Raw genomic sequence first — 288,358 nt, forward strand, 5'->3', positions numbered from 1 at the left:
ACCCTCTTTTCCCATTGCACACCCCTGTGCTCTTGCCCCCTCCGTGGCAACAGGGGGACCAGGACGCTCTCTGCTGGCTGGGGAGGCTGTGTGCTCTCTTCCCTCTTCAATACTTTTTTTTTCCAAGTCACTTTTTTTTTCTCTTCTTTCTTTCTTAGTTTGGTGAAGCCTTTTCGGGGTAGGAGGACTCAGCACAGTCCCAGCACAGACCTGAGGCACTTTGTCCTTGGTACGTACAGATCCATGCCCAGAGCAAGAGGGAATGGCTTCAAGCTGCAACAGCGTAGGTTTCCACTGGATACTAGGAAAAAAATTTTCACAGAAGAGTGGTCAGACACTGGAATAGGCTGCCCAGGGCGGTGGTTGAGTCACCGTCCCTGGATGTGTTTAAGGGTCGTTTGGATATGGTGTTGATGGAGATGGTTTAGGGGAGAACTTTGTAGAGTAGGGATGATGGTTGGGCTGGGTGATCCCAAGGGTCTTTTCCAACCTGAATAGTTCTGTGATTCTGCGTGACAGAACTTTGGATACGAGCTGTGGCAGGGCCAGTGGGGCCAGGGGGAACCTGGGCCTGGAGGGCTCTGATGTGCTGGGGCAAGGTCAGGCAGGGCCCTGAGGGGTCCCCGGCGGTGATGGGAGGTGCAGGTGTGGAACGTCTGCCCTGCCCCTGTAGCAAGCGCTCTGCATCAGAACGCACAGAGGTGACCAGGTCCAGGGGAGGCTCCTCTCCACTGCCCTGCCCTGCGTCCATCCCTGTGTCTGTGCCTGGGTGCAGATCCCATGGGGGCCTCAGTGGGTGGTGGGGCCAGTGGCACCCCAGGGCCCCACTGGTACTTCAGGCACCAGCAGCTGGACTGCAGCCCCTTGTGCAGCGCCAGGCTCGACCCCCAGAGCTCTGGTACCGGCAACCGGCGGCCAGGCTGGGGCAGGATTTGGGGCAGCGGCTGCACCTGTATCAGGCACCCCTGGGGTGCGCCTGGCCAGGGAGCCGGGAGAGTGGGACTTGTCTGGGGAGCAGGGAGAGCCTAGCCTGGGAGCAGGGAGAGCTAAGACTGGGAGCAGGGAGAGCCCAGTCTGGGAGCAGGGAGAGCCCAGTCTGGGAGCTGGGAGAGCCTAGTATGGGATTAAGGAGAGCCCAGCCCAGGAGAAGCGAGAGCTGAGCCTCCCAGGCTTGGAAGTAGGGAGAGCTGAGCCTGGAAGTGGGGACATCCCAGCCTGGGAGCAGGAAGAGCCGAGCCTAGGAACAGGCAGAGTCAGGCCAACCTAGTACAAGAGAGGTGACAGGGAGTTGAGGAATCACAGAATCAAAGAATATTAGGGGTTGGAAGCAACCTCCTAAGATCATTGAGTCCAACCCCCTGCCAGAGCAGGACCAAAAAAACCACACGCAACTAGGGCAGATCACTCAGAAAAGCATCCAGACAGGTCTTGAAAGTCTCCAGAGAAGGAAACTCCACAACTTCTCTGAGAAGCCTGTTGCAGTGCTCTGTAACCCTCACAGTAAAGAACACCTCATGTTAAGGTGGAACTTCCTGTGCTCAACTTTTAATCCATTGCCCCTCGTCTTATCACAAGGGCACAAGTGAAAAGGGGTTGTCCCTGCCTTCTTGATGCCCAGCCCTCATGTATGAATAGACATTAATTAGATCCCCCCTCAGTCTTCTGAGCATCACCTGCATCCCTGGAAAGGTGATGGAACAACTTGTTCTTGGCACTATCTCTAGGCATATGAAGGATGAGGGGGTCATTAAGAGCAGTCAGCATGGTTTTACCGAGGGGAAGTCATGTTTCACCAGCCTTATAGCCTTCTATGCGGAAGTAACTAGGTGGATAGATGATGGTAGGGCGGTAGATGTGGTTTGATTTCAGTAAAGCATTTGACACTGTCTCCCACAGCATCCTTGTAGATAAACTGAGGAAGTATGGTCTTGATGATCAGGTAGTGAGGTGGATTGTGAACTGGTTGAAAGGAAGAAGTCAGAGAGTTGTGGTCAATGGCACAGAATCTAGCCAGCAATGTGCCCTTGTAGCCAAAAAGGCCAATGGCATCCTGGGGTGTATTAGAAAGGGTGTGGTTAGTAGGCCAAGAGAAGTTCTCCTCCCCCTCTTTTCTGCCTTGGCGAGGCCACATCTGGAATATTGTGTCCAGTTCTGGGCCCCTCCGTTCAAGAAGGACAGGGAACTGCTTGAAAGAGTCCAGCACAGAGGCACAAAGATGATTAAGGGAATGGAACATCTCCCTGATAAGGAAAGGCTGAGGGAGCTGGGTCTCTTTAGCCTGGAGGAGACTGAGGGGCGACCTCATCAATGTTTACAAATACGTGAAGGGCGAGTGCCAGGAGGATGGAGCCAGGCTGTTTTCAGAGATGTCCAGTGATAGGACATAGAGGCAATGGGTGCAAACTGGAGCATAGGAGGTTCCATGTGAACATCAGAAAAAACTTAGTTACTGTGAGAGTGACAGAGCACTGGAACAGGCTGAGAGGTTGTGGAGTCTCCTTGGCTGGAGACACTTAAAACCTGCCTGGACAGGTTCCTGTGTGATGTGCTCTAGGTGATCCTGCTCTGGCAGGGGGGTTGGACTAGATGATTTTTCGAGGTCCCTTCCAACCCCTAGGATTCTGTGATTTTGTAATTCTTTCCTCTAGACTGAAAAGCCCCAGGTCTCAGCCTTTCTTCATGAGGCAGGTGTTCCAGTCCCTGAATCATCCTCGTAGCCTCCGTTGGACTCTCTCAAGTAGATCCCTGTCCCTCTTGAACTGGGGAGCCCAGAACTGGACACAATACTCCAAGTAAGGTCTCACCAGGGCTGAGTAGAGGGGGAGGAGAACATCCCTCCATCTGCTGGACACACTCCTCTTAATGCACCCCAAGATACCATTGGCCTTCTTGGCCACAAGGGCACATTGTTGTCCCATGGATAACCTGTTGTCTACCAGGACTCCAAGGTCCTTCTCCACGGAGCTGCTCTCTAGCAGATCACCTCCTAGCCTGTACTGGTGTGTTTTGTTGTTCCTTCTCAGGTGTAGGACTCTGTGTTTGCTCTTGTTGAATCTCACGGGGTTCCTCTTTGCCCAGCTCTCCAGCCTGTCCAAATCTCGCTGAATGGCTGCACAGCCTTCAGGTGAATCTGCCAATCCTCCCAGCTTCATGTCATCAGCAAACTTGCTGGGAAGATGCTCTATCCCATCATCAAGGTCATTGATAAAGATGTTGAACAGGACTGGACCCAGCACTGATCCTTGAGGGACCCCAGTAGTTACAGGTCTCCAGCTTAACGCTGCACCATTAACCACCACTCTTTGGGCTCTATTGTGTAGCCAGTTCTTAATCTATCTCACTATCCATTCTTTTATCCCACATATTCTGAGCTTGCTCATGGGGATGTTATGGAAGACTGTGTCAAAACCTTGCTAAGGTCAAAGTAGACTACACCCACTGGTCTCCCTGCATCTATCCATTCAGTCACAACATCAGAGAAGACTACCAGATCAGTCAAGCATGATTTCCCCTTGGTAAATCCATACTGGCTACTCCTGGTAACCTTCTTCTCTTCCATGTCCTTAGAGATGACTTCCAAAAGATGATCGTCCTTCTTGCCCTTTTTGAAGACTGGAGTGACATTTGCCTTCCTCCAGTCCTCAGGCACCTCTCCTGTTTGCCGTGATCTTTCAGAAATTATGGAAAGTGGTAGGGCAATAACATCAGCCAGCTCTCTCAACAGTCTCGGGTGCATCTCATCGGGGCCCATGGACTTGTGTTCATTCAATTTACATAACTGATCTCTAGCCCACATCTCTAGGGCTGGTCTTAGTAAAGTCTGAAGCAAAGAAGGCCATCAGCAACTCTGCCTTCTCTGCATCCTCTGTTACCAGGGCTCCCACCTCATTCAGCAGCGGGCCCACATTTTCCCTATTCTTCCTTTTACTGCTGATACATTTGAAGAAGCTCTTCTTGTTCTCCTTTACTTCCATTGCCAGTTTAAGTTCTAAGAGGGCTTCAGCCTTTCTTGTTGCCTTCCTACATACCCTAACAATGTCCCTATAGTTCTCCCAAGTGACAAGTCCCTTCTCCCACAAACTGTAAATTTCTTTCTTCCATGAGACTTTCCTCAGAAGATCCTTGCCTATCTATGCAGGTCGTTTACCACCTCTGCCTGATTTGCTACTAGAAGGAATGCACCTATCTTGGGCTTAGAGGAAGTGGTATTTAAAAACTGACTAGCTTTCATGGGCTCCCTTTTCTTCCAGAGTTTTAGCCCACGGGATTCCTGCAAGTAGATCTCTGAAGGGTAGAAAGTTAGCCCTACAGAAGTCCAGGTTTGTAATCCTACTTATTGCCCTGCAGTCCTTCACCCAGTTCCACAGAAACATGAGTGTGTTGGGGCCTGATGGGGTGGGGGACGCTGGGAACTCCCCAGCTCTGCTCCTGCTGCTGCCTGGCAGCTGGCTCAGGTGCGAGAAGGTGGAACCAACCTTGGGAAAGGGCTGGGAAAGGGGGACGCTGGGTCAGAGCTGCCAGCAGTCCCCCGGGACCCTTTTCCCGGCTTCCACTGGCATTCGGACTCACACAGGCTGCTTTGTTTCCTAAAGGAATATTTGTTGTAGATGTGAGAATCAGCGTAATTTATTCGCTCGCATCTTGAACTTCCCATCTTTAAACAAATAACGTGTTTTGCTTTCTCTGCAGTTGGTGGCACCAGTGGCTCTGCTTCTGGCAGCCAGGGTGGAGGAGCAGAACCGTCCCGCACAGGATGTCATCATGGCAGCACATTCCTGCCTGCATCCCCTGGGAGCTCCTCTCGAGCCTGAGAGTGAGGCAAGAGTCAGGAACGGGCCTCTGATGGGAGGAGCGCAGGCACAGGGCACGGGAGTGCTGCATCCTGACCCTACAGACAGCCTGTCTGACCTGGGACTGAGCAGCCAGCCCTGCTGAGAAGGGGCAGCTTGATCCAAGAAAGCTTAAGGAAGAATACAAGCCGGGAGCAGCTAATTCCTGTGCTGACTGTCAAGCCATCCCAGGCAGTGGCAGGGATGAGGCCTGCGAGGGCTGCTGTGGGTCCCTGTGAGGTCTGCAGCCACCCCCAGCAGGGCAGCAGCAGGGGAGCAGGGCCAACCCAACACTCTGCTTCCTCTCGTTTGGCAGGGAGCCTGTGCCAGTCCCCCAGTGCCAATCAGCAGAGATTCCCCTTTGCTCTTTCTGCCTCCCTGAGCAAAGCAAGGGGAGTGAGAAATGGTGCAGGTTTCACCAGAGTGCCTCCCTGGGAGTAACTTGCCCATCCTCTGCCCTCCAGGCTTTCCTGCAGCAAGGCTGAGACCTGGTGGCTCTGGAGGCAGTCATCCTGGAGACCCTGGGTGAGTTTTCCAAAGTGGATGGGCTACCACACCAACCCCAGACCCAAGAGGGTTCCACAGAGCAGAGAGCCTGACCGCACAGTCTTCACCACAGCTGGAAAGCAGAGGTACAGATGCCCAGTGGGAGAGCAAGAGTCCAGGCAACAAACCCTCTTTTTCACACCTGCTGCTTCCGTTTTCCCTTTATCATCAGTTTCTCAAGTATAAGTGGGCTCAGGTTCCATGCTCAGAGGAATTACAGCATTGAAGTGGGGCTTGTGTCTGTTCCCCCCACAACAGTCACTGCCCCTGCTGGGCTCTTGAACTCAATTGTGCTGAAGGTGAGGAAAAAAAAACCCAACTAAAAACAGCAACAGTTTGGGGGACTTTTTGAAAGAAGAAGCTGGAGGCTTCATATAGGCCTGTGGCCATTGGATCTAGTTTCCTGTTCCTTTCTAAAATACACTGTTAACAGCTGGATGTACTGACACCTGCTCCATTTCAGAGGCAGTTTGCAGGTACCCTCTTCCTGCTTGCCTCTGGGAAGAGCGCAGGGCTTGCAGGAGGGAAGGGGAGAAGGCCTTGTCCCCCAGGAGCAGGACACAGCAGGCTCGCAGACCTGCCAGGGGGTGCTGCTTGTGTTCTGATGGCTGCATGTCTGTGTTCTTCCAGGGTTTGAGATCCTCACTGACCACCCCCTTCCCCACCTGGTGACGTGTGCGCAGCTCGTGCAAGGTAAGCTCTGTCGGGTGCTCACAGCTTCTCCTCGGTGACAGAGAAGCTTGGTAAGCTCCTCAGCTTGGCAGAGAAGGGCTGTGAAAGTGCATCGTAGTGTTTATCTGGGCCTGTCCATGAGCCCACCTGCAGTCAGGTTCCTTAAGGACTGCAACAAATGGGGTCAAAACGGAGGCAGCTGCAAAGGGCTGAGGTGATGCTGTGGCCCTGCTAAACCACGCAAAGCTCTCCACCTACAGGGACTTTTAAAATGCTTCTAGCTGTGGCATGGAGTTAGTCAAACCATGCTCTCTTTGCTTTGTGTGCGGTGGCCAGAGGCCCAGGGTTCTTGGCTACAATGAAGCAAGGTTTGTCAGGGTGTGCAGACTGACACGTGGCTTGCTCCTTTTCTCTTTCGGCCAGCAAGGACCTGGGCCGAACTGCCTGTTTCCTGGCCACCAAGAGGTTTTTATTTTATCATGGAACCCAGTGGGACAGAGGGTCTTCTCTAGAGCAGATGTGCTGCTGGGAGTCCCTGGGGAACAGCAGCTTGTGAGCAGCTGGGGATTGCTGGGTTGGGTTCAGCAAGAGCTTGCTGGGGGTCCAAGCCAGCTGCGCAACCAGCCATCCCAGCGAGGTCCATCAGATGCTCGGGAACTTTGCTGCCTTCTTTGGTGGGGAGTTAGTTCAAGCAGGTGGCCAGGCTCCCTGTAGGCACTCCAGAGTCGCTCCAGTGCTATTGAGAGCTGAAGCTTGAGTGCTTTGCCCAAAAATCCCTTGGCGGAGACCAGAGCCTTCCAGAAACCTGAAGAGGGCCAGTTTGCTCCTTGAGTGCCATCCCAGGAGTTGCACTGGAAATGGTCCTTCTTCTCAGATGGAGCAGAGGTGGGGGCTGGCAAGCGACCCAGCCACTGGCTTTCCCCTCCAAGGAGGGCTGGAGCAGCCTCAGTGCTCCTGCACCAGCCACAGAGGCTGGAGTTGGCCAAGTTGCCTGACCCCAAAGGGTCTGCAGCAGAAGGGGGAAGGGCCAAGCACATTGGTGCAGCAGGATAGAGACACCCGGGCAGAAGGGTCTTCCTGGGGGAGGCATGGCAGGGACTTCCCCACCACATCCACCTCTGGCACTGCGTCTGTTCCTGGGGCAGGTGTGAAGGCTGAAGTTGAGGCCTGGGAGCTCAGGGCCTTCTGTTTCTCTCCCTGCTGGTGAGAACAGTCTACACCTGATCACCTTCAGCCTGCACTACACTCCTGTTGTGGCCTGTGTCTGCATCCACCTGGCTTGTGAGCAGTCCAACTGGGACATCCCAGTCTCCAAGGACGGGAAGCACTGGTGGGAACACGTGGATGGCACTGTCACCCTGGTGCTCTTAGATGGTAAGATCTGGAGCGAGGTTTCCCCCCAAAGGCTCTTAAATGTTTGTTTTGGGATCTGTGTTCCTGGGTCTGCCCTTCAAACACAGCCACCGTCCAGTGTGTCCAGGACTGCAGGTCTTGCCAAGGTTTGCAGGGCAGCAGCAGCACCTCCTGTGGCACAACAGAGATGGCAAAAGGCACAGAAGGAGTTCCAATGGGGTCCGTGATACTAGTTCTCAGTATTTCCCCTCCAGGAGTAGCTCCACCTCCTCCAGTAGCTCCACTCCTTAGTAATTAGGAGATTGCCCTGATGGATTCATGCTGGCCTGCCTGCCTCTGACCTTCCTGCCTGGGTTTCTGTTTATTCTGCAGAACTGGTTCAGGACTTCTAGCAAATCCTGGAGAAAACTCCCAGTCAGCTGAAGTGTCTCTGGAGTTGGCAAGTAGGAATCTGCTTTGGAGCGCGGGTGCTGGCAGGAGAGCGCAGGCTCTGGTTTCTCTGGTGTGCACCAGGCTGTGAGGCATCCCCAGGATGACAGTGCAAGCAGTGGCTGAAGGGCGTGGGGGGGAATTTGAACCCTCTGCATCTGACAAATGTCCCTTTAGCTCTAAGTTCACCTGTTCTGAATTAGCTCTATAGACACCTTGTTCTCCCACTCCAATAGCAACCCTGCTGCCAGTGGCTGGGTCCTTTCCCACCAGGAAGGATGAGGGCAAAGTGGATCTGTCTGTAAAAGAGAGCTTGTGCTGTACCAGCCGAGCTGCTTGCATCAGACCAGCTCTAGTGACAGCCCAAGGTACATGACCGGTCTCTGATTTTATTACAGGCCTCTCAAGCAGCCCAGAAGCCAAAGGCTGTTGACCCCAGTGGACATCAGTGGGGTGTGGAAATGTCCCAGCCTGATCGCTGGCATCCTCCAGCCAGGCTGGACATTGACTAGGGCCACAAAAGGAACAAACGCTCCTGGACAGCTGAGAATCCCTCACAGTAAGGTGGCACTGGCTGTCGAGGAAGCTTTGCAGCGTCTTACAGGAGCCACCCCTGGGCCTTGTCCCTTACAACCAAGCCATGGCCAGATCAGACCAGCACGGTCCCAGCTGGTCCCAGCTGCTGAGGGGTGGGTGTCTCCACAGCCACCACCAGGCCTTTGTGATGTGGGGCCTGTTGCCCAGACACCCTTGTGACGGGGGTCTCCGTGGTGACCATGGGGGTATATAAGGAACCCGAGCCCTGGGATGCCCACTCGCAGGAGAGCATCTCCCTCAGGAGGCAGCAGCTCCCCCGCACACCCAAGGATCGTCTGCAGCAGTGGACACCCAAGATGTCCATGGAGAAGGAGAAGAAGGCCCGTTCTCAGCCCGCCAAGAGGCTGTCAGCAGGCATGCAGCAGAGGCACCATGTGAGGGACAGGGTGGGAGGAGAGGGGAGCCCGGCCACAGGAGCTCTGTCAGCCGGGACACGGGGGCTGCAGGGATGAAGGCCACACTCACGCAGCCTCTCTCCTTGGCTTCTCTTGCAGTCGGACAGCCTGGTGTACAAGGTGGCACAGCAGCAGACAGCCCGTCGCTTATCCCTGCCACAACTCCCCAGGCAGGCAGCGGCACCTGGGCAGGCAACGCCAAGAGCTGCCAGCACCTGCCCCAAGCTGCCCCCTCTGCCAGCCGCACCCGCTGCACCACTGCCCAGCGGCAGGGGCAGGTCCAGCAGCGCCGCTGCAGGCAGGGAAGTGGCTGCCAGCACCTGCCCCAAGCTGCCCCCTCTGCCAGCCGCACCCGCTGCACCACTGCCCAGCGGCAGGGCCACGTCCAGCAGCGCTGCAGGCAGGGAAGTGGCTGCCAGCACCTGCCCCAAGCTGCCCCCTCTGCCAGCCGCACCCGCTGCACCACTGCCCAGTGGCAGGGGCAGGTCCAGCAGTGCTGCAGGCAGGGAAGTGGCTGCCAGCTCCTGCCCCAAGCTGCCCCCTCTGCCAGCCGCACCTGCTGCACCTTCACCCAGCGGCACATCCCGCAGCGCTGCAGGCAGCCACCACCAACAGCCCGTCCCGCCTGCTCGGGGCGTCTGGGATGAGTGGGGCAGCAGTGCCGCCAGGGCGCAGAGCTGGAGGCCTGCCCCACACAGCCCCGCAGCCTCTGCCCCCGCCCGGCAGGGCACAGCCCGGTGCCTGGTCCGTGAGGCCATCAGCAGGGCTGTCACCGAGCTCTGGGGACCCGGCCGGCAGCCGGTGGCACGGCAGGACTGGGCAGGCAGCTCAGCTGTGGCCACACTGACCAGGGCAGCCGAGGGCCGGGCAGCTGAGGGCGGCCAGGCCCCTGCAGCTCAGCCCCTGCCTGCTGCCCCCCGTGCACATCGGGGCAGCAGTGCTGCTGGCACGGCCCCCGTGCCTGCTGCCCCGGGCAGGGACGCGGGACCAGGATGCCGGGGACCAGCGGCAGAAGACAACTTCAAGTGCGCTGTGGGCCAGCTGAGCATCACAGCACAGCTGTCGCCGCGTCCAGCTCCTGTGGATCACATGTCAGTCCTGCCCATCCAGACGGTGCGTCTGGAGGTGCAGGAGAGGAGCTGTCTGGCCTCCAGCCAGCAGGGCCCGGCACAGCCCAGCAAAGCCACCCTGCAGGGGCAGCAGGACGTCCCAGAGGAGACGCAGCTCCAGCAGCAGGAGGGCGAGGAGCAGTCTTTCTCCCTTATGAGGCCGCTGCAGCTCAATGTCCGAGCCAAGAACGTGAGTGCCAAGGAGGGTGTGGGTGGGGGCAGGACAGGGTGATGGAGCCTCCCTCGGCTCGGAGTCAGCTGCTGCTCTGCAGAGCTGCAGCCCCATCATCTCCTGCATCCCTGCCCCAGCAACCACTGCTGGCAGGGCCCCACCAGGCATCTGCTGCTGGGCGCCAGGCTGCCTGTACCATCATCCCTGTGCTCTCCTTTCCAGGTCTGCAAAGTGAGCTTGAAGCTGCATCAGCTAGAGGTCCCACGGAGGGAAATCCCAAAGGCTGCCCTGGGCAGCCAGGACACATTGGAGTGGCTGGAAGCCCATGGACCCAGAGAGCATCAGGTAGGGGCAGCAGGGAGGAAAGTCCTGCCAGCAGCAGCAGACAAACCAGGAGCCTTGACCCAGAAGGAGGAGGAGGAGAAAGAAGGTGACAGCCACCAGCAGCTGTCTCAAACAGATGCTATCAGTGGCTACAGGATTGGAGTCAAGCCTGTGTCCCCAGAGCTCCTTCAGGACCCCTACACTTGCTCCCAGGAGAGACCCAGCCAACCCAGCAGCTCAAGCACAGAGTCTGCAAGAGAGGCAGCTGGTGACCAGCAGAGCCCATCTTCTGACTCCACAAGGATCATAGAAGCTGAGCTGGCAGCTTCTGCCCTGGTCGGAGCTGTTGAGGAAGAGGGGCCTCTGGATCCTGCGGCACAAAACAAGGCGAAAGCACCAGCTCCTGAATTCAATGAACAAGACACAGCAGCAGAGGCAGAGCACAAGGAACCGGCCCTGCACAGCCCCGCCCATGATGACCTGACTCTGCTGGACTTTGAACAGTTCACCATGAGTGAGGTCACAGGCAGGGCTGTGGTTGTGTCCCAGGGACCTGGCCAGCAGGACACGGCAGCAGAGGCAGAGAGTGAGGAACCTGCCCTGCACAGCCCCTCTCACGATGACCTGACTCTGCTGGACTTTGAACAGTTCACCGTGAGTGAGGTCACAGGCAGGGCTGTGGTTGTGTCCCAGGGACCTGGCCAGCAGGACACGGCAGCAGAGGACGAACTCAAAGAAGCTGCCCTGCACAGCCCCTCTCATGATGACCTGACTCTCCTGGACTCTGAACACTTCACCGTGAGTGAGGTCACAGGCAGGGCTGTGGTTGTGTCCCAGGGACCCAGCCAGGAGGTCACAGCAGCAGAAGAAGAACTCAAAGAAGCTGCCCTGCACAGCCCCTCTCATGATGACCTGACTCCTATGGACACCAACCAGTGCACTGTGAGCCAGGTCACAGGCGGGGCTGGGGTTACTGTGATCCAGGGACCCATCGAGGAGGTCACAGCAGCAGAGGCAGAGAGCGAGGAACCTGCCAACAGCACGGGTGAGGCAAGGGCAGCAAGAACAAGAGCGGTCCAGGCAGCTGAGGATGCTGAGGCCCAAACAGCCCACCCTGCCCCAGCAGCCCAGCAGCAGGCAGCAGCTTGCCCGTCACCCACCCAGCCCCTCGCCCGCACTTCTCCTTCCGCCTCAGCCATCGCCGCGCTCCCACGGGCCCAGGCCCGGCAGCACCGGCCCTCCCTCCTCAGGAGGGTCTTCAAGGCTCTGCGCAGGGCTTTCTGCTTCTCCAGCAGGGCCAGACAGAGCTAGGAGCCCAGCTCCTCCCGTGCCAGCGCCGGGCGGGTCCCTGAGCCTGCGCAGCGCCCGGAGGAGCGGCCCGGGGAGGCCCGCGAGGGATGGGGGCACGGGCACTGCTCCAGGCACTCAGCTGCAGCGGACAGCCCTGATGGACATGGTGCTGCCAGCCCCTCTGCTCGGCCCTGCCCGCTTTGGGCACAATAAAATCTCACAGGTTCCCCCCAGGGAGCGTCTGGGGGTGACAGGGGGGGCAGGCGAGAGCTGTGCCGCAGGCAGAGCTGGAGAGCCCCTGTGCTGCCCCTGCTCTGGGCCCAGCAGCACCTTGTGACCTTAGCCCCTAGTAGTTAGGTGTTTGATGTTCCCTTAGCCCCTAGTAGTTAGGTGTTCGGTGTAGTTACCTCTTTGTGGGGTGTTGAGTGTTGTTTTCTTAGTTGTTAAGTGTAGTGATCCTACCTCCCTGTTAGACGTTAAGATGTTTATCCAGGATATCCCCGACTCCTAATTAGCCAGGCTTGTGTGGAATAAAGCCTTTTGTGACCACTTAGGAGCCATTGTTGTGACTTCCACCCCAGGGCTGGCCGAGTGACAGGGGCTGCTGGGATGTTTCTGTTCCTCCTGAGTCCTCGTGGTGGCTCCTGGCCCTGCAACAGACTGTCTAAAAGGTCACCTCCCCCGACCCCCCCTAGTGGGACGGGACCCCCTTGACAGCCCGGACTTCTCGCAGCCCTTTACACGCTCCTCTGCCATTGCACACTCTTTTGCACGTGCAAACCCTTTGCACACACTCAGCCCTACAGCCACCAGTCCCAAATCCCATCCTGAGCCCCACAGCCCCCAAGTCCCACACCCCCTCCCACACCTCCATGCCCCATTCCTGCATCCCACCTCTCTCATCCCCCAGTCTTTCACCCTGTATCTCCTTCTCCTGATGCCCCAGTCCTGCAGTCCTGACCCTGTACCCCATAACCCACTCTGCACAACCCACATCCTCCAATGTCTTGCCAGAGCAAGAAGAATCACAGGAGGTCGCCTTATTCCAGGTTGACTTAACCCAGGAGCCCCCCTAACCCCTGGGTGTCCTGGGAGCATGGGCTGCTCCTGCTGCCTTCTCTCCTTTACTCCAAAGGCAGTACTGCACCCAGAAGCACCCAGCCTGAGCAGGTCACAGGCCTGCCAAGAGCTGGGCAAACATCCTGGTGAAGAAGGCAAGTACCCCAGAGCATCCGGACAGCTGGTAGCCCCCCAGTACCGGCCTGTGACAGTGGGCAAGCACCCCAGCGGCTGGTGCCAGGATGCCCAGAGCGCACCCCAGACAGCAGGGCATGGCAGAGGCAGTTGGCAGCCCTGTCTGGGCCATGTGGCTGCATGCGTGTGTGTGCCAAGGTCTGTAAGTGAGAGAGACTCAAAGCTCTTCCACTTCAGTAGGTCCTGTCACCACCATTTCCCCACAGCTGGGCTGTGGTGACAGGCACAGGGTGGCTTTGCTGTAGTGTTACAAGGGATACCACCACACTCACTGCCCTCTGGCAGCTCGCAGGTGGGGGTCCAGGTGGCTGTGCCCCCCTCAGATGGGTTTGTGGGTGTCACCAGCCTGGGGAAGGAAGCGGGATTCAGGCTCCCTCCTTCCCCACCACACTTAAACCTTGCTTTGACTATGCAAGACCTTTCTGCCTCACCTGTCCCCATGCACGTCCTTTGTCCCCTTGGAGCATCCAAGCCTCATCCTGGGAAGTGCCACAGAAGGGACAAGGAGCTGAGAGGGTCATTTTGCCCCACCTCCTAGCTTATCTAACTGATAATAGACTCCTAGCTTGCATTAGTGAATTTTCCAGTTTTTAGGCTTTTACCTGTGTGTCTCTGCACACAATTCCCATCCCCAGGACACACTGGTGTGATAAATGACTCGGTCCCAAATGGGATTTTAATTCAAATCTACAATTTATTAAGCAAACGGAAGCAAGCAAACAGTGCTGGGCACGCCGGGAGTCTCTGCTCCACCAAGTTTCAGTATTTGACTTATATCTTCTCAACTGATATATATTCATTACTATTTCGAGAAAAGGGTCGGCTTATGTAAATTATTTCCAAGAACCTGCTTTATAACATTCTCGCAGTTAACAACAAAGCCGGTTTGTAATCGGCAATAAACAGCCAGAAAAAAAAATTAGAATTAATTAATTTATTTGAGGTAAGTGAGCAAACAGTGCTGGGGCGGCCGACATCCAGCACTGGGCACGCCGGGAGTCACCGCTCCACCAAGACGCGCAACTGGGTCCTCGCAGGGTCCTTTCTTATAGAGTTCTTTTTCCTGCTGGTGTAAGGCTCCGCCCCTTCTTGGAAAATTCCATCTTCTGCATGGTGATAGCCGTTCCTCAGGACATGCGCAGTCACCCAAAATGTTATATAACTTAAGGTTTGATACATGACAGGGTATAGCTTCCAACATTAACCCTCACATAACTGTAACATTCAATACTTTACAAACATGAACATAACTTCTAACATTTAACAACCAGCATTTATCATAATTTCCAACATATAATAAACATAACTTCCAACATTTTAATAAACATTGTATTTTAGCATTCAACCATATACATTCACATTTGATCAGCAAATTGATTTCATGATTCACCTATAACAAATTCCCCCCTTTTTTTCTTTATCCTCAATTTGCTGATCAAATCTTGAAACAGCTTCTTTAGCTGCTTAAAAAAAGGAAGCATTCTTTATTTCAGTCAGTTTGTAGTGTTGCTCTCGCAACACTTTCAGTTGCACAGTCTCTATTCGGTTTCTGACAAAGGCCACAAGCTTATTCAAAATACAAGGTCCAAAAGTTAGAGTAATAAGAAATAGAATCAAGGGCCCTAATACAGTGGACACTAGAGTTGTTATCCAAGGTGTTTTATTAAACCAATATTCGAACCATCCCTGCTGTGCTTCTCGCTCACGTCTTCGCTGATCCAATCCTTCTCTAACTTTTGCTAGGGAGTCCCTCACCACTCCTGTGTGATCAGCATAAAAGCAACATTCTTCCCCCAATGCTGCACAAAGACCACCCTGTTGTAGAAATAACAAGACCATCCCTCTTCTATTCTGTAACACCACTTCAGATAGAGAAGTGAGTGATTTTTCCAAGTATGATATAGACACATTCCCAATATGCACAATAATATTGATTAGGACTATTACAATACCCTTTCCCTGGATAAGAAGCTGGACATAGATAGTAAGGTCTCTGATTCAGACATGGTTTTATAGGTGCTAAATCACAGAGTGAGACAACAAAGCTGGGAGAGCCTGCTGTGAGATTACGTCTAATTATTTGAGAGTCCCTCCACCTTACAAGGGTCCATTCATAAGGTTTATGAGGACTATCTCCCTGTATGCCAATTATCCAAATTATAATAAGCCAAACTCCTGTTTTATATTCAAATTTCGTTCTACCTCTTATCCCCATGGGAGTGAGCACATCTCTTTTCATCAGGCCCAGCATTATTAGTCTCCACACTTCTACCCCTCTGCCTCCTTCGTCTACTCCTTTGCAGGGAGCAACGAGGTATATTCTCTTCTCGGCAGCAGTGGTATTCTTCAGGAGTTCCTGGAGCCTTTTCTATTATGATTTCTATTTTTGCTCAATTCCCTATGGTGGCTTTTAAGAGGTCTTTAATTTATCTTGTTTCCTTATCTCTCAGGTCTCTCCCAATTTCCCTATCCCACTCTTCCTCAGTGACTTCCTGAAAGTTTGCAAATACAACTTGCTTTCCACAAAACTGCTTAATAATCCTTGTGAATTTTATTCCCCTAACATGTTGAATCAGATTGTTTAGAAAGTATTGTAAGGGAACTAATTCAAAGTGCTCTCTATTTTCTAACACATATTGCCCCTGTCCCCCATGGTTCTCATCTGGTTGACCATCAGATTTTGTCCACTGTCTGTTTAATATTCTTTGCCAGGACTGAAGGAAAGTGTCATTTCTAAATCCCTGATCACACTGTTGGCAGAGGTATAAACATTGTAAGGCCACCCTATTTACCCATAGAATCCTTTTACAATGCCCACATAGAATCTTTACCCAAAATTCACAGTTTCTGTCCCCACAGTGACAAGCAGTCCTCAAAGCTAAGTCTATTAGTGCTGAGCGTAGAAGATGTCTTCCTCCTGACGCTAACAGCTCCTGAGGCAGGAAGACTGCCTCAGCAACCGGGATTGATCCAAAAAGCTCCTCAGTTCCTTCCCAGCGGGGTGTCAGAGATGATTCTTTCACAGTTTTTTTACTAGCACTTGATCTCCAGGTTGAATCCTATGTATTGAAATGTCTAAAGGAGGTCTCTGGACCACCAGCCCCTTCTTTCTAAACTCCTGCCTTCGTCTCATCAGTCCAACTATATAATCCTGTAAGATTTTATCTTCAATTTTAGGATGTTCTATTGGAACCCCAAAATTATAGGGCATCCCATACATCATCTCAAAAGGGGAGATTCCTGTATCAGCACGAGGTTGGGTTCTGATATGTAATAGAGCTAGTGGTAGACATTTTACCCAATTCATTTTTGTTTCTATCATTAATTTAGTTATGTTTCTTTATTTCTCCATTCATTCTTTCTACCTTTCCTGAGCTCTGTGGATGCCACGGAGTATGATATTCCCATTTGGTCCCAAAAAAAACCCTCTGTTGTCTCTTTAATAATTTTTGAAGTAAAGTGTGGGCCCCTGTCTGAATCAACCACAGTTATAGCTTCATATCTGGGAATGATTTCTTCTAATAAGATTCTAATTACCGTTTTGGCTGTGGCTCTGGCTACAGGAAAGGCTTCTACAAAATAGGTATGATGGTCCACTAGCACCAATAAGTAACGATACCTCCCCACCTTAGGCAACTCAGTAAAGTCTGTCTGGATCTTTTCAAATGGTCTCTTGGCTATTTCCCTACCACCTCGAATTTTCTCTCTTAGTTGTCTCTTATTCACCCTTTGGCAGGTTAAACACCCCTCCAAAACCTTTTTAGCCATTCCATAAGCCCCTACACAGACATATTTAGTTTCAAATTGGTCCACTAGAGCTTGAGTTCCCCAATGGGTCTGCTGATGTAATTTCCCCATTATTTTCTGGGCTAATCCCTTTGGAAGGACCCCTCTGCCATCCAGCAACATCCACTTGCCACTCTGTTCCTTTACTCCTACTTGTTGTAATTTTTCCTTTTCTTTATCTGTAAAACTTTTAACTACATGGAATGATTCTTCTTCGTTATCCAATTGTTCTAATACTAATAATGCTGCCCTTTTGGCTTCCTCTTCAGCTAAGTTGTTTCTAAAGCCTGCCCAAACAAATTAAGGGACTCAGTGAATCCCTGAGGTAAGACAGTCCACCTTAACTGCTGTTTACGGTTTGTTTCTGGATCTTCCCACTCAAAGGCAAAATAATCTCTGCAATTTTCTTTCAATGGGCAAGCCCAAAAGGCATCTTTCAAATCTATTACACTATACCATTTATAATCAGGAGAGAGCTTATTTAACAGACTGTATGGATTTGCCACAACTGGGAATCTAGTAACTGTTCTTTTGTTCACTTCTCTGAGATCCTGCATTAGCCGATATGAGCCATCTGATTTCTTTACTGACAGAATTGGGGTATTATGTGGGGATATGCACGGCTCTAGTATGCCTTGTGTCAGTAATCGCCTAATTACAGGCTGTAATCCTTTCTTCCCTTCATGAGAGATGGGATATTGTTTTAGTCTTATTGGGCTCTCGGGGTCTCTTATTGAGACCTCAAGAGGCTTCATATCTATTTTTCCTACAGAATCAGGGGTATACCATACTTCAGGATTTATTTTTGCTTCATCTTCAACAGTAAAAACACAAAGTTTTACTTGTAACTGCTGTTGCCTAATTTCCAAATTAATTCCTAACTCTATCATTAAATCCCTTCCTAATAAATTATATTCTGCCTCAGGGACTAGCAAAAAAGTCCCTACTGCAAATTTTCTAAGTGTCTCTATCTCTACTTCTTTTATGATGTGTACTTTAAAGGGTTCCCCTTTAGCTCCAATAACTTGTGCAGTTTCTGGGGATGAATAACATCCCTGGGGTATTTGTTGTACTGTTGATTTTTCTGCTCCAGAGTCCACTAAGAACTCAAATTCCTGTTGCTGGGGACCCAATTTCAATTTTATCAAGGGCTCTGAACTTCGCGAGGTCCCCAGCAAATAGAGCCCCTGACCCCACTAATCGTCTTTAAACACTCGCTCATCCTGCAAGCGTTTTCTACAGCTCCTTCTTAGATGTCCTCTCTTGTGGCAGTAGAAGCATTCCACATTCTTTAACATTTCAGACCCATGTTGAGTCTTCTGGTATCTTTCTCCCACTCCCTGTGGATTCTCTCGCCTTTCTTTTTCTCTTCCTTCTTTATGCCCCTCTCTTACTGCTGCTACTAATATTTTTGCTTGTCTCCTTTGACTCTCTTCTTCTCGCCTCACATACACCTTCTGAGCCTCTCTCAATAGCTCATCCAAGCCCTTCTCTTGCCAATCCTCAATCTTTTCCAGTTTCTTTCGAATATCTGTCCAGGATTTAGCTACAAATTGAGTTTTTAGTAGGGCTTGTCCCACAGGTGTATCAGGATCTAGTCCTGAATAAAGCTGCAAGCTTTTTCTTAACCTTTCTAGCCACTCTGTGGGAGTTTCATCTTTCTTTTGATGTTCATTGAATGCTTTATTAATATTCTGTCCTCTTGGGACTGATTCTCTGATTCCTTGTATAATCATATCTCTCAAATCTTCCATATTAGTCCTATGTGCTGGATCTTGATTGTCCCAATTGGGCCGCTGTAAAGGCCATTTATTATCTGCACCAGGTCCCTGCTGATGTCTTTGATCCCAATTTCTCATTCCTGCCCTTCTAATCATCTCCCTTTCCTCAGCTGTAAACAATATTCTCAAAATTGCATGCATTTCATCCCAAGTATATATATTAGGGCCAAGGAATTGATCTACCCTTTCAGATATTCCCAGAGGGTCTTCTAATAAATTTCCCATTTCCTTTTTAAATTCCCTCACATCCCCTGAGTTCAGGGGTACTGATACAAATCCTACTCCTGGCTGCAGACCTCCCATTGCAATTTTCCTCAAGGGAAAAAGATGATTTTCTGATTTTCCCTGCTCCCTTGTTTGGCTCCTAGTAACCCTCCTGTTTTCTTCACTATGATTGAGAATGGGAGATAATGAGGGTGAGGAGTCCTGCTCCTGTGAGAAAGAGGGGGTGGATTCTGAAGCTGTTAGGGCAGGACAACTGGGGACTGGCACAGAAGGAGGAGGAGGGGGAGAAAGGTAAGGAGGGGGTGACATTAGTAGTGGTTCCTCCAATCTTTTATTCTTTTTCTTTGAACTTTCTCCCCCCCGCAGGGTATACAAGTAAGTTCTAATATCTGATTTAATCCATAAGCTAGCATACTCACTTTCTTCCAGGTTATGTGGTTCCTTACTGTTAACGTAGACATTTAAAGCCTGGCATCTCCAGTCTTCAAATGATCCGAATACTGGCCAATACAAATGATCTTTTCTAATCTCTTTCCCACCCCACACTGTCATACAAAAATGTACCATTTTCTCTCTGCTTTTTCCTTTTCTAGAGGGCCAGTTTCCCCAGTGTTTTAACATTATTCCTAAGGGACTATCTGGAGGGATAGCTGGCAACCCTCTCTTGGAACTGAGATCAGATCTAGTTATCTTCTGTCCCATCCTTTGAAACCTATCAGTCTGATCTTAACCTCTAGGGCACCGGACTTTATATTACTATCAGTCTCTTTCCTGAACTGATCTTCCTATAGGGCTCCTATCAGTCTCTTTCCTGGACTGATCTCCTTATAGGGCTCTTATCAGTCTCTTTCCTGGACTGATCTTCCTATAGGGCTCCTATCAGTCTCTTTCCTGGACTGATCTCGCTATAGGGCTCCTATCAGTCTCCTTCCTGGACTGATCTTCCGAAAGTGCCTTCTTTCACATGCCAATCACTGCCCCTCGTTCGTGGCTCACGCCCTCGCGGTCAATGAGAACCGCACTACTAGAAGGTCTGCACTCGCTTCGTCCTAATAGGACGTCTCACTCACTCGCACTTCGGGATCCCGTATTCCCCGACCGAACAGATTCCACTTACCAGCATGTACTCTTCCTTGAGTCTTCGTTCAGATCTTCGTGCACAAAAATTATGGGGAACTGCAGTATTTATTTTAGTTCTTTGCTCACTTATCTCAGGGTTCGGAATACAGGATTTTAGCGCGGTCATTCCAGACTCCGGGACCGTCCAAAGACAGGGGCGCCCCCCCGTAGGTAGGAACTCCAGCTAAAGTGCCTGTATCCGAGTCACGGCACCAAATTGTAATTGGCAATAAACAGCCAGAAAAAAAATTATATATTTAGAATTAATTTATTTATTTGAGGTAAGTGAGCAAACAGTGCTGGAGCGGCCAACATCCAGCACTGGGCACGCCGGGAGTCACCGCTCCACCAAGACGCGCAACTGGGTCCTCGCAGGGTCCTTTCTTATGGAGTTCTTTTTCCTGCTGGTGTAAGGCTCCGCCCCTTCTTGGAAAATTCCATACTCTGCATCCTTTTTCCCGCCATTGCAAAGCTCTGCCCCTTCTTGGAAAATTCCATCTTCTGCATGGTGATAGCCGTTCCTCAGGACATGCGCAGTCACCCAAAATGTTATATAACTTAAGGTTTGATACATGACAGGGTATAGCTTCCAACATTAACCCTCACATAACCGTAACATTCAATACTTTACAAACATGAACATAACTTCTAACATTTAACAACCAGCATTTATCATAATTTCCAACATATAATAAACATAACTTCCAACATTTTAATAAACATTGCATTTTAGCATTCAACCATATACATTCACATTTGATCAGCAAATTGATTTCATGATTCACTTATAACAGGTTTATGCTAAAAAAATAACTTTAAGGTGTTTGCCCAATGTCTGCTACACAATACAAAAATCACATGCAATGCAAGAAGAAGATACACAATAAAAGAGCAACATGTAATGCAAGCAAAAGATAAAAATTTTGTTACATTATACAAAAACAGGCAGCGCAAGAAAAGATAAAAATTTGACTCTGTACAATAGTATGCAATACTATACACAAAGAATTATTCTTCATTCTATGACTCTAACATTGTTCCATATTACACAAAGAATTATTCTTCACCCTGTGACTCTTAACACTGTTCCACTTCAACACGAATCAGGTGAACACATTTCACACTGGGTGCACACAGGAGTCTCACCCCCACTCTCTCTCCTGCCCACTGACCCCCCAAATCCTTCTTCCCTTTTGCTTTCTCAGGGCCTGACTGGTTCCATGGATCCCAGGAAAATCTCCTTATCTCCAGTCCTTATTTTCCTCCAGCAGCAGCTCATCCTGGGATTTGTTTTTGCACTGAGCCTGGCATTGTAAAACCTCCATCCAGCAGATTTTTTTTTCCTTCAAGCCAATAACTAAACTCCTAAAAATAGGTTTCTGCTTCCCCAGCCCATCTGGTGTGTCCCAAGAACGGGAATTGCTGAAATTAATCTCCAGCCCCTCCCATCTCCCAAGAAAACAAATAGATCCCCCATGTGAAGGAGCAGACCTTTCCTCACACGAACATAACATGCCCTTTAGATCAGCAGTCATAACTGGCTTAAAGATGGCTGCTCCACGTGGCACTTTAGACCCTCTCCTGCCTGCCTTCTCTGCCAGAAAACAACAACTCAGACACCATGAGGGAGGTAGCCAGCTGCTACCTGCTAGCTAGAGAGGAGCAGTGGCGGGAAAACCGCAACAATGTTGTAGATAGGGAGTCCGCCCCGTGACAGCAGTGGTGGGAAAAAGTCCCCGCTGGATTGGCTGAGAAGCCCAGAAACAAGGGACTGGCCAATCAGGAGCAAAGGAGACCCATAAAGAGACTGCGTGCTTGCTGCTTGTGCATGTTTTTGGACGGACACGGAAGGTGCTGCTGTTTGCGTTTTGGGGGTTGACCTGCTTCTTGGGGGTCCCTGCCTGCCTGCCTGAGGTCCCCATTCTTGTTTACCTGCTTCCCTGCAGTCCCGGCTAGTTCCTGGAAACGTGCTTCCCTGCAGACCCGGCTCATCCCGCCTGGCCTGTGGGTTTTTGCAGTCCTGGGTCCCTGCTTGCTTGCGGTCCCTGCTTGCTTGCGGTTCCTCCTTGCTTTTGAGGTCCTTGTTTGCCTGTGGTCTTTGTTTGCATGCTGTCCTTGCTTGCAGAACCTGTCTGCCTGTGGAACCTGCCTGCTGCTAACCACCTGTGGTGAGACTTCTTCCCACCACCCGTGGGTTCTAAGACCGGGTTGCAGGGAAAGTCACAGAATCACAAAATCACAGAATCTTAGGGCTTGGAAGGGACCTCAAAAGATCACCTAGTCAAACCCCCCTGCCAGAGCAGGGTCACCTAGAGCACATCACACAGGAACCTGTCCAGGTGGGTTTTGAATGTCTCCAGTGAAGGAGACTCCACAGCCTCTCTGGGCAGCCTGTTCCAGTGCTCTGTCACTCTTACAGTAAAGTTTTTCCTGATACTCAAATGGAACCTCCTATGCTCCAGGTTGCATCCTTTGCCCCTTGTCCTATCACTGGTCGCCACTGAAAAAAGCTTGGCTCCATCGTCCTGACACTCGCCCTTAACACAACTTGTAAACATTGATGAGGTCACCCCTCAGTCTCCTTTTCTCCAGGCTAAAGAGACCCAGCTCCCTCAGCCTTTCCTCATCAGGGAGATGTTCCACTCCCTTCATCATCTCTGTGGCTCTGCACTGGACTCTTTCAAGCAGTTCCCTGTCCTTCCTGAACTGAGAGGCCCAGAACTGGACACAATATTCCAGATGTGGCCTCATCAAGGCAGAATAGAGGGGGAGGAGAACCTCTCTTGACCTACTGTTATAAATTGCAGCCCAATAATTGCCAGAAACCAGTCCAGTTAACCAAATTAATTTATTAAGCAAGCGGCAACAAACAAAACAGCGCTGGACAGCCAGGGAGTCCCTTCTCTGCCAACGGTGTGCAAACCCCGCTCAGGTTCACAGTCCTTTTATAGTCTCTTCTACTTCCCCCTGCCACGTCATCTTCTCCAATACTCTGTGCTTGCGCGAACTGTTGCCAAGGGGTCTTTTCTTGCCTCTTGGAGGTTGAAGGGATGAAGGCCCGCGCTCCCCCCCCACCGCCCTGAAATGCACCTCCACAAACAGAGCCACACAACCCCCGGACATGCCCCGCGGCCCCTCCCCCAAGCAAACCAACACAAAACTAACTGTTCCCTGTCGCTGCAGGGACCCTCCACCCCTGAAACTTTAATGAACAAATACCGTATTTTACCTATTACAATGCCTCCTTTTTCTTTTTGTTACTTATTTTGTTCATTAAATCGTTGTAATTTTTGATGACTGAGAACCAAAGTTTCGGTTATTCCTGTTCCATCAGATAAGGGTTCATATTTGGCACGAATAAGCATCAAGTGCGCTGCTTCTCAACGACTTTTTACAATAGCAATCAGCTTGTTAAATATACATGGCCCAAAAGTTAGTCCCAATGCTAACAATATAACCAGTCCTGCTATTGTTGATAGAAGTGTAGTAAGCCAAAGTGAATAATTGAACCAAGATTCATACCAACTTTGTTGAGCTTCCCATTCCCTTTTTCTTTTTTCTAGTCCCTCTCGCAGCTTGGTCATAGTATCTCTTACTACACCAGTATGGTCTGCATATACACAACATTCTTCCTTTAAAGCTGCACACAATCCACCCTGCTGCAAAAACATCTAGCCCCCTTCTATTCTGTAACACCACTTCTGAAAGTGATCTTACTGATTTTTCCAATGCCGTGATTGACTGCTCAATTCAAGTTAAGTCCTCATCCACAGCTATCTGTAGGGAAGTGAATTCTTGACTTTGTTTAACCAGTGATGTCACTCCCATGCCAACCCCTGCACCTCCCAATATCATTAGGGTGGCTAGGGTTAGGGTTGTAAGTGGTTCTCTTTCACAATTTTAGAAACAAAATTAGGACCTCGGTCTGAGTCTATTGCCTCTATTATTCCCTATCTGGGAATTATATTTTCTAATAAAATTTTCACTACAGTTTGGGCAGTGGCTCTAGCCGTTGGGAAAGCTTCCACAAAGTGGGTGAGATGGTCTATAATTACTAATAGATACTTATACCTTCCCACCTTAGGGAGTTCTGTAAAGTCCAATTGAATTTTAGCAAATGGCCTATGAGCCAATTCTCTACCTCCCAACACCCTTTCCCATACTTGGTGTTTATTGATCTTTCTACAGACCATACAATCATTAACCACTCTTTTTGCTATATTATATATGCCAATACACATATATTTTATAGCAAACTGGTCCACCAATGCCTGAGTTCCCCAGTGAGTATTTTCATGAAACTTTTGTAAGATTTCTAAGGCCAATGGTTTTGGAAGAACTTCCCTGCCATCTGGGAGCTTCCATTTTCCCTCTTTGGTTTCTTTTATTCCCATTTGAATCATCTTATCTTTTTCCTGTACTGTAAAACTTAAGAGGGTGTGAATTTCTCCATGAAGGAAGCAATTATTATATTTCGGATTTTCTCCCTCATAAATCAAACATCTACAGGGAACTACATCTATTCCAAATTCCTTCCAACACTCATAGCATGGAAAATCCTCCAGATCTTGTCCACAATTTGGGCAATCCTTTCGTGCCTTTTCGGTAATCAGCAATAATGCTGCTCTTTTTGCCTCTTGATCTGCCAGATTGTTCCCTCTTACTTGCGGGTTTAACCCCTTTTGGTGCCATTTTACATGTACAACCGCAATTTCTTTAGGGCCTCTGATAGCCTGTAAAATCTGAGCTATCAGTTCTTGATGTATTAATCCCTTCCCTTGAGAATTAATCATGCCTCGTTCTTCCCATATTTTTCCAAAGGTATGTACGACTCCAAATGCATATTTAGAATCGGTATATATAGTGCCCACCTTATTTTTTAACCACAATAATGCTCTTAATATTGCATATCATTCACAGGCCTGGGCTGACCAACCCGGGCTTAGAGGGCCTGATTCTAATACCTTAAATGTTTTTCCATCAATAAGAGCATATCCTGATCTCCTTTTTCCCTCCACTACTCTAGATGATCCATCTACATATAATCTGTCTCCTGTTAATAATTCTTCTTCCTCTAGGTCTGGCCGAAGTTTTGTTTGTTCCTCTATAACACGGAGACAATTATGTTCTAGTTCCTCACTAGGTTCCCCATAGAGAAACTGGGCTGGATTTTGTAGCGAAGTGGTTTCCAAAGTCAGTTTTGGGGAGGAAATTAGAATGCCTTCATATTTTAATAATCTGGCATCAGTTATCCATTTTTTGGCCTTTTGTTGCAAAACTCCTCTTATATTGTGGGGAGACAGTACTTTAATTTCCCCTCCAAATGTGATCTTCTGAGCTTCCTCAGTTAATAATGCGGCTGCTACCACCGCTTGCAGACAGGTAGGCCAACCTCGGCTTACGGGGTCCAATAATTTTGAGAGATATGCTACAGGCTTTTTACTGCCCACCCAGTCCTGTGCCAAAACCCCGTATGCTGTACCCTCCGTACAATTTATAAATAAAAAGAATGGCCTCCTTATGTCAGGGAGACTAAGAACCGGAGTGTTTATTAATTCACTTTTTAGGGTTTTTAATTGCTTTTCGTCCTCTTCTGTCCATTTTAACTATCCATCCTTAGATAATTTAGCACATAAAAATTTTACTTTTCCACTATAGTCTTCAATCCATTGTCTACAATAGCTGGTTAATCCTAACAATTGTCGTATCTGTCTTTTGGGTTTTGGGGGTGGCATTGCCAATATACCGTTAACTCTTTCAGGATCCAACATTTTGGTTCCTTTACTTAGCCTATGTCCCAGATATTTGACCTCTTGTTCGACAAATTGTAATTTAGACTTCGACACCTTTAGTCCTTGTAAGCTTAAAAAATTTAGCAATTTTATGCTAGCTTGTCTTACGGCGTCTTCATCTTTTCCTGCCAATAATAAGTCATCCACATATTGGACTAGCGTTACCTCCTTATTTCTCTCATAATCTTATAATATTTGTTCTAATGCCTGCCCAAATAGATTGGGAGATTCGGTAAAGCCTTGGGGAAGTATTGTCCACCGTAGCTGCTGTTTCTGGTACATATCCGGGTCTTCCCATTCAAAGGCAAAATAATCTCTACTGTTTTCCTTAAGGGGACATGCCCAAAAGGCATCTTTCCGGTCTATTACAGTATACCACTGATCTTCTGGACCCAATTGACTTAATAAGGTATGGGGATTTGCCACCACAGGGAACTGAGTTACGGTCCTTTGATTTATTTCTCGGAGATCATGGACTAATCTATATTTCCCATCTTTCTTTTTTACAGGCAAAATTGGAGTGTTAAAAGGGGACATGCAAGGTTCTAATAATCCTTGCTGCAATAATCGCTGAATTTCAGGTTTTAATCCCTGTCTGCCCTCCTCAGACAATGGATATTGTTTTATTCTTATCGGTATTTCTGGATTGATAAGGTTACTTCAAAGGGTTTAATGTTCAATCTTCGCACACCATCGGGGGTATACCAAACTTCAGGATTTATGTTTTGTTCATCCTCAGCCCTCAGAAGGCTTAATTTAACCCTTAATTCCTTACCGGCTACTTCTAGGTTAACTCCCAGTTCAATTATTAAATCTCTTCCCAATAAGTTATATTCTGCCTCTGGTACCGAAAGTAAAGATCCCATTCCAATTTTGGATTCTGATTTGATTAATACTTCTTTTATGACGGGGACCCCAAAGGGTTCCCCTTTCACTCCAATTACTTGTACTTTGCCTGAGGATATTTTGCATCCCAGAGGCAAATGTTGGACAGTCGATCTTTCTGTCTCTGAGTCTACGAGGAATTCAATTTCCTCTTGCTGGGGACCTACTTTCAATTTTATTAAGGGCTCAGTTTTCTTACGTGTCCCCAGCAAGTAGAGCCCCTGACACCCCTAATCTTCCTTAAACATTTTCTCATCTTCTATCCTTCTTCTACATTCCCGTTTCATGTGTCCCTTTTTGTTGCAGTAAAAACAAACTACTTCCCTTACTCCCTGCTTAATAACTTTTCCCTCTCCTTCAGGCCTTCGATGTGGTGGTCGTGGCCCCTTTCTATATTCACTTGCTCTTTGCCCTTCCTGGACTGCGGCCACCATCATTCTTGCCTGCTTCCTGTCTTTTTCATCTTCCCTTCGCACATAAACTTTCTGTGCCTCTCTCAGTAATTCATGCAAGCCCCAATCCTGCCAATCTTCTATCTTTTCTAACTTCTTTCTGATATCTGTCCATGATTTCGCTACAAACTGCGTTTTTAGGAGAGCCTCTCCAACTAAGGTCCCAGGATCTAACCCCGAATATAATTGCAGGCTCTTACGCAGTCTCTCTAGCCGTTCTGTAGGGGTTTCATCTTTCTTTTATTGTTCACTGAATGCTTTATTAATGTTCTGCCCTCTTGGGACTGATTCCCTTATCGCCTGAATTATGATACTTCTCAAATCCTGCATGTGGCCCCTGTGTACAGGGTCCTGATTGTTCCAATCAGGTCTTTGAAGCGGCCACTTAATATCTGCTGCAGGCCCCTGCTGGTGTTGTTGGTCCCAAATTCTCATTCCTGCTCTTCTAACCATCCCTTTTTCCTCTTAAGTAAACAAAATTCCCAATATAGACTGCATCTCATCCCAGGTATATACGTTGGGTCCCAAAAATTGGTCTACCCATTCTGCCACACCCAGGGGGTCTTCTAACAGATTTCCCATTTCTTTTTTAAAGTCTCGGACATCCCCCGAATTAAGGGGCACTGCCACATATCCCATCCCAGGCTGTGGTCCCCCCCATTTCTATTTCTCTTAATGGATACCCTCTTTTTTCTTATTTCTTTCTTTCTTATTCTTTTTTCTTTATTTCTCTTAATGGAGCCCTCCCCCGTCCCCCGTTTGCTGCCTCCTTGTTTGGCTTCTTGTCACAGGTCCCCGAACATTTAGTTCAGAATCACTATCTGACTCTTCCAATCGCTGTGAAGCCGAGGGAGGTGGCTGGGGAGGCTGAGGGACTGGAGGGGGTGGAGGTGGTATATAAGGAGGGGGTGCAGTGGGAATTTCAGAGTCCTGTGTCCTTTTCTTTCTATTTCCCCCTCCTTTTTCTTTTAGGGGATATAAGTTAACACGGGTTTCAGAATCTATTCATAACTGGGCATATGCACTCTCTTCCAGGCTAAAAGGTTCCTTGGAATTTACGTAGATGTTTAAAGCCTGACAAACCCAGTCTTCAAAAAACCCAAACACGGGCCAGTAAAGGCGATCACCTCTAATTTGTTTGCCACCCCAAACTTCCATACAATAATGTATCATTTTTACTTTATCATTACCCCGCCTAGAGGGGTAATTATCCCAATATTTAATCATCAGACCTAATGGACTATCAGGTGGTATCTGGGGTAACCTAACCTTTGGCACCAACGCACCCATGGGATCAGAAGGCTTGCTTTTCTTCTGTCCCATCTTCCGGAGTGCCTTCACACACACACACAATCTCTTCCCCCTGTTCGTGGCCCAGTCCCTCGCGAGAGATGGGAACCACACTACTAAGGGGTCCGCACTTGCTTCGTCCTCAAGTCAACGTCTCACACAGGCACACTCCAGGATACCCAACCCCAACCGAACGGATAGCCGGCCTATACTTACTCACTCCTGAGTCTTCGTTCAGGTCTTCGTGCACAAAGTTTACGGGGTTACCGGTTTTTATTTGTTTGCTGCCAAATTTCGAGTTCATCGGTAGAGGTTTTGGGTGTAAAAACCCTCAACAGGGGCCGCTTAATCAGCAGGGCGCCTTCCCCGTGAGGTTTACAGCCAAATTGCCTCTATCCGAGTCACGGCACCAAATTTGTTATAAATTGCGGCCCAATAATTGCCAGAAACCAGTCCAATTAACCAAATTAGTTTATTAAGCAAGCGGCAACAAACAAAACAGCGCTGGACGGCCGGGGAGTCTCTGCTCTGCCAACGGCGTGCAAACCCTGCTCAGGTTCACAGTCCTTTTATAGTCTCTTCTACTTCCCCCTGCCACGTCATCTTCTCCAATACTCTGCGCTTGCGCGAACTGTTGCCAAGGGGTCTTTTCTTGCCTCTTGGAGGTCGAAGGGATGAAGGCCCGCGCTCCCCCCCCACCGCCCTGAAATGCACCTCCACAAACAGAGCCACACAACCCCCGGACATGCCCCGCGGCCCCTCCCCCAGGCAAACCAACACAAAACTAACTGTTCCCTGTCGCTGCAGGGACCCTCCACCCCTGAAACTTTAATGAACAAATACCGTATTTTACCTTACACTAACCACCCCCTTTCTAATGCACCCCAGGATGCCACTGGCCTTCTTGGCTACAAGGGCACACTGCTGGCTCATGGTCATCCTCCTGTCCACCAGGACCCCCAGGTCCCTCTCTCCTACACTGTTCTCCAGCAGGTCATCCCCCAACCTGTACTGGTACATGGGGTTGTTCTTCCCCAGATGCAAGACTCTACACTTGCCCTTGTTGAATTTCATCAAGTTTCTCCCTGCCCAACTCTCCAGCCTGTCCAGGTCTCATTGAATGGCAGCACAGCCTTCTGGTGTGTCAGCCACTCCTCCCAGTTTAGTGTCATTAGCAAACTTGCTGAGGGTACATTCTGTTCCCTCATCCAGGTCATTGATGAAGATATTGAACAACACCGGTCCCAGTACCGACCCCTGAGAGACTCCACTAGTCACAGGCCTCCAACTAGATTCTGCCCCATTGACTACAACTCTCTGACTTCTTCCTTTCAACCAGTTCTTGATCCACCTCACTACCTGATCACCAAACCCATACTTTATCAGCTTATCTACAAGGATGCTGTGGGAGACGGTGTCAAATGCTTTACTGAAATCAAGATAAACCACATCTACCACCCTACCATCATCTATCCACCCAGTAATTTCCTCATAAAAGGCTATAAGGTTGGTCAAACATGACTTACCCTTGGTAAAACCATGTTGACTGCTCTTAATGACCCCCTGATCTGTGATATGTCTAGAGATAGTGCCAAGAACAAGTTGTTCCATCACCTTTCCAGGGATGGAGGTGAGGCTGACTGGTCTACAGTTACCTGGGTCCTCCTTCTTGCCCTTCTTGTAGACTAGAGTGACATTTGCTATCCTCCAGTCCTCAGGCACCTCTCCTGTTGCCCACGACTTACCAAAGATGGTGGAGAGTGGACTAGCAATGACCTCCACCAGCTCCCTCAGCACCTGCAGGTGTATTCCATCCGGACCCATCGATTTATGGATGTCCAGATTGCTCAACTGATCCCTAACCCAATACTCATCTACCAAAGCAAACTCCTCCTTCATCCTGACTTCTTCTGTGGCTTTAGGGATCTGGGGCTCCTGGGGAAAGCCTGCAGGAGTAAAGACAGAGGCAAAGAAGGCATTCAGCACCTCTGCCTTCTTTATATCCTCTGTCACCAGGGCACCCACCTCATTCAGCAGTGGGCCTATGTTGCCTCTAGTGTTAGTTTTATTTGCTATGTATTTGAAAAAGCCCTTTCTATTATCCTTGACCTGACTTGCAAGGTTAAGTTCCAAGGAGGCCTTAGCTTTCCTAATTGCCTCCCTACATCCTCTGAGAACTGTCCTATATTCCTCCCAAGTGACCAGCCCCTCCTTCCATGATCCATAGATTCTTTTTTTCCACTTGAGTTTGACCAGCAGTTCCTTGTTTAACCATGCTGGTCTCCTAGCTCCCTTACTTGATTTCATAACCATTGGGACGCTCGGATCCTGAGCTTGCAAGAAGTGGTCCTTGAATGTTGACCAACTATCTTGAGCCCCTTTGCCATCTAGTATTCTGTCCCATGGGACTTCTCTTAACAATTGATTGAGGAGGCCAAAGTTGGCCCTGCAGAATTCCAGGGTTCTGGTCCTGCTGGGTATTCTGTTCCTCCCACACAGGATCCTGAACTCCACCATCTCGTGACCCCTGCAGCCAAAGCTGTCATTGACAGTCACTGCTTCAACCAGACCCTCCTTGTTGGTGAGTACAAGATCCAGCAGCGCTCGTCTCCTAGTCGTTTTGTCCACCATCTGCATTAAGAAGTTATCATCGATGCACTGGAGGAACCTCCTAGACTGTGCGTGGCTGGCTGTGTAGGCCTTCCAGCAAATAGCAGGGTAGTTAAAATCCCCCATGAGGACCAAGGCCTGTAATTGCGAGGCTGCTTTCAGCTGCCTGTAGGAAGCCTCATCAACTCCTTTGTCCTGATCAGGAGATCTGTAATAGACCCCCACAACTGTATCAGCCTGCCCCTTAATTCTCACTTACAGACTTTCAATTTGCCCCTCATCAGCCCCTGGACAGAGCTCAATACATTCTAGTTGCTCTCTCACAAAAAGAGCAACTCCACCACCTCACTTCACTGACCTGTATTTCCTAAATAGGACATAGCCATCCATGACCACATTCCAGTCGTGTGAGCTGCCCCACCATGTCTCTGTAATTGCTGCCAGATCATAACCCTTAGACTGCACACAGACCTCTAACTCCTCCTGTTTACTCCCCATGCTTCCTGCATTGGTGTGCAGGCATTTCAGAAAGCAAGCAGAGCACACTGGTGGGACCCCTGGGAGGCAGAAGGCCTTGTGGCCAGGGCCTAAACATCTATCCCTTCTCTTCAATGACTGAAAATCCTCCCTAGACCACCTTCCTTCAGGCCCTAGCATGTTGCTCTTGGGCTCGTCCCTAAGAGACCCAATTGTCTCCCCTTTCCCCTTCACATCTAGTTTAAAGCCCTCTCAATGAGCCCTGCTAACTCCTGCCCCAAAAGCCTTTTCCCCCTCTGGGACAAATGCAATCCACCTGCCACCTGCTGAGTCTTTGGATTATGTAAACACATTACATCAGGATTTGGCCAATTTCCACCCTGATATCCCTCTTTTCTGCAGGAATCCCATGGCTCTTGGTGAAGATTCTCCCTCTTCACCCACCTGCCTTTTCCATTCACTTCCTGGGCCCTGGCTCCCTTCTGGTTTTCCAAGCACCACAATCTCCCTCCACCATCCATGTTCTCCATGAGCTCTTCATGCCTTCCCTCCTTACAGCACATCAGATTTACCACAGGCACAGCCATTGTACCTCAGCTACACAAAACTATGCAAACTCAATTGTTAAAATCAATTAGGTAACAGCCACCTTGGTGCTTGGCAGTTGCTGTTCCAGGTAAACATGTTAATAAACTACAGCAAAGTTGCATGCAGGTCAGGGCAGATCCAGCCAAAACCAGCCGGACAAACCCCAGTGCCAAGGTCTACATTCTGCAGCCCAGTGGCCTTCTCTTCCATCACCTCAGCCCTGCTTTAATGCCAAGAGTCCTTTTCAGTGGGGAGAAGGACTCTTAGGATGCTGGACTTTGATCTACAGCAACTCCGTGAGTTGATTCTTCCCTAAATGACAAACAGCTGAGAGTCTTGATGAGGGTGGAGCACAGGACAGAGGGATGGCCTCTGCCTCTCTCTCTCCAAATGTTTCTCATTAACCCTTGGAGGTGTATGCATCTCAGGCCTGAATACACCCAGGGTGTTTGCTTTCTTGCACGGGTACCCAGTTGGAAATCCCTCAGTTTCTGCTCCAGCAAGGAACAAACAAGGATCCAACTTGGGAGAGGGTGCTCCAGCAAAGGAGCAAGACACAGGATCTGGGGAAGAGGAACATGTCCTAGTGCCCCCTCATGCACATCTTGAGAGTGTGAAACCACCAGAGGCTTGAAACACCCACCTGCCCTGGGGCTCCAGCTCCAATGGGGAAGGGCAGCAGCAGCCCCAGCTCCCCCATCACCTGCAGTGGGTCAGAATTAGGTTGCAAACCGGGCAGGAGAGAACTTCACCCTCCAGACCCTGCAACTAAGGGAAAAAGAGACAACCAGGCCTCCATGTTCAGGCTATTTCACCTCCTGATACAAAACTGGGGACCAAAACTGTTCTCCTTCCTCCTCTGGACTCATGAGCCCCCACCCAGTGTGTGACCCTGCACCCCAGCAGCAAAGACTGCAGGTTCAGTGATCCTCAAGGCAGGAGCTACTCAGCCCCCTCAACACCTCAGCCCCCTGTAACCAGGCCCTGGTCAGAACCCCAGAGCACAACTAAAACACATTACCCTGAGTACAGAATCACAGGTCACACAGAACATCATGATTTACTGAACTGCACAGATCAGGACAGAAATTTTCCAGAGCTCAATAGAAACAGCCACTTCATAAACTTTTGTACATGCTCCATGAGCCGGGGCAAAGTCACAGATCAGTTTGAGGAAGTAGGGACTCCCAAAAGCAAAGGTGCTGTTAAACTACCCTCATTCACCTCGCCACTCTGAGCAGCACTAATAATTCATGTAGTCTTTCCAGGAATCCTTTGGGTTTGCATCTACAGACAGTCCTCTACAAAATGTTTCCCTTGTAAACACAGCAACAGAAAATAATGTCTGTAGAAGGTCAGTTCCTCCTGCAGGCACCTGAGCAGCTTCCGTCCCTCAGTCCAGTGCAACACTGCCATCCTGAGGACCAGAGCTGCACCCACAGCACAAGCCCACAATTCCAGACCTTTGAGCTGCTGAAAAACTGGGATTCTGACCAAGTTCCGTGGGGGTGTGTCACAGCTGTGTGAAGAGCAATCTATGGACTTTTTTTAAAACACCAAAAAAACTTACGATCCTTGCATGACAGTTGCACTTCGTATGGGTAGAAAACTGGATGCTATTGAAAACTGTTATATTTTTTCTTTTCTCTTTCAGACTGAGATACTTCTAATGGGATTTTATTGTACAATCTATTTTTCTTATCTAATGTTGTACTGAATTTAGTCGAAGACAGTAACTAGCTGGAGTTGTTCAAAGTGGTTTTTTGTTTGTTTGGTTGGTTGGTTATTTTTGTTGTTGTTGTTGTTGGTTGGTTTTAGGTTTTGTTTATTTGTTTGTTTTGTGGTTGTTTGGGGTTTTTAACTGTTGTTGTTTTTAAATAACTGCTCACACATTTCAATAGTGTCCAGTTTTCTACCTATAAGAAGTGGAACAGTCATACAGTCATACAAGGATCATAAGGTTTTTTTGGTGCTTTTAAAAAATATATTGTTATGTAGCTACCAAGGGCCGTGGAGAAGACTTGCAGTTCCTGAACTGATCTTGGTGTTCAAAGGCTGAGATCTGGGACAACACTAGCTGCCAGGTCCACGTCACTTCAGCAGAGAGGCAAAGAAGGTGCCCTGATGCCGAAGCTGAGTTGTTGACTTGCTTTTGCTCCCAAATCTAGTTCAAGAGAAGTAGAAAAACATCATGTTTGTACTGGGGACATGGACGTCTAACATTCTCCCTTTCTCAGGTGTAATTCACCGAAATTTTACCCACCTCCCAAACAAAGGGTTCTATAATCATTATGCATTGTCACTACAGCACTGAGTAGTAAATCCAGACTGCTCCCAGAACCAGGTCCAAAAGTCATTTTTTAGTTCTTGTTGAACTAAACACTGTAGTCATCCCAAGAGCTCCATGATAACACCCACTGTCACTTACTTAGAGATGAAGGTAGACCTGATCCTCTGGGACAGGGAGCTAGAGGATGGTGTCTTGGAGAGCTGCTGCTCAGGACTAGTAAGCAACAGCACATCCATCCTGCAGTTTTGCAGGATTGCTTTCCCAGAGCTGCCATGTTCACAACTCAACACCCTCCTCACATTGCATCCCACTGCCCACCACCCTGGTTACCAACAGATACACCAGCAAGCTCCTGGTTTGTGTTTCATCATGCAGTTCTGAGCAACAGCAGCTCTTTGGGAACAGGCAGACTCATTGGAGCCCAAGCAGGTTCTAATTCCAACCAAACATGAGCCCAGCTGTTGGCAGCTGTACTGCCCCATGATCACCCTGCAGACTCACCCGGGGATACTGGGAAGAGGATAGTAGTCTCAGCACTCTGAATGAGCAACCACATGTATCTCTTTGCACTTCAGCAAGATATTTACAAATTTCAGTCTTTCCACATGGAACACACAATTCTGGCCGGATAACCTGATGATTCAGAGCACACAGATGGGAAGAGATTAGTGCAATGTAGTGACTTGCACCAAATAACCATATAGATAACATATTGTCCTGGTTTGAGCCAGGATTAAAACAATTTTCTTTTTCCTTTTTTTTTTTTTTTTTTTTCCTTTCCTTCTTCTTCAGTGAAGTTTTTTCTAAGCAGCACACTTGCTGAAATTAACAGCAAGTTTTCCAGCCAGTGGACTGAAAACACCTGAGTGTTTATCATTACTGCTGAGAGACCAAGGACACTTTGCTCTGCTTGTCGGATCTGCTGCTTTGGACGCTAAAGGAGCAGAAGAGTCTTATCTGCAGCCCTCCTGTAGGAGGAGTGGACTAGACAGATGGCAAGCCTGGCCAAAGAGAGTGTTCCATCCCACAGTATACATCCCTTTTGGTATATATTCCAGGATCATGGCAGTCAAACCCAGTTTGCTTTTCTTCCATCCATGGCCGGCATCTGGGAAGGACTCCATCACTTTTGGGGATCATCACCACTGATCCCGAGGCCCGTGCATTCCAGACCCTCATCACTCTCCCCTCAGCTCCTGTCTGCTCTGCCGCTCTCTCCAGCAGCTCCAGGACATTTCAGGACTGTTCACAGCTCAGGAGATGCTGTGGGAGTTGCTGGGGGTGGGGGGAGGTGATAAGGGTTTGCACATTCCTGAACACATTTGTATATAATTGTATATATTTTCTTTCATCATTACTATTTAATTCAAGCTGTCTAGTTTAGCTACCAATCTGCAAAGCCTCTCTCCTTATTCTCTCTCTCCTTTCCTTACCTTTGTGCGAGGGGAAGATGGCTGAGGAGGCGGGGGCAGCAGGAGACAACAGCAGAAGGAAGAGAATGAGAACAAGGACGGGAGAGAAGCAGCAAGAGAGAACAGTATGATAGGGAGTAGAAGGGAGCAGGATGCAAGAGCATGATGTGGATGAGGAGGTGGCATAGAAAGACTTGGAGAAAGAAGCAGCATTAGCAAAAGCATGATAGGGTGGAAGAGGATGAGGAAGAGGAGGCAGCAGGAGACAGCTGCCTGATGATGAGAAAGAGGAGAGAGGAGAAGAAGAGGGAGCAAATGGACTCCAAGGTGAGGGATTTGGTTGTCCCCACCATGCCAAACTGGCCCCTTGGGGTCCTGGCAGGTGTAGGCAGCATTCCTGCAAGGATCCCCCCTCCTGGCTGTCCCCCCAGGGGACTGAGATGTCCCATCCCAGGGTGGTTGGCTGAGGGTGTGTCCATCCCCAGCTGGACTGCCTGGAGCTGGAGCCTTTCCAGCAGCAGGTGGAGGAGCACAGGAAGATCATCCTGAAGCAGCTCAAGGAGAGGGTGCCACTGCTGGAGGCTGATCCTGCAGCCAAGATCAAGAAGTGAGTGAGATGGGGATGAGGGTGGCTGTGGATACAGTGCTGGCCTTGATCCCTCTGTCTCTGCTCTCCATGCTCTTCAGCCAACTATGGAGCAGCAGAGGAGCTTTCCAATGGTCCTGATCCAATTCCAAACCCTCCTGGCCATCCTTAATCCTGATCCTCAGCAGACACAAATCCTGGACAGGTTCCAACAGGTAAATAGTACCACCAAGGGTCTCATGCTGGGCAAGGAATTCAAGGCAAAATCAGAGCAAAACCCACCTGATTTCTCACAGACAGAATCATAGAATCATAGAATCATAGAATCATAGAATCATAGGGGTTGGAAGGGACCTCGAAAGATCATCTAGTCCAACCCCCCTGCCAGAGCAGGGTCACCTAGAGTACATCACATAGGAACGCATCCAGGTGGGTTTTGAATGTCTCCAGTGAAAGAGACTCCACAACCTCCCTGGGCAGCCTGTTCCAGTGCTCTGTCACTCTTACAGTAAAAAAAATTTTTCGGATATTCAGATTACAGAGGCTTCTGCCATGGAGCTGGAGCAGGTGCTGCTTCCTCTCCACAGCCCAGTTTGACTGGGCCAGGTCCTGGGGTGCCAAGTGCTCAGCCTCAGCACCTGCATGGGTGGAGGTTCCACAATGCTTGTCCTCCACCCCAAGGACCTGCAGCCCCAGCCCTGGGTTACATTTGGCTCTGTTGCTGCCATTGGGAATGCACACATGTAGCATGAGGTAAAGAGCTTATAGGGAGAGGCATCTTCCACCAAGGCCACTGAATGGATTGGGTTCGGACTCAGACAAGGAGAAGGCACTTTCTCTCATCCATCCCCCAGCACTGAGGCTGTGGGGACAGACAGGGCCGGCACAGCAGATGGCCCCTTCCCTCCTCATGCCTTTCAGCTGGACCAGTGGTACTGGTGGGTTAAGAAGCAAAGGGTTTAGGGCATGTTTTACACTTCTGGCTTGTTTTTTTCTTTGCCAGAAGCGACAGCCTCCCAGGTGTCCCCTGCACTTGGCCAGGTCAGCAGCCCATCCTCCTCTGTCCCATTGAGCAGCTGGGGGCAGCCGGTGGTGGGGACAAGGATGCCAGCCCCCGTGCACCGCCACGCACCCGCCGCCCTCCCGCCTTCTACCGGGGGTTTGCACCCCTGGCTCTAGCTCCTGCTCAGAGAGAAACATGGAGGCCATGCCAAGGCACCAGCCTCCCAGCACATGGGCATCCCCACGCACGATTTTGGCGGGACACAAGCTTTGGCCACGCACCAGCACCACATCTCCCTTGGTCTGGAGAGCTCAGCTGGGTCAGCCATGCTGCACGTGCCCCAGAGGGCTGTGGGGGGACATGTGCCAGCACGGGGAGCCTGAGTCGGGCTGATAAACCTGTGCTGCTTGGCCATGCTCGGGTTTTTGGACACAACTTGGTCCTTCGGGATGAAACGCGCCAGGGGAAATCTCTTCTCACAAGTAAATAATGATAGGACAGGAAGGAACGGCCTTAAGCACCACCAGGGGAGGTTTAGGCTGGACATTAGGAAATTTTTACCTCTGAAAGGTTTCTCAGGCATTTGAACAGGCTGCCCAGAGAGGCGGTTGAGTCACAATCCCCAGATGTGTTTAAAAGTCATATAGATGTGATGCTTGGAGATACGGCTTAGGGGTGAACATGGTAGATTAGGGTTAATGGTTGGACTTGATGATCTTAAAGGCCTTTTCCAACCTAAATGATTCTGTAATTCTATGAAAAACTGAGAAGGATAAAATTCTTTTTCAGGAATGCGGCAGGTAACACTGTCCTTAAGCATGAAATTTAATCTCTGGTAGCTATGTAACTACTGGATTAAAACACATCCATCTCCCCTAATTTAATTGTTGTGGTGAAATTTGTCTTACAGCTATGTTTTGAACTGGTTTCTCATCCTTAGAAAATTTTATTTGAGAACTACAGAAGGTGCTTTGAAAATGAAATGGCTACTTAGAATGGGAGCTTGCTAGCAAAGAAAGTATTTTTTCCTCTACTAATGAAGTTATCAGTAACATTTCTTCTTACTCACTTTAACAATTTAATACTGACTGTTGCTTTTATTTTCATGTACTGAACTGTGGGATCATAGAACGGTTAGGGTTGGAAGGGATCTAGTTCCTTGTATTTAGGTCCAAGCACTGCCCCTCATTGAAGGGCTGCGGGGGGGGCGGGGCTGCGGGGCCGGGGCGGGGCTGCGGGGCCTGCGGGAAGCGCCTCCCGCCGCTGCCCCGCCCCAGCCCGCCCCGCCCGTCCCCGCCCGTCCCCGCCCGCCGCGCGGTGGGCGCGCCCGTGGCGTCACGGGGCGGGGCGGCGCCGAGGGCGGCGGGAGGGGCCATGGCCTCCTCGGTGGTGCGGGCCACGGTGCGCGCCGTCAGCAAGCGGAAGATCCAGGCCACGCGCGCCGCCCTCACGCTGGTCAGTGCCGCGCCGGGCGGGCGGGCGGGCGGGCGGGCGGGGGGCGCCGGGCCCGCCGCCTCCTCGCGGCTGCCGGAGCTGCGCCACGGGCCGGGCCGGGCCGGGCCGGGCCTGCTGCCCTGCCCCGCGGCACCAGCTGCCGCTGCGCAGCCGCCCCGGGGCGGGGCGGGGCGGGCGGCCCAGCCTGCCTGCCCAGCCTGCGGCCCGCTCGGCGGGGCTGGGGCGACTCGGCCCGGGCGGTGCCGCGGCCGAGGGGCCGGCGCGGGGGGTGGCAGCCGTGCGGGAAGGGCTGCGGGGCCTCCTCGCCGTGCGGAGCGCGCGGTGCGGGAGCCGTTGCTCCGCGCTGGTTCCCGCGGGGGGCGGGGCCCGCCGGGCGGGGGCTGCTGTTGCTCGGTCAGCCGGGAGGTGCGTTTGTTGAGTCAAAGTAATTAAATGCGTTCCCTGCAGCAGCGGGCGAGAGCAGGTCGTTTCCAAGAAGACTTTGTATTTTTTTGCCTCAGTCGTTGGTGAGGGAAGTGCGCTCGGTACTGGCGGCAGGACCGGGGTTACTGCCGAGCGGGGCTCGGTCAGCTCCCTGCAGGGCAGGGGCCTGTGGCTCTGGCGGTGTCACAGGAGGTGATTCCTCTCCGGTGGTGGTTCTGCAACAAACTAAAATCTGTAGTGGGACTTGGACGAGACTACTGTGGGTGGACTTGTCATTTGCTGTGTGTGTTTCAGTCTGCTTGTGGCAAGAGCTTCACTTTTAGTAAAGCTTTTCCTTTTCTCAGTGTTTTAGAAACTTTTAAGCATGTAACGGCAATTTTCGTGTTGTGTTCTTGCATTTCTGGCACAGCTAGATCTGCATGAGCCGGTCATTCATCTGCATGAATTTATCTGTTGCAAAGTCACAGCTCCCCTCTAGGTTGGTGGGACCAGAGAAGTTGGCCATAGATACTTCTGTGCCTAATGGATTTTTATCATGGTGCGTGCAGAACTACTTTATTGAATTGTGATAGTGATTTTGCAGGGAAGGAAGCCCCAGATACCCTAATCTTCAGCCCTGCAGTTCGTGAGCTATCTGTTTGCAGGCAGTGTGGGTGAGGAGGGGAGTTAAGAGGTATTTTGTTCTTCTTAGATTAGATTTAGCAGTCAGCTGTTTGACAGCAGGGTGTGAGTCTCCAGACATCAGTTTCAAGTAGAGCACAGGCCAGTCAGTACTGACCAGTGGCTGATGCTGCAGGTGCCCTTCACAGATAGGAGACAACTGTCAGAAAATGTGCATGCATGGAGCTGGAATAGAATCTTTTTGTAGTACAACTAAGTGCGTTGCACACTTTTGTCACATGGAAGCATGTGTTGCAAGTAAACAAGAAACACCCGTGTTCAAAATTGATGAGTATATTTTTGTTTTTCAGACGCCATCAGCTGTTCAGAAGATCAAACAGCTGCTTAAAGATAAACCTGAGCATGTAAGTACAAACAGGGCTGGAAGTCTGAAGTAAACATAGAGGTGCTTATTGGAGATACTGGCATCTTTTTTTTTTAGAGGGGAGCATGTAAGTTTGTTTATCCATCAAGCTTTGTTTCTTTATAGAAGGAAATGCAGGACATACCTGTCTGTAAGGACATTGCACTGTACAGTTACTTTTGAGATGGATAAAATTGTTTAAAAATATACTTTGAAATACTTAGGAGTATATTGTAGTGAAGTCTCTTAGTATGGTATAGTGGTCGCTCCTGATAGTGACAGAGATCTTCAACTGTTGATATTAGGTGTGTTATTAATAAAGTTCTTGTGGGAGTTATCATTGTGAAGTATCTAATAAGTAAGTTAGATGTTTTCCAATGGATATGAATCCAATTGCCAGATGCTGTGTTTTTTTAAGCAAACACCATTTCTCCAAGTAACTAATTTGAGACTGTAATCTTTTCTTCTTGGGGAAAAACACAGTCTTGCTTTCTAACCATTATAAAAACAAGCATTAGATTTTCTTTTTTAGAGTGAGTGTTATTTCAAGAATAATATTTTTCTTTTAACTTTCATAAAAGGCCATTGTTTCTTTTGCTTCCTTCACATCTGCAGCTAACTAGACTGTTCTGATGTTTTAAACGGCCCTAAGGAAGCCCTAAGGAAGCCCTAAAGCTACATCCTTTGGTATAAACGGTGTTTTTGTTTTCCAGCCTGTTATTTGTAGCAGATCCTGTAGATACAGAGGTTTAGTCTGAAAAGATCAAGAGCACCTGTTTGTCTGAGATCCCACTTGATGAGAAGTGATAGGTTATTATATGTTTTTATCATAACACTGATTACAGAGATGGACAGTGTAATTTTCCTCTTCAATTATGGAGCATTGCTATGTGGAAAATGGTGCAGAAGTCATTTTCTGTTTCCTAGAAACCTTTTCTCGGTTCTTACAGGTACTTGTTGTGTCAGACTTGTTAGACACTGTGAATACTACAAACGTCTTGACTAAGTTGACTTTTAAAGTCTGTTAAGCCACTAAGCAAATACACATACTTGATGTAAGGATTTGCTTTTAAAGTCAGACTGCGAATAGAGGTAATGAATGCAAAGTACACTTTTCAAGACTGATTTAAGTTTTCTGGTGGTGTCATTTCAAATTTTCTGTGAAAATCTAGTAAATTCCCTTGTCTTGGCCTTGCAGCTTCATAATTGCATTACTGTCAGTAATCTTAACGTAGTGCCCGAATTAGCATCTGAGTAAACTTTAATTTGAAGTCACAAAAATATTAATCTTTGAAATCTGACTGTCTTGATGAGGCTAGGCACCTACAGGAGTGCCAGCAGTTTATTACTTCAAAACTTAAACACACTTTAAGGCTTGCTGCAGAGTAGCAAACATCTGGTGTTTGCTTTTACCTTAACTGTCAATTTTGTCAAAGGAAAAAAATGTTACCTCTTAATCGATTAAGCTAATTCACTTCTGCATTGAGGTAGGGGAGAATAATAAATATCAACATTGTTTTGTTCTGCAGTCATTAATGTGGTGTTGTGGGTTCTTTGCCTTTTTTTAGGTAGGTGTGAAAGTAGGTGTTCGTACAAGAGGATGCAATGGACTCTCTTACACACTAGAATATACAAAATCGAAAGGAGACTCCGATGAAGAAGTAGTTCAAGATGGTGAGTTTCTGATGCAGTAGAGCAAACTTCTGTTGTGGTGTGGAAGAGTAACCTATTACAGGTTTGCTCACCTACAGGTTAGAACTTTCTTGAAGTAGCAAGTTACAGCAAGAGGTCCTACTGCTCTTTTATGGGAATTGTTGTCACCTTAGTTTCTGTTTTGAAGTAACTGGTTAGTTAAAATCTGCAGCTTTGCAGTCTCTACATCAGAGACTACTTCACCAGAATAGTCTAGTCTGTCCTTCACATCTTTGGAGTTGAGTAATAGCAGATATTTAGAGAATAATACAGAACAATGGCTGGAATTCTTTGTCAGCATACCTAAACCAAGACTTGGCAAAGTAAAGATTTTATTTGCAAGTGGTTTTCCTTATTATCTTCTCTAATTAGTCTTAACTGATTTGTATTTGTTTTTAACTTCTTTATGCCTTTGACCTTTACGTTGCTTTATAACAGTGGGTTCTGTGATCTTAATTTAAGGGTATTTTTAAATTGTTTTCATATGTTGGTGTTTAAGCACTCTGCCTGATGATTTCACTGAGCATCCCATGATAGGTCTGTTGCTGAAGTTCGTGTTGTGGTTTAGTCCCAGCCAGCCACTAAGCCCCACACAGCCAGTCACTCACTCTTCCACTGTGGGGTGTGGGAGAAGAGTCAGAATGGTAACACTGAGAAAACCCTTGGGTTGAGATGAAGACAGTTTCACAGATAAAGCAAAAGCCACATGTGCAAGCAAAGCAAAACAAGGAATTTATTCACTGCTTCCCATCAGCAGGCAGGTGTTCATCCACCTCCAGGAGAGCAGGGCTCCGTGGCATGTAATGGTTACTTTGGAAGAAGAATGGTTAATGGCCATAACACTGATTCTCTCCCCCTTCCTTCTTCTTCTGCCAGATTTGTACAGTTCACATGACATCATATGGCACGGAGTGTCCCTTTGGTCAGCTGGGATCAGTTGTCCCTGCTGTGTCCCCTCCCAGCTTCTTGCACAGCCCAGTCTGATTGCTGGTGGGGTGGTGTGAGAAGCAAAAAGGGCATTAAAGCTGTGTAAACACTGCTCAGCAATAACAAAGACATCCTCATGTGATCAGTGCTGTTTCCATCACAAGTCCAAAGCATAGCCCTATGTTAGCTATTGTGAAGAAATTTAACCCTGTTCTGGCCAAAAATAGCACAGTTCTGTGTGTTTTTCCAATTTTTGTAAAAATCTGTCAGCTGTCTTTGTGTCAAATACGGACTTCTACATAAAAATAATAGTGTTTGTTTCGGTTTCTTTTCTAAAAGTTCCTAAAATTACTTTTGTGGGGTGATGGTGGATTTTTAAAAGCATTACTGGACTCAATTATATTATGTTCAGGAATGCTACTCTGTATTTTTTGGCCAAGTAAGATATTTGAATAATTTCTCTGCTGCTAGGCAGAGCCCATCTTCTAGCTGTCTTTAAAATACCTGTGACAAACTCATACATTTTATTCTCTTAAACAGAGAATTAGTTTGTACTTCAGCAAATTATTCAATTGAGCCAGAGTATGTGAGGTAGGGACTGCCACTGAATTCTGCAGATGCCTCTTGATTTCAAATTCAGCTGCCTTCTAGAGTTAACTCTTCTGCTTGACTCAGGGCTGCTCTAGCTTTATGGGACTGAAAATAAACTTCTCTGAAGTCATTTCCAGGTTTGCATCCTAAGGAAGCCCAAAGCGGTTTTCCTCCAGCAGGTCAGACTCCTTAAGTTCCAAAGCCAGACAGCATTTCAGGTGTGCCTGTGTGCTTTCTGCTGTGCTTTGCTTGCCTCTAGCCACATTTCCAGTGAACAGTCTGATTTTATATAGCTTTGTGCTCAGTGAGCTGGTGGGTTTTGATCCCAGCACAAATTTTCTGGCTTTTAGGTGGTGACTGCTTCAGAGGTTAGGTCCACAAACTCTTCCATTGAGTTTAGTCTTTGCTGTCAGTTACTTTGCAAAATTATGCCAAAAAGGTGTAGATTCAATACAGTTGCCCACAGACTCAGTCTCATCCAGCCCCCTGAGCTGGAAAATGGGGAGGCGGGGTGAAATGAGACCTTTGTAATCCAAGAGGAAATGGTCAGTGACCTGCTACACCACGTAAACATCCATAAGTCTGTTGGGCACCCAAGAGTACTGAAAGAGTTGGTGAATGCAAGTGCCAAGCCTCTTTCCATCGTTTACCAGCAGTCCTGGCTAACGGGATGTCCTGCTGGACTGGAGGTTAGCAAATGTGGTACCAATCCACAGGAAAGGCCAAAAGGAGGATCCAGGGAACTACAGACCTGTCAGTCTGACCTCGGTGCCAAGGAGGGTCATGGAGCAGATCATCTTGAATGTTATTAGAAGACATATATAGAAGACAACCAGGGGATCAGGCCCAGTCATTATGGGTTTGTGAAAGGCAGGTCCTGCTTAATGGACTTGATCTCTTTCTATGACAAGATGACCTGCCTGATGGATGAGGAAAAGGTTGAGGATTTTGTCTACATGGACTTCTGTAAGGCCCTTGACACTGTCTCCCACAGTATTCTGATGAAAAAACTGGCTGCTCATGGCTTGGATGGGTGTGTTGATCTGCCTGAGGATAGGGAGGCTCTATAGACTGACTTGGACAGACTGGGTCGATGTGCTGAGATCAGCTGTATGAGGTTCAACAAGGCCAAGTGCCGGGTCCTGCACTTCTGCCCCAACAACCCCATGCAATGCTACAGGCTGGGGGAAGAGTGGCTGGAAAGCTGCCTGGCAGAGAGGGACCTGGGGGTTCTGATTGGTAGGTGGCTGAATATGACCCAGCAGTCTGGCCATGTGGCCAAAAAGACCAGTGGTACCCTGTATTACAAATAATACAGGATATATTACAAATAATGTGGTAGGCAGCACTGGGGAGGTGATCCTTCCTATTCGTTTGCATTGGTGAGGCCACACCTCAAATACTGAGTCCAGTTTGGGGCACCTCAATACAAGAAAGACAGTGAGGTGCTGGCGTGTGTCCAAAGAAGGGCAATGAAGTTGGTGAAGGACCTTGGGAACAAGTCTTACGAAAAGTGGCTGAGGGAACTGGGGCTATTTAGTCTGAAGAAAAAGAGGCTGAGGGGAGACCTCGTTGCCCTCTACAGCTATCTGAAAGGATGTTGTCAAGTGGTAGACACTGGTCTCTTCTCACAAGTAACTGGTGACAAAACAAGAGGAAATGGCCTCAAGCTGCACCAGGAGAGGTTTAGACTAGAAATTAGGAAGAACTTTTTCAGTGAAACAGTTGTCAGATGTTGGAATGTGCTGTCCAGGGAGGTGGTTGAGTCACGATCCCTGGGTGTGTTTAAAAGTTGTCTAGATGTGGCACTTGGGGACGTGGCTTAGTGCTGGACTTGGTAGAGTAGGGCTAATGGCTGGACTCGATGATCTGGAAGGGCTTTTCCAACCTAAGTAATTCTGTGATTTGTGTTGGAGTATGTTTTGTCTCGGTGTTTACCATGGTGAAACAGGTTTCCATCCATCTCTCATGTATCTTACTTAATGAGTTCTTCTTTCTGCTTAGTGATACGATTTTACGTTTTTATTTTTAATGTTACCTCATCTGTTGACAGCTCAAGCAACCCACTTGCACATTTATGCCAGATTTGCCACTGTAAATTTCAGTACCTTTCCAGAGAGTTAGATACTGTGTATATTTTAGAAAGGGACCTCTTTCTAGTTGCTTAAATTACTTACTAATTCTTAATGCTTAAAGGTTCTGATGTCTTTCAAAGTTCACACATTTGCCTTATTATAGGACACAATATTGCTAATAGTTAATGTAGACCTCTTAGTTCTGGCAGAGCAAAAAATAATAATTTTGAGTGAGGGACATTTGTTTTTTCAAGGTTTTGGGGCATCTTGTTGGATGCACAGACTTTAAGAATGGTAGGAAATGGGTTACTGCATGAGAATTAAGTATTGAAGCTGAGATTTGTTCCCAGGTTCTACAGCTGAATTCCCTGGGTATCACGTTTTTAAAACCATGCTGCCTCCCAACCCCCAACATGCACACACAAATAACAGTGCTAAACTGTTACTAGAGTTTTATGGCATAAAAACAGCCATGAAAGTGCCCCATGTTAGACCAAAGAAACCAGGTTATGCTGGTAGTCTTTGTAGTTAGCTTCCATTCTTTGCCACTGGTCAAAAGAAAGCTTTAAAGTGAGTTGTGATACTGCTGTGTGTAATTATTTTTTTCCTTGTTATCTTCAAGGGGTTAGAGTGTTTATTGAGAAGAAGGCACAGCTGACGCTTCTAGGAACTGAAATGGACTATGTAGAAGACAAACTGTCCAGTGAATTTGTCTTCAATAATCCAAACATCAAAGGAACATGTGGCTGTGGAGAAAGCTTTAACATCTGAAACCTGAGGGCTATTATTTGACTTTGAACACCTCAAAACGCTTACTATTATGGCTTTTGGAAGCAAATGCATTTTATTCAGGTTCATAGGCTGTGTAAAGTGGGGATACCATTAAGAAAAACAAAGCTAAAATAATTTTGAAAATATAAATTGTGTGTTAAATTCCACTGCTGATGTAGTTGTGCTGTAACTTGTGATGAGTTGGCATCCAAAAGGTAAGAACAGTAAAGTGCTGTAGTAACATTTCTGTACTTTCACATGCCAAGGAAATAAAATATTGCTGTACTTGCCCTTTGTCATTTTCTTTGTCCACGCTACTGACACTACCCCATCCAAAACCTATTTGAAATAATGTATTGCCTGTGGGTTCTGCTTTGATTTTGGGGAAGGGGGCGGAGCACACTAAAAAAACAATTTTTATGTTTGCTTATAAAGATTTATATACATGAGCACACAGTCCTCAGCTTCAGAATTCATGTTGATTATGTAGATGCTTGGTTTGTTTTTCTAGTTTTCTGGTGCTTTCATCTTTCTACGTGTAGGTTTTCTTGTGGTTTGTTTTCCCATAAATCTGGAGAAGTCCAAAAATATGTTAATGTACTGATACAGTTGTAAGCTGCCCTGGCATGCCTGTAGGAATGCTTCAAAATGGGCTAACCCAGTTTTAATTCTGTTCCTTTCCTTGATGAAAGCACAATCTCTACTGTAGTTAACAAGTAACTATCAAGAACATGAAGTAAGTTGAGGCACTGGAGTGCTAAAGCAGGATACACACAGGCCCTGGTTCTCACATTTGTAATTTTATCTTTCTAGACTTAAATTGCAAAGTTGGTAAAACTGCTTCAAGGTTCTGATTTCAAATGTGCTGTCTGTGCATCAAAAACTATGAATGCTTTTTTGAGAGAGATAACATTTTTTTCTAAAGTCATGTCTGCTCCTAATCTTGTTACAGTTTTAACTCTGTTTTGTAGCTCTCTAGGTACTAGGCTTTTTCACCAAAGCTTATGATAACTTCTTTTTAACGCATGTCTTGATGTTAACATGGTAACAGGAGAAAAAGCATCTCTAATTTTTAAAACCCTAGTAATTAATAATATTTTTCAATTAGTCTAGACAGTAATTAAAATGTTTATAGGAGGCCGTTTTATTCTTTGGAATATAAACTTATTTTCCCCTAATCAGAATTTTGTAAACCAGTGTTTTTCAAGCTTATAAAGTCTGCAGCTCTTCTTCCCCTGGTGCTCAGGCAGAAGTAGAAATGTCTATCCAGGCCTTCCCAAAAGCTGGGATGAGAGAAGTACTCTTCCATCCTTTTATCTCCATGTTTCTCTGATTGTCCAAAGATGACATTGTGCAGCTAAACTGCTCAGTTGTGCAGAAGAGAAGATAATTAGTCTGCCTGGGCAACTGATGGGAACAGATGGTGAAAAAGGTGCAAATACAAAGTAGAGGACAACAGCAACTGGAATCTTCCAGTCAAAGGTGAGAAGGTGTTGAGATGGAAGTGAACTGAGTCCATGAAGGCTGCACATTGAAAATCAAGAGGACACATTGGTCTGTGCTGTTGTTGTACCCATGTGCCTGTGAACAACTTTGGTGTAGTAATGTGCTGAAGACAGGACTGCAGCTACATTTTTACTCTTCCCTCAAAGAAAGACTAAAAATGAACATATAATTCTTGATCTGTTTTAAGTAGGGTACAGCAATAGAAGGTCAGAATTTCCACACCTATAGATTAAGGTTAAATACTTCAATTTTTGGTTGTATACTACATCACCTGATGAGAAAACACTGCTTCTCTCAACAGTCAACTGTTGTACACACTATATATAGTAATTCAAGAATTACTGGCAGTACATTGGCTGTGTGAATTTATAGTACTGTAATTCTTTTGGTCTTGCCAAAAAAATGGGGATAAAGTGATTTAGGTGCATTAATATGCCTGTAACTCCAAGCTAAGGGCATTTCTTCAATTTGTGTTTCTCTTCTTGCTAGGTAATAAGACTTTAAGTGAGGCAGCACTTGTAGTTGCTAAGAGTGCTAGTTCTTATTCATTAACCTTGTTTTGGTGTGTTTTGTGGTGGGTGGCTTTGGTTTGGATGACTTTTTAGACCTCTGGCACATAACAGCAATCATCTTTGTGTGGTTTGTGTATATGTCTTGACTGAAAGTTTGCTCTTTCATACTGCCATGAAATAATCCTCCTAAGTTGTCACTTTACTAAGACACCTAATGCACAACTTGTGAAACTTCTGTTAAAGTGCTATTTACAGTTGTATAGAAACATGGTTTTGTTGATTGGTCCATTATAATTTTGTGCAATACTGAATGTAGTGTTCTCAGTTACAATAATAAACTTTGCTTGTTGGTAAACATGAAATACTCCCATCTTGAATAATGCTGTTTACAATATAAGCACTGGGGAGGGGAAGGTAGGTTTGTATGCTGGGATTACAAAGTAGATACAGTATTACTGTTACCTGAGTTAGTCTTTCTCAGATATATTAAACCTTTGCAAATGTTAACAGCATTGGAATAGCATAGAAGAAGGCTGCAAAAAATGTAATAACCTATGTACAGAAAGGTATTTACTCCTATTGGAAGGGTGGGCTGTAGATGCGTAGATTTCTGTTAAAACTTCATGACGTATCATTCTCCAAGTAAAAATTCTAAAGAGCAAGATGCTTATTTTGAAGGCTTCTAAGTGCCAAAAATTAAAATTGGAGAACATTTTAATGCAGGCAAATAATTTTGCTCGAGTAAGGATGTAAAAGGTTTTTAACTGGGTAGGCAACTGAAGGTGGGAATCGATAGGTATTCCTTAAGTGCTGCATCCTGGTGTGGATAAGCCGTAGTATACTGAGTTCATGACACATTCTGGATTTCCTCTGCTGGTACTTTCCTCTTGTAAAAGCCAAGTTTTATTTTCCTGTTAGGAGAAGATTCTGAATGATTGGGGGTGAAGTAATACATTTTGGGAAAATGCTAGAGTTTGCTGATATAGTTGCATATTCATGATGCTGGAGAGACAACCAAACATACAGTCAGAAGCCTGGATATGCAACTGTTACCTTTCTATTGGCAGTTCTTACAGAACTTGGAAAAAACACTTGCACCAGCAAGTCAGTATTCCGGATCCACCCCTTCTTACAGCTCTCTTTGAATGGCACAAGAACAACCTGTTTCGGAAAACATTTAACAGTTCAATATACAAGTCACCCTGACAACAGACAATGGGCTAAAATAAAATAAAAAATAAGATACAGATAATGGGACAATGATTTTTATTATTTTTTATTATTATTGAGGAGACTTTTAAAAAATTAAATGCTGTCTGCCATAGGTTCCTCCTAGTGTTTTTTTTAATTGTCATGATTATTCTCCCCATTTATTTAAAACAGCACCTTCACTGGTGGAAAAATTATCCAACTGTAACACTACTGTGCTTACACTGGCTGCCTGGCCATTTATTAAATAAATTTTTTAAACCTTAAAATTTTGCAGCCTCTTCTGACAGAAGAATTCCATCATTGGCTAATGTGGCAGCATGCATTTCTGTGTTCATCCCGAAAGAACCCTCAAAGTAGGATGTGGAAAGTTACTTTTTCTCATCACCAGTACAACTTTTTGTCTAGAGTGACTGCTGTCAGGCAGGCAGCAGTGTGGGGAGCTTTGTTCCCTGCTGCTGCTTTTAACCTGCAGGAGAGGTCAAAAGGTGCATGGCCACATTTCTGCTGAGTTCACCATCTTAGTTTGGAATGCCAGAGTACATTTGCTTACACTGGTGAAAACTCTTGTCCCGACATGTTTGTCCTGCCTGTGTTCTGCTTTGTGCTTTTTACCTGCCCAAGGATGGCAGATGACTGCAGAAATGGAAAATGCCAAGTCCCTTCATGCCTCCCATGTGAAGAGGAGCAGACAAGAAGAGGGCAGCTTTCTGACCAGCTTTGGCTGATTGAAGCATTGTATTTTTCACCATTCCTCCCCTTGCTAGTAGCCTGCTAATGTACTTCATTAATGTGTTCACTACACCCTATTGCAGATTTGTTTCTAATGGTTATAACTTCTAGGGTAACAGAAGTTTCTTGCAGAGATGTACACTCCAGTGGGACAAAGAATCTCACAAATCAGTATAGTCTCCACCCACAACAAATGCTTTCTTATCCGGGTTTCTGTCGCTGGCTTAAAAGGCATTTTGTTTAGAATTACGTGAAGAAAAAACAACAGTTTCCCACAGTTTCTTACTGGTTGCACAATTATTTAATTGCTCGTTATTTTAATGAAAAATACCTTTGGTAGCTTTATTGAAGCTAAGTGTGGATGACATGAGTAAGTTCTCCTTACTAGCTAATGAAACAAAACAGCCTGAAAAAAAAAAAAAAATATTGAAATAACCTGAGTAGCAGAATACAACTCACACAGAGGATTTGCAACCAGTCACTTCCTTTTTCAACCACTTGTTTTAATCTTCAGTTTGCTCACCCAGAGTCATTCACATGGATCTTTCATTCCTAATCACAGCAGTCCTTCTGACTAAACACCAAGTAATTGTGTGGAGTGAGGCTGTCGGGAGCCGATGCGGTCCCAGAGGCTGCCAGCAGTCAGGATGTGCTTTCATGACTTCTGCCCCCCCGTCCGGAGGGGGTTTTAAATGAACCCGAGGGCACATGTGGCGCTCACGGCTGCTGCGGGTCTGTATTTTAGAGCGGAGATTAGAATCCCACCCTCACCGCGCCCGCCAATTGTTACTGAGGCCAGTGTTTACTTTACTAATCAACCGGTGTGTTAAAGAGCGGTTCCACGAAGCGATGAGGTTTAGGGAAAGCGTGGAAATGGCAAATGGCTACCCGGGATATGTCAGGGAAGTAATGCAAAACAGAAGTACCGTGCCCTTCAGAGAAGTAATGCAAAAGTCCTGTGCGGATCAAAAGAGAGGGAGGGAGGGAGGAGGGAAGCCCAACGAAATTCCTCCTTAAAAGAGGTCGCGGCGTGTGTGCGAGTATAGGGAGCGGAACCGTGGTAGGACAAAAGGGGATTATCCCATGTCATGACCCTCCCGTTTGGGCACGCAGCTGCCGGGCGGCGGTGCAATTCCTGCTGGGAGAGCAGGTTCCCCTCGGCGGCTGGCTTGGGGGGTGCAGCCCCCGGGGCAGTTTCGGTCCGTTCCTTGGGAATAACAAGACGCTTAAATGCAAGTACACATTCCAGTACGGAGAAAAGGCAAGGTGCTGATGAATGTGGTGATGTGGGATCCTATGAAGCACACAGGTGGTAGAGAATGGGGAACCAGATTGCCCTTTTCACAAGAGATTTGCAGAGTGGTCCTCCTGTTTGCAAATGAGAGAGAGCTGAAGTGTATATTCAACTTTTATTTCTAGTGATAACCTAATTAATACTCCCCCCAAATAAATAAATAGAAACCCCAAAACTTGGGTATAGAAACTGATAATGTAAATCTGCTGTTTGGAAACTTTGTTGAGAGGAAAAATCATATTGCTTCTCCTTGAGATAAATGTCCTGAATTTATGCCTTTACTGTTTGAGCTATGAACAGAGATTCAACGAACCAATCAGTGGCAAATCTTGCTGAAGTGGTTTTAGGAAGTTCTCTGTACTTGTTTCCTCTGTTGGAGGTTGCCACTTCTGTGAAAAAGAGCTGTTGAGGGTGAGTTTATGTTAATGTGTTGCACTGTGCACTTACATGATCCAAGGAAAGAACCTGTTTGCTTGAGCTAAAATGTGGAAAAACCTCAGCAAAGTGGTAAGTAGTTATATAGAGACTGTAGTTTACATACTTAAGCTACCCTGTCAAGAAGAACTAGAGATCATCTCCCCATGTCTTAGAGAGCGTGATGTATCTCTTACAAGGATATTCTAAGTTGCCTCCCATGGTATTCTTTTCATGAAGAACCTCTGGTTTCTACAAGCAATTGAGAAGATTAAAATGCTCTTGCAACAACCAAAGTTTGTTAAACATGTAACATGGATCTTTGCCATTCCTGTCTGGTTGACATAGCCCACTGTGGACCTCTGAAGCAGGATGAAGAGACACAGAAAAATAGTTTTGAACTCCAGATTTGGATGCTTTAAAAAGAAACTGTACATGTTAGATCTGTGCATTTGCCCTTTTGTATCTTACCGAGATTTTTGATGCCAGGGTTTTACTTAAACTGTTTTAGCCATCCCAGTTTTATAATTAGGTCCATCTGTCACAATAAGGAGGCTTTTGCATGCACACAGTTCTCAAAATTGAAACCTTGCTTTATTATTAATTGGAAAAAAACATTTTGTGGAAAACAGCACTCTGGTAGGAACCTGCCAGCACTGAGTCTTGCACGGGGGATGCTTTGTTGCACTGCAAAGGCTGTGGCTTTGTTTCTGCTCTGTTTCAAGACTTCCTCCATGCCTACATTATTACTTCTAATGGTGAGCAGTCTATGCTGATAATGATTTATGGATGTCTCAGAATAGCACAAATGAGGTTATCTAGGAACAACAGGACACAAATTAAAAGCAGGAAAATAATTGAGTCTGAATTTCAAGAGACAGGTACTCTCAGGTCTCCACTGTGGGCAGCTGCCTGGTAAGTGTGCTCTTTTTCTGTCTTCGCCATGCAAATAAATTATGCCTTGGAGGCACATGGGACTATTAAATACAGCAGATGGAAACAGTCATATCTTCAAGGATGAGAATCCAAGCATGGGTGCAGTCCTGCTGCGCTAGATGGTGTTTATGAAGATACCTGAGGAAAGAGTGTTGGAGCTGCTTTAGCTACCCACCAATAGACATCCTCTCAGAAATCCCACTGGGTGAGACCTATATAAGAGTTTCAAATTTACTCTAAATCTGTAAAGTATTTTTCTCAGATGCAAAAGGGGTGTGCAAAAGAGCTGTGTGAGAACCTCAGCTGGGTTCTACTTTGCTCAGATCTAACTGTATCCTCACCCAGAGGCTGGCAGCTAGGTGGTGAAGTATGACTGTGGTTTTTTGTTGGGTTTTTGGGGGTTTTTTGTTTGTTCGTGGGTTGTTTTTTTTGTTTGTTGGTTTTTTTTGTTTGTTTGTTTTTTGTTAAATTATTTCATCTGAAACCCATCACAATTAATAAAAAAGCCCAGGGTTCAGTGAGCTTTACATTAGGACCTTTAAGAATGAAATGGTTTTATTCTGACATAAGAGAGAACTACCCAGTAAGTATCCAGCTGCTTTCCAGTAATAGGTGTTCCTACTTTAGAATTTTAGTTTGAAAGGACAAATAGCTTAATTCTAAAGACATTTACTGCTGCAAGAAAGCACTACATCTGAAAAACCATGCAAAAGGACTCTAGTTGCAGGAGGATAATACAAATTTGCTACAAAGGTGACTTCTTAAAAAGAAAAAAAAAAAAAAAAGGTTCTAATTCTGCTCAGAGGCTTCACAGCTTGATGGTGGTGACACACTGGGGAGTGTCCTTCCCTTGCAAAGTGATCTACAGAATTGTAAAGCAGACTCCATGCCTCTGATTCCTTCTGCACACAGAAGCAGAATAAGAATGTGAATCTTACTTCTATTTAGATTAATTCATATTGCTGGAGTACAATATGTAACACAAATTAAATCTTAGAACAAGTGCCTATAAAACAAAAGGAAACCAGTGCTTGTGTTTCAGTTATAGCACTATTGTAATTATGCACTGTCTGTAATTTGCAGGAAAGACAGATTTCCTAGCATAAACTAAAAACTGCATAATGTCCAGGAGGTCAGCTCAGGTTGTCTTTATTTATGTTGCTTAAAACTGATGGACAAGCTAAAACAAATAAAATTGTATAAGTGTCTTTGGAGAAGTTCATGGGGGAAAGCAAATGAGAAGAAGGAATCCACTCTAACCTGTGTTTTTTATCCATGGTTTTATCGATACAGTAGTTTTTACAATGAAGAATTTAATATAAATTATTCTAACATCGTTGTTCAAACTCAGTAAACAAAAGCTATGTAGGAGGAATAAAGTATTTTCCTGAGCTTTCAGTATCTGTTATGGCTTTTGAGAAGTACTTGGAGCTACTGCCTCTCATACTAATTTTAATAAAAGATGTAAGAGCCTAACTTTCAGCCATGGTTGTGGTTTTAGATGTTTAATTCTGAAGTGCTTTATACCACACAGGGTGTTGGATCTGGCTCACTGTACTCTGCCTGCATGCTGCAGGGGAAGCCTCTTTGTCTAATGTGGTCTTCCAATACTGCTATGCACCAAGATGATTAGAAGTTACTTCTTTAAAGCTGATTTTAAACCTCTCCCCTCTCTGTCCTCTTTCCCCTTAAGTCACTCTAGTAAAGGTTTCATTAGCTCTCTGGCATTTCAGCCTTACGAACATGGTGTGGGTTCTCATGCAACAAATAGAATAAATAAAACAAAAAAGGGTGTTTTTTTTTACCTTTTAAGGCTATTCATGTCTCTGAACTAGCAATAGGGCAACACCAGTGTTCTTTGCTCCATGATCAGTACTGTGGCAGCTTGTATATTTAAGAATGGCTGTGTCACAGTGGGTTGTTTTTTCTCACATCTGAAGCACAGCTTCACTCTACAATTATACTGTAGAGGGAACAGAAGACCAGGCTTTTTTATGACTTACACAAAAACACAAAGAGCCAGGGACATGTCTTACATTGGAAATAAGTGGTTCATCCCTACCAGAAATTTTTAATCCTCACTGAAATATTGCTTCATTTTTATAAGAGTAACATGCAGTGGTGGCATGAGGATGATAGAAGTTTCCCTCTGTCACACAGAGGGAAACTACCTTGTACAGAGTTGCTGTAATATCTAATAAGCTACAATACGCAACAATTTGTTCTAAATGTAAAAAGTTTCCACTGTTTTTTAGTTTATGTGATTGTTTCAACGCAGTGACAGTGTTCTCCTGCATACATGCAACTGCTTACAAGTCCCAGTGGGTAATTCACAAGCTGTCCCCAGGCTCTCAGAAACCAGCACTTGGTGACTCAAGCTGTGAGCATAAATAGGGCAGTGTAAGAGAAAGTTTCAAACACTTCTATAAGATAACAAACACTCCAGCCTGAAGTATAGCAACAGTTGGAGATGTGGCACAAATCACAATAGAGATTCACAGAAGAACAGCTGCCAATCTCTTCTTCCAATTGCTTCACAGGGTTACCTTCTGTATGGAGAAGAGGGATGCTTGAATTTGAATGGAGACACCTAAAGACAGCATGGATCTTCCTTCCCACGTGAAATACTGATTGCTCAGAGATAGGAAACCTCTATTTCCTTTGATGTTTGGTGTTTGGTTTGTTGGGTGTTTGTTGTTTTGTTTTTGTTGTTGTTGTTTTTTTAATGTTTGTTTTTTTCTTGTTGTTTTGGTTGTGTTTTTTTTTCTTCCTGCTAAGGTTGTTTTGTCATAAGGGAAGACTTTGAAAGGTTCCTTCTTGTGAGATGGGAGAACAATATTAGCAAGATGAATTCCACACAGGTCATGCCCAACAGCAGCTCTGCAGACTTGGAGCACTGCTGAGCAGCCACAGCAAAAAAAGAGGTGAGAACATGTTTGCACTCTCTCTGTGTCCTGGAGTCTTCTGGGTCAGGCATAAGTCTATTGGCAGCAATAGCTTGGAAATGATTCTCAGGTCTGTAATTGCTTGTACTTTTAGCAGATCCCAGACTCTCAAAAATCATGTTAGTACAATCAAGGAAGAGAAATGATCAATGCAATTAGTCCCCGCTTACTTCTCCTCAGGCAGCAAGAGAGAAAATCTGTGATGGGCTGTGCTCCAGTGAGCTGTCTTATTCTTCCTTTTGAGTGTATTATTTCAAATGCAATATTTTTAGAGCATTCAGATCTATGAAGGCCTATGGATGCTGGCTCAGGGCCAGCTCTGGCTGCACTTCTAAAAGGGGTGGCCACAAAGGGCTATTCCGGGTAGTGCAGTGGATGGCATGCGGATCTGATGACCTCCTGCACTATTTTGGGCCAACTGTACCTTTCTGTGTGGCAGGGCAGCTATCTCATTAAAGGTGCTTATGTGCAGTTTTGGATCATGGCTGTGCAAAGGAGTGTGAATGGACTTCAAGAGCTAGCCTTAGCATGCCACAAGCAGGCAAAACATAGCAGAGCCCCCACCCATAGTTGTGTTTCAGCTATTGAGCTGCTTCCTCTTCCAAAATCCAGCAGTGGGATCACATCTCCATGCCATGCATGATATACTCATCACTGCTGCTCCAAATATTCTTTTACCAGGTGTTTCCTGTACAAATTAAATGACAGGATTAGCACTGCTAGCATTATACTTTCCACTGCTGCTTCTGTTTATATCAGTAGTCCTCATGAAACAATCTTCTAGGGGAAAGCTGGAACGTAATTCTAAACAATAAATCTTATCAATGGGAACTGTAACCACTGCAGAAGAGAAAAAGACAGGTGGAGATATACCTTCATTTCTGTCATGACAAAGAAGCTGGCAGAAGCAGGAGCCATGTATCATCTGTATCTTTCCCACTTCTACTACTGTGATTATTGTTCAGGAAACAATAAAGCAATTGAGACAGAGCGTTGTCTCTGGCCTTAATGGAGGCTCTGATGGGATCTTGTCATAGAGAATATATATTTCTACACCAGCTCTACCAGCTGCCCCTACAGTATCAAGGAAAGAGGTAGAGATGAGACACAAAAGAGCATGAGGACCAAAAAGAACTTGGAGGCAGTTAATTTACAGCAATTTACCCCTAAATATAGAAACCAAACCTCTTGTTTCTACATACTTTAAAAAGCAAAGGATCCAAAATTATAACTCATGGTTCTGATGCGAAATGTCAATCTTTCAGAGGTGTGGGTTACTTGGCAAGCAAAGTAGCATAGCCATCCTTTGTGCAGAGCTGGCAGAGACTGTGAACTCTTCAAAATCTATCACCTTCTGTCAATATCTCAACTTTTAAGCCAGGAAGCTCTAGAAACAAAATAATAATATTCCTTACAGTGGTGGTGGCAACCCAGGTAGATGTAAGCTCTTGCACTTCACCCAGAAAGAAAAGGGTAGAGGAAGCTCCTAGAAGGCTTTGTGCACTGTCCCTTATATGTAAAGCTTTGTTTCCTGAATCTCCTAGAAAGATTATGCCTATAGAAGCCTGATGCAGTTCCTGTAGCTGTGTAAACCAGGGTGAGCAGAAATACAGCAAACTACAGTGTTTGATTCTGAGTTCTGTAGTTATTTTTCTATAGGACAGGACAGATGTTTATGTTTGCCTATTGCTTTGATAAGCAGACAGCATTATCATGGAGTAGCAGATTAATATCCTGAAAAAGATTCTTCCATTGTGCACTATTCACTTTTAAAACCTTTATGCAGAAGCTATCAGGCAAAAGATTTTAGTGAGCAGCAGAGGCTTCTTGACTTCAGATGGAGAATCAAATTTGACGATGCAACTACCAGTTGACTAAAGACCACTGTCAACCATATCAATGATTCTTGTGAATGCCCTGGTTTTGTCTTACCTGTTTGTCAGAAGGAACATAAAGGATGTCTTCTGATAACAGGAGGAAAGTGACCATAGAGGATGTTTCTTATTTGTGCTTTTTGATGTAGGAGAGTCTGAGTTGTTCACAATTTATGTAGTATTTTTCAGATCAACCTGTTGAGCTCACATGCATAAACACATGCAGGAGTTGTTCATGGTTTCAAGAAATTCAGTGTAACTGAGAAAATTCAACAGATACCCATGATATATGGTTGCTACCATCTGGTGCCTATTTCCATATACTGCACTTTTATTTGCTAATTACTTTTGTCCCTTCAAATATCAGTGATGCAAAATTAATGGATCTTTTTTTAAAAAAGTATGCCTGTTGTGCAGTATTAATTCTTGCACGTTTGCAGAAGCAACAGACTGTCACAGAGTGAATGGGACCCAAGTTCCCCACCTGCTTTTCCAAAGTACTGCTAGCAGTTCCCACATGACCTCTATTATTGTTTCCCCAATGCATATGCAGTACGTGTATTGCGCACAAGGTATTAGAGAATTCACTTAGAGAGGTGTAAATCACCCTGTGCTTTATAGAGACCAGACCCCTGTACCAAGTTTCACCCTCTGAGCTAAATACTGCATCTGACAGGTAACAAACAGTCTATCATACATTACCACATCCTGCAGCCTAGTGTGAACCCTGGCACAAAGAACTAATGAAATGATCCTTACGTATTCTGTCTTCTTAGAGCTGAAGTGAGGCAAGTTAGCTAAAACTGTCCTTTTGTTACCATGTTAGTTACTGCCCTTCCCTGCAGAATTACAGCTTTGTGTCACTGACAGTTTATCTAGAAAATATGGAACAAGGCCATTGTTTCCTAGGTGGATATTCAAGACCTAGAGAGAGATTTTGTAACCTCTCCCCTCTTTTATGTTATATTGGACTGGCCATGTGCTGCCCCTAATAAAATAAGCCTCTCACTATCCTTGTTAGGTGGCAAAAGCATTATTGTTCTGACTTACTGAAGAACAGAGAAGATTGACTTGTACTTTAACTGCCCACAGCACAGGTCAGTCTAGAACTTGGACTTTCTGCATTTCAGTCAAATAGGCCTAAGATTGGCAAATGGCATCCCATGCTCTCAGAAAAACAGGTTCACTTGTGACCTCTGCCTGTCACTGTATATGTATGTGTAAGGCTGCGGTAAATGCTTGTAAATCTGGCATTCTTTATTACATATGCAATATGCAGAAATTACAAATCACAGAAATCTATACGTCACAGAAATTTGTTCATCAGTGTAACATCCACAGGAAGAAGAATGTGCTTCCATGTGCTTCACATAGGGAAGTTAATGTGGAACATGAGGCACTCAGTCTTTTATATGCCGTTTTGGAAGGGAAAAGAGTGACCTAATTCTGGATACATAGTTATTCAAGGTGAACCATCAAGAGTGAATACAGCCATTGCCTGCAGGTACTACATTTCCTGAGAAATGGGAGCAACTAATACTGAAGTGTAACATGAATCAGTGAATCCTCTGAAGCAACCTTCAGAGATATCCTATGAATGAAAACCTGTTTCTCAGAGCAGGAAAAGGGAGCTGTCAACACAACAAAGATGCAGAAGTAGGGTGATCAGAAAGAAGCCACACAGTGAAGATGACAGCTAATCTGATAATGATCCTGGACAGAGACCCAGCTCTCCAAGCCAACATGTTCTTTGCCAGTGTGCCATTTTACGGCCACTTCAGATTGTAGGTCAATGTTTAATTTTTTCTAGGAAGACAGGCTTGCCTAACTGTAATTCTTAAAGTTAGACTGGATTTCCCACGAAGCTGTGTGTCCTGGTTTGAGCCAGGATGAAGCCAATTTTCCTTTTTACTGATTTTTTTTTCCTTCAGTAAGCTTTCCTTTAACTAGTAACACTCTATTCTTCTAAAGCTGATAAGACAGTGGAATGTTTTTCTAACTGCTGGGGATTCAAGGTCGCACCTTCATTCTGCCGGCTCAAACACTATGGGGAGACCTATGACCCCCCAGTAGGAGGCTGAGTTAGACAGACAGCAAAACTGGCCAGAGATATTTCATTCCATATATCTACGTAAGCTCAGAAGAAGGTCAGAGATCACAGAAGACAACTTCCTTCCTGCTTCTTCTTCCCTTCTCTTCCCTCCATGGCCGGTACCCGGGGAGGACTCCGTCCATCCATCACTGTCGACCACCAGGCTTGAGCTCTCCTGACCCTCATCACTCTCCGCATTCTCCAGCAGCTCCGGGATTTTTTGGGACTGTTCCCAGCTCAGGAGATGCTGTGGGAGTTGCTGGGGGTGGCGGGAGGTGAGAGGCTTTTTCACATGTCTGAACACATTTGTATATAATTGTATATATTTTCTTTTATCATTAATGTTTAATTAAAACCAGCCAAGTCTCTCTCTTTTTCTCTCTCTCCTTCCCTACCTGGTGGGAGGGGGAGGGGATCGAGAGCATTGTTGTCAAACCCGAGTCAAACGGTGACAACAAGAGATCAACCCCCAGTACACCTGGAATTGACTGCCCCAGGGGTGGAAAGACGGCTCAACCATTTGCCATGCTGCACTGGAGAAGGGTGGAGCTCCAGAACACTGCAGTAGATCGATGACATCATTGTGTGGGGTGACACACCAGGAGAAGTCTTTGAGAAAGGTAAAAAGATCATCCAGATTCTTCTGGATGCTGGTTTTGCTATAAAAAAGAAGCAAGGTCAAGGGACCTACACCAGAGATTCAGTTCCTGGAAATCAGGTGGCAAGATGGATGTCTCCAGATCCCAATGGATGTGATTAACAAAATAACAGGCCCCTCCATCTACTAAAAAGGACACTCAAACCTTTTTAGAACTGTTGGTTTCTGGAGAACACACATTCCAGGTTACAGTGAAATTGTGAAACCTCTGTGAGGTGACCCAAAAGAAGAGTGACTTTAAATGGGGTTCTGACCAACAGAAGGCTTTTGTGCAGATCAAAAGGAGATTGTGCAGGCAATGGCCCTTGGGCCAGTTTGAACAGGGCCAGACATCAAGAATGTGCTCTACACCTCAGCAGGGCACAGTGGTCCTAACTGGAGCCTCTGGCAGAAAGCACCAGTGGAGACTCGAGGTCAACCCTTGGGATTCTGGAGCCAGAGCCACAGAGGTTCCGAGGCCAACTACATGACAACTGAGAAGGAGATACTTGCAGCATATGAAGGAGCTAGAGCCGCTTCAGAAGTGATGGGCACTGAAGCGCAGCTCCTCCTGGTGCCCAGATTACCAGTGCTGAGATTCATGTTCCAGAGTCACCTTTCTCCTTTCCATCATGCCACCAATGTGACTTGGAGTAAATGGCCTGCTTTAATCACCCAGTGAGCTCAAAAAGGAAGGCCTAATTGTCCAGGTATTGTAGAAGCAATTACAAACTGGCCAGAAGGCACACACTTTGGAATGCCACCACAAGAAGTGGTGAGACGGGCTCAAGAAGCTCCACCATATGATCATCTACCAGAGACTGAGGAACACTTTGCTCTTTTCACCGATGGCTCCTGTTGTCTTGTAGGGAACCACCGGAAGTGGAGGGCTGCCCTGTGGAGTCCTACATGACTGGTTGCACAAGTAGCTGAAGGAGAAGGTGGATCGAGTCAGTTTGCAGAGGTCAAAGCCATCCAGCTGGCTTTGGACATTGCTGAGTCAGAGGGGTGGCCGAGACTCTATCTCTACACTGACTTGTGGATGACAGCAAATGCCTTGTGGGGTTGGCTAAAGCAGTGGCAGCAGACCAGCTGGCAGGAAAAAGGTAAACCTGTTTGGGTGGCTGAGCTGTGGAAAGATATTGCAGCTGGGGTAGAGAAACTGGTGGTAAAAGTGCATCATGTAGATACACACGTGCCTCTGAGTCGAGCCACTGAGGAACATCGACACAACCAACGAGCAGATGAGGCTGCTCAAGTGTTCCAAATATACTTAGACTGGGAACATAAGGGTGAGCTCTTTTTGGCTCGATGGGCCCATGACACTTCAGGTCATCAGGGCAGAGATGGAATATACAAATGGGCTCGTGACCGAGGGGTGGACTTAACCATGGACACTATTGTGCAGGTGATCCACGACTGCGAGACGTGTGCTGCAGTTAAGCAGGTGAAATGGTTGAAACCCTTGTGGTATGAGGGGAGGTGGTCAAAGTACAGGTATGGAGAGGCTTGGCAAATTGACTACAACATACTGCCTCAGAGCTGCCAGGGTACGCACTATGTGCTTGCAGTGGTGGAAACAAGTACAGGATGGTTGAAAACATATCCTGTGCCTCATGCCACAGCCCGGAATACTATCCTGGGCCTTGAGAAGCAAATCTTGGGGAGACATGGTACTCCAGGAAGAACTGAGTAAGACAATGGGACTAATTTCAAAAACAGTCTTGTCAGTGACTGGGCTAAAGAGCATGGTATCGAGTGGATTTATCATATCCCGTACTATGCACAAGCCTCAGGGAAAGTTGAAAACGACAGTGGTCTCTTAAAAGCTACCCTGAAGGCTATGGGTGGTGGAACTTTCAAAAACTGGGAAAAAAAAATGACAAAGGCCACCTGGTTAATTAATACCAGGGGATCCATCAAGTGGGCTGGTCCTGCTCAGTCAGACCTTTTACATACTGCAGATGGGTATAAAGTCCCTGTGGTACGTGAAAGAAACCTGCTGGTAAAAGTGTTTGGGTCCATCCTGCTTCAGACAAAGGTAAACCTGTCCGGGGTGTTGCTTTTGCTCAGGGACCTGGGCATACCTGGTGTGTGATGACGGAGGATGGTGTAGTACAATGTGTACCTCAAGGTAATCTGACACTGGGGGAGAATCCTTCATTTGACAGCTGGTAAAATATAGAGACTATATGTAAGATACGGTATGCCATCAACACCTGCCCCTCTCACAGCCCTTTTTCTGCCTGTCCTGAGGGTTTCACGCTCAGATGTTCCTCTTCATCTCTGGTCCTACCAGTCCCACCAAGAACCGCTTCTACTCGAAGGGGACGAAGGAGGTCTCTTGTGCAGCGACTGGCTCAGGGCAGGGTCAGCAACGAACACAGACCTGGATGCTCTGGGTCATGGCCACTCGGGTCTTGGAGGCTGACCTTTGGGCTCAGGGACCTCACAGTCTGCCTGGGCAACCCACCCGAGTACTTCATGATGCTCACAAGGCTTTTGGTTTGGATTCCTCGTCTCCAGCCTGAACCTCTCTAGTTTCAGGAGTTGCCACCACCTCTCTCCCTCCCACTAGGCGGTGCTGGGAAGAGCGCGTCCCCATCCCCTTGATGCCTTCCCCAGAGGCAGGGGGGTGTGCTGTGAGGTGCCCCGACGCCTTTGGGGCTGCATGCTGGGGTGCAGGGCTACTTGGGCAAGGACCGAGGGGAAGGACAGGCTGTCATGAAACCCTGAGAGGTGATTGGTGAAGTCCCAAGCAACAGGTGCTGGAGCCACCCAATCAGGTTGGAGTTTCAGTTACCGGCACTCCAGCTGAGCCCTTGGTGAGGCTGGAGCGGTCAGTGTCCCTTGGAGCTGAGCTTGCGATTGTGGAGCTTGTTCCTGGGAGATCTTCACCCTCGGCGCCAGAGCCAGTAAAGGCTTCTCCCCGGCCCTGCCAGCTGCAGGCAGCCGGGGCACCAGGAGGCACGCTCGCAGCAGCAGAGGTGAGCTGGCAGGGAAAAGCTCATCCTGAGGAGCTGGGAGGGTTTCCTTCTGCAAGAAGCTGGGCATTTCTTTGCCCCCTGCCCAGGCCAGCCCATGACTGGGGCTTCTCTTGCTTTCCTAGTGTGACACCAGCTTCTGCAGAGCTGTTGGGAGGGAGCAGCTCAACATGCCCACCTCCCCCCCACCACAGCCCAGGGAGAGCAGGGCTACGGAGCTGGACAACCGCTGTCCCATCTGCCTGGGCAGCCGAGAGGGCACCAGCTACGTGCTGCCGTGCCTGCACCAGTTTTGTTACAGCTGCATCCTGCACTGGGCCCGCAGCAAGCCCGAGTGCCCCCTCTGCAAGAGGAGGATCTGCTCCATTGTGCACTCGGTGCAGGCAGATGACAACTTTGAGGAGCATGTCATCTTGCCACCTGCATCTCCACCAGCTGTCCACCAGCAATCAGGAGGAGGTCCTGGCCATCCAGCTGTCCACAGCCCTGCAGCATCAGGACAAGAGCCTGCGGGGCTGGTGCCCGGGGCACCTCCAGGTGACCTGCAGCCCGACATCTGGGCGACTCTTTTCCAGGAACGCCCAGCTCTCCTGCCGACCCTTATGCCCTGGATCCTGGAGGAGCTGGAACTGTCCATGCAGAACCAGCATTCTGTGGCAGAGGTGATGGAGGATCTTGTTGTGCCCCTTCTGGTCCTCTTCAGGCTGGAGGAAGACACACTGAACCAGCTCCTGGGGTCCTCCCTCCAAAACGTCACGGCGACATTTTTGGAGCCACCTGTTCAGGCCGCCATGGAACGGGCCATCAGGGAGGCGTGCCAGCTGCTGGGCCTGCAGGGTCGCCGTGCTGCCGAGAGGCAGGAGCGTCCTGCTGCCTCCCGAAGGCATCCTCCTCTCAGCAGGCCCCGTGCAAGAAGAGCACGAAGGCGCTCAGCCCCTCCGCGCTCCCCTCCCGCTGCGCCGCCCCAGGCACAGGTGGTGGAGTCGGGGCCCAGGGCTGCAGTGGGCGGCCTCCAGCCTGACACCTGGGCCACCCTGTTTGACGACCACCCGGCCCTCCTGCAGCGCATTATGCCCTGGGTCCACCAGCAGCTGGGGCAGATCTTTGCGGAGCAGCCTTCCGTTGCCGTCACCCTGGGGGAGCTCGTCACGTGTGTCGTGGGCCTCTCCGGGCTGGACCAAGAGGCCCTGCTCCGGCTGCTGCAGGACAGCCTCCAGGATCGCGCTGCCAGGTTTGTTGAAGACCTCCTCGACGTGGCTGTGCAGCGCTGCGGCAGGGAAGCTCACCAGCTGCTGGGCCTGCAGGGCCGCGGGGCTGCCGAGAGGCGGGAGCGTCCTGCTGCCTCCCCAAGGGGGCCTCCTGACTCCGGTCCAGGCCCCTCCAGCAGCCCTGCGGGAGCCCCTGAAGACGAGCGTCCCACCACCTCAGCTGCTGCTCTTCAGGGGGCTCCCAGAAGCACCACCAGCATCCCCATTCCCGCCCGTGGGGAGCAGGAAGAGCAGCTTGAGGATCCGGAGGAAGCTGTGCCCGGTCCCTCGACTCCCAGCCAGGGCAGGGACTGCTCCCCTGGGAGGCCACGGCGAGCCCCGAAGAGGAGAGCCAGCAGTCCCCAGGACTCCTCCCAGCCCCCCAAGAGGCCACCCCGCCAGCAGCAGTAGAACGAGTCGTGCTGGCTGGGTTGGGGAAGGCAACCAAGCCCGGTGTATTTAGCGACTTGTCAAAAGCTGTTCAGCTTGTAATGGTGCGTTTCAGAAATCACAGACTTGGTCCCTATGAGTGAAGCCGCCAGCCAGCAGTGGGACAGCCCTTCCTGCCTTCACGTCGTCTCATCTCCAGGCTCCACCAATTAGGAAGTAAGTGAAACCTGGAAGAGGTTGCCCGGGAGCAAGAAGCAGAGGAGGAGGGAGGCAGCGATGAGGACATGATCTCCCTCATCTTTGCCTGGCCCCCTGGCTCTTGCGCTGCTGATCTGGGGTGAGTCCTGCTGCCACGTCCCACGGGCGGGCAGGAGAGGTTCCCGGCCATGCCCCTGCCGCCCTGTGCGTGGGCTCTGCCCGAGGCTGGGGGGCAGCAGGGCCTGATGCTGGTTCTCCTCTCTTCCTGCAGCTCCCCGGTGCTGAAGGAGCTGTGGCTGGGCACCCTGCAGGGTAAGGCGGGGGGAGGCTGCAGGCGCAGCCGGACGGGGCAGCGCAGCTCCCAGCTGGGGAGAAGTGCCCCTGTGGCTGCGACAGCTCTTGGGCAGAGGTGCCTGGAGAGAGGGAAGAGGCAGCTGGGGGCTCAGCCAGCTCTCTGCCTGTCCCTGCCTGATGCACAGCAGAGCAGAAGGAGCCAAGGGAGCCTACGAGACCTGCCTGCCACTGCTCAGAGGCTTGCAGGAGGAGCTCAGCTGCTGCCATGCCGTGTCTCTCTGGTCTGGGCTCTGTCCCCCCAGGCCCTGCTCCCGCAGCCCAGTAGCAGAGGTATCACTGCTCACCTTCTTCCCCTCCTTCTCTCTTGCCCAGTGGAGGACCTTCAGAGACAGGAGCCTGGAGAGGTTGTTGCAGGGCCAGGCGGAGGTGAGCATGGCTGCCTTTCACCTTCCTTGGGCTGGTACGGGTGCCAGCAAGGAGCTGTGACAGGGATCAGCTTGTGTGGGATCAGCTTGTGCGGGAGGGGAGGAAGGTTCCTGTGGTGCCATTCCTGGAGCAGAGAGAGTTGGGGAGCCACCAGGAACACCAGGCTGGTGGTGCTGAGAAGTAACCCGCGGTGTGGGGCCGGGAGCCTGGGAGGGCAGAGGGTCCCAGCTGTGCCATGCTCAGGCTGCTGGTGCTGGTGGCCCTTTCTGCTGCGGGGCTGCGCTCCAAGCACAGCCTGGTTCTTGCAGGCTGATCCCAAGGAAGGGTCTGAGACATCCCCATCGAGCAGCAGAGGGGGACTTCTCCGTGTACCAGGTGAGTTTTGGAAAGAAAGGCAACCTCCTGCAAGAGGTTGAGCTGCACTCACTTGTTTCCTGAGTGTTGCCATGCAGGTTGAGCAGCCCAAGGGACAAGGAGGAGCAAGGAGACCCGCTGAGCAGCAGCCACTGGACCTGGTTCTGCGGGGACACAGCTTGGAGGAGGGCAGGATGATGAGGGCTGGGACACGCTGTCCTGCTGTCATATCGGCTCTCGGGAGCCTCTGAGCCAGAGCCACAGCTCCGGCCACTGGCTCCCTGCCTGTCCTTCTGCAGTGCTCAACACCGAGCTGCAGGCAGGGCTGGCTTCAGGAGTGTTGGCCTGGTGGTCTCCATGGATGGACTCTGAATGGTTTTCCTTTGCAGCAGGAGAGAGCAGAAGCAGCAGCAGGAGGAGGAGGAGCAAGGGGCTGCCCTGGCCCCCTGCCCAGGCTGCAGGGCAGGCGGGCTCTGGCTGCAGCAGGACACTCTTTGGGCAGCGCCCAGCAGCGCTCTGCGGGGAGGATGACGTGCTGCCCCAGCCCACCCAGGTCAGCCAGCCTGAACAGGGGGTCCCAGCCCTCCCTCTGCCTGCTCCACAGGCAGCGTCCCCAGTGGGGATGGCAGATTGGGTTCTCCAACCCCAGCAAGGGAGCAGTGCTCTGGCCACTGCTGTTGGAAGGCAGCTCCTCAGCCAAGTCGCTGTCCTCCTGCCTCTGCCACAGGAGCTGCCGGACGTCCTGCAGTAGCAAGGACCGACGGAGGAGGGGATATTCAGCAGAGCTGCCAGCGGGATGGAGCCGTGGGAGCTGCGGGAGGCTCTGGACCATGGTGAAGACGTGAACCTGGGAAGCCAGCCTGTGCTGCTCTTGGCTGTCATCTCGAAGGTGAGCACTTCTGACCTGCAGCTGGAGGAGCTCCTGGCTGGGCTGGAGTGTGCGGGAAGCGGCAGGCTCGCAGGGGAGGGTGGTGGGACAGGAACGCTGAGGGCTCAGCCGGGCTGCTCGGGCAAAGCTTGCTGGGCAGCTCCAGCCTGCCAGGGTTGGGAGACACTGGGCACGGGGGTCTGAGGGAATTTCCCCGAGGTTCAGGGCTGCTGAACACCCCGATGCTTGCACACAAGTGCTTCATCAGGGTGCCCCGGGAGAAGGATGAGCCTGGGAAAGATCGATCCCCTGTGCAGCGACCAGCTCAAGAAGGGTGCCTTCAGAGAGCAGAGGAGGTCCCCCGTGCAGATCCACCCGGCCTTCACAAAAACAGCCCAGCAAGAACCACGGAGTGAGGCCAGCCCAGCTGCTTCAGTTTGCCCCCCCATTAACATCCTCAGGGTCAGCAGAGAGTCACAGCAGCTGGTGGAAGAGTTGGAAGAAACCACTGGCAGCCAGACCTGGGATCCTGTTGATGGCCAAGCAGGGTAGAAGCGCCAGCAGCCCTCACCCGACCGACCCGCCAGGGTGGTCTGGCTTTCCAACTTGGCCTTGTTCACCCAGGAAGAGCAAGAGGAGCTGAGATGCTGGAAAGGTGATTTGGACTGGGAAGCCATCTTCAACACCAACCTGAACGCAGACTTGTCCGCTTTTGGGGATCTTGCCCTTCTGCCTCCAACCAGCCCCGTCATGCATGCCCTGGACTTGGCGGTCCATGGGCAGCATCCCAAAGGTCCCCAGGGGCAGGGACAGGTTCCTCACCCAATCCCATCAGAACAAGCTGGGCTGGGACAAAACTTTCATGGCTGCTGCTTCCTGCAGAATCCCAGGGATGAAGGGACAAGCGATTGCCTCACCAACACTGTCAACATGGAGGAGGTGTTTGAATGTGGTGATTCCCCTTTGCCAGAATGAAAAAGGTCTATACATCCAGCAAGTCTGCCTCTTTAGGTGTTTTTATAGAATCTATTCTATATTGTCTATTCAAAGAAACCTGTATTTTTAGCATTCGAATTTCTTACCAGGAAGGGGCTAGAGGAAATGCACTTTTGGAGTTGTTTGATATTTTCACTGTTTGGTTTTTTTTTCCACCGTTTTGCTGATTAATTGTTTAAATGTTTGATATTTCCCCTGTCAGTTGTTTGACTGTTTCACTGTTCAGCTGTTTAAACGATTTACATTTACACCAAATTCCTTCAGTATTTTGCTGTTTAATTGTTTAAATACGTTATATTTTCAGTGTGGATTTTTCACCACTTCACTGGTTAATTGTTTAAATGCTTTAATTTTCACTGTTCAATTGTTTTACCCTTTTGCCGTTTAATTCTTTAAATGTTTGATATTTACACTGCTTAATTTTTTGGCTGTTTTGCTGTTTCATTGCTTCGATCTTTTAAATGTGCATTGTTTAATTATATCATTGTGTAATTGGTTAAATGTTTACATCTTTCATAGTTTCATAGTTTAATAGTTTCTCTGTTTCACTGTTTAATTGTTGAAATATTTGATGATTACGCTGTTTAATTGTTTGACTGTTTTGTTGTTTCATGGTTTAAATGTTTTTTTATTTACACTGTTTAATTAAAACACTGTTTACTTGCTTCAATGTTTTATATTTACACTCTTTTCACTGTGTCCACTGTTCTGTAAACCAAGACGACGGGAGGGACGATTCCTGAAGCAGCAGCAAAAGGTTTTGTTAAGGATCCAGCACTTGGTCTTGCAGGACAGAAGCAGAGGAAACTGGGGTGCTCCCAGAACTGACCTGGCATTTGTCTCTTTTGAACCCAAAATCCTTGTTTTGGGTTAGTGTGGCAGGGTTTGGGGGGGACCCACAAGGTGTGACTCCTGTGAGAAGCTGCTGGAAGCCCCCCTGGCTGCAATTCCAGCCCGGCTTCTGGGCAAGGCCCAGCCAAGTAGGGAAGCTGGGTGTGCCTCTGTGGGTGACGTATTCAAGACAGGGAAAAGGAACCCTTTCCTTTACAGTTATCCCTAACGGGATAGTTCAGCTAGTGGACCAATAACACTGGAATGTTCATGTTACTGCCGGAACTCCAAGGTCGAGTCTTCGCTCTGCTGCCACAGAGGCTACCACAGCAGAAGAGTCCTGTTTGTAACTAGATGGACAGCAAAATTGGCCAGAGATATTCCATTCCATATATCTACGTAAGCTCAGAGGAAGGTCAGAGATCACAGAAGACAACTTCCTTCCTGCTTCTTCTTCCCTTCTCTTCCCTCCATGGCCGGCGTCCATGGAGGACTCTGTCCATCCATCACTGTCGAGCCCCAGGCTCGAGCTCTCCTGACCCTCATGACTCTGTGCTTTCTCCAGCAGCAGCTCCGGGACTTTTTGGGACTGTTCCCAGCTCAGGAGATGCTGTGGGAGTTGCTGGCGGTGGGGGGAGGCAAGAGATCAACCCCCAGTACACCTGGAATTGACTGCCCCAGGGGTGGAAAGACGGCTCAACCATTTGCCATGCTGCACTGGAGAAGGGTGGAGCTCCAGAACACTGCAGTAGATCGATGACATCATTGTGTGGGGTGACACACCAGGAGAAGTCTTTGAGAAAGGTAAAAAGATCATCCAGATTCTTCTGGATGCTGGTTTTGCTATAAAAAAGAAGCAAGGTCAAGGGACCTACACCAGAGATTCAGTTCCTGGAAATCAGGTGGCAAGATGGATGTCTCCAGATCCCAATGGATGTGATTAACAAAATAACAGGCCCCTCCATCTACCAGGGGATCCATCAAGTGGGCTGGTCCTGCTCAGTCAGACCTTTTACATATTGCAGATGGGTATAAAGTCCCTGTGGTATGTGAAAGAAACCTGCTGGTAAAAGTGTTTGGGTCCATCCTGCTTCAGACAAAGGCAAACCTGTCCGGGGTGTTGCTTTTGCTCAGGGACCTGGGCATACCTGGTGTGTGATGACGGAGGATGGTGTAGTACAATGTGTACCTCAAGGTAATCTGACTCTGGGGGAGAATCCTTCATTTGACAGCTGGTAAAATATAGAGACTATATGTAAGATACGGTATGCCATCAACACCTGCCCCTCTCACAGCCCTTTTTCTGCCTGTCCTGAGGGTTTCACGCTCAGATGTTCCTCTTCATCTCTGGTCCTACCAGTCCCACCAAGAACCGCTTCTACTCGAAGGGGACGAAGGAGGTCTCTTGTGCAGCGACTGGCTCAGGGCAGGGTCAGCAACGAACACAGACCTGGATGCTCTGGGTCATGGCCACTCGGGTCTTGGAGGCTGACCTTTGGGCTCAGGGACCTCACAGTCTGCCTGGGCAACCCACCCGAGTACTTCATGATGCTCACAAGGCTTTTGGTTTGGATTCCTCGTCTCCAGCCTGAACCTCTCTAGTTTCAGGAGTTGCCACCACCTCTCTCCCTCCCACTAGGCGGTGCTGGGAAGAGCGCGTCCCCATCCCCTTGATGCCTTCCCCAGAGGCAGGGGGGTGTGCTGTGAGGTGCCCCGACGCCTTTGGGGCTGCATGCTGGGGTGCAGGGCTACTTGGGCAAGGACCGAGGGGAAGGACAGGCTGTCATGAAACCCTGAGAGGTGATTGGTGAAGTCCCAAGCAACAGGTGCTGGAGCCACCCAATCAGGTTGGAGTTTCAGTTACCGGCACTCCAGCTGAGCCCTTGGTGAGGCTGGAGCGGTCAGTGTCCCTTGGAGCTGAGCTTGCGATTGTGGAGCTTGTTCCTGGGAGATCTTCACCCTCGGCGCCAGAGCCAGTAAAGGCTTCTCCCCGGCCCTGCCAGCTGCAGGCAGCCGGGGCACCAGGAGGCACGCTCGCAGCAGCAGAGGTGAGCTGGCAGGGAAAAGCTCATCCTGAGGAGCTGGGAGGGTTTCCTTCTGCAAGAAGCTGGGCATTTCTTTGCCCCCTGCCCAGGCCAGCCCATGACTGGGGCTTCTCTTGCTTTCCTAGTGTGACACCAGCTTCTGCAGAGCTGTTGGGAGGGAGCAGCTCAACATGCCCACCTCCCCCCCACCACAGCCCAGGGAGAGCAGGGCTACGGAGCTGGACAACCGCTGTCCCATCTGCCTGGGCAGCCGAGAGGGCACCAGCTACGTGCTGCCGTGCCTGCACCAGTTTTGTTACAGCTGCATCCTGCACTGGGCCCACAGCAAGCCCGAGTGCCCCCTCTGCAAGAGGAGGATCTGCTCCATTGTGCACTCGGTGCAGGCAGATGACAACTTTGAGGAGCATGTCATCTTGCCACCTGCATCTCCACCAGCTGTCCACCAGCAGTCAGGAGGAGGTCCTGGCCATCCAGCTGTCCACAGCCCTGCAGCATCAGGACAAGAGCCTGCGGGGCTGGTGCCCGGGGCACCTCCAGGTGACCTGCAGCCCGACATCTGGGCGACTCTTTTCCAGGAACGCCCAGCTCTCCTGCCGACCCTTATGCCCTGGATCCTGGAGGAGCTGGAACTGTCCATGCAGAACCAGCATTCTGTGGCAGAGGTGATGGAGGATCTTGTTGTGCCCCTTCTGGTCCTCTTCAGGCTGGAGGAAGACACACTGAACCAGCTCCTGGGGTCCTCCCTCCAAAACGTCACGGCGACATTTTTGGAGCCACCTGTTCAGGCCGCCATGGAACGGGCCATCAGGGAGGCGTGCCAGCTGCTGGGCCTGCAGGGTCGCCGTGCTGCCGAGAGGCAGGAGCGTCCTGCTGCCTCCCGAAGGCATCCTCCTCTCAGCAGGCCCCGTGCAAGAAGAGCACGAAGGCGCTCAGCCCCTCCGTGCTCCCCTCCCGCTGCGCCGCCCCAGGCACAGGTGGTGGAGTCGGGGCCCAGGGCTGCAGTGGGCGGCCTCCAGCCTGACACCTGGGCCACCCTGTTTGACGACCACCCGGCCCTCCTGCAGCGCATTATGCCCTGGGTCCACCAGCAGCTGGGGCAGATCTTTGCGGAGCAGCCTTCCGTTGCCGTCACCCTGGGGGAGCTCGTCACGTGTGTCCTGGGCCTCTCCGGGCTGGACCAAGAGGCCCTGCTCCGGCTGCTGCAGGACAGCCTCCAGGATCGCGCTGCCAGGTTTGTTGAAGACCTCCTCGACGTGGCTGTGCAGCGCTGCGGCAGGGAAGCTCACCAGCTGCTGGGCCTGCAGGGCCGCGGGGCTGCCAAGAGGCGGGAGCGTCCTGCTGCCTCCCCAAGGGGGCCTCCTGACTCCGGTCCAGGCCCCTCCAGCAGCCCTGCGGGAGCCCCTGAAGACGAGCGTCCCACCACCTCAGCTGCTGCTCTTCAGGGGGCTCCCAGAAGCACCACCAGCATCCCCATTCCCGCCCGTGGGGAGCAGGAAGAGCAGCTTGAGGATCCGGAGGAAGCTGTGCCCGGTCCCTCGACTCCCAGCCAGGGCAGGGACTGCTCCCCTGGGAGGCCACGGCGAGCCCCGAAGAGGAGAGCCAGCAGTCCCCAGGACTCCTCCCAGCCCCCCAAGAGGCCACCCCGCCAGCAGCAGTAGAACGAGTCGTGCTGGCTGGGTTGGGGAAGGCAACCAAGCCCGGTGTATTTAGCGACTTGTCAAAAGCTGTTCAGCTTGTAATGGTGCGTTTCAGAAATCACAGACTTGGTCCCTATGAGTGAAGCCGCCAGCCAGCAGTGGGACAGCCCTTCCTGCCTTCACGTCGTCTCATCTCCAGGCTCCACCAATTAGGAAGTAAGTGAAACCTGGAAGAGGTTGCCCGGGAGCAAGAAGCAGAGGAGGAGGGAGGCAGCGATGAGGACATGATCTCCCTCATCTTTGCCTGGCCCCCTGGCTCTTGCGCTGCTGATCTGGGGTGAGTCCTGCTGCCACGTCCCACGGGCGGGCAGGAGAGGTTCCCGGCCATGCCCCTGCCGCCCTGTGCGTGGGCTCTGCCCGAGGCTGGGGGGGCAGCAGGGCCTGATGCTGGTTCTCCTCTCTTCCTGCAGCTCCCCGGTGCTGAAGGAGCTGTGGCTGGGCACCCTGCAGGGTAAGGCGGGGGGAGGCTGCAGGCGCAGCCGGACGGGGCAGCGCAGCTCCCAGCTGGGGAGAAGTGCCCCTGTGGCTGCGGCAGCTCTTGGGCAGAGGTGCCTGGAGAGAGGGAAGAGGCAGCTGGGGGCTCAGCCAGCTCTCTGCCTGTCCCTGCCTGATGCACAGCAGAGCAGAAGGAGCCAAGGGAGCCTACGAGACCTGCCTGCCACTGCTCAGAGGCTTGCAGGAGGAGCTCAGCTGCTGCCATGCCGTGTCTCTCTGGTCTGGGCTCTGTCCCCCCAGGCCCTGCTCCCGCAGCCCAGTAGCAGAGGTATCACTGCTCACCTTCTTCCCCTCCTTCTCTCTTGCCCAGTGGAGGACCTTCAGAGACAGGAGCCTGGAGAGGTTGTTGCAGGGCCAGGCGGAGGTGAGCATGGCTGCCTTTCACCTTCCTTGGGCTGGTACGGGTGCCAGCAAGGAGCTGTGACAGGGATCAGCTTGTGTGGGATCAGCTTGTGCGGGAGGGGAGGAAGGTTCCTGTGGTGCCATTCCTGGAGCAGAGAGAGTTGGGGAGCCACCAGGAACACCAGGCTGGTGGTGCTGAGAAGTAACCCGCGGTGTGGGGCCGGGAGCCTGGGAGGGCAGAGGGTCCCAGCTGTGCCATGCTCAGGCTGCTGGTGCTGGTGGCCCTTTCTGCTGCGGGGCTGCGCTCCAAGCACAGCCTGGTTCTTGCAGGCTGATCCCAAGGAAGGGTCTGAGACATCCCCATCGAGCAGCAGAGGGGGACTTCTCCGTGTACCAGGTGAGTTTTGGAAAGAAAGGCAACCTCCTGCAAGAGGTTGAGCTGCACTCACTTGTTTCCTGAGTGTTGCCATGCAGGTTGAGCAGCCCAAGGGACAAGGAGGAGCAAGGAGACCCGCTGAGCAGCAGCCACTGGACCTGGTTCTGCGGGGACACAGCTTGGAGGAGGGCAGGATGATGAGGGCTGGGACACGCTGTCCTGCTGTCGTATCGGCTCTCGGGAGCCTCTGAGCCAGAGCCACAGCTCCGGCCACTGGCTCCCTGCCTGTCCTTCTGCAGTGCTCAACACCGAGCTGCAGGCAGGGCTGGCTTCAGGAGTGTTGGCCTGGTGGTCTCCATGGATGGACTCTGAATGGTTTTCCTTTGCAGCAGGAGAGAGCAGAAGCAGCAGCAGGAGGAGGAGGAGCAAGGGGCTGCCCTGGCCCCCTGCCCAGGCTGCAGGGCAGGCGGGCTCTGGCTGCAGCAGGACACTCTTTGGGCAGCGCCCAGCAGCGCTCTGCGGGGAGGATGACGTGCTGCCCCAGCCCACCCAGGTCAGCCAGCCTGAACAGGGGGTCCCAGCCCTCCCTCTGCCTGCTCCACAGGCAGCGTCCCCAGTGGGGATGGCAGATTGGGTTCTCCAACCCCAGCAAGGGAGCAGTGCTCTGGCCACTGCTGTTGGAAGGCAGCTCCTCAGCCAAGTCGCTGTCCTCCTGCCTCTGCCACAGGAGCTGCCGGACGTCCTGCAGTAGCAAGGACCGACGGAGGAGGGGATATTCAGCAGAGCTGCCAGCGGGATGGAGCCGTGGGAGCTGCGGGAGGCTCTGGACCATGGTGAAGACGTGAACCTGGGAAGCCAGCCTGTGCTGCTCTTGGCTGTCATCTCGAAGGTGAGCACTTCTGACCTGCAGCTGGAGGAGCTCCTGGCTGGGCTGGAGTGTGCGGGAAGCGGCAGGCTCGCAGGGGAGGGTGGTGGGACAGGAACGCTGAGGGCTCAGCCGGGCTGCTCGGGCAAAGCTTGCTGGGCAGCTCCAGCCTGCCAGGGTTGGGAGACACTGGGCACGGGGGTCTGAGGGAATTTCCCCGAGGTTCAGGGCTGCTGAACACCCCGATGCTTGCACACAAGTGCTTCATCAGGGTGCCCCGGGAGAAGGATGAGCCTGGGAAAGATCGATCCCCTGTGCAGCGACCAGCTCAAGAAGGGTGCCTTCAGAGAGCAGAGGAGGTCCCCCGTGCAGATCCACCCGGCCTTCACAAAAACAGCCCAGCAAGAACCACGGAGTGAGGCCAGCCCAGCTGCTTCAGTTTGCCCCCCCATTAACATCCTCAGGGTCAGCAGAGAGTCACAGCAGCTGGTGGAAGAGTTGGAAGAAACCACTGGCAGCCAGACCTGGGATCCTGTTGATGGCCAAGCAGGGTAGAAGCGCCAGCAGCCCTCACCCGACCGACCCGCCAGGGTGGTCTGGCTTTCCAACTTGGCCTTGTTCACCCAGGAAGAGCAAGAGGAGCTGAGATGCTGGAAAGGTGATTTGGACTGGGAAGCCATCTTCAACACCAACCTGAACGCAGACTTGTCCGCTTTTGGGGATCTTGCCCTTCTGCCTCCAACCAGCCCCGTCATGCATGCCCTGGACTTGGCGGTCCATGGGCAGCATCCCAAAGGTCCCCAGGGGCAGGGACAGGTTCCTCACCCAATCCCATCAGAACAAGCTGGGCTGGGACAAAACTTTCATGGCTGCTGCTTCCTGCAGAATCCCAGGGATGAAGGGACAAGCGATTGCCTCACCAACACTGTCAACATGGAGGAGGTGTTTGAATGTGGTGATTCCCCTTTGCCAGAATGAAAAAGGTCTATACATCCAGCAAGTCTGCCTCTTTAGGTGTTTTTATAGAATCTATTCTATATTGTCTATTCAAAGAAACCTGTATTTTTAGCATTCGAATTTCTTACCAGGAAGGGGCTAGAGGAAATGCACTTTTGGAGTTGTTTGATATTTTCACTGTTTGGTTTTTTTTTCCACCGTTTTGCTGATTAATTGTTTAAATGTTTGATATTTCCCCTGTCAGTTGTTTGACTGTTTCACTGTTCAGCTGTTTAAACGATTTACATTTACACCAAATTCCTTCAGTATTTTGCTGTTTAATTGTTTAAATACGTTATATTTTCAGTGTGGATTTTTCACCACTTCACTGGTTAATTGTTTAAATGCTTTAATTTTCACTGTTCAATTGTTTTACCCTTTTGCCGTTTAATTCTTTAAATGTTTGATATTTACACTGCTTAATTTTTTGGCTGTTTTGCTGTTTCATTGCTTCGATCTTTTAAATGTGCATTGTTTAATTATATCATTGTGTAATTGGTTAAATGTTTACATCTTTCATAGTTTCATAGTTTAATAGTTTCTCTGTTTCACTGTTTAATTGTTGAAATATTTGATGATTACGCTGTTTAATTGTTTGACTGTTTTGTTGTTTCATGGTTTAAATGTTTTTTTATTTACACTGTTTAATTAAAACACTGTTTACTTGCTTCAATGTTTTATATTTACACTCTTTTCACTGTGTCCACTGTTCTGTAAACCAAGACGACGGGAGGGACGATTCCTGAAGCAGCAGCAAAAGGTTTTGTTAAGGATCCAGCACTTGGTCTTGCAGGACAGAAGCAGAGGAAACTGGGGTGCTCCCAGAACTGACCTGGCATTTGTCTCTTTTGAACCCAAAATCCTTGTTTTGGGTTAGTGTGGCAGGGTTTGGGGGGGACCCACAAGGTGTGACTCCTGTGAGAAGCTGCTGGAAGCCCCCCTGGCTGCAATTCCAGCCCGGCTTCTGGGCAAGGCCCAGCCAAGTAGGGAAGCTGGGTGTGCCTCTGTGGGTGACGTATTCAAGACAGGGAAAAGGAACCCTTTCCTTTACAGTTATCCCTAATGGGATAGTTCAGCTAGTGGACCAATAACACTGGAATGTTCATGTTACTGCCGGAACTCCAAGGTCGAGTCTTCGCTCTGCTGCCACAGAGGCTACCACAGTAGAAGAGTCCTGTTTGTAACTAGATGGACAGCAAAATTGGCCAGAGATATTCCATTCCATATATCTACGTAAGCTCAGAGGAAGGTCAGAGATCACAGAAGACAACTTCCTTCCTGCTTCTTCTTCCCTTCTCTTCCCTCCGTGGCCAGCGTCTGGGGAGGACTCCGTCCATCCATCACTGTTGAGCCCCAGGCTCGAGCTCTCCTGACCCTCATGACTCTGTGCTTTCTCCAGCAGCAGCTCCGGGACTTTTTGGGACTGTTCCCAGCTCAGGAGATGCTGTGGGAGTTGCTGGGGGTGGGGAGAGGCAAGAGGCTTTTGCACATACCTGAACATATTTGTATAGAACTGTATATATTTTCTTTTATCATTAATGTTTAATTAAAACTGTGTAGTTTAGTTTTCAATCCAGCCAAGACTCTCTCTTTTTCTCTCTCTCCTTCCCTACCTGGGTGGGAGGGGGATGGGATCGAGAGCATTGCTGTCGAACCCAAGTCAAATGGTGACACTGTATTCTCATATCAGAGCATACTGGACATTTTCTCTGTAAGAGACTGTGCAATTAAGCAAGAGAGCTGATAATCTGACGCAAAGCTGCAGAGCTGAAGAATTGAGAACTGTGCTGCCGTTTACAGAAGCCATGCTGAGGGCCAGCAGCATCCAGGGTGGCTCAGAGACAGCATACAAAAGCTGGGAAAGGCAAAGAAAATCCCTTAACATTAATCTGTAATAAGAAGTCTGTGCTTTGGTCTGACTGCAGTCAGATCTCAGCTGACAGGTCTGAGAACTACTGTAGAGGCAAATGAACTGATCCGTGCTTCCTATTCATTGCTTGTTTGCTGCCTTTATTTATGGCATGGATGAGACTTGTCAAGAGCAGAGAGAATTGTCTGGCACTTCCAGTTAACGGTACATGGAAAACCAGAATGTGTTAAACTTTTAACTTCATTGAATGCTGTGGTGAGTTAGACTCCTGTTGCTTGGTTTCTTTGGGAGTAGCAGTACAGTAGATAGAGCAGCTGACCTTACTCCCATGGCTAATGCCTTTCTTGAATGGTTTTAGCTTTTTTGTGTCCCTGCTGCCTGATAATGATCTTCTGACATTGCTCTAGCTATAGATGTTCAGAGGATGATCTCATAACTTGCTTTGACACTCTTTTCTACCAGAAAGCTTTCGGTAGCTTTGAGAAAGCAGGATAAGGTTTTGTATTTTTCTGTGGGTTTTTGTTGTTAGTTTTCTTTCTTTTTTTGTTTGTTTGTTGTTGTTTTTTTTTAGTGAGAGGGAAGTGAGAGTTGGATTGTTTTAGCTTATTACTTAGCAGAAATTCATGAGAGGAAATAAAGAACGGTTTAAGGTAATCTATTTCTCTGCAGAGCTTTGACAGTGGTTCCTTTTCTGTCACGTGATAGGAAAGTTAAAAACACAGCAAAATTAAAAGATCCTTAAGGATAAATCACAAAAGGTCTGGTATGCAGGACTGATAAGGAAGGCTGATGAAGTTAGATCTATTTCAGTTACTACTAGATGGTAGTAAACTTTTAGGCAAGACATATGTGTGTAGTTTTAGTTGATGTAAAATCCCTCAGGCTCCTTTGGAGAGCAAAAGGTGAAAAGCACAGCAACAACTCTGCTGGTGTAAAAAAAAAAAAAAAAAAAAAAAAGCATAACCAGCGCATTTAACACAGTGAAGAAGCAGTTTTTGTGCTTAGTCCTTTAGGATCTTTTCCACATTGATCCTGAAAAGATCTGCTGACTTGAAAAGACGTAAGATAAAATCTGGGCCTTTAACAAGAAAGTGACTATGTTTTTTTGGCTTTGGGAGGGACAGGATTTTACTGAAGGAAAGGTAAGGCCAGCTAACATCATAGTGTTGGTTAAATTTCAGCACGAGTCAATCTAAAAATCAGAATCTACTTCAACACAATTGCTCTTACATTTGCCTTCTCTGTAACCTAATCCTTTACCATTGACTGATTTGCTGACTTTCAATTTTTGCATGTGAACGCATCCTGCTTTCAGTGTTATGTCAGCTACATAGATGCGTATGTCAATGATCACACATCTACTGCTGTGCTTCCAGTTAATCTAATGAGAAATAACCATGATTACACAGATTTGGGTGCATTTCTCAAAGTGCATCTAGATTTTTTCCTTCAGTTTAAACACTAGTTTTGATTTTCCACAAATAGCTCTGAACAGATAAAGATTATGCAGGCCGTCCACCTCCAGAAGCCTTCTGCAAATTGCTTTGCTTCTGGACCACGCTCTTCAGACACAACAGCACTTTGGCAGCAGTAAGACACTAACACTCAGCCCTAGAATGCAGTGTTTTCAAGTACAAATCTGGCTTCCCTCTCAAGGCCAGCTCTGTCCTGGGTTGAAGGTGACTATGTCTTGTGAAGCCCATATAAACAATCCCTTATCAAGAATACTGCTTCTGGTGCTGAGCCCAGGAGATCTTGCTGAGATCCTCCTACCTTTCTGCAGTTTAATGTATGTGGATCAGATTTCAGTTCTGAAAGAGCACTGTAGGCCAGTGTATATGTAGGAAACAGGAAACCACGCTGAGTGGTGTGGCTGCAGTATGCCATCCATTTTGTGCTTCTAAACCAAAATGAGTGGTTTTCTTTCAAGAACTCTTTGCTTCACCCTGCTTACATTTAAATACCAAACTTGCATTTTTGTTAGTTCTCTGTTAAAATACATGGCTATTACTTTTTAAAATAAAGATACAATTTTATTAATGTTGCATGTTCCACTTATTTTTGTGCAAGACTGGTTACAGTTGAAGTCCAAACTATTAATTAATAGGGAAAGAACTGATGGCTATGAAGACTACACTGAGCAGCTGGGGTGTTTTTCTTACGTAAGAATCTGATCTTTTCACAACTTCCCCTCTGCTGGTACCAGTTACTGGTATTTTCTGAAACACTGGTACTTGATGACTGCTGATAAATATTTTGAACTAGGTCTGTTGTTAGTGATGCGTTTAAATGCTCTTCAAATAACTTTTGTAAAACTGCATAAAGCTGTCATTTTTTAACTCAAATTTCTTCTCATTGGATCCGTACTGTGGACAGTGCTGGACTTAATAAAAACTTCCATCTCCCTATTAAAGATAGGCTTTATAGTCGCTAAGGTTTTGAGACTTGTCAGTCGTTTCTAGATCTAAGTTACTCCCCCCACACCATTAATCCACTGGACAGAACTGCCTCTCCTCTAGGCTTCATGAGACAGGGAAAAGAGTGGGGTTTTTTCTCCAGAATTTTTAGCTGCCTGTAAGGAGGCAGGGCAAAATTAAACAATCCGTGGTCCCAGCTGCACACAGTCCTCCTATTTTTCTGCTGGCACAGTTACTCCTAATGAATATTTTTATTGTTGTTTATTTTTAACATCTTCTTGTCTTACTGACAAAGATGAATGAGCTGTTTTCTGAGTCTCGTTTTTTCGTGAGTTCACAAAGAGTTCAGCTTCCTGAAGATTTAAAACCCTGTTTTAAGTCAAACTATAATTCTACACTTTGGCTGTGCTGGGCTGCTAAACAAGGATCTAGTTTCTCTTAACACTGAAAAAGAAGGGAAAAAAGCTCCCACTTGGAAAACTGCTTATCTCCCTAACTTGAAGAATGTGATCCAATGTGGACTTAAACTTTTTCTGAAAGTTCTGATTCCGATCTGGACAAATATCTTGTACGCAATATTAAAAAAAAAAAAATCTGAAAAAGCAAAAATGCATGTCTGATCAAGATTTAAATGGTCCTCAAGGACTGGAAGAAAGGTTCATATTTGGCATTATCTTATGACATGTAGAAGTTAGAATCATAGAATGATAGATGTTTGGGTAGGAAGGGTTGTTAAAGATCATCTAGTTCTAACCCTTGCCGTGGGGAGGGACACCTCCCACTAGACCATGTTACTCAGAGCCCCATCCAACCTGGCCTTGAACACTTCCAGGGAGTGGGCAACCACAATTTCCCTTGGCAAACTGTGCCACACAAAAGTATTTCCTCCTAATGTCTAACCTAAATCTACTCTCTTTCAGCTTAAAAACGTTACCCCTTGTCTTTTTGGTATATGCCCTTGTAAAAAGTCCCTCCCCAGCTTTCCTATAGGCCCTCTTCAGATACTGGAGGGCCAGTTATAAGGTCTCCCCAGAGCCTTCTCTTCTCCATGCTGAACAGCACCAACTCTCTCAGCCTGTTTTCATAGGAGAGGTCCTCCAGCCCTCTGATCATCTTTGTGGCCTTTCTCTGGACTCATTCCAACAGCTCCTTGTCCTTCTTCTGTTGGGAGCTCCAGAACTGGACACAGTACTCCAGGTGGGGTCTCACAAGAGCAGAGTAAACGGGGAGAGCCACCTTCCTGCACCTGCTGGCCACACATCGTTTGATGCAGCCCAGGACGTGGTGGCTTTCTGGGCTGCAAGTGCACATTGCTTACTCGTGTTGAGCTTCTCATCAACCTACAGCCCCACGCTGCTCCTTGTTAAGTTTGTGTTCCTCGTCCAGCTAGAAATTCCACTTTTTGTTAACTCTACTATGTCATTAAGGAAACTGATCTTGAAATAGTAAGAGATTAACAAATTGTTTTGCAATACCTGTGACCTGCTGTATTTTTATACTCTGCTTTTCCTCTGATTGTTTTTCACATGCAGAAACAACATGCAGATCTAGATGGCAAAAACTGTTCAGCTGGGTTAGTAACAGTGGAAGAAACACATTGACTAATTTTTTTTTTTTCCCTTAAATTTCTGAACAAAGTAAATACCTGCTTCATCCATTCAGTTGTCAATATATACATATATAGGGGGAGAGAGAGATAGAGTCACAGAATCACAGAATCTTAGGGGTTGGAAGGGGCCTCGAAAGATCATCCAGCCCAACCCCCCTGCGAGAGCAGGATCACCTAGAGCACATCACACAGGAACATGTCCAGGCGGGTTTTGAATGTCTCCAGGGAAGGAGAGTATATATATATATATATATATAAAAATTCATAGAACTATTCAGGCTGGAAAAGATCCTTGGGCTCACCGAGTCCAACCATCATCCCTACTCTACAAAGTTCTCCCCTAAACCATCTCCACCAACACCACATCCAAATGACCCTTAAACACATCCAGGGATGGTGACTCAACCACCTCCCTGGGCAGCCTATTCCAGTGTCTGACCACTCTTCTGTGAAAACATTTTTCCTAATGTCTTACCTAAACCTCCCCTGTGGCAGCTTGAAGCCATTCCCTCTTGTTCTGTTGCTAATTATCTGTGAAAAGAGACCAGCACCAACCTCTCTACAATGACATATATATATACATGTATATATATATACACACACACTCCAACGGCCTTCCCGAGTTTTACTTCACCCGTTTCCGACTTCAGGCACGCAGCTTTCCCCGCACTTCGCTTTCCAGAGCCCGGCGGGCCCGTGGTCAGGAGGGTAAATCCGGAGCTGGGCAGCTGCCTGGGCCGGGGCTGTGCCAGGCGATGCTCCCGGGCTCCTCCCCGCCAGCACGCCTGGACGGACGGACCCGCCGCAGCGCAGACCCTGCGGCCGGGGCGGGCGTGCGGGGCCGGGGGCGGGCGCTGCCCCTGCCCAGCCTTCCTCCGCGCCCGGCCCTCCTCTCACCTCCCGCGGGGCCTCCGGACGCGCTCCCCGGCAGGGCAGCGGCCTGCGGACGCCGGCGGCGGGGCGAGGTGAGCTGAGCGGCCGCCGCCCCGGGCTGGTACGGCCGGGTTGGCCGGGGGTGCCGGGCTCCGCACGGCGGCCTCGCCAGGCGTGCGGTGAAGCCGGGCCGGGCCGGGCCGGGCACCCCGGGCCACCGCCGGGCCGGTGTGCGGGGTCTCGGCGGGGGCGGGCGGGGAGGCCGGGGCGGCGGCCCCGGGCCCGGCCCGAGGAGCTTCCCCGTCGCCGGAGGCTGCTCTGGGCCCGGCGGGCGTCCGGGCCTGAGACCGACAGCGTTTTGTTGTGCTACGTGTGTCTTCGGGTCTTGGGCGGTGTGAGCCCCAGACAGCTCTGGACATTCGTAACGGGGCTAGAAACCGGGATGATGTTCGAACGGGCCGTGGAGAGGGCAGGGTGTGGTGTCACCTCCTGCAGGTGTCCCCAGCCGGGCATGGATCAGACACCCGGGGCTGTGCGCTGGAGCTGGGCACCCTCCTCGGAGCCGGCCCCGGGAGCTCTGCCTCGCTTGGCTTCACCGGAGCCCCGCGCCGGCTTGAGGGTGGGAGGAGCGGGTCAGGCGTCTAATTAACCTTGCTGTGCAGTCTTTTACAGTGGCCCTTCATCTCACGACAGCCTTCGCAATATTGGTTCGTTTGTTTGTTTTGGGCTGTGTTGATGGTTGGTTTTACAGCGAAACCCTGGGTGTGGTGTTACAGAGGTGGCGGGGTGGTAGGAATTCTGTGGTTTTTCTCACCGAACTTAATTAACTTAATTCCCTATTCTTTGTGTTTTGTTTTGTTTTGTTTTTTTTAAAGATCCAAGTACTTGTCCTATTAATTGTGATCCTAACAAGATAGCCCATGTTGTATGGGAAAAATACCCACAACAGTGTTCCTAAAAAGAAATGAACAGTTACTAGCTGTTGAGATCCCCCTGGTGTGTAAGTTTGTGTGTTTAATTTTGTTTTCATTCCTCAGTATCTGCAGGTGGTGGTAGCCTAGGTGCACCTAGACTGCATGCCCAGAAACTTTTTGTGGGCATTTTGGAAGATTTTGTCAAGTTACCTCTGCTTACCTAACTTCCTTCATGGGAACAAATACCTACCTTAATCCTCTGGCATCTTTTAGCTACACACCTGTTTGAGATTTCTCTTTGATCAAATAAAGAAGCAGGACGTTGTGGGTGATGGGTTGTTAGCTTCTTTCTTGTGAAAGAGTAATTTGGAAGAAGAGATACTTCCCGATTTAAAAAAATAGTGCAGAAGTGGTAACAGTCGCCTCCCCCCGAACAGATAATGCTTTTTTTTGTATTTTCATGCTCTTTTGATCTATTGTAAGTATAAGTGCATTAGAAACGGAAGACCTAGAGTCTGAATTCTGTATCAAATGATTCTTATTCCTGAGAAGGATGGGAGTGCAGTAGCTTAATGTGTTGTGGTGTAAGTGGTTCTCCCCTTCCCAGTCATGTAAAAAGTGTAACTTGATAGTTCCGGCAAATAGTGACTCATTGACGTCCGTGTTTGAGTATTTTACACTTCTTTTTAGTAGTGTTTGTCACTTCAACGTGAGACAGTCATCAAAAGTACCAAAGTTTGGAAAGTGGCTGTTGCTGAATAGTTTTTTTGTCGGTTGTTTTTGGATTTTTTGGGGTTGTTTCATTATTTTATTTGTTTTGGTGTTTTTGTTGTTGTTGCTTTGTGTCTTGTTGGGGTTTTTTTTGTTTGTTTGTTTGTTTTTACTTTCAGCCTGCAGTTTGTGGATTTCTGTGAAAGATATTTACAAAGTGGTCAGCAGGCTTGAGTGCCTTGTACAAACTTTAAATCTCTGTAGTAAAAACATTAGTTTGACCTTTTTGGCTTGCAGCTTGCAAAAATAAAAAGCACACCTAGACAGTGTTACAGCAGAAGATCTTAGGAAATCCCTGTGCAGTGTTTTTTAGCAGTGTGCTAGATCCAGTTTCTGAACCCTGCAGGCAGTCAGTGGACTCCTGGAAGCACAGAGGTTGCTGCTGGATGTAACTGGTTCTTGTCATGCAACTGGGAATGGTGACATTTCTGGGTGACATCCCCGCCATGAGTGAGAACTAGTAACTGGATTTATTTTTCAAGGATGATCACTACTATATGTGAACCATCTAAAAACCTAAAAATGAAAGGTTTTGACTTACTTTTGTCGCCTCTCCATTTCCACCCACACCCAAACTATCAACTTTTTTTTTAAAGAGTGGGTGCACAAATGTATGCGGCCTGTTTCACTTTTTTTAAGAATTACTTCTTCCAAGGTGATTGGTTTGTTGTGTTGGTTTTTTGGTGTGTTTTTTTGTTTTGTTTTTGTTTTAAATCAAATTTCCTAGTACCTTTTATTCCAACTTACTCATGGGTGGGTATAACTAACTGTCTTGTCAGTAGAAGAGGTTTTGACAAGGTTGCTTGATTAAGCTGGTATGTTTTTATTCAGACAGTCAGACATGGGAATTTTATGGCAATATCTGAAAAAAGTAGGTAATCTTTCAGAATCTGACTGAGAAATTTTGGAGAAAGCTGCAAAAGGTGGCAATGGCAGCGCTGTGTATCTGCAGGGGGTCCCTTGATGGGACCTTGATGCCCCAGCCTGGGCAGAACAGTCGCCTGGTGGCTGGTCTGGCCAGGATGGGGTTGTGTATCCTCTTAGTGCTGTCCGGTAGCCCTCAGGTCCTTGTGATTTTTATTTTTTGTCCCATCATCTTTTTTTGTCTCTGGTTATGGCCCAGCCTTTTCAAAAGGGTTTTTTCAAAGGCCTTTGCTTTTCAGTGGCTGCTCCAGCTGCACGTGGTCTTCATGTAGTGCTCAGGCTGAAGGCTGGTGTGGCACCGTGCGGTGGCTGGGTGGGTGGGGAGGCAGGTGGGGACAAGGGCCCCCTTTTGCTTTCCTCCCTGGCTGTACGCTGCTTTTATTGAGTGCATCGTCTGTCCTGCTTGTTCCCACTCAGCAGATCTTGTTCAGATACACAGAGCTGGACCCTGTGGCTAGAAAGGCTTGGCTTTCCTTTCTGGGAGTCTGAAAGGCACAAGTTGTTTTGCCCTGTCTTTGCCTCTGATGTCTTAGTCTTGAGACTTAGGTGGCCTGGTTGTTAATCTGTGTTGGAAATTTGCTGGATACCAGCTACCCTCCTTCCGCTGAGTACAGTAAAAGAATGAATAAATAAATAAATAAAATGCTATCTGTTCATTTGTTTGAGTATCCCAGAGTCTAAACCATCTCTTTCTTGATGATGCACTGCTAGGCTGGCAAAGCAGAAGAATGAAGCCTGCTGTTTGGCAGTCAGGAATTCTATGCTCTAATAAATGTACAGTGTTATGTACGTGGTACAGCATCTCACCTTTTGTTTTTAAGGAGTCTTGAAAGAGGAATTCCCTCACATTCAGTAAAATCACTTTCTTAACCATAAAACCAGAAACATATTTTCAACAGTAGTAACTTTGTCAAGCCAGATGTTTTGTGGGAAACGGTATGTACAAATACATTTCATTGTAGAGGTACTTACTAAGGTGATTTGCTTATATCTCCTCCAAAATATGTGCACGTGTGTATCCATGATGGAAACTTAAACAGTTTCTTATTTTTAAGCTGATGAGAGAGGGAATATCAGTTCTGCAGCTGAGGTAATGCTTTGCATTTGCACTAGTCCGATGGAAGATCCTTCTGTATGTTTACTGTCTTTCCTCTTCCTTTTGTCTTTCCTTATGTTGAGTAAAAAATGTATTCCCATAAATTATTTAAGGATAATAGGATTTCCTAGAGAAACAAATGTATTGTAGTCAAACTTGCTTTAGTGAAATCAATGCTTTCTTGCATGCTTGTTTTTAATAGCTGAAAATGGGAGAAGAGTAGCTGAGGCTGCTGTATTTCTGTACTTGGTAGATGTATCAGCATTCCTTAGCCTGATTTTTTTGCCTGGGCTTTAAACTGAGCTTTAAACTGGGCTTTAAACGCTTTACCTCAGAAAATTTTCAAGCGAAACAGCTGGTTCCATGTATTTTTCCAGTAGTTAAACTTCAGTGCAAGTTGTTACTGCTGATAATGTGGACTACTGTCTCTACTTGTGACTCCTATAAGGAAAATACCAATTCTTTTATTCAAGTAATGGCTAGAAATGTGTCAAGCAGTGTCCTCTTTAGTAATTTTTCCATATTTTCAAGTGTACCAATTAATACTCTTACAGATAAGAACAAGATACTAATTATTTCATGACAGGTTCCAAGATGCATTTTTTTAAACGTAGTATTTTATTCCAGTAAGCAAAAGCAAATAAATTATCTTGTTCTTAGCCAGTGTGGTGGTGCTAATCATCCCCATTTTCCACCTCTCATTTTTGCCACTCTGGCAATCTGTGGATCTTGGTTTTTAGGGAATCTGTATAAGTTGAGATAGCTCTGTTCTCAGGGGCTCCTGTTAGGATGGCACAGCGGGAGATTAATCTATGGAAGATGTACATGTTTCTGCAGTTCCTAGCTTTATAATGAACATTTGTGCTTATCTGTGTGTGTGTGTGTTTTAGTCTACTACGTCTTTATTATTTACTTTACAACAAAAAAGTACGTGGTTCCTCCCTGTACCTTTGCTTTTTCTCTTTAACTTATCTCAGCTGTACATGGCCCCGTGGGTGTCTACTGGAGCTGTGCTTGCATGTGTGTTTGCTTGGTAGCTGAGGTTTCCTTAGGCAAGAAACATTGGCCTTGGGTGTTGAACCTATGCAGCTATGCACACTTTTTTTTTTTTTCTTGATTTGGGTTTTTGTGTGTGTACATAAACAAAGAAGCAGCATTTTCAGGAAGTCAGATTTTACTTGGAGGTGCATATATATCCACATATGCATATATGTCCACAAATGTAAAAAAATCACAGACTTTGCAAACTAATAAATAGGTTTGAAATGTTCACCAGTCTGGCAGTATTGTGCACTCCCTTCTGAGGAAAGAGGAAGGTGGGTTATATAATAAACTGAATCAAAAAAAGAGGATTTTGCAGGGGGTTTAGGGTATAGGTATAGATGAGCTGTTGACAGATGCTGGACATACAGTAGAATCAGCATTGCTGGTACCTGCTAACTGCTGGCATCACCTTCTTTCCCCTGTGATTACAGCATGTGTCTGCAGGTAAATCCTTTGAGAGTTGCTACCATTTATTAATTTTCAAATACAACACAAGCTATGAATTGTATTTCTAAGGAAGAAGCTAGTTTATTTAAGAGTACTCACCTTGAGAGACTCTACAATATATTAATAGTAGGTGTAGCCATTTCTGATTTAGTTAGTGTCTTGTGTTACATCTGTGTTTGCTGTCTCTTTGGTCTTCTCTGCTCTTACTTGCTGGCTTTCCCAGTGGAGTTTTAAGGATTCATTGAGCTAGACACTTTTACACTCAATAAGACCAGGTTTTATCATCTTGTAGGATCAGTATGGTCTATTTCAAACAGAATTGCAACTGTCCTTTGCCCCTGCTTTTCTGGTCCAATGGGCTGTTGGACAGAAACAACTTGTGTCTCAATAACAACCACAAGTACCCATGGTACTGCTTATTTGTTAAAGGAAGTTTATTTATTTTCTTTTAGGAGTAGAGAAAGCATCTGAGGATCAAAACAAATGTCACCTAACACACTTTACCGTTGAAATCAACAGTGTGCTATTTTTTTTTTTTCTTATCCTTATCCTGATTTGTTTGTTTATTTAAAAGCTTGGAACCAAAAAGTTAAAATAGTGTTCTCACAGGGAGTAAGTAGAAAGCTACCTAAGTTTGGGAATACTCCTGAAACAGTAAGGCTAAGTTTATTTTCAGACTATATGAGATTACAAGGAAACTATCCTGTCTGTAGATCAGTGTTGTACAATTAGCTTTTTGGGTTGAATATATGATAAAAGGATGCCTGGTTTGTTCTGTTTATTGCAGATTTTCCTTTTATTATTGAGAATATTCAAGACTTCCCCCTCAAGCCCATATGAGTCTTTATGTACAAGCTAAAAGTATGAGAGGGACCTGGACAGGCTGGATCCATGGGCTAAGGCCTATTCTATGAGGTTCAGTAAGGCCAAGTGCTGGGTTCTGCATTTTGGTCACAAAAACCCCAGGCAGTGCTACAGACTGGGGGGTGAGTGGCTGGAGAGCAGCCCAGCAGAGAGAGACCTGGGGGTGCTGATTGACAAATGGCTGAACATGAGCCAGCAGTGTGCCCAGGAGGCCAAGAGGGTCAGCACTATCCTGGCCTGCATCAGGAATAGTGTGGCCAGCAGGAGCAGGGAGTCAGTTGTGTGCCTGTACTCGGCACTGTGTTCACTTCTGGGCCCCTCACTACAGGAAGGACATTGAGGGGCTGGAGCATGTCCACAGAAGAGCTACCAAGCTGGTGAAGGGTCTGGAGAATAAGTCCTATGAGGAGAGGCTGAGAGAACTAGGGATGTTCAGTTTGGAGAAGAGGAGGTTGAGGGGAGACCTCATTGCCCTCTGCAACTACCTGAAAGGAGGTTGTAGGGACGTGGGTGTTGGCCTCTTCTCCCAAGTAAATAATGACAGGACCAGAGGAAATGGTCTGAAGTTGTGGCAGGGGAGATTCAGATTGGACATTAGGAAGATTTTCTTTGCTGAAAGAGATGTGAGGCACTGGAACAGCCTGCCCAGGGAGGTGGTTGAGCCATCGTCGTTGGAGGTATTCAAGAAAAGTGTAGATGTGGAACTTCAGGGCATTCTGTAGTGGCTGGGATTGTAGAGGGTTTTTTTGTGGGTATTATTTGGTGGTGTTTGTTTTTGTTTGTTTGGGGGTTTTGTTGTATGGGTGTTGTGTGTGGGGTTTTTTTTTATGATGGTTGGACCCAGTGATCTCAGAGGTCCTTTCCAACCATGACTGTTCGGTGATTCAGTGAGATGGCCTTTCTTCATCCTTCAGATGGAAATTCCTAGGCAGTGTGCCTTCCTTGCTGGGTGTAGTCTCTTCAGCTGAGAGCTGCTGTGTTACTACAGTGAAAGTTTAATTGTGTTATAAAACACCTGTAGTGGAGGATGCAAGATAACATGTCTTTTTTAATTTGCAGGTTTCCACGCTGTTGTGGTTCTTCTGGGGTTGTTTTTTTCTTGATCTGGTAGGACTAGGAAACAGCTGCAGAGGGATGAAGTCTCCACCTCTTCTCGTGGCTGTGCTCATGGCATGCATCATTGTTTTGGGTTTCAATTACTGGATTGCAAGTTCTCGCAGCGTGGATCTGCAGGTAACTTTCCTATTGCTCTGCATGTTGGCCTGTACTTGTGTGTTTAATAACCATACTCCTCAACAAGAAGGATCCTTCCCTTCCTTGTCGTGGGCCAGGAGCTTCAGCTTGTTGTAGGAATTTTCACAAATATTACTGCTGTTGCTTATTTAGTAGTGGGACGTGGGGGGAATGGGAGGAATACCTGTTTGTAGGTGAGGGGGACCCAAAACTTGAAGACCTGTCTGTATGGTACTTGTTACTTCTGCTCACACAAAGCATTCAGCTATCTTGTAGTGATTCAATTTACAGATGTGGCAGATGCCATCCTCTGTTTTTTTTCTTAGTTGTATGTGAACTGAGACTGGCACTCCATTTTTAATCTGAATGGACCTCTTCAATTTGCATATGTTAGGTTTTTTGTCTTACATGACCCATAAGAACATATGCATGCTTTCCCAGCAAGTTCAAGGAAATCTACCTTTTTCAGAAATAGTGTCTAAAAATCTGAACTTGTGTTTCTGAGAAACCTTCCTAAAGAGGACACAAAATTCAACGTGGAATCATTACCTTGTGTAATGGTAACTGTATTTTCAGTAACATTTGAGCTTGGGTTTTAGTTATTTTTTGGAGCACATGTTCTGAAGGTGAGGAACTGGTCTGTCACAGTGTGTGCTGGATGTTTCTTTATTTTTATTTATTTATTTATTTATTTATTTAACAAGCAAGCCTGAAAACTAATAATCTGGTGATTAAAAATGGCTGATGAGAGGTCCTCCTAGGTTTTGCCACTGAATTTGTACCCTCTTTGTGACTGAGCCAAAATTTAGCCCTGACTTGACAGCTGTAGGAGTTGAACTGTCTCACCTCAGAGAGGGCACTATTCAAACAGGATACATGTCTCTGTTCATGTGATTAAGGGTATGTCATAGCTTTCCCTTGGTGGAAGGTATGGTGCCCTGTCTTCTGGGACTCTGGCCATCCCTTGCTTTCCCTTTAGTCAGTAGTGTCAGGATGGTGGCTACCAGCAGTTTGTAGCTGTGTCAGTACTGCTGAAGCTTTGCTGCATGGCTGTGAGGCAGCTGATGGTGAGGAAAATAAGCTACCCTACTAGCTTATTCTTGATCTTAATATCCTAGAAACATAAGGTCCTCTTTACTGTTACTGATTTACTGTCGTCTTGTTTGTTTCTCCCAAAGTTAGCTTGAAAATAATTTCACTTCTGTGTAGTCATGCACTCTGAACGGAATAAAAGCATAGCCAAAGGCTTGGATGGACTTCCTAAAGCTCTCTGTCAGCCCCTTCATCTGCTGCCAAGGCTTTGTAGCTGTTATGACTGAAAGAAATAAGTGTTTTTCTTTGCTCTTTCAGCTAAACTGCAGGTGTTTTCCTTCACCACCCCCTCCTCCTCTCAGTTCTGTTGCTTTATGTGACAGAGAAGCAGACTAGATGGGCAGTAATATGCAGCATACTCTGGTATAGAAAAATCTGGTCTGTTTCCTTGGCGTTTTGGAAGATGCACAGTTTTTATTTTATCTGTTTTTACTACTCCACCTGGAATGCCCAGGTCTTCCTACGTGGATTGATTCTGTTGATATTCCTCACCTTCCTGTCCCCCTACCCTTACCCTTACATGTCTTCTGCTGAAGATCCATTTTTACCCAAAATGTTTAGAAACCATTTACTGTGAAACTAAATCAGTATTAAAAAACCCAAAAAGAACAACAAGAAACAACTAGAAAAGCATCAGGCTTGATTCTTTTATCTTATGCCTCTGTGTTTGTATGAACAGTATTTGATAGTGTTGAATTTTTCTGATTGTCACTGTCCTTTCAGCAATCAAGATCAATGATTTTCTCCTTATAAATGAGTTCTTGTTACATGTCTTTGTGTAACAGGGTCTAATGTCAAAATTGTCTGGATTAAATGTAAAAAATTATTTGCCCTTGTTCTTCAAAGAGATTATAGAGTACAATCTTTTTATGTGGTTTTTTTTTTTGGTGGTATTTTTGGTGTTGTTTTTTTAAAAAAATATTTTAAAGTTCAAGTACTGTGGCAGATTTGCACGTCTCTTTAACTGAAATTATGATGGTCTCTACAGAGTATGCGGCACAGCTGATTTATATAAAACTGGTGTGTGTGTGAGGCATCACCAGCTGACACAATACTTGGATGACATTAGCATTGTTAGTTCTGTGAAATTTGGTATTCCCTGAATGTGTTGGAGAAGAGTCCAGCAAGGGGGAAGCACATCTATTTGCTTTGGCTAATTTGCTTTTCCTCAGGGTCGGATCATGGATCTGGAAGGCAAAGTCCGCAGGGCAGCAGCAGAGAGGGGTGCTGTGGAGCTCAAAAAGAATGAATTCCAAGGGGAGCTAGAGAAGCAGCAACAGCAGATCGACAAAATCCAGTCCTTGCACAGCCTTCAGATGGAAAATGCCAACAGAGTACATCAGGAAGAGAAGGTAGGGCGTTTTCCAGCCAGTTTTCTGTGAGACTGGTCTGCCAAAATACAGTCTTTGCGACTGAGTAGGGCTGCTCAGATGTTCCAGCCTCTGGGCATACGGTCAGTGTTGGCATGTATTATTGCATAGTATTTGGAAAACCGGTATAGAATGCACATTATAGCATTCATGATGTGAAATACGAAAGTAAGACCACTTCTGAATAAGCCCTCTACCCCCTCTATAGATCATTGTTACTAACCTTGAGTTGTCCTCTGGCTTTCTTTCCTGTACATTAATATTTTAAAATTTAAAATAATAGAAGAAGCTGCACCAACAGACATATTTGCATTCCCAGACATAGTTGTATATATTTGTGGGCATAAATGGTTGACGTTTATTTCTAAATGCCTTACAAATTTTGTGGCACCTTGACTTTCTGCCTCCAAAACCCAGTAGCACTGGGAGACATCACAAGGTTATACTAGCTTTTTGTGGCAGTGCTCCTAGCAGTGCAGCGCTGCCAAAAGGATGGAAGTTGAAGGTGAACATTCTTATTTAAATAGCAGTGTGTACATTTACTGCTGCGTAGTATCTTGCAAGCTGTTCTGCTGTGTGTTTTCCTCATATTACTGATAACGTCTCAGGTATGGTCGTTGGTCATTAATGTCACTTTTCTCACTGTAGGCAGAAATATTTAATTGAGAGTATTCGTTCTGGGTTTGTTGCTTCTCCTGTAGAGTCTCTTGACTGAAGTTTTCAGCTTTCAAGGGCTGTTAAGGGTTCACCCTGTAAAGGGTTCACCATCAGGTGCCTGTTCCCTTCTCAAAAGTTGCAGTGCATGAACAAAATGTCATCAGAATAATCTTTGAAGAACCTAGGAAAACAAAAATAGAAGGTAGAATTGTTTCGTTAATATGCACATCAGTAGCATATTTTTCTTTTGAAGTAATTTTTTACCAGCGTCTTCAAAGAAATAATAAACCAATTCTTTTTACCTCTTTTGAGACAAACGTGTTTCTTAAATAATTTCTCTCTTCTGTTTGCATTAAGTATTTGACTGAAAGAGTCAGTGACAGGGACAAGGGAGACTGATGAATGCATTCACAGCTGGAATTGCAATAGGCTACACATGCATGGCTGGTATAGAAATTATGCAGCCATGTGGTAAGATGGTGTTAACTCAGGAGGGAATGATAAGGCAATACTTACAAAGCAGCTTAGCTATAAACTGGGTAATTTGTTGCACTGTGAGGAGGTTGCCAGTGGAGTTTTTGACTCCTTGGAAAGGCAGGCAGAGAACAAGGAGGATAGCCAAAGCTGTGCAGAAATTTCTCTACAGGAATATACAGTGGAGGTTAGAGGCTGGACAGGAGCCATCACACGTATTGCCAGGATCCTGAGTGGTATGGAAAGTGTGCTTGTGGCTGTGAGAAGCAAGGCATGGCTCTTCTCTGTCCATTGATGGGCTTCAAGTGCAGTCAGCAAGTTGTAGTTTAGACTGGACAGAAGAAGTGCTCTGTCACACAGTAGATAGTCAGGCTGCTTGTGTGACATTTACAGAGCCTAGTTGCAGTGGGTGTGCGTATGTTAAAAAAGCAACAGGATAACCTTGGACAAACACCTGCCCCATAACCCAATACAAAGATGTTATTTCTGACTCCAAGCATTTCTCAGCCAGAAGTAGCTGCTGCCTGGAAAATCCAGTGCATGGTGGCAGCCTTGGTAGAGGCTGGATGCTGAGCGAGGTGGATTTTTGGGGTGATTTAGTATAGCTGTTCCTTTCTCTTAAGTGCTGTTCCCTCCATCGTCCTAAAATGCAGATATTCCATAATGATACAGTCTATGAAGGTTGTTATTGAAATGGCAGGAGCTGATGCTGTAGGAAGCATTAGATAAAAGTGATGCAATGGACTGATTTCCTGTCTTCTGCCTTTTTTTGACTGGGAAAGAGCATGTCCTAGGAGCCTGAAGTGATCGGATGAGCGTGTATATGCCTAAGTGTCACTTTGTGACATGTGAGCAAATATCTTGCAGAGATGTTGCTTGTTTTCCAATTGTGTGATTTATGGGTTAGGAGACTTGTTTTATTTGGAACCTATGTACTTGTCAAAAGATACCATCAGTCAAGTTGGTTTTCATCCACTCTAGCTTAGGAATGCCCCATGTATGGTGGCAGGAAAGGGAGGGAAGCTTAGTTCGCCTTACTAAGGACCTTGATCTGAAGAAGCTGTCCAGCATCTGAGGGATGTGGAATAAAAGAAAAGACAGTATCTGAGTGGGGTTTTTTTTGTGTGTGTGTATCTATATCTGTGTATAAGTGTGTGTTCCATATTCACATGTGCATACAGATGTATTTGTATATACACACAGGGATACAAATCCTTGGTTTTGGCTCCATGGATTCCAGTTGAATCTGGGATTCCTGGAAAGCCAGTAATGAATTCATCCTTTCTGATTGTAAGATACTCGGTCCTTGAACAGAACTTTATCTCGTGGGGAATTAGCAGCGTTTGCCTAGTTCAGGTAAGTTTAATGCAGATCCAAAACTTGAGTCTCTGAAGTCACTTTTTACAAGTCACACAAACTGTCTAAGTGACTAGACAGATCTTTGAGTTGCAAACAGGATTTTATTTAGTTCTTGTTCTTAAAGAAAAATTAGAATAATTTCAGCTGGTGAGTGAGTGGTCTGTCTCAAAGAAGGAGGGAGAAATTTAAGGGAGAAATAATGGTTCTTCTGGTTATATAAGGAATCTATATGGGAGCAACCCTTCACAATCTGGACTCCTTACCAAATGCAACTCTTAAGCAGTGTTCATCTCTGCTCACTGTGTCTTACTACTCTGCTGATAAAATACAGAATAATTATTCCACTGATTTAGTTTAATACCAAATTAATATACCAGTAAGATACTTCCCATGTTCAAGTCATTGTCAGTGGCAGTGTGGTAATGCCTTTGAGTTTCATTGGCCTTCTTTTCTAGAAGAACTCTCCCTGTGCTACTTAAAGGGCAAGAGCACAAAAGGTAGGAGATAGTCAGAGCCTTCAGAGTGCCCTGTGGGCTCACCTTGCACTGTGGCCATGTAATTGTGGCAAATTGCCTTTGTAATTATTCTCTTAGGTCTGAGTATGCATAGTTATCACCAGCCTGCTTTTAAAAAAATCTGCTTGAATTTTTAAGTTTTAACGTGAGTTTAGCAAATGGCTTCTGGAAATCATACAGAAATAGGCTAAATAGATCAAGAGAGCTTACACGAACTCTTAGTAACAACAGATAAGGAACCAGGAGTGTAAAAGTGCTGTTTCCAATCCAAAATACATTTTCTAAAGAACAGTATGCTGTACAGTTCTTATTTAGGACTCATGGTTTCTGGGATGTACACAGCCATGATAGTCTTTTGGGAGAGTGTAGCAGGAGAACAGTACATGTAAGCTGTCACTTCTACGTGCTAGAACGTGCTTTTGCAGTTTGTGATTTTCTTTGGATTGATGTAATTCTTCCCCAGCACACATCTTATTTTACTGAGGAAAGGGGCCAAGCTTTGTACGTCCTGTGTGGAGCACATCACTGTCTGTTGCTCAGTGTCATCTAACAATGGCCACAGCTGCTCCCAGATCCCCTTCCTCTGAGACAGCCTTCTGAGACAAAATACCTATCCAGACATGGAGAGTCACTCAAAAGGAATTATGCTCTCCTCGGGGCAAGAGAGAACAAAGCCTGCTGTGAAAAGGAAAAGGTGCACATATGTGTTTTGGTTTTGTTTTTTAAACCAACCAGTGTTAAATCTTCTATTTTTTTAAAAAAAAGGCTGTAAGGAAAGCAAGCACAGCCTTGCACCCCACTCAGCATGATGTTATTAAAGGAGCAAGATAAATTGATCTGTGTGCTCATAACTGGTACAGCAAAGGTATAGAAAACTACCTCTGTTTAAAATATATTTTTACATGGTGGATAAAAAAAGTGGACCGTCTGGGTACTGTAGGTGCCCTAAGAGTGGAAATTTAGAGTATGTGTAGCTTAAAAGTTAACTACTGAACCACTTCTACCTCTGCTTAGAGGAGACTGAATGGAAAAGAAGGAAAACAGAAGGTACATTTTATATATCTGTATGGGTTTTGTATTAATATTCTGACATCATAGGGTTCTGTTTTGTTTACATTGCCTACTATTTGGGTTTTAATTAAATACAACAGTGTCATTAAAGTTGGGTAGCTGCACGGGGCTTATTTTCTCCAGTCCAATTGCTGTTGCCTTGCACCTGTAAAACTAATTTTTTATTCATATGTGTCACCTTTATTTCTCTTTTGCTGTGAATGTAAGAAATTGTTAACTTTACAATTTTAATGGTTGCTGTTGTTTTGAGGGCTAAACTGCACCATGTCACAGTGCATGTGTTTTTCATCACAACAAAAGATACTCTAGATTGATTTTAGCAGAGTATGTGAATGAAGGTTGAGTCCCCGATTTTTACAATTGGATCACTCTTTGGCAATAGAGCTGGGTTTTTGTTTTGGATTTTGTTGGTTGGGATTTTTTTCCTTTTATTGAAAATGGGGAAAAGTCTGATTTCTGAATGGAATTCAGTTCAGTGAGAAATAAGGTTTAAATTAACAATGACACTCCGTTTTTGGGATTAATATTTGTTTTAGACTTCCTTCAATGGGTGATCCTCCTCTGAAGTATACAAGAGTGCAGCACAGAGAGCAACCTAAAAGAGAAATATTGTCTTAGGGATTTTATTTATTAACTGCTTCCCCACTTCCTAATGTGGAGTTAGCCATTAGTTCTAGAATGAAAAAATCCTTTTATTGGCTATTATAAATGGTTTCTTTACTCCTGAAGATTATTTCAGAAGTATAAAGAAGGAGAGCACAAAGAGAAAAACATGATGCACGTTACTAGAAGGGTGAGTGTGTGGGGAGGTGTGTTTGCAAAAATAGAGAAGAGAGTGGAAGTTTCCAGATGTAATTAGTACATGAACAACAAATAATCAAAATATGGCTTGGGCTGTGCTGCCAGCATAGTGATGGAGAGCAAATTGGAGAGCAATGCCAAACTGCTCCTTTTCTTTGTGGTAAGAACTTAGATCAGTTTGAGTTGATCATGAGGCAAGTGCCCTTCTCCCTGATTAATTAGAAATGCTTGATTCTGCAGTTTTTTTGCATGTGTAAGCCTTCCCCTCCTAGCTTGCTTGATTCCCAGTTGGTGGTGTTGTTTGCAGCTGGTTTACTGATGTTGTGGTTCACCTTTTTCTCTTTGTAGGAGCTGTATTTGTGAATGCAAAGGTCCTTTTTTCTTAGGTTTTAGTTCTGAAACCACAGTGTTTACTCTCATAAGTTCTTCACTATTTTATTCCTTTTTCCTATTGCAATATCACGTACAGTCAGTGTTAGCACCTACATCAGTTCATTGTGCTTGGATTAGCTTGATTGATGACTCTGGCAAATGCTGAAGGAGTTACTGGAGCAGTGCCTCCAAGAAATGGGTCTGTGGAGACGACTGGTGAGGCATTAATTGAATCAAATACATGTACATAGTTCAGAATATGTTCTTAAACCATATGCTTTGAAATAAATTATCTCAGAGCTTCCTTGCAGGTATGTCTGTTATGTTTTGGGTTTTTTTGTAAACAAGAACTGTAGCTTTTGTTTCTTAGGGGGAGTATTACATAAACAAGTTCTGTTGTTCTGTGTTGAATAAAAAAATAAATGTATCTCTGGCAGTTTTCATTAGAAAAATTGCTGTCCAGCTAGAGTGAGATTTTTCCATCATTGCCGGTGGCAGTGTGGCTTTTGGTTTTTGGTTTCTAAAGATGTGCTGTCCACCACATTGACTTCAATCGGGAAAGTGACTTTTCCTCTGTGTTAGTCACACGGAATTCTATGCAAGAGTGCACAGACCTGCAAACTGCTGGTTCTGTGTTACAGTGTTTACTCTGTTACAGAAGATTAGGTATTTATATGGTGATACAGTGAGTTCTGAAACAAAAATTTTGGAGCTTCCAAACCCCATTGCTTTCTAACACTCCTCACTGAAGTGTGAGGCTGTGTATGGCTGGGTACGGATTCCAAGATCAAGACCCAATAACAACAAACAAGCTGTTATTGAGCAGGCATTCTTTATTGCAGCGCTGGGCAGCACTGGGGATTCTCCACCATGAGTGCTCCCATGAGTCAGTGAAACACCCCGACTAATATACAGCAAAAACATGCATATTCAGTTCCATGTCCATGAGTTCCCAGAATTCTTTTACATAGTCATTTTATTTCCTGGAATTGGCTATCTTTGTAATTATGCATGCTCGAGGGTCTCCTGTGGGGGTCTTTGTTGATTCTAGCCTTCGTTGTCTTTGTCCTGGTCCTGTCTCCAGTCTCCCACTGGTAGATTGTCCAGGTGGGTCAAAGTCCACATAACTAGTCTGTAGGCGCCACAGGTTCTTAGAAGACTTGATGTTATCACAACCTACAGGATGCTTGGCATAGTTGACTGATAGTTTCACAAAGCACCTTGTTTTAAAAGCAGCCCTTAGTATAGCAAATTCATTATTTCAGTAAACTTTTATTAGGCTATATTTCTATTGAATTTACTAACAAATATCCTATGATGTATCAGTTTCCAAAAGCTGGATTCTGATTCTGGGGAATCATAGGTATTGTTTTGTGGGCTGAATGAGTTATAAAATGTGAGTTTCTTCCTGGAACTGAGTCTTGGCATGTGCTTGCTGAGTGCTTCCCAGCAGTTTGCTCTCTTGGCCTGCCTAAAACTGCAAAATAAAACAATTTCTGCCAATTCACAGCCATGAGGTTAAGATGAGTTAACACTTGGATGACAGTAGTTGGAACAGAAACCCTGTGTCACTGATATGGTCAGGTGGGAAGCTGTAATTTGGAGCACTGCCCTGCAAATGATTAAACAGTATATCCTGCTCATGTTAAACAGCTAACTAGATTTTTGTGATTCGTTCCTGGACTCTCACCCACAAATTCAGGGAGGTAGGTATGGCATTGCCAAAAGGAAGTTTTATATGTAATCCAGAAAGACAAAGGCATGCTTTTTTTTTTTTCTCCTCCCTGTTGTAGCTGAAGGAGCCTCTTTCACATGGCAAATATTTTATTGACCTCAGCTAATAACAGTGATTATTGTTCTCTTTCACATGGCAAATATTTTATTGACCTCAGCTAGTAACAGTGATTATTGTTCTCATGTACAAAACAATTACCACTTGATTATTTTACCATCAAATAAGGGGTCCTGGTTTTTAGGACATTAATTTAAAGAAAAAAAAAACAACAACTAACAGAAAACTGCAATACAACAAACTGTAGGAACAAAGTTGCCATGTCATACTGATTTTTCTAGTCCATTGACAGTTTCTGGTAATGGACAACACTGGAAACTGGGAAGGTGGTAATCATGGAACAGCCTGATAATGTTGCTTATGCATTAGCAAAACTTGACATTTCCATCAGAACTTTAACTTCCTTTCCCTAATAAACTAGTGAAAACAAATCCAGATTTTTTTTTTTACCTGTCCTGTGGGAAAGGAGAGGGAGAGGTATGAAACTTTCCTAAGATATTATTCATGTTGGTTTTGTTACTTTTTTCATTTTTAACAGAGGAGCAAGGTGTTTGCTCTCAAGGTTTCACAGTGATGTTCACAGTCTGTATATGTAAAATGTTATATGACTATTTCTTTTATTGGTTTGAAAATGCCTGCCTATTCATCAACATGTGAATGATCTCTTCTTTGAACTAGGACTGTGTAAAGGCTCAGCAAAGACAAATCTATACCTATGCTATGTGCTGTCCCACTCAGACTGAATGCTTTGCTTTCCCTAATCAACCAGCACTTGTTACTGTAGTCTCTGTGAAAAAAAGCACTTGGCAGCATTTCAGGGTGACCTGGGCAGGTGGAATGGATGCAGTTATTTCTTTACATTAAAGTGGTGTGGACATACGAATGCATCACTACTTAAGCAGAAACTCTGGGCAACTGGAGACTTGATGTATCCTGATCTGGGACCCTTGCAAAACGCTGGGGTTCTGGGAGAAGGATAGTGAGGAAATTAGCAGTGAAACATAGTTTCTGAAGGTTTCGTGGATCTCATCTTTTTGTAGTCCAAAGACTTCTTAAATGTTAAATATGAATCTCAGTTACCCTGGCATCTGGCCCACAAGAATTAATTTCATTTAGACTTGCTTCATCCTGTCCATATTCATGTGTCTTGGGGCACATGCGTATGTGGGTTGGTAGAGGAGGTTGATGAAAGAATGACAAACCATGTTGGCTGGCTCTTCAGAATGAGAGTGCAGAGTGAAGGAATGAAAAGTCACTCCAGGACTTTCTTATCAAAGTGAGGGAGAGGATTTTTAGAAAAGCGGTGCACTGCAAGGGCTTCACATTGCTTTAATATAATTGCTTTATACGCTATGACTAATGCTTTCATAGCTTATCCTGGAATGCCGGAATGCAGGTGTATTAATTCCCTGGTGAGGGGGCAGTTGATCTCAAACAGCACTATGCTGTCTCTTTCCTTGAAGGGTTAAATACAGTAAGTCTTACTGGGACTGCAGTTGTGACAATAAACCACAGTAAAGCAGCAAGCAGTTTTAATAGTGGATGCTTTAAATTCCTAATCTTTTTGTTTAAGTGAAGAGATATATTCCCTTCCCCCCACATTTACAGGATAATCCCAAGAAGCTAGAATTCTTTTTGTTTGGACTGTAACCCAGCACTTCATGAAGAAAATACCTTGTTACTAGTGCTTTGCTGTTACTTGTGGTATTAATGGTAACACAGATCCTTTGCAATTAAAGTGTTGTTTTCTGTTTTGCTCCTTCTAGGCAGCGCTGATGAGCAACATCACAGTAAATGAACGACTGATCCAGAGTCTACGAGGTGTGTTGTAATACCTCCCCTGCATCTCCTTGTATTGATTTAAAGCCCCATTTTAAGACTTGTGTTTTTCTGGCATCTTCTGAAAAAGCTCCTTTCTTCAAGCCTTGGTATTGATGCAGGAGCTGCAGTGACTTAGGTCCTGCATCTGCATAGTTCTAGTTCAGTGAAATGTCAGACTGATCTGCCTCAGCAGTAGAAGGATATGTCCATTTAGTGCTTGATGCAGGACTCCTGACCCTTATGATTTAATATAATAAGGAATAAAACCAACTTATATCTGTACTGTTACTGTATGTGTTCTTCATTCTGCCTTTTGCACGTATTCTTGTGTTCCTGCCAGAGCTGTTTGGGTCATACATTTTGGCACCAGGGGAGTTCACAAAATCCTATATTAAATAAGAAAGCTCAGCCTAGTTACTTTTTGTTAATGTTAGTGCTTCAGAATTGTTCTTAGCAATTTATTCCTCAGGAACTCCAGGGAGAAGATCCTGAGTTCTCTAAACAGGTAAATATGTTGTATTGCCTTCTTCTGATGCCCTCACATAGAGCTTTCTATCAGGAAGAAAACTCTAAATCATAGATGCCTCTGGTTTTGAGGAACAAAACTGTGAATTCATATGATCCAGGGAAGAACTGCAACCTTGTCTTTAGATGGCTAGTAAATATGAATGCCATTTCATATTGTGTTCTGATCAGTATTTCATAGACCTTAAGATTTCCCTGGCCAAAACCTAGCATACGATTTAGAGTATTTTTAATGAAGAAAAGTAGGCTAAAAATCTACGTTACACTGTTTTTGTTAATATGTTAGGCAGAAAGGCTATTCCTTCCTATGCATCTTTGCTGAATAAATTCAACAATTATCTATGCATTTGTATACAAAATGTAGTGAGCATGACAAATGGATGGAGTTAGTGTGCTTACTATCAATAGTTTTTTGATAATTCTGTTGTAATATATGTAGGTGTATATGTATGTGTGTATTTTAATATATATTTTAATCCTGTTTTGGTCAGAACACTTGAAAGAGTTACAGACAGAATATGGAAGGCTACAGCTGGATGTTTACTGGTTTCAGAAGAACCAGACTAACCTTCAGAGGAAGTTCTCTTATGACCTGTAAGTATGTTCTTTCTAAAAGACAGCATCTGGAGTTGCAGACTTGACTACAACCCAGAGTATTCTTGTGATAGCTGTAGCACTGTTAGTAAATGTACAGTTTTAAGGAGAAAGTAACATCTAACATGTCTTCTGAAATTGCTCACAGTTGATTTTGGAGAAGAGCATAGACTGTGCAACACTTGCCATCTCAGTATTCACAAACTTCTTCCACACTTCTTTATGTTCCTTCCACTGCAGGAGGAGGAAGGTAGAAAGCCTCTCATTTAAGCGTTGTGGGGCAAATTGAAAAACAAAGAGTCTAAACTCTAAAGTTTGAAAGCTAAGATTTGGGAATAGCCATTGAGAAGCTGCACCTCAGAGGTCTCAGAAAATTCCTGGTACAGCTGTGGTCAGAGCAGTGTGTTCTGCATTACAATTCATATCTAGTAATGTGGGTTTTTTTGTAGAGATTTCCCACTGAATTATAAGGCATGGGTAACTGAACACAAGTGCTTAGCAGTATCCTTACACTATTTCTGGGAATTTCTACTGGAAATTTCTACTTCTTTCTGTTCAGTAATGTTCCCTCTACCTGTCTTCACATCCTATTGTATTCCCTCTGGTATGTAGATAAATAAAAGCAACAGAATTTTCTGTTTGCATGTTCTCCATGATTTTCCATTGAGAATAAAAGTGCTCTAGTGATAAGTTGTTTTTCCAGCAGCCACTGCTTAACCGTATTTTGTGGGAATTATTACTCAAAGCTCAACTTGGCAATCAAGTAATTTGAATTTTGCAAGCCAAACTTGCAATACCTGTTGTTGTTTTTTGTTTGCTTTGTTGTTTTGGTTTGGTTTTTTGTTTGTTTGTTTTTTTCCTCACTTAAGATTTAAGGATTAGTGTTAGTGTTTTGGAGATACTTACTGATTAACAGTTGGTTGTGTACTCTTTTGTTTTAGGACATTATTATTCATATAATGATGACCCAGCTGGAATGCATTAAAGGAATTTTAATAATTTAGGACTTCTAACAGACAAGTAGAATGAAGCTGGAGACTGAAGTTTGTACCAACCTTTTATTAAGCCATGTTGCACTTAGGTTTCTGTGAAGGCACTTTTGCCCTCTGAAGTTTGTTGTGTACGTCAGTTGTTAAGCACCACTTCTTTGCTGTTTAGTTAAATGACAGAGGTGGGACTTCTGGGCCTCTGTTGATAGTTCTGGCTGATCAGGAGCTTGGCTAGCTGGTCTCCCTCCGGTTGGTCCTGGAGCAGTAGTACTATTTATTGCCATCTTTCCGTGGGAGTCATGTTACCTTGGTCAAGGAGCTATGCTTTCTTCTCTGGCTTTGCTGAGTAACACTTCATTGTTTGTTTTCTATTCCTGGATTTTTAAATTATTTTTATTATTATTTTTGGTAGCTATGCAAGTGAGGAAAACAAACTTTGCACTCAGGTTTTTATGGAATGGTTTGTACTATTTGTACCTTTTATGGAATGATCCTGTACTATTCACATAATTCTAGCAAGAGTATACATAAATGCATTTTTAAACTGTTGCTTGTTGTGTACCTTTTGAGGGGACATTGGAATATTAATATTTCACTGTTGTATTCAAGTTACATTACTGACCTTGCATTGCATTCTGGTAGTTGTAGAAAGATACATCTGATTGTACTTGTTACCTACAGTCCTTCTTTGCTGCTACTAAATGCTTACTTAGTACTGTGTTTTTAAATGCTTACAACCAACCTTTTCCAGACATGATTATAGGCCTAGGAAACAAGTATTAGAAATACTCAAAAAGTTACTTTTACTCTCCCTTCCTTCCTCCCTTCAGCAATGGGAGTAAACTAACATGTTGTCTTTCTCTGTTCATCTTTCGTAAGTCTGCAGGAGTGTGGTGTTAGACCTGCTCTTCTGCTATGCTTGTGTTTCCTCCTGGGAGTTACATGAATAAGTTTTTGCACCTTATGTAGTAAGTACACTTTGCACAGTGGAAAAACAAAATAACTGTATAATTGAAAATGTTACAAAAAAAGAAGTCAAATGCCTTTTTTTAACTGCACACATTATAAACAGCTGCTCGCATCGTGTCTTTTTAAACAATTGGGTAGTACTCTGTAGAAGTCAGCGATAAAATAAGTTGCGTGTGTGGAATGCGTAAGAACATCTCCTAACTTGGAAGGCATGAAAATAGTTCTTTCAATTCTGAGTTTCATGTTAGCAATTTATTTTGAGCAAGCCTAGTTCTTTTCCAAACAGAAGTCAGCAGGAGTTGTGTGAGCTCACTGGTATTGCCTGAAGAAAGTGTAACACATTCCTCAGCAGTCAGCTTACTGAGATACTCTTGGTGCATGCTGTGCGCACTGCTGTCTGCTCGCTGGGGAGCATGTTCAGCAAAGACTGACTGGCATCACTGACCCTCCTCAGCTGCAGCAACCAGAGAGAAACAGAAGCCTCTGGACTGTTCTTTTGAAGATGTTTTAGTATTCACATACATTTTGATTCCTAGGAGCTTTATTTGTTGCATAGCTGCTTCTTTGGAAATTTTGTTAGTGGTAAAACGTCTGATAATTCAGTTGGTATTTGCAGCGCTGATGTATCTAAGAGTGTGAGTGCACAAATGATGTCTTTTGGCAGGAATGAAAAGAGCCTATGATACGCTCCTGTAGGACAAAGGGGCTCTGTTTGTAACAGTGGGGGCAAGGGCAGCAAATCCAGCAGCCTGGAAGGGGGAGAGGCTGTAGGAGCGTTCTTGTGCATACCTGTACATGTGCACCTGCAGGTGTGCAGGTTAACAGAGGCACAGGAAGCAGCCAGGAGCCTGAGCAGAAGCAGTATCCTCACACCATTCCCCTGAGGAAGGAGGTCTGCTGGTGCAGAGCATGCTGGTGGACATTCCTACACACATCCCAACTGGCACCAGTCCCTGCACTGCCCACGTGCAGCCCTCCCGCCCCAGCCTGACTCCAGCTGCTGTGCTCACACCCCTGCACACACACACACATGCACTGAACAGAGAGTCTTTCACCCAGGAAAGAGTTAAAAAGGCATGCAGTAAGAAACGGGGTGACTGTGCTGAGCAGGTGCAGGGCAAAGCCAGACAAGTGCACTGACCAGCAATGTGTGTACATGCAACTGACTGTTCATCCCCTTATCTCTCTCTTTTCTCATGCTTGTTCCTACCCGAGATCCATCCCTTTGCCTGCCTTTTGTCCCATATAAAATCTCATGCAGTCTTAACATATTCTATCCCTGCATCCTGTAACATTTCCCCCACCTTGGGTAGGAAACACCTTGGTCCTGTTGACTCATCTTGGTGGGTTCCAAGCCTGGACATGGGAACTGAGGCTGACCTGAGATAGCCCTGGGAATAGGGGGATTGTCTGGACAAGATGTGCCTTCTTCTGAGTCTGTAATTTAGTCTCCACACTGGCCTTGTGTCTCTGTGCTCCTTTGGGGTCATGGAGGTGAGCCTTGGATGGACTGATGACTCCTCTGATAGGCCTGGGAGAAGCTGAGGAGGATATTCGTTGTGCTTCTTGGTGTGTGTGCAGGTGAGGTCTTTATCACAGGAACTAATACAACTCAATCTTGGGAGAGAGAGAAAAAGCACACCACAGAGACTGAATGTAAGAGCATGAGTTTTGCACACTTGAAGTATGTCATGTTGATAGAATGAGGCAGAGAAACTAGCGCTGTCCTTAACGCTTCAGAAGTCATTGCATGCATGAGCAGAGGACTAAAATCTCCAGAAACTCCTTTTACAAGAAGGGAATTCCTTCACACATAGTAAATTAAAAATTACGAGGATTCATCACAGATGTTATTGAACATTATTTTTATGTGCAGTGTGGGATGAGAGAGTGTTTATGAAAGGTTGCTCTATCTCCAACTTCAGGTTGTCTGCTGCATTTTTCTCAAGCTTGCAGACTGAGGTGCAGGCAATTCTGATTTCCTGTTATTTCCTAAAAAAAAAAACCAAAACAGTGATTTTGTGCATTACTCAAGCCTATGTTGTTATATTGTTTCCAGTGTCCACCAACTTAGGAAGCACTGCTTATTTTCATGACTCCTCCATGTATTAGCATTAGCAAAACCAGACTTTAGAAAAATGCCTCATCAAGCAGAAATGGTAATAAAGATAATTAATTTGGCAGTTCATAGCATATCTGCCTGCAACTCCTTTTCCTTTCTAGTTGTTAATGATGGAAGAGATTTCTTGCTTTTAAATAGGGATGTGGGATGGGGAAGGAAGAAAGTGCAGTGACTTGCTGTTGTAGAGGGAATGTGCCCTGAGAATTACTCTGGATTAGGTAATAGCTTATTTGCAGCCTGAGAAACTGGAACATGCCTGTCCAAAACAGCTGCTGGAGGTATTAACACTGCCAGAGCCAGGCTCAGAAATTCACCCCCCTTTCTGTCTTAGTGAGGAAGAAGTAAAATTTATGTTGACCATGTTGTTGTACAAAGGATGTTGAGAGGGCTTTTGCATACAGAAGGTTGTGTACACAGGGTCTGTAACTTACGGTAAAAAGCAAAGTGGAATAAACCAAAGGGGGGAGAGAAAAAGGAAAAAGGTTTTAGAAGTATGTTTGGCATTGAGGCCATGAGGGAAGAGAAGCAGTGTGGTGCCCAGCCAAGCCTCTTCCTTCAGCATGCTACTCAGTGAGTGTGTGCTGACAGCAGAGATATTTTCACCACATTTTCCCCTAGCAAGATACACTTGTCATGGGGATTCCACTCAAATCCACTATTGCTTTTCCCTGTTCACCGTGGGATGAAAGCATACTTGGGTTTGTATGCTGACTGGTTTCTAAGCCTTCTGCATGTGTGCTACAGGGCAATGCTCGCCTGCCTTGTTAGTCACTAGCTATTACTCTTCCTCTAATACAAAGCAACAGGTACAAGACAGATTGTGAGAGAGTGCTGGCGAAAGGGTGATCTTGCCCTTAGAGCAGTCACTTCCCATGAGAAATCCAGCCTAGCAACACTCTTGGGGTTTGCACAGGATCCTCAGCACAGCCACAAAAGGGGAACGTGCTGCCCCAGCAGCTGCAGGAAAAGCACTGCCACAACAGCCTGGAGACTTGCCTAGAGGTTAAGGAGCTGGCAGGGAAAGGCAGAACTGTAAATGGAAGACCCTTGGTGTCAGGAAGGTTAAGTCACTTGTGGCACTGTGTATTACTAGCAGAAGTGTGTAGAAGATACACAACAGTTGCATCTTTAGGAAATACTCCTTTTGGAATTTACAGCTACCGCTGAACTCAGTTTCTGTAAGATGTATTTTGTTATGTCTTGCAGCACTACACTTTGGTGACATCTTGAGAAAGGCTGTTCAGTTCGCTAGCAGTAGCTTACACCTGTTCTTTTATTTCAATTAGTACCTCCCTGTTTCCCTTCCTTAGCTATGCATTTCTGTTATCATGGGATCAAAATTGATTTCAACTTAACTGAAATAGACTGGTGTGCAGAAAGTAAGAAAAAGAAAGTAGCTTTTTGAGCTGGCCTAACAAAAGCAGTTTAAATTAATTTCTTCCAGTAGAACTAGGACCACCTGAACTATGAATTTGTCCTTAGGTTAACACCCCATTTTTTTTTCCTCCTGACTTCTCAAATGTAAGCACAGACAACAGAAATAAGAAAGTAGTAACATGGAAAAGAAAATAATAAATCATTTTACAAAATAAATATTTTACAAGCGTGTAGAGGACAGTTAACAATTGCTCACTTGTTCATATTTTCTCTAGGTCACAGTGCATCAACCAGATGAAAGAATTAAAAGATCAATATGAAGAAAGGATAGATGAGCTTACAAAAAAGGGTAGTGATATACCAGAAATCAAAGAAAACAAAGACTTCTCAGAAGATGCAAAAAAACATAACCAGGTATGGTTTGGATAATTTCTTTTAAAATTAAAAAAAAAAAAAAATCTTAAGGGATTTTCTGCCTTTCTGCTATTTCCAACCAACAGAAGCCCATCTCATGAAGTTTTGCACTGCTTTCCTTCGCAATTGTTGAATTTCTGAGTGATTCTGATGGCAGAACAAGGCAGAGGCCCTGCAGGAGACTCTAAACCACTGGGTCTCTGAGACAGGCAGAATTTGATAGGTGGTGCTGGGAGTGGTGTGGAGCCCACTGCTGAGTTCACAGCTCCTTTTGATTTTGTTTAAAGACTTAGTTGCTATGTGTGTTGAGGATAAATCATAGAATCACAGAATGATTTGGGTTGGAAGAGACTTTAAAGATCATCTAGTTCCAACCCCTCTTCATGGACAGAGACATGTCCCACTAGACCAGCTTGCTCAGACCCCCATCCAGCCTGGTCTTGAACACTCTCTGGGCAACCTGTTCCATTGTTTCAGCACTCTCACAGAAAAAAATTTCCTCCTAATATCCAATCCAAATCTGCCTTCTTTCAGTTTGGAACTGTTCCCGCTCATCCTATCACTACAAGCCCTTATAAAAAGTCCCTCCCCAGCTTTCCTGTAGGTCCCTTCAGATACTGGAAGGCCAATTATAAGGTCCCCCCAGAGCCGTCTCTTCTCCAGGCTGAACAGCACCAACTCTCTCAGCCTGTCTTCATAGGAGAGGTGCTGCAGCCCTTGCATCATCTTCATGGCCGCCTCTGGACTTTCTCCAAGAGCTCCCTGTCCTTCTTCTGTCAAGAGAGCAGAGTAGAGGGGGAGAGTCGCCTCCCTTGACGTGCTGGCCACACTTCTGATGCAGCCCAGAATACAGTTGGCTTTCTGTGCTGCAAGTGCACACTGCTGACTCATGTTGAGCTTCTTGTCTGTCATCACCACCAAGTCCTTCTCAATTGTGAATTACTTCAGAATACCAGCAATCCATGCATATGATATGGTAGTCCAAGGGTCTTTGATGCCCACCAGCTATGAAATTTCAAAGAGATCTTAATTTCATCCTTTTACAGTGGGAATGAGAGGTATATCAAATGTCAGCTGTTTGCTATTGGATATTCTGAGTCAACCACAGAAAGTATTGCTGTATGTGGTATGAGAAGTTCACAAGGGTAGGACAGGCTTGCTGCAAGGGTGGCTTTGTACTAGCAAACTCACTCTTCCTGGGGTACACAGGATGGAAGGAAATCCTGATTTGCTCAGGGATAGGACTTGATTTGTTAAGCTTGATTCAGATGGCCCTGGAAACACGCAGTGAAGCTTCTGATTGAGAAGGCAACGGATTTTTTTTTCTATGTACCATAAGTAGACCTATCTTCAGGACTTTGAGCACCAGTTAGAGAAGCATCATTTTTTCACATGTGATTGCAATGGGGCATTTCCCAAATCACTGAGTGGCAACTCTCTTTGCAAAGGCATGGGTTTGGTGGTATATGGCCTTTTCTCTGTGTCCAGCAAAAGGCTATGAGAAGAAACAGTTGAATTACTTCAGAAGGTAGGGGTAAAGCAACGAGGACTGAAGCTGGGTTTTGCAAGAAGCTGGAAATGGGTGGGAGAAAACAGCTGAAATACCAGCCCAGAGATCCCCATGTGCTTCCATCATGGGTCTAGTCTGTGTCCAGTCCTTTATGTAAAATGGTGGGAGAGAGAACTGCTGAAGTTATGGCCTTTTATTCAGGGAACCTGCATTGTATGCAAGCTGTAAGATGAATCAAGTATTAGAGACAGGAAATGCTAACCAGTTCTCTCTTAAAAAAAAAAAACAACAAAAACCCCAAAAATGTGAAAGCTCATTTGTCAATAAATTTTACCAACAGTGTCAAATAAGTAAATAAAATTACTAAAAGTTATAGTGAATATAGGGTAGTAAGTCCATTAAAAGTCCATCATTTGGAGATTACCTTGTTTAATGTCAAGATGTAAAATTCTCACTACTTGGAAAGTTAGTGTGGGGAAGACCATAGAAGAGAGCTGTGTAAACTTCATTTCCAGTGTTGCTTGCAGAAGACTTTACATTACTTGTACCAGATGCTTTTTGTTTGTTTGGGTTCGTTGTTTTTTTTCAACCACTTCCAGTTTGAAAGAGAAATCATGCCAGAAGGAACCCAAGAAGTTTGTCCCTCTGCAGAACAATTTCAGTCTCCTGTAACATGCTCCATACCTGGAGGCAGTCTTTACTCAAAGTTGGCAGTAGGTTGGGCAGGGCAGGTTATCTGCATTTTAATCTATAGATAGGATGGTCCCATGTGAGATAACCACTAATAAATCTACAGCCTTAATAATTTTTTTCTGGTTGTGTTCCCTGGTATCTGTCACAGTGTTTCTTACATCGAGCTGTAACCTTCTGAGTTATTTGCCCAAGGATTACAACTTTCTGGTTGTACAAAAGCTGAGTTATTCATCATAAGTGCAGGGCAACCCTGAGGAAATCTGTGTACATTTTTAGGCAGTGTTTTTAGCTGGAAGAATTCCTGATAAGATATACATGCTTATTTAATGGAAAAGTTAGAGTTAAAATAAAACAGAGAAGATGGAGTGTTGATTAATAAACACACAGCTTTTCTTATAGCTCTGTGTTTTAAGAATGATACACAATTCTCAGTTGAGGAATACACAACATGTTGCAATTATTATCTTTTACATGAACACTTCATCTTAACATTTTTTCAGCAAATACCTTTTAATTTATTTGACACTGTCATTAAAAATTACTAAGCTAGAAATTTAAGATAAGCTAAGGGCTTTTGCCTGTTTAATTAAGATGCAATTTATTTCTGCAAAGTGCATAAGTGTATTTTTACATAAGAATTCATGCCAAGCGTAAAGTGGAAAATGGTCTTACATTAAGTTTCCAATGATCTCTACTGCAGAGGGTGATCTCAAATCTGTTATTTATAAAAAAGAAGTATGTTTAAATATAGCATTTTTGTTTTAATGACTGAAGGAAAATGGAATTCTTCTAGATATCTTTACTGCAGTAACCAAATATTCTGTGGTAATACTTGCTTCTCAAGCTGTCATGAGAGTTAATGTTACATTACTTGGTGGTGGTGTTAGACTTCATGGTGTTGACCCAGTAAGGTCTTTAGTTCTGCCTGGCTTTAAGCATAAACATTTTCAAAACAGCCAAGTAATCATGCCTTACAAATCATCTATAACTTGGCTTTTTTGTTATTTAACCACTTATTTCCACAGACATTTTTCCAGATTACTGTGTGAGTGTTCGACAACCTAGTGGTTTTTTGACCTGCTTAGAACAATGGGTAGCTACAGTCTTCCCAACAATTGTAACAAAAAATGTTCTGTTGGCTGTATGACTGTATACCATACTGCTTCTTACTGCTTCCTATAGCATCAAGTATAAAAAGGTTTATGTCTCTTAAGTGTCTGTATGCTTTTTCCTCCTCTGCATATTCTGATTTTTTAAACAAAACAAAAATTCCCCATAGAACAGTTTCATAACACTGTTGGTTTTTTTTGTGCCAAAGCTGCTATAGCACAGACTCCAGGCACTTTTCAGGTTTGCTGTTTGTGTGCACCAAACTGACAGAGCTCTCAGCCAATTAAATGCTACTATGAGTAGAAGTTGTACATAACATTTAAAATGCTAAATTGGAAGATCTTCATCAGTCACTAATCTCAGTCACTAATCTCAAAGCAGGCCAGATGCTGAGGGCAGCAGTACCAGTATTTAATACATTCTTAAGTAAGCTTCATTGTGTTAAAACAGATACTGTTGTTTAGTTGGTTGATTTAACTGTTTTCTTCTCTTCATCCTGAATTCAGTGTTGTTTTAGACCAGTTCTGTGAAGGCTTGCTTAGGAAGTCTTACTACACCCAAACTCAGTTTACCTCTCTATACAGATTACTAACAGTAGTTCATGTAGTCTGTTTTTTTGCTGTGCTGACACTGTAGCAGGGCAGCCCTGGAGAAACGTGTGGTGTTACAGTTCTGTGACCCTCACAGAATAACAGGTTGTTGTTTTGTTCTTGTGACATGCTAACCAAGAACAGTAACCTCATGGTTACTGCAGTTAGATTAAAGGTCTGTTAAATTCTCCTGGTGTGTTATATAGAAATATAAATTTATATTCAAGATTGTAGGGTACATCCATCACCAGTAAAAATTTCAGTCCAAGTATTTATGAGTACTTTAGGAATATTTGCCCCTACTGAATTCTTCTCTCACTTCCCTTTCCAAATCCAGGACCGATGCTTAACTCTGTACATTGTCTTTAATAGGCTGATGTTCAGCTGCCAGCCTTGAAGCAAACAGAGTTGAAACAGGCTGACTTGGAACAGCAGAAACCTGATGAAGATGTACTTAAAGCAGTACCTACAGTAAAAAAGATAGACCTGCAGGCTGAAGGTGAGGCAGGAATCAGTCTGGCTAGTAGCTGGTTAAGAATGTTTGTAATTGAATTGAACATTTAGAAAGCATGCTTTTATTTAATTAAAAATACAGATATATAGGAAAAAAAGATATGGTAATGTCTGCTTAAAGGAATAGTACTCCTGCTCTTCCTCTTCATGTTTAAAAACAAGAACAGCTTTACTTATTTGCAGATCTGCCCGTGTGACTACTTTCTCCTGAGCTACTTTGGAACTCTGAATTAGTTTTATTTTCATTAATGAAATATAACCCACAAACCTGATTCTTGTATAGCACACTGCAGTGTTCATGTAAACTGCTCTGTACCACCTGCACATTTTATTAACTGCTCATACCAAACATAAACAGGTAGAAGCATGAATGTGTTGACAGGAAGCAGTGTCTCTCCTTGAGCTGTTCCCAGTAGGAAAAACATGGGTTGTTGTCTTTTTATCTTTGGAATTGATGTGGTTGAAAGATACTCTTTCAGAGGTAAAACAAGAGTGTAATGAGAAAGATAGAGCAGTATTTATTAAAGGCTTTTAACTTGTGCTGTAATGAAAAGGCTTATGTTTTTTTTACTTTGAATAATTTTTATTGTTTACAGAAAGAATAAACAGCCTAGCTGACACCAGAAGACAGGAGCCTAGAGCAGAAGAGGAAAAACTTCCCAGTGAACTGAAAATGCCACAGGATTCACTCAAGACTGCTGCAGTTCATAAGCAGATGCTGCCCAAGTCAGAGAAGGAGCTGAATCCATCTCAAGATGAAAAACATGGAGCTGGGCAAGATACATTAGAGCCACTAGCAGAGCAGGCTGCTATTGAGGAAACAGAGAGGGAGCAGCTCCTAAACTATGATGCTAAGCAGGATGACTTGCCCCCTGGAAAGGCTGGTTGGTAGCATGTTGCGTATTGTTAAGCGCAGTAAATAAATTAAAGTGTGGGATAGGGCACAATTTCTGCAAGGGTGGTGGCAGCTGGCCAGGCTTAGTATAAGGTTTCATAAAGGTTAGTGTGAGATGTAAAAGGGTTAGTCAGTCCCCAGCAGCCTTCTACACTCTGTGGGTAAAGGGAGGCTTCTGTTAGTGCAACATGGAGCTACAAGTCTTAGTTCTTCTGCATCACCATAGCAGCTTTCTTGTCTCTCTCGCTCTGTTGGCTGTTGGGATGTGGGGAAACTGGCCCTTAAACTTTTTGGTATTAAAGCCTTATGAGAATATGATGCATTTGAATAGGATGAGATAATAATTAACCATCCAAAGCACTGATGAGGAGAGAGATACTATGTATTGATGTGTTGCAGGTGGTCTTTTTGTGGTGTCCCTGTGTAAATGTTAGCTATCACCATTTCAAAATAAGCTATCCTGAATAAAACTTGACCTAAGACTTCAGCTGTCTGAAGTTAAATATTGTGAGCCTGCAAAGTGCAGATCAGATGTTGCCAAGATGCCAATTTCTGGCATCTGCGTGTGACCCTGAACCATGTGTCAGCATGTGAACAGCATCAAGCAGCAAAGTATTGATGTCATGCCTAAATCTTACTAGAATCTTGACATCTCTCCACCTCTCAAGGAATTCAGTCTCAGGTGGACCCAGTAGTCCACACAGAGGAATCTAGAAAAACCCTTATGGCAGAGTGGGAAGTGATGCCCACAAGAAAATGTTTACGCTTTCCTGGTGAATGCATTCATAAAATCATGAATAATGATGTTAACACTTGTTGGACAGGGATAAATAATCTCATCTGCATTGCTAAAGTAGCAGTTTTCTAACTGCTTTAAAAAGATACTGGCCAGAGAAGGCTGCTCCCCAAAGAGATGTGAATATGTAAGTTACCTAACCTGCTTCTGTTTAAACAGAAATAAATAGCAGAAAGAGTAGGTAAAAAAATCATCCAGCAATTAGTGGAAGAGAAAATTTTGCTGTGTAGCCTGTGAAAGGTCAGAGTTTCTGTGAGCTAGAATTACCAGCAGGATGTTCTTTGGGCTGGATTGTTCAACAAAAGTACCATACCTTACTGCATAGGGTCCTTGTAGCCTAAGTAAACCTAAGGTAGAAAAATATTTCTTCTGCATTCTCTGAGCACCCTCTCTCTTTCAATAAAAGCTTATTTTAGACATTTGACCTTTAGGCCTGTAACTGTAAAAATCTGTTTTGATGTGGTTGTCTGAATATGGGCAATGTAAGTCTAAAAATTTTCAAGCCTGTTTTAACCTGTTCTAGATGGCTTTGCTTGACAATGTTCAGAACAAGAGACTCAGATCTCTCCTAAGTAGTGTATGCATGTACCTCTGTTCCTTACTTTTTTTTTTTAATGGCTAGTTCACTGAAAAATAAAGGCAGTAGTTTGGCAATCAGAAGCAATGTTTCCCTTTACTTCTGAGGCCTCTATTCAGATATTGAATAGAAATTGCTCAATATGAATTAACGGCTGGGAGAAGAAAAATCTCTGCGAGAAAAGCCCTTTTGTGTCAAGTTAGCACATCATAAAATACGCTTTTTAATGCTATATTCACAGCTTTCTCTTTCGTGAACAGGCTGAAAGAAGAAGGGGGGAGCAGAGATATATTTCAGCAGTGGTGGCAATACATTTAAACACCACAGCCAAGTTTTCAGCATTGGCTTCAGATTTAACTCTTCTTAAGCTGTCTTTAATATATTCTGAAATTGTTCAATTTTCTGTTTTCCTTTGTGTCCATCAGAATGCTGACTCAATTTTATTACACTTTCCACATGCCAAAAGAGTCTTTTATCTAGTTCTTCAGACAAGATTTACAGTGAAAACTGTTTTGAAATTTAACAGTTCAAAAAGAAAAGAATATGAAAACCTAAATAGCAGTGAATTCAGCAGCAGAGGTAATTCAGTGGAGTATTGTTTTTTGTGCAGATGACCTTATGATACAGCATAAAACCAGTTAATTTTAATGCTTTTCCAGACAACCAGGAACCACATGAAGCACTGAACCAGGACAAGGATGTTGATTACAATTTAGATGAGAATGAAGCTGAATCAGAAACAGACAAGCAAGAAGCTCTTGCAGGGATTGAAAATGGTAAGAGAAAGGAAAAAAAAAAGTTATAAATCAAGTACTGCATGCTGAACTTTTCAAGATGGTACTCTGAATGGTTTCCTATAGCAGATGCAGCCAGCTAATTTCTGTTTGCTCTTTGAGCTTTCTTTCATGTTGACCGTGTGACCCGTTTTCTATGTAGCCCCACTGAAGCTACTGTTTAACATGCGGTGGGGACAGTATATGTAGCTTCTACAGTACTTCACAGTCCTGTTCAGAACTTCTCCTGCTGTGTTTTACATTGTTTTCAGGATGCAGAACTATCACTTCACCCTCTTTAAAGATATTTCTGTACTATTTGTTTTCCTGATTAGTTCAAAACCCGGAAGACATCGAGAACCACTTACCTGAGCAAGCTGAAGTACGACAGAGGTTGTGAACAAAGGAGATTCATGATGCAACTTCATCACCATCTTCTCACGTAAATACAGCAGTGTTGAAAGTCAAAGTGATCTGGGAATGTTTTTGATTATCTTCTCAAGTCTTCAATAATGGCCCAAATGAAGCAGTATTTTCTTGTGATTTTTGAGTACTATTCAGTACTATTTCAGTGCTGAAAAAATAATCTTCAATCTCCAGGGGCTTGTTTTAAAGCAGCTTGACCTCTGCAATCAATGACTCTCTCCTTCCTAGTGATTACAAAATTGAAACCAGCCAGCAGCAAGTGTAGTAACTTTGAAGTTGGCTAACTTGTACAGTCAAAGTACAGTAACAGTTTGTGGGCATAGGTGGTAGATGAGGGAGTCCTCTGCCACGGATGGACTTCTCCCAGGAGCAATGCAGTAGAGAAATTCCCAGCCTAGCTTTAAGAACAGCATAAGAGGAGCTAACTTAATAAAACATGGGAAGGATGAAAAACGGCCCATGCTGCACCCTACCCATGTGCCTATCTGGCACCTTTTTACTGAAATGTAGGCAAGACTCAGAAAGCATGTCTATAGTCCTTGTATGTTACACAGTATGAACTTTTCATGACAGAAGCCGTCTGAAATGGTGTGCTACAACTAATACCCTCCACCATCTTTTGCTAAAATGCAGAAAGGCAGATGCTCACCTTGTAGAACAGCAATCATCTCAGCTTTTCAAAGCAACTAATCTGTGCTGGACTTGCAGGGACGATAAACAGGACAACACAGTTACCAGACATCTTGAGGTCTCCCACAGGTAAAGCTGTTATGAAGTCTTAAATGTTCTATATCCATTGTCTCTTCTGTAACTTGTTGAATGTAACGAAGGCACCTGTAACTGCAGTCCAACCTGCATTTTGTGTAGCCAGCTGTTTGAAGACTGTATTGTTGTGTTCTCAAGACTGACACCGGTTTGGAGCAATCTTTTTGAGTATGAACCAGCCTCCCTCAAGACAGTGTGAGAGCAGACAGACATGACTGACTTCCCAACCAGCAACTCCCACTTCAGAAAACACAGCTTTGTCTTGGCTTTTTCTTCCTGCACGTCCATTTTGTAATTACTTTTGTGGTGTGTCATTCCTCAGCATACCAGTTTACAACTCTGGTACCTTAAGATGTCTCAATATGCATGTGAGAGGTTGGTTATTTAGTAAATGATGAGTATTAATTGTCATCAATTGACAGACAGACCTCAAGTCAAATGGTGCCTATTTAGCCTGGATACATAAAACAGTTCACTGATACAACTTGACACAAGTGACTTGAATTCTTCTAAGAAAAGCACTAATGTTGATTACTGAGTTCCTGGTTCCTTTTTTTTTTCTTCACCATTTCAGTCAGACTTATTAACTGGTCTGGGCTACTACAGTCAATAGAGCAGGGAAAACAAATGCTTGTAAGCAGGAGAGAAAAGTAAGCATAAGCATCTCTTCTAACTGACAAGTAGTGGGAAGCTTGTAATATTAGGTTATTTTTTGCAGATAATGGCAGGTTTTAAGGTCAAAATGTTTACATATTCTGAGTAAAAAGGGCACTTTCTTAGGACTTAATCTATAAACAATTATGTAGCTGAGATGAAGTGAATCAGGATTTTATTAGCGACTGTTAGAATATATGCTTTTTAACAGTAGAAAAAGTACAGTGAAACACTCTATTCAGGTTGAACAGCTTTAACCTAAACCTGGTAAAATCACAAACAAAATCCTTAAGGTAATTAATATGCTGCCAGTGAATTATTTTAAAGCAAATTGTTTTGACTGGTTTTATACAGCACCCAAACCCAATTGGGCTTCTCACTGGTCAGCTAGATGTAGTCCTCCACAGAAACAAGACCAGCTATGTACCACGCACACTGGTTACACCTCTGACAGTAGAGTATCTGAAAACCTGTGTAAAAGCAATGAAGAAATACAATCTTAATTCTCAACAGCTTCAAGTTCTACTGGAATGTAACTGGTGGTAAATTTCCAAGGGGCCTGTATGTCTACCATACATGATGTTAAAGAACTTCAGTTGTACAAAACGAGATTCAATTGTAACTGTGGTTTACTTAAAAGTGTAAAAAATTTACTAAAATGTTTAGTTTGCGGGGCAAGGCAAGCTCCTTTGCTGTAATCACCTCGGGGTTAAATTAAAACTACTTCTTGATTTTTTTTTAATTTTTTTTTTTAACTAAGCCTGATCCATATCAGATGAGCATTTTAAAATAAAAATAATAATCTCTACTCTGTATTTCACCTTATTCTGTACAGTTCATCAACTTCTAACATTAATGAAGATGGGAAAGACAATAATTTCCATTTCTTTATTCCATAAGTGATGTGGAACTTGGTCTTTTAATTGCTGCTTCCTTTGGGGAAATACTGAAAGGTGTCCTTGAGATGCTGCCATATAGTTCAAAATCTTTAAGACAGATTTTGTGATGTTTACAAAAAGGCAGCAAAAGCCAGATGAATTCTCAGCACCCTCCACTAGGACCACTTTGCCATCTTTACAAACTGTTTGCAGGGTTTTCATTCTTTTGTCAACCATGAAGAAGCATTTCAGTATACTAATCATGATGATGAGCAAACATGTAAGGCAGTAGGCAGCCTCCTTAGAGAAATCAGGAAAAGCAAGCTGAAAGTTGCTGGCAGATGTGTGTTCCAGTCAAGAGTTTTTAAAATTGTTTTCCAGCTCTGCTTAGGTGATGGAATTAAAGTGGTATTACTCAACACTATGACTGTATTTTAAGAGAAACACTGAAGTTTTACATGGTCAGGAGGCACTTCCAAGCTCAGCACTACAGAGGAAGCCATTCTGCACCAAAATTAGGAACTGTCCTGTTCAACACCATCAAACCTGGAGGATTTGCTTCTTTGGTGCAGGTAAGACCTGGCAGTATGGTTTATCCAAGAGCAGATCAGCTTTCCCTTCACCTCCTTGTAGCAGATTGGTCAACACAGCACCCTACCTCTATTATTCACATCCAGAAGCACAAGAGGAAGAATGTTCCAAGAAGAAAAGGGTAGGTTTGCGGTTCCTCCTGTATGGGTTGTTTTCTGCCTTTATCAACTGTTACGGAAGGTGGTAAGATCAGCAGCATGGCAGTCAAGAGTAAGAGAATGAAGGTCATGCTGACTAAGCAATGGAACAAATCAGCAATCCCTCTTATGGCAAAGTAACAAGATGATTGACATAAAGTTACCAAGTAGTTAAAATAGATGCCTGGTGTTTCATATTCTGTCCTGCTAAAAATGCTAAGCTATGCAGATTCTTCAGTACCATGAAGAATAAAGACAAAGGAACAAACTACAACCAGAAATAACTTACTCTGTTTCTTACTAACTTCAGAGACTTCTACATTTGAGACAAACCACCTCCTAGACTAACGACCTCAGTAAAGGAAAAATCACTGAGTTCAGTGCAGAAGGAACAAAATGACTAGTTTCCATCTGCTCTCCATTTCCATAAAGACTGTTACAGCTAACAGGACTTGGCAAGAGAAGAACCAAGTGTTTGTACTTGCAAAATGAGAAAAGTGGAAAGTGACAATCTCTCCCAAGTGGCTTTGCTCCAAGTAGAGTTCCAGCTGCTCAACTCAGTATCAGACATGATGCTCTATTGTACTACTTTTATTCCGTCCTGAATGTTATTAAATCTCTAAACTACCAACTTCTGTCACAGCTTAATAATAATAATAATGATTTATGATTAAATCTGCAGTAAGATTAAGGTACAACATTCCTTAACAATACAGTTGATTAAAATCAGCTTCACCTGTAAAACTTTACACAGACCACTTTAAAACAGCAGTTGTCAATCAGACTACGTAAACAAGGCAGACTATAGATATTCCACATCACAGTACTTTTATCCTGAAGATCTCTCTCAGTCTGGGTACAACTCTAGATACTCTATCCTACAGCTGGTATCTGATACACAGAGTATCCTTCAGGTATCATAACAATAATCTCTTCTCTTTCAAACAAGCTTCACAACTGGAAAATATTTATGTGGGGAGAAGTCAAATTCAGGAGGAACCTGGAAAAAAACAGACGTAAAACATGACACAGGAGCACTACTGAATTTAACACTCAAAATGATACCCTGGCAGATACAAGAAAAGCTTTTCAACAGCAGAAGATTAAAAAAAGTAATCCTATATATGAAAAATATTCCACTCCAGTTAGTTCTGTATATGCCAACCATTCTCCAGAAGTAAAGGGCACAAAGCTGCGGAGTGCTGGTGTGCCTCTTCCGTGTGCTCCTGCACTCTCCTGTGCTCAGCCTTTGGCAGGAAGTCTGAAGGTCCCCTCCTCCCTCTAACCCACCTGGCACCCACTCTCCCAATGGTGTTCACAAAAGGAGCTGGTAACACTGCTACCAATTACTTCTTCCAGCTCTTGAAGAATACTCGTATTTGCACATGGCATCCCACATGCACTTCCCAATTGTTTCTCCAAAATATTTAGAAACAAGAGCTTTAAATATACAAATAACTACAACAAACTATTTCCAATGGAAAATCGGATTGAATTACTTTCTCAGTTCTAACAGAATAAGTGACCTGAACTGCTCATTAAGCTCAAAGAGATCTGTGGTAGCACTGTGTAGAATGCTGCGTTTCACTTTCTATTTGACTGGCATTTTCTTACCTTTGAGTCTTTTTTGTGGCCTCCTGCCAGTAGCTTCATGACAACGATATTGGGTTTAGCAACTTTCAGAATTCGATTGACCTAAACACAGAGCAAGAACTTTTCATGTGAAAGCCTATGATCGCAATATTATTTCAAAGATAATACTCAAATGTTTACATACTCTAACAATACAGCAGTCCTCTTGCAGTATCCATTTAACAGACATCAGGGCATTTTGGGTTTGAAATACAACAGATGGATTAATGAATTTAATGACAGGACATTTATTTTAACAGTCACTTTTTTATTCAGAAGACCATGGAACCACTGCTCTCCCTCCCCATGCTTGTGTTCAAAAACTGTTAAACTAAGGCAAGTTCTGAGGCACTCATCCAAACAAATACTTAGGCAGATTCTATCTAGGCATCTGCCCCCAACAGTGTGATCCAAACACAATGAGAAGGGGAAACTCAAGTATCAAACAGGTGGCTGTTTGCATGGAAGTGTTCTGGGCCCACTCAGACTCCATCTAACTACCCTGTTAGCCTCAACCAGATCTTTGAGTGCAACCAGGATCCACAGAACAGGCACAGATCCCTGAATTCTCAGGAGAAGGTAACTCCTTTATTCATCTTAACCTGCTCAAATGTCACAGAGTAAGTATCCTCCTTGCTCTAAAATACAGACACAAACAGTTTTTCAGCTATGGACAAAGAGGGAGAAACTCCTACCCTTGTTTACAGCCCAGTGCTGAGAAAACGGCTCCAGGAAACAAGTGCTGGACTCAATACCCTTTTCAAACCTGTTTTTCCCACCTCTCAAGAGAACATGTGAATTACCAAATTCCAGGAGAGGCAGACACATGTCACCTTGTTAAAACCAAAGGCAACTTGCAAGAAGGAAATTAGTAGTTTTGTTTGGAACAGTGAGCACAACCCTGATCACGCTATGTATTGAAACACATCACTATGTTAAGATGTCACCACCTTCTTCTGTCCACTCCTTAAAGCACTCAGCTTTACTAAACATTTTCAACAAGTACACTTTGGATCTCAAGTAGATCCAGCTGAAAACAAACATCATTATGAATAAATGCTCCTTCTCCCAGTATTTCAAGTCTTACCTCATAGTCTGGATTAGGAATATTCTCAAGAATCATTTTAGCTTGCTGGAAGTGTTTGCTAGCTGCCATGTACAGATCTGATGACTGAGGAGGCGGGCTGTACTTATTTAAATCAGACATTTCCTGGCATGTTACAGAAACAGATATTAAAATCAGTTGGTAACAAGTTGTATTTCTATCACCTTAAATGAAAAAAAATTTACTACATTGAAGAAAAAAGTTATATCAGCTAAGTACTAGTTTAAGAATAAATACTTGAGTTGAAAACATTTATTTAAAATGGCAAACACCAAGTAGCAACACGCTGTTTAATGATTATTTTCCAGTGCCAAAAATGCAATGAACTTCTTATACTCTTCATAAAATAATCTCTCCTGAATGACTGTCATTCATTTGCTCTTTGAGTCTTGCAACAGGGTATAAAATTAAAAAAAAAATAGGAGAAAAAAATAAGGTGTATGATATAGTTTACTCAAATCAAGGTTACAGCGAGCTACTGAAACTGCTCAAAACTTCATTTCCTATAATTTTGACATTTCCAGGTTTAATTTTTATTAGAGATAAAAAATCTTCAGTGACAAGGAGAAAGCCGTGATAGTCTTAATTTCCAATACAGCTTTTCATAACACTAAATTAGGGAGAATGACTGGCATGCAAAATAGTACAGTTTCAGTTCAGACAGATCTATAGAAATGTACAAGTTTGGCCACCAGAAAAGTTCAACAAAAAATGTCCAAACTTTTACACCTAAGGCAGAATAACCTCAAAAATCTCTAGGGCTAATAACCAGCTGGATGAGCAGGAGGGTTATGGTGAACCAACTGAATACTAGTCAACGAAAGTGCTCTTATTACAGATCTGACAAGCCTCATATGGGACAATCAGGACTATGGCCAGCAGGTCAAGGAAAGCTGTCACCCTGTACTCACTACTGATGCTCTGACACCTGAAATACAGCATCCAGTGTTGGACTCAGTTCAATAAAGATGCTGAGATAGGGAGATGGCTGGGGGCCTGGAGCACATGATGAACAATGACAAGTCAATGGACCTGGGCTTTCTCAGTTAGACAAAAAGGAGGCTAATGGGTAATCTTAATAGCAGCCTCCAACGGCCTGAAAGACAGTTACGAAGCTACCAGAAGACGAATGCTCCTTGCTAATGGCAGACAACATAACATGGCAGGGAGAGGTGGCAAACTGGGGCTTGGGTAACTCAGACTGGACACTAGGAAAAAAGGTGAATAGTGCAGCCCTCAATCAGATTATCCAAAGACTGTGTGGACCAGAAAAAAATAATTGGACCAGGTTAATTAAAGAGGTTGAAAAATATCAATCCCTTGACTTTTTCAGACTTTGCTAGACAAAGACACAGCTGGTGTGATCTACAATGCTACTTCAAGGAGACTGGACAAGCCTCCACTGGTCACTTCCAACCAACGCTTCTATGATTTAGCACTCAAAATCCCTTTTGTTACATTTTCCTATTTGCTTGCTGCAGTAATAAAACCATGCTGCTATAAAGTCTGTCAACAGACTTTAAAAGAGATTTTCATGCAAATCAACACAAGCATCTCATGAACTGCCACATCAGACCTATTTTTCAATGTCCAAGAGACTAATTTTAGCAAGAATTTAAATGGATATATTTTCCTTGCACACAACTAAAGCTAGAACTCCCTGCCTTTTGACTTCTACATCAATATGAACTTTTTACAATAGAAACAACATCTAAAGCAGGTAAAGAAATTATTTTTAAAAGCATGAGTGGCACCATGTTTTAAGATTACTCACTTTAAACTGCAAGTAGTGCACGGGAGGTGGTGTGATAACACTGTTGAATGGAGCAAACCTGTGCTCGTATCGAACTTGTTCACTATCCAGTTCAAATTTCGGTTTTCTAACTTTGCCATCCATGTCAAATGCGATCATTGTCTAAAATCAAAGGGATAAATATTATGAAAAGTGCTAGCTTTAAGTTTGCCAAACATACCAAGCTGTGTGGTGTGGCTGACATGCTGGAGGGAAGGGATGCCATCCAGAGAGCCCATCCAGATGTGGGCCCGTGTGAGCAGCACCAAGTCCAATAACACCACGTGCAAGGTTCTGCACCTGGATCAGTTCAATCCCAAGCACAAATACCGGCTGGATAGAGACTGGATTGAGAATAGCCCTGAGGAAAAGGACCTGGGAGTGTTGGTTGATGAGAAGCTCAACATGAGCCAACAATGTGTGCTTGCAGGACAGAAAGCCACTGTGTCCTGGGCTGCATCAAACAAAGCATGACAAGCACACCAAGGAAGGTGATTCTCCCCCTCTACTCTGCTCTTGTGAGACCCCACCTGGAATACTGGGTCCAGTTCTGGAGCCCTCAACATAAGCACCTGCAGTGAGTCCAGAGGAGGCCATGAAGATCTCAGGGCTGGTGCACCTCTCCTAGGAGCACAGGCTCAGAGAATTGGGGCTATTCAGCCTGGAGAAGAGAAGACTCTGGGGAGACCTTATCATTGGCCTTCCAGTACCTGAAGGGGCTACAGGAAAGCTGGGGTGTGACTTTCTACAAAGGCAGGTAGTGGTAAGAGGAGGGTGAGTGGTTTCAAACTGAAAGATTTAGATTAGACATTAAGAGGAAATTGTTTTCTGTGAGGGTGGTGAGACACTGGCACAGGTTGCCCAGAGAAGCTGTGGATGTCCCCTTCCAGGAAATGTTCAAGGCCAGGTTGGATGGGGCTTTGAGCAACCTGGTCTAGTAGGAGGTGTCCATGCCCTTGCAGTGGGTTGGAACGAGATGATCTCTAAGGTCCCTTCCAACTCTAACCATTCTGTGATTCTATGTCATACTTTGCTGTGAGCAAGATGAAAGCTATGACCTAGCTATGACTGGAAGGACAAAAAAAACAAGATAATGTACCATATCAGAGTATAAACCTGAACTTAATTTCCAGTCCCACCAAAAATAAAGAAGGCATGCAATGCTTGATTTCTACTAAAAAAAAAAAATAATCGGTTGTTCAGCAAGGAGAAATAAATTACCTTGTACATTCCAGCACACATATTTTGGTATGCTTGACTCATGGTGATTTCTCTGCTGAGAGGGCGAACTGCAAATTTCACATAAAAACATTTTTTTTACTCACATAGGTAGGCATATTAATTTCAGATCAAAACACTTATTTCAAATTTTCAGAAAGCGACATAATTCTTAATTATATTTTCAAATAATTAAACTGAAGTGCAAAAATAATGGATATGCATTTCTGCTCATCTTGCTCCTGATCACACAGAATATCTCAGTATACTAATAGCCACATGAACACCATGCTGCCTTCAATGAAATAAACCGGTTCAGAGAGTCAGTGTTATGTCGCTATACAACATCAACAACAGTCTAGAATTCAAAGCTTGTAGTCAAGAGGCCTGTTTGCTTTGTTAATTGCTTTCAGTGTTTAACTAGTCCCAAACTACCTCACCCTTGGCACCTTTTAAAAAAGCATAAAATAGAGTAAGCAATTGTCTGAATTTCTAGGGAGAAGGGAATTTAGTTTATATGACCTTGAGCTGTTCATATCTAATTGTTTGTTCCCTGTGGAAAAGAAGACAAGCATAAACACACAAAAAAGAAGGAATAGCGAAGAACCAAAGTGAGCTTCTGCATGGTGCTTAATTGAAATGTTAATGCTAGCGTTAAGTCCAACATACCACAATCTTAGTAGCCACGTAGGTATGGAAAATCTGTATAAAATGCTACTGGTTTTGGATGCCTTTCTGGTAGAAGGCTTACAGTTCTGACCAGAAAGCCTGACCACTATGATACACAAAGGGAAATTCTCATTTTCTCTCATACGTATGCAGCAGAGAAAGCATGAGTTTCTGACAAGCTTTTGCACAACAGTACTTCTACTGAATTGTAACAGGGCAATTCATCACTGTAAGGTTAGGAGCATGTTTGACCAACTTCTGAAGTCAAAGAGAACTTACAGAAATACATTAAAAGTTTAGTCTTTGAATCTAGCTACAGTCACAAAAAACAATTCTGCTCTGGACCTGTTAATCACATTTCACAGGATCCAACACATAACAAAACTGTTGAAACTGTGAATATAAATGAGTTTGGGTTTTTCTGAAAGACCTATTTAAAAGTAACTAACTACATAAATGCAAAATTCTTACAGAGCAACTGACTTTGTTTTAAAATTTAACACTCGGCCTTCATAAACTTCAGGACATTCTTCGTAACACCACCAAAGTCGACTGTAAAATTTGTATTTTAATTCTACACAGCTCCATGAAGGAGAAAACAATGTCTGAGTTACATTCTACACCTAGATACCTTTTTTCTTTTTCTTTGTTTTCTTACTGCTGCGGCCTTTCTGTTGTTCCTCCATTATTCTCTCCTCTGCCATCTGAGAGCTGTCAGCGCGGCTCAGTGTTGACATCAGCCAGGCATAGAGGAACTCTGACAGATACCTACAGTGAAAACCGTATGCAGCTGTTAGATAAGACAGAGCAAAATGTACTTATAACACACACATCCTCACCCAATGCCAAGTCATTTACTCACAGAACTAATAGTAAAGGACAAATTTTAGCGCAGTCAGAACCTGTTATGCATGGCAGAAACCAACAGATTAATCTGTGTTCTGTTTTGTGGGCTTTTTTAAACAAGATTCTACAGATTCAACCATAGACAGCTTAACGTATGCAAGTTTCTTATATGTTTGCTAAGTGAAGTTTAAGCTTCTTATTATTTAAAAATCCATCTAAGATCAAATTTATCTGTAACTCTAAGTATTACTTAAAGAATATTGCCATCTTCTGGTAACTATCTGGAGTATTAATTTTCTTACTTAATGCTTAATCCACTAAGGAAACAGCATAGAAGCATGAGATGTACTGAAGTTCAAGCCAGTCTAGTATCTCTGAAAGAAGGCTTACAGCTTACCTAATGCAAATCTATTGGTAGCTTCAGAGAAAAACAAACAAAAAACAAAACATCAAAGTACAGAAGCACCTTAGTACAGGAAGGTTCGACGTTATTAATTTGTAATGCTGAATCAAAAGTGAACTACCTAAAATTATTTAACTTCTGGAGAAAGTAATCAACTATGAGAAATAATTAATGTGAATAGAAGCTGAAAAGTAAGAATTACTTGACTCCATCCAGAGCAATAATTTTTCACTGAAAGCAGATGACTCCTCAAATAATATACTCTCAGATGAAGTAGGTATTTTTACCTAGACAAATTGCAGATTACAGTCACAACGCAAAACACTGGAGATCTCTTTAAGGATAGCTGGAGATTGACAGCATTACTGATCTTGGTAATACACAGACAGAAAATAGAAACGACCTTGCTTTACTGCTGCATTCTGTCATCTGCCAAAATCGGTGTATTTTTAACTAATTGTTGTTAGAATACAAAGTTTTAAAAAGCTGGAGAGTTAATTACTGCCGCCTAAGAAAAAAGTACACTACTTAGCAAGACTTTTTCTCCATTTGTAATTTTCTGAATAGGTAAACTAAATACTGTGTTGAGCAAGCTTGGGATTGAAAAATCATCCTTTAAATATTTGCAATTATAGCTCTGTGGGAGCATCCCTCCTCCAACAGCTGTCAATAAAGCATCTCTTACCAATATATGTAGTAGTATTCGTGCATGCTGTAAAGTTCCAACTCAAAGCCACTCAGAAGATACTGTATCATAATACGAAGGTTATGATACAGGACCCAGGTTCCCAAGCAAGCCAAATGTTGCCTTTGTGGTTCCTGCTTCAGTAACATACTGTGAAGTGCTGCATCTACTTTCTCTGCCTATCAAAAGAGAGAGCACAGTAGCTGACAGGGGAGGAAGAACGTTTGACTGAAACAGCATACAAGTTCTGCCAGAAATAAAACCTTAACAAAACATGAATACAAATTGGGCCAGTAAAGCCATGCTCTGGATTAAAAGACATAAATATGTTTTTACAGATAATGCCACCTCTGTAGTCTAGACCTGTGATAGAACTGGCAAGTTTTTCACCTAAGTAAATTCTGCTGCACAGAGAGAAAATAATATTTTATACAGTAATACAGCAATAACATCAGGGATTTTTAAATTTAAAAAAAGTATTTACATATAGACCGTTAGCAGTCATGCAAGCACTGAAATTCAGAATGCTTTACAAGCTGTTACTGATTTTGCTATATTGGCAGTATTTTTTTTTAACCTAGCTGCATCGAAAAAATACATTTATATACTTAACATGCAAGAAATACACTGTAACCTGAGAAACTAAAATATTGCTCACACCAATTCAGCCTTAAAAAGTAATTGCATGGGAGACATGAAGCCTTCCACAATTTTATTATCAGTAGTCCTGAACAAATTAATCCATATTACCTGTTATACAGTGAAAAAACTCAGCTGCATTACTGCAACAAACTCTCAAACTATCTTAAAAGAAGCTGGAGCACACAAAATCTCCACCCCAGCTCCAAGTTTGCTGACTTCTCCTTAGCATGCACATCATGGAAAATATTTCATTTCATGCCTCTCACTGCTGAAGAAATACACTTGAGCAAGTGAAAATACACCTTTCCCTGTCATATTTCACTCCTCATTCTTGAGAAATGTTTTAAACCAGTCAGAGCACGTATTTTTAGAAATTACTATTTAATTTACAAAACATTTTAAAATTTTGAAAAACATTATAAAAACATTTTATAAAACATTTTATAAAACATTATAAAAAACATTGTAAAATTTTGAAATGTACATCTTGCACAGCTACAAGGCTGAATTTTCCAAAGTGTCTTGTAAACATGGCCATCTCTTCCTGGCTACATCTTGCAGACAGACAGCACGATAGAGACTATAAGCAGTGAAATCACCATTAAATTACATACATCACACTAGGTTTCCCTGATCCTTACTGGAGAAAGTTAACCTTATAAAATGCAGTATATTTTTATTCAACACACCTAGCAGAAACTCTCTAGATGCATTTTACAGAATTCCTGGGCTGTATTTCAGGAATCCTTGCTCTCAAAATTTTAGGATAAACTGAGGACTTGCATCATTCATCTAGACTCTAATACGACATGCTCCACTCTGGCAGGAATACATCTGGAAAGAAGTTTGCTGGCCTGCTGCCTAGGACATTACCTCATCCTGGAGGGTGGCAAATTCCTCAAGTATGTGACCCAGTTTATCTCTCTGACGAGCTCTGTTGTGTCCATGGATTTGAATCAGGCTACAGAATGGCTGAAAACAATGAAGTGTAGATTTAAATTTTCAACACAACTTTAAACCTACAAAAGGAGTACTATGATATCTATTTAGGCGTGTGTTTTAAACGTCTTATATTAGGAGGTGGGTTCCTTAAGGGTTCCCTATGAAGTGCAATCTATCAGGTAAACAAGCTCTCTAGAGTGATGAAAAGGCCTATTTTCTGTACACAAGTCAACAGGAGATTGAGTGAGCATGCTTTATGAATCTGATCAGAAGAGAATGCTTGGGGTAAGAGAGCTATTTTTTATGCCTAAATCCACGTGTCCAGGTGATCAAGAAGGCCAAGAGCATCCTGGCCTGTATCAAAAATACTGTGGCCAGTAGGACCAGGGAAGCGATTGTCTCCCTGTACTCAGCACTGGTGATGTGGCAAAGTCCTAAGTTCCGTTTTGGGCCATTTCTAGAAGCAAGACATTGAGGTGCTGGAGTGAGTCCAAAGATGGTGAAGGGTCTGGAGAACAAGTCTTATGAGGAACAGCTGGGAGAACAGAGGGCAGACTTTAACGCCCTCTACAACTATCTGAAAGGATGGTGTAGTGAGGCACATGTCAGTCTCTTCTCCCAAGTGACAAGTGACAGAAGAGAGGAAATGGCCTCACGTTGTGCCAAGGGATGTTTAGGAAAAATTTCTTCACCAAGAGGGTTGTCATGCATTGGAACAGGCTGCCCAGGGAAGTGGTTTAGCCACCATCACTTGGTGGTATTTAAAACATGTGAAGACATGGTGCATAGGGACATGGTTTAGTGGTGGACTTGGGAGTGTAAGGTTAATGGTTGGATTCAATGATCGTAAGTGTCTTTTCCAACCTAAATGATTCTATGGTTTTCTTAGATTTTTATTGTACCTCACTGCACAACTGGATCTTTAAAAACATTTCTTAAAATTACTACACTGGAGAGAACGTAAAATAATCTTGCTTCTACTAGTGCTATGCATTTGCTTTGTGACAGAAACTATCCTGTAAAGAGGTAGTAGGTGCAGAGTTCTAATAAAGTGGAATGCTAGTGAAAAGTCTGGAAGCATAAGAAAGAAACAAACAGCAATAATTATACTGGCTTTGTAAAACGTGATACCACTTTAATAGAACCAGCTTCTGCACTTTTGCCTTCATGTCAGGTGTCTAAAAGAACTGGTCTCTTTTTGAAATGCAAGCAAGTCTTTCAAGTACTCATATACATCGCAACATACTGTAACTGGAATGAAAACTCACCCGAACGCAATGTGTCACAAAGGAATCAATGTAGTCCTTTGCCTGGTGATTATTATAAAGGCAACACCTAAAAGGGAAATACCCACATACATCCATAAGTTCATAAATTTAACTAGCCTAGGTAGCATAAAATTAAAAAAGAAACATGAGTGCAGAAACTGCAACTGATTCCTCCATACATAAGCATAAAACATCTACTTCACATGTTCATCCTTGTTTTGTAAAAAGAAGTATTTTTTCATCAGACCATGTAAACACACGCAAGTAAACTCAATATTCACTTACTTTGGTGAAAGAACTGGAGGACTGACAAAAGACCTTAAAGCATCTTTTACCATGTCTTGCATGAGGTGAGTGCCAAAAACCTTCTTGTTATCTACCAGAAAAGTTGTCTGAAAGTGAAAATGTTGTTTTTAGAAACATGTTTTAAGTAAAAATGAATTCTTTAGAAACTACTAGAAAGCTCTTATGTACCTATATTATAGTAGAAACTTTTAAGATTGCTTTAAGAACTAAAATGGTTCAGCTAGGAATAGAGGCAGTCTACACACAAAATTCAGCCCAAACAGGGTGGATGAATACAAACAAACCCTGAACTGATGCAGTATATGGAGAACAGCACAAAAAAGCACATACAGGCCCAGCTTTATGCCATAGAAAAAATGTTAACACTTTGCTTTAATTATCATTATCTAAAAAATGGTATTTAAAATGTTTTAAAACACTAGATCAGAACACAAGCCTCCACATAACTAACACTTAAGCATCTCCAGAAATAAATTTACCACTTGTATACTATCAAGTGATACACAAATTGTTTAAATATTTAAAGAAGGAGAGGCATCCATATATACAATGCAGGCAGAAGTATTTGATGTAAAGACATAGATTAGGACTTGCCTGTAACAGGGATCTTGAAAGAACACACGGTGATTGCTCACTAAACTCACAGAAAAAATCCTAATTCACATTTCAGAAAAAGAAGACAATTCAGGTCAATTTTTATTTACACACACTCGCATTTCCATTTTTATATATACACACAAAAATGTGTAAATACACCTATACGATGTATACACAAACACACAGGCAAACACTTAGTGTATCTTACACAAATGTAAGAAAGTAAGCATTAGTAATTTGAACAAAACAGAACACACTATGAAGCTAACATCTACTTTTTTCCTTCTTCAGATGTAACAATTAGCAAGATGATAGTATGGAAGAGAGACAGTGCAAAACCATTAAGATCACAACATAACCGAATGGGGTATGTACCAAAACTGCATTTTTCAGTGATACCAGATGCTTTATGCAAATACCATTTTAATTAATGTAACAAAAAAATAAAGACAGAAGATTTCTACTTGAACTGATGTAAGTGGCTCTCTTCTCAGTCAGTGAATGTGTGTATGGTAAAAAGCGTTTCAAGCATAAAAGTGTCTTCTAATAAATGTAGGCAGTAACTGACAATAACTTTTAAGTGTCTTATAATAAATGTAAGCATTAAGTGAGAATAACATCAGTTAATCAGGAAAGAACATAAGCAGGTGCTTAACTTTATGCCTATTCAGGGAATTACATGCTTAAGCAAACATGTTAAGTACTCTCTAGTGTTACAGACATGTATGCAGAATAGTGCTTACTGAATCTGAAAAAAACAGGACCATAGCAAGGAATTATGTTCTGCTACTGCAGATGCAGCTCTTCAAATAAAGAGTTACAAGGGGATTAACCTGCTTGTAATCTGCCACTAACATGCACCATTATTTTACAAACTATGGGAAAAACGGGAGGTCTGAAGGAGGTCTTTGGCAAAAAAATAAAAATATGAAGTATCAGAGAAGACAACAAATTTTGAAATTGTACACAACAATGGGAAACACTGAAAAATGTATATGTACAGCTCAGTTTTTTCTCCAGTGAGCAACTGCATGTGTATATTGAATGATTTTTTGCAAGCAACATTTTAAGATCTTATGTTTGGCTATAAATAAGAAATGTTCATGCTTACCAGTATACAGTGTAAATTAGTCAAGTTGACTACTTCACATACAGTTTTTATTCGGTCTATTAGTTTGGAAAAATAATTGACCATTTCTTCCCTTTTAATTATTTTTGCATATCGAGGGAAAGTTGGAGGCAGCAATCTCTGATTAACGAGGGGCTCAAAGCCCATCATAATAGGATGATCTAATGAAGGGGGAGAAAGAAAAAGAGTGAGAGTGAGAGAGAAAGAAAGGATGAAAATAAGCTGTTTTCAGAACTCACTTCAAACCAGAAATACAAATTATTCAACTAGGCAAAATTAACTTTCTAACTTAGATTTAACTTCCAGAGACACCAACTATCCAAGTTGCATAATTATTACTATTTTTAAAAACTCAATCCTCAACAGCTCAGCATATAGCTGTACAAACAGTAGTGTTCACCATTTTAAAATGGCAATGCACTTAATCAACAGTTCACATTATCCCTGGCTTTGAAGTGACAGTATTGCTTTCAGGACAACAATTTAGTGAAATAAAATTAAAATCAATCAAACAAAGCAAATCTGTAACAGATTGTGTAACAAGTATTATTAGTTGATTGTAAATAGTGACTTTTTTTTTTTAAATGATACAAAATTGAAGTGTCTCAGGACTGCATATTTAAGAAAGGAAAAAAAGGTAAAATTTTATATATACCTCCTTTAGTAGTATCATTCTGTGCCTGAATACCATGATGCAATGAATTGTGGATGGCAGAGAGCAAGTCAGCTGCCTGAGTCATTAGTTTCTGAGCTTCTGCAACTGCACTGGTCTGAAAGGCAGGTAACAGTTATTCACATTATGCACCACTGTATTTTGGCTATAAAATTAATGCTAGGATCAGAAAAACATAATTCTGTTAGTTTTCTAATGTTTGTACATAACCAATTCTGAAAAACAAACCCAACAGACTTTTGTGCAGTAACATGCTCTTTATATTTTACGTATCTACACATACATTCAATGCTGTATTTTTTACAGTGTAAGATAAACCTTAACAATAATTACAACTTGAAGCCTAGTATACACTATATGCAAGACTTCTACTTTTGATTTCAAAGATGGGGGAGGAGGCAGGGGGCAAAAACACCCACAAAACTCTTCTGCTAAATGAGGCAGTACTCCAAACCGCAAATAGGAAAAAAAAGTCTTATTATTAGAAAACGCAGACTTTCCAAGGATATAGAAAAAACACAATCTATCTATGAAATGAAATCACTATGTAACATTAGAAGATACCAGATGTCAATAATTATGATAATAATAAAAATTGTTATTGTTATCATTAATAATATTATTAATATAATACATAATTATATAATAATTATATAATATATGATAATATAATATGTAATATATTATGTTACATATTATATATAATATAAAATATATATAATTTATATATAATATATTTTATTGTATCTTATTATATTTTATTATATATTATAATATAAATAAATAAAATTATATATATAATATATATAAATAATATATACAGTTTATATATTATATTATATATAATATAATGAACAACAATGACAACAATAACAATAATAGTACCAGCTACTACCCTTCCCTATGTTTTCTTTAAAAATGAGCAAAAACTGAATGGTTGTCTAGAAGGCCTCAACTAACCCTTCACCTGCAGCAACATCAATTCACATCTACGGAATCACTGCTGATCTTAAGAAAATGAAAAAATGAGTATTTCACAGGATTGCAATGTGAACACAGAAACACCAAATGAACAAACCTCTTTCTTGGTAAACGCTATTAGAACAGTCAGTAGCACCCGGGTAAACTTGACTCTACTGAAGACAGCTAAACACTGTTGATGCTACAATAAAAAAAGACTACAAATTACTAAACAACGCACATTAAATCCTGAAGCTTATTAAAAAAACTTTAATAGAGTTACTTAGGTAAGGTCTCTAGTTTTTAAGATATGGTATCTAGTATGATTCTGAGGAAAACTTATGAAAGACATCTGTACTACTGTCAGAAATCCACTAACACAAAGAATACTAAGACACTTTGGTAAAGCACAACCACTGGCTGTATAGCTATCTCCGATGCAAATACTATTTAAATCTCAGCTTCAGTCAAAAACCACAAATTCTTAAACCAACTTTCTCCTCTTCTGCTGAAAATCTATGTTAGAAGTAATTTCTAAAGAAACTACCAATATTGGGAAAGGAAACCCACACTCTTTTAAATCAACTTGAGGCCCTTTCCTTTTGTGCTATCACTTGTCTCTTGGGAGAAGAGACTGACATCCATCTGGCTACAACCTTCTTTCAGGTAGTTGCTGAGTGGTAAGTTCTCCCCCCTCAGCCTCTCTATCTCCAGGCTAAACAATCTTAATTCCCTCAGCTGCTCCTTCTAAGACTTCAGTCTTCTTTAGAGGTAGATACATAAATGGCAGCGCTGCAGCAGCATTACTATTCAGCCGCTGGGACCAATCCAGAGCTTCAGCCCTTTGGAGCATAAAAGCCTACCTGCTAGCCTGGGTGGGATATGCTCAGCGATAGGTTTAGCACAGCTCAGGTATGACAGTAGTAGCAACAGTGGTGAGATACATTTCTCACAAGCTGGTAACTACTGATCAAAGTAATGCTGCACTAACCCATTAAATCCAGAAAAAAAGTAAATAATTAATTACTTCAAGTTCAACTTCTGGATCTCTCTCTTCTCCTTGTCGACTCCGTGTGCTCTAGAAAGTAAAGGAATTGTAAATAATTAATTAAAAATTGCAAAGCTAATTCACCCTCTCTTAATGGTAAATCCACCTGTTAAATAACCTTCAAAATAAATTCTCAAGTTCAAAACATCTTACTATATAATCTAGGTACTTGAATGACCCAAAGTCTCCTATAGTAACAAGAACTACGTCAGTGCACTCTGCAAGTAGGCCAGGAAATTGTATAAACATTTTATATTGTAAATTGTGATAAAGAAGATTGATTTCTTTAACATCACACAGTATATCTGCTTAAGAGCCCGAAGTTAAAAAGTATCTGTGCCACAGCCAGTGTTATCTTCTACATCATGACTCCATCTATTTCTAGTGAAGCAACTATTACAGAGCTTAGATAAAGACTGAAGTATATTTAACTAGAAGCAAATTACCAGCATCTTATACATACCGTTATGCCAGTTCTTAAAAAAATCCCCACCCTTTAATGACACAAACCTGTCACATTCATCATAATCCAACTACGTTAAGTACACTTGAAGTATAATTAACAAGGCAAACATAAGAAAAATACCTTTACTCGTCTTTGCATGTCATCTTCTACATCTTTTAGCATACCTGGAAAAGCCACAGTACAATTAAAAGCTGAGCAGCATTCATAGGTACACCTACAATACTCAGGGATAAAAAAAGATCTGAGGGGAAATCAAGTTTTGAAGTGCTTTACATACCCGTTAGCCAAAGACTAGACAAAAAATAGTAATGTGAGGGATGGTGGGAATGTCTTGCAACAACAGATAAATCAAAAAACAGACTGACTGAAGGCTAAACTGTTTACAAATCTTCTCAAAATACATCAACGGAAAGCTCAAGTATGTATCAAAAACACTCATCAAAAGGTACACATGTATGTACCTAACATCATACATACTCATGTTCAGAATTACTAGAACACAAAACGTCAGAGACAATCTGTTTAGAACACAAAAAGTTTTGAGGCAGAGAAGCTGAATTCACACAGGGCGTGCTCCAAGGGTCTGTATCTATCTCAGTCCTGGATAAACCAAGCCACTTGGCTATCATATTTAAAGGCACTTCTGCTTCTCAGGCACTTAAAAAATGAACAGTTGAACCTTTTCTTCAAGGAAAAATAATCTGATTTCTATTTTTACCACACCACCCATTAGCACAAGAAAAAAAATACTTGACATCTGAGATTTTTACCAGTGTATTAAGTTTGGTTGAGAGCAATTAATATGCTTAAAAGAGAGACTGATGGACAAATACACAGAAAGCATAAACTGTACCTGTAACTCTAAGATCTGTCACACTGTTGGCCATTTTAAATCCATAAGTCATTGACTGAAAATCTTCCTAAAAAAACAAAGATTGAAGAAGCAACAAGTAGTGAAATATAAACAGTATGAGTTACATTGTCAAGTTGGAGTTTGGGGTTTTCTTGTTTGTTTTGGAGTGTCTGGGTTGTTTTTTTGATATGTTTTTCCTTTCGGGGTGTTTTTATGTAACTACACCAAGTACGAAAGCCCAGTTTTATTCTGCACAACTGAATGCAACCATGGTTTGGGTGACCTTCCTGCCCAAATCCTGCCTGGCGTAATTATTTTCTGCATAAATCCTTAGTATGCCCTTTATAAATTTCATCAAGTCCTACTCCATCAAAATGTTGTTAAGAACTATGGACACAAAGTACTATTTAAACAATTTTAGATATAGTAAGTAAGAAATTACTTGTCGAAGCTCAGAGTAAACAAAAATTGCTCTGAGCACATGAAACCAAACTGATTCCATTGCTACACAGCCATTTCTGACAAATGACAATCACAGTTATCTAAAGCTGAAAAACAAAAAATCACACAGGAAGAAAACCACAAGCAAAACTGATTTGAAATTGTTAGCCACTTCATTGCTCTTTGAAGAAAGTATCTGTGACTCAAATTTTCAAGGAAAAATACAGGAAAGGCCACGCAACACCTTAGTTGAAAAAACCTGCATTTTAAAGAGATTAAATCCAATATTCTTGCGAGGATGAACTGCTGCTTCTGCAGTATTTTCGAATCAAACTAATTAATTCTTCTAACATATTGTTTTATTTGCATTACAGAGCCCACATATGATGTTATATATTTTACTACAGGAGATACCGAAACACACACCTCCTCAAAAACAGCAGCTTTGTTAACCTTTTCTCTGGCAATATCACAGATTTTTAGAATCCCTAGAGCAAAAGCCTTCATCGCAGGATCTTCTATGAAGTCTGGATTATGAATATAAAGGCAAGTGAATACCGTCTGTGCCAAGGAATGTCCCTCCAACCATGTTATCTAGGAAAAATAAAATTCAATGTTTTACTCATGATAGCCAAGTCCTGATTTTTTTATACATCCATTTTTTTTCCCCACCATCCTGTGCTTTGTTGAGTAGTTAAGGAAGTCCCTATCACAGGAAGCTTCCACCTAGCAAAAAGGGCAACAAAAGGTCTCTCAATATGACCTTTGTCCATCTGCTTGCTGTGGAAGGCAGTAATTTACTAAAACCTAAACTCTACCAAATTCTGCTGTTGGATAAAACTTTTCCAGAAAGTTGAGCTCTGACCTCTTGTGACTTAGACATGACATTAAGAGACCTTAAGATTTATAAGCTTCCTCTGTATAAATACAGAATGAGAAATTCAAGTCACAATGAAAGAATTCAGCAACATTCTGCACATTCTCTTCTGCAACTTAACTTCCACAATCCCCTTTCTCTAATAATTTCACGCTTCTCTAAGCTACAGGGAAACCTTCAGTAATTTAGAACATTGTTTCTACCTTGAAATAGTACAAAAACACAGTAGGATTAGATTTCTAAAATGACCTGTTCTCTTTAAAAAACGAAAGTCAGTATTTGGGAGCAGGGGGGAGAAAGAAGACTAATTATCTTACACCATATCAAATATTCAGTGACGTTCACATGCAGTTTTGGACTAAATTAAGTTGAAGTGCTGTTTTAAAAAACAAAGTAATGTTATTGATGTGATTTTAAAGAGTATCTGAAAGTAATTTGTATCATGGGAAAAAAAATCACTATTAACAAATAACCGGTAATTCATTTTTTTCCTTTCTAAATGGATTTTGGTATCTTCTTTCTTAAAAATGCCCCTGGAAGGTCAGTCAACATTGGCTGTACAGAAATGAGCAACAGATTGCTGAAGGTTACTGCACACTCACTTTCCAATAGAGTCAAACACCAATACACAATAGTCAGTCAGATACTATATATTTAAAAACCACAAACTATAAAACCTTTTCACATTATTCAAATTGCTACCAGTTCTCTTCCATCTTGATTTCTAATAGCAATAAATCCAAACCCCAAAATTATGCCTCTTGTAGTAGCCAATAAAAATTATCTAAATAGAAATTAAATTACTAAGTATGTATTTTCTGCTTTGTCAATATTTTTCTTGAGTTCTAGTTTTGTGGTTTTCTAAACTTGATTAAAGGATTATATGTTAGGAGCAGATAAATGCTTACCAAACAACAAAAACAGGTATCCATTATTCCTACCAGCTCCGGCGATGTGAGATCCTTTATTTTAATGGTGCCATCCTTAGAAAACAAAGAAAGAAAAAACCTACATGCTATGGAAGCCTACAGGCAAAATACATAATATTAATTGTACAGCTGAAAAGGAAATTACGATTTGGTTAAGACTTCGGAATAATTGCATACCACCAGCTTTACTGATCTGCTTCCTAATGTGCCCCATATTCTGACAAAATCTGCTTTCCCATCATGTTAAACACTGACAAAACATAAAACTATTGACAGAGAAAGCTAAAGTAAAATTTCTGATTTATAAGTAGCTAATAGAAGTTTACAACTAGTTAACTGTCAACACATCACAAAACAGGATGTATCATAATGATTAACAAGCATAAATATGAAGGGCCCATTCTTTGAATACTGCTTTTTACAGGTAACAAAAAAGGTAAACATCACAAGCTATTTATCACTTAACTATCCTGAGGAAAAAAAATAAATTATTCAGATTGAAAACACTAATTACACTGAACTCTGCTTAACTGCAATTTGGTAAAACTATATCATACTTTTACAGACAGCGTAGGCAAAAACAGGACAGTCCCACAAACCTTAATAGCTTGTTCGAAGTTAAGAACTTTTCTGTTGACTTGGTTTCCAATCATACCAGCATCCATCTTGGGATCCATCATTTCAATGGCAGACATGGCTTCAAAAAGTCCAAAACTAAGAAGACAAATTTATTTTCATTTAATACAAAACAGTCTTCATAAACCATTGTAAAGTAAAATACAATGACAAACTGAGTATACTATATTCTGACTACAGACAATCAAGTAAGGTATGTGAACATCAGAAGATCACCAGATCTTTAGAGATCATGGTGTTCAGGAATTTGAAGCTCTCTCAACAAGAAAACAGATGTCCAAAAGTAAACTCAGCCTTTTTTTATAAAGCTGAAAAATACTCCTAAGCCAAATAAAGTATTACTTAATCTACGACATTTGCCTCTGTACACCTTATAGTGTGACACAGCATCTTTTTTAAGCTCACATACCATAATAAACTGCTATTAACTGAACAAGCTGTTCTTTATTATGCTACATCCAAAACCCCAAGTAAGATATGACCCCCCCAGATTAATGATAATATACATGACACACTGTGCCCCATCCCTGGAAGTGTTCCAAGATCAGTCTGGAGGAGGCTCTCAGCAACCTGGGATTTAAAACTTTGTTTAAAACAGGCATGCTAAGAAAACTGATAAAAAAACAAAAAAAGCACATGACAAGGGATCTCTTGTAGTCAGGGTATAAAAGCTTACAGGAGAATCCCACCAAATGAAAACTGGTCTACCAAAAAAGGGGTAGAGTGCATCACCTCTGCTACATGTGATATTAATCACAACTGATGCACAAGGCTTTAATACATAAAAATTGTTATTGCATGTGGCACACTGATTTTGAAAAGCGTATTTGCTTCAAAAAGCTCTCATGTATGAAATTATACTTCAAAATACGTGCTTTGATTCTACTGAGTAACTACCTGTTGACATCCCTGCACACATCTTTAACTAGGTTTGTGTTTAATACTATGCTTCTGTTTACTGATCTACTGGTCTTACATAAGCATTTTTTTCTTTATGCAAGTAAACAGACTTGTGTGGCTTAACAATTTACTTTTATCTTTGAAATACTGTAACCTCACATCATCCTTTAGTGAATTCTGCAAATTTCAGCACATGGGTTTTCTTTTTAATATTTTTCTTAATCTGTAGAGCTGTCATTTTCCATTTTAGCATGTCATTTGAGAGTTACATTAAAGCACATCAAATATTTACCCTCAACTTGTGACACCTGAAGCAACAAAATTTAAAAGTTCAGAGTGTTCCCGGCATTTTTAACTAAAAGCATGTACATATAAAATAGTTTGGTAGATCCAGCAGTGTCAACACTCGTGATCGTAAGATATGCTGTAAGCTTCTAAACTATACTCATTAACTGAAAATGTGATGTTATACTGGCACTGTAGGAAACATTCAGCATTCATACAGGTGCCTCATATACATACCACTGAGAACAAATAATATTCTGAATACTTAATTTATTTAAAGTTTCAAACAGCGTAGTTGATACTGCACATCTCACTTTTTAGTAAGCGTTAACATATTTGCATTACTCCTATTTAAAAAACAGATCTACCCTGTAGGAATACTTACAGTTTGTCATGAAGTAGTTCTCCTAACTTCAGTTCTACAAAGAAATAGAAAAAATAATTACAAACATCCTTCTAGTGCAACTTTTCCAGGACAATCCTGTCACTCACCCAACTGTCTTATGCTAAAAGAGAAAAAGGTGTGGGAAACAGACCAGACATGCCTACCCCACCTTCATTTGCTTTTACTTACAAAGCACTTTTAAGACTAAAAGACTAAAGAAGCCCAGATGTTCACATTCTTTCCTCACCCCTTGCTGTTACTTGAACTGTTAAAAGGGGTTGGAATTCTCAAACAGTAGCACCTGAACAGCCTGAAACACAGGACAGAAGTTTTCTGTGCTCCTTTATGCTGAGGCCTAATTGTTTCTAGGGGAGTTTACTGGAAGGCTTGATTCTCCTAATTATTTTTAATGAAGTCTTTAGACATATTTGAGGGGACACAAACAGTGTTATCACTAATACACATAGACTGTTTGACAGCATCAGGAAATTGTACGTAAGACGATGTAATACTGTGTGTTGTAAGCTGCAGTTTTGTATTGTATTTTCCCTAATGTCATCACAAAAGCAGTTAAAAAAATAAATTCAATGTCAAGGTAAGCTAGCAAAAGTATCTAATAACAACAAAGGCACTGTTTAAATGGAAGCAACTGCTTCCCTGTGACTGGGATGCATCACATCTCCTGAGACGCTCAGCCTTGTTTCAAAGGAAAAAACTGACACACTGACCAAATAAATGAAAAAACAGTTGGATCCTATATAACCAAAACTCTACAAGAAGAAAGAGCCTGTTGATGACCGAGGTTTCCATTTGGCAGAAGACAGGAAGAAATCTTTGCAAAGAAAAAAACGCAAGTGCAAAAAGGCTTAAGACCAAAAAACATGACTTAAAAATGGTTTCTGTTATCTGGATGGAAAAGCAAACTGAGGTTTTTCTGGTATTTCCAACCTCACAGTAAATTAAACATAGGGCAAATCAATGTAGTCCATTCACATGGAGCCTGAACCTGGGTCAAACTGTTGCTTAAAACGCCACAAGGAACTACACTTAGTCCTCCAAAGGATTCCAAGTTTTCTCAGAACACAAGCAGTACAACTCACCTCTACAAGCTTCTTCAAAATCCTGGGTTATATCTATCCAGCTTGTATTACTCTTTTCCATCTTGTCAGGCATACCAAGCTCCCATCCTGCATCATCATCTTCTACCGAAGCTTTCATAACCATGATGCCTCAACTTTAAACCTGTCTAAGAGACACTGCACATTATGCACAAATTAGAGGAAGTGCTTCATGGGAGTATTTTCTCAAGAATCAGGTGAGAAAGGGAGACTAGCTAGCTAAGCTGACTTCATTTGAATAGCTACTATTGCTTAAAACCAGTCAAAAACACTTAGTAATGAAAATAATATTAAAAATATTTTCCTATTCACCAATTTCTCTACAACTAACTTGCAGGCTATGAAACCTCAGAAACTGGGAACATCAAAACATTAGCAGTACAGAGCTGCAAAAAAGTGTGTGCTATCAAACTGGAAATAAAATGGGAAACAATATAAAGAAATCTGCTCTTACAACAGATGTAGACATCACAACATTTTTGCTGATGCTTTACACTGTTAGAAATACAAATGTTCTCCCACTGCCCTGTGAAAAGAATTAAAAGAGGGAACGATAAAACTGACTACAGGGGTTTGTTCTTTGTAGGAAGTGTACCCAAACAAATGGGTGAAAATGGGCATATTTCCTCTAACTTCTTCAGCAGAAAGTAACACCAGGATTACTGCAGAGATGATAAGCAACTTGAGACTGGAATGCAGTTTTTTAACTCCCCCACCAGTTATTTCAAACAGGAACTTTATGTTAGTCAGTCTGCCTGCCCTTGAGATATCACCAGGGCTAAAACTCCCCCTAACTAGTCGCAGATCTTGCAACAGGCACCGACGAGCTCGGTGAGCTCTGAACAGCTCAACCACGGGCCCCACAGAAGCTTCAAACAAAGGCCGCAGTGACATGAGGCTTCTGGGCACCGGGAATTAACTGAAACGAAGGGGGTGGGGGAGGGAGCGGCTGGCGGCGACCACACCAATCCCGAGCACCAGCGCAGGTGCGACTCGGCCCCAGGAAAGCGCAGCCTCCCCTCGCCCCCCCTCTACGCCAGCGACCGCCGAGACAGCCCAGGCTCTGTGCGCCGGGGCGAGAAAACACCTAGGAACCCATGAAAAGACGCTGAACCCACGCTTGGCTTCCAGACCCTGGCGGCCGCGCAGCCAGACCCTCCCGGGGTCTCCCCCTCCCGCAGGCCCAGCGTCCCCAGAGCGGGCCCCGCAGCTCACCGGGCCTGCCGAGGCGCGGGCCGGGCGGGCAGCCCCGCTCTCCCCGGGCACGGCGCTGACAGGCCGCGCGGCCCCTCCGCCCCGGGCTCCCCCTCCTTCTGCCTCCCTCGGCGGGGCCGGCTCTGCTGGGCCAGGCGCGGCCGCGGCCCCTGGCGCGGCCTCCAGCGACGGCGGAACGGCACCCGCCGCCCCGCGCGGCCCAGGGGCGCTCACCCGCTGCTCCCGCACCGCGCTCCGCCGCCTCGGGCCCGGGGCAGGACCCCCGCACTCCCGCTGCCGCCAGCCCAGCCCAGCCCCCGGCGCAGGCGCGGAGGCACCGCGGGGCGCTCCCAATCCGCGCTGCCGCCGCGGGTGCGCATGTGCGGGCCGCCCCCACCGGGGCGCGGCGGGAGGCCGGGCGCGGTGCGGGAGGCGGGGCGCGGTGCGGGAGGCGGGGGCGGCTGCTGCGTGGGAGCTGGAGCCTGTGGGGAGAGGCGTCCTGGGCCTCTCGTGGTGCGGGGAGGCCCGGGGAGAGGGGCGGGAACCCTGCGCAGACCGGGGCCGGGGTACACCCGGCTCGGGCCGGGAGGAAGGCGGTGCTGCCGCGGGCGGGCGGGCGGAGCTGGAGCGGAGGGGCTCGGTCTCTGGGCCTGTCCCCGGCGGTGTGACCGGCCTGCGCCTCTGCGGGTGTCTGTGGTGCCCCTCGGCCCGTCCCCGTGCCCCGGGGCCGGCGGGGGCAGGTGCGGGGGCAGGTGCGGGGCTCGGGGGGCAGGTGCGGGGCTCGGGGGGCCGCGGGCGGCGCCGTGAAGCCACGCGGGCTGTTCTGGAATTCTGCCGAGCTTGGAGTGCTGAATTGAAAGCAGGCTTGAGGCGAGTTTAAAAAAAGAAAATAAATAATTAGTTTTATTTTCCCCGGTGCGCTTCCTCCCCTCCCTTTTGCCCTCTTCGCTTTGATGAACCCCAGTCTGCTAGAGGCTGCCTAAGCGCCTTTCTCTGCAGCGTCCGTCGGATGTGCCGATTGCCCCTTTCCTCTGGGGAAAGCTGGGTGACACGTCTTCACTGCGCTGGGTTTTTAGAGCCGTTTACAGTGGGTTTGATCGTTATTTTTTTTTTTTTTTCAAAATGCACACAGGGAACGCTTCCAGTGTTTCTCGCAAAGATCACCAGTGTAAAAAGACAGTGGCTATTGTGCTTTGCTAATCAAATAGAGCCTAGCTTAGGTATATCTTGCCTCCAATGTTATGAGGAAGGAATTAAGATTTTAAAATGAAAATACTAACATCTCCCATTCCATTCAGTGTACTGGTGCTTCTGTGAGCAAATGCCTGTTTGTTTTTCTGTGCAGGCTGAATGATAGCAATTACGAGCTGGCTTTTGGGAAGTAGTCATGGTGATCTCAGTCCAGTTCTCAGTAGACCAGTGGATGCATCATAAATAACTGTAAGCAATTATTGCTTCTCTTGTCATCAGAAATGTACATCTGGCTGATTATGTGTGTGTGGAATGACCATAGCAGTTTTAAAAGTTAACATACGTTCACTGCAGTAACACCTAAATTTAGATGTTTTGAGAACATCAAAACACTTTAACCTGATACAATGAAGTGCTTTGGTAGAGCACTGTGAAGACTGATCTGACTCACGTGAGAAGATCTAGAGAAATAAAATGGCTTTTTACTTAGGTTTAGATTCTACACACACACTTATTGTTTAGGGGGATATGTGACAAAAGTTACTAGTATTTAAAATGCCTTGATAATAGCATCCCTTTATTTCTTAGTCAAATACCTACATGTGGGATCCACAACGCAGTCCTCAATGTTAAGCAAAATACAAAAGAAAAGCAACCTCCAGTTAGTTCTTGGTGGTTGTGTCCAGAACATGTGGTGTGCTTCTTTCATGGTGAAGTGAAGGTAGATTAAGAATTACAAGGAATTTGCTTCAGTGTTAACGATGGAGTACCTTTGTTCCTGTAACACAGTAAGAACACATCATCATACTTGACTTAAATAGTGTGCTTTAAGAAAACTCCAGTGAACCATGTACCAGATGAGGGTGTAGTCAGTTGACTGCCTTCTTTTCTCATCTTTCCAAAGTGATGTTGCATTAATTCTAAAGGTACTGATGTATTTTTTGTGAGTTTGTAACACAAGAGTGTCTATTTTTACACTGCAGAAGCTCTTACTAAAGCAATACTAATTTTTTAAGGATACTTAAGAGGAGAAATTAGCAAACTTGTCCTCTACCATTCAGTTTAAAAAAAAAAAAAATCCTGTAAAAGGAATTTTGACTAGCATAAGCAAAAAGGCATCTGCAGTCTTTGAAGTACTGTGTGCATAAAGGTCAATTAAATAAATCAGAAAAACACTATTTCCCACTAAGTTTTGTTTATTGATAACGTATTCTCATGCTCTGCTATTTTTTAAATAAAACTCCTTTGTTTGCTCTGAGGGTCAAGAATCTCAGGTGTATAGAGTTACATATTGACCTGTTTATACAAAATTATATCATTTGTAAATAATTTAAAAAATAGAGAACCCTCCTCCCTTAAGTGTCTTAAGTCCATGAGGGAAGGTGAGGTCACCTGGTGCAAGTTCCTTTCGGTTAGTTTGCCCTCCAAGTATCTAGTAGTAATTTTTTAAGATTATTCTTTAGCTTTTGCCTTGCTCAAAGCTGATTTTTCAGGAACCTACCACTGCTTTGATGCCCATGTTAATAGAAGTACTTGGTGCAGGGAGAAAAGGAAAATGGGAGAAATGTGAAAGTATGCAAAGGGGGCCATAGTGTATTTTAATTCTTGCTGTTCTTTAATATGCCTGTATATGAAAGAATTTACCACAGGCTATTCCAGTTTAAGAGCCTGTTTAAAATCAAAACAGCCTGAAAAACTGCTCCAGTTTGCAACTTAAGAGTCCTTACTTAGCTGACAGCTTTGTCCTCATGGTACACTGATTATAACCAAAAATTCCTGTCATAGTATTGAGGATGTGAAGAACTATAATATAGAATCATAGGATGATTAAGGTTGGAAAATACCTTCAAGGTCATGGAGTACAACCATAATCCAACTACCACAACCACTAAACTATATCCTCAAGCGCCACATCTAAATGCTTCTTGAACACCTCCAGGATGGCCAGTGCACATCTCTTTTAGATTAACATGTGATTGCTTAAGGTCTTCCCCCATCCTTCCTCTGCACCTACTTGCATATAACACAAAATAAATTTCCTAGCCTGGACAAGGGGCAGAAAAAACTATAAAACCCAATGAAAATGAGCAGGAAAGGTGCAGAAGAGAATTTAAATGAAGAAGCAGACAAAGACAGTGATTTCATTATAATTAAGGCTGGAATAAAATTTCCACTAGCTTAGTCACAGAAACTTTGCTTAAACATTTTTTTTTCAATTGCAATCTGACAGATGGTTCTTTGGGAGACACTGAAGGTTTCAGAAGAAATTATCTAATTATATAAAAACTTTTTTCCTTGTAAATGAGTTACTTGTCTTTACTCCTCCTTTGTCAAAAAGTTCTCAGCTACTATATGCAACCAGAATACAAAACTTCTTGTGAAAAACAGGAAAAGAAATAAAACTTCCCAGAATTCCCATGGGCTGCCTTCTTGCTAAGAACAAATCCATTTCAACTACTCCAGTCCCTCCTGTCTATAAGAGTGAGGACAATCCATTCAGGAATGCACACCCCAAGAACTTTCAGGCATAAAACTCAAGTGCATTAGGTAAGGTTGGAAACAGAAGATTTGAGGCAGAAGGGTAAATGGGACTGTTCTGAGAATTACCAGATGAATCTCAAATTGGTGTCATGAGTCATGAGAGCTGTTAAAGAAAACTTCTTAATAACTTAGGGGGGAGGGGCTTTGCAGCATGCAAAGGCACAGAGCTTTTAAATTACTGTTTTTTTCCAGTATCTGCAAATTATCTAAAGAAAGAAGTATCTAGGATGTTTTTTCTTGAACAACAGAAAACTTGAGAATTCAAATCTATTTGTTAAAAACATAAATTTTGAAAGAAGCAGTAAAAATGTGCTTCTGAAATAGAGTGATAATGAAACACGCTACAATGATTCTACTGCCCCAAGTAAAGGCAGCAAACACAAAGCTATCTTTACCCCATCACGTTTCTGAACTCAGACGAGTGGTCTAAGCAGATTTGTGAATGGTCTGTAACACAGTAACATTACATCAAAGTAATGTGATCCTACAACAAATCGGTCCAAACAGACCATCCAACCAGAAGATGGGTATCTAAATGTTTCTGAGGAGCAGTTATCAAAACATCCGTTTCCCCAAACCTGTGATGTTGCAGAAGAACTGTTCACTGCAAACCTCTGAAAATAGAATGGGAACTAGTAGTACTCTAGAGTGTGTACAGCACAATGTCACCATTTTGTAAGTACTAATATAGGTGCTTTCTTGCAGGAAAAATAGTGTAAACTTTACACTCTGCTAATGATGTTAACTTCTTCAAAGCAGAAGGGAAAAAAAGGTCCTTCATGAATGACATCACTCATGGAAGGGCAAAAGGGCTAGACCGAATCCTTAGTTTTAATGGGGAGAAAAGGGAGGGGGGGAAGAAAAAAAGGAAAACCTGAAGTAATTCCTACTTAACTTTTGGTAATTCAGCAGCTGAAATGACAGAGATATATTGCCCTCAAAGCACAAATTAAATTAAATTATAAGCATAATTTTAATTTATTTTTTTTAACTGAGTATGAAAATATTTGTTTGACTGAGAGACATGAAAGCAGTCTGGTTTGGTGGGTTTATTTTGGTTTTAATATCCTGTCTAATTAGATTAAATTTAATTATTAGTAGGCATGTGGAAAAAACTGCCCGACTTGATATAAGCCTTTGAAACACAGTGTCATCATTTCTGAAATTTGTCCCCTTCCTAACCTGAAAAACATCACCAGTTCCTTCCCACTCCCAGTCCCCAGAAGGTTTATATGAAAATATCAACCAGGGTACAAATCTGTATTTTCTGAAATACTCTGAGCAAAGAATGTTATTTATGTTATTTCATTTATAGTATTACAAAAGCAAGAGTAGCGCAATGAACCACAGGTATTAAGTTGAACTGAAATGCTTTTGTATGCATTGGAAAGACACGTGACAGAGCACAAAAGATCTTCTCAAAGGTGAAAAAGAACAGAGGCAATGTTGGAAGAATACCAAGTGTTCTAATGGTTAGGGAGGAATGAGTTATCTAGAGATAAAGAGCCAAAACCAAACTCTTCAGTGTGTATGTACAAACAAGTGTTGGCTTTCAAATGAGGAAGTGATTGTTTTTCAGACTTAAGGAGAGCTGGCAGCTGGGTTCATGATCTGGAGTTGGTTGGATATTTTCTGTATGTACAAGTATAGAAACAGGAAAAGCAGATTTAACCAGTATAGGTCAAGATTTAATAGGAAACAGCAAGTAGTTAGTTGGTAACTACAAGAAAAAGGATAAGATCTAGTAATTCTTACACATTCCTACCCACTGAAGTATTTTGAAGAGCTTTTTTTTATTACTATTCTTGCATTTCCTGCTCCCAGAGGGGAGAACCATTACATTTTACAATTATTTGTGATTATTTTAGCAGTATGGTGTGATCCTGGAAGTCATTTTGTACTGCTTTACATAGTAGTAAATGCTGATTTAACAGAGTATAAACATGCAGTTGGGAGCAGGGAGTCATCTGAAAACTTGTGCCTCGGCATAAACGTCAGCAATCTGTCACTCCATTAATTGCTTGTATTCCCTTGTCAAAAATAAGAAATTAATGTAACGTGATTTGTGTAAACATTTAAGCTGCCTTTTTAGATCATAATGCTGGACATCTCTGATGTCCTTGCCTTTCCATATTGTATATGGATTCACATGTATTTCTAACTTTTTTTTCTAAGTGTTTGGATTATCCTGTTGAGAAGTATATTCCTATGTGTGATTTCCCTATAAATACCAAAATCAGAAACTTAATTTTGTGCGTAGCCTGTTCTGCTCCACAAGGAAGTATTACCATTGCTGCTGTTTTCAGAGAGGAGTGCTTAGCTCCCTGTCAAGCTTTCACTTAATGCCAATATAATTTGCCATCACTTAATTTTCAAAACACCACAGATTTATTATTTTCTCTGGCTATATAAAATATTGTTTGCAATAGTCTTGTGTGCCTGTTAAAGATTTTACTTGAAATGTTTTAAAATACTGCAAAATCAAAAGAATAATGAACCCTTATATTAACTTTATAGCACCAGTGTTTAGAATTGTATTCTGTTTAATGTGATATATAACTATATCATTACAAAATATTCAATGAATAAGCTACTCACTTTTGTACACAGTAATGTGTTTGAAAACACATTTGAAAAGGTAGGGCAGATTTCTGCAGTCTCATGTAAATAAACTGTATCTGAATCCATGAGAACTGTAAAGAACTGCAGTGGCCTACTACTGCATTTGTACACTTGATTCTTTTCCTAAAGGTAAACTTATTCTCTGGAGAAATAAATGCTAAACTTGGAATCACTTGATCTGCCAAAAAAAATAAATAGATCTAAGTTCACTTGCTCAACAACCTTTGCCTTCCCACAAACAGGTATTTTGCTGGTAAAAATAGAAGCTCTGCACAGAACAATCTTTTGGGTGAAATATGTAAGATAAATGCAGCCCCCCCAAATCCCAACTTTTCTGCAGTCTTTGTTTACATTAATAGTGAAAAAAATTACTGAGTTTCAGTAATGGATACAAGTATTTGTATTAGGCACATAACCATTTCTTGTGTTTTTTTTTCAATGAAATTACACTTTTTGCCAATCTGAAATTAATTTGATTTTCTGCAGTGTCCTTTCCTCAGTAGAGAATTACCATGGTTTTAACTGACTTATTTTTGTTGTGCTAGGATACATACAGAGCTGTTTAAAAATATTGTTATTAACTAACTTAAGTAAACTGACTTTGACTTCACCTTTAAAAAATGTGAGACTTTTATCTGCATCCCCCCTTATTTGGTCTTTACTTGCCAGAGCCTGCCTGTCTATTTTTGTCTTGGCCTGAGTCATACTTGAGCTTATTCTCCATCTTCTGCTTTGCTTTAGACAAAGTTATGTATTTAAAATAATTCCATGAATAGAACTCCAGAGAAAAATTGTAGCTGTACTGTTTACTGTTTTAAAGTATTATCTGTTACTTGTTGTCCAGTGTGACTGCTGTTACAGAACAAGCAAAGACTGTTCCTACCAGTTGCCAACGTGCTGGTCAATTCCTGCATTGTGATTTTCTGCATTCTTCTGATTCATGCTAGTTGACTGAAGAAATCTGTAATGCAGAAGGAATCTCCTACCAAATACATGTGTATTTTCTGATTGTACCACATAGGTTTACAAGTCCTGGGAAGTGTAATTAATGTTCACATGCTGGAGGAAAATCAAGCAAATAATAAAATCAAGGATGACTGGTGGTATGCCTTAATAACTCCACTCACGTTACTGTGGTGGGAACTTAAGAAAATGTAATCAAACATTTATGCATAAACTATATGATAATGGACTAAGGAACTGGTTAAAGTTTAAACTTAAATTAACTGTGCCAAATCTTCAGCTGACCTTCCTGATTTAATGGGTAGAAACTGGCTGATCCTAGTTAGCTAGATAGAAACACTGTATTTAGCCAGACCCAGAGAGCAGGACTCGTCTCCTGTCTGTCACCCCTACACAGGAGTTCCCTACTCCTAACTTGAGTGGCTTCTGCTGACTTGCCAGTAAAGCAGCTTTATTCTGTGTCTGGAAGGTATAGCTGTGTATGATCTGTGGAGTCCTGCCATGGATGGTAAGCAGAAGGTATCTAACACCAGCCGAGTTAAAGGAGTAGCAAGCAGTAACTAAAAAATGCTTCAGATGAATCTGCAGTAAGGGGAGAGTTGCAAATGTCACGCAAATGCACACCTCCTTCCTAGACACGGGAGGAGGAGTCTTGGGTATTGTTCCTGTCTTTGTGAGGGGAATGCATCGCGGTGTGCAAGCCAGTAGTTCAAAGTGCTGTAGCCAGGTGTATGTATTTTGAATGGCAAGGTGAAAATGTGGCATTTAAAGGATGTGAAAGAATGTGTAACTCCGTGGTTACACGATGTTATTGGGAAATGAGCCTTGTATCTTTCTACTGAGGTTTGTGCCTTTATCATTAGCTGCTATTGGTAGAAATGAGATTTGAACTTGGTTTCATTTTCCAGCCTTCGCTAAAGGGCTGCTTTGCCACTGTAAGTTTTGTGAACTGTTAGGCTAAAGGTTTGGCCCTGACATTCTTGGTGCTTTACTTTCTTCATCTGACGAACTTCATGAAAAGGAAATGTTACTTCTTGGTTGTTGCAGATTAACAAGCGTTGGGGAGAGATGAAACTGCTCACCTGCCAGAAGACATCCGTGATACCGAGTGGCTCAAAGCCGGGCAAACAGACGAATTTGCTAAAAAATGCCATGTTTTTTTTAAGTGTATGAAGTATTATTTTCCTTTCGCAAATATTTGCGGGGGGGGAGGGGGTGGGGGAGGAGGGCAGCAGAGAAGCCCTTGCCTTTTACAGATGACTAATCCGAGATTTCTTACCTGCTTCAAGTGCGTCCCAGTGCCCTGGGCAGTGGGGGTCGATGGCCTCACTCCAGTACTTGCCTGCCGTCAGGAATTAGGCGTGACAGTTTCGCGGGCGGGGGAGGCGCGACACGAGAGCAAGGAACGCTGAGCGGCCGGGGAGGAGGGCGAAGCCACAGCGAGGCGGAGTCACGCGAGTCGCCACGCTGACCCTGCAGCCCCGTGACTCCCACACGCCTCCCGGTGTGTGGAGCTGCTGCCGGGGCAGCCCGCACCCTCCCTGGCCACCCGGCCTTGGCCAGACGCCTCAGCGGCCGAAGAGAAAGCCCGCAGAGCGCGGCACCCGAGGCCGGCCGGGAGACGGAGCCCGTGGCCAAGACCTCCCCGGCTTCCCGGGCTCCGCCCCGAGCAGGCGCCGGCTCGGCTGCCCGGCCTGCCGGCCGCGCAGGGGCCGCACGGAGCGGGCACCGCGCTCCGCCCGGCGGCGGGAGGCGCCTGCGCGGGGCCGGGGCGCGGCGGGGCCGTGACGCGCTGCGGGGCCGGCAGGTTCTGCTGCCGCCGCTCACGGGAGGCGGCGGGGACGCAGCGCGGAGCCGCCCCACCCGGCACGGCGCGGCTTCCCCGTCGGAGCGGAGCGGAGCGGAGCGGGCCGAGAGGGACCGGCGCCGCAGCCCCGCCTCAGGGAGGCTTGGGCAGCGCCAGTCCTCGGCGGGGACGGGGCTGCCGCGAAGGTGAAGTCCCGCTTCGGGCGAAGCGAAACGGCCGCGGGGCGGGGCCGAGCCTGGGGAGGGGTGGGGAGAGGCCGGCCCGGGCCCGCCCGTCCATCTCTCCGCCGGTGGGCTCCCCGTGCGGGACGCCAGGCCCGTCCCTGCGGGGGGCGGCGGGTGTGCGTGGGGACGCGGGGCCAGGGCAGCCCCGCAGCCGCGTCCTGCGTGTTCCCACCTGCGGCGGTGGCTCCGGGCCCAACGGCCGGCGCGGCGCCCGCTGCAGGGCCCGGCCGGGTCTGCCCGCCGCGCGGGGAGCAGCCGTGGCCCGGCCGCGCTCGGCCCTCCGTGACCGCCGGGCCGGCGCCTTCCGCGCCGCTGCCTGGCTGTGCGCGGCGGCGCTGCGGCTGGAGTTTGTCGCTTGGGCGAGCGGAAGGGCGGTAGGTGCCCCCCTGCCCCCCTGCGGGGCTCGTAACGGCCGCGGCCCCTGTGGTGCGGGGCGGGGTGGCGGGTGCGGGCGTTGCGGGGAGAGCGGCGGGAACCGCGCTTGTTCGTGTGCTTGCTGCGCGGCGAAGCCTGCCGAGCGTCTGCTTCACTTGGCGCTCGTTGGGTAGGAGTTTGCTGGTATTTCGGTGGTTGCTTTTCGTTCTCTCGCTTCCTTTTACAGCTGTGGAAATGTAGCACGGCAAGAATTTCCCTGGGTGCCGGTTGAGATGCTTGGCAGAGAGAACCCGAGGGGCGGGCTGTGTATCGCAGGGCGGGGTGGTGTTTTTCTTCAGTTATAACCTGCTTTCAGACCCTGAGCTTTGTTAGCTGTCTAGCCGTCCTGAGCTGGATAGATTTCTTTCACATACACTTAGAGCTGTAAGCTTTCCGTGGTAGGTCATGGGCAGAGGTGAGATTCTTCTATGTACGTGTGTGGTGTAAAACCGCTCTGAAACTTCTGTATAGCCTTGTGGTGTGAGTGTTGATTTTTGTGTATTTATTTTTCCGTCATGAAGAAGTTAGCTCTCTAGCGAATATTCCCACTGATTTATGTTCTTGTAGAGAAATTCGTGTGTGAACTGCCTTTATAGGTTATCTTTCACGTGGAGGCTTTCTTGTTTCGCACGCAGCTTTCAGCCTGCGTTTTGCTGCTGCGAATCATGATGGGTGACAGGGTGGTGCTGATGGGATAGCCCCACCTTTTGGTTTATCTTTCAGTGAAGTCCTAATTGTGACCTGAGAGTCTTTCTGGTGTGTGTTGTAAGTGCAAGTACAAGTCTATGGTGAAATTTAATTTTAATTTATTTTTTGGGAGGGAGAATGGCAAAATAATCTCCTTTTCTGGAGAACTTCCTATTTAATGTCAAGATAATTGTATCAGATGCTCCTATTTCAGCAGAACACATTTTTATCATTAGTTTCTGATGTTTCAGTTCACTACTGGTTGGTTGGTTGTGGGTTTTTTTTTTGTGCCAGCATAAGTTAAGGGAAGTACCTTCCTTTTTTTTTTTTTCATAAAAATAAGATTCTCTTTTTATTTGTTTTGAAAAAGGGAGGGAAGGATCCCAAACCAAAGAGTAGTCTTGGTGTGTGAAGTGATACCTGATCTGTTTATGTGAAGTGATACCTGATCTCAGGCTTAGCTTTCGGTTCAGGTTTTGGAGATGGCAGTACTCATACTCAGCTTTCATATTCAAGAAATTCACAAGTTGCTGTCCAAATGAAGTATTTTGAACTTGAAAAATATTCCCTTCTTTTATAATAGATAGTAACATGCAATCAGCTGTTTTATATTAACTAGCTTACTGCTGCTGGGAACAATTTCCCTGAAATTATGTGTGAGAAGCCACAGTTAGAGAATGGAAACTCAAGAGAAAGCTCTCCAAAGCTATCTTGGCTTACAGAAGGAGCTTGCTATTTCACTTCATGTTTAGGTTTTAGTCAAGGGAAGGTATTCAGCTTGTCACTCAGCAACTTGTCAGCAATGTATCTTATGATTAGAGACTTTGCAGTTTTTAAAATTCATGGTGATACTTTGCTGGACATGTGTGGGAGCCAGCTGTGTTTTGATCTCGATATGTTAGTGGAAACTAATTCCAGAACCAGCAAGCTGCTACTCTTAGAAGACTGCTAGATTGCTCCTGTGATAAGAATTACCAATGTCTGAAAGAACTGAATGTTGCTGAAGTCATGCTGGAGTATATATGCAGTAAGTGAACACCTTAAGTCAAAGGGAAAGTTAGGTTTCTTGGAGGAAGCATGAGAGTGCTGAACAGGGTAGCTGCTTGGCTGGGTGCTTAGGAGGGATTTGTAATGGCAGTGTATCTCTGGCTGTGCTTTAAAGCCCTGCCACCATCCACAGCTTAACTGCCCGATATCATGTGCTAAGCTTCAAGAAGATTATGAACTGTTCAGTGAGTGTCCTGGATACATGGACAAGTCAGCATAGTTTATGTTTGGAAATAGTTTTGTAGCAGACTAGAAGGGGTGGAGGGGGTCATGGAAGGGGAGCACCCAAACATCCTTCATTTTGCAACAGCCACAGAAATTAAGGTAATCCTAAAAGCTTAATACATTACAGAACACATACAAGGTTTCACTACATCTTTTTTAAAAAAATACAGTTTATTAAGCTGTATATCCAGGGTTTTGCATACTGGAGGTAAGTAATAATTTTTTAATTAATTAATTCTTCAAGTGTAATTCATGAGCGAAATGGTACAAGTCATGGTTTTGAAGATGAGAATGGTTGCTGAGAGTTTTATGCATGTGTAAATGATGGTGTTTTTGTGTAACTAATGAGGTTGAAAGGCTGAAGTGTATTTCAGCAGATAAATCTGCAACATGGAGCCACTTTTTTTTTTCTTTTTTTTTTTTCTTTTTTTTTCTTTTTTTTTTCTGGATTAAAACCAGGTTTGAGGGTTTGCTTTAGTTCAGCTGGTGAACTAGCAAGTTTAGATGTTTGGGTTATTTCTTTACAGACTGACCTTAGTGATCAAGACAGTGCAAGCCAAAGGAGCAGTTGCTGGGTTAGGTGCTGGAAAGTGTTTCTGACATTTAGCACTGTATCAGTGAAACATTTCCAAGAACTATGGAAAGTTACTGGGTTTCCAGTTGTCGTTCAGTGTTTGATGTAGAGAAATGCTTAGTTTCTCCTATGATTGTCCTTTCCCTCCTGGCTATTTTTATTGCCTTCCTATCCCTCCTTCTGCCATTAACCTTCTACTTGATGAAAGTGTTAAGCTAGCTGAGCAAGAAGTAGCTGACTTTTGCAGTGTTTCTGTCTACTTAAATCTTGCGAGCTTTGAATATGATACTCTGTAAGCCTGGTGAATGGTGAGTTTGTCATGTCTTGAGTAACCTTATGCTTGCAATGCTGATTACTTTCTAGGAGCTTCTTTCCAGCAAGAAGTACAGTTTAATTTTTTGTTCTTTTCCTGATAAGTGTTTTATTTTTTTCCTTTATTTTAGTTTGTTGTTTTTTTTTTTTAGGGTGGATCCCTATTAGATATTTACACCTTTGTTTTTTTTGCTACACATATCAGACTACGTATCAGACTTTGTTTTTACAGTTAAGTGGACTGGTGGTAATTGGCTGCACGACATAGCTGGCAAGCTGCTGTACAGGGTTTTAGTGATTCAGTCTTCTGTGAAGCTTTATGTGTGTCATTTTGAACGTCTGATTGTATATTACAGTTTATCTAGTTACGTCAAAAAGTCAGCACTTTGCTGTAATGCAGCTGTGGGTAAACTAATCAGATTACTTTTTGTTTCCCACTACAAATATTTATGGAAAAGGGTACAAGAAAAAGGCACTAGCTGATTTTTAGAAGTATTCTTTCTCTGGCTAGTAAAGTTTGTTAGTAATTTTATTTTGAATTTGAAAATTAGATATTTTTTTTCCACCAAAACTGTAACATCTTTTTTCTACTTAGGGGAGTTCACAGAATCACTGAATTGTCAGACTTGGAAGGGACCTTTAGCATCTCTAACCAACTCTAGAGTTGGTTAGCTTTTGTAATTGCATGAAGGGTTTTTTCCTGCCATTTCCGTATGAAGTCTTAAAATGAAGTCTGGAAGAAAAGTATCTTTAGTTTTTGTAGTATATTGAACAAATTTTTTCTCACAGAAGAAATGTACCCTTAGGTATGTTACAATTTTTTGATTACACTAAAAGCTTTTTGTACTGCTGCATATTAAAGTATTAGGAAGAAATAGCTGTTTAGTGTGTACTTGAAGGCATTCTGTCTGAAGTTACAATTTAATTTAATTTAAGAAAGAGCTGGTCCTGAAAACTGAGGCTACTGACTAGGACTTTAATTCTTGTAAGACTTCCACAAAGTGAGATTTGGGCTGGGGTGGAAAGTGTGTTCTTGTTTCCCAGTGCTGGTAGAAGAAGATTCAGAAACTGTGCAAGGAATAGGCAACTTTGAAAAGTGGATTTTCACTGCCAGATTAGATATGGCTAGTGTATATGGGTTCTGTTTACTAGATCATTGTTGAGTCCAATGTACCATTTGCCAATTTGAAACTTAGTTTGAAGCTTGAAGGATTTCTCCATGTTTTCAGTCGTTAGAGTTTATACTTGGATTATAGATAACCAAAACTTTGAGTTACTGTGCTGTGGATTGAGCTTTCAGGATAGAGAGCAGTTTGTACAAATAACTGTACATCTCAAAATAGTCTGTGAGAGTTGTAATCTAATGTAAGATTTTATGCTTTTATTAAGGAAATTCTTTTCAATTAACTTTGCTAGTTTGTATGACTCAAAGGTAGAAGTGTTTTCTGTCAAAAGAACATTTTAAAAAGTGGAAGTTGTCACTTGGGGTACTGAACTGGGAAACAATATGTTGTGTGTGAATGATTAATTAGGCCAGAGGGGTAATTTAAGGTATAATTTTCAAGCTCTTTGCAAAGGGACATTCATCCTTATGGTACTAGAGGATGAGACCCTGGAGGCAACAACACAGCATTAATAGCAGTGGCCAGTTCTTACTGCTGCCAGAGGAAGAGGACTATGCTGCTGTGCTGAAAGTTTCTTGAATAATCTCAAATAACATTCTTCAGTTTTCTATATTGTGCACAGACATTGGTGGAGTTTTGCCATATTTAGGATGCTGGTTATCATGGCATTGACCTGCTCTGCACAAGCGTCCTGGGTAGTTCTTGCTTTTTGGTACCAAGATGGTGACTCTCTTGTGGTTGTATGTTGCTGCTCATCCTAAATTTTGAACACAGGGCCTGTTCTTACAAGTGTAAATAGACTTAGGCAGATAGTCTGTTCCTGCAAAAAAAATTACTTTTATGTTAAAAAATGTAAACAAATAGTATTTTGGAATCAAGATTTCTGAGACCACAAAGAGTGCAGTAGTCTTTTTATCGGATTGTGTTCAAACGGATTTTTTCAGTGTCTTGAAAAAGAGTATTTCAACCTATCAGCAGCTTCTGAGGTATCTGAAGTGACATACTGTCCCATACCAGTTTGTTTTTGGTTTAATCTGTACTGGGACAGGAGGAACCCATGTGTTTTTCTGTGAGAGATGGAAGTGTCTTTTGGAAGCATACCCCAGAATGCAATCATCTATCTGATCTAGTGGAGGGTTTTGATCTAGCTTTTTTCCTGCCTATCATTTATGAAATTTTGAATAGTTACGGGTTTTTCTCAGCTCATATCTAGGATTTCTCTAATTTTAAAATTAATTTTAAATCAGTTCTGTCCTCTAAACTTTTGTATTCCTTCCTTTTTTGCATACTAGGTTTTTTAATACTGTAGCATTTTACAAATATTTTGCTCAGCTACCTGATACCACTATCTGATAAATAGTACAAATCAAAGAAACTACTTTTTTTGCTCTGCACTTGTTCGTGTTTGCTTCTTTCAAACCTTTACAGTCAGTAACTCCATGATGACCATAAGTGAAGTCTGAGCTTTGGCTTTGAAAATACTTTGGGATATGCCTCACTTTGAATACAAAGCAGAACATGGAAATATGTATAGATGAACAGTCTTTCAGGCTTACTGTGCTAGTTGCAGACAATAAAACTGAAGCTTTGTTTTGTTACTTCAAGAGTATGATTTGGTGTGTGGTTTTTGCAACTCATTTGTTTATGATAATATATTATTTACTGTATAGTGAACAGACTTGAAAAATTTGCCTTTCTTTCTATATAACGTTTATTAGTTAAGGAAGTTAGTTTCTGGCAAATAAAAACACAAAGTACAATATGCTGCAAGTAGGACACATTTAATAGTATCAATAAACTGTGCATATCCATACTTGGGTTTGCTTTTTCTAGTATCATTTGATGAAAATAACTGTCTTCTTTGGAATGCAATTAAAAGTATTTTGCAGGAAATTCCAAATACTAACCTGTGTAAATTTGAAAGGTCTCTGGCTTTTTAATGGAGTTTGTTTTCTGGGAGGTTTTAATTTTTTTGTCTGTTTGTTTTTGTGTGTGTAATTGTGTAGGTTTTTTCTTGTTGTTTGGTTGGTGATTTTGTTGTTGGGGTTTTTTTGTTTGTTTTAGGGGAGTGGATTAAAAAAAGAAAATACAAAGGTACTTTACATTTTTTAGTTACACTTATACATCAAAGACAGGCATATTCCATGTTTAAGTATTTTGGTCGATTGAAGCATTTGAATTATTTTTGTGCAAACTCAGCGTATATTGCAGCTTCAGTAGCAGACATATGATCTGTGTTTTGATTAAGACAGAGTTCTAGTAGCAGGAATTTAGCATGAAAAGTGGGGCTTTGTTCAACCTCCTCCGTCTTGAGAGGCAGGCTTTATCTGGCATGCTCTATAGTTGTTGTATCTGAGTGTGTCTATTTTTGTGGCAGAATTATTTTGCCATGATTAGTACTGCTCCCTTCACTTACCATGAATTTGCTGGATAGTGGTTTATTTGTTTTCCATGGCAGTTTTTTGAAAATGTTCTTTTTGGCGAGATTTTCCCTTGCAAGAAAATGGGCTTGATGATGAGAAAGTCTGGTGTAGTTCCAAAATGTAGATATATATTTTAAACGTGAAAAAGAATAAAGGAAGAAAAAAAAAAAAAGCAATCGTGAAATGGTTGGTTAAAATAGAAGTTTTGAGCCTCACATGTGAGGTTACTGTGAGTTTAACACAGGAGAACTTCTTTCAGATGTGATGTTCTCAAAAATGACATATTGTGATGGTGACTATTATGAGTTAGAGTGGGACTGGAGTTTGGTCTTGTGCCTGTCTTCTTTACTGTCCCTTAGTGATTCATGGGAAATAAAAGGGAAAACAATTTACAGTGAATACACTTAGCTGCAGGTTTTGGTGCAGTTGAGCCATTCATTACTGTACTGAGTTTAATGTGATTTCTTCAGTTTTATTTAAAGGTGGCTCTTCCAAATGTGTAGAAATTCAACCTGGATGGCTTGCGATAGATACTCAATTTCCCCTGAAATGTATGCATCAGCTTAAGTACCAGAATCTTGAGGAAGATGAAAGAAGCACTAGCTATGTGACAGTGCATGCAAAGTATTTGGTTAGTAGCGTTTACTTTTAAAAAATGTCTTCCTTCCTTTATTAAGTAGGTGATGGAGAGCGAATTTGATGATTAAGTGGCTTTCTATTGTAATATGATGTTCCTGGTATTTCTGTGAAAATGTATTCCTCTAAGAGACAAGACCATCCAGGAAAGTGGGACAGGCACTGGCCTGATTTTAGTGAAAGGGATTTTTAAAAATTTGCTATTTTTTTGAAACGGATGACATTTTAGGTTTCTCTTCCCCCAAAGCAGTGGATTTAGGATCGCAGAAGTAAGTGAATGCCTAAAATGGGAATAAGACACTCTTTTACGGAAGAATCAGGAGCCAGTTTTGACTGTACATCAGGAGCAGATATATGAGGTCAATTAAAAAGAGAGGGCTTTGTTTGGTGTCCGTAGTGAGGTTTGAACAGGAAACATCACATGTACTTGATGTGCATTCTTCAGGGGTTGCGTAAGGGAGGAAACTCTGTAGCAGTTGGTAAAGAAGAACCCAAATCTAGAAGTCTTCATCCCTATGAGAAGAAATGGAGCAGAGGTTGTTTATAAAGGAGGTTAGTAGCATCTGCATTGTGTGACCCTGGTCATAACCCATATATGCTTTCCTGCAGAAGCCCTAGGGTCCAGTCACCTGTGCTAGCAGAATAGTATTAGTGTCAAGCATTAAGAGCACTGTACCGGGATTAGTAATTTCCCTTTTCATCCCCAATGCAGGTCGCTCCCTAATTTGTGTCACTAAAATTTCTTCTGATTCCTCTTACAGTGTTTGTCTGACCAGAATTGTTGCTGGTTTGGAGAGACTGAGCACCTTGGTGTTCTTCTAATGCATATAAATCAACTTGCTTTTCAGGAAGGTGGTGTCTTACTAGTCCTGTGCAGCTTTACAGGCACTCCCAGTAATGCCTGATAGACAAGCCTGAATGTGAGGTCTAAATGAAATGATGCCAGTTTGTTTCTGTAGTCACTGTTTTGAGCAGAATAAAAATACCTTTGTGATAGTGCTCATTTTGTGCAGTAGCTTTGTGGTTAGAGTATCTATCCAAGCATTCCATGTAATTCTTTTGCATTTCAGCACGTGCCAAAACTTAGATGAAACGTAAATAATTGGGGGGTATCCTCTGCCAGTTTGCTTGAGATTTACAGTGAGTGGCAAAATTTCATAGGGTTGAAAATGTGGATCAGCAGAGAAGGTGAGTCTGGCTTAGTGACGGTTCGTGTATTAGGGAGGCAGATACCTGTCACATGAAGCATGTCTGTTTTTCTGTGGAGAAAAGATGAAAATTATGTAAAATTTACTGCAGGGCATTTAATTCATCTTAATGTTGGTAGTATTATTACAGTCAGTGTGGCTCTCTGATTTGAAACTTATGTCTGCAGAAATTTTGTATGAAGAAGATGCTTGTTTCTCCTCTGCAAGTGGGAGGGTGGAGGACATAGCGTTCCACAAACTATGTGAAAAGGCAGAGGGAGATAGCACAGAATCCAGCATCTATCAACTTGAAGTTTAACTAATGAGGCCTCTCTGCTCTCCTCTGTTCCCCTCCAACTTGAGACTTTTTTAAAAATTCTGTTGTTGGTCTTTGAAGTGTAACAGAACTGATGCTTATTTACCTTTTAATTTGCTAATACGGGCATTGGCATTTAAGCTGCGTTTAAAAAATATTTTTAAATTGAGGCTCATGCACCTTCTGCCTTTACTCTTCTATCAATCCTTTATTCAAATAGCTGTAATAGTACAGTTTTTAAATATAGTTTGTGTCTTTTCATCGCCTAGTAAAATGCTACTGAGAGATTTTGTTACTTCAGTGTGCGTAAGTGTTCCACCACAGCTCTCTGGATTGCTGACAGAAGCATTTCTTTCTCTTCTTTTTCTTACTGTTCTTTCTCACTGGTTTGGTTTTTTTGGGGGGTTTGGTTTGGGTTTTTTTGTTCGTTTGTTTTTTTCCCCCAGGGTTTCTTCTGCTTTTTGTTATTTGCTTATATTTTCCCCTTAACTTGGAGCATTTGCGCGTTAGTGCTTACTGAAATACTTTGCAGTGAATTTAGACCAAAACAAATCAAGGCCTTGCAGTTGAAGACAGTTCATCTCTGTGGCTAGCCCCACTTGACAGCAGTTCAGTACACTATAATATGTAGACATTGTTGGCACTGGTAGACTGTTCATCATCTGTCTGACAGTGGGTCAGTGCTGCAAGCAAAATGGCACTTGACTACTTGAATTCAATAATATTTTCTGTCCAGTAAGACCTACAACCTGGCTCAAATAATCCAGACTTTATAATTTGTGAAATTGCTTGCATTGTGGTGGATGCAGCTTTTCTCTTTTAACTATTCTGTTTCATTAAAGGAAGTCAAGATAAGTCACACTTGAAGGGTGCTTGGACAAATCTAGGACACGTTTTTGAGTCAAACTGCAATTCTTGTGAAAAGCTGAGCATTTGCTTCTTGGCTGCTGCTAAAAGATTCTGCTTTCAGGTAAGTGTGGAGATAAGCTTACTTCATCTGCTTTAGGCTTTTAGCAATTGCAGAGTGGAATTTACTTGTATAAAATCCTGATTATTACAGGTGCTGAACAAGAAGGATTTCTCAGCAGTCTTACAAATTGCTCTTTGGACAGGCTGTGCATGTGTGTGTGCTTCATTCTCACCACCCATATCTCTGAACATAATTTTTATTCCCTTTACTGTCTCTTCCATCTTAACACTAGGCACTGTGTCCTTTGAGGACACTGTTTTTGTCTTCACAGGGCAAGTATTTGCCATTCATATTAGATCTCAAATGGAAGTACTAAAGTTCAGTTAATGGCCCTGTAGAATGCACCCTTAATTGCTTGGAGGTACAATTTGTGGAAGCAGTGTACCCTGAGGACGCTACATCCTTAAAAGGATAGGAAAATCGAGTCCTTAGCAGGGTATGGTTTCTGTCCAAGAAATATATTCAGGTCTTGCTTAAATAAGAACAGCAAACACTCCCTTGTTTCTCCCAGTGCTTCTAGCCCTAGTCATCCTAGATACATGAAATGGCAGTCAGAATTAAGTATGTTGTGGCATCTCACAACATTGTCAAGTAAGTTTAAAGAAGTCTTCAGGAAAGACTCTGTCATGGACCTGAAAATTCTGTCACTTAACTAACTGATAAAATTTTCTGGTTTAGTACAGTCAGACTCTCTGAGCTTGTTAGGACTAAATTGTAATCCAGAACTATGCTCCATACTTTAATTACAATGTTTTTATTATAAAATCTGGACCAAATAGATTTCAGAGAGAACTTGTCACAGCTTAGAGAAATGCAATCAGTGCTAATTAACATTTCTGGTGTAGAGGTAGCCAATACAGTGGTAGCATTTAATCATTAAAGAATAAAAGATGTTGATAATTTGTAATTGTTTAATATCTTTCAGGTTATCAGAGATGGTGATTTGAAGAATCAGGTTTCCGATATGAACAAAGTAAAAATATCATCTGAAAAAAGGTAAATTTAAACCTATTGTGACTTCTTAATGTTAAGCTATTTGAGATTTGTGAAAACCCAGTCTTTATCTTAATAAGTAAAATATACAGTATGGCTCTCTAGTGAGAATGTGTAAGTTGATGTCCTGAGACACTGAGGGAGTCAATATTGATTAACATAAAGTAGCTTCTTCATATTTAATAAATAACTTGAAATTTAAAATTTTCACTTGGTGTTAGACATGTTCAAATATAAAATACAAATTAAGTTTCATTGAAATAAATATCAATTAATATCATAGTTTCATGCAAATATTAGCAAAAAAGTATTTTGACTGAAGGAATTATAGGGTAAGTTTATAATACTGGATAAAAAGCCATGTATTTGTCATAAGATGTACATACCTGCAATCCAACATACAGCTGGGACAATCAAGAGTGAGAATACAGAAGATTTCAATAATGTAAAAGTTGTTTATTATTTTCATAACTTGTTTTAGCAAATATTTGAAAAATGTATAAGATTATCTATGAAAGGCAATATGTCTGTCAAGTGTGAGTAGATTATTGAAAGGCTTTTAGTTTTACTCTTCTTTCAAGCTAGCACAGGTTAAACAACCTTGTTAAATTAAACCATCTAATCAGATTTTTTTAAATTTATAAAGGTGGTAAAATAGGGAATTTTTCCTTCAGTTTTAGTTCTCTGAAATACTGTTTGTTGTTTTTTTTCCTGATAAGAATGGATGAATCTGAATGGACATGCTCTACTGTGGACCAATTTTTATATCTTGGGATGGATTTAAAATTTGAATTTAAATGCTTTCATGTAGCATTATCTTTGCATTTACTGACTTTAACAGTGGAGTGGCTTGGTATCAGAGACTGGCTATCCTTAGGTATTACGCTAGGTAAAGTAAAACTGTCAGCAATCGGTATTCTTGGAAATACTACTAATTCTAATGCATAAAGCACACTATCACAAAGAATACTAGATTTTTGCAGAGTGGCTACTTAAGTGCCATTTATTCTTCTGTAGTTACTGCGTTAAAAAGAAAGTTTCTACCCCTGCAGTTCTAAACAGTTGTTGCCTAAGTCATTAATAAATTATGGCAAAATAATTGTACAGAGATAGCTGTGAACTAGTAAGAAGTGTTGGCTCTCCAAGGATTACCTGATAACGGTGGAGGTGTTTGATGAAAACAAACTCAGAGAAGCCTGCCTACTTTGAAGTAGTTTTTTCAAAGACTTACTGTAACATGCTGAAACACAGAAGGGTTGTTTGCCGTGTGGGAGGAAGACACTCCCTGATAGGTCAGAATGCTGGCCAACTGCAGATGGCAGTTTCAGAGGAAGTAGGTACAGTTGGGAAGCTGAAGGCTTCTGTTTACTTCTGTCATTTGGCTGTTATCTTTTGTTAGGCTTTTTGCAAGATGAGTAGCTGAAAACCACTCTAAGATAACAATGTTTATAAGCTGCTGTGACAGGCATTAGAGTTCTTTCTCACTGAGAGCAGATGCTTAGGAAGGTGTAATGATGTGGTTTAGCATTTGTGTAGCAAAAGTAGTGTATAGTGAGTAATGGAGAACTGTGAATCTAGCACTTCATAATCAGAGTAAGAATGCTTAAACATTTGGGATTTGGAACGACTGAAATAAATGTTCCTGCAGTGGGGGAACTTCCTCTGAGAAGCTGCTTTCTTTTGAAGCAGTGTGAAGTCCCTGTAGTCCTCTGTTCCTTGCTGTCTGGGCAGTTTCTTCCTCTATATCTACTCATAACTGTCCTAACCAGAGAAGGAGGAAATTGACAAAGCTCTCTGGTTAGAATCCTACAGTAAGTTTGGCAACAGTTGGATGACGGCAAGCTTGTTCGTGCTTTCTTTCTGCACATGAGATGGTGGTATTAGGGGCATTTTGAGCTGCAGCATTTGAATGTGCAATGGAGAAGGGTTTTTTTGACTGTGGAAACATGCAGTGTACAGGATCAAATAAGCCTGATAAACTTCATCTCATGGTGCTTTAAAGAAAATCTAAATTCATCCCAGAATAATAATTATCAGTTTTCCTCAGAACTCAAGAGATTAGGTTAAGTAGTGAAGACAGAGATGGCAAACCTAGTGATTTTGTCTGCGGAAGTAGGGGAGCAGAAACTAAGTAGCTGTAGATGAGCCATCTTCTCTGCTTCGCACAGAGATTTAGTCCTTCTGTACAATTAGCTAATTCACACACAGAGTTGAGATACTTGGTATAATGTCCAGATCTCCACAGGAGGGGGAGCAGGGTGGTATTCCACAAAGCTAGCTCAGCTTCCCAAAATGCCAGATACTACTTCTATATACAGAAACATGTAACATTAGCTTGTTTGTATTCGATCACTTGCACACACAATTGGTTAACTAGTTCTTCGCTTCCATTCAAAGTAACAGTGCTTGAAAATTTTACTACACATGCTGAAAGGGTAGAGGGCTTTTTGTTAGTAGGGGTCCCTCTAGCCTATGGGTCGGTATTTTAGTATGCTAGCAATACACTACTTAATAAGGTGAGTCCAGTTAGCCAGTGTTTTCTACCCAGTGCTCAAGGCTGTAACCAAGGCAAGTTGTGAGGAGTACTCCTTTCTGTCGCTTTCATTTGTCTTGCAGGCTTAGGTCTCCAGGACAGATTGTTGACTACTTGGGATGTGTTTTTCTTTATTTCTTGCTATTTCAGTGTTATGTAAGCTCTGTGTTTATTCTTCATGTCTCTTTGTTCTCTTTTGTGTGATAGTTTCCCCCCGGATTTTACTTCATTTAATAAGTGACATTAGAAGGATCCTGGAAGAACTAAACCTATGGGTGAGGTTGCAAACAGCCAGGGGTGGTTTGAGTTGTTTTTGAAAATACATCCAATTTTTTCATGTGTGAGAGTGTAATAGGTCCTATAAGAAGGAAAGTGGCATTAAAATACAACATACCTGTTTAAAGCTTTACTAAAATAACCATTGCATATGATTGCAGCCAGGAACCTAATGCATGTGCTCCATCTGGGTACTCTGGCATAGAGCACTGACAGGATACCAGGGCAGTGGTAATTAATCACTGTTGGAAGGGAATGGTGCACCGGTTGTTTCTGGATGTGCATTTTCTTTTTCTTTCTGGTTGTGGTTTATGACTGAAAAATATTTAGAGCTTCTACTAATGAACTGAAAGAGAAGAAGGAGTCATCATTGAAACTGCAGACAAATTGAAGCTGGAAAGATCTGCAAAATTACTCCTGTGAAATACAGAAAAAGGTTAAGACTTTTTGGTGGAAATGTGCCTGGTAGAGATACACCACTGGAATGGATAAAGAACAGTCACATTTGTAGTAAGATCCAACTGCAGGGAGAAAAACTTCCAAATTGAGACATAAAAAACGTTAAGAGTGAGGTTGTCTTAGGTTATTGAATCATCGTTTTTGCAGGACATTGAGGACTGATTGGGCATGTATCTGTCATGAAGATCAGCTGTTGTGTTCATCCAACTCTGAAGTGAATAGTTCAGGTGGCCTTGTGAAGTTTCTTCTGGTGCTCCTTAGTCATGATTTTTGTAACTAAAGACAGCAGAAACTGTGTGTGACCATCAGTGACTACAGAATGCTCCTGTGAGAAGTCTTTAGAATTAAGTGTGGTGAAAAATACCTCTTCTAGTAACCAGAAGGGTTCTTAACATTATGGGGAAAAAATGTCGGGCTCTGCAAGGTCAGCAGGTTAAGAGGAAATCTAGCTCTGACAGGAAACAGTTTTTATTGTGCTGTTCTGACTATTTCCTTGGTTTACCTAGCAGTTGGGTTAAAAATACTGAATTTAATGGTGCCTCTCTTGTTTTGGAGACCTATCTTATAGATTTGGATCCTGAATGGTTTGTTGCTTGAAACATACGTGTTTTGTGTTACAAATACCAGAAAGAGTCCCACTGCAAATTTGGCTTGCATTTTGTTCTTGGGTCATATGGGTTGTCACAGCAGCATTATGTTCTGGAGCGGTCAGTGAGGCTGACTGCTGTAATTCCAGACCTACAGCCTTTTTGATTTACTGTGCAGGCATTGAAAGCTGTCATTAGAACCACTGCATGTATTAGTGTAGAATATTAATAAATAGGAGTACAGTTCCTGATTTAAGAAGAAAACTCAGTTACAGCCAAGAGGAAATCAGGACTTTTTATTTCATCACAGACTGCGCTCCTGTTATTTTCAGGACTTGAACTTTATTTGGCTATATTTCTCCTCTTAAGACTTTTTTGCAAGATGAATAGCCTCAAATAATTCAAAAGGCATCTTTTCAGCTGCTAAAGTGAGTGCTCATAGCTCTTGATAGAAAATCTGTCCCCAGGATTAGTTTAAATCTTGGGGCTAAAATTGTTATACCACCCAGTAGTAAGAATGTTTCTTCCTAAACCCTTTAAACGTTTTAATAAATTTGGAGAAATTGTTAGATGCTAACTTTCTGTATGTGGTATATTCTTCCATGTGCCAGTGTTGCTTGAATTTTGCAGGCTGCAGTAGTCAAAAATCAGATTCGCTCTGGAATTTTAATACCCATGAATGAGTTTTGTTTTTATGAAAACTGGTACTTTTTAAAAATTATTATTCCTAAAGATAATCTTTGCTTTCTTGGATTGTTTCAAACTTTTAAACTACATTTATTTAGTTGTGAGTCTAATGATAAACTACAATGGAGATTTTATACTCGCACACCCACACCACACAAGCAATTAAAGCAGCAGTTCTCTTACACGTTGGTTTATATGTGATTTGGTGGGACTCATAGTTGTTTTGATGGTGGAGCTGTTGAAGAGAGAGTGACAAACATCCTCTGGAAGTTTGTCAGTTTGTATACAAGAGCAACAGAGCTTGTGGATTTTATTAAAATCTTGCATTTATTTTTGAGTATTTCAAATTCAGTGGATAAATGGAGGACAAACAAAGCTTATGCAAATAATACCAGCTTTATACTGTTCAATCTGGTTTGGAAGATGAGAAAAGATTGGAGGGATTATGTTTTATTTATACAAGGAAAGTAGTATTACAGCAACCAAGACAAATTTATTTTGGATCCAGAAATACTTCAAAATTAAAGTATAGCAAATAACTGCAAAGGTGATATACTTACTTCACAATATAGAATTATTTTTACTGAAGCTCTATCATTAGTATGATCTTTTCTAATTACTGTTAACAACTTGAAAGTATCCTCTGTAACCTGACATTGTTATTGGCTATACTTCCCATTCAGATATCAGTGTTGGAAAGCGAAAATAATGGAAGCAGTTTGCTCAGCAGCTGTTACATCAATTTGCTTTCACAGCAATACAGCCTTTGCCATCAGCTACGTTTTTTTCTAGATTTTAACTTCTTTGTCTACACATAAACTAACTATTTTATCAAAGTTAACTAGGTATGAAACCTCACATATGTACAGATCAGGGAGTGATAATTTCTCATCGTTATATACAAAACTGATAGTGTTTATAAAGCTGCTGTATATTTTTATTGCAGATAGTCAGAAGAGTATGTGTTTAAAGTGAATTATTGTTGATTATTGCAGGACTCGAATGTTACAAAACTGAAAAGTCAAGGTAGTTAATACTTGCAAACAGTATTTTCCTGAAGTTAATGACGTGACTACAATTCAAATGTTAAATATTTGTCTAAAATTGCATTAATGTGGTAATATGAAACTATTTTGAATAATTGCCATGATCTAAAACTGGAGGCCAAATAAAACATTTTCTATACTGACTTGATTTTGAATACTATAAATATTTACATTAATTCTTTCTCTGTAATCTGCCTATCTGTATGAATGCCTGGTTTAAAATGTTTCTTATGTTAAAATAGATTTTCAAGGTAATTTTGTGGTGGCAGGCCAAAATAACCTTATTTTACAAGTTAATCCAAATTCTGGTGGTAGCTATGGACACCTTCCAAAGTCCTTTCTTGAAGATGGTGTTCTTTTTTTTCAGCTGCTGGGTGCTGGTTTCCTCACTTCATGAATGATAATCTTTTCTTTCACTTCTGAAACACTAGCTGGCAAGACAAACAGTCTTTGGGACTGTTTGTAGCCAGTTTTTCCTGAATGGGACATGGGCTGACATGGGCTCTTAACATGAACTATATTAAGTATAAGTAACTCTGATTGACACAGTTAAGCGATATTTGTGCCTATATGTAGACTTCCCTTGCTGTGACCAATTTCCCTGTTCGCAGCTACTCCTGGAGATGCTGTTATATGCAATTAGTCAGCTGTGATTCAGGCTTTGCTAAGTCTGTAAGTTTGCCACAATTAAGGAGAACTGTGACTGTTTTCCAATTGAGATAAAACATAAGGAAGAATTAGTCACTTCCCCTGTTCTGACGTGGTATTTCTGTTGGTGGGGTTTGGGCTTTTTTCCTAATCTAGATCAAAAAATGCATAAAAAAATCTTTCTTGTAGTGTTTCTACCAGTTCTCGGACTATGTCTCTGCTGTCACAGCTGGAGAAGATCAATTTGGACTCTGTATTAGGAGAAGCAAACAATGCCAGATATGTTACCTCAAAGATCCTTCATCTGGTTCAGAGTCAAGGTAAATACCTAAGTTTTGTGGGTTTAGTGGTTCTCCTTTTGAGCTTTCCTTCTTGTATTTCTCTTGCTGGAACATTCTTTAATTTTTGTTTCTGTTTGGTGAGCTTGATTTTCCATCTGTTTTTGTTACAGATTGTTGAAAGCACCTGTTTAAGGCTATCCTTAACACTACTTGGCTTAGTGTTGGTTGCACTGAGTGCATTTTGTATTGACAAACAGCCATAATTTAAGTAACAATTCACAGCATATGTGTGTGTTTGTGTGTGTAGGTATATATATATATATATACCTATATATATATATAAGAAGTAGTAAGTATCTGGAAGAGAGCTTTCTTACAGATTTTTTTCTTTACAGGTGTTTTTTTTTTTTTTTCCTAGAACATGACAAATTGTTGGATAAGTGAAAGTGAAAACGAGTTTTAAAAATCATTTAAGTAATTTAATTTTTTAGTTAATTTTATATGGCTATGTGCAGTTTCTAATAGGTTTTAGTATTTGCAGTGTAGACTTTCTGATCAATCTGTAGATTCTCTTTTTTGTTTCTTTCCTGCAAGCTAGTATATTTAAAATAAAAATGGCCTTTTTCTCATTGTCAGAAAAAACCAGGAAGGAGATGACTGCTAAGGGTTCCACTGGAATAGAAGTTATCCTTTCAACCCTAGAGGTAAAACCTTTTGATCTGTGGGGTTATGGATACATAGCAAGTTTTTATTTTATTATTGAGCTTTGTATTATTAAATATATTGTTACCCTAGCTAGTCTCCAAAACTTGAGTAGGACTGTAATGATTAGACATAGTCTATTAGTATCATAATTTACTTCAGAATTTCTCGCCCTTATTTTAAAATATTCTAAGACCTTATTTGTCAACTATCAGTTCTGATTAATATGCCATACTACAAACTAGGTTTAAATTGGTTTTTTTGTGGCTAGTTCAGGCTGCAGAGTGGTTAGCTGGCTAGTTACATCTTTAGTTCTGTTTGATTTAGTGGTGGCAATTTCTCTGAGCTTTAAGTAGCATTAGACTTCAACAATAAGCAAAGAAATATCTCTGTTTTTTTGATTGCAGAATACCAAAGATCATCAAACTATTCTAAATATATTGAATATTCTCATTGAGGTAGTCTCAGCTGGTAAGTTTTAACTAAGGAATGATTTCTGATTATATTCTGGTATTCTTCTGCAGACTTGTTGGCTTGGGGTTTTTTTTGTTTGTTGGTTGGTTTTGTTTTGCTTTTTTTATGATGTTTGGTAAAGCTGATTTATATGCAGAGTAAAAAGAATATATGGACTGAAGTCACCTTTCAGGTAATCATACACAAATAATTTACGTCCAGCATGTTTTGAATAGCGCAGTCACTTATGAAGAAAATATTGCTGTTCTAAATACTTTCTTCATGAAGACTGCAGCTGAGATACTTCATTGTTCCTTGGTTTTGGAAATAATAGTTGAGTTTTAATTTCTAGGTGGTGGTCGGAGAGCAAGTGTCTTAGTCACTAAAGGAGGGACACAGATCTTACTGCAGCTGCTTTTGACTGCCAGCAAAGACTCTCCACCAAATGAAGAATTAATGGTGCTTCTTCATACTCTTCTTGCAAAAATTGGTCCAAAAGGTGATAATAATATACTTAAGTAATATGGCTTAATACTTTACAATTTTGTAATTGAAACTTAAGAAGAAAGCTCTTTCTACTACTGTATAAGCATCCACATACTTACTTAGAATAGAGGATAACAAATGGAATAGTGAAGTACAGGGGAGGGAAGAATGGTGAAGAATTAAATTGCAGAGTCATCTGTAGAATGAATTCACAGTTCATTTAACTTTTTAATGATAATTTCAAAATTAGTGTGATTGATCTTGTGTTTCTCTGATGTCAGACAAAAAGATTGGCATGAAAGCAAGAATTAGTGGTGTCCTGAACATACCGTTGAATTTAGTGAAGCAGAATTTGCAGAACCACAGACTAATATTGCCATGTCTTCAAGTGTTAAGAGTTTACTCAACCAACTGTAAGTATTTCAGAGAATTATTTTCTTTCCCATGTGTTGCAGCGTTTTTTTACCTAGATACAGCTAAAATATCAGAACTAATGCCTAATGTTTAAAATTAATTTCATCTGAAAAATTGCTTTTTATGTAATCAAATCACTTAAATTCTAATAAGAACTGTGAAGCATGTTAGTATTTCTTTTGTAGCTCTTTTTTTTTGTTCAGTAGTGTATTTATATATGTATGTATATAGTTGGAAGGGTTTTAACCAGTGCTATTGGATGAGTGAAATTTTGAGTAATCTCATTTGTATAAATGCTAATGCTTTAAGATCTAAACCAGAAATGCTAACATTATGCTTGCACTTAAACAATTTTTCCCTTTCTTATACATGCTCATGAGGTTTATCTTTGCTTTTTATTGGTTTATATAATTCATGATTGCTAATGTAAAGCTTGGTTCACGTAGGAAGTATTTTGTTTCTTTATTTGACTTTTCCGTTATTCCTTGTGTTGAAGTGCCCTACTATTGGACTAGTATTCTTCCACAGAAGCCTAATCCACTGTTTGAACAGGCAGTAGGAAGTTGATTAAAACCAGTGTGATTCCTAGTGTACCTCTGCTGTAGATTAGATGTCATAGAGCTCAAAATGGCTGTTAAACCTCTTCAATAAATGCGAGAGTTTGAAAACATAATCGTATGTCTCCAAGAGAACTGTTTTGGTGATCTATAAGATTATTTTTCAGGACATTCATGTGAGCACCTGTAATTCATAAAGTCCAATACTTTAACATGGGGAAACTTAATTTCTGTTGAGCTGTCTGATAATGAGATAAAATGCTTCTAAACTGAAGAGTTTATTACAGGTTGTTGCATAGCTTAGCTGAAAACTTGCTTCATCCTTAAAATGGGAAATTGAACTGATTCTCTAATATGGATTATGCTTAGATCAATTCTAGATTTCTGTATTACCTAGTCCTTATAAGCAGAAAAAGTAGTATATTACATGCTGATGGGTAGTACTATTTAAAGTTTATGTACAGTTGCTACCAGAATAGAGCCCTGATTTATTAGATTCTAGTGGTGTAATGTTTCTGCTGCTGATGATGACATTGCAACTTGGGTTCAAGTACTAAGTTCTACACTAATAACTGCCTTTGTTATGTTTAAGTAAATTCTTAGTTGCTCTCTTCCCGCTTCGTTAGGCATGTACATTGCTAAACCCTGTTGGGAATTGAGTTTCTGTGCCTGTTTCAGAGTATGTGTAACATGTAGCTGAGGAAAGCTTATACCAACTAGCATTTCTAAATTTTTCAGTGAACACTTGGCTTTCGAATGCTGGTGAATGTACCTGTCTATCTTGATACTGAAGGATAATAGCAAGTGATAGAACTTGTTAGACTTGAAATTTTAGAACACTGCTGTCTTGCTAAAACTTTTTCTGAAGAAAACTATTTTTATTATGCATCTTAATAACGAAAAAGCTGAATCATGCATTGTGAGTAGTACATGGTTGTAAAGTAATAAATATTTTTTCTCTGCTTTCCAAGTTTTATCAAGTTTAGATTATCACAGTTATGTGTTATGTGCAGTTGCATCTGCTTGTTGGTGTGTTTTAAAACATGTCTAACATTTTTCATTCTTCGGAATCAACTCACATGGACTTTAGTTTGAGAGTGTTGCTTTTTGCTTTTGCATTGCTCTTTACATTATCTTAAAATGGATTGGTTTTAACTCTTCCAGCCGTAAATGCAGTGTCCTTGGGAAAGAATGGAGTAGTAGAACTGATGTTTAAGATCATTGGCCCTTTCAGTAAAAAGAACACCAGCCTTATGAAGTAAGTAATGTCTCTTTAATATAGTATTTAGAAAAACCTTACATACCTTTCAAAACTTACTTGTAAATGAAAACTAATATTAGAGAAATCAAAGTTAACTTGTATTTGAAGCAGATGTGATGCGAGGTGGGAAGGAGAACCACAGATCTGTCAGTTACAATTTTTCCCATTAGAGGAAACACAAAATACGTGAATGTCTAGCTGCAGTACTGGTAAAAGAATATAAGTAGTCTGGGGTTTTTTGACTCTAATATTGCTGCATGGAAACTGTACAATAGTTATCCCCAAATCAGGAAAAATATATCAAGACAATTCCATAATTTTAAAATCTAAACTGGCTGCCACATCTACTTTGTGTTTTTAAAGTGACAACATCTGTTTTATTTTGTAATAAAATTTTCTTTCTGTTTTACTTGAAAGCAACTATAGACTCTCAGGACAAAACCTTAAAATATATATTAGGAAGCACCAGCAATATCTGTCTAGTAGGCTACTGTGTTCTTAAAAAGCCTTAAATTCACTGCATACCTTTAAGTAGTGACTCTAGATTTTATCCCTCCTCCCCCACATTATTTTTTTTTTAGTGAAGTTCTTTATACTCTGCCACCTTTTTGGAAGTACATACCTGTGGAATTTTTCATCTGGTTAGCAAAATAATAATCTCAGGCTGTTCATATTCTAACTTCAGTACAAAAAAAAAATAGTGTTATCTAAATCTAGTATTTATGACTAGTAGAGTATGTTCAAAAAAATGCCCTGCCCCTGTAAGCACCAGCTACAGTTTGGCATATGAACTTACTATTCCCTAATTTGATTAATCATTATGTACTTGTTTATTTTCTACTTGTTTCACTTCTGTATTTTCTAGTTGTACCTCTTGAATTACTTAAGACAAGATCTTTGAGTACAACAAAAATCTCAGACTGACAATTTTATATGGAAGTAGGAATTGATGAGTGTTACTCCTCAGTATATTCATATACTGCCAGTTTTGACCTACAGTTTTCTAAAATAGTGTCCTTTGGTTTAGGAAGTATTTGTTCTGCTGCTCACATGAAAACGTGAGTTTCAAAAGTATCATCTATTGACTATGGTTCATAAAACATTGTAACTTACGGTGGTTTTTTGCAAAGGCTTGCGTAGCCTTTGCATTGATATTTTTCAATTTCACCATCAGACTTCAGATATAGCAGAGATGCATGATATTTTTAGTAAAACAGAATTTTAAAAGCAAATTTTGTGATATAGCGCAATCAGGAAGACATTAGGATAGATGCTCATAAATCCATTAACAGTGAATATTTTGTATAGCTTTACAGTGTTGTAGAGATTAAGCTTACTGTTTGGTTGTTGTTTTGACTTTTCTTGTTATGTTGACAGGGTTGCTTTAGACACACTTGCTGCATTGCTAAAATCAAGTAAGTGTCTGACTGAACAAAAGTTTGTACAGTTGAGAGACATATATGTTTGTGTGTATGTGCATAAACACAGAATAAAAATAGTATTAAGCCTGTGGCCACAAGAAGGTCAAGGCTTGGAAATGTAGAAATAAGGCTACAGCTTTTTTTGCAGTCTCTGGTGCATTAGTATTTGTATATCTACATATATATTTAATAATTAGTTATTATCTCTTCAGCTACACAGCAGAAAGGCTCCATTGCTTGTGCAGAACTGTTGTGGATTCAAGGGGGAGAAATGGCCTTTTACATTCACTCACCTCAACCCTTCAGTAACGGATATCTATAGCTTAACTCCTGTGCATCTTCTCTTTATATACATCTGAAAATATCTGTTGGAGGGCAGGGGAAAATACAGGGTGTCTTCAGGTACCTTTCTGAGTAATTAGGTCTTGGGTCCTAAGGAGAAGTCTGCCAGTGATGCACATGAAGTGGAGCTAAGGGTGATGAAACAATGATCTTCTGACTATCTCGGCTGGCAGCAGTCAGTACTGGCAAATGTAATCTCTGCAGATTTTGCCCCAAGATTGTAACTTGGCAAGGAATTAAAGAGTCATTCTCTCCAAACAGTTGCATAAAAAATAAAACATTCATAGAATCCTGGAATGGTTTCAGTTGGAAGGGACCTGAAAGATGATCTAGTACCAACCCCACTGCATGGGAAGGGACACATTCCACTAGACCAGGCTGCTCAAAGCCCAGTCCAGCCTGGCCTTTGAACACTTCCATGGAGACGGGGGCATCCACAACTGCCCTGGGCAACCTGTTCCTAGTAGTTTTAGTGGAGTTGGTTAAGAACTGAGGCATGATTAGATTTGGCAGGAAGCCAAGGGGACTGGTTTCAGAAAAGGGGCTGGAAACTTTTTTACTGATTATTACAGTGTGAGAAGTCTTACACATTTTGTTTTTACTAATTTTGGAATTTCTTTTTGGGTAATTTAGGGAAATAAATATTTCCAAATTATTGTCAGTATTCGGTTCTGTACATATGCAGTTAAATTTTAATCACAGAATCATAGAACTATTCCGGTTAGAAAAGACCCTTGGGATCACCCAGTCCAACCATCATCCCTACTCTACAAAATTCTCCCCTAAACCATCTCCACCAACACCACATCCAAATGAACCTTAAACACATCCAGGGATGGTGACTCAACCACCTCCCTGGGCAGCCTATTCCAGTGTCTAACCACTCCTCCTGTGACTTTTTTTTTTCCCCCTAATGTCCAGTCTAAACCTCCCCTGTTGCAGCTTGAAGCCATTCCCTCTTGTTCTGTCACTAATTACCTGTGAGAAGAGACCAGCACCAACCTTTCTACAATGACCTTTCAGGTAGTTGTAGAGACTGGTGAGGTCTCCCCCTCAGCCTCCTCTTCCTCAGAGTAAACATTCCCAGCTCCTTCAAGCATTCTCCATAATATTTATTCTCTACGCCCTTCACCAGCTTTGTTGCCCTCCCCTGTACTCGCTCCAGCACCTCCATATATCTCTTGAATTGAGGTGCCCAAAACTGGACACAGTACTCCAGGTGTGGCCTCACCAGTGCTGAGTACAGGGGGACAATCAGCTCTGTACTTCTGCTGCTCACACTATTTCTAATACAAGCCAGGATGCCACTGGCTCTCTTGGCCACCTGGGCACACTGCTGGCTCATATTCAGCTGCTTGTCAATTAGAGCCCCCAGGTCCTTTTCTGCCAGGCAGCTTTCCAGCCACACTTCCCCAAGCCTGATGGTTGTCTGGGGTTGTTGTGGCCCAAGTGCAGGACCTGGCACTTGGCCCTGTTGAAGCCCATACCAGTAACATTAGCCCAGTGATCCAATCTATCCAAGTCTCTTTGTGGAGCCTCCCTATCCTCATGCAGATCAGCACTCCCACCAGCTTGGTGTCATCTGCAAGCTTCCTGATGATACACTCTATGTCTGTATCAAGATCATCAATAAAGATGTTAAACAGAAACAGTCCCAACACTGAGCCCTGAGGAACACCACTTGTGACTGGCTGCCAGTTGGACTTGACTCCATTGACCACCACTCTCTGGGCCCAACCGTCCAGCCAGTGCTTGATCCAACAGATCATATGCTCATCCAGGCCATGAGCAGCCAGTTTTTTTTATGAGAGGAGCTGTGTCAAATGCTTTTTGGAGGTCCAGAGAGACAATATCCACAGCCTTTCCCCTGTCCAATAGTTAGGTCATCAGGTCATAGAAGGAGATCAGGTTCATCAGGCAGGACCTGCTTTTCATAAACGCATGCTCACTGGTTGTCCACTACATGGCTTCCAGTGACACTCAAGATGATGTGCTTCATGACCTTCCCTGGTACCGAGGTCAGACTGACGGGTCTGTAGTTTCCCGCTCCTCCTTTCTGCCTTTCTTTTAGATGGGTCTTACACTTGCTACCCTCCAGCCCATTGGGACCTCCCCAGTTAGCCAGGACTTCAGGTAAATAATGGAAAGTGTCCTGGTGATCATGTCTGCCAACTCTTTCAGCACCCTTGGATGTAGCCCATCCAGTCCCATAGACTTGTGTGTGTCTAAGTGGTGTAGTAGGTCTCTGACCACTTCCTCTTTAATTGTGATGACCTCATTCTGCATCTCCTCCCCGTCTCCTAGCTCATGTGGCTGTGTATCCATGGAACAGCTAGTTCCCCTGCTAAAGACTGAGGCAAATAGGGGTTGAGCACCTCAGCCTTTTCCTCATCTTTTGTTACTAAGATTTGCATCCAACAAAGGATGGAGATTTTCCCTAATCCTCCTTTTGCTGTTAATGAGCTTACAGAAACATTTTTTATTATCCCCAACAGCTGTAGCTAGTTTGAGCTACAGCTGTGCTTTGGCTCTCCTAACTTTCACCCTGCATAGGTTCTCTTCATCTTTATAGACTTCATGAGTGACCTGTCACCTCTTCCAAAGGTCATAGACTCTCCCTTTGTTCCTAAGGTCCAGCCAAAGGTCCCTATTTAGACAGGATGGTCTCCTACCCTACTTAATGGTTTTCTGGCACAGGGGGACAGCTCCTGTGCCTTTAAGACTTCTTTCTTGAAGTACGTCTTGAAAACTAGTGTCTTTAAAACAGGAAATCCTCTGCATTTATTTTGAGGTGTCTTATTCAATCCTGAGGGGTTTTGATATTGTAACTTCTTATATAAGTAAATCTTTTCATGAAAGCACTGATCTATGATGTGTAAAGTCCAGTTGTCATACTGATTACCCAGTGTTTGAAGTACAGGTATCTAGATTTTACCAAATTTGAGTGATAGTTGCTGCAAAACTGTATGGATTACAAATGGTAAAAAGTTTGTTTCAAATCTTGTATCTACACAACTGTGTGTGGATACTGACACATATGATTTATGTAAACACTACTTTTTTTTTTTTTTAATTTGCTAGCTGACAGGATCTTACATCTACCTTCAAATGTAGTGCACATTGTTGTCCTGGTAAACCATGAAAATCATAAGCATTGTTATTCTGAAGAACAAAGTGTAGACTAACGGTCTCAGTTATTCAGTAATTTCTTTTTAGTTTGATGTAAAACTCCACTAATCATGGCTAAAATACTACTTTAAATGAAACAGTTCAGTTGGGTAAAATGAATAATTTTAACGTTGACTTGAAAATAATATTTAAGTCACTGGGCAATTTTTAATTTTCTTACCTGATTTCCTTTTATAAAGAAACAAATGGGAGGAGAGCAGTAGACAGAGGATATGTGCAGGTCCTTTTAAGGATTTATGTTGATTGGCACCGTCATGATAGTCGACACAGATATATGCTGATACGTAAAGGAGTTCTACAGTGTATTAAAAGTGTTACAAACATCAAATTGGGAAGAAAAGCATTCATTGATGCCAATGGGATGAAGATTCTTTACAACACTTCCCAAGTAAGTTTCTCTCAGTTTTTGTTATTGTTGTTGTTTTGCCTCAGGTTCTAATAACACATTCTGACCTGTAATAACACAATCTGACCTAAAATTTGCCCTAGTCCTTTTATGATATTTATTGTCATTCCTGATTATGGTGGTAAGGATTGTTTTCTGTACTTGACTAAAGCAGTACAGAATTAAATAAATGTTTGCTAGTATTTGTGGCTATCTCTGGGAGGGGCTGTTGAATTTAAGTTAAAAAAAGAGGAGAGGAAAAACGTCTTTTAATTTTTAAGTCTGGGCTTTTGGAAGAGCTGAATTTGAGTTGGCAGAAGCTCTTTTGGACTTTGGAAGAGACACTATCAAAATTTATTCTAAAAAAAACCACTTTGCTATTAGTGAATTCTAGAAGTCTATAAAATGTAGTTTGACTATTAGTTTGAGAGGTACTTTTCTCTTATCTTCATTATTTTCCTGTTAATAGGAGTGCCTTGCAGTAAGGACTCTTGATCCCCTTGTCAACACATCCAGCCTAATAATGAGAAAATGTTTTCCTAAAAATCGTCTTCCTTTACCAACTATTAAAAGTGCTTTCCATTTCCAACTCCCAGTTATTCCTGCCAGTGGTCCTGTGGCTCAGCTGTACAATTTGCCTCCTGATGGTATGGCAATTTTGTAATATTTTTATATTTGAGTATGTCTAACATTTCTTTATGTAAGTCGGAATCAGTTGCAGTTATTTGTGTTCACCGCTAAAGTGTGTGCTCTGAGACTCCTCTCAGCTAGTAAAGGGTTTGTGACTCTTAGTGTGGAGCACCAATTTATAATGTTAAAATTTTACTGATGAAAAGGTTGTCTGCACATACGTGGTTATATTTCAGAGGTACAAAATAAAGAATAAAACAGGAACTGAAAGGTGACTTCCATACAGCTGATGTGTGATGTATAGGCTGTACATGAGTCTAGAAACTTAAATGGGCTGTCTTTTTAACTCACCATACACTTCTCCCATGGAAAATGTAGTGTAGCATACTCCTTGTTTTACAGGAGTGTGTATTTCATGATTTCTTTTTGTTACTCTGATAAATTGGATGTGGTGAATTTAGATTAACGTGTGCCATTTGAAGCACTGGTTTTTTTTAACTGTTGTGGTTATTCGTTCATTTGCATGATGAAGAAAGTAGAGCTGCTTTCTTGGACTGTTGCAGCCTCTTAAGGGAGCACTTACCTGCAAAGCCTTTGTATGGCGCTTTGTACGAAATAGATTAATCCCATTGTGAACACCTTTCATTGATTTTGGGTAATTAATGTTTAATGCATTTTCACATATGTTGAAACAGCTTGGTACCCAGGTAAGCAACTGATGAAGTGGCTGTCAGAAAGTTACTCTAAAACAAAGAGGCAAAGTCAAACTTTTTAATACCTTGTTTTTCACAATGTCTCCTGAAACAAAATGTAATTACAGTCTAAAAGATGACAGCTATCTGGTTGAGGTTCATATGGATCAGACTCAAACTTAGGAGTTTAGAGTTTGTTTATGTTTCGTCTTCAAAGTAGTAAATAGCTTTAGAAGTGTGTTCCAACATCTACAGAATTTAAACCTTTACTTAATACAGCATTTTTTGTACTCCATAATACATATTTAGAAATTTCTTGTTTTGTTGAAGTAGACTTCTGATGTTTTTTAAATAGGTTTGTTATCTATTAAAAAAGAAGGGAAAAGCCTGGGGAAATATGAAACTTACAATTTTATTTTAAAGAAAAACTTCTCTGTTAAAAGACAGATAGAATGTTGGGATTGGTATAGATCTGAGTTTATTAAAAGTATAATTTTGTATAATCAGCATGGTAAAAGCAATACATGTAATAATTCTGAATACATTAGAAAATCAGCATAATTTGTAAACCTCTAAGTGAGCCTTTTACTGACAATCTGCAGATTTCCTACATGGAAATCACACTTTCAAAAACCATAACAAAAACCCCATCACTCCAACTGCATAAGATTTCTAGAAGAAGACAGAATTTGCCACTAGTAAGCAGAATGTCTACCAGAATAACCAGCTAAGTCCTGCTTTGGTGTATTAGAGAGTTAGTCCAATTCTTGTTAGTGATGTGTAAAAAAAATTAGTTTGCTTCCCCTTGCTTTTTGTTATAAAAAATTGAGGAAGTCATAGATTCTTCAATGTACTGGCTCTCTTAAAAATCCTCATCTTAGTAGTTTTTGTGGGTGAACTGTTATTCCCAGCTTGTCCAGGCTAAGCAGTTGCAGTGACTGCTCTGCTTGAATATTTTTTTACTGTTGTAATCTCCAATGGTATGTTTCTTTTTTTTTTTTGATCTTTGGTTTTATATTTAGACACAATTTAAGCAAGACAAAAAAGACTGAGAGGTTGCTTTATCCCACTCTCCCGTCATACTGGGTCAATACTAGCTGAAATGACTAAAAACTGCTGAGACCTCATTTTTAAATATTTTTTTTTTGGACTTGGTCATTGTTACTTTGGAAAAAGGTATAAGAGCCATCTCATTTTGTGCTGACCTCAAGCCATGCTGAGATACACTTGACATATCCACATTGTTAACTATTTCTAATGGCCATCTGCTGTCTTGCTGCATTTTATTTTTTTTGTGTGCGTGGGTTGTTTGGTGTTTTTGGTTTTGCTTTGCTTCATTTAAGCTGGAAATCTTTGCTTTGACTGAAAACTGAATTGAAATGCAATAAACTGAGTCTGCAGTGTTGTCAGAAAAGCAATGCGTTTTGTAAAGCTGGTAATAGCAATTAATGTTTACTAGTTGGTTTTCACTATTTTTTCAAATGGTAAGTAAAAAAGAAAATAAACCCAGAACACAGAATTTTTTTCTAAGCATTTATATTAGATTAAATGTACAATTTGTCTTACAAAACTTGTTTTGTGTTATAGTGGATGATGTAGTTGATGAAAGTGATGATAACGATGATGCTGAAATAGAATCAGAAATTGAAACCGAAAATGATGATGACAAGGACCAAGATTTTAAGGTTGGTATGAGACAAAATTGATAGCAAAAAATCAGGCACAGCAGTTTTTTTTACTTATTTAAATTACCTGAATAATGTATATAGCCTTATATTTTTAAGTGTTAGAAGGACTTTAAGAAGGTTTTCAGGCCAATTTCTAAAACAAAAAAAAAAAAAGGAAACTTAAGGAAGTTGGATGCTGCTTGAAAATACCAACCTTTGTTGTTCATATTGTTTCAATTTATCAATACCTGTTTGCTTCACACTTCGTGTGTCTGGAGTGCAGTGGAACAGAATGGAGAACTCTTAGCTGTGTGCTGTTCCCAACTTGTATTTCTCTCAGCCCTCTCTTCCCACCTACACCACTCAGTATTTAGGAGGTGTTTTAACTTTTTTCTGACTGGGATTGACTACAACAGTGTAACAAGGTAACTTGGAAGTTGTGCCAAGTGTAGGGTTAAGGATCAGACATCTCACTGTTGTATCACTTTGGGAAAGACTTGTTCTGCTCTCCAGCTGCCAGTTGGGATGTGAAAGGACATTTGGCCAGAACAGCCTTATTCTACATTTTTAAGTTAAATGTGCTCAGGAGTTAATTGAATTGTCAGTCCACAGACTGGCATGACAGTTTTATTCAAGGCTTTCATGGGCCCTGGAGTTATCTTCTACAGAGCAGTTACTCTGCAGTGTGTTAATCTAGCAGATGAAATATTTACATTCCAGGTTGCAAGAGTTGGACTATACACAGATCTCATGTAAAGTGTTTCTGATGTCTGTGCATAATACCTTTGGATGAAAGCAAGAAAACTGAGATGTTTATAATATTTCTGTTTAAATAGAGGCTTAGGCATACTAATAAAACTGAGCTGCCTAAACCTTCATGATGAAGGTGCAGTTCAGATTATTTTAAAATAGTGATACCCAGTTTTTAAAGCATGGCCATGTCAGAAGTAAAAGACGCGTGTAATTATTTTAGGAGCTCTTGATTCTGGATGCAAGATTAATTTGATCTGGTTTTCTTTCAGAATGATGATATTGAGACTGATATTAATAAACTGAGACCTAGACAGGAATTGGGAAGACCCATGGAAGAACTAAAAATATATGAGCGATTTTTCCCAGAACTTTCAGAAAACTTTCAGGTAAAGTATATAATTCCTAGTGCATTCCTGGTAGTCATGGGTTGACTCTGGAATACACTTTGACATTTCTTTTTTGTGTGGGTACTTATGGTTAACAAAAGGTGAGAGTCTGTAGTTCCAGAGCCACGTATGATAGTGCAATGTGGTGAGTTATTTAGTTAAATGTTGTGGCTTACTTTTCATCTGACTGAGAAGGGGACTGTGGGAAGATAGAAAGGAAAATTGCTTTCTGATGTCTGATTATTACACACAGCAGAAAGAAAAATAGTAAGAAAGGACACAAGGTTTCCAACAAAGATTCATTATGTTAAAATTTTCCTTAAATACAGTGCATCTCTTTAAAGTAGGTGATTAAAATACCTGGTGAATTGCATTGACTTGGAAATAATTTATTGCGGAACTACTTGTTTCTTGCTTTGACACCTGTCTTCTAAAAGCTGAAACTTCATTGCTATATTTACATAAATTTAAAACAACTCTTTTAAATTACAGTTACGTATTATTGCAAAATATACCTCAGGAAAAATGAGAGATAAACGTTTCTAATATAAGTAAAACTTTATGAACTGTATACTTTTTTAATATATCTTTTTATTGGTGTGGTGTTTTTTTTATCTTTCAAGGAGTATGACTTAATTTCCAAGGAACCAAAGCCTTTTGTACCTGATGCAAATTTGGGTGGACCTATTGTTGTTCCTACAGCAGAAGAGGAGCACTCTACTGAAACAAGAGGAGTTGCTTTGAAGGAGAGCAGTCCTTTATTGGAGGATTACAATAGAAGGCCAGCCTTTCTGGAACTACCAAAGAAAGATAATATTGAAGACAGTAGTTTACATCAACAAAATGATCAAAGAAACCTGCTTCCTCCATGCGAGTGTCTAAGCCAAGAAATTGTGAAAGGCTTGGACAGAATCAGTCTGCAGAACAGTGTAAAAAATGATCAGTATTATGGTACAGGTTGTGTAATAAAGAAGGAAAGCAAAACTAGCTTTGCCACTCTTGCTTGTAGTAAACCTTGTGAACATGTTTCACCCTGTGGTAGCAGCCTCTTTGAAGGATCATCTGTCCAACTGGGAAAACTCTGCTGTACTGGAGTCGATTCTGAGGAGGAAGATTCCAGATCTAGTTCATCAGGGGAACAAGTAATGTTTGAGGTTTCTAATGTATCACCAGTTCATGACTGTGATCTTTATATTGAAATGGTAAAAACGACAAAATCTATCCCTGAATATTCAGAAGTGGCTTATCCAGATTATTTTGGCCACATCCCACCCCCGTTTAAGGAGCCTATCCTGGAAAGGCCATATGGGGTGCAGAGGTGAGTTACCATACTCCTTTTTTATCGTTGTTTTTGTACCCCTGAGAAGCAAGCTTTAGAGTGAGATTAATAGGCACGTACACAGAGTTTGCTTTGGTATCTGAAGCTGGCTTCAGTGAAAAGCAGTTTGAAGGTAGATAAGTAGGCACCGATCAATGCAGAGCCATAAACAAGAACACAATCTTGTTTCTGTAATTGCTACTTCTAATTCCGTAATTCAGTTTCTAAATACTGTTTAATTTATACTCTCCCTTTCTGCCTTTCTACTATCCTCTGCCTAAATTTTGTAGTTTGTAAAAAACCAAAACAACACGACCCACAAAAAACCCAATGAACAAACAAGTAAGTTTGTTCATATGGCTCATAAGCATTGTAAGTTACTTTCAAGACAAATGGGCATAGTATCAGAACATGTCATAGTAGGTATAAGACCTTGTACTTTGCTTGGTTATTAGACTGAATTCTTCCATCTTTAACCAGTTGCATGAGATTCTACATTTTTACTGTTAGTCATTAAGATGATTCAGAGATTACGTGTCTTTAGATTGTTTCATTAAAATAATTTAGCTGTTTCACATGTCATAAAAAAGTAAACTTTCCAGTGAAATGGCCACACTTGGCCATTGAAACACTAATGATATAATTTATATATTGTTACTAGATGGCCCCATTCAGTTCAAAGAATACTCTTTTCTATAAGATTGTTTTTTGATTGATTCAGAAGGCGATAATCTTGAGTCAGAAATAACCAAAGACCTGTATTTAAAGAAAATCTTGCAAATGTTCATGTATGTTTTTGTAATACTTAATAATTCTTAGTTTTCCTGAGTAAAACTTCAGTAAAGTCAGATAAAAATTGTTATTCAGTGCTTCTAGGGATCTAAAGCACTGTATTAACTCTGGCTTTTAATGAACAAACCTTGTAATTGTTATGCATTAGGCTGATTTCTGAACCATGAAGGTAATTCTAGAGAGTATTTGATTTTAACTTTAAAACATTTTATTTCTGTTGTATCTTCTAAGCTGAAAGTAACTTTTTAGGTCTTGTGTGGGACAAGAATGAAATATCACATATATATTGCTAAACTTCAATCAAAAATCCTACATCACCTTTTTAAGGTATACTCTTCCGAGAATTCAGTCTTGTTACTACAATGTAACAAATCTAGAAGGGAACCTGTTTGAAAGGGGCTTTGACTTTTTAGGAATTTATAGAAAGGAGTGAAAATTATTTTGGCAAGGGACATGGAGCAGCTTTTCAGTCTTCTACAAAGCTGTGTCCAAACTCTTTCGGCACTGAGTGGGATTTTTGTTCTCCTTAATGTAAGCAGTTAGTTACTACTCATCAGCTAGGTCTTCTTTAGAAAATAAATGGTTACCTTAATCCATCCTTGTAATTTAAGAAAATATCACTGAGAATTACTGAACTGTTTTATATTATTTTATCTTTTAGGGAAGAAAATTCTTATATAATTCAACACACTATAAATTCAGGTTTAAATTCCTACTTTCTTCCATTCCTTAAAATTTTAGGTTGTTTTTTTGCTGTTCACTGTAGTGTTTTCTAATAACTTTATTATTTTCTAAAAGCTGATGCTTAGAAGTGATCATCAGGTAAATTAGGATTCACAAAGGACTGACCTATAAAAACAGAGCTTCAAGTTAATAGTGTTGAATTTGTATTTTTTCCTTTAATTATCCTGAAATAGCTTCTCTTTTATCTAGATTTTTTTTAACCTGAAAATGTCTGCTACTGCTTTTCCTTTTTGTGTGCATCTTGAACACCTTTTCTTCTTTATGTTTGGCTGCATTGGTTATTAATGTGGTACTTGAATGCCTAATACTCAATAATGGATTTTGTCTTGGCAAAACTCCTGTGATGATAGGAGGTATTATGACCCTTTAGAACTGAGGCATACTGAGATCTAAGGATTTATGTAAGATCAAGTGCAAGATCAAAACTCTAGTTCTGCACTGAGCTGAACCTGATCATGTAGGTTGTGGTGAGTCAGCCTTTTTAAAATTTTGTCAGTACATTGGACTTGTGACTTGTTTTCTTTTCCAGTTAGTTTTGATTTAATGAAAGGTGCTAGTCTTTTTCTCATTTGTTAACAATGTTTATTTTAATTAAATGGAGAATTTCCAGCCTGAACATACTTTTCCGCTCTGTTTTGTGTTCTTCACCATTAATCTGCCTCCTTTTCTTCTTATTGCAGGTGCTGTGCAAGCTTTTCCACACAGCTCTGCTACTATATTTCATTCTTGAACTGCAACACATTCTTACTTTTCCAAACCAGGACCCAGATACTGCCAATTGTGCAATGGTTTTATGATCTGGATAAACATACACCTGATATTTGGCTGACATCACCAAATTCATTCTAATTTGTTACCTAGTTGATAAATGAACCTAGATCTTCAGAGGTGAAAAGCTAGTGTACTAACACACTCACTGCACGACCTAGTCTCTAAAACTCTTTAATTTTAGTTATGGTAGGACTCCTGTAAGTTACTAATGTTAGCAAGTGCTGTCCTGGATTAAAGCATTAACATAAAGAATGTTTGACGTATTCTTGCTTCTACTATAAGCTATGAAATAGTGCAGTTTTTTTCTGTAAGATAAAAGCCAGTGGGTTGTATGCATGAAAACATATCTCCCCTCAGTGGACTTAGCTGTGAATGCAGGTGTTTAAAACTGAAGTACGCTTATAGTTTGTGCACATAAGTGGGGGTGAGGCTGAGGTCTCTCTGAAAATCTGTCTCACTGTCTTTATGTCAGCTTTGTTAGTTTTCATTTTTGTATGGGGTAATTCCTCTTTTTTAATTGGAAACAGTATGCAATAATTTAAATGAGAACTCTTCTTTTTATTTTAGAACAAAAATTGCTCAAGATATTGAAAGGCTGATTCATCAAAATGATATTATAGACAGAGTTGTGTATGACCTTGATAATTTGAGGTATGTTTTTATCCTTCTGAGAACAATATTCAGCTTAATACTCTAATTCTACATTCTCTGTGGTGTGATTTGTAATGTTTAAAGCAGCACTGTTAAGACAGACTTCAGTGAAAGTTTCTCTGATGTATTGCTGTTTTCTGCTACCCACATTGTATTTAGAGGAATGTTCAAAATAATTTCAGCGTTACCAAGTGAGGTTGATTTAAAATAAGCTTAATGAATTTGTTTTACTTAAGTTTGCTTAATACTGTTTTCTAAAATTTTGTCCCTTTTTCTACTTACAGTTGTTCAGTACCAGAGGAAGCAGATGTTTTGAAGTTTAATTCAAAATTTGAATCTGGAAACCTGCGCAAAGTTATTCAGATAAGAAAGTAAGATATTTCAGCTCTTCTTTTCATACAGAAGATTGTTTGGTTTTGCTTTTTTTTAAAAAAAGATTAATTTGTTTTTGTTAATCTTTAGAAATGAGTATGATCTAATTCTGAACTCGGATATAAATAGCAATCATTACCATCAGTGGTTTTACTTTGAAGTCAGTGGAATGAAGGCTGGCACTGGTTACCGGTTTAACATCATCAACTGTGAAAAGTCAAACAGTCAGTTTAACTACGGTAAGATATATTTGCCATACATTTTAGAAGACACACATAGCAAAATGTCTGGTTTTTTCCTTCCCTCTGCCCTGGGATTAGTAGTATATTAATATTGCCAGATCATATATATTTTTTTTTAATAGCATTACTAGAAAATGTTTTGACAAGTTTCTGTTAAAAAGAAAAGTATCTTAAAATGCTGGCTCTGTCAGCTTGTAAAATGAAGTTTTGTTGCAAGTGAGGCCAAGCAGAAGAAATTCACTGGTGGTTGCAGCTAAGAGCATAGTGGAATATGAACACCAACCACTGTTGATCCACACAGATGCAAGAAGAATGACAACTGCTAAGATTAATCCCTTTTTAAATAGAGATGTATTGTCAGTTGTGAAAGTAGGTGGAGACATTCTCAATAGTTTTGTCTTACTCGTATGAAGAGAGGCACATTATTTAAGAAGGAAAAGAAAGTCTCCTTTGAAATGCTGGGCTTCATATGTGGCCCTTGCATTTTCCAGCGAGTAGTGTTTGCTGCTTCTGTCTCATCCACAAGTACTGGCTTTCTGAATATACCTTTCTTCTACTTGTCTGGGGGTGAAGTGGTGGAAGTGATTGTCATTCAGCTGAAATCCATTTGTCTTGTGAGGGTTTGTTTTATTTGTCCCTGCTGGATTTTGTAAAATTTGTCCTCTAAGGAGAAGAAACAGAAGCTGCCCTCTCTGTCCACCACCTCAAAATCTTGGGACAGAGTAACATCATATTCTTCTTTGTTTTAATTGTACAATTCACACTCATCCAATAATACCTGGTAGTTAGACCAGTAATAAGAAGCTTTTAAATTATTTACTAATCTTTGTCAGTTACCTTAGATCTTCATGCATACATATCGGATAACAACTTTTGTTTTTTTAAGTACGCTGAATCAGTGAATGTATTTGGCTAATCACCTAACTAGTAAATGTTGTCCAATGTATTAATTTCAAATCTAACTTCATACTAAATATTCAACTTAATATACTTCAAATAATATACACTTCAAAGAGTTAAAACATCAAGCTTTTTCCAGCTGTCCAGAAAAATGGAAGATAATGTTGATTTTTTTTTTGTATTAACATTGAAGCCTTTCTCTAATGATTCAGTTGGATGGAGTGGGACCCAGGATTTCTTGTAGATGACCGTTCATGCTAACTTAAATTGGTTGTTTTCTGAAAATTAGGACATGATGAATGAAGAGGGGGAAGAATCTTCTGTCACATGGTTTAAAGAGGGTGTAATACCCAGACATTCATGCAAATACATTTTATGACAATGACTAAAAGCGTATTTGGAGTTTGGAGACTTACATATAAGTGTTTATGTGGTCCATTAATGCTAAGATCTCAGTGTTTAATGTTAAGCATTTTAAGTGAGATACATTTTTTTCTTTAAGGTATGCAGCCCCTCATGTATTCTGTCCAAGAAGCATTAAATTCTCGACCATATTGGACTCGTGTTGGGACAGATATTTGTTACTATAAGTAAGTACACCAATCAGACACACAGCAAATCTTGCACTGTAGATTAGTATGTGTTACAGTTTTTGAGGAGAAATGTTTGCTTCCAAGTTTTATAATTACAGAATCACAGAAGAGTTGGAAGGGACCTCTAGATTATCTAGTCCAACACCCCCTGCTAAAGCTGGATCCCCTAGAGCACATGACACAGGACTGCATCCAGGCAGGTTCTGAGTATCTCCAGAGAAGGACACTCCACAACCTCCCTGGGCATCCTGTTGCAGGGTTCTGTCACCCTCACTGTAAAGAAGTTTTTCCTCATAGTTAAATGAAAATTCCATGTTCCAGCTTTTGCCCATTGCCCCTCGACCTGTCACTGGGAACTACTGAAGAGTCTGGCTCCATCCTCTTTGCACCCACCCTTTAGATACTTACAGGCATTAATAAGGTCTCCCTTCAGCCTTCTCTTCTCCAGGGTAAAGAGTCCCAGCTCTCTCAGCTTTTACTCATAGGGCAGGTGCTCCAATCCCCCAGTCATCTTTGTTGCTCAGTGCTGGACTCTCTCTAGTAGTTACCTGTCTCTCTTGAACTGGGGAGCCCAGAATGGGATGCAGTATTCCAGATGTGACTTCACCAGGGCAGAGTCGAGGAGGAGGATGTCCTCTCTTGACCTACTGGCCGCACTCTTCATTATGCACCCCAGGATTCCATTGGCTTTCTTGGTGTTAAGGGCACATTGATGGTTCATGGATAATTTACTATCTACCAGGACTCCCAGATCCTTCCCCTCCAAACTTCTTCCCAGCAGGTCCACCCCTAACCTGTATTGGTGCTTGGGGTTCTTCTTCCCCAGGTGCAGGACCCTACACTTGCCCTTGTTGAACCTCATGAGGTTCTTCTCTGCCCAGCTCTCCAGGCTGTCCAGGTCATACCGGATGGCAGCACAGCCCTTTGGAGTGTCACCACCCCTCCTAGTTTGGTATCATCAGTGAACTTGCTGAGGATACACTCTGTCCCCTTGTCCACATCATTGATGAATATGTTGAACAAGACCAGATTGAGTATTGACCCCTGGGGGACACCTCTGGTTACTGGCCTCCAACTCAGCCCTGCTCTGTTAATCAGAACCCTCTGAGCTCTGTCACACAGCCAGCTCTCAACGTACCTCACTGTCCACTCTTCTAGCCCACACTCTCTCAGTTTCCTAATGAACTTGCTATGGGAGACAGTGTGAAAAGCCTTGCTGAAGTCAAGGTAGATAACATCCACTGCTCTTCCCTCATCTAGCCAGTTGTATTTTAGTAGTTCTATTGTGTACAGTTTTCTTCCTGAGTTACTATGGAGGGCAGCAGAATTGAGTTAAATATGTATAAATAAAGTTAAATATATATGAGTTAAATATATATAAATAAATATGCCAGCACGCTGGTAATATTTAAGCTGTTCATCTTCTATATGTTTGTCAGAAATAGTGTTCTGGAGACACTTGCAGGGGAATGTATATATACATGCTTACTTGACATGTTAGTATTGACTTCCAGAAATCCTCATCACATGGTGCTTGTGATCAGGCTTCTGTATTCCAGGGTGCAGTCATTGTAGAGCAATCCTGGAAAATAGGTTGAGATGATGCACTATATCTGTGTGTTACCCTTCTCGGTCAACAATTGTTTGCTTCCTTTTGTTTGTTTGTTTTTAAGTTTGGGGGTTTTTTGTAGCTTGTTTATGTTTAGTCACCTTTTCCTAATATGAATGAATGTGTATCACTGTTACAATAAACTGTCTTCACAGATGGTGGGAAACAGTGTATTTAACCTGGATGTACACAGAAGAGAAACACAATGGCTCTTAGAATGTGCGTTCAGGAAAAGTCAGTGATAAGAAAGAAGTGTATTCTAATGTGTTTATTATCTTCATGTTACTCTTAGGAATCACTTTTCAAGAAGTTCAATTGCTGCTGGAGGGCAGAAAGGAAAATCTTATTACACAATTACATTCACAGTGACTTTCCAACATAAAGATGATGTCTGCTACTTTGCTTACCATTATCCATATACATACTCAACGTTAAAGGTGAGAAGGTTATGATCTGTTAAACAGATAAATATTTATGCTTTTGGACAACCTGAAATGTAAGCATTCGTGAGTGAATGATTTTTTATTTTTTTATAAAGTCCAAAATGCTCCTTAAAATGGAGATTTTTTTCATAAAATACTGGCATTTAGACTGGCGATGAGTGTAGATTGTTCTAAAGAATAGCCCCTGAAAAAATAAAATTGATACTTATTTTCAGGCTGAATCGGTTTTTTGGGAATTACAATTCACAGTTGGCTGGAAACACTGAAATTGGATGATGTATTTGTGTTTGTCTCTTGACAACTCATCCTTCTGCTTTACACATACCTTTTCATAAATGACCTACTCAAGTTAGTATAGTTAAGGTAACAGTAGACCTTTTTAGGTTAATGAATTGGCTAAAGAAGTGTTGTGAAGCTTTTAGCACTAAGCAATAGTCTTGGCTAGAAAATCTGTTGGTTGTTGCTGCCACAGCAACAGAAGTGAACTTGGACATTCAGTGATCAGTGCGTAACAGCACTGAATGAAGCTTTTTACTGAGCCATGCTTGTTCTTGGAAGAATTACTGTTAAGGGATGTTAGAAGCATCTGGGACCTGGTGGTTCCTCCTGCCCAGCTGCTGGAGCCCAGCCAAGGGACACGGGCATCTCTTTCTCAGACTGCTGATGGATGTCGCCACTACTTTCCTGTTTGTAGGTTCAGCCACAAGTGAGTCTGAGTGTATCCCAAAGAGAGAGAAACTTATCCACATTTGCACATCCCCCTCCTTCCCTCACTCCAGGACAGCTGGCTACAGGCTGGCAAAGACAACATGTTGTCTTCCAGGGCACATGTGTGTAACACTACCAAGACTTGCTTAAAATATAACTGTAGACTCCTAAGTTCCTTTCCTTCTATCCAGCTGGTAAGGATTGCTCTCACTAGTAAAAGAACACATGCATCTGATCTCTAGAATCACAAGCATACACACGTTTTGGACGACTGGCATGGCCCATGCATGCCATACCTCTGCCTGAATCCCAGTCTCTCTTCCCTGCCTCCAACTTGAAGGCCAGTGCAGCCTGATGCTCACTAGCAAACAGATGAGTGCACTGGCACACTCATCTCACAGGCACTCCAAACCTGTGGTTGCCCCCAGATGCTGGCATGGACTCTGCCTACCTGATAACCCTGCCTTGGTGCTTCATACTCACTGGGTAGTCCACTTTGAAGTTGCATATATGCCCCCAGCCTGTGCACCCTAGCTTTGGGGAAGATGCGTATGCTTGCCCCTTACCCCCAGCAGATGGTACCAGGCATGTGGGCTCATAATCCACGATCCTACTCAAGGTGCCGGCACTGAGACAGTCTCCCTTGCTTCCCTCACCCTTATCACCCCACTAGCTGTTTTTCTGGGACACGCTGTTCTTGACCCAGTGGCTAGGCACCAAGACCCTTAGTCACTACACTGACCAGTACTGAGACCCATTTTTGCTTCCACTGCTGACCCTACAGACTGAAAGGTGCCAGCATTGCCTGCAGCTCCAAGTCTGCTCGCTTCAACCCCAGCAGTTGCTGGCGCATTGGATTCAAAGTCTATGGTGCGCACAGAGATGCTCCCTAGAGATGTGGCATCTCCAGCTAGTGATGCTGAGACCCCTTCTCACTCCAGTTGCTGACCCCAGATCCACTCACACCTGTCTCGTTAGTTGCACCTAGTCCACATAGCCCTTGCATGCACAGGACAGGAGAGTGGGGCTGCCCAGAGAGATAGCTAAGGGTAGACTGCATGGATCAAGTGCATAAGTTTCATATAGTCCCACAGGCTCTCCTTGAATATCCCAAGTCCTCATGTTCCTCATCTTTCTTCCTTGGCCCTCAGGTGGCTGTCTCCAGAGCTTTGCCTGTAGATTCTTAATGGCGCATCGATTAGAGATTGGAAACTTTGTTCCTTGCTATTGTTTCTGCTGCATCTTGCTACTGGGATTTTTACTCTCTATTCCTGTTTATTGCTTCTCCCTTAACTTGTTATTCCCTTTTGCACTGACGAGGTTCCTGATCAGATAACCTTAATGAGACAGAGGTTCTTATCTTCCACATACCCATACAGTACCATCTAGTAGAAAATAGTGTGTCCTTTGTCTCTTCATCTTCCTCAAAGTGGTTGGAAAAGCATACTCCATTATAAAGAGAAGTATTCAGTCTGTCAGAGATGTAGAGAATGAAATGTCATGGTCAAAAATTATGCTGAAAACTTGAGCTTTGTTTAGAATGACAAAAAATAATAGATTGAAATGTACTTGGGAAATCACTGTGGTACAATACTGCAAAGGATTTAAAGTGTTGTTGTTTTTTTTCATTATTTTTGGGATGAAGATGCATCTGCAGAAGCTAGAATCTATGCACAACCCCCAACAGATATATTTTCGACAAGATGTTCTCTGTGAGACCCTGGCTGGCAACAGTTGTCCCATAGTCACTATTACAGCTATGCCAGAGTCCAATTACTATGAACATATTTGTCAGTTCAGTAAGTATGACTTTTCTTTCTCACGGACTGAAAGTAATACAAAACTAGGTCTCTATGAAGAAATTTAAAAACTGGTGTGCATTGTAAAAATAGGAATGTAAAATAATGAATTTCACTAATTTAAGGGGTGTCTTTATTCAGGATTAACTTTGTATTTAATATTTATTTGTGGTAGTCAAATAAAGATGTTTATATCTGGATTTATAAAACTCTATGTATTAATGTATTTTAAATCAGTTGCTAAATATTTTTGTATGTTACATTTTGCAGGTGGCATTTCTTGAATAAGAGTGCCTGACTTTTGAATAATTTTTCTCCAAATGCTTTGATTGTAATTGTAATAAATGAAGCTGGCCATTGCCTTTTTTTTTCCTTTTCTTTTCTTTTCTTTTTTTCAATTAACACACTTAACTTAGTTTGAATCATATTTTGTAACTTCTATGTATACTTCTTTTAGGGAATCGTCCTTACATTTTCCTGTCTGCTCGTGTGCATCCTGGAGAGACTAATGCAAGTTGGGTTATGAAGGGAACCCTGGAATACCTTATGAGCAATAATCCAAGTGCCCAAACTTTAAGAGAATCTTATATTTTCAAAATTATTCCTATGCTTAATCCAGATGGTGTCATCAATGGAAAGTAAGCATAAGTTTACACACAAATACGTAACCTGTATTAATAAGTCTTTGCATCTGTTATTTAAAAGAAGTGTAAACTAAACTCTGGAACATACAAATGCAATACTTGATAAGAAAACAAACAAACTTAAAAAATTACTAGGGCTTTTCAGTTTTGTTTTGTTGTTTTTTTTTTAAAGGCAGATACTTTGTGCCATGAGTTTCAGTTTTATAACAAGTATGTTTGTTTGTTCATAGACAGTAATAATTCCTATGTGATTTGACATTTTAATTGTTTCTCTGAAATACAGTCTTAGGTGTAGAACTGCTTTTAGAAAAAGCTAACCAAATTCATGGTTCTCGTGAAAAGAGCAGTCCTTGTACCTGCAAAAGATTTTTACATGATTTTTCTCCTTTTTTCAAATTATACTTGTTAGAAATGTGTTATGGAAATGGCTGTTGTCAAATGTTATGAAAAGGGGGAAAGTTAGTAGATGTGCAAGAGAAAAGGTAAGCGGTTACCTTGATTTAGCTAAAGTTACCAGTGGTAATTCTTTCACTTAATAGCATTCTGAGAAATGTAAAGGATATTTCAGAACCTTTTGATGCTGCTGTGAGTAAACAGTCTATGTTTACTTAGTTACAGGGAATTAATATGAAATGGAAATTTTGGTATGGTGGATCTAAAGTTCTTCTTACCTAGTTATGGGTAGTATTTTAAAGGTTTTATGAATAAAATAATAATAAAACTGATTATGGATTTGAGTAGAACTCTATGTGTAAAAGCATGTATATAATGGAACACCTAGAATTAAATAATGCAGAATATTAGGGAAAATTTAATACAGGGACAATTTAGAAATCTATCCCAGCATTAACAATCTAAAGACAACTGTACTGATGATGACTGCATGAACATGAGTTTCTGCAAGTTGGAAAGTTCTTGCTAATAGTTAACTGGGATACAGAGATGATCTTTATTTGATGGTGTGCTTTTTTTTTGGCTTTTTTTGTTGTTGTTTTGTTTTGTGGGGTTTTTTTTGTTTCTTTGGGTTTTTTTTCTTATTTTTCTCACAGCTGTTCCGTCTCCAAGCAAATTCATGTTTCAAGTCTTAAGTTTCTAGTCTTTATATTATGGAAGTCAAGACACTAAAACTGTAAAGATACCATATATTAAATATAATTGATTTTGAACTAGCATTTGAATAGAATCGCAAGCCTTCCGTTTCAGCAGCAAATATGCAAAATGACAGTTAACTTTGTATAAGAAGCTACTTCTAATTTGTTTTTAGGTTTTCTATTATATAACTTTAAAAACGCAAGCACTTCTCTTATTTGGCATGTTAGAAAACTGAAGTTGGTCTCTTACCAGACTCCTTCCAAAGAAGTAAAGGTGATGAGGAAGAATTGAGGGGGGGGGGGAGGCTTATTTAAAAGTACATTAATACAGACTACATTATGTGTTTTTCCACCCCCCCCACAATAGCCACCGTTGCTCTTTAAGTGGAGAAGATTTAAACAGGCAGTGGCAAAATCCAAATCCAGATCTGCATCCCACTATTTACCATGCTAAAGGGTTACTGCAATATCTGGCTGCTATAAAACGTTTACCTTTGGTGAGTATGTGTATGTAAGCAATTCTGTACCTTTTTGACATTGTCTGTGTAGCTAGTCTGTAAAGAAAACATCTGAATATGGTCTTGTAAACTTTGTCACACTTAAATTTTACTCTGAGAAGTGGACTTCTGCAAACCTGTAGATCTAAATCTGTTTCCTTTGCTAGGGTAGAAGGTTAAACCTTCCTTAGATGAATCCAACATTTTTTGTCTTAATGCACAAGTTAATTACATAAGGAGTTGTGTTTCCTAGTTCTTTGGAACTTTCTCAACAGTACAAATAAATGTTTTTAATTTGTCCTTTTATTACTTTTATAAAATGTTAATTCCCTGTGCCTTGGCTTTGTTTTGCCAAATGATTTATTGCAGGTCTACTGTGATTATCATGGTCACTCTCGTAAAAAGAATGTGTTTATGTATGGCTGCAGCATTAAAGAGACAATGTGGCACACTAATGTTAATGCTGTCTCTTGTGACCTGATGGAAGACCCTGGTTACAGGGTAAGTTTGCCATTTGTACCTTTTTCACTTGACACAAATTTGGAATGTACTTTTCAGATAGCTTCCCAGTATTATTCTGAACACATAGTGACTTTATACCATAAACAGACTTATTTAGAATGATCGCTTTTTAGTTCATGGGTGTACTTAAAAGTATTTTGAAAGCTTTAAACCTTGTAGACTAATACAGCTAAGGATTTAATGCTAGTAGAGTGCTTAATCTTGGGAGTCTTTGTACCAATATGTACTTTTCAGAAAAGTGTTCAACATTACCATTATAGTAAATACGTGGAAAATAGGCTTCTGTACATTTATATAATTACTGGGTGAAAAAAGCCATTTAAGCCTGGCAAACAATATTCTAGCAACAAGAAAATAAAAATACTGAATTGCTCTGAGAAATGTGGATAGGAAAGTTTCCACTTGTAAAGATGCGTAGTTAAGGTATGTGCCCCTAATGCATGTAGATAATAAACTTGCACAAGCAACATCCACTGCGTTGCTTTAAAAAATTCTGGAAAACTTAAAAGACGTGTTGCCTGTTTCTTCTGTGTAGCTCCACTGCCGCCTTGTGGCGATTGCACATCTGTGCAACCTAATGCGTCCAAACCCTGCCGTTTTTTGAGGAGATGCACATTAAAATGCTTCGTATGCGTCCGTGAGTGTAAATGAGTACAGATACTTTCAGATTTTTTTCTCAAATCTCCCTCACTTATGAAAAAGGTTCTATTTCTCCCTGATTTTCTTGTGTGACTTTTTTTGGATGCTGAGTCAGGTGCTATTCGTGCCTGCTCCTCAACATGTTTATATGGGGTTTTGTCACTTCAGCCTGCATTACCATAGCACAGAAGAGACCACAGGCAGTAACAGTTGTGGGAAAAGCCTTCGTCTGAAATGTTTGGGCAACCTTGCACTATGAATGGTATTCATACTGCTGAAATAATAAATTCAAGTGGTCATGTGTTTTGGCTTAACTGATACAAATCACAGAATCTTCATGCTTGGAAAAAACCTCTAAGATCACTGTGTCTATCTGTCAACGTCCCTGCCCCAAAAGAATAATTAAAAAATTATATTTTTTTAAAAAGCAGGCCCACTAGAGCTCCTGGGATGGTGACTGCACCACCTCCTAGGACAGCCCATTCCAGTGCCTGACCACTCTTTCAGTAAAGGAATTCTTTATAATGTCTAGTCTGACTTCCCCTGCTGCAACTTCAGGCCATTTCCTTGAGTCTTATGATTAACTTGAGAGAAGAGGTCAACACTCACTCACTACATCCTTCTTTGAGGTAATTGTCAAGAGCAGTTAGGTCTTCCTTCAGCCTCCTCCAAACTAAACAGTCCCAGTTCCCTCAGCCTCTCCACACAGGACTCATTCTCCAGCCCCATCACCAGCTTGCATGCCCTTCTGTGAACATGGTTCAGCACCTCAGTGTCCTTCTTGTAGCAAGGGGCCCGGAACTAAACGCAGTACTTGAGTACCTGCTATCATTTGAACACGACAGGGTTTGAAAACTCAAGATAGAGAAATGTTGTCCTACTTGTTCTGTAAATTAATGTTGCAGCAAAATTTTCGGGTTTGCAGTTTGTGATTTGAGTATTTCCCTTCTTCCATAAGTGAAATAAAACAATCTCTGTGTTTTTCAATTTTCCATCCTGCAGACACTCCCCAAGATCCTGAGTCAAACTGCCCCAGCATTCTGCATGGGCAGCTGCAGCTTTGTAGTGGAGAAGTCCAAGGAATCAACAGCACGAGTTGTTGTCTGGAGAGAGATAGGAGTACAAAGGAGCTACACCATGGAAAGCACTTTGTGTGGATGTGACCAGGGCAAATATAAGGTAAGAAAATATATCAGTTAAACTGCTCTTGCTTTATAATTTCTTCTGTTTGCATTGGTATCTTGTTCTATAACTCTGCTTGCTTGCTTTAAACTTACAAAACTCTTCTAAGATCTCTGTGTATGCTAATGTTAGAGTGAAATTACATAATTTACAATATTATAGGTTGTATAACAGTCTTCATCTGTCACTTAATCCCCGCCTCCCAGTATGTTATGCTTATTGGCTCTTTCAGCAAGATTAACTACTGCTTGTAACACATAGGTATGCATGTATTTAAAAAAAAAATCAGAACTGTTCTTCCCAGTAGGTTATTAAAATTTGGTAGTAATAGATGACAATACTAGAATAAAAACTTCTATACAAGTGGCAGTTTCAGACTTCTTCGTGGCAGTTCATGGTTCTTCATCAGTAGTGTCCCTTGCAGAATTTTCCAGTGTAGCTTATAAATTAAAACACTTTCATATCAAAACTAAAAATTGCGTACCTCTGAACTCATCATAGTTGTTTGACTTCTTCACTTAAAACTTTTTTTCAGTTTGTCTCTTTCAAAAGTGTTAACAGATACTTGAACAGGTGACCCTGTTCGTAGTTTCTCATTAGTAGAAAACTTCAAAGAAAATATTTCATAAGGAAAAAAGGGGAATCACCACCCCAGCATCTGGTCTTTAACTTCTGTCATTGTGTTAAATTTGGCTACAAATTGAAGCAAGGTTTTTAAATGAGCATTCATGGAAGACATCAGTTTTGTCTGCTTGAAAGTAGGACTTAAAACTGCTAACCAAGAAAATTACTACAAACCAAAAATATGCATCAAAAAAAGATCAGAAGGCTGGGATCAAGGACAAGGAGGAAGGACGGGAACAAAAAAACAAAACAAAAAACTTTGGAACAAGGTGTATTTAATGTATCCTTCAACAGCCATGCATATCTCCCTAGACAGAGGAAGACACATCTGGGAGGAATTCCAGTAAGTCTGTAACTACAAAATGAATTATTTAATTTTTGTCAACTAACAACAGAAGTATTCCGCTGTTCTCAGAATATTACTTTATCCCTCAGATGACTTTGTTATGGAACTTCAAAAACTGCAATTCATCCAACTTGCTTATTTTGAAATTTCCAGAATATTCTTACAAACATGAACCTTCATGGCTTTAACAATGTTGCTGCAGAACATTCTTAAGACAGATGAATCGAAAATGCTTTGTGAAACAGTTTTCAAGATGGTTAACCTGCAAAGTCCCATTTATTCAAAAGGGAAGAGTGTTCTTGTCTGTAATATAAACTAGCTGATGAGACCAAATTGCTGTCCTGTCATTCATTTTATTTGGAATAAAGCAGTTGTGAGGTCTTAGTCATTCTCTGAACATACAGGAAGATTCCTCATTTGTTCTTTTGCTCAGACTTATTTCTCCAATGAGAAGATCAAATAGATGAAAAGGCTCAGTCTCTTTTTTTGTGGAGGGAGTGGGACAAGCAGCTCTGAGAAAAATGGTGGTATAAATGAGATGACGTTTTCCTGGATTTAGGATCCCTGGAGACAGAGTTCTCTCTTGAAACAATCTTGTTTTAACTGCTTGTGTGGAGTCTTTATAGTGTGTTGAGAATTAGGGCTGCAAATATTTCTCAATCATTTATGATTCAAGGTACTGAAAAGGAAATGCTCAGGCAAAAAGATGCTCTAGGATCTACTATGCAAGATAATTAAGATGCCGGGTGAAAGTACAGTTTCTTCAATAATTAAAACCGTCTGAAAACACTTATCAGTCCCTTTCCTGATTGGAAATTACTGAGAGCATTAATTAATTTTTAGGCTAATAAAAAATATTTGATTATCTGGAAATTTTATTATGCACTTAAGAAGAACACCTCAGGAGATGAGGATTCAATAACAAGCTTTTTCAGTTACCACGATCCTTCAGTTACTACATTTTGAGTTCTCAAAAATGATCACATCTTTGTTGTCTCTGCTGAACAAGAAGGCCGAAGAACGAGATGATGTTTTACTGTCCAGCTGACTTCTTAAATCTTGGTACGGCTGTTTCCAGTTTATTAAATACACATTGCAGAAAGATACTTCTCAACTTGAGGTCACAGCGTGTTACGGCTTTATTTTGCATCTTTGTTTTCAGGTAGCAAAGTTCATCACTGAGACACTCTGTTAGTGTGAAGGTACTTCCATGACATGCTTGGTAAGGAAGATGAACCAGCCATCTTAAATGTTACTGTCTGGAAGAAAGACAGTTGTATAAAATGTAAAGAAAAAGGAATAAAATTTGGTGTGTGTTAAAAAAAAAATGAAGCAAAAAACCAACAAAAAAAGCAGCTGCTTCCAGGTTCCTTGTGCTTATAAGCAATGCTTGTAACACCTAAGGAGCTTTATTAGGCCACAGTTAAAGGTACCAGAACAACAACTGAAGGCGATTAGAAGATCAAGAAGATGAGTGTAATCAAGGCTTAAGTGAAAATGAACTTCACTTCAGTTCCCTTATTTAGGGCAACTGATTTTTACTATTTCCTGAAACAGACTCTGAGCCTCTTGTTTCATGGAAGTTAAGTGATTTGGCAGATGGAAGAACAAAAATGGATTAACAAATTTGGTATTTGGTGACTGTGTGCTTTATGATTTAAAGAAACGACAGAAGCGAATCCAGACTTAGGCCCAAGCTTTTACTGCAAATGCATAGACCTTTCAGTATACTAAGTTCAGACTTCATTGTCCAGGCACTTCAGAATTGTCCACATCCAATATGATCCATCTAGGTGTCTCTTTAGTTATATCCTCTTTCCACTGTCCTGAAAATAGCAGCCACAGAACATGCACACGCTATTGACCTTTCTAACAATTGTCTTGGCACTTTCTTTCGTACTATGCTCTTACCCTTTTTCAACTCAGAGTCACTCCTATTATACTGTCTTTGAGGAGCCTGCCAACTAATGGTAACTTCTTCAGCAAGAGATATAGACAATGGTTGGAAAAATTTCTCATGTGTGTAACAGTGAGATTGCTGTTACCCTTCTTCCTCTTCTGCATACTTGTTGCCTCTTGTCCTTAATGTTATTTTAATCTCTTTGGGGCAGGGACTGTGTCTTCCTGTGATTAGCGTAGTGGAGCCCCAGCTATGATTGGGGTCTTCGAAAGTTACTGACGTGCAAACAAATACTAAACAAAAACAAAAAATTGGCCTCTGTGGATAAGGTACTGCACTGGGAGTGAGGAGAACTGATTTCTGTTCCCACCGGGGCCAGTGACATGCTGTGAGACACTGTGCAAATCGCTTCAACCCTCTCTGCCTCCATTTCTCCATCAGTAAAGTGAGGATAATTCTTCCTTTATTAATAAAGTGCTTTGAAACCTACAGCACAAAAGCATTATAAAAGAGGTAAGTAGTATTAATATTAACAATAATAATCTAGTATCCAACTATTATTATTCACAGGTTTCTGTACCCTTTGGGTGGAGGATGGCACTGTTTAGAATAGTGGATATAGCTTTAGCTCTCTTGTTACTAAAAAGCATCTTGCTTATGAAGACTACTGAGGAAATAAAAAAACTTGCAAAAAGAAAGAAAATAAAACTTTATATTTGTGAAGTGTCTGTATGTTCAAAACAGAAGTACATTATGTGCAGACTATGTCATTTCTGGAGCAACATAATACTTGCTTTTAAAACTTGCATTTGAAAATACAGCAACAGTGGGGAAACTTGCACAAAGATTTTGTGTATGGTTTTTAGTAGAAAAATTCCTACTCATTCTTTTTGTTCTGTGTATTTTCCTACTTGATGACTTAGCTTACCACCACCTCCTGGTTCTTCTGCTTACTTGCTTGTATTGTCAAAGCTCCTTTTTAACTACCCTGTACCTTAGGAGGTTTAGAAGATCCAAACTAAAATCCTTTTAAATTCTCCTGAGATGCAGAAGTTGCAAAGCGGAAGATGGAGTTGGCCTGTGATGTTAAATTTGTTAACGTCTATACAGTCGGTACTAACAATTCCTTAATTGTTGAGGGTCACTCTGGAATACCATTCTCTTTTTATAAAGTAGTTGAGGTCAGAGCTTCTGTCCATACATACTGTACCTCTGACTAAATTAGAGTGTAGAATTTTCTGATGGGCATCTTCATAACATTTGTAAACTTGTAGAATTTTACATAATTTCTACCTCCTAAATGCTCTTTGCAGAGGAAAATGCCTTGGCATGTCATTTGAGTTAAAAAATAGTTATGGCTTTTGATACTTGTTTTTAATTACTGAATGTGTGACCAAAACCAACACATGTACCCTCTAATTTAGAGAAGGGGAAGAGATATTTGTGTCAAGGAGTAACTTTGTTACCTTCAGTAGTCTTATTTATGTGTCAGAACATAGTAAGGAACTTGATCACAGCTGCAGTATTAACTTATTTTTTTCCTTCTGTTGGAAATTTGGTTGAAGTGTCTTGAATTTGAAATCTTCGTATTTGAAATTCCTTTTAATAAATTTTGTCGCAGGTTTTAAAGAAAATGTATACTTATAAACTTGGAGGTGATCTCTCTTCCAGTGCCACTACACTGGGTAAAGTTCTGTTAGTATTGATGAACTAGAAGTGTAGACTAGGAAGCTCGAAAGAAGTGTGGATGTGTCCAGAAATGTTTATTCAGCCTTAGAGGAGTCATGTAGTTCTTCTTTGAGTTTTCTCTGATACTTTTCCTAAGTATTCACTCTACAGTTCTTACCTGTTCTGTCTTTAGACCAAGAAAGTGTATTAAATAAAATAATGAAATGTGTTTTAAATAGTAATTCTGCAGTATGTGTGGATCCATCTGCCTGTACCTATTTTGTCTTTTTAAATCTTATTTTTAAATTAGGGATTGCAGATAGGGACAAGAGAACTGGAGGAAATGGGAGCAAAGTTCTGTGTTGGCTTACTGCGTTTAAAAAGAATGTCCTCGCCTTTGGAATACAATCTGCCTTCTAGTCTGTTGGATATTGAAAATGAGCTGATTGACTCAAGCTGTAAAGTGACAAGGTATTACATATTTATTATATTTACCTTTTTTTTTTCAGGAAAAATTTCAGTTTTTCAAGCTAAGGTACAGATTCTCTCAAAAATGTGCTTCCAGTTGTCAAAAATAATGTTGTGACCTGTTAATGTAACAATAATTTGAATACATTGGAAATGCATTGTATTGATTCAATTGATTCAAATGTTTAAAGAAAACAGTAAATACAGAATTGTGTGTCACGTTTGTAGCTGGGATAAATGCTGGCAATTTTAATGTCATCAGGGAATTGTTTTATGCAGTAAAACTCAGTAGGTCTTAGGTCTCAGTTGTCCCTGAGAGCTTTTTTTTATTTATTGCTGGTTATGTACTAATAACGTATTTAGAAAGACTTAAAGTACATGAGTTAAAGCACTGAAAGAACTAAGGTTTTCTTCCAGACTTTTTTTTTGCTTTCTTTTTTTCACGTTTGGTAGAGATATATAACAACATTTAGAGCATTTAAGATATGTGAAATAATGTTTGAGTCACAAAAGAAATTAACTGCATCTGCTCAGTAGCTAGCTTATTAGGTTGCCAATTCTTAAAGCTCTAGATAGGCTTGCAAAATTATGCATACCATTGTGTATTTCCATTCATGTAATTCATCACTGAAGTATCCATATGTAAATGGTATTTGGGGATACAAATAAGTGATTTCAAATATACAAGCATCTCTTCCTGAAAATCTGATTAGAGATTAAATAAAGCAGAGTTCCAGACTTGATAAAAGCATTAGGTTAGAAAAGGGTAAGATTTGCATACTGTAATATATTACCACTTGGCATACTTAGAGCTAAAAAGATTTTTATAGTGGCCTTGGATGTAGCTCCAACTCAGCAAAAGCAATACTGTGGAAATTTGGGGAAAAAATGAAAGTTGTTATTTTTGTGCAACTGAAACAAGGTGGTGCTTGAGACCAAGACTTTCCTTAGATGCTAGATTAAGAATAAATTTGTAGATCAAGCAAGACTAGCAGACATTTGGGAGAGCACCTGTGGTACCCTGTGGAAGCGGGAGATTGTTTCATTCCATCATTTAAACACCTACATGTTGTCGGAGTGTTGAGTACTGAGAAAGGCTGGAGCTTGTGTTCATGCTTAGCATTTACAGACAGTAATGAAAAGTGAGGTATAAACAAGCTAAAAGGCTATAAGAACAATAGGAGTGATAATAGGAGAGCAACTTGAGGAAGTGATTAAAAGTGTATGAAGAGTATCTGGGTATTTAGTTATCTACGACTCAAGTCATGGCTGGACCCCCCAGTATCATTTGCTCACTGGGACAGCAATGAAATTCTTCTAGTGGCTGAGATAAAGTCAGAAAAATGCTATGGACCAACTCACCCCCACCAGTGTAATCCTCTCTGAAGTGTAGGTAGGCTCACAGGGAGAGAGTCATATGGCTGATGCTGATAAAAAGCAGAAAGTGCGGGTACGGCTGTTGAAATGACATTAACATAGTGTCTCCTTTGTTAGTGAAATACAGCATTTTAATCACTACGAGTGCCTTGGTGTTCTTTACTGTACTGATGTAACATTAATACCAAAACGATGATAGCAGCAGAGAGCTGTGCTCAGCATTCATAACATCATTGTTCAGTGTATCACTCTAATTTTCATTTGACATTATATGAATTACTATCAGCCTTGTAAGATATAATTTGAAAGTATAAATAAACTATCAGCGTCTTTGGTTTTGCAAGTGTAAAACCATATTCCACTGTCTCTGTAGGTTGTTAAAAAAATATATTGGCAGGGAGGGATAAACTGTGAATGGTCTTGAACTCTCTTTTATTCCTTGCCCTGGTTGAAAAGTTGGCCATTCGAATGAATTTGTGTAATTATCTGCTGTGCTGTAAAAAGTCTCTTGCTTGCCCCTTTTTGTAGCATAGTAGTTAATGAGCAGTACTACAGGGACATTAGCACAGAAAATCTACTTCTGCTGCTGTTATGCTGAGATAATTGATCATCAGGTAACTATGGAAGGCAGTTCTCTTGTCCTAAGCTTTTGCATCAGGAAAACACAGACTGAGTGGGTTCTGTTTAATGGACAAGAATCAGCCTAGAGAGAAACACATTTGAATTGCTTATGTGTTGTTTTATATGAGTTGCCAGGTATTCTGGGTATGTATGATCTGCAGATAACCTGTTTAGAATTGTTGTTCAATATATGAGGAGCTTACTGGCATTTTGGTTGTTCTTTGGTGTGAGATGTGTTAGAAAAAGAGACCAACACTTGAGAAGTGAGAATTGTTAACTGCCAAGTAAGTGTGTAGATGTTTAAAAGAAGTCCTGTAGCACACCTCAGATAGATACATTCCTTGACATAAAGCCTGGGGAGCAAGGGACAATGTCTTGTACTGTAAAAGTCTTGAGAAAAATCATGAAGTAGAATTCCATCATTGTGATACAGGGAGTCTTACTATAGAAAATGGCTTTCTTCACCTTAGTCTTTATTAGCAAGATCAACTTTCAGTAATCTGGGGACCCGATGACTGGGTAAGGTCTGGAGCAAGGAAGACTTGGTAGAAGAGGAGCAACAGGTTGGAGAATACTTACACAAACTGGACTTATTTAAGTCCTTATGTCCTGTTGAGGAGCACTCAGAAGTGCTAAAGGAGCTGGCTGCTGTCACTGCGAGGACCTTCTCAATAATCTTTGAATGATGATGGTGATTGGTCAGTTGCATGAAGAATGGAGGAAAACAAATGTCATTCCTATCTTCAAGAGGCCTAGAAGGAGGACCCAGGGAACTAGAGGTTGGTCAGCTTTACCTTGGTTCCTGAGAACGTAATGAAACTACTAAAAAGAAAGCAGAGATTCACTAAGGGATATCGTGGTTGACCAACCTGATAACCTTCTACAATGAAATGACTGGCTGGTTAGATGAAGGAAATGAAGTGGATGTTGTCTTCCTTGACTTCAGTAAGGTTTTGACACTGTCTGCCATAGGATGTGTATAGAGGAGCTGATGAAGTATGGGCTGGATGACCAGACAGTGAGGTGGATTGAGAAACACTGGGCCCAGAGGGTGATGATCAGAAGCACGAAGTCTAATGCTAATGATTTGGACAATGGGGTAAAGTCTACACTCAACAAGTTTGCGGACAACACCAAACTAGGAGAGGCTGATCCAGAGGGACCTTCATAGGCTGTAGAAATGGGCTGAAAGGAATCTTACGAAGTTCAGCAAGGAGTGCGAAGTCCTGCACCTGTGTAGGAATAAGCCCATGCACAATACATGAGGGCTGACCATCTGGAAAGCAGCTTTGCAGAAAAGGCCGTGGGGGTCATAGTAGACACCAAGTTGAACACAAGCCAGCAATGTGCCATGGCTGTGAAGAATGCTAGTGGTATCCTGGGCTTCAATAAAAGAAGTGTAGCCAGCTTGTTGAGGCATGTGTTTCTTCCCCTCTTCTCAGCACTGGTAAGGCCACATGTGGAGTGCTATGTCCAGCCTTGGTTTCCTCGATACAAGTGAGACATGGACACACTGGAGAGAGTCCAGTGAGGGGGCCTCAAAGATGATGAAGGGACTGAAGTGTCTCCTATAGAAGGAAAGGCTGGGAGAGCAGAGACTGTTAGTTCGGAGAAGAGAACAGTCAGAGGACATCTTATCAAGGTCTACAAATACCTGAAGGGAACCTGAAAATGAGATAGAGCCAGGTTGTTTACAGAGCTGTGTCTGGTGACAGGATAAGAGGCAATGAACTCAAACTATAGTGGAAATTCCGTTTAAGCATTGTATACACATAATGGCTATATATATATTTGTTGTGAGGGTGCTCAAGTACTGGAACAAGTTTCTCATGGAGAATATGGAAACTTAATCCCTGGGTATTCAAATATTGTCTGGACATGTTTATTGGCAACCTGCTGTAGGTGGCCCTGCTTGAGCAGAGGTGTTGGACAAGATGTCCTCAAAAGACAGTCATCATGTTGTGGGAAGCTTCAAAATGGAGTACTAATTCAGGTCACTAGAATACAAGGTTCTAAAATTGCAATCTAGTTACATTTTTCTCCCTCAGATCTTTCACAACTAAGTTCATGATCACTTGGCGTTTTTGCCGTACATGCTTTCATAATTCTATAAATGTGACTTTGGCTGGATGGCCACACCCAGAGAGTTGTGGTCAATGGTTCAGTGTCCAAGCAGAGGCAGATGATGAGTGGTGTTCTTCAGGGTCAGTATTGGGACCAGTTTAAGGGCTTTGTTGGAGACATGGACAGTGGGATTGAGTGTATCCTTGGCAAGTTTGCTCATGATACCAAGCTGTGTGGAACAGTTAACACCCAAGAGGGAAGGGAGGCCATCCAAAGGGACCTTGACAGGCTGGAGAGGTGGGCCAGTGCCAGCCTCATGAAGTTCAACAAGGCCAAGTGCAAGGTCCTGCACCTGGGTCGGCACAACCCCAGGCACAAATACAGGCTGGGGGCGAATGTCTGGAGAGCAGCCCTTCTCTGAGGAGAAGGACTTGGGGGTGGTCGTGGATGAGAAGCTCAACATGAGCTGCCAGTGTGCGCTGCAGCCCAGAGAGCCAGTTGTGTCCTGGGCTGCATCAAAAGAGGTGTGGCCAGCAGGGCCAGGGAGGTGATTCTGCCCCTCTACTCCGCTCTGGTGAGACCTCACCTGGAGTACTGTGTACAGTTCTGGTGCCCTCAGCACAGGAAAGACATGGACCTGTTGGAGAGTGTCCAGAGAAGGGCCACTAAGATGATCAAGGACCTGGAGCACCTCTGCTATGAAGACAGGCTGAGAGAGTTGGGGTTATTCAGCCTGGAGGAGAGAAGGAGAGACACCTTCCAATGCCTGGGGGGCTACAGGAAAGCTGGGGAGGGACTTTTCACCGGAGAGGGCAGTGACGGGACAAGCGGTAATGGTTTTGAAATTGAAAGAGAATAGATTGAGGTTGGACATCAGGAAGAATGAGGGCAGTAAAAAGTGCTAGAATGGGTTGCCCAGGGAGGATGTTAATGCCCCCTCCCTGGAGGTGTTCAGGGCTGGGTTGGATGAAGCTTTGTGCAGCCTGGTCTAGTGTTGAAGTGTCCCTCCTTCTAGCAGGGAGTTTGGAACTACATAGTCTTTAATGTCCCTTCCAACCTAATTTTCTATGATTTCTTCCATAAATACAGGCTGGCTGTAAGTCAGTCTCAACAGTTATTTGGATGGCCTCTAAACAATAGCCTTTCAGCAAGGGGATATATTGCTGTCTTTTGTGCATTCAAAACTGTAATACTGACATTTTACACCTATTTATCATACTTTCCAGTTTCTGAAAGTTTTACTTTTTTTTTTTTTCATTTGCACCTATTCTTATATGTTAATGAGACTATAATATTTTTTCCATCTGGAAGTGTATAACTTTGTCATTTTTATTAGAACAAAGCTTCAGTATAAATACATCTCTTTGAAATACTAAGCTTTGGTTAAGTCATTTTGAATCAAGAAGTAGTTGGAATTAATTTTCAGACTGGCTTTGAAAAGCTGCCCTAAATAGCCACATAACTTTACATTAATAGCTGCCTCAGATACAGAGCCTGTATTTTATATTGTCTCTCCAGAGAAAATTACCACTGCAGTTCATAGGTAGTTAGTGGCTGTACTTTGCAAAAAAAAAAAAAAAAATTATATATGCTGGATTTCTTGGTTTGTTAATGATGTTGTTCATGATTGTGTCTTTAAAAGAGCTCATACCTAAGTCACTCCCCGTAGTACCTGCCGGAGAGCTGAAGTCACATGAGAAACACTTCAGTATTGGAATAGGACAAAAAAGGGTAAGGAGTCATATACTAGCCAGCCTTCTAACGTAATGGTTTGCATGAAGACATGCACAAAAAATCCAGTTCTATAGGTATCTGAATAAAAGAGAATAAAAGAGTTACTGTATAATTCATAACCTTGTTTCCAGGGTAGTGAGGGAGAAGGAATTGGTAATCCTTCAGGGCCATTAAGACTGAAATATGTTGTGTATTTATACCTGACTTGCTATCTGTTCTGACCCCATCTTAAAAGTGGTTTGATAATAGTAATTATTAATACAGACTTATTTAATTGAATTATGTGGAAAATCCTTCTTATTTAAAAAGTGGGAGTGGAATCAGACACTTAATGAAAATAGTTTTCAGAGGAAGGTGCAAACTGTACTTCTGTGTCACTACTGAAATACTGATCTGCTATCACACTGTCCCTTTTTTCAAGTGTGAATTTTCTTAAACTTTATGCATAACTACAGAAACCATATGTAGAGTCCCTGATTTGTCTGTACCTCTTGATCAGAGTCGTTTAACTAAATTTACCTAAGCAGTCATCTCTAATTAAAAACATTTAAAAATACTTAATTACATCATGCTTAGACTAGCAAAATGTTCCTCTAGTAAATCTAGAACCATATGGTTAGGTTTCATTTTCTGCTTTTTAATTCTAATTTTAGTATCTTTCTGAGACAGAAATGACCCATCTCTATAAATGATAACAGGAATTTGTTATAACTGGGTTAACTCCTTTTTATTTTGACACCTGTTCTGTCTGATATAGAAGTATGTACATCAGTTTTACTTAAGTAGGAAACTCTAATTTTGTTCACAATACCTCCACTATTAGGAATAAAAATTCCTTATAATTATTGATGTTTGTACATTATCTTCTTCCATTCTTAGCTAAAGGGTTTAATACAGCCATAGATGGAATTAAAAGATGTTCTGATTTCTGGAGGCTCAGAAGGAAAGTTTTGCTGTATACATTGGGCCATTAGACTGTTTTCCTCAGTTATGTGGACAAGTCTGTCTAAAGCGGAGCAAAGTCATTCTGCTCCCCAACAAATATGCCTATATAACAATTGAGACATATCTGGGGGTCCAAATTTCCTATCTTTGATAGCACTCATTGCATGTCTCAGCACAAAGTTCAAAAACCTGTGCAGTTTATCAATGATGGTACTCAAAGGGGAAATGACATGTCATTTATTTATAGGGACTGGCTTATATTCAGATCTAAAACACATACTATGTTCCTTTATTCTGGATATTATTTAAAATAAATTTTAATATAACAGTCTTTTTTAATTAATTCTATTCAAATCCACTTCGTACTGCCTCAGAAAATATCGAAGGAGGGCATAGTAGGTAGGTCTTGAAATCTTCCCTCCTAAAAAACAAAACAAAACAATTTAACTGCCAAAGAGAAGTGTGATTCAGCATGTATTTTCCCCTGGTCTTTTGTTTTGGGTTTTTTTTTTGGGGTGGCTGGCAGTAGGTTCTATTTAAGCAGTAATTTTATATGATCACTGGAAGAGTTTTCAAGGCTGTGCAATATTTCCCTTGTAAAGTAAAAAAAGTTCATTTAGATTCCATAATCATAATTTTTCTTGTCATCTTGGGGGTGTGAGACGCACTCAAGAACGTTTTGCTAGAAGGCTACAACTAATTTCCATAGATGCAATAAGTACCAGCTCCTGGTGAGACCTTTAATAAGGCTCAGCAAACTCTTCAGCTCTCTCCTTTTCCTCCGTCTCAGTCCAATGATAATGAAAGGTAGAGCAGCCCATTGCTGGTACTTCTAGGCACTCCTACCGCTGAAGTACAGGGGAGCTGGGATTATTAGCTGCAGGAGACCTCACTGCTGTTTGGAGGAGGTTTGCTTAGTAGGGTTTACTTTCTGCCCACCCGCAGTAAATATCTGGCTACTTACCCATGCAGCAGAAGTCCCTCTCTTTGTGATTAACAGGGAATAGATTTGAATGTAATATATTTTTTTTTCTACTTCATTGTGCTTTAAAGAACAGGTTTCTATTAACGCCTCTTGAAAACTGTATGCCAAATCTGTGATATCAGTGTCCATTTGTCCTTTGATTTAATCCTTGTATCCAAGGTGCTGAAGTTTTAGTGTTTCTGTACTGTTGTAGACAAGATATTTAAAATATCTTTCAGCTGTGGCGATTTCTTATTAGGTATATATCTATTTGAGTCCTGGAAGTATACAAAGAATCTCTATTGGGTACATTTTATAAGGTTTAATTTGTATTCCTCTTCAGAGGCGGTCATGGGTCAGAAGATAGTCACACAGTTCTTTCCATTACAGGCCCAGACATCCGTTCTTATTATTCTATTATAATAAAAGTACTGCTTATACTTTCCTTGTACTTACATGATTGATGGCTCATTAAATATTATTAGAGATTAATGAGAAGCTACCTACAGAAAACGCAGGTAAAAATTCAGCAGTATAAAAGGGAGTAGTTCTTGCACAACAATAATATGCCTGTAATGTTAAGAGTAGAGCGATGAGTAAGATTGTGTGTACTTCCTTTCTATTTGGAGTGTTACTGGTATTACTTTTTACAAAAACACGATTTTAATCCTTCAGAGGATAAGCAGGCATATTTAAACATTCCAGTCTGAACAGACAGAAGCACTGCTTTTATTTTTTGCAAACACTTTGAGGATTTCTCAAGTACTTTTTTTACTGGTTGTACTTAAAATGACCAAGTTAATGTTAATATTTAAAAATACACCTCCAGTTATTTCATTACACATATGTTCAGTTTCCATGAGTTCCTTTTGAACCATGTCTGAAACATATTTGACTTAAGAAAAATAAAAAATAAGTAGAATTATTTCCCTCTGGCAGTGCTCTTTCACATTTTAAGTGATGAATTAAACACTTCTTTTTTCTTTAATTATTTCAATCACATTTGCCAATGTTTTTCCCCCAGTTCCAAATGGAAAAGATTAGACTAAAAGTAATACTGATCTTGTAGTAAGAATTACAGTTGTTATGCTGACAGGTTTGATAGGGTCTGTATGCAATGAAACAAAAACACATGACTGCAGTCAAAACTGGCAGGACTTGCTGGAATTATCTTTTGCACAATAACTTGACCTGTTTTTGGAAATTCTAATAGTTTCATTGATTGTTTTGAGGCTCATTGGTTGGTTCTAGAACATGGTGTATTTTTTGGGAATTTGATTTAATTATAGCAGAGAAACAGACTGAGCTTTTGGGACCCAGAATGTCTAGAAAATGGTAGAAAAAGTAGACTGCCAAAAGGAGCTGTGGGGAAGAAAAAAACTATGCAAAATCAATTTCCTGCACTTAGTCTTACACTTGAGAACAAACATCAGACTGATGGAGCAAGAAGTGAGGGGTGTATGCTGTGAGAAAGTCTGGAAAATCTCACAAATAGAGTCTCTTTGGGCTGCCAGAAGGAAACCGAATTTGTCCTACTTTATTCCCAAGTCCTTAATAACCCATAAACAGACATTTGCATACTTCTGATCTCCTTCATCCATGAGTAAAAGCGTTCTCCTTCCAGTGGGAAGGATTGTCCTGCAGTGTTTGAGCTTCTATTGGCCTTTATTCCAGCACCTAAGGAGTACAACTTGGTTAAAAATAAGGTATCTTATGCTACAACTTTTGTCCTGTCTGTCCCTTTCAGAAGGCTGGAATAAAAAGCAATCAAAAACGAGACACAGAATTTCACTGGTGGGCCTGATGGCAGTGCCCAAACATCAAGACCCTCCTCTGGCTTCACTGAAAGTCATTGCTTTTAATTCTATGTAGACTGTAACACTGGAGTACTGTTAGTCTTCTTTACGGCAAAATAAACTGGTGAACTGGGGGTGGAGGGGAAGTGTGATGAACAGGTTATATATTTTTCAAACTATTTTCCAAGCCTTTCTTCCACTGCTGGTGGTATGATGCACATATTAGTGGGGGCTACAGTCAATGATTGTTGAATCTAACTAAATTACTCCAGTTTTGAGTTTCACAAAATGTATTTCAGGGTGACAGCACAAAGAAAGTGTTGAGATTATTAAGCTGTGAAGTGAAATTTTTTAACTCTAACAGTGGGGATATTTGAAAGCAGGACTTAAATAGGATTTGGATACCCAGCTTCTTAGGGCTTTGAAAATGGTTGGACATGTTCTCTTTAACCTTGGACATTTCCTTGAGGAAGTATCCTTCCTAGTTGGGAAAAACACACAGTTGAAGAGCTCCTGAAGGGAACTGCACATGTAGCTGCATGTGTGACATTGCCTACTGTAGCAGATTTGCTGATGCCTGTAAGACAATGTAAACCCTGAAGGGAAATTGAAATGAAAACTATGGAGAAGTAATTCCTTTGTGATACTTCCTGACTCTCTTACTCCTCTAAATTTTTTGCTCCCCTGGCAATGCAGTTTTAAAAGGCATCATTAGTTCTTCAGATTTTTCTCTCCTTCCTTTCCCAGCTCCCCAAGTAGCTGCAACTCTCCATAGTTTGGCAGAAAGTATTTCTCAGTTTTTTTCTTCCAGAGTTTTAAAACATACAGATTTCCCCTGTAGTCTTGGAAAACTGCTGATCTCCATGGGGTTGAAACTGGTAATGGTTGTGTCTAGCTTGTGGATTAATTTCTCTGTAATTGAGTCACATGAATAATGACAACTCCAAGAATATCTTTTGAGGGACAAAGAAAATTTTCTTTTTGAAAAAATATACCATACTAGTGAATGGGTTTATTTTATAGCATGTTTGAAGCATTAATGTATATCAGAAAGAAAAAGTAAGATATTGTAATTAAAAAATAATAATTAAAAATATGTTTTAGAAAAAAGATCTGTTAATTCCTATATTCAGTGTATTCAGTGGCAGGTGACATAGAAAATACTCATTTTTAAATGAATGAGATATTTTTAAACTTCTTGATAAACATGAAGACCACGGTATTGTATTGGGTATATTAATCAGGTATTTAGGAGTTCATCTTTTTACCCAAAAAAATATTAAGTAAAATCTGCAAAACTTCAAGTTTTTGTATAGCATTGCCTTTTAACTGCCATGACTTCAAAGACACTACACAGGTGATGGTATCCCTTACATTACAGAACTGTAGTTGTGTGATAAACTACCTCTGCTAACCCAGGAAAAAGAATGGTTTCCTTTTAAAAGGAGAAGCAGGAGGTGTAGGGGTGGAGGAAGAGGGATTATTGAGCAAGTTAATTAGAAACAGCCCAAGGGAAAAGTTAGGAAATTAAAATCCACAGAATCAGCATGACGGCAGCTAAAAATATGTTGTCACAAGATATACTAAGGGTGAGGAGCAGCAGCAGGGAGGCATATGAAGAATTTGATTACACAGCAAGAACTTTTTTCAGGTGTTTTGATTTCTCCATTTCTTGTCACCCAGCCTCAGTAAAACAGTAAAGGAGTATACTTTGCAGACTCATGCTGTCTTTTAGAACAAAGATTGCTGTAAAGTCAAATATCCAAGGTTAACATTTGCTACATGAGAAGAAAACATACCTTGGGAATAGAATTGTATGTGAGTAGTATGCAACACAGATTTTTCTTTTGAATGTAGAAAATACTTGCATACAATTTTATGAGGAACGAAGACTCAAGAAAGTGAAAAAAAATCTTAATAAATATAATAGTGTATAGAATCATGTAGAATGGTTAAGGTTGGAAGGGACCTTAAAGATCATCAGGTTCCAACCTCTCTGCTATAAGCAGGGACACCTCACACTAGACTAGGCTGCACAAAGCCTCATCCAACCTGTCCTTGAACACCTCCAGGGAGGGTGCCTTCCATAACCTCCCTAGGCAACCTATTCTAGCACCTCGCTGTCCTCATGGTGAGGAACTTCTTCCTGACGTCCAACCTCAGTCTCCTCTTTTGCAGTTTCAAACCATTACTGCTTGTCCCATCACTGCCCTCTCTGGTAAAAAGTCCCTCCCCAGCTTTTCTGTAGCCCCCTCAAGCACTGGAGGGTGCTCTAAGGTCTTCCCAGAGTCTTCTCTTCCCTGGGCTGAACAACCCCAACTCTCTCAGCCTGTCTTCATAGCAGAGGTGCTTCAGGTCCTTGATCATCTTGGTGGCCCTTCTCTGGACCCTCTCCAACAGGTCCATGTCTTTCTTGTGCTGAGGGCACCAGAACTGTACACAGTACTCCAGGTGGGGTCTCACCAGAGCGGAGTAGAGGGGCAGAATCACCTCCCTGGCCCTGCTGGCCACACTTCTTTTGATGCAGCCCAGGACACAACTGGCTCTCTGGGCTGCAGCGCACACTGGCAGCTCATGTTGAGCTTCTCATCCACTAACACCCCCAAGTCCTTCTCCTCAGGACTGCTCTCCAGACATTCGCCCCCAGCCTGTATTTGTGCCTGGGGTTGTGCCGACCCAGGTGCAGGACCTTGCACTTGGCCTTGTTGAACTGTTGAACTTGTTGAGGCTGGCACTGGCCCACCTCTCCAGCCTGTCAAGGTCCCTCTGGATGGTATCCCTTCCCTCTAGGGTGTCAACAACACAACAAAGCTTGGTATCATCAGCCAACTTGCTGAGGAGGCACTCAATCCCACTGCCCATGTCTCCAACAAGGATGTTAAACAGCACTGGTCCCAATACTGACCCCTGAGAGACACCACTCATCACCTGCCTCCATTTGGACGCTGAACCATTGACCACAACTCTCTGGGTGAGGCCATCAAGACAGTCTCTTTCACCGAGTGGTCCATCTGTCAAATCCATCTTGGAGACCAGGGTGTCATGTGGGACAGTATCAAATTATTTGCACAAATCCAGATGACATCAGTTGCTCTGCCACCATCCACCATCTCTGTAGCGTTGTCACAGAAGGCCACCAAATTGGTCAGACATGATTTGTCCTTAGTGAATCCGTGTTGGATGTCACCAATCATCATAATAATATTTGCTTTCAGTAATACATGATTGAGATGTCATGGTTCGTTGTCCTGGATGGTAGCAGACACATAAGATTATTATGAGGCAAATTTCAGAACCAGTTTTTACAATAAAGGTGTATGTAATTTTGAAAATAAGATCTTGTCATCTATTCTAAGGGTACTTTTGTTGACTAGAGAAAGTTATAATGTTGATATTTATTTTAATAAATGGGAAATATCAATGAAAAGCATCCCTCAGTTTTGGATGAGAATTTTAAATGTATAAATGCCACAGCGAAATTCTAAAGTGTGTTACGTCAGACATACTTTACAACTGTGTACAGTCATTGAATTTCTAGAAGTCAGGATCATGTTTACATGCTTCCATATATGTGAATAAGTAACATGAATTTATTAAAATATAACAAAAATAGCTTTTGAGTACAATATAAAATAGGACATAATCTATGAACTGACAAGCCACTTTGGAAAGGTCATCTACCTGGTTTGTTTGTGTGTCTAATTCTGTGTTTTCTCCTTAAAATAGGTTTTGCTGGTTGCTTTTTTAATCTGGATTAGCTATGTGAGTTTAATTTCCAAGTAATGACACTTAGTAAAAAGAGTGTAGAGAATTTAGAGCTTTACTATTTATTTCATACCTCACTAATATTAATTTTTATAAGTGCCTACTGTAATGCATTAACAGCCCACTGTCAGTGGTTAATAAAATATTTGTCATTGACATAGCTCATTGTAGTTCTGTTTCAGTATTCAGAATTATTAGTTAATATTGGGCCAACATTCAGATTTAATGGCTCCATTTCCTGTGAATTGAATTACATACTCTATCCTGCAATTGCAGTGTGGATTCCTTGCTTATGAAAGCTAACAAATCAACATCTGTGTTAAGTGACTAGAAAAAATATTTACAGGAAAGCTGTGTGCTTGTTGGAATGTTCTGCATTTGGTGAAGTTCCTTTTGTTTTTTAAAATAAATTAAGCATTAGAACTTTTTTTTCCCTCCCCCAAAATAGTTTTTTACTTAGATGTGTTGGTAGGTAGTGCCTTCCTAGGGTGGAAAGCATCACAGTATCAAAGCACAGAAAAAAATTATACTCCTTTGCTGGTTCTACCACCTGTTCTTCATGCAGAGCATGTATCCTTATGGTATGTTTGGTTCCCCACCTCTAACATAAGGAGGTATTTTAGCAAAGGTACTGGTTCTTTTCCTCACTCGTTGGTTTCTTAAATGGACACAGTTTTGCTTAAACACCCAGTTAATTAATCAACATGGTGAGTTATTGTCCTGGTTACAGCTGAAATATTTTAAAGTATTTAGGTTTTTGGAGCATTCCTTTTTACATGGTTTAGTGAACCTTGACATAGATTTTTAAAAGTGTAAATCCAGAGTCTGTGACTGAATTTAATTTCTGATAATTATTTTTTTTTACTATTTTAGGTCTCCTTTTTTTTCTAAGCTAAGACTAAAATTCTCATTTGTTCTTCCCCCAATATTGGGATTAACTGTCAACAGCACAAAACAGTATAGTGTAGCATGTCGTTGAAGCTACAGGTAGAGAAGAAATACGGTGAAATCTATTTATATTGAATAGAGATTGTATTGGAGATTTCATGTGGTCTACTTAAGCTCCTAAAAGAGCTAACCCTAAAAGACCTTTAGAAAAGACCAATGATTAATCCTTTTAAGTGTAAAGCCACAGCCAAGCTAGGCCATTGTGTGACTTAAGACAAAATTAATCAAAATTCATATGCATTTCCACAATAAATATTTTTATAAGTACCCTGTGTTCTTTCTCAATAAGAACATTCTCACTGTTTTATATGAGTACATGAGTATGATTTTATTATGATGCAAAATACATTACAAAACCTTTGTAGACTTCATCTGAATAGAAAATTACTTATCAAGTATTTAGGAATACTTAGAGCTTTTAAGCAGCTAGCTTTTGAAGTCATAAGGGAGGTTAGTTTGGGTCTGGAAAACACTTCCCCCCAACCCCACTTCTCTCCCCTGTCCTAGGGAGGGGAGAGGATCCAAATGGTACAGACCATCCTGCGGGCTGTGGCTCAGTTCCTTAAACCCACTGCCTCTGAGTTGCAAGGCTTAAAATACAAATTTAACATTCAAGTGTGTGAGGACTTAGTATGAATCAAGTGATTCATATGTGAACATAATCTTAGTTGTAGGCTTTAATGTGACTCCTTGTTTTGTCATCTCCAATATGTACAGTGTAATTGCTCACAATGCTTATCAGTAAAATGGGTGTTTTAATAAAGTACAGAGGTTTCCCAATTGAATTTTTAGAATCTCATCTGTATTTCGCTTTGTTTATACCTTAGACCAACTATTTCTTTATGTAGTTGTATCCTTCTGCAGCAACTTCTGATACTACCATAATTATATAAAGTTATGACAGGCCATTATTGCAGGTCTATAATGTGTAGTTAATTTGTCATGGCACATGGGGATAACAAGTTGTGTGCAACTGACTAATTAGTTCAGGGTCTTACAAACATGGTTTTGGCTCCCAGTTGTTTCATGTGCAATTAAAAAATCAATACTGTTTCAGGTAAACTTCTCCTTTCCTGAGGTAATTTTTGGATTATTGTATATCAGGATGAGCATGATCTGAATGTATTGTTCCAAATAAAACTTTTAACATGATTATTGCAACTTTTTTTCATTATAGCCCTACTACATATGTTTTGGATGAAGATGAGCCTCGTTTCCTTGAAGAGGTTGATTACAGTGCAGAGAGTAATGATGATCAAGACATTGAACTGGGTGATAATGCGGGTGATTATGAGGCATCTAATCAAGAAGACATACTTTCAGACTCAGATCCAACAAGGATACTCCTGTCTTGAACCATCTGTACAGCCAGTAATGGGAAACTTAAGTATTCTGGATTTTCATAGTCAAATACTTTCTGGCTACCAAGTCTACAAAGGGGATATATTTAAGGAAACACAGATAACTGGGGCCTGCCTAGCTCAAGGACAATAAATATTTCTGATTTCTGATAAATTGGCAATTTTTTTACTTAAGGAGTTCTGTGTTTTCTTGTAGCACTAAATAGATACAGTTATTTACTGGCTCATTTTCTACTAAATGGCACTGCATGGCATTTTGTGTCCTTAAACCCTGTCTGCAGAAAAATGGATTATAATTTGTGGTGTGTCAGAGTGCAGAGATTAATTCTTTGTGGTACAGTTCTTTGAGCTGCTTCCTGAAAGAGATATATGTACAGATTTTCTAACTTAATTTGTGTATGTGTATGTATATGCGCGTGTTTACTGAAGTGAAGAAGTTATTTTTCAACACTATTTCAAAGCTATTTGACTGTGTTTGAAGTACTGGTGTGCCTGCTCTGGAGCCCTTCAATAATTACTAAATTAAAAGTGAAGAAGTGATGTATGAATTGTTGACATTTGTTTCTTGCTTCTGAGAATTGTATGGTTTTACCAGAGTACTAGGTGAAAATATATAATTGCTCTTCACAGTTCAGGAGTTTTGCACAGTGACCAATGCAGCCTGTGCTTAGAAGAGACATTTTTCTTGAGTGTACATAACTACAAGTATTGGTTAGATATGTACCCTCTATATATATATATAGAACATATATATATATATGTTCAGCTACCCAGGTGCTCAGTTCTTCCATTTGATATGTACGTAGTTAAAAATCGAGTTCGCTTTACTGGGGGCACATAAACTACATACCCAATTCAAATTATTTAAGATGGAAGGTGCATTTTGGTGTAAACATCTTTTGCCTGGTCTCAATCCAGTGTTAACCCTGCTCTGAGAAGGACATTGGACTATAACTTCCTGAGGTCTCTTGCAGCCTGAGTAATTACTTTGTGATTCTGTATTCTTCATGTTTGAAGTCAAGCTGACAGTCACGGCATTTACACTTCTTCGTTTCCTCCTGTCATCTGCTAATTCTTAGTGCCTTGTGCCTCTGTGTAGAATGAGATCTAATAGAGAAATGAAGTTATACCCCGTTGTTTACAGAACTGCCATGTTTTGCAAGGAAAATATTTTTGCTAAATTATTTTTACTTTGTATGACCCAATTGTGGCATTCATTTTCTGCTGCATGTGCAGGGGCTTTCAGAGCATGAAGAATAACACTTCGTAGTTACAGCAGGTTTTTAACTGGTGAGAACTTTGTGTACATCTTTTGTTGAAAATAAAACTGTGTTTTGGAAGGTTAGCGAGCCTTTTGTAGAAGGATAAAAGAATAGTTGAAGAGAATCAACTGTATCTATGATTCTTTGGCAGAAGATTAATTTGCATCAGGATCTGCTGTTTCAAATGCAGCCTTGTTTGATGATGCCTGTTCATACCATCCTGCTTCTAAAACTGAGGAAGGATTTTTGATTCCTTGTGATATACTACTGTATTTTTGTTTCAAGGCTTAAATTTAAATTTAATATTCACACAGTTTTGAAATGTATGGGTATGATGGAAACATTTACATTCTTTTCCTCTTATAAATTTATCTCTCTAGTGAAATGCATTAATCCTTGTGTGCTGTGAACTGCATACTGTAAATAAGAAAGTTTATTTAATACCTTGTTGAAGAGGAGCTCTCTGCATTGAAACTGTTGAATTTGGGAATCTGCCAAATGAAAGGATTCATCTTGCCACAGAATTTGAACTATTTTTAATCAGGCCAGTGAGAGCAGTGCAGAATGGTCAGTTTTATACTAGTTATCTGCATAAATAGATTTTCGTTTGTAAGGAGCCATACTTCAGTACCTTACATAAGTAATTTTGACTGAAATTTCAGGAGGTACAGGATGCCACGTTAGTTAACCCCACTGTGCATTTCTCTGTAGTTTTCATGTGAATCTATATCACTATTTTAATACTATAAGCAAGACTAGAAATGCATTTCATCCATTTAGAAAGAATTGTGTCTTAGTAGTACAAATAATCTTTTCATACTGAGTAAATAGGCATATACGTTCTTTTCATGTCTAGAGTCTGTGCAAAGAAGGAGTTATGAGCTACTTACGTAAATGGCTCAGGATAACAAGCACTTTCCTAAAACAATAATGTTGTCTTTATACCTTAGATTCCAATGCATTTATTCATTAGACAGATGCGTTTGGTTGGATGCAGTATCAGTCTAGCAGTCGTGGGTCTTAACATCTGCCAGCGCAGTTCTCTGCCACATGCAAGAGGGAAACTTCATTCTTACCTTACGAATTGTTGAAAATGCAGAGGCCGTTGCCTTTTGCAAGTTTTGTTGCACTTAAGAGGCCTTCTGAAAAAGCGGAGTCTCCATCCATGCTCACAGGGATCCCAGCTGACGGGAAGAACTGCTGCAATGGTAGCTGCTTCATGCTGTCTTATTTCTTCTCTACTCCATGTTGCCTTTGTTAAAATGGTGCTGGCAAACACGTGCTGGTATCCCCTTTTATCCCTTTTGGTGTCAAGTCTGGTATTTAGCTGAAAGTGCACTAGCTGAGACTTGAACAGATGCTCCATTTTGTTATTAGGGCATTTTCCCCCGCCAAATGGGCAGAATGGATAGCAAAGAATGGCAGCTTCTTGAATGGTCATATGTCAGTTCTCTAGCATGGCCTGTCCCAGACAATTGACTGTCTTTATTTTATGCATTAGCTTTCCAATGTGTTTCGATTTTAAAAAATGCTCTTTCTTATAAGCATGACTGATTCCATGTAGGAAAAGAAGATACTTCTTTTTCCGATAATAGTGACAAATAAGGTTAAAAACAATAATTACATCTGTGTTATTTAATGTCTTGCTTCTGGATAATTGCTGGATGATGAATTACTTTGTTCCCTTTCCAGGTAAAATATACGTCACAGCACAAACTCTGGTATTGTGTTTTCACTGGTGACATCCCCTGGTGTAATGTAACTTTGAAGTAAGAGTGTGGCACAGTCTTGCCTGGTCAATTTTGGATGTAGATTGCTTTATCAGCCTGACTAATCAGGGAGAACTGATTTGAATCTCTAATAGAGTGCAATAGCAGGAAACACAAATAGAAAAATTCAAGGTTTCAGATAGTTTCTGTTGTAAAGCTGTGATAGATACAATTGTTGCAGTGTTACTATGCATGCCCCAAATAACAATACTTATTAATAAAAATAAATAAAGAATTCATTACAACCTCTTTGCTTACCTATTATTGGCTAGAAACTTTTTAAAAGGATTTCTCCTTTTGCAGTAGCAATTTTAACATTTGAGGCAATTTTTTTTTTTTTGTGGGAAAGTTTAAGTTAGAGGCAGATCTTCCACTTGTATGGAGCTATCTGAAGAGAGCAAGTGGTTACTAGGAATCAGCAGTCTCACTTTTGCAAATACATAGGCGGTTTACTTAACAATGTCTGCTTTGTTAGTTCAAGTCAAACAATTTCTGTCACAAGCTCTGTTGTCCAAACTCTTCTAGGGTGTAGAAAAATCACAGCAACTGTTGAATTAGTCCAAGGGTATCTTTCTTTGGGCATCTTTAATGTTTTTAAGGTCATCGGGATTTAAAGCTTTTGAGATGTGACCTTGCATCTTGCTTGCTTAAAGAAGCTAACAGCTTTGAAATAAGGGCTTCAAAATATGAAATGCTAAATAGCTCTGATACTTAGTAAAGAACACATGATCTTAAGTTATAGATGGCTTGTCTATTTTTAAAACTATCATACAGAGAGATTGTTTAGTCCCTCTAAAATACCTCACTACTATGAAATACACTCCCTTAATTCTTCTGTTATTGGAAAAGGCTAGATGCAATAAGTTGTTTTGGGTTTTGGTTTTGTGTTTATTTTTCGTTTGGGGTTTTTGTTTGGGTTTTTTTGTCAAAAGCATAATATTGTTACGCAGCTTTTGAAGCAGTTCAGAAGGAACCCTCACTGAAAATCACCGGTTTAGCAACAAAGGAAACAGCACAACAGAGGGCTTGTTGATCCAAATTATGTGGTTGCTAAGTGCCAACCAGCTACTGCTTTTTGCTGCCTATGATAGCATTCTGACCACGAGGTGTTTGTACTTAGCGTGTACCCTTCTTTCTTGGAGTGGGGTTATTCAGCAAGCATCATTTTTCATTGTAGACTGGAAACATACATACTTAAACTACTGTAATTTTCACTGGGCTGAATGCTAAATAATAAAAGAACCCACTATCAAAATTCAGCAATAATACTGCCATACATGGAACACTGCTGTTAACGGAGGTGGGAGACTGACTTAAAATTGCCTGAAGTAGGACTTTTATTTGCACTATCCCTCTAGATGTAACAAAGGTAAGATAATACATGTGCAAAAGGATCTCTGCAGTTTAGTACAGAATAAGAACTTTTATCCAAACCCCAGAATACCCTTCTACCTATTGTCCTGCTCACTTCAAAAGAAAAAGGTCTGGATTTGCATCTCTGGTGTTTAGAGAATAACTCTATTCCTCAGTTCTTAAATTATTTTCTCCCTGAAAAAGGAGAACTGGAGTCTAAAAATAATGTCATACGCAGAATCACAGAATTGTCAGAGTTGGAAGGAATCTAGTGATCATCCAGTCCAACCCCCTGCTAAAGCAGGATCCTCTCGAGCACATGACACAGGACTGCATCCAGGTGGGTTTTTAATATCTCCAGAGAAGGACACTCCACAACCTCCCTGGGCATCCTGTTCCAGGGTTCTGTCACTCTTACTGTAAAGAAGTTTTTCCTCAAAGTTAAATGGAACTTCACCGTTCCAGCTTGTGCCCGTTGCCCCTCATCCTGTCACTGGGAACTACTGAAGAGTCTGGCTCCATCCTTGCACCCACCCTTTAGATACTTACGGGCATTAATAAGGTTGCCCCTCAGCCTTCTCTTCTCCAGGGTAAAGAGTCCCAGCTCTCTCAGCCTTTCCTCATAAGGCAGATGCCCCAGTCATCTTTGTTGCTTTCTACTGGACTCTTTCTAGTAGTTACCTGTCTCTCTTGAACTGGGGAGTCCAGAACAGGATGCAGTATTCCAGATGTGGCCTCACCAGGGCAGAGTAGAGGGGGAGGATGTCCTCTCTTGACCTACTGGCCGCACTCTTCATTATGCACCCCAGGATTCCATTGGCTTTCTTGGTGTTAAGGGCACATTGATGGTTCATGGATAATTTACTATCTACCAGGACTCCCAGATCCTTCCCCTCCAAACTTCTTCCCAGCAGGTCCACCCCTAACCTGTATTGGTGCTTGGGGTTCTTCTTCCCCAGGTGCAGGACCCTACACTTGCCCTTGTTGAACCTCATGAGGTTCTTCTCTGCCCAGCTCTCCAGGCTGTCCAGGTCATACCGGATGGCAGCACAGCCCTTTGGAGTGTCACCACCCCTCCTAGTTTGGTATCATCAGTGAACTTGCTGAGGATACACTCTGTCCCCTTGTCCACATCATTGATGAATATGTTGAACAAGACCAGATTGAGTATTGACCCCTGGGGGACACCTCTGGTTACTGGCCTCCAACTCAGCCCTGCTCTGTTAATCAGAACCCTCTGAGCTCTGTCACACAGCCAGCTCTCAACGTACCTCACTGTCCACTCTTCTAGCCCACACTCTCTCAGTTTCCTAATGAACTTGCTATGGGAGACAGTGTGAAAAGCCTTGCTGAAGTCAAGGTAGATAACATCCACTGCTCTTCCCTCATCTAGCCAGTTGTATTTTAGTAGTTCTATTGTGTACAGTTTTCTTCCTGAGTTACTATGGAGGGCAGCAGAATTGAGTTAAATATGTATAAATAAAGTTAAATATATATGAGTTAAATATATATAAATAAATATGCCAGCACGCTGGTAATATTTAAGCTGTTCATCTTCTATATGTTTGTCAGAAATAGTGTTCTGGAGACACTTGCAGAGGAATGTATATATACATGCTTACTTGACATTTTAGTATTGACTTCCAGAAATCCAGCCAGTTAAGATGTCATAAAAGGCTATCAGATTAGTCAAGCATGATTTTCTCTGGCTGAATCCATGTTGACCACTACCAATAACTTTCTTTTCTTTCTCATGTTTAGAGATGACATCTGGAACAATTTGTTCCACCACCTTTCCAGAGACGGAGGTGAAACTAACCTGCCTGTAGTTTCTTGGGTCCTCCTTCTTTCCCTTTTTGAAGGCTGGAGTGTTGCTGGCCTTCATACAGTCTTTAGGCACCTCTCCTGTTCTCCATAACCTCTCAAAGATGATGGAGAGTGGTCCAGCGATAACATCTCCCAGCTCTCTCAGAACTTGTGGATGCATCCCATCAGGGCCCATAGATTTATGGATGTCTGGTTTGGCTAAGTGGTCTCTAACCTGGTCCTCTACCAGGGAAAAGTATTCCTCTCTCCAGACCTTATATCTTACCTCTAGGATCCAGGATTCAAGAGGGTTGGCTTTAGTATTGAAGGCTGAAGCAAAGAAGGCATTCAGTAACTCTGCCTTATCTGTCTCTTCTGCCACTAGGCCACCCAACTCATTCGTCAGCAGGCCTACATTTCCCCTGGACTTTCTTTTTTTATTGATGTACTGAAAGAAACCCTTTTTGTTGTCTTTGATACCCCTTGCCAGATTTAATTCCAGGTGGGCCTTAGCTTTTGTTGCTGCATCCCTGCATTCTCTGACTACATTGCTATATTCCTCCAAAGTGGCCCGTCCTGTTTTCCACATTCTGTGAATTTCCTTCTTGCACATAATTTTTTCCAGAAGACCCCTACTCCTCCATGCAGGTCTCCTAACTCCTCTGCTTGATTTCTTCCTCCTAGGGATACACCAGTTTTGAGCTTGGAGCAAGTGGTGTTTGAAAGTTGCCCAGTTTTCACAGACATCTGTACCTTCCAGGGCCCCAACCCATGGTATTTCAGCGAGTAGATCTTTGAAGAGGCTAAACTTTGCTTTCCTAAAGTCCAGTTTTATAATCTTCCTTATTTCTGAACTTCTTCCGTGCAAAATAGTAAAACATTTCATCATCACTGCAGCCAAGGTAGCCCCCAGCCTTCACATCGCCAACAAGGTCTTTGTTTGTTAATACCAGGTTCAGCAGCTCAGCACCCCTCATAGGTTCCTCAACCACCTGCATCAGAAAGTTGTCATCAACACTCTGCAGGAACCTCCTGGACTGTCTGTGCCTGGCTGTGTTGCCTTTCCAGAAAATATCAGGGTGGTTAATGTGCCCCATGAGAACCAAGGCCTGTGATCATGAGGCTACTTTCAGTTGTCTGTAAAATGCCTCATCAACCTCCTCATTCTGATCAGGTGGCCTGTAGTAAACACCCATAACAGTGTCATTCATGTTGGCCTGCCCCTCAGTTCTAACCCATAAACCCTCATCACATTTTTCCTTCTTTCCTAGGCAGACTTCAATACATTCCAGGTGCTCTTTCACATAAAGAGCCACTCCACCACCTCACCTTGATAACCTGTCCTTCCTGAACATAGCCATCCATGACAGCATTCCAGTAATCTGAGCTATCCCACCACGTCTCAGCAATTGCAAGGAGATCATCGCCCTGTGACTGCACACAGATCTCTAGTTTATTCTGTTTGTTCCCCAAATTGTGTGCATGGGTATAAATGCAGTTCAGCTGGGTTAATGGTCCTGCCACCTTTTTGAAGGGAGGAGCCCTAATTCCGACCAGACAGTTCTCAGATGCTTCCATTGCTGCCACCCTATCATCCCTCATCTCCACTGAGACAGCAGACAGTAGTACCTTACTGCTACACTGCCCCCTGGTGCTGGCATGCTGTTCCAGGCTTCTCTCTAGGAAGCCCAGTTTTATCCCTGCTCCCCTTCGAGTCTAGTTTAAAGACTTTTCTATAAGTTCTGCTAGCTCCTGACCCACAATCCTTTTCCCCCTTTGGGACAGGTGTACCTATCTACTATTCTACCTACTTTCTGCTATTGTAGAAGCCTTCATACAGCTTTATCTGCCTAAGATGTCTTAGCTTAGGGTAAATTCTAAGCTTATTAGAAAAGCTGTCAAGGTCAAAATGAGTTTTGCCCCAGAACATGTAGGTTCATGGCCTAGGAATGGCCAAGACAGGGGGTTAGCTTTTATGGAAAAAGTCTTCCCCTGAAACCGGAAAATTAAACAGATTATTTGCCTTCCAGGCCACTGGGAAAGGCAATGCAGGCTGAAGCCCAAGCCTAGGTCACCCAGCCCATGTTTATATACAGCATGCAGATTTCTTCCATTTAATCCTAGCACCTGAAACAGCTTTGGCAGGCTACTGGCTTTTGGAGTTGAATTGCTTTGGACTGGGGTGGTCTTTCATCACTTGATGGGTTGCAGACTGTTCTCCTTAGCAAGTCTCTCTCAGACTTTCAGGGTTAAATCAGAACAGTTGTCTTCTCTGGCTAATTATTAGGGTAACATAGACCACTCTAAGACTGCAGCAGAGTTCATTCCCAAATCAAAGTGAACATGAAAATATTTCAGTATAAGCAAGACATGAAGCACCAAGTAAGGAAGACAGATGATCTTTAATGTTGTGTATCACATTTGATTAATTGTACCATATTTACATAAATCTTATTAACAATACAAGCAGTCCAGCTGACCCTGCAGATTAAAATGGCTTAGTTCTACATTTTGTGAAGACAAACTGCAATGAGGCGTCTCACAGAAACCTTCAGCCAACAGTCTGCCTTAGTACTTGGCTTTGATCCAACATCCCACTTCATTTAATCTAGTACAATACACTGCCAAATGAAATATGCTAAACTGGGTCAGGCAGTATTCCAAAATAACGTATGCGTGTTGGTTTTTTTTGTCCTGTTGCAAAGACTGTTGCAAAATTTGCTGATTCTCTGTAATGGTCCTCCTACTGTTATAGCTCCTGTATAATCACAAAAAGGACAAATTCAATTTACACAGATTGTGTGCTTTGTACACTTGTATACAAGTTCAGTTTAATCCACATCTGGTCCAGGTTACTTTGTTCTTCTAAAGCATCCGGTGTGGTCAAGCCAGTCCTTAGCTTAAGTGATTAGTGACATTTCCCTCTGCCTTTGGATTTGACCTCACTGTTGACAAAATTTTTCTTTAATGAATCACATCGGTTAGGACTGCTTGAAAATTCTGCTGTTACCAAATGTACACCCTGAACGTGTTCCAGAATGAAAGAAGGAACCCCAAAGAATCTGTTGAAATACAGTAGCTCATTACTCAGCATGTCAGGTACTTGTTCCTTTTGTCCAAAGATGGAATGTCTAGAACAGAAGTAAACTGTATTTCAAAAGAATAATCTTTCAGGGAATTCAGAAAGATATTAACCATACAAATCACTTTTTTCTAAGCACCTAGACTCAAATTTTAATAGGGAAGTAGTTCAAATCGTATGTACCCAAGCAGGGGTGGCTTCTGGTCAGTTAATTCTACAAGGAAGCCAGGTCACTTGGTATTCCTTCTCACATAGCTTCCTGTGTTGAGGGGAAAGGGCTGTACAGCAGAGGAAGAAGTCTTCACCATAACATTGTTCACCTGGCTGTGTCTGCCTCACAGACCTTAGAGATTTTTGGACAGATTTTCTTCTGCTTTTGAGCTGTGCTATGTGGTCCAGGGAGAGAAGGATAAATTACACCTGGCCAACCTTTAGGGTCACAATAGTCTAGTCTCAAGAGTGAACACCCTCATCCCTCACTTGTTCACCAGGGCAAGGTGGCTGTGGGCAAAGCATCTTTTGGCAGGGAAAGAAAACAGAAGAAGATGGACACAGGAAGTGCCTCCTTTGTTTCTGGTCTGTGAACAGCAGAGGCAAACAGGGCCTGAGGAACTTGGCCACCTGTGAATTTCCCTGTCCACAGTCCCTGCCGTGACCTTCCTCTCACCCCATGGTGAGGGCTGGCCAGGTGGTGGGGGCCTTGGTGGAGCACCAGTGCCTGACCTGGAGCCAGGCTACTGGCACAGCTATGAGAGCATCGCCAGAGTGGTGGTAAAGATAACACTGGAGGCAGGAGCAGGGTTGTTGATATGGGATCACTGGTGGGTCAAGCATTCAAGAAATAAAACGTGAACCTAGAAATCTTAAGGGAAAACAGGTGGGCAGCTAGGTGGGAAACACAGGGCTCGCAGCCAGTGGCAGGTGCCTGTTTGAGGGGCTGACAAAACCATAGCATACCAGTGGGACCAGTGCCTACCTTGTCTCCAGAGCCTCATTGAGGTGGTCAGCACACTAGCATTTTGCCTAGGAGCTCACTAAATCCCAGCTGCCTTTTGTGCAACCCAGCCAGTGAGCTCTATGGTTTTAAGTTGTGTATATCCTGCTTGCAGTGTCTCTTTGCACATAGAGTAAGATGTGTGACCAAAAGCATCCAAAAGAAGGGTCATAACATGTCTTCATATTATGAAAATCACCCACTTGGGTAAATCATACAAAATTTTGGTCCTTCAGGAGCACAGCCATCAGTCTGCAGAAGCGGGATCCTTGGCCATATGATTCTGTGAGCAGGAGGACCAGGGATCCCAAGTAATTGCATATTTTGAGGGTCTGAATTGCATGTTCTAGTTCTACTATTCTCCTTCCTGTATTCATGTGGATCTTCAGTTATTGCCAGCTGTATCCTTAATATCTCAATCTGAGAAAACAATTTTGACCAACAAAAATGAGATGTAAGTGTTCCTTTATAACTTACAATCATCACCTTAAAAGAAGGATTTACCTCCAAAATTATCCCTGTTAAATTTAGTGATTTACATCACAAAGATTTATGTTCACCCTTAGCAGGTGCTAAGGTGACTGGAATAATATAAATGGAGTACTTCAACAAAACCTGAGAAGTATTTGCCAAATTTGAGGTGGAAACCATGTGTCTGAGACCCCAGCCTTACATGCAGGAAGCCTTATGACTGAGCCCTGGGGTTTGCAGGAAGAGACATATAAACCAAATGTTTCTACTGGAGGCTAAGTAACTCTCAGGAAATTTGGAAAGGGGTTTTCTTATTCCTAGCTGAAATACTCTGTATGTCTCTAAGTGCTAAGGATTTAAACTATTCCGAAAGAGGAAGAGATTATGATACTGCAAATTGAGGAGGTGGCAAACAGGTTTCAAATAGCGTAAATGTACTTATTTTCAATGCCTCAAAAAGAGGGAGGGGAAGACATGACACAGTTTAGGTGAAACAAATTCACTACTATTTCTGCAGCCACTGAAACTTTGAATTTCTAAATTCAGGTTCTCAAATAAATTTGGTTTTAAGCTAATCAAATGTCAGTATTTTCTTGATAGGAAATAATTTTTTCCTGGCATGCTGACAGAACCAGTGGTACTATTTCCTGCAAAAGGCCACCTGCCACTTCAAGGCTACAGCCATGTATAGCACTAACTCAAGACAGTATTTTCTTCTTTTTAAATTAGTAATGTAGGTCAATACTGTAAAAGAAATACAATTTTCTAGCTCAAGGTTTGTAAATCGGGAAAGACAATTATATTACATCATGTAAAGATATAAAATATTGATTGCTGTAATAAAAGCTTTAACTGAAGTGTACTTAGAACACATTGACTGATCATATTACATATGCAGAAGATTCAAATCTCTACATGATGCCAGTTATTAGAATAGTCCCTTAAGAAAGCTTGTAAAGAAGTGAAAAAGTAGCCCATATGGCGTTCAGCAGAGTGTAGCATGTTTCAAAGCTGCAAGAATGTTCTGAGGATAAGGTGTACCTTATTTTTACACAGAGTTTCTCTTTATACATCTTAAATTTCTTGATTTTCACCATACATCATCCTGATGCTAGTTCGTATCTTACAACCAAATAAACAGAAGAAGATTGTACACTGTAGCTGTGTAAGTGTTGAGAGGAGAAAAGCAAATGTCATGGCCTGTTTGCAGGCAGAAGCCTATTTATATTTATGCTATGTTTCCCTGGTGACTGCTCTTTTTGAATGGGTGTCTCTAATGATGTGGCAGGCCTAGGCCTAATGAAATGGTGAAGACGTCCTTGAATATGTATTGGCCATGAAATGATACAAGGAATCATTAAAATAATGTTTTCCTGTAGATTTTTCCTCTGGTTTGTTTTAATTTATGCTGTTGTCTTTTGTATATTTCATAGTCAGTGATTAACATATGAATGAGGTGATACTGGAGGTACCTACATTGTAGAAACAATATCCAGTATGTTTCTGTATACTGGCACAATTTCCAGGCTAACAGTTTTCTTTCCACACAGACTGGAAAAGATACAGGGTCGGTGCTACTGAACCAAGGAAAGGGATTTTAACCTCATCTCTGTCATCAGCCAGTATTGACAGTTGGTATGGAGCTCTTTATTTGCAAATCTAGTGAGAAAATATTCACCCTAGTAGCCAGAAACTGCTTAAAACCCTGCAGAAAAGGGTTTTTTTCCCTTTCATTAACTGGCCATACTTACCCAGTGTATGCAGAGGTTGCTATTTTCAATATTGTTTAATATCTTCATTTAAATGAAGCACTGTGACAGTTTTATCCCTGTGAAAGTTTTGTGCTACAGTTTTCCTGACCTATTGAATATTCCCTATTTGCTATGCCTGAGACCACAGACCACATCTTGCATTTCTAGCTGGAAATGGATACAGTCACAAGCCATGATGCTTGTGTGCTAACGTTGCCATTACAGTGCAGGAATCTAAGCAGGTAAAACAAGGGAAAAGCAGGACAGAAGCACTTGATCAAATTGTCTGACCTCCGAGTTGGCAGTAATGCTCTCATGGAAGGAAATGACAATGAACATCACAAATCCATCCTTCTGCCCTTCCCTCCTATCTGTTCAAACACTCAAAAGTTCTGCAAGTTTCTAGCTTTTGAGCAACTTGAAAAATCTGTATTATTCCCTTATCTGTAACTTCTGGGAGAGTGGCATGAGACCATACAGTAAATTTTCAAAAGAGCTGAAATTTAAGACTACTTTTAAATATAATTAATAACATTTGCTTGCAAATTAGCAGAGACTTTACAGATTTTTCACAAGAGGCAGTTTTGCACCTTACTTTCAGTAATGCTGCTTCAAGCATAGACAAGCGGCTCATGTCTCAGGCTAGTCATTTGTAGTTCAGCACTGAGTTAGACTCTGAAAGCAGCTGAGTCCTGAGGAAACTTCTTAATTTGTTAATTACTTCTGATGATTTATAAGGAAAAATCCCATTTCCTAGCACTAGTGTATCTTAGCTGTTGATATCTAGTACTTGATCTCACCTTGTCTTTCCCAGTTACAGCTCAGCAGCCACTGTCAGGAAGTCATCCTTCAATCTTTTCTGTATTGAAGTGAGCGGACTGCACTTCTTCAGCCTATATTCCTGTAAAGCAACTTCCTAAGCTTGGATTCATTCTCGTATCTTTTTCTGAGTGGTCCCTGGATCAGCAGGAACCCAGCTCCTGTTCAGCAGTGGTCATCAGAGACTGTGTGGTGGCCCTGCATTGAGATTCCCTGATGCTGCAGGCAGTGGTGCACCAGTTTCTTCATGTTCACTAAGCCTTCTCCTAGCCATACATCTGAGAACATCACAGGCTGCCCTGAGACCTCACATAGTTTATCTGCCTTGTCTCCCACCTCTTATTGTTCTTCAAAACTACACTTGGTATTCTGGAACAGTTTTTTTATTCTTGAGATGTCCGACCTTGAACTTCTGTGCAGGAAAACTTGTGAGCTCAGCTATCTTGCAATTTCCTCTGTGTTCAGAAGGTAAACCCTGGAGAATGTGCTCTCTATTCTTGCAAAAAATAGAGTGAGATTTTTAATTTAAATGAAACCATAAGAATTCACTGAGCATAATTTTTCATGTCAAAATATGCCTGTTTAGAATTCAATGTAAACTTATGACAATCTAATTTTAAGCAGACTGTAGAAGTAACTTAAAACTTTGACTCAAACTTATTTCAGTGTTTAATGGATATGGAAAATTATGGACTACTGATGTGGAGAAGAGTACGTCACAAGCAAGATGAATGTACGTAGGAAGGACTCCTCTCTGTCATCCATGGAAGCTGTGTGTCAAATAAAGCACAGACCAACCACCAAAAAAACCTTAGTTGTTAATGCCAGCCTCAAGATCTACACTTGGTGTCCACTGTTGCCTCTGCTTCATGGAGTTAGCCAGCTTCTGGCTTCTCAGCAGCTGGTGAGTGTTAGTTTCTGAATGTCTGAGACCATTAAAACTGGCAGGAACTGGTTCTGAATATAGAAGTGTAATGCTTCACATTTCTCAGAGAGCACTGAGCATTTGTAGTTATTTTGTATGTTAAATTCCCAGAACACCAGGACCCAGCTGGTCCTGGAGTAAAATCTCTATGGGAGGAAAATCTCTACCTTCTTACTGAACATTTTCAGTTCACTAAATAGAAATACAGTGAGGAGCATCACAGTATTTAAAAAATAAAATTAAAAAAATAAATAAATTTAAGAGTCCTCCAAGGAATTTGAGGATATTGGTTACAGAATACTTGGAATAGTGTGAAGTTGGTAAGACAGGAGATCCTGCACTGAACAGTAGGATGTAACATTGTATGAAATAGTCACTCATTAAAGGTAGAGTCACTTACACTCCATGAAGGAGGCACAGGTGGAAGGAAAAAAATGCTTATACCTAAAGATTGCATCATAATTTATAAATATGTGGGAGCTGAATGGGTTCTGTCCAGGTGACTCTGGAGTTGCTGAATGGAGCTTTATGGCTACATTAAAGCAATTTTGTATGGAGCATACAGCTAGGTCTTTCACAGCACTCCAGCAAACAGTAAATGCTGTTTCGATCTCACTGTCTTAAAATGGCTCCATAAAGTTATATGTGTTGAAAAAAAGAACAAAAAGTCTTACAAGAAGTTTTTCATCCTTGCATTAACATATGTAGAGCACATAGATATTTTGACAGCGTAACTGTAAAATATTATTAGCTTATTTACATGATACAAAAGCTCAAAGTTCCCTAAAATATTCACAAGCAAGAATTCAAACATCTGTTTTTATCTTGTGCTTATTTTCAAAGGAAAGTATGCAAAATAATTATGTTTAAGGCAAACTAGAAAAATAGTAACTTGCCAAAAGCAAACAAACCTCCAGTGTTAAATCCCTCACTTGCTCTGAACATAAATTGCTTTTATTTTGAAGGTTTTTATATGGGCTGTTATTCATACATTTTTGCTCTTTATGTCAAAGCAAAAAGGGATGATCATTCTTTATTTCCACAGATGTTGGAAGATATAAATTCCAGAATGCACAAGGAGGATTGCAAACTTGAAGTTTGTTTTTGTTGCTTGGTATCATAATTGAGGTTATGAAAGATCAAATAGCTCTCTTTAATATCACAAATAGTTAAAAAATAAATATCATTCAGAACCTCATTAGCCTAGAAATGGACCACAGAAAAAATTAAGCTAGGGATTGTTATAATGTGAACATGCAAATAAAATCTTTATATTCCATCTGTTTTTTCCCTACAGAAATTGCTGAAAATATCAGAGAAAAACAGAAGAGGTACAATATGAAAGACATCTTTTTGGTGTTTCAGCATGTCTAAAAACCAAGACTGGAGTAATTGGTGGCTTTATAACAAAAACCCACAACTGCTGGCCTCGACTTTTCCCAGCTTTGCTGAGGATACAACACCCTGTTAATGGTGTTTTAAGTGGAAGCAGAATAAGCTGTTTGCCCTGAATTTAGGTCCTGGCCAGAACTTTTCTAATTCTGTTTTAAAAAATAGTTCTTGCTTTACTTACAAGGTCTTCTGAGACATGATGTATTACAATATAAACTACAGAGTATAGAAGGTGATAATTGAAATAATTGGATGTGTGATGTGCTCAGCCTGTTTTTCATGTTTTTCCCCTGATCAAGTTGCGTCCTTTAAGATACTTAGTAATCTATACAAAAAAAGAACAGAAAAAAAACAAAAAAAAGAAGAGCAAGAAAGCAGATTCCCCTTTGCAAGGGATGTCAAAAGTGCTCTGAGCTGGTTATCACAGTGCGAAGCCATGTTCTTTGTCCTTTTACCTTCAGGAAGCCACAAGAGAAGCTGTCTGGTGCCCCAGGGTACTGTGCTGAGCTCAGTGCCATGCTCCTGTTGGTCTGGCTCTCCAGACAGGTGGCATCCCCCTCAGGAGAGGACATGGTGGCCACGGGGCCATGACATGCAGGATATGGCAAGGAGGGCAAATGCTGCACTCCCACAGTCATGCCCTTTGCACACCACTAAGAAAACACATCTGGGACAGCTGGGATAGTGACTTTGGAGTTTGAGGGGTCCCAGTGCTGGGGCCACAGGTGATCCTGCATACATTAGGCAAGCAACAGGAATTTGGGTAGAAGCGGAGCAGGTTGAGGCTCTGCAGGCAGGCAGAAAGCAGTGAGAGCTCTCTCTGGAGACTGCAGCCACCTTCAGGGACATCTTTTGGGGTCTCCCTGCACTCCTGTGGGATGATTGGTATAAGCGTGTCCTGTTCTGAGCCAGGATGAGACAATTTTCTTCCTAGTAATTTTATTTTTCAGTTCAGACCCTTCTAAGTAGCTGCACTTGCTGAAATTAACAGCATATTTTCAGCCAGTTTCTGCTTCTAGGACTGTTAACCCTCAATGTTTTAGTTACGACTAGAGAATGGTGTGCAGAACCAAGGCCACTGCTTGGATCTGAGACAACATCTTAGGTTATTTGTTTAATTGCCAACACAGCATTATCCCATGACAAGGCGATTTAGAAATCAAATCTATATTCATAGAATCATAGAATGTCTTGGGATGGAAGTGACCTATAAACGTCATCTAGTCCCAACCCCCTACAATAAGCAGGGACAGCTCCAACTAGAACAGGTTGCTCAGAGCCCCATCAAGCCTGACCTTGAATGTCACCAGGGATGGGACCTCTACCTCCTCTGTAGGCAACCTGTTCGAGTGATCCACTACCCTCATATTAAAGAACTTTTTCCTAATGTTTGACCTAAATCTACCCTTGTCCTATTGATACATGCCCTTGTGAAAAGAACATATTCACCTTTTGAGGAAAGGTACAAAATTGACAGAACCTTTGAGGTGAAATGTAGCTAATGTGCAAAGATTCTGCAACATGGTAATTCTCCAGGCAACCCTAGTTGTTGGTAACTTCAGGGGAGCTTGGTGTGCTGAACTCTAAGGATACCAACAAGGAGGGTGGAGTGGAGTGGAGTGGAGTGGAGTGGAGTGCAGTGTAATGCAGTGCAGGGCAGGGCATTGTAGTGCAGTGGAGTGGAGACACCATGGCCAGGCTCTGTGGTAAACATGGGAACCTGGAGGTACTATGGAACTGGTAAGATGCACATTTGGAGACACCATGGCTGGACTTTCTGATAACATGGGGATCTGAATGTCCCCTAGAACTAACAAGTAAAATATTTGGTACCCTTGTCCAAAAATCTGTCACTTTTTTTGACAAATGACTGCCCTTTAGTGAACTTTGTTCATTATAATCTCATTTTAATACTTAAACACACCGCCACCCCTAAAGCTACCCACCTTCCGCAAGACAACCACCCCTCAATAAGCATGCACTCTGAATTTTCCCTCATCTATACCTTTAAAACTGAAGCAAGAGCATTTTGCACCAATCATGACAAAGGTATGTATGACTAGAGTTCCCTAAGCTCCACCTATAAGATAATAACCCTATAAAAATTACCTAAGAGGGGAACAAATCATTGATGTCAGGGAAGACACCATCGCCAGGCCTTTGCCAGGATTACCCTTGGCTTCTGGGATCAGTCAACAAGCTGATACTCTCTTCCCCCCTCACAGGGATGCCTTTGAGTAAGATTTGAACACTCAGTTATGCCAAGTGCACTCTGGGAGACTTAGAAACCTCCCTACAACTCCCTTTTCCCTTTTTTTCTCCCTCTCTTCTTTTCTCTTTATCACTTTATGCCTTACTAGCCAGGCTGTATTACTCACATTCTTGGTACTTGCACATGCTTTGTAGACAGCTAATTTATCACCAGCAATCCAAAGAACTTGTGTATCTGTTGCTTCAATAAGTGGCACTATTGTTTGACTTAGCCAAAAGTGTTGTCCCTGAATGCAGACCGAACCTTTAAGTGTGGCTGTGCTAGTTCAGGTGGTGTGTGGCTGGGCAGGTGGTGTGATGTTAGCAGTGCATCTGGGCTTGTGGTAGTCCAACATAGATGTTGAGCATGATCAGACCGCTAACACTGATTTGAGCATCACTTAGAAACTAAGCTCAGCTGCCCCCAGTTCCTCTGATATCTGCAGATTGGCTGGAATGCAAGGGGAGGTCCACCCTGAGGATGGAGGAGGGGTCGAATGAACGAATGGGTCAGGCTTAAAGGGAAGACAGGGGCAGGAGATGTCATAGCAGGGTTCTGCTACAGGCCAGCAGATCAGGATGGCCAAGTGGATGAAGCCCTCTACAGGCAGATAGGAACAGCCTCACACTCACAGGCCCTCGTCCTCATGGGGATTTCAAGCACCTCCGGTATCTGCTGGAGGGACAACACAGCAAAGCACCTGTCAGTACCTTAAAAAAGAGACATTAGGACAATGCCTTTTAAAATGTGCTTTAACTTTTGCTCAGCACTGAAGTGGTCAGGCAGATGGACTAGATGATCACTTTAGGTCCCTTTCAATTTGAACTATTCATTCTGTCCTAACTAAATATTTGCGAAAGCTGCTGAACCAAATGAAACCAGAAAGTGGTTTTCTGACACTGCAGCTCCTGGAAGCTATTGCACTTTTGGAAACTTTTGCTCTGTTTCCCACAGGCAATGTTTTATCTTGCAGGACTTCACCAACCATCCTTTCATGGTCTTGTGATAATTGTGCTCTGGGTTGTGACCACTCATGTTTTTAAGGCCTCCAGGCTCAGGAATCCCACAACTTCTGGGCAACATACTCCAGTGCTTAATGATCCTCACAGGGATTTTAATTTTGACTCCTTAACTCTAGCCTGAACCTCTTGAGTTTCAGACCATGCCACTGTCTCTCACCCTCCCACCAGGCAGTGCTGGGAAGAGCCTGTCCCCATGCCCTTGATACCTTCCCCAAAGGCACTGGGATGTGCTGTGAGGTGCCCCAGTGCCTCCTCTGCTCCATGCTGAGCCAGCCCTAGGCCCACAGAACTTACTTACCTCCCCTAAGCCCCTCTGATTTGTTGACCTCTCTCCTGTTTGGGACCCCAAAAAAGGATGAAGTGCCTGGATGAGGACGGATTGGTGCTGAGCAGAGGGGATCACCCTTTTACTTTCTGGATAGGCCAGAAAGATGGGAGAAGACCTACCAGAGCAAGTCAAGTACTGCCTCTGGCTTCCATGGGAGAGAGCAGGGGAGCCCAGAGGGCTGGTCAGCAGTTGGATGGGCCTGTGGGACTTTGTCCTGCAACCTCCCAGGGAGGCACAACGTGTTACTGAAGAAAGCTTCTTGCTGTATGACTTGATGGGGCCCTGGGAAGACACAGCCGAGATCCCAGTGACTGGTGTGAAACAAAGATGAGGAGCTTAAGGCAAGAGATGGGGGATGGAGTGGGCAGTGGCATTGTGGTAACCTCAGATGCATGTGCTGGAGCCTCAGTGCTGCCAGGGCAAGTACTGTAGGCAAGGATGGCCCATTACAACTTATCTGAGTGATGGATTGTGACCCAGTGTTCCTCATTGCTTATATTTGGGTGCTGAGTCTCACCCAGACAGCTTCTGCCCACCCTTCCAGTGAGAAGTTTGTGAGTTGGAGTGTTGAACCTTCGATACGGTGTCATGCTTGGAAAGTTGTTCTTTGCAGCTCTCAATGCCCAGCCCCAGAGCCATGGAGGGATTTTCCCCAGCCCTGCCAGGTTTAGGCATCAGGGCACCAGGAGGCACTCTTGCAGCAGCAGAGGTGAGCTGGAAGGCTTTCCTTCTGGAGTTACCTGGGCATTTTTTCCACTGCTCCCAGGGCCAGCCTATGACTGTGACTTTGCTTTCTTTTCTAGCCCAACACCTGTTGCTGCTGCAGTGCCAGTGAGAAGGAGCAACTGCACATCCCCAGCTCCCCATAGCCTATTGCAGTGAATGGAGAGCATGGCCACAGGGCTGAAGGACCGCTGTCCCATCTGTCTGGGCAGCTGGGAGGAGACCAACTTCGTGACTCCATGAGTCCACCAGTTCTGCTGCCCATGCATCCTGCAGTGGGTTGAGAACGAGTGTTAATGCCCCCCCTGCACGAGGAGGATCCTGCCCGTCTTGCACTTGGTATGAATGGATGGTGACTACATGGAACTTGTCATCACACCATGCATAACACCAGTTGTTTTCTGCCAGGAAGAAGGAACCTCCAGACAGCCAGCTGCCCATGACCTCCGTTACCCTGGACCACCCCAGCAGCAGGCTGTGGAAGGGGTGCCCAGGCATCCTGCAGGCAGACTCCAACCCCTGAACTGGAAGAATAATTTCCAGAACCAGCCAATGCTCCTCCAAACTCTGCAGTCCTGGTTCCAGCAGGAACTGGAGGAGATCTTTGTGGACACAAATCCACAAATCTGTCAGGATAGCTGCGGGGGGTCCCCCTCCAAAACCACATGGTGACATTATTGGAATGGTGTGCATGTGTTGATGTGCAATGATGCAACATGGAGGCCTGCAGTCTGCTGGGTTGGCAAGATGCCCATGCTGCCAGTGCCATTGGAGGGCAGACCTGTGGGTGTCCCTAGCCCAGCTGGCTCCTAAGGAAGGCGTCTTGTCCGTGGTCCAGCCCTCTCTGGCAGCCTGGTGAGATCCAGCACGGATGAGCTGCCTGGCACCTCATCTGCTGCAGTTGGTGGGGGGGGGGCATTTCTTTGTTGTTCATTGCTCCTTTGAAACAATTTCCTTTAAGAGGGAGCTCTTCCATGAAGATCTGCCTGGTTGGTCTCTCTACAACCAGATTATGTAAGGATTTGTTGGCTGCCCTCTGTCCAGTTGTGCAGGGGGGTGTTATGTGCCTAGAGGGCAACCTCAGGCCGTGATCACTCCTTATCAGGCAGTAGCTGGCATCCCCAGGAAAATTCAGTGTCTGCAGCCAGCCCTGTGCATTACAAAGTTGTTCATGCTTGGTGGAAAAGGGGTGTTCTAATGTCACAGGAAATACTGAGAGGGAACAATCAGGCATGTTGGAGCAGCCAGAGGAGCACCAAATCTCCTCTTACTCTATTTTGGGATATGCAGCTGAATAATCCTCACCATTTTCAGCAGTCTATGAACCAGCTCCAAGTTCTTCTCCTCACAAATATCAAGCATTTTAAAGCCAGTTGTCCTTGCAGGAGACAGATACAGATTCAGGTTTTCTACTAATTCTCTAATTTTCCATAAATCTTACCAACTTCATAGATTTTTTTATGCTATCAGCTCAGACACATGCATTCTGAAGACCCATTGAGTGTATCTTTTATTATACTGGCCTTGTTTTCATCATTTTTCAGTTTACACCCTAGCAACTACTTGGATAACTTCTTGACACACTCTCTTGTTTACTAATTTTTGGACTTAGCATTTCAGTGGGGAGAACAACACAGCAAAACTTGTGCAAAGCTAATGTGTGAGCAATACCATGACCTGAGACAACAGCAGGTGATAAACATTTCTGTCTCTGGCTGACTAGGAAGGACACTGCAGAAAGACTTTGGCTAATTAGTAAACTACCAGATACACTATCTGAGAAATAAACCCATTTCCAAATGCTTGACAGTAAGGCATGTTAAGAAATTTTGTAGGTTTGCAGATTATTATATTGCATAATGAATATTCCCTGGGCCTGAGCAATATCCTTTAATCTTACCATGCTACATTGAGCTTTCTCAGGAGAACAGAATTTATTTTACTATCAGCTAACAGACTTCATACCATCTGAGTTGTAATTCATAAAACAATTGCATACAGCCAGGAAAATAGCATTGGTTATTTGCAACATACTGCAAAATGAGAATTGCTTCAATTTGCCCCAGACTGCCAAAGAAAGTATTTTTTCAGCACTTTCTGGAAGTATTTGTATTTTGAAAAAGTTTACCATAACTTTGGCAGGACTGTGAAATCTGATTTTCTCTGTTTCACACAGGTCCATAAACCATGCATATATGCTTCCAGGTACTTAAAACATGCATAACTTCCCTATCTTTTCTTTCTTGTTATTCCTGCTGCACGTGTTTAATATTCACTTTTATAATGTTTCTTCTCCTGGCTGACAGCTGCAGGATTGCAGTTCTAATTTAATAGTAACTATAGGAAAGTCACAGGTGCTTGTTGTGACATTGCAGCTGTAAAGCATTTGAAAGAGCAATGAAAAAGAGAAAACCTGATTAATTTACAGATGAGATTGTAACTATCTGTGATGGACAGTGTGAGTGGGTAGAAGGCTCTGTCCCTCATTTAGCAGCTATTTTAATACTGGCCTTGGGATAGGGGATTCCAGAAGAAACCACGTCTGATGCCAGAAAGGAGGGACTCACAAACAGGTTTTGAAGAAGAGGCTGGATGTTCCACATGACCATTTGCAGGATTTCAGTACAGAAATGCAATCCTATGAAGTATGTAATTCATTCACTTTAAAACTGACAGTACGTTTACAGTCTTGATTACTGCCTAATATTTAGGTAAATAGCTATCACTTTTTGATGTTTCCCTATCAATCAGCTCATGAACTTAACCTAGTTCACTCTTCTTAGCTATGTAAACCAAACTGAAAAAACTGCAAGACTGATTTTGTTAGGGAGGGTTAAAATGTGTGGCAATCAATGCAATTTGCTGTCAGTCAAAAAAGTATCCATAGGCTTACTTTGTTAGTTTTATGATAAATGGAAGCCAAACATTTCCTCAAACACTTGGGGGGGAGGGGAAATGCCAGAACTGTCTATTGCTTGCAAGTATGTGATAACAAACTACCTCCACAGACACCAACTGGAGCTACTGCATCTCCATGTGTCCAAAAGGCAAATTCAAGTCTGTAGCCTTTAAATTTTCCTAAGAGCACTACCTTGATCTGTCCATGGCATATAATGGTCCATCTGAGGTTGGTCTATGTCTGTTATAGGGTGCTTTCTCATTCTGTTGGGCTTTTTGATAACCAGGGAATGGATAGAACTACTTGTCAAACGTGCACCACATTTCATTGATCTTCTGCTCTGATTATGGATTTGTACAGAGACTGTTCGCCAAACATTTAGATCCTTTAGGTTATTAGTGGTGCATTTTGTTGGGCTCATATGCTAATACTAAGCTTGCTCTGTCTCAGGACTGTAGATCTTGGCAACCACAAAAGGCTTCAGAAATGCCTGCAACCTCATTTTTGGGTGGGTGAGGTTGCACATGTGTGCAGGTGTGGGAGAGACAATAAAAAGAGGGTCTGGCTACTAAAACAAATCTGGAGGTTTGAGATCACAAAATGCAGCTGGCTAGCAATCTTCCTGACACATTCTCTAGCATGAAACTATGTGTAGTACTTGTCATATAACCTTCTTTTTCTGTCAGATATCCCTCTTTTCTTTCTCTTTTTAGTTAATATCATGCATTAATCAGTGGTTATTTGAAGGAAATAGAAGGAAGTAGCTGAGTATGTATTTATTTATCAAAGTAAAACTGGCTAGTTTTAACACTGACCACCCTATGTGCAAGAGAAGCCAGAAATAAAATGAAACAATAACTGCAAACAGAATTCTGCTGATGCCCCTTGAATTGCAGCTATGTGACTTTTTCACCATTCTCTTCTGAGATGTTTTAGTCAGATTTACCAAAACCAGTGAATAGAAAACACTATTCTATGCAAATATGGAGTTTTAAAATGTTACTGGGTAGCATTTTAAGATGTGCCCACCTATATATTTATTTGACTTAGAGGTTTTTATGAACATCAACTTTCCCTGCAGGCTCGTATTGTTCTGTTCTTCGAGAACATTAACAGAAAAAGCATAATTTTAATGTGCTGAGATGACCCCAGGCACAAACTAACATACTAATTTGGTGCAATGACATATAGCCACAAGCATCTTGTGCTTGCAACCAAGTTGCAAGACTTTATTATTAAAAGGGAAAAATTAAAATCACAAAAGTTTGCATCCAGTGTGAAAGTAATTACATTATCATGTGAATACTGTGTTTGTAGAATATTTCTGTTACTTAATCTTTGTGTTTCCCAACTGCAGATTGAAATTTAATTCAGTCCTTCATGAGGCAGATTCCTTGTACAAAAGCAAATTACTTGGTGACAGTGACTGTAGAGGAACCAGATTTTCTTTTAAGTGGCAAATTTTACAAGTTTAAAAGAAACTATTGAAAATAACTTTAAAGAAAAAAAGTCCCTTAAGGTAACTAAAACAAGATGTCAACATTCTGCAAATACATGTCTAAAGTGTGGCTAATACAAATACCCTTTTTAAAAGGAAAAAAACAAATTATTTTTCAGTTGTCCAAAAGAATGCTTGTGGACAGTCTTTCCTTGTCTTTTATTTATGAGAGCTGGTGTCAGAACTGAGTATTTCTGCAAAATGTTGCTGTTTTAAGGAACTGGTAACTGATGAGGAACAACATTCATATCTTAACAGCATGATCTGCGAATAAGAAATAGCAACTTGTGGGATGTCATGTAAGAATTTCTCAGCTAAAAGTTTGATTGAAGTAGAGTTTGGAGAGAAGATTCAGTGCAGCTTTTATTTTACTAATTATTTTAGTTAGTTGCTAGTTAATTTGTGCTGATTACTTGACTGCTAGCCTTCTCCAATGTAGTACTGAGTAGCTCTGTAGGCCAAGAGAAGTTTAGTTTGTCAATGCAGTAAACAAGCTACTGTTTTTCTAATGTGAATGAGTGAAAGTGTATTCAACTGCAGGGCAGAATTACAACATCCTTCTTAATAAATCAATAATATCCCAATGTTGTCTGAGTTGTGCTGCCTTTCCACTGCTTCAGGCATACCAAAAGAAGCTGTCTGAGTAGTGTAGATTAATGTTAATGGACTAATACCCCTTTTTATGTATTTCATTGATTTGGACAGCTGTCCATTTTCAAGCAAATATGAAGAGTTGATATAACTCATTGGCTTGTTTCTAATCTCTTACTGGGAAGCAAATTGGTAGTCTCAAGCCAAATGCCAGAGAGACAGGCTGCAGTAACAAAAACCCACCAGGCAAGCTGCAATACCAGGATACCTTCAGCCAGTAGAGCTGCAAGCAGGCCAGGAGACTGTGCTGGATGAGGGGACCCCCATAAAATTTGGCTTGTTAGTGACCCATTTCTTGGGGTGCTGCTACCAATGGGGCTGCCCATAGAGTTGCATCTGCTATAAGTCTGCACTAGTAGAACAGGGTTGTCTGTAGGAAAGGAAAGTGGGACCTGAGAAAGGTCGAGTGTCCTCCAGGAAGGTGCCATGGTTACTATCCCTCAGGAGAGTGAGGGAGAGCTACAGGTGAAATGCCTCTAGGGCCAGCTGGGGCAGTGTGGGGAGCTGAAGCAGCTGGGATCTGCACAGCCTTGCTCCTCAGAGGCATGATAGAGGAAGAAGGGATACATCTTATGGCTGAAATATGGTGCTCCAAAGGAAGTCTGACTGCTTTCTTTTTATCCAGAAAACTAAACTCTGTTCACCCAATGTTCAAATGCATGGTAGCATTTATTTAACTTCCTGCTGTATGTTGACTTTTGTTCTGTTAGATTTTTAAGTCTCCTGGAGATTTTTACCATCTCAGGACTTGTGTAAAATGAATCCATGGCTGTTGCATGTGATTGAAGCAAGTACATGGCTTCCTGTTTTCCTATTGTTCCAAAGTATGTGGGAGGATTTTGTGCTATTCACTTCCTCCATCAAACTTTCTAAGTATGTAGCACTAATCCAAACGGTAAGCCTGGAAAAATTCTGATTGAAAGGTAACAAAATGTATAAAGTTCAGTATAACTGAAAGCAAAGGTTTGTAAAATAAGCAGTTCAACAAATTTTATTATGTTTGTTGTGGTCTTCCCAGGTTCAGCAATAGTGCAGTCCTCATACAGTAGTACTACATCACTTTCCTGGGAAACTCAGAGAAGAAATTCAGTCCAGAAGACTGGAAATCTCACTTAGAATGACCACAAAGGTATCCCTTGGAATATGATTAGGAATTAAATTATGTGATTTGTTCTTATAGGCATATATGTTGGAAGTTCAGTGTTCTTCAGCACTTACGTTATCCTCCTTTTTCTGATCCCAGGTTATAAAATTATCCACTCTGAGCATTGTGTGTATGTTATTTTCACATCCCAGAAGAACGAGGAAATCCTCGTGCCCATCACAGAAATGTGCAGATGACCCCTCTTTTTTATGGGCTAGGTGTATGCAAGAGAAGTCGCAGCCTTGTTTCAGGTGCCTTTAGGGGAAAGCCTGTGATCTGAACCTAAAGCAGCTGTTCAGGAAAAATGAATCTTAAGGGTCTCATTGCCAGGCAAAACTATTTGGTTTAGAAGTTGGAGCTCTAAAGCAGTTTTCAACAGCTTCACAAAAGCAGCCTTCACAAAATAAGCAATGAGCTTCTTGGTCTGCTTAACAGTAATATCTGTGCTGAACTGATTGCTGCAATGATTTTTCTACTCTTTATTAATCTAGAGCTGAGTGATGAATTTTCAGTGTGTTCTGGGGCCTGCTTATCCCTAGAATGCAGAATAAAATTGCTTTTCTTTCCCAAATGTCTGACTCCTTTCTTCTGTCAGAAAGACGTCATTTAAATTGTTCCAGTCAAGAATGGAAATAAATGGCAATAAAGCCTTTTCACTGAAAATTGTCTGTCTGAGCAAATCTTGCATCCTTATTCATTTACCTTGTAGTTCATATTGACTAACAGGGGATAATTTGGCCCAGATTCCCTAATGTAACCAGTATATCTCTGGGCTTTAAAAAGGTTATTTGCTGTAACAACAATAATATAACTTCAAGCTGTATTTCTGCATGTGTGTAGCACTAAGCTTTCTATTTTGTGTGAATGTTAATTGTGCAGCTAATTTTCCATGGCAATACCTTATAACATGTTAGATTTTTGTTTTCCTGCTAGTGGTATTACAGTAAAGATCCCTGTACATGTTGGAAGAAAGAACGTGCTTGCTTTTTACTCCTTTGACACCACCTTTGCAATGACTTGGTGATTCTAGAAGGCTGTCTGAGCAGGCTTCACCTGTTCTAGGACAAACATTTCTTTAAAATGATCTTTGCTTTGTTTTCTTGCACGCAAAATTTGAAAGGGGAGTTTACAAATCAGCATGTATAAGGAATATACACACATGTTTCTTGTAAAAATAATTTTTTGAACTGACTTTCTTCAGCTGTTGCAATCTCAAAGCTATCCAAGGAGAGAAGTTTAAAAAAGCAGTGCTGAGTTACAGAGAAAGGTCCTAGAAAGGAAAGACAATGTAAGCATCTACTGCAAGTGCCGCTGGCTCCTTTGTCTTTAAAGGAAGGTACCTTGCAAAATCAAGATGTTTTCTGCTCATAACAAATAATTTTAAAAGCAAAGGAAAACTAAAAGAGGCATAATTAGCAAACCACACAAAAGTTAAACCAAGCCCTGGAGAACAGAAGTTTTTGTCCCTTTTTTAGGCTGTTGAATTGAGCATCTGATGATTTGTATGAAAAGAAGGAAGAAATATGGCTTTCTTTACTCCATTGTGTTCTTGATTTCTCTCCTCAACTGTTTTTGCTCATTTGTTCAAGCTATCTGAGTCAGTTGTGATGTGTGGAGTAGCACAGCTCTGAGCTGGCTGGCAGTAGTTCATAGGTGGTTTCCCATAAACAGAATCAGAAATTAACTCTCCTGACTGTAGCGTTTATTGTGTGAGATCAGCAGAAACTTGCATTTTAGGGGCTGTGTTTCTTGTACAGTGCCCATCCCCACAGTGCGACAACCCAATACACACTTTGGAGTATTCCTGGGGAAATAATATTGGGCAACTTTGGTTTGTCCCTGTGGGACTTTCTGCTTAGCAAGGGTCATGATCTCTCTGCTTCTTTATTGGCTGTATTGCCCATCTTCTACTTGTTCCTGTTCTCCCTACACTTTCTCCCCACACAGCACTTGGCCTCTCTCTGCTAGCAGGATACTTGTGCTCCACATGCCTCACTTCCCAGGCTGCACCAAGGCAAACTAAGGGTCTTTGTCCTAATCTCTTCAATACTCAGTATTCTGCGTAAAGGGTGCCTAACAACAAACTTGTTAATAACTAGTTAATGAAGAAACTAATTATGCATGCTTAATATAGCAAAGACACCAAAAAGTGTGATATCTGGCATCTTTTCTGGTGAAAAAAAGTTCACAGCTGGCACTTCTCAGAGTGAGTAATTTCTCACTCAGTAAAAGCTAGGAGAGTCTGGTAGCTAAAGGAGGGGCATTTCCTTGCAGAAAATGCTCCAGATTTTTGCACCTAGAAGTACTGTTTTGCTCACTGAGAAGTGGCTAGAGGTACACCTCCTGGCATCTCTGCTATGCTGTTTCAGCAAAACTGATAGTGCATTTCCTTGCTAATGGCTTCACGGGGGCTGTGTTGAAGGCAACTCTGCTTGGCTCCATCTGTCATGGCCATGGTGGAGAAAAAATCTCTCTGCCTCCTCCCTTCAGCTCAAAGTCTGAGGCCCAGTCTTGGATAAGGAAAATGAGAAGGACATTCTTAAGGAGATAGTAGAGCCCACCCTTTTTGCTGTGTGAGTGGGTGATCCTTGGACTGACCTTTCAAAATGTATGCAAGCAGTTAGTAGCCAAGAATAACAATCCATCCTTAGCTCATGTAAGTGTCTTTAATGTGAATGGACTGAGGAACTGCATCATATTTATTGGTGCCCCTGTATGCAAAGGAATGGAAAACATCTGCTCCAAACAAGAAAATCTGGGTGTTGGGTTTCTTACAGGATCCATTAGGAATAGACTGGTCTAAGTTCTAGAGCCAAACCCATTTCTAATTTAGTTTCATTGCTATCCCTTTGAATTACAGCTGAGACAAGTTTGTTCTGTAGTCTTTTTATTATGCTATTGTTACTGACAAGTTCAGAGACTAAGGATTTTCAGCAGTTTCAAGCTTTTTGGGAGAAGTGTCTTACCATTACACACAATGAAGAATCAGAGGGACAAGCATCTGAGAATAGATGTTTAATAGAAACAAAGCAATCACTGTGATCACTTCTTGTTTTTTTATTCTCTGAAAATTGGTTGCAGACAGAGACGAACAAGTTAAGTGATGAGATATGTTTTTCTTTATTTGGAAACGTTGACTTTAACACATTGATGGATATCTGTGAGTACTGACATAAAGTGGAACACAACCTGCCTATCTAAAAGAGATGACAGTGACAATTATGCAAATAAAAAGTCAAATAATTGTTTTTTCAAAATTGCTATAAAAATAAGATTACATCTTTGTAATAAATCCATTATCCACTCTGTTGCTTGAGAAAGTGAAAGTTATTCTGAAAGGTTTAACCGTATGCATTAGGTTTGTGTGGCAAGGTTTTTGTAGCAGGGGGCTACAAAGGTAGCTTCTGTGAGAAGAAACCAGAAGCTTCCCCCATGTCTGACAGCGCCAGTGTCAGCTGTCTCCGAGACGGACCTGCCACTGTCCAAGGCTGAGCCCATCAGTGATGGTGGTAGAGCCTCTGTCATAACCTACTGAAGAAGGGGAACAAAAACCCCCAAACTGTGTAATTACAGCCAAAAGAGAGAAGTGAGAATATGTGAGATAAACAGCTCTCTTAGACACCAAGGCAAGTGAAGGAGGGGAAGGAGGTGCTTCAGGCACTGGAGCAGAGGTTCCCCTGCAGCCTATGATGAAGACCATGGTGAGGCAGGTTGTCCCGTACACCCCATTGGAGGATCATGGTGGAGCAGATATCCATCTGCAGCTTGTGCAGGACCCCACACTGGAGCATGTAGATGCCCAAAGGAGGCAGTGATCCTGCGGGAAGCCCGTGCTGGGGCAAGCCTTCTGACAGGACCTGAGACCCTGTGGAGAGAGGAGCCCACTATGCTACAGAAGGTTTGCTGACAGTACATGTGACCCCCTGGGGGATCCATGCTGGAGCAGTCTGTAAAGAACTGCAGCCCATGGGAAGGACTCGAACTGGGGAAATTCATGGAGGATTGTCTCCCACAGGATGAAGCCCATGATGGAGCAGGAGAGAAGTATGAAGAATCTTTCCGTTGAGAAGGAAGGAGCAGCAGAAACAGCCTGTGATGAACTCAACACAACCACCATTCCCCATCTGCCTGCACTGCTGGGGTGAAAAAGGTAGAGAAATTGGGAGTGAAGTTATCTCCAGGAAAAAGAGAGTGGTGAGAGCAAGGTATTTTTAAGGTTTGGTTTCTGTTCTTGTTAACCTACTCTGATTTGATTGGTAATAAATTAAACTAATGTCCCCAAATCAAGTCTGTTTTGCCAGTAATGGTAATTGGTGAGTGATCTCTAACTGTCCTTATCTCTTATACTTTTTGTTGTATTATCTCTCCCTTGCCCAGCCAAGGACGGGAGTGATAGAACAGCTTAGGTGGGCACCTGATGTCTAGCCAGGGTCAACCCACCACACTGTGTTTTTTAGTGTTGGTTTATAGAGAAAAATGGTTCTCATTAAACCTAGAAAGTAATAAGCTGAATGTGCTGAAGTCAGTAGAAAGCTTTCTTTAAGTTTCCTTCATAACAACTTGTCTTATTTTTTTTTGTCTTTTTTTTTTTTTTTTTTTTTTGTCTTTTTCCCCCTGCTCTTCCTTTATTCTGTTTTCTGTGTACGTAGTAGGAATAGGAGAAATATGGGGGAACTGTTAGGAGGTACAATGTGGCTACCAAGTTTTTTCAAATGCTGTGCTTTCCTTTTGGAATCTCTTTTCAGATGCCTCATATAAAACTTAGCATTGAGTTACAATACTTCTAATTTGCCACCTAAACAGTAGCATATAAACATTTGTGTCTTTCAAGGCTAATAACAGAGGGTGACAGCTAATCACATTTCAAAAAACAGTATTTTGGTTTTGAAGACAGAAAAGTACATCTTGGCTTCACACAGCAACCTAAAATAGCTGATTCTCAGTTTATAGACAAGGTAACTGAACCACAGAAGGGTCAAAGGCTTTGCCAGAGAGATTTATTCCACAGCAGATCTAGAAGTAAAACTGTAAAAGTGAAGTTTCCTGACTGAGCACTATTACAACAAAAATATTTAACTTTTCCCACTTTTGAATGTTGATGTTTCTGAACTGCAGAAACCATTCTCAGAGTAAACGGTAATACTGGTAACTGAGGATGGATAATTAAGAAATGTTATAATCTCTGGAAAAAATATTTACCAAATGAAAAGAGCTGGAATTACTTTTGACAGAAGGTAGCTGAGCAGTTAATTTTATATATTTGTCATAAAATAACATAATTTTTCTCCCCCACACCTGAAAAAATAACTTTGCAGTCCAGTGGGAGCAGCTTAAATATACAGTATTTAGCAATGTATTAGTGAAATAAATGCAGGAAGGATCTCTCTTGGTAGAGAGATCTTTCTACTTAGAGGTTGTTTCTGATGCTTGGACTTTGCTTTTTATTGTTTCTGTCTCCTCAGATTTTATATTTCATAATGCACATGAATGGCTGTTCTGTTTTCTCAGCTGAAAAGCAGACTTGCTTGTCTCGGCTGGAAAATGGGGAGCTGGGGGTAGGAAGTTCATTGCAGGCTTGACATGGTCACTGCACTGAATGTGATTTCCTGCTGGCTGATCTCCTCCCCAGGCACGGGAACCTTTCTGGGTTGGCTGCAAAGGCGGCACGCTGATGAGTGGTGGGGGTCTGGGTCAATGACAGGGAACAGCAGCTCTTCACAACTAGCCTGGTAGAACCAGCAGTTGCAAATGGGAAGGAGGCCCATTTTGGAATGATGCCTGCAGTGGAAGAAAGTTTAGCGATTCAGAAAGGCTTTAAACAGAAGGCTTTACACAGAAGGCTTTACATAAAAGGCAGAAGAGACAAAGACAATTGCTGAGCCTTTTCAAGGTAGAATCATAGAATCATCATCAAGGTTAGAAAAGATCTTTGAGATCATCAAGTGCAACCATCTACCCTACAACTCCTAACCACTAAACCATCTCCCACCTGTAGGAGATGAACACCTGTAGGGAAGGTACCTTCACCACCTCCCTGGAGCAGCCTCCAATGCCACACCACTCCTTCTGTGGGGAAATTTTTCCTAATATCCAATTTGAACCTCCCCTGTTGCAACTTGACCCCATTTCCTCTTGTCCTATCTCTCTAGTCACTAGGGAGAAGAGGCCAACAACCACGTCACCACAGCCTCCTCTCGGGTAGTTGTAGAGAGCAATAGGTCTTCCCTCAGCCTCCTCTTCTCCAGGCTGAACAGTCCCAGCTCCCTCAGCCTCTCCTCAGAAGACCTGTTCTCCAGACACCTAATGAGTCTAGTTGCCCTTCTCTGCACCCTCTCCAGCACCTCAACGTCCTTCCTATACTGCAGTGCCCAAAACTGCACAAAGTGCTTGAGGTGCAGCCTCACCAAGGCTGAGTAGAGAGGCAGGATCACCTCCCTGGTGCTGCTGGTCTCACTGTTCCTAATGCAGTCCAGGTTGGTGTTGGCCTTCTTGGCCACCTGGGCACACTGCTGGCTCATGTTCAGCCCGCTGTCAATCTGCACCCCCCAGGTTCTGCCTTGCAAGACACAAAACACATCCCAGCATCCTAGATCCCAGCTTCTGCATCCTCTTCTGCTAAACTGAGCATATGCCTGTGCCTCTGGGGTAAGGTGAGGTGCCAAGGCATGTATACCTGTCACAGTGCAGGCAGTCAGCATGACATGAGCAGACAGAGATTCAGAGTTGCTTGTCCTGTGGCAAGAGCAAAACACGAATTAAAAATAAGGTACATGGCAGATGTGGCAGGCCATTGGGAGATAAAAGCAGTCCTCAGGACCTGGTTTTGCAAAGGGATCATGTGCCCAACAAACATAGGTGGGCCCTCCACCTGGCCTCCTCGTTTTTGTGCTTTGCACACAGCTAGTAGGTGCCTATAGCAAGCATGTGAAGTAGAACTTATTTTTCTCAGTTTTGTTACTTAGAATATTGGAGGTTTTATGACTCTTTTTTTAAGTACCCAAAGAAATTAGTTAAATGCTAGATGGAAACGTTTATTTGTCAGTACATGTGCATCCCTGCTCTCTTGTGTTTTCTCTTTCTCTCTCTCTCTCTCTCTCTTTTGTGTTCACATCCTCCCAGGCAGTTCTTGTGCTTGCAGCTTGCTTTAACATGACTTTTTTACTCTTTATAAAATTGCGACTTATAAAAGAAATAAATCTCACTATTGTTCTCTTGGGGTGCAGCTGTGTTAAACTGTAATCATGGGAGTCGAAACGGGTTTCCTCTCACAGTAACATTTATATTTGTTTCCTGACACTCTCTCCTAATAACCTGAGTGTCTTCAGCTGACCGAGTGGAAAAAAAGGCCTCTGCTGAGCACTTCTGAAGGTAAAATACTACTTGCACAGAACAGGATACTTACTGCTATATTACAGTATTTTAAAAATTCTGTTGCACTGGATCCACTAGATCTACTTTCCATTTCCCCCTTTCTCCTCTGTTTGAGCTTTTTCCTACTATTGAGATATCATTTTGCATTAAGAATTAATTGAGCCAGGCCTTACCATGGTACATGCTTCTCTTGTCTTTCCCCTCAAGGATGAGCACAAAAGAATGGGTCAAAATATCTAGAAAGGGATAAAACAAAGCTTGCAATGTATCATGAGGATGGTAAAACAGGCTTCCATCTTACTGAGGCACTTCCTCAGACTTCTGTGAGGAACAGTGAAATGGGTATCTTTGTATTTCAGCTTTCCCGCCTGTAAAAGTTATTGGGGAAGTAAAATGGTTTTGCCTGCATCTCCTCTTCATAAAGATAAAACATTCTCAGATAAAACATTTGTCTATATATTAGATTGATTTTAATCAGTGGTATATGTATAAATATGACACTTTTACTTTGAAGAACAGGTGCTAAAGGTTGATACCTTAGTGGCTGAAAGCTGATCTTATCCCATTTTAATAAAAGGATGTATTTTTCTCTCTCTTTTTTTTTTTTAACTTGCCAGTGAATAAATACTATTAAAGAACAGACAAGATACTACAAATATTGTTGGAATCAGGAATGAATGAGCTCTTTCAACTTGCTTTTTCATTAAAGAAGGTGTTGCTTTGGAAAGCACTATCACTTAGATAAATGTGAAAAGCTATACAGAAAACTCATTTTTTTAAGGTTAATATTGTAACCAATAAACTGTCTTTGTGTGTGACAGAGACTCCCAGGCCCTTCAGAAAAGCCTGCATAAATATAGATAAGCACAAAAATCTCCCATGGTGTGTTTGCATCTTCCGTGTCTGTCTAGCAGCTGAGACATCCCCCTGTACACTTTAATGAAGAATAAAAGCACTGTGAGTCCTTGTTATTATTGGCTTTTCTTTAGCACATAGGAACGCCTGTATCTGGTACTGTGTAAGAAGTGTAAGAAAGAAAATAACATGAGAAGGTGGTTTTTGCTCTCCTTTCCCCATCTCCCACCCCCCCCTGGGGAGCAGGGTCATGACAATGATAATCTGCAGGATGCAATGCTTGGTAAACTGCTTGTGTGGAAAGAGCTGCCAATAAGAAGAACATCTGTAATGGGCTCTGTACTATCTCATCCTCACCATGTCTCCATTATTATACACCAATGAGTACTTTCAGCAGAGTGCTGTCACAGACCTTTGCTGAATTGAATCCTCAGGGGTAGGGTAACGGATCCAGTCAGAGGATGTCTGACCCAGCTTGTAAGTACCTGCAGAAGTGACTCAGAGCTGCTCTTCTCTCCCCTTTCCTCATGTCTGCAGCTCAGTGAGAAGTTAACTGTTTCCTGTGGTAAGCAGAGTTACCCAGCACAATGTAGAAATACAGACCTTGTAGATGCTGCCCATAGGTAGTACGAATCTTTCACTGTAATTCGACTAAATGAAAAGCATCAGAAAGGAAAAGAAGGAAAGAGGAGTAACTTCAAGTCTGAAGAAGAGAGTCTGGAGTATCTACCCCACAGGTTTATAACTACTTTATTTCTTGCTCCAAGACAGATCTAAAAGAGGAAAAGGGGTTTTAAGAGCATATTGGTCATACCCTTCTTGTTTAGCCTAAGAGGAGCACAGTGTCAAGGGGGTATTGAGAGCACAGAGCGGCTAGAGGGAAAGCAAAGAGGTGACTGCAGCTAGAAAGCAGGTATTTGGACCAGTGCCTTTAGACACAGGAGAGCAAAATACCACCATTGAAGTTGTAGAAGCTTATGTAGTAGAAAAAATGTTGAAGGAAAGCATAAGAAGCATGGAACCTGATGCAATGAAGGAAGAAGGGAATGGATAAAGGAAAATAACTCTGGATACAGAAAGTGGATTTTTGATGGATTTTTTTTTCACCTAGAATGGAGTGGGAAAGCTGTTCGTCTGACGTCTATGGCATCATTTGCCTACTGTAGAATATTCACTAGTTTAGTTATTTATTTAAGTGTATGATTAAATGGATTTCAGAGCCTGAATTCAGGAGTCTTGGATGTCACAATCCTTGCATTCTACACAATATTTATATTGCTCAAAACCATCATCAGCAGTGTACTGAAGGGCACAGACATGCTTGAGAAAAATGCCTGGTACTGGAAATCATATGACCTGGCTTCAACTCTTTGAAAAGTTGCAGCTTATTATGAGGTCTTGGGAAAGATGTTTAATGTGCAATTAATGTGTCCTTCAGCATGACTAATTGTTTTTAACATCTGTGAACTTATGTGAGCTCTACAGAGGAAAGCACTTGGGAAGGTTGATGCATAACCCTAGCCAGCACCCTCCAGTCTGTCATCCATGTCTTTGGCATGACTCACTCCTAACTTTCTCCTACCAGCCTGAGGCTGTGTGCGTGGGCTTTGCCTGAGGCCAAATTGTTTTTTGAAAGTTTGAAGAGAAAAAACTGCACCACGTTGAAATGTGAGAGGAGAGGAAGGAGGAAGAGTCCTAAACAAAGAAGAGCAAATGGTTCCTTGGGATTTTATGTGAACATCTGGCAGTGCCAAAGCCACAGGAGGCCAAGGACTGAATTCCTGATTCTAAGAAAGGAATTAATGAGTGTAATAAGCATCACTGATTGTCTCAGTGAAAGATGGCTGTTGTTTAACAAAAAAAAAGACAAGCTTTGAAAGCCATCGTTTCAGTAGTTCCAATCATAGCAATGCTTTTAATCATGATTCGCCAACTTTCCATAAGAAGTTCATTTGCTTTTTACATGTCTGGATGGCTAATTAGTCTGCTTACTAAAAATACCTGAAGTTAAAAAACTGTTGCCCATGGTTCCAAAAAGGTTCTTACTGCTGTGTTAACTTTATCCCTGAACTTACCAAAGCATAAACAGAAGATCATTCTAATTACAATTACCTAAATAAAGGTAAGGAAATGTTTATAAGAGGAAGGTCGGAATCTTTAACTTGCTATTAAAGTACTTAATGATTTCTTAATGGTAGGGAGGGCTCTCTACCTATAATTCAAGAAGCTGTCTAATTTTAGCACAAAGTTGGCATAATTCTTTCTCTCTTAAAGCCATTCAAGTCACAGAATAACACCTTTATCTGATTTGAGCTGAAAATTAGGAGAAAAAAATTTTACCTGAAAGCCAAAGCCCTTGGATGCAAGCACACACCTTTTGACTTCATTTGGAGACCACTGTCTCTGTCTAAAAATAGAATACAGCTTGTCTGGTTTGGCTTACAATTCAGTGCTGCTGTGCTATGAATGAAGGGATTATCCAAGGTTAAATCAGGGATTATCTCCTTCCCTAGCACTAATTAAAAGGTTGACAAAAAATCACCCTGAATTTATATGGAAAGCTGTGTGTTTTGAGCAGTACAAGGGATTTTACTTAGTAAATCAAACTTAAAGGAAGGTATTTCTTACACTACTTACAAAATACTTCATAGGAAATACTTCTCTGGTTAGACAAAGTTATTATATTAATACTGATACAAACGGCTCATCTGAAAATGCTGTGAACTGCAACTATGTGGTTTTGTCCTGTGCATGCACTTGTCCTGTGAAGTGCCAACTCAAACCCATATAACTGGGTCAATACAATCCCAATAACAGGGTCCTCAGCTCCTTTGATATTTATCCATCTTGTGTCAGGGAATTTTACAAATAAAGAGCAAATAAGCCAAAATATTAGAAAGTGCTTCTCTTTGTGGTGCTTATGCTGGAAGATGGGCAATAGTTAAATATTTCCCGAGAACTGTACTCAGCATTTTTTCTGAAGTAAAAATGAAAAGACTGTAATGTTTTTTCCATCTTAAAACTTCTTCTTTCTCAGGGTTCACTATGACTGCAAAATGAAGATCCAAATATACAGTCAGTGACTCTACAATGGGTGTATGAAATTCGTTACTAGGTTCAGAATAACTGTCAATATAGGACAAGTAGAAGCATTCAAAACCCACCAGCATTTTGTGATTTTTCCCTTTCCAGCAAATGAAAAAAGGGTGTTCATTCGAATTTTACTCCTTTTAGGTTGGATTAGTCACCAGGAAGCAATTAGAAAAGTGAGCAGAGGTTACAGGGCTGGGTGGAGAGAATGAACTTGCTCAGTAATGCAGAGTTAATTTGGATGTGCACCAGAGAGAGACCACAAAAGTGTGAGACATCTGTATTGCCTGAGTGGGCAAATGTTGATGACACCAAGCAATTTCTGTAGGGACACGGCAGGTTTCTGAGTCACTGAGTCAGGATACTGTAGCTCTGTGAAGTGTTTTGCACCTCTCAAATGTTTACAGGGAGTGATTTTAAATGATCAATTGCATATTCTTCAAATTCAGCAGGTTATGAGCAAGCTATTACATTGAAATTTTAAAAAGAACAAGACTCAAATGTCCTTTTAAAGCTAGTTTTCAGGAGCTCTGCTATCCTTATTATAAAGTCACTGCCCAGTAAAAGTTTCCCACTAATTATACTGTTGATGGGCATGGAAGCCAAATAACCAGCATGGCAGCAGAATGTAAACGGATTAAATTATCAGAATTTAATGTGACACTGTTTTGTTCATTGTAGCTGTTTAGTGGTATACACGCATGGAAACATACACAGACACAGATACATACTTCTATATTACAGACAGCTGGTGGCGGTCCATGACAAGGAAGTCTCAGACTAGCTAGAGGAGTGCAGTCTTAAAGGTGACACCAGTTTTTCTTCCCCCTATCTCAAATCAGCCAGTTAAGGATGTTTGTGTGGTTGATTGTTCTTATTGAAGCAAAACCCAACTCTCCATCTTTTGGGAAAGCTTCGTGCTTTGTGAATAATTAAAAAAAAATATGTTTCATATAGAAAGGAGAGATTGCAGCCGAAACTATTGCTAAAATCTACCGCCAGGACTGAGAGGCAATCTCGATGCCAGGTTACCTGCAGTCCAAACAGGCAAATGTGTGAAGGAAACAAGCTTAGAAAGAAAAAGTGATTTTTCCACTGCTGTTAGGAGCAAAGCCCAGTCTTCCAACAGAAAAGCTGTCTTCCTGCTGATCTCTGCCTGGACAAAAAACACCTTGATTTTCAGCCAAACTTAGAGCTAATACAGCACAGAACTCTCTGTTCTACTGGTGACTGTTTTCATGCTGTTTCAGCAGAGACTGAAGTGCTTCAAACAGGGTTAAGCAGATAAGATGCTCTCTAAGTCCTTATGCATAATCATATGATAATATGCATAGTATTGTACTGAAGTACTTTGTTACTTTCTCCTGGATCCCAGATACTCCCATGTTTACAAACCCTTGTGCTCTCCTTTTCTTTACTTCAGGTAACTTCCACTTTCCAGACAAGGAGAGGGCTCTTTGTCATAGACAATGTATAAATTTACAGTATCTCTAGTTTGAATGGGCCCATAAGGATCATTGAGTCCAACTCCTTGCTCCTCACAGGACTACCTAAAACTAAACTATAAGACTAACAGTGTTGTCCTTGAACTCTGACAGACCTGGTGCCATACCTCTTCCCTGGCACCCTGTTCCAGTGACCCACTGGAACCACTTTCTCGGAGAAAAACCTTATCCTAATGTCCAATCTGAACTTTCTTGACACAGCTTCATTCCATTTCCTAGAGTCCTGTTGCTGATCACTACAGAGGAGTTCACCAACTTCCCCTTTGCTGCCCCTCTTAAGCAAGTTGTTGACTGCAAAGATGTCACCCCTCAGCCTTCTCTTTTCTGAGCTGAACCCAAGAAGTTCTTAATTTTCCCAGTATGAAATGAGAAAAAGCCTGGATTGTTCAGCCTAGCTGTATAAGCTCACATAAGAAGTTTATAAAATGTTTGTAAAGTTTGCATATACTCTGTGTGCTGCACCAGGTTGCCCAGAGAAGTGGTAGAATATCAATCCTTGTAGATTTTCAAAAGCCACCTAGACATAGTGTTGGGCAACCTATTCTAGGTGGCCCTGCTTGAGCAGGGAGGTTGGACCAGATAACTTTCAGAGATCCCTTCCAATCTCAACCATTCTGTGATTCTGTGAAACTTCAAGAGAGAGAACAAATTTCATCTGTCCTTCCTAAGGAGCATAAGACATACAGAGGTAAGAAAGAAAAGAAGGCAAGACAGAAAAATGGTGAACAAAGTGTACTTTCATTTCTCTTGTACTTACAGAGAACTGTAATGATACACTGAAGGCTGCTGTATGAAGTCCAAGAAATTCTAAGACATAAGATTCTGTTTTCTATCAAAACAGAAGTTTTACCATCCTACTTCCTACCCAAATTAATCTCTGCTTATGTGACCAAGAAAACATTTGACTTCACAAGATGCTGGGCTCTAATACTCACTGAATTCAAAACTGAATTCCACAGTAGTGTGAATATTAATTGATGGGAAAAGGCTCCTCGCTGGCTCTTTCTTTACAGAACCATACTCAGTGGTTAAAAAAACAAAGTATAACACCTTTGCATAGACAGAGGTAGCTAAATATAAAGGAGAGTAATACAAATCTAGCCTTTAGTGATAATTTCTGTTTTCAATGACCTGGAGATTTTAATTTTTCATTCTTCATGGTGCAATTCCTTCAACTGAATTTCAACATTAAACAGTTCATTCATGTGGGGTGGTAAGTTCTTTTACAGAAGGGGAAATTCAACAAGAAGAACAATAATAGCCAAAGAAATTAGAGCTAGAATCTGGAAACCATGAAATGCAGTGTTCGTGTAAACCTGATGAGAGCAGATCCTTTAATCAGAAGTAAAGCATGGAAAATTCTGTTGGAAGCAGACACAAGGAAGCTATGGTTAAGCTCTTTCTACTGGAAGATTTTCCCTGAAGCAGATTTGAAAAGGAAAAGAAGGAAATAACAAGTGATTCCATATGAGTTTTTTTTTTTTTTAATTACTTTTATTTCCAAAATAATCTCTGCTGAAATCAATTTCCCCTATGGACCTGTCCCAAATAAAGTTCTATATTAAGGAGCCAGGTGTTATCCGTGGTCTATTTGGAATAAATGGTAGAGTATTTCTAATAGACAATACTTCATTCCTACTTTGTCATATTTATTCGGTCTGTTCCTGTTTAAAATTGATGACTTGGCTAATCCAAAATTAAAAGTCCTACAATGAGCACTCCCAGATCTTGTTTGCTTTAATTAGAATTTTCAAGTGATATTATCTTCCAAGACAAAGTTGCTGTTTATAGCATTCAAAATATAGTAATGAGAAAGAAACTGATGGATTCTTCCTGGCCAGCAAAGCTGATCAGATTTTTTGAAATGGTTTTACAATAGAAAGCACAAGTTCTACAAAGCAACATTGTATCAGGAAACTTTCAGTTTATCTGAGATACAACATGAAGAATGTTTCACATAGGGTCAGCCCACTGGCTTTGTAGTGTTCTGCCTTCTTTTAGAGGTGTTGGAGACAAATTGCTTGCACTATGGAAATTTTCTAGTCTTTTTAAAAAAGTTATTATTTTCTGTAAAATCAAATTTATTCTGACTAGCTTTACCTTCAGTGATCTGTTTTAATATTGTTCAGATAAGCAGTAGAATTATAAAAGCATTTTGCTTTCATCGTTTTATGACATAAAATACACATTTTTTTCAGTGAAATACAGTCATGGATTTCTGTTGCTGCAAAAGAAGTAGGAAACCACTCTAGGTAAGAAATTGCATTGGAAAAAGAAGTAGGAAATTACTCTAGATTGCTCTCTGTATAGTAACAGAAATCTGCAGGCTATTACAGGATATTGGAAGTTTAGTCAAGTTAGGAATTTTTGCTTGCTGCCACTTTTGCAAAGAACAGAGTTGGAAGATGTTAATGGATTTATCTGAAGATAAAAGAGGTGCATTGCCACTCCCGTATCTAAACACCAATGCTAATTTTCTGGTGGTTCATGCAAGGCATGACTATTGGCTGTGGTGGGTTTGTTGTTCCAAAACAAGGCTCGTTTACCCAGTGTGCAAGCCTGTAGCAGATAGAGTCAAAGTATTAGCAATCTACTGGCAGTTCTGCATAGGAAGGGGTGCCATGGGGTATTCCTGCAAAGCCTGCACACACAACGTGGGAACAGTCATGCTTTTGTACAGTGTCAATCCCTGATAGTTCCTCTCTACTTCTTCCTCCTCAGTCTCTTCCCCTGGTCCAGTGCAGGTTCTTTCCCACAGGATACAGGCATTAATGAGCTGCTCCAGCATGGGTGCCCCCCTCCCATAGGGTACAGTCCTTTCGGAACCGACTGCTCCAATGTGGGTCCCCCATGGTTTCACTGATCAAGCCAGAAAGCCTGCTCCCGTGTGGACTCCTCTCCGCAGGGTGCAGCTTCCTTCAGGGTATGTCCAACCACTGCGGTGTGAGATCCTCCATGGGCTGCAGTGTGGATATCTGCTCCATCATGGATCTCCATGGGCTGCAAGGGGACAGCTTCCCCATGGGCCAGCACCTGGAGAACCTCCCTTTCTTCTTCACTGACCTTGATGTCTGCAGGGCTGTTTCTCTCACTCCTCACTCTCAGAACTGGTAAGACATGTTCTTCACCCTTCCCAGAACCACCATCAGCTTGACTAATGGTCTGCTTACCTCCGGCCAGCAATGAAACCATTTTAGTGCTGGCTGGAACCAGCCATGTCAGGCACAGGACAGCCCCTGACCTCTCTTCACAGAAGGCCCTGCTGCTGCAGCCCTCTGCTGCCAGCGGATGCCAATACATTGGCACAGCTCATTTGGTAGAGAGACTCATGCTCCTTGTTTTGTTGGCTGTAGCAGTGCATGACCATAATCCCACTTGAGGACAAAATCCCTCAAATATGTATAAGAGTTTCTCTTCAGACCTAAAAGGTTCTTCTTTCCTGCGCCTCAGGTCACATTCTCTTTGCTCCTCATGTAAAACTGTCATAGCTCTTGCTGTCAGTTCCTGGTTCTCCATGTCATGACCCATATTTCATGTCCATAAAGCCCTGCAGCTTATACTAATGCTGGCACATTGTCTTTGCCCAAGCAGCAGCAGTGACAAGGTGCATAAGCAGTGTTTTGAATGGCAGACACTGATTAGATGGTGTGGTTTGGACCTAACATAAGGATGCTGGAAGTCAGTGAGTGCTTAGCATTTTGAGGTAGAGGAGACAGATCCAGAAGCTGTGAGACAGAAGATATTTTCCAGGGCATTGGAGCAGCCAGACAGTGAGCTCTCACATCTGGAAGGGCTGTTGATCCAAAATGGGAGTTTCCTAGTGCTCCTGTGGTTCACACTTGTTTAGAAACCTGTGTAGCCCTGATTTGTGGGCAAGTTCTGTGAAAGGAAGCGAGGAGCTTGTTCAGTGGGATGACAAATAAACAGCTGACTGCTACATGCCCATTCCCTCAGCACTGGAAGGCTAACAATACTGCACTGGCCTGCAGAGCACTGGCTGCGAGTGCCTGAAGGGGAGACTTCCTTTTGAAAGCAAACCTATGATGGAGTGTCCCTCCGTGTCCCCTACTGGGACTTGTACTGTTCAATCTTCATCAGGTACACAGAGTGATTGAGGGCACCCTCAGCAAATCTGCAGATGGCACCAAGCTGAGTGGTGTGGTCAACATGCTGGAGGGAAGGGGTGCCATTTAGAGGGACCTTGACAGGCTTGCAAGGCAGGCCCATGTGGCCCATCTGACCTCATGAGATACAAGAAGGCCAAGTGCAAGGTCCTGCCCCTGGGCCAGAGCAACCCCCAGTATCACTGAAAGCTGAGGAATTAATGGATTGAGAGAAGTCCTGCCAAGAAGGACTTGGGGGTGTTGATTGGTGAGAAGCTCAACATCCACTGACAATGTGTACGTGGAGCATAGAAAGCCAACTGTACCCTGGGCTGCATCAAGAGCAGTGTGGCCAGCAGGTCAAGGGAGGTGATTCTGCCCCTCTACTCTGCTCTGGTGAGACCATGCCTGGAGTATTGTGTACAGCTCTATGGTCTTCAGTTCAGGAAAGACATGGACCTGTTGCAGGATTGAGAGGACGGCCACGAAAATGGTCAGAGGGCTGGAGCACCTCTCTTCTGAAGACATGCTGAGAGAGTTGGGGTCGTTTAGCCTGGATAAAAGGTTCTGGGTAGACCTTATTGAGGCCTTTCAATACTTAAAGGGGCCTACAAGAAAGATGGGGACAAACTTTTTAGCTGGGCCTGCTGTAATAGGAGAGGGGGTAATGGTTTTAAACTGAAAGAGGGTAGATTTATACTAGATATTAGAAATGTTTTACAATGAGGGTGGTGAAACATGGGAATATGTTGCCCACAGAGGTGGTAGATGCCCTATGTCTGTAAACAGTCAATGTCATCTTGAACAGGACTCTGAGAAACCTGGTCTAGTTGAAGATGCCCCTGATCATTGCAGAGGGGCTGAACTAGGTGATCTTTGGAACTCCCAGCTGAAACTTTCTAATATTTATTTATACACCCATAAATTCATATAGCCGCATCATTGGTAAAATTATGTGGTATATTAAATCAGGTTATTTTCAGGTAGGGTGTTTCTTGATACTGTCTTATAGGGAATCAAAGTGCCCAGAATCTTTGCCAGCATGCAAAAAGGAGACTGGGCATTTATACAGCTAAATCCTGTTTAACACTTCTAAAAGACAGGAGATCATACGCTCTTTTAATAATGAAAACACTGGGCAGAGAGTGGTGTTTTCTCCCTTGGCTTACTCAGTTGATATCTCTGGCCATTTTAGACTATGCCATAAAATTTATCATGTTTATCACTCCCCTGATTTCCCATCCCTTTCTTTTTTTAATATTTGTTTCAGTCATTATTTTTTCTATGCTGTAGGCTGAACTGCAGAGCTGAAGTATTGGTAAGGACTGGGCAAGTGTGGTATTTCTAAAAAGTGTATTTAATCATTCCTAATATTGAACAGTCCCCAGCTGTTTGCAGTCACATCCTGTCTTAGAAGTTAATTGCCATAAATTAGCTAGCATTAAGTAGAAATTCACTTTGCATTGCCATTATACAAAGCTGAAGGTTACCACTTATTAGGAGAAAATAAATTCATGTCTTCATGGGTGAGAGCCATCTCATAGCCTAGTCTACCTTCTGGACTCCTACAACAGAAACACAGATCACATAGAGAGACTTGATGTCTACATTACCAGAAGTCAAATAGCAACCATTTAGTGCGATTCTACTGTATTACAGGACAATATCTCATGATAACTTGAACCAATATAGTAGTTTAAAAGAAATTCCTTGAAATATTAGTTCATTTTTATTGTTTCTGTGTTGACTTAACTCAGATCAGAAGGTCAGACTGTCCAGATCACTTTCCCTTTCTGTCTTAGTGAAAGATTAATAGTTTAATTTTGTCACTAATATTTTCAGTTGCATGACCAAATGGAAGGGTGGCATGCTGTTTAATCCTCTCATTAGTACTGCCTCAATGGTCTATTAATCTCCTGGTTATTTGCTGTCCACCACTTTTACATCATGTAGTTCTCTTGTCTTCTCAGTTTCTCAGGCATAATCCATTCTAAATGTAGGATGCTCACAACTTTTTGGCTAAATGTGGTATGCTAGTGGATCTTTCCCATCCCCCAGTGGCAGCAGTGATATCAGGAATTCTAGTCTGTGTCCAGAAACTGTCGTTTATGCTGTAAATACCCTCTGCAGGTCAGACAGATCAAAGTCCACTGGGATAAGGAAAAAAAGCTTGGATTGCAAATGCATTGAAGTGAAAAATCTCTGTTTATTTGTATCTAACTGAGGCATTTCTCTAGTGCTCCTTTCAGCTGTGTATGGTACACATTTCACAGAGAAATGGCATGTATTAATATACAGAAGCAGGGCTTATAGTTACACACAGCTATAAAGCATGGGTGTGGTTGCAGAGACTTAATTCCTGATATAAATAACATGCACTAGAGATTTTGGCTAAAGACATGTTAACTTCTTAGCAGTAACAATCCTCTTGAAGTTTATGGCCACTGCAGAAAATATAAGATAAAAGGCTTGCTGTATATCTTGCCACTCCCTAGAATGTAACAAATCCGCTTTGTTTTTTACTTTTAAAATATCTTCTATGCTGCGTTTTTCTTCGGGGCTTGCTAGGCTCTTTGGTCAGATATCAGTTCTATGTGCATATTGCTTCAACCAGGGAGCAGTGTTTTGTTGGGCTACCCTTTTCCTTCAGTCATTTAGAGACCACACAGAGAGAGTGTTTGGGCTTCTTTCCCCTAAAAAAGTTGTGGTTTTTTTTCCTGTGTAAAAATTGGTTGGATATTTCAAGGAAATTCTTCTTCTTGGATTTCTTAGATGGGAGAGGATGAGTTAAAAAATAACAGCTGAAATCTGAAACAATCAAATACAAAAACATCTTGGCTTGCCCAGAAAAACATCCATGAGAAAGAAGACATTCATTTCCAGGCTGAAATGCTGTTCACACCTAGTTTGCTTGGAAACATCTTGCTCTTTCAATGGCACACTTTGGTTGGTAAACAACCATTAAAATTCTGAGCAGATCTGCATAGCTTGCAGGAAAACCTCTCAAAACAGCTGCAGCCTCCTTTCAGCAGATGGGAATTAATAATAGCCTTTGTTCTTCAGGCTTTTCCGTTTGCACCCTTAAAATGGGGTGAAAGCAGCTCTTCCCAGACCAGTGGTGGTCTCCCAGAGGAGCCTGACCCACCCCCCATGGTGTGAGCTGTGGGTTGAGGATGAGCAGGGTGGGGGGTGAGCAGGACACCAAGCTCTGCCTTTCCCTTTCCCATCACTGGTTCCTGCAGATAACAGTGCTGAGTTCAGCCAGCACAGTGAGATGCAGAACTGCTCCTGCCCCTTGCCTCTCTATTGTCTCTCCTTTCAGTGTGGGTGAACCCATCTGGGATGTTTTTGGAGACACAGTGTCTCTGGGACATGCACATTTGAGACTGAGGGTACAGCCTGGTGCATGGTCGAAGTGTCACTGTGGGCTCGGGGTTTTCCAGCAACAGATGACCCCTCACTAGCATGGATGATAGCTCACCAGAGCTAGCTTAGCCAGCAGAGACTAAGAGAAGCTTCAAAGTGGTGCTGCCCTGCAAGCGGCAGATGAGGCATTCCTGAGCTCTGGGCATGGAGGCAACCTCCAGCCCACGAGATACAAGTGGCCTCATGAGGTGCTACATTGCTGAGGGTCAGGGGACTGCACCCAGGGATGACTCTAGCTGAACCTCTGTTTTCACCTAGAATTTATTGCTTTCAGTGTAACAGGTCCAAATTTCAGCAAAAACCTCTGGCCAGTCCCTTTATCCTATGCTTGATATTTTTGTATTGGAGGTTTTGTCTCTAATAGTGGGGGAGCTGTCAGGAATGTATCTTGCTTCCCAAAGCTGCTCTTTATAAGGCCTTGAGGCCACTTGGCAGGCCATCTGCACTGAGCTTGGCTGCTGTCAGTGTCATCTGAAGCTGCCTGCATCCCACCGAGCATCCCTGCGCCCTGGGCTTTTGACCTCACACTCCCCACTGATCAGAACCCACTCAGCAGAGAAGCTGCCAGCTCCTTTGCGGTGCCCCGAGACAGCGTTGCCCCCCGGGACCGCACAATAATGAAGAAAACGGGGAAGCATGCGAGATGCAGAGACAAAATGTTCTTGGCTGAGGGTGCTCATCTGCGGCCAGCGCGCCTCGAGATGAGACCTAGCCAAAATCCCTGGGAGATCAGAGCGTGCTGCAAAATCTTCCAGTCCACAGGCACTTTTCCCACCCTCCGCAATCGGGAAGATAAGTAAGCACGGCTCGGTGCAGCCTCGGGGGTCTCTTGCGGGCGAACCTCGGTGCCCCCGCGCCCGCCGGGCGATGGGCAGAGCGGGCCCCGCAGCACCGGCCCCGCCAGCAGCCGCCGCAGAGCCGGGGCCCCTCCCCGCTCCCCTGGCACGGTGCTCCTCGGCCGTCTCTCGGCGGGGCGGCGGCCCCGAGGAGCCCCGGAGCTCCCTTTTCTCCCCCCTCCCCGCTCCTCCTTTTATAGACCCTCCGGCGGGGAGTGCCAGTCGCCACCCTCTGCCTGTGTTGTGTCTATTAGCAGGATGAGCGAAGTTCCCTTTTATGACTTGTTAGGTGCATTAAATACTGCGAATTTGCTTCTACCGCTGTGTTTAATTTCTGTTTAGGAACCTGAGAGAAGTGCTTAAATACTGTGATCCGGGCAATACTGAGCTTTTGCTTTCTCCTGTTTTAAAATTCAAATTAAAAAATTGTCACTGACTATAAGAAGCTGCAGAACACATTGGTGAATTATAAGTTTTCTCTAGTGTAAACTGTTAAGGTCTGCTGACTTTGTTTTATATTGCCATTTGTTTAAATAAAGGGAACATATTTCTCAATAATTTTTCATTTCAGTAATTCCTTTGCATTGTTTGGAATTGCTTAGGCTTTCTTACTTTTATGCACATATTGGTGACGTGTACCTCAAAATTTTTCTACTCCAACTATTGCCAGATGCCAGACTGGACAATGATGTGAAGTTTTAATTTAAATGGCAGTATGGAAGTGTTGCAGACAAGAAGAGATATTCTGCATACTAAAATCTCATACATACTGAATTTTCTTTCTCTTTCCTCGCTACCTGCCTCTGTTCTGATAATGTTTTACTTCATACCAAAAAATGTCATGGGATATGAGAATTAATGCCACGTTTCTCTCTTTCTTTCATGGTGTGATGGACACCGGAAGGATACATGTGCTATTTGATGACAGGTTAATTGAACCGTCAAGGACAAAAGAGTGCACTTTTATGTGACAATTTGGTATCTTTTACCCTCTAGTGATATAGGCAGGCATGCATTGTCTATTATGCATCCATGCTACTGGCATTCAATGTGTTGCAATCAGCTAAGGCAATAGCCTACAGTGTTAGACTTGCAATTTTTGGGGATCGCAAACCTAGCTTTCAGATAAAGCTGGTTTTGCCTGCTGTCTCGTGGGCAACAAAGCTCCTCCCCAGCCAAGTCCCAGTTGTCCTCCAGATGCCAAAGTCTGCGAGGAATCGGCAGGGGGGCAGTAAGCAATTCAGGCTGATCACTATCAGCAACCATCTACCGCTGTTGCTATTTTCTGATGACTCATATAATCGCCTTGTTTAGCTCCATTTTACAGAGGGAACAAATATTGCTTCAGTGGCAGGAAAAGGGAGCAGAAGTGAACTGAAAATGTCTGTGCTTTCTAAAGGAAGAAAAAGTCAAGAAATTGTCTTTCAAGGACAACTTCTGTTCAGCTACATTGGGAGGGATCCAATCAAGTACCACATCTGAAGTGCACTCGAGATAAATTCAGGATAATTTAATGTTAGGCCACCACTTTTTTCCAAATTCATAAGCATTTAGTTTAAGTTACAGTTTAGACACATCTCTTAGCTCCCTGAGCCATAAGTTAGGAGGTAGAAATCACAGAGACAGAATCCAAATCCTTGCAAATTCCATCTGAGGTTGCACTGTAAGAAGGTATAGCTAAAATGAGAAATACGAATAAAAAGGCAAAGAGGTGTTTATTTTCTCTCAAACAGAGGAAGATCAGTTAACTGGGGTACATATTCATATCAGATTCATTGAGACTGATTATAAGTAAAAGTATTCATACAGTGTTTGCAGTGCAGGACATGTGGGGTATATATAGCTTATCAGGGACTTGTAACTGTGAAAACAGTTGCAAACCATCTGCTTTGCTTTACTGGAAAAGCCTATTCACATTTCAGGGAAAAGTCCCAGAAGAAATGGTACCAAAGAAGTGAAAGAAGGAAAGAAGTGCATTTTTATTTTCTATTCTGTCTTAAAAATAAAGCGATAATACAGCATGTCCAAAAAGTTATACTCAAAAGAATTCTGTCATTAAATGTAAACTCTTACAGTTCATGATCAGGAATAACAAAATCTAATAAGTCAGACTCCTGAATGGTAGTTGGGAAACAAAGGAATCCAGGTAGACAGAGTAATTAGGCAGGCAATGATTTCAGAGAAAAGATGACAGTTAAAGCAAAGTGAATTGCCTCCATCAGATACATGAGGACAAATAGAAAGGGTTTTGTCAGTATGCTGAGGAAACAGAAATACTTGCTAGAAAGTCCATCTATTAATAAACCAGGATGGAGATTAAATTAACAGACACTCAGCAAGGTTGAAACACTGAACTTGCTTTTGAATTAATCCGAAGGAAAAGAATAGACAAAGTGGATGGAAAAAAACAGTAAATGCAAAAGAGAATAACATACTAAAAAAACCCCCAACAATCAGTCAACCAAACAAAACACCACAAGAAAACCCAAAACAAAATCAAAAGAAGAAAAAAAAAAAAAAAGAAAGAAAAAAAAGGAGGTGAAATAATATATGGAAAATTTAAGTACATATGGATCACCTGGATGACCCACACTCTTAGATGTTAAAGATCCTGTTTCCTGCATAATTTCCTGCCACTTACAACTATTTGAGAACCATGGGCAGTAGTGGAAGTGCTGAAAGATGGAAGGAAAGAAAATACCACACTGCTTTTCTTAAAAAACAATTCTAGCAACAGCCATGCTGGGTCTATGGGTCCCATCTCTCCCAAAAACTTAACTCCCACAGGGGCACAGCCTCCCTCCTTTATCCTCTGTCCGTCTCAGCTTAAGGAAACAGCTCAGCCTCCCAAGATCACGTTTACCTTCAAAGATATGTAAGCTTAGGTATAAGTGCTTACTTGAATCTGTGCCCCTGAGAAGAAAATAATTTCTGAATATTTCAATTCAGACTCTTGGCAATGGAAAAGGAACATGCAGATAAACAGGAGATGGTGGAGAAAGCAATGAATGGGATATAAATACTATTTTGCTTGATATTAAACATCTGGGATTAGCACAGCAAAATGCAGATGAACTGAAACTGATAGAGGGAAAATATATTGGTGCAGCACACCACAGTTTCAAGAGTAAAGCCAAAAATCTGCAGCAGTAAAAAAAAACAACCAACAAACCAAAAACCAAAAATAAAAATAACCCTATTCCTCAGGCACGATGCCATTGATTTTGTCTTTTGTAGGCTGAACGAACTGGTGAGATACAAAAGAAATCATGAGTTTCATTTGCTATTTTTAATATACAGCAATGAATTTTAGTCCTTAAAGTGCCCCAGTGGAAGTAGATGTGGATGTGGAATAAAGAGATGCATGGAAATTCAAAATGATGAACAGCTCAACAAAAACATGCAATCTACTGGCATTATGAAGAATATCAGGATATTATTAATTGTGGTAATTTTCTTCTGTTTCAAGGGAGAACTTTTCTCTGTTGGGAATGTAAATATACTCACTGCAGCTTATTAAAGGGTTTCATAAACTAAGTTTCATTAAAGGGAAGATCTGCAGCATTTCATCATGCATCTAATGTCTCATTTGGACCATTCAGCTCCTTGATCTAAGCTTCTGATACTTGTATAGCACTGATTCAGGAAAGCATTTATGTTCAGAAAGAGCCCTTAGTATCAAGCATAGACAGAAGTGATTTTTCTAAATGGGAAAGGCCTCAAAAATGTATTTAAATTCTTGGTTGTCCCAGGGCTTGCTTATGGTCTTTTATGATGTGGTGAAACAGAGACAACTGTGAAGATTACTGAGGTGCAAGCTGTGAACTGCTTTTTCAGGTGGAGATTGATTCCTCTCTGAGCTTCTGAGTGCCCCTGCATAGCCTGATCCCAAAGTAACTGGGACCCTGCTTTTACTAGGTTTATTTCTTTTTCTTCCTTGAGGAACTACCAGTGCATTTAAAACAAACACACAAAGAAACATCCCCCCCAAAAATAACAAACTAACGCTCCCCGCCCTCCCAAATACCACATACAAACTTTTTAGTTCAACTGTGGAGTCGAAAGGAGTATCTGCTGGTCTGTTCTGGGAGAAACTCTATCTTGTGGGAATAACGCTGTTTCATGGGGGAGAAGGCTTTCATTCAAAAGTGCTCTGCTGCCATGGAGTCACTCAGTTAACAACCAGAGAACAAGATTTCCTGGCCTGGAATTCCAGACTTCCGTTTCTTGAAATGGATAGCAAAACCCCTTGAGACCACTTGTCCAGGATGCATGCAAAGGGACTTACACAGGGTGAGTGAGACCAGGTACTTCTGCTTATTATGATGATCCTTTTTCTTTTGGTAATTATTTAGTTCTTTAATTTTTGTCCACTGAGTTATAGAGTGGCTTGTGGGTTTTGATGAGGTGGTCCTTGTTGTTTTTTGTGTTTGGCTATTGCATTTCACAGAAGCATGGTATGAGAAGGTCTAAAAATACACACTTTAAAACGAATTCCAAATTAAATCCATTCCCATCAGTTTGACTAGTAGAAAACAAGTACATAGTGTTACAAGACCAATGCTTTCTCATTAGTCAATTAGGTAGGAAAGCCTTTCACAGTCAAACTGGTTAGCAAATCTGCTTCCCATCTCAGCCTCTGCCACTGCTTTTGTGAGACCTTGGACCACCAGTTTTGCTTCTCAGTGCTGGTTTTTAACTCATGGTGTGCTTTGTCTTTCTTATCAATTTAGTTTGTAGCCTTTGAGGGCCAGAAAATGTCAAGATTTTTCACTTAGGAGCGTTACACAGGTATCTACCCTCCCATTTCATTCAGAAGGGCTGTGAGAAATTCTAACACCAATTGTGTTTAAAATTGTGTATCTCAGGCTTCCCTGCATTGCTGACATTGAAGTTTCAGGGCAGCTTTTTGTTCCAATGAAAGCCAGTCAATACTTCTTGATGTCCCACTGGGAAACGGTGGCAAGTTGTGTCCCTCAGGGACCAGTGTTGTATAGTATCTTCATTAACAATATTTACATTGGCATTGAGAGCACCCTCAGCAAGTTTGCCAATGACACTAAGCTGAGTGGTGAGGCTGACACACCAGAGGGACAGGATGCCATCCAGAGGGAACTGGACAAGCTGGAGAAGAGGGCCCAGGTGAACCTCATGAGGTTCAACAAGGCCAAGTGCAGGGTCGTGCACGTGAGCTGGGGCAACCGGAGGGATCAATACAGGCAGAAAGAAGACATGCTAGAGAGCAGCCCTGTGGAAAAAGACCTGGGGGTGCTAGCAGATGAAAAGCTGGACATGAGACACAAATGTGCAATTGCAGCCCAGAAGGCCAGCTGCATCCTGGGCTGCACCAAGTGTGGCCAGCAGATCAAGAGAGGTGATTCTGCCCCTCTACTCTGCCCTGGTGAGACCACCTGGAGTTCTGTGTCCAGCTCTGGAGCCCCTAACACAAGAAGGACAGGGATTTGTTTGAACGTGTCCAGAAGAGGGCCACGAAGATGATCAGAGAGCTGGAGCACTTCTCTTATGAGGCTGAGGGAGTTGGGATTGTTCAGCCTGAAGAGGAGAAGACTCTGGGGGCACCTTCCAGCAACCTTCCAATAGCTGAAAGGAGCCTATAAGAAGGCTGGAGAAGACCTATTCACAAGGGCATGCAACAAAAGGGCATGGTATTTGGGTAAGGGTTTTAAGCTAGAAAAGGGTAGACTTAGGTTGGACATTAGGAAAAGTTCTTTAATATGAGGGTGGTGGATCACTGGAACAGGTTGCCTGATAGGTAGTCGAGGCCCCATCCCTGGAGACATTCAAGGTCAGGCTTGATGGAGCTCTGAGCAATCTTTCTAGTAGGAGATGTCCCTGTTTATTGTAGGGAGGGTGGACTAGACGATCTTTCTAGGTCCCTTCCAACCCAAGACATTCTATGATTCTATGATTCTGCTTACTTAGTGTGGGGCAAATGAAACATATAGCACCAAGAATCTACTGATCTACATCCGCTGTCCCATTTTTCAGTTTTATTTCTGCTTTTGATGGCCCTTTCTTACAAAATCACAATGGTGGTAAAACAGGAACTTGACCTACCCTTGGGTCTCCTCATCTGTTGGACCACAGGTAAGATTTCTGAGGATAGACAATTACACAGTGAAATCCTGGCCATGATTTATTGGTCCTAAACTAACACTCACTGTCCCTAGGTGGCTTGTGGCACTTGTACCACACTTTATCTCAAGCAAGTGGTGATGGACATGGAAGCCCTGTCTCCAGAGCACAGGATCTGTCCCCAATCATCTGGTAGATGCTGAAGGTTGCAACCTCCTGATTTCCACCAGGCTCTCTGATTGGCCTCTGCTCACATCCTAGGTCAGGCAGAGACAGGCGGGGCATGGCAGGGCCTCTCCAGCAGCTCAGGCTTGTGTCTGACAAAGGCAGAGGAGGTCTGACCTGCTTTAGGACATGGGAACACCCAGGTGTGGGGTACGGGGCTGTTCTGCTGCTGCTATGACTCAGGGAAGGGGTGCAGGATCCTGGCAAGCAGGTAAGGGGGAGCACTTTTGCTTCTGCCTCTCCTTTCTCTCTGTTTTCACTTCTCTTGCCATGTCTTTTTCTTCCCAAAGTGTTTCTCCCTCAGCCCCCACAGCACCACAGGAAACCTCACCCACTCTACCTATTTTTGCCTGCTGGCGTGTGGGCAGGTATAATTGCCCTGCGTGCCTTAGCTCAGCACTGCATCACAGAGCAAGCACTTTTGTTCAGAGCTCTTTTTAAAGCTATTAAAATTTTTAAAAAAGAAAAAAAAGAAAGAAAAGAAACATGCATCCTGAAGCCTGAATAGCAGCATTTCTATCATCTGTTGTCATGACACACAGCTGACGTGGGAACACAGCAGTAAGGCTGACTGCTAGATGGGTTTAATTTTGGTGCAGAAATTTGCTAGAAGAAGCTTTAAAAAATATCTCTGGGTGGGAGGAAAACAGGTGGGTGCTGGTTATGTGTATGAAACAGGAGAAAATAGTTAACAATCTTACCTAAGCATTAGTCCATATCCATCAGCCCCTTGGTACCCTCACGACTTGTTGGGGGAAACAAGTAATACCACCTCTCTCAGCTTTTCTCTCCTGTTACTTTTGTTGAAGGTGCTGGCGAGTGACAGAGTGCAGGGAGACCGAGCAGAGAATGATTGACTAGAACCATGGTTGTCTTGATCAAAACACACCCTGCCCACGCAGTCTCAGTAAAGATGTCTGTAAAGGAAGGCTGTCTCAGTATTATCCACTGGAGCCAGGTGACAGTGAGATCCACCCAGGAGAGACTTCTGGGCCAGTAGCATCTAAAACGACAACTGGCACTGGGCACATGTGCTGAGTAGCTTATGATCTGGTGGGACTCCTAGATGGAACATGATTTCTGTGTTTGTCCATGTAGGTGAGTGGTCCATGTAGCCCAGATGGTCCATTCAGCCCTGTGTTCTTACGTCATCTATACACTTTTGTTTTAAAAATGTCTTGTTTTTCCCCAACAGCATCCTTAGGTAAGTCAAATCTAGTCTGTTTTTCAGACATTACAGAGCACAGCTTTTGCTAACTATGAAAGAGTGTAGGTGCTTAGAAATATTCTCTAAAAATCACTCTGCTAACCCATTTGAAGCTCATTTTCTTCTACTGCAATTACCCTCTGTTAGTTCATTTCTCATCTCTGTTAGTCATCTTGACTAATGACTTTACTCATCTATACTAGTTTGCTCAGCCATTTCAATACTTTCCTAGATCACAGGAACATTTTGTGACTTAATTAAGTAATCAGTTAGAAGCTCAGAGGTCTTCAAATGAAAAGTGTTTTATAGGAGCAAACTACTATGATTACATGACTGGAAAACATATCTCAGTATAGGGACTTTCTTACTCTTCTACCTTTGGTGTTTGGATATTTGTGGTAACAATGGTGCCAAAACTGAAACTGAAGACTCCAGTTGCCAGCACTGAGAAGTTCGAAGGAGGACATCCACACTGCTGGTTGTGTGGACTGAGACAGAGGCAGAGGAAGAAGAGGAAAAGCTTATTTGAAGAGGAAGTGCGCTGAAATAAAAGAACATATAAGTCTGTGTGAGAAGAGTAACTCAGAGCTCCTCTTGTGGAATAAAGCTTGTACCTGATGTAGTCATAAAGCCAAGGGAACTATAGCATTTTATTTTATCCTATTTTCATTGTGTTGAAATTAGGTCTGAAAATCCAGCTTTTCCCATACCACTGTTGTTTTCCCAATGTATGAGATTGTTTCTTTGAAATTCCTCCATTAGGAGTCCCATATGAGAAGGCTTGTTTAGTGGAAAATTTGATGACAATGAATCCTTTGCACCCTTACTTTGCTTTTTTGTTTTCCTCCCCTTTTTTTGTACTCCTCTGATTCTCCTGCTGCTTTCTGTTTCCAGTCTCTACTCTGAATATACCATAATGTGCTCAATAAAAATTGAATAGTTTCCACTTAGAATTCTAAAAATGGCTTGCCATTTCCAGAAAGTGACAGCACCAATATTATCATCAGTCTCTTATGCAAATTGCCACTCTGTTCCTACTTACCAAAGTAACTCATATTTCTCAGATATCAGGCTCCACACTCTTCCGCTCAGATGCCCTGGGCCTCCTGAACTTCCCACTGGAGGTGCCCAAGCCATTGGCATTCACCTTGCTGCTGGCCAAAGTAATTACTAATTATGCAAGGGCTACGAGCTGTTGTCCACTGAGGAACTGTTCTTATCAAACTCCTGCTCCAGGGCACATCCATCTGGTTCAACCAAACAGAAGATGGCATGCTATGCCATTCTGCTGGCAAAAGTGTTCAGTGCCAACCTTGAAAGCAAGTTTGGAGGGTGACATTAGGTTTACAGAATTAATCTTGGACTGGCTATGTGCTGTGATACCCTCCCTTTTGCACATGGAGAGAAAAAACAGAACCTGGATGATTTGTCTCAATTCTTGTCACACTTCTTTTTTCTTTTCTTTCTTTCCCTCCAAATTCTAGAGGGCTGGGAAAAAAATCAATTCTGAGTTTGTCATTGGGGAAATATAACCATCTGGGAAAGGTATAAGCTCTCGCTGCAGGGGTAATCTAGCTTCCCATGCTAAACAAAGACACTGATTTTCCCTTCCTCCTGGTTGTCACACTTTGTATAATTTTTTCAAGTCACCTTGAAGAGGCAGCCTGGAATAGCATTCTTCGTCTATAAACAGCTCTGTTGCAGAAAGGTTGCTTTGCTTTACATTAATAGCAGCCATGCACTTTCAGTCAGAATACCCTAAACAAGGATGGACTCAATTACATTTTTAAGAACCATATTTTCTTTGCAGACTCTCTACTGCCTGCTTCAAACTGAAGACAAAATGACTGCCTGTCTGAAGACAGCAGATGTCTCAGAGATGCAAATGCTCACCACCCCTGAATCAAAGCCTCAGCATAGCTGAATGCACTACTGTATAAAGATAATATTGACTGTTTTTGTAATTGTTTGCTCTCTGTGTAGGGTGTTGAAAATGCTAGTGATGTATAAAGACCTCCTTAGAGTAATTACAAGATACTGTGCAAATATAGTAATTTTTCCCTGGAAAGCAGGCATGAAATGCACGTTCACTTATCAGAACGAAACAGTTCCAGAGGAGGCCCTGATGTGTGTCAGGTGAATCATCTAATCTACAGATTCAATGTATTGAACTGGATAAATAAGTTGGTTTTTGAAGATGTCTAAATATACGTTTCCCTGAGACCTTCCCCAGTCTTTAGGGTAAATAAATCATGCTTACATGAAGATTGTTTTTTTTGTTTAAAAGATACAATTGCCTGAGTAAATAATTGTGGTACAACCACGTAGTGCGCACATCAAACGTACTTAATTCCATACATTCTTTCCTGTAAAAATGCCTAGTGCCAAGCTGTGTCAGCCATTTAGGATTTAACAATCTGTCATAAGATACTTCCCCCTCCTACTTAGAAGAAAAAGAAAAGTAAAAATAAAACAGATAAAAATTTCACAGTCAAGAAAATTTCCAGCAATGTTTAAGTTATAACCTGACAAAAATCAGGAAATTAAAATGCAAACCAAATCCTGTGTCCTTAATTCACCTCTTTGTGCTTTTTCTTATTAACATGCAGAAGAGCATGGCCATTTCTGCTGTGAATCTTTGCAACACACAGCTTCCCTGCTGCATTTTCAACATGACTTAGCTAACTCAAGAACTGTTATGGTAGGTAATCTGGCCCATCTCTGCCAAAGTGCAATTAATCCTTACTGCACATTTACAAGGGTTTATCCCACCTAATGTAGATATCCTCTGTGAGCTGGCTTTCTCTTTATCCTTGCTTTACCAGTGAACTACTTTCAGGCTAAGAATATGTTAAAAAAATCAGATTGAATCAGGATGTTTCCCCTGACATAATTAATTCTCTACTAAAAAGTGTGTTTAGTATTTCCCGACAGCTGCACACTGTCCTTTGCTGTATTATTCTTTCCTTCCCAAAAGCCAGCATTTGTAAGAATTGTGCTCTTCTCTGACTCTTTGTAGCAGGGCAAGAAGTACTTCCCAGCCTTTGTCCTCCCTTTTGTGATGGGTCTTTTACCCCAGATTCCCCTTGAAGGGCTGCTGTGTTTCAGCATCTGCTTGTTATTGTCTGCATGGCTGGGCTCCCTCCATTTCCAGCACCAACAGGCTTAGTGTTAAAACTCAGCCAAGACTTAGTCAGAAATTGGTTTAAGGTCAGACACTGTGCATCTCTTCCTGCCTTTCTTTGCAGCTTCTACCTTGGAGATCCTGCCTGAATTTCAAAACCCTCTGAGTGATCTGAGCTGAAAGCTGTTATGAATCTGGGAGTAATCTGCAATATCTAATAACAGCCTTTAACATTTCTGCTGGCTGGAAAAGGGAAAATATAACCCTCCTTTTTAGAAAGGGAGAAAAGGAAGACCCAGGAAACTACAGATGAGTCAGTGTCACCTCTGTGCCAGCAAGATCATGGAGCAGGTCCTCCTGGAAACTATACGAGGGCACATGGATGATAAGGAAGTGATTTGTGACAGCCAACATGCCTTCACTAAGGGCAAATCATGCCTCAATTTTGGTCAGCTTCTACAATGGGTCTACAGAACTGGCAGGTAAGGGTAGAGCAATTTATACCATCCACCTGGACTTGTGCAAACATTTGACCCTGTGCCACACAACATCCTTGTCTCTAAATTGAAGAGATATTGACTTGATGGATGGACCATTTGGTGGATAAGGACTTGGCTGAATGGTTGCACTCAAAGAATCGTTGTCAACATCTTGATGTCCAAATGGAGATTGTGATGACTGGCGTTCCTCAGCAGTCAGTACTGGGACAGGCACTGTTTAACATCTTCAGCAGTGACATGGATGGTGAGAATGAGTTTGTTTGTCAGGTTTGCTGACAACACCAAACTGTGTGGTGTGGTTGACATGCTGGAGGGAAGGGATGCCATCCAGAGGGATCTTGACAGGCTTAAGAGATGGGCCAGTGCAAACTGTATGAAGTTCAACCTGGCCAATTGCAAGGTCATGCACCTGGGTCAGGGCAATCTCAAGCACAAATACTGGTTGGGTGGAGAATGGATTGAGAACAGCCCTGATGAGAAGGACTGGGGGAGTGTTGGTTGATGAGATCCAACAGTGTGCACTTGCAGCACAGAAAGCCAACCGTGTCCTGGGCTGCATCAACAGAAGCATGGCCAGCAGGACAAGGGAGGACATTCTATCCCTTTGCTATGTACTTGTGAGGCCCCACCTGGAGTACTGTGTCCCCAACATAAGAAGGACATAGAGCTCCTGGAGAGAAACCAGAGGAGGGACACAAAGCTGATCTGAGGGCTGGATCTCCTTTTCTATGAAGACAGGCTGAGAAAGTTGGTGTTATTCAGCCTGGAGAATATAAAGCTCCAGGGAGGGCTCACAGCAGCTTTCTGGTACCTGAAAGGCCCTACAAAGAAGCTGGGGAAGGACTTTTTACAAGGGCACGTAGGGATAGGACAAGGGGAAGTGTTTTCAAACAGTAAGAGGGTAGGTTTAGATTAAGAATTAGGAAGGAATTCTTTAGTGTGAGAGTGTTGCGACACTAGAACAGGTTATCCAGAGAAGCGCTAGATGCCTCATCTCTGGAGGTATTCAAGTCCAGGTTGGATGGGGCTTTGAGCAACCTGGTTTAGTGGGAATTGATCTTACCATGGGTGATGTAGTGTTATTAGTGCATATGGAATTGTGAGAGTTCAATATGTTTATTGGACATGACCAGAACATTAGTGCTTGATTGGGCATCACTCAGAGTCTAAGCCCAGACACCCCCATGCCCTCTGATATCTATGGATAAGCTGGAATGCAAGGGCAATTTATTTTCTGCCAAAGTACTTTTTCCATTAATGCAACACCATGGCATGGTGGTTGGAACTAGATGATCTTTGAAAAGTCCTTTGCAGCCCAATCCATTCTATGATCCTACGAACACTTTTTTCTTTTAATTTCCCTTACCTTTAACCATGATGTGAAACCAAGCCAGGAAAGAACAGCTTATTAGCCTTGCTAAGTGTATTCATGGTGATTCTGTGGAGTTTTGCTGGCATCCAGAGGACTGGACCAAGCACAAGCTGGTTTTGGAGACTGTGGTGGAGCAGAATTAAGCTGTAATTCATAAATATTGCCTGATTCTGAAAAAAAGTATCTAGTACTCAGATACACCATTCGTTTACATTTATAGGGAATTTTGCTTGGATTCCTTGATTTCATTGATAGTACAAATATTTAAATGCTAAGCACAACAATTTGAACAGTTATTAATAGTATAATGATGAAAGTAAAAGAACTAAAATATTTGTCCTTACTTAGACATCAGAGCATGTTTTCTCTGTTTATTGTCTTACATCTTTTAGTGATGAACAGTCAAGAGCACTTAATAAGCACGTCCTTCCTTATGTCTTTACCCTTTATGACAGAACAGTACTGTCCCCATTCTGCAGGGGAAAGTAAACCAAATACAGAGACTGTGTCTATTTGTCTAGCCTTCAGGTAACAGAAGCAGGGGCCAGGCTGCTTTATCTGATGTAAGGGTGGAGCAGAATTAAATTAATTTCAGTGAGCCTGTGTGAGAGAACTCAACAGGAGGGAATATCACTATTTTCCAGCTACTTCTGGTTGTGCCTGCATTGTGATCCATGGCTATTCTGTGCAGGGATAGGACCTGGAAGAAACTTTATCAAATTAACTTTTAAATGTGTTGGTTAAATTGAATGACTTCACGGTGGTGAAATCTTTATTTTAGTTATATTTCTTTTAATTCACTTCAGAATGTATTTGGGGTTTACCTGATCCAATTTAAATTCACACCTTAGATTAGCTCAGCTTACCTTTCCTCAGCACCCCCATGCAGGCATGATCTAATTTTTTTTTTCCTAAGTCTTGAAGTTGTATTCTACCTTATTTTCTTAGTGCCACTGGGAGATTACTTCTTTCTGCACTTCAGATTGCTGCATGCCCCACCATCACACAGTTAATTTAACCAGCCGTTAAAAGATCTGTGACGTTAGCAACTTTCGTCTACATGGAATTGCTTAAAGAGCTGGTGATTAAAAAGAAAGTGAAAGAATAGGCTGAAATACTAATTCACAGAGTAAAAATGATGAAGCAATGGAGTAATTATAGTCTGAAAAGTCAAAAAAAGCCAATGCGAACACCTGTGGGACTTGTGGCAGCTTCCTTAAGGACTGAAGGGAGGGTGTGAAAATGGGCTTTCAAAGGTGGTTTTCCCTGCATGCGCCGGAGCTGGGTTTGCACTTGGGGGCAGTGCTCTCCCGTGCTGCGGGCAGCCCAGCCTGCCGGGCCTGCGGGAGACGTGCCGGGGGCGGGATGGCCCCGCACTGCCAGGGGCTCATCATCGGCCTCATCCCGTTTTCTTCATTCCTTTTAGATACTGCTCCTCTGCTCCGATAGAGCTCTGCTGGCTTATAGCTTTCATTGCTGTCTAAAGGACTCCCAAAAAAGAGGGAGAGGAAAGGAGGTGGTGGAAATGGGTGAAAACAGTAGTAGCTTAGGACAGGAGGAGTCTCTGTGACACAGAGTCCCTTGGGAGTAAGAATAGATGGTAGGAGGGGATTGGATGGGATGTCTTAAAGCCTTACTTTATATTTAATTTCTCCTTTATATTAAATTCTTTCTTTCCTGCCTGCCTGCATCCTCCATCCATTGCTAGGGCATTAATTGACTGTTCTTCAGCTCTCCAAGAGGACTAGACAACTGGTGCTGGAGGTCATGTTCATTGTGGTTAGCTGTCAATTATAGCACTAGAAGCCACAGGCTACTCCCAAATTAAGCTCCGGTCCCCATGGGACTCACCAAAATTGCAAGGACTGGGTGTACCAAACCCAAGTTGTTGTTTCGTCTTCAACAAAACATACCTAGCATCATAAGTATGGGGGGAAAAAAGGAAAATTAAGTGTCCTTCAAATGCCCTGTTCCTTGTGTAATGAGAGTATTTGATTTAGATAGTGTACTCACTGACTCTGCTGGTATTGGGTGGCCATCCTCTAGCATCTCTTTAGGATAGACTCACTCATGGCCAGCACATGATAACATAGACCTTCTGATCCCTCTAATGCATTGCTACCTGGAGAAAAGTAGTCAGTGTGGTTTGGTCAGCTCTCACGATCTTACGAATTTCATAGCATGAGGTGCTTTTCTCAAAGCTTCAGTCTGCATTCTTATGATATGCAGAGAAGCTCATTTCTCTTTCTTCCTCTTTTAAAGGGAATGTGTGTCTTTCCTGTTGATGTGGAACAGCTTGGAAATGTGAAAAACAGGCTTTGAAAAACAAATTCCAACCATTTGTCCAAGACAATGTAAGGCACTTCAGACTCATGATTTTTGCAGGCCTCTGATGGGCAGTGATGGGTTAAGATTACAGAATCACAGAATAGGTCTAGTTGGAAAAGACCTTTAAGTTCATTGAGTCCAACCATAACCCAGCTATGCCAAGTCCAATGCTTAAACCATGCTCCTAAGCACCACATCTAGATTAGTGGAGTTGTCTTTGCTGCAGCCACATAGACACATTTTTAGTGTAATAAAATGTGTGAGACTGTGCAGCTACTCCCTCAAGGTACATTGGTTGGTAATGCACTGTGTAATTGGAAGATAATAATATTGGCAGGAAAAACAAAGGTCATACTGACTGTGTGTAAGTACAGAATAGAAATAGGAAGTCTGGTAAAAATCAGAGAGATTCTGGAAGCTTCCTTGTAAAAGCAGCAGGAGATGGAAGTTAAACAGCTTTTTAAAGGCAGTTTGATTTGTTCCTGAGAGGAAGATGAGCTTCACAAGACCTGACTCTGTGACACAAGATAACTCTTTATCTACTAGGAGGTGATTAAGCATCATGCAAGTTCATAAGTCCTTCCTAGGTGCAGAGGTTAAACATTTGGTGCTCAAATGGGCCCATAGCATGGAAATCATCTTCCTTCACATGACACACAGTGAAAGGTGAGGTTCATGTGGTTTCTGTGGCTGACTGAAGCTAGTTGTTCAGCAGCAGACATTATCCATGGATTTATCCATCAGCAGAGATGAGGCTCACTGCTTTTACAGGTCAGTGGATCTCCTCATCAGCCCAACCTCAGTAATGAACAAAGGCTGTGAAATAAGTTGTATCGTCTATCAGAGACAAAAAAACCAAGAACAACACCACTTAAGAGAGCAACATAAATAATGAATTAGTAGAGAAATATAGTCCTTTCTGACAGAAATGATGCTGGTTTTAATTTGTGTTTATGGCACCTAAAGTAATGGACACATGAAATATGCATGGAGAGAGAGCACCAGGAGAACAATCCCTGCAGAACCTCACTGCAATTCCCTGGACCTCGACCAAAATTTGCAATGGGAAAAGTGTAGCCAGGAAGAAGAAAGCTCCTGTAGGAAAATAAAATAATAAACACTGGAAAAATACAGTGCATGCCTTTCTCTGATGCCAGCTACACTATGAGAAAATCAAAACATTCTTTAGGAAACAAGCTCAAAGTGTAAGATTGCCCAGTGAGAAGGTCTTTAGCATTTGGCATAACAGGGATAAATCTTCATGGAAGGAAAGATAGTGTTTCAGTGCTGCTCATGTATGGAAAGTAGTTGTTTAAAATATCTGATTCCCTCTTTCAGGACTTGTTCAAGATGGCTTCCTTCTAAATTTAAAGATAGTATGCTATGAATCAGATTTAAAAAAGGATGTAGCCCATCATCCTGAATCTCACCCTGGAAAACTAGGTTAAGTTTAGTTAAGTTTTCCTCTGAAGAATATTGTAGAAATTATTGTATTGATAAAGTAAGGACTAAAGTAATTTTAGCTTTCATAGCTAATCTACAGAGGTGCTAATGTGTCTAAACATTATAAGTAGTACAAAATTGTGCATTTTTTTTTTTTAATTGAGCTTCTGAACAAAAATATCTCAAAACTGCAGTCAATTAGACTGATTAAGGGGTGGTTTTTTCCTGGAACAACAGTGCAAATAATTTTTATTGTCCTTGACCATAAAATCGGACTGATCCAAAGTGATAAATTTCATTTTCATCCCAGGAACCAATGGGCTAGCTATCTCAGCAGGGGTTGAAATGTAATGGGATACATGTGTTATGTATTTGAGTTTGAAATGTGTTTTTTTCTAAATGGATTTTTCCACAAAGGTGAAGTGATACTGTAGATTTAATCACAGGACTTCTACATAAAATAACATGGTTCCCGTACTTTTCCTTCAACAACTGCTCAAAGCTGTGTGGCTAGAATATCCCAGTATGTGTGTGACAGTATGTGTGACATAGGTGCTAGAACCACAACTCCAAGGACAGTGTCTTGTCCATCAACATGTTATAGTTATGAATCACTGAAAGACAGTACTGAATATTATTAGTAAAAAATAAATGAAAGATAATAGTCTTCAGATAGGCAAAGAGTGAAAAAACCCTCCATAACAGAAAGAAATTAAGAGAAAAAACTTTCTAAAGGTAAGGATAGCAAAGGAAAAGAAGCCTTGGTTATGGAGTATCCATCACTGAAATGTTAGAAGAACATCAGAGTGCAGTTTCTGTCTGACCTGACTTTGGCACAGGCAGTTCTTGGGCATCATGACACTACTATTGGGCATGTAGGCAGGGGAAAGGTGCTGACTGAGACCTCTTTTAGTCCACTGGTTCAGTGAGATAATGAAATGACCCCACTGCTTGATGATGCATGGAAGGAGATGAGTCATGGGATTGCCCTAGAAGTTCTCAATTGAATTAATGCAATTTGAATTAATACATCTAAGTCAGGAGGCTGTGATGTGGAATGTCCAGCCTGCAGGCTGTATGCAGGTCCTCGTACCAGTCCTCTGTATGTTTGCTTAATCCCTAGCTGAAAGATGATGTCCATGCAGAATGGAAAACCATGCTGGAAGGAAGAGCTGTAGGAGAATTCAGGTGGGTGAGCAGCCTTGGCTGCCCTGGAAGTTTTGCCTGCTTCAGAGCTCAAATGAAGTGTCCTGGAAGGTGAAGATGAAACAGCTTTGTGTTTTGTTACATGGGCCTGAAAACACATTCAAGAATGCATCTTTCCAGTGTTTTCTAGAAGAGGTACCTGAAGCACTCCTGAATTATTGTGTAATTTTTATTTCAGATTAGAGTCCTCTGCAAATCCCATCTGAAACTGCAGAGAAGTCTGGCCACCCAAATCTTGCATTTTCCAGAGAATTTCCTGAAAGGGGAAAAAGCCCCCCCAAAAAACCCTGATCATTCTCTAATGACAAAACCATTTGTTTTCAAAAACCTCTCATGTATGACACAGGAGTTTCCTTTTAACATCTTTGGGGCAGAGTCTTACATGATACAGAGTGGACTGTATCTCCATGCAACGCAGTCTTTCTCTTTTATTGGTATTCTAAAGATTCTTTTTGAAGTGCCTCCATTTGCACAAAGTGGACTGAGGCTACAGCCCTGCCAAAATCTATCAAAGGGATACAGGCTTGGCTCTTCAGCTGGTGGAAACCAGTATATCTCCATGATTTTGGATGGTTTATATAAGCATTATCTGGTCTATGCAGTTCATCAGGGACCTGGGAAGAGCTCAGCATCCCTGTGCAAGGACAGAGATTTCACATTCTCAACTGTTTTATTTTCTCCCAAACAGCCCATTAAATCTATTCTGTGGTGTTCAGCAAGCACTGGATGGCAAACACTATAGCAGAAAAGCCTCAGTGAGCCTTCAGTGCAGTGGGTGAGCAGGGAGGGCTGTGAAGAAGACCTCCCTTTCCAGGACTCTAAAGTGAAGAATAAACAGGCAAACATGTTCTTTACTCACATACTAACTTTTGACTGTGGATTTCCTATTCAAAGTCCTTTTGAGCAGAATGCTGCATAAGCAAAATATGAGAGACTGCTGGCAGTAATTTGCAAGCCTGTTAGTTGCTCTTTGGAGGGCCCCTGCAATGAGCATAGATCAGACTTTACTATGAGATACATGTATCATGTGCAAGTGTACCTGTACCTATCTCTTGGTCAGAAAAGTTAAATAACTAGGTTGTATTTTAATATCTGGAAAACCAAACACTCTTCCTCAGCATGTAGGACCTCTTTTTTGTTGTTGTTATTGCATTGTGCTTTGCAGGAATCCTGAGCTTAAACCAAAACAAGAGAATTGTTTTTCAGCAAATCCCAGGTCAACAGTAAAAGCAACACAGCTAAGTAACAGAAAGAAAAAAACATCACTCTCACTGCAAAATGGGTGTTGTTTTCAAAATAAAGCAGTTTGGCTTGTTCCAGGGCTTCTGCTTTCTTCTCAGTCATATGGTAGTACATAATGGTAGCCTCAAGATAAGCAGCAGCATTTCAGTACCACAAGAAATTAACACTTGTTAATGGCTGAACTTACAGAAACCTTTCTAAACCTAATGAGACTAGGTTTGGACTAGGCCTCCTTTCAAAACTGTAGCAGTGTTGCCATGGCCCTTTTTGTGTGCATTTTAGAAAAGGTAAGCTGAGACTCATCAAGCCAAGACATCTCTGCTAGTCAGGTAAGTAAGAAGTCTTAACAGAGCCCTCCTATCAGACATTGAGCTTTTCAAAGTGAACAACATCCTCAATAGTGATAAATTCCCACTGTCCCACCCAAATGAGTGATGGGTGATGCTGCCTGAAGGTCTAGTCCATTTTGTGGTGCTGGAATAACCCTGCCAAGGAAGAGTATGATTCTGGAGGGCAAGGACTTGCCAGCTACCCAAAGTTTCTTAGAGATAACTGGAGTGGATTCCTCAACACCTCCTTCCCCTCTTTCTTTACCAGTGCTGTTGGGTCCCAAGCCACAGGAAAAAAAAGTCCAGACACCCACCTGCTATCAGTGAAGGAAGAGCTGGTGTGTCAGCTATTACAGGAGCTTGACCCATACAAATCAATGGCTCCGGATGCCATCCACCCAAGAGTGTTGAGAGAGCTGCTAATGTCATTGCAGAGCCACTCTCCATAATCTTTGAGAAGTTGTGGAGATCGGGAGAAGTCCCTGAAGACTGGAAGAAGGCTAATGTCATCCCCATATACAAGCAGGGTTCAAAGGAGGACCCAGGTAATTACAGACCCATGAGCCTCACTTCAGTCCCTGGGAAAGTCATGGAGCTAATCCTCCTGGGGACTGTCACAAGACAATTGAAGCACATGATTGGGAAAAGCCAACATGGATTTACCAGGGGCAAATCGTGCTCGACAAACCTGATCACCTTCTATGACAAAGTCACCTGCTTGGTTGAGACGGTGCAAGTGGTGGACATCATCTATCTGGACTTCTCCAAGGCTTTTGATACAGTCCCCCAGCGTCTCCTCCTGGAGGAACTGACTCGTTATGGCCTTGACAAGTGGTCTGTGTGGTGGGTGGGGAACTGGCTGACAGACCCTACCCAGAGGGTGATAGTAAATAGTTCCTCCTCAAACGGGCAACTGGTCATAAGCTTGGTCCCCAGGGATTGATATTGGTTCCAATGCTGCTTAACATCTTCATAAGTGGCCTGGATGTTGGGATCAAGAGCACCCTGATGAAGTTTGCTGATGGCACCAAGATGAGTGGAGAGGTTGACATTCCGGAAGGGAGAGCCACCCTCCAGGATGACCTAGACAAGCTGCAGGAGTGGGCTAACAAGAATCTTATGAAGCTCAACAGGGGGAAGTGTAAAGTCTTGCACCTGGGAACACATAACCCAGGAAGGCAGTTCAGACTGGGATCCACCTGGCTGGAGACCAGTCCTGTGGAAAATGACCTGGGGATTTTAGTGGGTAACAGGCTCAACATGAGTGACCAGGGTGCTGCAGGGCCAAAGAAAGCCACCAGGATGCTGGGCTGCATCAACAAGGGCATCACCAGTAGAGATCAAGAAGTCATCATCCTGCTCTACTCGACACTCGTCAAACCACTCCTGGAGTGTTGCATTCAGTTCTGGACCCTGCTCTACAAAATAGGATGCAGACAGGCTGGAGAGGGTCCAGGGAACAGCCACAAGGATGGTCAGAGGACCATAGAATGTGCCATATGAGGAGAGGCTGAGAAATGTGGCTTTGTTCAGCCTTGAGAAAAGAAGCTTCAGGGAGACCTTATTACCATGTTCCAGTACTTGAAGGGTGGCTACCAGAAAGACGGAGACTCCATATTTACAAGGAGTTACATGGAAAAGAAAAGGGATAATGGGCATAAATTGCTCCTGGGGAGATTCTGATTGGACACAAGAGGTAAATTTTTCACCATGAGGACAAACACTGGAATAGTCTCCCAGGGAAGTAGTAGATTCCCACACATTGGATAGTTTTAAGACTTAACTTGACATGGTACTGAGCCATCTCATGTAAACCTAGAAAGGATGGACCAGATGATCCTTGAGGTTCTTTCCAGCCTGGCATTCCATGATTCTATGATTCTATGATTCTTTTTCTTGGGAAAGAGGAAAAGGAAGCATGGTGAATTTTGTACTAGGGAGAAAAGTCAGCTCTGCAAGGAGGATCCAATGCCTGCAAATTCTTAAGTAGGTGTTAGGTCCACAGCCTTTTCTTGGTTAAAAACAGGACCACACACAATTTGCAAATATACCTACTTGGGAGAGCTGCTTAACTACTTTTACACTTTGCTTCAGCTGAATACTTTTCAGACAGAGCAAGGAAGTAAAGCACAAATTAGAGTTGTAAAGAGACATCACAACCCCAGTTGTATCATACACAGCAGATCTTTCTTGGATAAGCCAATGATTATTTGACTGTTGACCAGGAAAGCAAGTCTTCATGGAAGAAATTACTTTTCTTTGCAGTGGGAAGACAGAATTTCCTGGAACATGGGCAGGGCAAGACCTAAAATCCCTATGAGTGTTATTAAAGACATTGTTATGCAAATGTAATATGTTGTCAGTCTTTGGAGGAGGGATTTTCCTGCCGCAAGAGATTGTGCTGTTTTAACTATTATTTTAATAAAAACATGCCTAAATGCATTTGTTTAGACAGTTTTCTCTATTATGGAGCAGGAAGTTTTGGAATATATGGTTTTCACCATGTGGAAATAGCACTGAAAAAACTTGCTTTGAAATAATGGCATTTTCACATTTTATCATACTGAAAAGCTGAGATACCAATTTGAAACACAAGGTTTCACTTCCATATGTTGGTTCAACCCAAATCTTTTCTTAAACATTTCTTCTAACATCAGAAAATCAGAACATCAGTTACATCAGAAAATAT

General features: G+C 42.3%; 4 protein-coding genes, 1 long non-coding RNA gene and 1 pseudogene across 16 annotated transcripts; 4 read left to right on the forward strand and 2 right to left on the reverse strand.

Moving 5' to 3' along the window:
• The first annotated feature begins 38,596 nt into the window (after positions 1-38,596).
• Positions 38,597-46,514, forward strand: ISCA1 (iron-sulfur cluster assembly 1). Its single transcript, XM_051643459.1, has 4 exons — positions 38,597-38,721; positions 40,116-40,169; positions 41,737-41,842; positions 46,076-46,514. Exons 1-4 carry the CDS (start codon positions 38,641-38,643, stop codon positions 46,222-46,224), a joined length of 390 nt encoding a protein of 129 aa, XP_051499419.1. The 5' UTR covers positions 38,597-38,640; the 3' UTR covers positions 46,225-46,514.
• Positions 46,515-75,071: 28,557 nt separating this feature from the next.
• Positions 75,072-75,782, forward strand: LOC127396010 (forkhead box protein J1-like; annotated as a pseudogene).
• A 6,763-nt stretch (positions 75,783-82,545) lies between these two features.
• Positions 82,546-118,265, forward strand: GOLM1 (golgi membrane protein 1). Of its 2 annotated transcripts, none has more exons than XM_051642310.1 (10): positions 82,546-82,640; positions 89,668-89,841; positions 92,106-92,285; positions 101,111-101,165; positions 102,182-102,284; positions 108,017-108,155; positions 112,431-112,557; positions 113,168-113,455; positions 115,499-115,615; positions 115,948-118,265. In XM_051642310.1, the coding sequence occupies exons 2-10, from the start codon at positions 89,743-89,745 to the stop codon at positions 116,010-116,012; spliced, it is 1,173 nt and encodes a 390-aa protein (XP_051498270.1). In that variant the 5' UTR covers positions 82,546-82,640; positions 89,668-89,742; the 3' UTR covers positions 116,013-118,265. The 2 variants fall into 2 exon arrangements, with proteins under 2 accessions (XP_051498270.1, XP_051498269.1); XM_051642309.1 differs by lacking the exon at positions 82,546-82,640 and having other exon boundaries at positions 89,672-89,841; positions 115,948-116,054; positions 116,672-118,265.
• Positions 118,266-119,636: 1,371 nt separating this feature from the next.
• On the reverse strand, positions 119,637-143,384 carry NAA35 (N-alpha-acetyltransferase 35, NatC auxiliary subunit). Of its 6 annotated transcripts, none has more exons than XM_051642308.1 (23): positions 143,297-143,384; positions 141,851-142,006; positions 140,751-140,784; positions 139,144-139,258; positions 138,524-138,598; positions 137,165-137,332; positions 136,298-136,364; positions 135,565-135,608; positions 134,958-135,008; positions 134,049-134,132; positions 132,953-133,067; positions 132,280-132,458; positions 131,166-131,225; positions 130,551-130,657; positions 130,266-130,332; positions 128,929-129,027; positions 127,414-127,592; positions 126,111-126,247; positions 124,814-124,881; positions 123,575-123,715; positions 121,783-121,905; positions 120,678-120,758; positions 119,637-120,063 (listed from the first exon to the last, which is right to left on the reverse strand). In XM_051642308.1, exons 2-23 carry the CDS (start codon positions 141,972-141,974, stop codon positions 120,004-120,006), a joined length of 2,178 nt encoding a protein of 725 aa, XP_051498268.1. In that variant the 5' UTR covers positions 141,975-142,006; positions 143,297-143,384; the 3' UTR covers positions 119,637-120,003. The 6 variants fall into 6 exon arrangements, with proteins under 6 accessions (XP_051498268.1, XP_051498265.1, XP_051498267.1 ...); XM_051642305.1 differs by having other exon boundaries at positions 141,851-141,996; positions 143,297-143,374; XM_051642307.1 differs by having other exon boundaries at positions 141,851-141,992; positions 143,297-143,373.
• A 1,331-nt stretch (positions 143,385-144,715) lies between these two features.
• Positions 144,716-152,021, reverse strand: LOC127395943 (uncharacterized). The gene is made up of 3 exons (XR_007891881.1): positions 151,659-152,021; positions 151,462-151,519; positions 144,716-145,031 (listed from the first exon to the last, which is right to left on the reverse strand). It is a non-coding gene; the product is annotated as an uncharacterized LOC127395943 (long non-coding RNA).
• A 141-nt stretch (positions 152,022-152,162) lies between these two features.
• On the forward strand, positions 152,163-222,547 carry AGTPBP1 (ATP/GTP binding carboxypeptidase 1). Of its 6 annotated transcripts, none has more exons than XM_051642168.1 (27): positions 152,163-152,371; positions 162,198-162,325; positions 163,251-163,321; positions 169,744-169,874; positions 170,472-170,539; positions 170,945-171,008; positions 171,343-171,489; positions 171,758-171,889; positions 173,612-173,705; positions 175,086-175,123; positions 178,840-179,048; positions 179,515-179,692; positions 181,955-182,052; positions 183,057-183,173; positions 183,797-184,491; positions 187,366-187,449; positions 187,734-187,820; positions 187,912-188,060; positions 189,466-189,553; positions 191,458-191,602; positions 193,962-194,115; positions 194,573-194,753; positions 196,218-196,347; positions 196,717-196,848; positions 198,511-198,687; positions 203,539-203,699; positions 219,088-222,547. In XM_051642168.1, exons 3-27 carry the CDS (start codon positions 163,290-163,292, stop codon positions 219,263-219,265), a joined length of 3,669 nt encoding a protein of 1,222 aa, XP_051498128.1. In that variant the 5' UTR covers positions 152,163-152,371; positions 162,198-162,325; positions 163,251-163,289; the 3' UTR covers positions 219,266-222,547. The 6 variants fall into 6 exon arrangements, 5 of the variants coding, with proteins under 5 accessions (XP_051498128.1, XP_051498131.1, XP_051498130.1 ...); XM_051642171.1 differs by lacking the exon at positions 152,163-152,371 and adding an exon at positions 152,748-152,784; XR_007891782.1 differs by lacking the exons at positions 152,163-152,371; positions 219,088-222,547 and adding exons at positions 161,871-162,090; positions 201,772-202,073 and having other exon boundaries at positions 203,539-203,627.
• Positions 222,548-288,358: the final 65,811 nt, after the last annotated feature.

Source organism: Apus apus, chromosome Z, assembly GCF_020740795.1.
Source record: "Apus apus isolate bApuApu2 chromosome Z, bApuApu2.pri.cur, whole genome shotgun sequence".
NCBI lineage: Eukaryota > Metazoa > Chordata > Aves > Apodiformes > Apodidae > Apus > Apus apus.

Excerpts from the sequence above, each read along its gene's own strand:
- GOLM1 (XM_051642310.1), top strand. The coding sequence starts at position 89,743 with ATGAAGTCTCCACCTCTTCTCGTGGCTGTGCTCATGGCATGCATCATT. Across the intron at positions 101,166-102,181 it reads ACTGATCCAGAGTCTACGAG|AACACTTGAAAGAGTTACAG; the intron begins GTGTGTTGTAAT and ends TGTTTTGGTCAG. Across the intron at positions 102,285-108,016 it reads AGGAAGTTCTCTTATGACCT|GTCACAGTGCATCAACCAGA; the intron begins GTAAGTATGTTC and ends TATTTTCTCTAG.
- NAA35 (XM_051642308.1), bottom strand. The coding sequence starts at position 141,974 with ATGGTTATGAAAGCTTCGGTAGAAGATGATGATGCAGGATGGGAGCTT. Across the intron at positions 135,009-135,564 it reads ACATGCAAAGACGAGTAAAG|AGCACACGGAGTCGACAAGG; the intron begins GTATTTTTCTTA and ends TTTACTTTCTAG. Across the intron at positions 121,906-123,574 it reads TGCACTACTTGCAGTTTAAA|GAAATGTCTGATTTAAATAA; the intron begins GTGAGTAATCTT and ends GTAACATGCCAG.
- ISCA1 (XM_051643459.1), top strand. The coding sequence starts at position 38,641 with ATGGCCTCCTCGGTGGTGCGGGCCACGGTGCGCGCCGTCAGCAAGCGG. Across the intron at positions 38,722-40,115 it reads CGCGCGCCGCCCTCACGCTG|ACGCCATCAGCTGTTCAGAA; the intron begins GTCAGTGCCGCG and ends TTTGTTTTTCAG. Across the intron at positions 41,843-46,075 it reads TGAAGAAGTAGTTCAAGATG|GGGTTAGAGTGTTTATTGAG; the intron begins GTGAGTTTCTGA and ends GTTATCTTCAAG.
- AGTPBP1 (XM_051642168.1), top strand. The coding sequence starts at position 163,290 with ATGAACAAAGTAAAAATATCATCTGAAAAAAG. Across the intron at positions 163,322-169,743 it reads AAAATATCATCTGAAAAAAG|TGTTTCTACCAGTTCTCGGA; the intron begins GTAAATTTAAAC and ends TCTTTCTTGTAG. Across the intron at positions 188,061-189,465 it reads AAACAGTCAGTTTAACTACG|GTATGCAGCCCCTCATGTAT; the intron begins GTAAGATATATT and ends TTTTTCTTTAAG.